Source organism: Serinus canaria, chromosome 6 (genome assembly GCF_022539315.1).
Source record: "Serinus canaria isolate serCan28SL12 chromosome 6, serCan2020, whole genome shotgun sequence".
Classification (NCBI taxonomy): Eukaryota; Metazoa; Chordata; class Aves; order Passeriformes; family Fringillidae; genus Serinus; species Serinus canaria.
In genome coordinates, this window is record NC_066320.1 from 18,940,721 (window position 1) to 19,229,078 (window position 288,358).

The window sequence follows — 288,358 nt, forward strand, 5'->3', positions numbered from 1 at the left end:
GGTATTTACATGCTATAGGCAACCAATTCAGGTGTCCAAATTAAAAGTATAGGCTTCTTATGCCATAAGTGGAAAGAGGGACAGTGCTTCAGAGGGCAATTAAGAGTAAAACACTGAGAAACCTGCCTGCTTTGTCAATTTATTGGAGGATGTGGGCACTTCTGGTAAAGGCCCAGGACAGATTGTGAAGATGTCTCAACCTCCACAGAGCCTTTATGTTTTTGCTTTTAATTGAGACAGAAAACAGATACTGAAATTTGTTAATAAAATGTCACTTGAATTGCCATTTAAATGCATGGAGAGTCTCTCTCTCTACTTGTTGGTTGCTCCTTCTAAATATTCCTCCTTAGGATGATTTCTCAAGAAAATTGCTCTTTCCCTATTACTATCTCAGTCAGTTCTACACAGATTTTAACCTAATTAGCCCACTATTTTTTTTTCTTTTGATTGGCTCCAGAAAAAATTAATTTCATGGCTGTACAGATATTCTGGTTTGCCTTCAATTGTTTTTAGCATTTTCATATTATTATAGCTATTTGAGGTACAGATTAATCTGTTTTGCATCCCCAGCCAATGCTGATTTTTAGCCCTACTGCCTCTGCTGCTTGTGGTTTCTTCCCAATAAAAGATCACAACTTCCCAGGCCTCTGCCATGTTCTCATGCTGGCACCCTGTGTAATTCTGCTTTGCATGCAAGGAGCCCATGCTTTTAAAAAAGCTCTCTGACATCCCAGAATGTTCCAGGCACTACAGAAAAACAAACAAGAGCTCCATTTAAGCCCTCTAGACATGTTTCTGTCTGGCAGTTTTTGACAGAAAACTGGAACAATTTTAAACAAATCACAGGCATCCTGGACAAAAGGTTTCTTTTTTCTGTGCAATCTAGTTTCCATGAACTCTTATACACTTATCTGTGCTGCTGGTGTTCAGAACACAAGCTTCTCCCTAGCACTAAAAGGGATCTTCTCTAACTGCTGTCCCCACAGCTGGTCGTGAAGCTGCTGAACAATTATCTTGGTTGCTGCATACACAGATACAGTACTTTGATAATTAAATGGCCTACCATTACAGCTTGTTAACAACTGACAGTGTATCCCCATCTCCTAGAGGGACCACTTGGCTTTGTGCTTGCCCCTCTCTGAAAAGCTCAGTCTCTCAACATTTCACCATCTCACCCTTTTATTTTCTTTTTACTCCCTTCATTATTCCAGAACAACATTTTAGAAATTATTTCACTTTACCCCCAGCTGCTGGTAAAATAAAGGTGTTGCATATAAAACACCACTAACTACATGTGGGTAACTGGCAGAAAAAGAACCAGTTCCTGCTTGTCTGAGAGACATAGCCAAAGTACTTGATGGATGAAATAAGAAGGGGAAGCGAGGAAGTTTCTTTAATGATCATCCAGTATTACACCTACTCACTGATGTACAGCCTGTATTGCTTTGATTTTGCAGTGAGCCTGTATTTCTTAAATTGATCTTTTCATTTAGAAAAAGAAGCACTGAGAAAGTTTCTATTTATAGTTATAAAAATATAGTAATAACAACAGATCACTTCTGTTTCTCTCCAAAATAAACCCTTTTCTTTATAGGAATGTTTTATTATTTCCTGATGTACACATTAATTATCCCTGGTTTGGGCTTTTTTTCCAAGTCTCATCTGGAAATACTTCAAATGGAATAAATTTTAAATTATTCTCCTTTTCAAATCAGCTAAATTTCTGAACTCTTGAAATGTTGTATTTACTTCCAGCATTTTATTTTTGTTCCAAGAGCAAGGCAAAGAACTGCAGGGACCAATTAGAAAAAACTGGAAAATCCTCATAACGTGAAGGGCTGACAGCTGAAAATCCTAAATATGATGGACTGCCTTGTAGATTGGCATGAACAGTGTCTCTCCCCATAAGTAAACCTTAATCTCCAAAGCAGAAATGAAAATAATTTATTTTTAAGGCTGCTCTAGTCTTTCCATGCCAAACAATCCCTCTTTTCCTTTCCTTTTCTATATCTTTCTCTATTTATTTTTATTTTTCTTCTTGTTTTTCTTTTTTTCCCCATAATTTTTTCCTTCCCTTTTATCTCCTTTCCTTTTCTGCCCTCTAGTGACCAACCAAGCATGCTTCTAAACAAACTGAGCACACTTCCAAAATACTTCATGTTTCTGTTTTGTGAGGGTATGCCACCAGAATAAATATACTTCAAAGGTAGAGGCCATTGTTATATCACAAATTAAACTAAAAGGAATAACAGTGAAATGTTTTTAAGCTGTTCATGTCTGAGCCTCTCAGGTTGGGTTAGTAACAGGTGGGTTACAAACTCCCTGCTGCCCCTAGAAAAGCCCCTACCACCTGTATTGGGTGAGATTTGGCATATATTTCAGCTATGTTTTTCTAACCCTGCTATTGTACAGAAGAAGGAAGAAAAATATTGAATTTTACAGATTATTTTCTCATAAAATAAATAAACATATAAATAGCATATAAAAGAGGGAGTATGTATGGTGAATCTCAAAAGTCACTGTGAAGGCTATTAACACACCAGTCCTAAAATACATTGAGAGTCTGCCTCCTTGAATTCAAGGCTAACTGAATCCTGCTCTTACAGTGTAATTTTTAAAAATTGTTTCCATTCATAAAGACCTGCTATAGTTTCACAGTCAAGCTATCATGAAGACATGGTGGAAAAGGCTATCAGGTTGCAGATAAATTAGAATAATATAACCTTTTGGGTATAGTGATGTGGAGAGAATGTAGAGTTTATTTCAGGCCATGCTCTTTATAATCGTGCTCCAGCGGAACAGCAAAATATTGTTCTGAAATTAAAATTACTTAGAAGACTGAGGAGCAGAATGTGTTTGGATTTGCACAGGCATTTGCACTTCCACAGATTTCTAGATACAAAGTCCCTTCTTTAATTCTGAAATGAAAGCAGTCAAGTTAGTGCATTTGCTGCTTCTGCTATAGGCCCAGAGAAGGGTTTATGAACTCAAAAACTTGTATGGTTTTCCAAGCTATGGTAATGGTGATAAAAAAAGATACAAATGGCAGCATTGCAGGTCTTGTTTTCAGTCTGTGGTGCCTGCAGGCAGGAAGGGAAGCTCTCATCATGCACACTTTGGAGAAGTTGGAAAGGTCTGAGAGGGCCTATGAGGCACAGTAGATGACAGTTTACTTGGGAACATTATGGCCCCATGCAAAGCAGTGGATGAATTATGTATGTGTGGGACTCTGGCTATTCCCTGCCTGCTGAGCACAGCTTGAAATTTCAGTGGAGACACAAAGAAAAGCCAGTGGGATTACAGAAAACACACATGACCAAGGCATCACGTTTGTCAAAGCATGTGGTTTCTGCCCTGTGCTGGCTGCGTTCTTCTGTCACTCTGCTGCTGTGGCTGTGTGTAAATTACCAAACTGAACACACACTGATACAAGCATCAGACCGTGCTCTGTCACTAGCATGGTGACAGCCTGGTACAGCTTGTAGTCTCCCCCCAAAAATTCCTGGTGCAGTTTAGGCATTAGCATGGACGAGGGAGAGAAAATTTGGATGTAACTGCCTTGTTTCAGGGACAGGGATGTTTGGCAGAATGGAAGTGACTAGGCTGTACAAATGTGCTAATCTTTTCAAGGTGAATTGACTTCGGAGGTACTCATCTCTGCATTTGCAACAGGAAGGTATTGACCCTATTCAGCTACTTTTTCCAAAGTGTTTTAATATGCTGTGGGTGAAAAAAACCACATTTCAGAATTATCAGCTGAATTGTCTTCTAGTCAGACCCATCTAGGCTCAGGGTTCCCTACCAAGCCGATGAGGCTAACTGCAGGGCGGGGGAGGGACGGGATACTTCCCGTTCTCTTCCAAAACCTCGGATTGGCAAAGTCAACTAACATGTTTTTTAATATCTGTGTTTCGAGATTAATAAAGAAAACTATGTCATTTATGTTGTATAATTTCCATTTCATAGTTATTATGCAAGCTCTGAACTTCCTCGGAGTCACAGTATTTTCCTACATAAGCAACTGCGCAAGGATCACGAAGCCATTGGCACCAAAATGCAATCTTGCACACTTCGCAGGGGGGAAAAAATCCCTGAACAGAAAAATCCCAACATTTAACTACTGAAAGCACCAAAGGCACATTTGTTCTTCTGGGACGAATCGCTGGTGCTGTATTTTTTTCCTGCCCCTCACCATCCCTTCCGAGGGAGCGGAGGGCACTCACGGCAGCCCGTGGGAGCGACGCCCCACCGTGAGGGGCCGCGGCTGGCTCCGCTCCCGGCCTATGCCGCAGCACCGCGGCCCGGCGCTGGGAGGCTCCCGCCGCGCGCGCCTGCGCACGAGGCCGGCGCTGCCCGGATCCCTCCGCCGGGCGCAGCGCCCGCCCGGGAGCGCGTGCGGACCCCCCGGGCCGTGACGGGCGGCGGGGGCTGCGCGGGGCCCGGCCCGGCCATGGCGGGGCGAAGGTGCGCGGGCGGCGCGGCCGCCCTGGCCGAGGCGCCGGGCTGCGGCGCGGCGGGGGCCGAGCCGGCCCGGGAGCTGTTCGAGGCCTGCAGGAACGGGGACGTGGAGCGAGTCAAGCGGCTGGTGCGGCCCGAGAACGTGAACAGCCGGGACACGGCGGGCAGGAAGTCCAGTCCGCTGCACTTCGCCGCAGGTACCGGGGCAGGGGGAGCCGGGCGGCAGCGCCGCCTCCCCGGGTTGCCGGGCCGGGCCGCGGGGCAGCGCCGGGAATGCCGGGCCGCTCGGGCCTCGCTGCTCGGGCCGGGCGCAGCGCCCGGGTCCGAGCGCTCCGTCGGCCCCTGAGCATCGCCCCCGCCCCGCAGCCCTGCCCGGCCCTGGGACCGAGCCGGTGTCACCCACGCGGAGGGGGTCGCCGACCAGTACAGCTGCGTCTGCTCGCTTATTTCCTTTTTCTTTTTTTTCTTTTTTATTTTTTTTTTAACCCAAACCTCATCTGGCTTTGAGGACGCATCTGGAGTGGGGTTTCTGCTATTCGTGTTGTGACACGTGAGCTCTGACAGACACATGTCCCACGTACAGTTCTCATGGATTTCAGCGGGCCTGTGCATTTTTAGATTTGAACGCGTGAAGGTGTTTGTCAGACAACACCGTTTCTAAGCTTTTTGCGTTCTTATCTTTGAAAAACGGACTTGTTAATTCAGGACGTAAGTAAGCGAACAGCTGACGTCACAGGACAACTGCTCTCACTGGCAGCTGGCCAGAAGGTTGTATCCCACCTTTTCAGACAAAGACCTGACTGTGACTGTTGTTTTCTTGTAGGTTGTTTTGGTTTAATTACAGCCTTAGATGTAGGACTCCAAGGCTGACAGCTGTGCTGCAGAAAACAGCAGCTTCTTTTCAGCTAATCAATATGGACAATAACAAAGATGTTTGTCTCTTTATTAGATTGTCTTGGTAAAGGTTTTTGTTTCAGGTGTCCTCATATTAAGAAAGCTTGACTCAGACTTAGGTCTAGGTTCTTGAAAGTCTCCTCAGGACAGCACTATTTAATAAATTCAAGAAGCTTAATCGGCAAGAGAGCTCGGGACACAAAATATCCTGTCAGAAGAAAACAGTTTTTGTAGCTATTTTTTTATATGCAGCAATCATGCCTATCCACTTATAAACTTTGAACTTCTAAACAACTGTGTATGTTTTAGATCATTTTGGAGAAGTGAAGGCTAGGTTTTATTTATTTATTTGTTTTTGATTAGTTTGGGGGGGTTTTTGCCTAAGATGTTTTTCATTCACTATTATGATCTGGTTTGTCTCTCTGAACAGGGATGATCTGTCTTGACTTTAAACTCCTGATCTGTAGAAAGATTTTTCTTTAAAAATGCATAGCCATAGGTTAGTGTAATTGGTACATTTCTGAGGTTAAACAGGTTGGTGTGTAAATGGGAGACACTGTTGTCATCCTGAGTCTGCTTCCGACTTGTTACAGAGAAATTAATTGTTCCTCTCAGCAGCCTCAGTAGGAGATGCTGAGAGTTTCTGGTTAACACGGGACAGAAAACTGTTGTGTGATTTCTCTGAGGTGTCCGATTTCTCTTGTGTGATTTCACCTCAGGTCTAACTCTGCTATTTTCAGCCCACCTGGAATAGGCTCTGTGTGAAAGGTGGACATAAGTAGCTCTTGGACTTGGGCCTGACTGGTTTTGTTTGGTTTTGCCTTTCCCCTATTATTCACTGTTGGAATAATACTCAGTTCTTTTGTCTTTGCCTCTGAAAGAGTCACATTCCAGGAAGTAAAAGCAAAAATCTCTTTTATTCTGGCTTTGTTTATCCTAGTTGTCTGGGCGTTCTTAGAAAATACATTACAAAACTTCTCTGACTAGTTTCATTCAGTTTCAAGACTTCTTTTATGGAGGAGTTGGAGCTGAAACACATCATGTCACCGTGTTTTGTGACCCTTTTTTCCTTTTTTAGTGGCATTCTGGGTCTGAACTTGGGTTCTATTTTTTAAGTCTTTGCCCAGATCTTGCTTAACATTTTTTTTTAAAAAAAATAAACCAAATTCCTCTTTTTCCATGTGTCAGTTTGTAAAGGCAGATTTTGAAGTAAAAGATGTGAAAGAAAAGATTCAAGCTCTTCCTAGTAATGTGTCACTATTAGCAGTAATACATATTGGAGTTTTGCTGGAAGTTGCTCTTTGGATTTTGTAGTACACAACTGCGGGTGTGATAGTTAAGTTATCCTGAAGGTTTAGTCAAGAGCCCACCATCCTTCACAATAGAAGAGGCTCCATCCTCTTCCATCATAAACTGCATCTACTTCCTCAAGTCAGTCTTTTTCATCACAGTATGTTCAGAGTATCACTAGGTTTTAAGGACTTGGCAGGTTCCAAAATGCCCTTCCTGCAATCTAAATTTCATAAAAAATATGAACGCCCAGGGCAGGGGAGAAGAATTTGAGCTAAGTTCTTTCTTTTAGCTTTTTATCCCATCAGAAGTAGCCGAATGTCAATTATAACCCACAGTGATTGTAAATAAGTACCTTTTTAAAATTATGCACGGTTGCACATTTCTACTGTGATTAATAATTGCAAATTGTCAGCTAAAAATTTGTAACTTTCCAGGGAACAAGTGCAGTGAGCTGCTCAACTGTCTCAGATAGTAGAAGAGTGTCAGCTTGAGGTCCTGAGTAGCCAGCCTTTCTTGTTGGCAATTAAAACAGAGCATTTGTGATGATAAGACCATTACCTTGCACAGTTGAAAGGTGTGATCCAATTTAGGTGATCTCTTGATTAAAGCCCAAGAGCTAAAGAAAACACCTACATCTTATTAATTACAATATTGGGGTTTTTTAAACTGTTGAAATAGTTTTTACTGCAGCCAGCTAATGGTGAAGAGGAACTGTTAAAGTAGGCAATGACTGCCTTCCCGTGATAGCAAAAGCTGCCTCTGCTTTCCACTCTCAGGAAAAACAGCAGAGGCAGAGACCATTGTGCAGTTTGGCCACTTCCTCTGTACTCATGCATCCTTTAGAAAGTAATGGGAAAATAATTCCCCTTCCATATATGGTGCCCTTTTGTACAGATGCTTCCCCAAGGAAGTAAGGAATCCCTGCTGTGCACTCAGTGCTGGAGAGAAGTTACAAAAATTGGTGTGATACAAGTGAGTTCATTTCATCGACATGAAATTAGGTACCGGGGTGTTGCTGTGCTGAAGGTACTTTACAGATGCAGGCTTTGCTGAGAGAAGCTGTGGATTGCTCATGAATTGTATCTGATTGAACCTCTGTATTAAATAGAGAGATCCGAGGAACTTCTGTATGCCTATAATAAGCTTTACTACAGCTGACTTTTAATTATGATGTTGATTCCTGATGAGAAATTTTACTTGTAAAACTGTGGCTTTACATCAATACTGTGAGGGGTAGGCCTTCTGTACAAGAATGAGTGGTTTAGCTGCCAGATATGTAATAAAGAATTTGATCGGAGTCTTTTGTAACATAATTGCAGCAGTCCTGGAGAACATTTTTTCATACGAAGAAGAAAATACCAAGCAGTCTGTCTTCAAATAACAGTTTTGATTGTGTTTGCAGGACTCCGGCACATGTGAAGGTCTCTTTTGAGTAGTTTCTCAAAATAATATAGTTCATTTTGGGTATATATTTAAACTATAAACAGAATTTTTTGAAAGCATGAAGAAACAAGAAAAATATCAAGACACATTTAAGAAAAAAACCAGTATTTATAATACTTATAATAGATGAACATATTGAAGAATGAGAAATATGATGCATATAATGTAATATAGACGATAAGACTGCATGGGTATAGCTACTAATATTTTTTTTGGCAGCAGAAATATGCTTGCATGTGCAGTGAATATGACTTACTGTGCCTGTGCAGATAAATTCATTTTGCATGGACCATGTGTCTGATCCAGTGCTCATCCCAAGTATTCTGAGCTGTTCTCTGTTAGGACAGGCATGGTTGTTAAGTGGCATGGTGAGACTCAAAAGTGAATTTGCTGTAGGGTCTGTGGTTCTATCCTAGGCAAGCTAAGATTTGTATCATTAGTGTTGTTTTTTGAGGAAGCACATCACCAGTGACTGTTACGGGAAAACACCTTGAAGTTCATGCTGTGATTCAAAAGTTTGACATAAAATGATTGTTATGATAATGATGAATCTGTGGTGAATGTGATTCCTTACCAGACTTCTGAGGGAAGAAGAGTAAAGTGAGAGTTTAACTAAAGTATTTCTGAATACTTGTCCAGGCCTCTCTCTCTGACATACACAGCTTGTCTACAAGACCTTCTCTTAGCAAGTGGGATCCAGAAATTGCTTAATAATGGCAGTGGGAGAGCTCCAGGTGGTGAAAGTGCTTCTTGCTCTGTAAGAGGGATATACTGAAGTCAGGTTAAGTGAAGAAAATGCTATGAAAAAATTCAGTCACAACTAAGCTAAGACTGAAAGTTCAGTTATAACTGAAATGTTGAGACTTGTATGCTTTGGTGCCTTTGTCACTGAAATGCTTGTGTTGTTATCAGGAATATATATAATTTCTAGGTTATGGTTGCAAGGACTTAAACCTACTGTGGACATTCTGTGGGTGATCTGTAGCAAAGTTTAAATTCACTGCAATATGGATATCAGTGGTGTTGGCAACTTTGTGGTTATTGTCTCTGAGGGACAAGCTCAAGACTTCATCCAGATCTTGATCTGTTCAGGAAAAGAGTTTCTTACTCAGATATTTGAAGGAAGGCCAAGTCCTGCACACGAGTTATTTCCCAGAAGGTACTTGGCAGAAAACTGATAAATACTAAAATATGGCTCTTACCTGCCTTATTAGTTGCTGAGACCTACAGAGACATTCATGAAACCTTTGAGGTGGCCTTTGGAACATAAACATATGGGTATAATGGCTACAGGCAGAAATCCTAAATCGTTCTGGCCGCATGTGGAGATAGTAGAGCAAATATAGATACAGTTTGATGTCCTAGTTCATTTGCCATTATATAAGTATGCAAGATACAGCTGAAATTTGAGGGAACCCTATCAAGATATTAATTGTTTCTGTAATCTTTAATATTACTTTTCTGCTGAATTTAATCTAATTTTTAAGAGTTTCAAAAACATCCTGAGTATGTAAATGCTTCTTTAGTAAACCATGCCACTTTTGATTGTCTTTAAGAGTGGTTGGTTTACTCTGCACGTCTGGGGCAGGAATTTCTCTTACCCCACTCTGAAGCCGTTTCTCCTTTTTCCAGGTTTTGGTCGGAAGGATGTAGTTGAATATTTACTTCAAAGTGGTGCCAATGTCCATGCACGAGATGATGGAGGCCTTATTCCTCTTCACAACGCCTGCTCCTTTGGCCATGCTGAAGTTGTCAATCTGCTCTTGCGGCATGGTGCAGATCCTAATGCTCGAGATAATTGGAATTACACTCCCCTTCATGAAGCTGCCATTAAGGGGAAGACAGATGTCTGCATTGGTAATTTTCTCCCACTCTTCCTGTGACTGACTCACTCGTTTTCACTGTTGAAAATCAAGAACCCTTTTAAGACCATTTTCATTGTATGGAGCTATGGCTGATACAAGGGTTAAAAGTAAACATCTTCCATAAACTTCAGTTCATATGTCACTGTTACAAGATACAGGTTTTTGGATTTTTTTTATAATTGGCTACCTTTAATGGTTCATCATGGGGAAAGTACTTTAAAGTGACATGATGGAACTAAGTTCTCTTCTATTTCAGCCTAGACGCTTATGCTGCTTTCTGCTTCTGATCACAGTGCAGTGGAAAGAACAAAAGTGATCTTAATAATTAATTCATTCTGTCTTATGTGTAGCAGCTGTGTTAAATTAGTTAAGGATGGGAAAACTTCAATTACACTGACTACCTGTTTTACCTACACAGTTCTTAAGAGGAGCTCTTTAAGGAAGAGGTTGAAAGTTAGACACATAGTTAAGAAACATTTCTTGATTGTGTGGTTTGCTGCCATTTACTTCAAGAGAGCTGTAAAGCTCTAGAGAGCTGTACAGACAACATTGCCTGTCTGGCCTGAGTGCAGCATGCACAGCCTGCCACTGCTGTCTGCAGGTTAGGGGAACACAGGATTTGGGGCAGCATGCTGTGGAGCGGATGGAAAATAGCTGCTGAGTTTTTGTAGTGGGTCAGTCACAAGGTTTCAGCTGAGATTGTCTCTTGTCTCTGTGGTTCTCTTTCTGATCTGATTTTTTCTCTTAAAATGTGTCTAGACATGTTTCATCAGATACACTGGTCACACATGACATTGCAGAATGCTGACATTAAAAATTTGAAAAAGAAAGTTAGAATGTTTCTTTTGTTGTTTGCAGATTACAGTAATGATATGTCTCATAAACCTTGTCTCGTAGAATTGTTTTCTCATGGAAAACTTTGGCATTTTTGTAGTACTGTTGCAGCACGGTGCTGAACCAACCATCCGGAACACAGATGGAAGAACAGCTTTGGATTTAGCAGACCCGTCTGCAAAAGCAGTGCTGACTGGTAAGTGATAATCTTTAGATTTATGACTAGTAACAGTTGAACTGATGTAACACAGTAGTTTGGAGCTTGTCTTTTTGATACTACTTAACTTGTGTCTGGTTTATAATTCTAAATAGAATTCCCATATGGCTTTTATCATCTCAGTCATGGCATGTGTTCTGGATAGTTTATCATACTAGTTCAATAATGAACTGTCAAATTTTTAGAGTCGTAGAATGGCTTAGGTTGGAAGGAACCCTAAAGATCACATCATTCCAATGCCCTGTCATGGGCAGGAGCATTGACTAGACCAGGTTGCCCAGACCCCATCCAACATGGCCTTAAACACATCTAGGGGCAGGGAATCCACAACTTCTCTAGGCAGCCTGTTCCAGTGCCTCACTACCCTCTGAGTAAAGAATTTCCTCCTAACATTTAACCTAAATCTCTCCTCTTCTAGTTTCAGCACATTTCCTTCTGTCCTCTCAATACCTGCCTGTGTAGAAACTCACCCTTCTTCTTTTTCAGAAGTTCCCTTTAACAATTGAAAAATGTATTTGTAAGTACTTCTAGCACTTATATTCTCTAAAATTTTAGCAGAGGAGGATAAATAGTGAACTTCACATATATTTATTTGACAGCTAAAGAAAGCGCTTTTGTCTTCTAGGTGAATACAAGAAAGATGAACTCTTAGAAAGTGCCAGGTATGTATGTTGGAAAATAACTGGAATGAGTTATATTTGCAGAATTTTGTGTAATTCATATATAGATATGTAGTCTTTGGAGCTTGCATTCCATCTAGATGCTAAGCTTTGCCTGTTTTCTGTGAATGAAGGTATGAAAGTAGTTGCATAAACGCATTTTTGTTTTCTCTTTAATGCTGACAATGCAGAGGGGAATGTCTTGCTTCAGATCTGTTGAACGTTACCACAGTGAAAAATATAAAACCAGAATAAGCTACTAAAAATTGGGATAAGAGTTTTCTGCTCATTTCACATCTTGTTTTTCAGGAGTGGAAATGAGGAAAAGATGATGTCTCTTCTTACACCATTAAATGTTAACTGTCATGCAAGTGATGGCAGAAAGGTATTTCTGTTTAAAACTTGATTTAAAAGTAGTTATCTCTTACATGATCCAGTTATTGTTTGACCAGATTTAAAAAAAAAATATTTAAACATAAAATCTACTTTCTTCACTGTATGTGGGAAAATAAGATTCCACCTCTCTAGCAGCCAGCTGAGGGGTTTTTGTTTTTTTTTTTAATCTTAAAAGGACTATGCAATGATTCTATATAGGAGCAATAAACAATCTCCTTCTCAGTTGAAGCTTCTGCTTGACCTTCATATCTGCAGTGATAAAGAAGTGAGGCCTTTTCACAGATTTTTGTCCCTGTCAGGGAGAAACACAGAAGGTGCTTTAGGTGACATGCACTCTTAGGCAAGTTACTGCTCCTGATTCAGGAGCAAGCTGCTCTTTGCTGTAAGTAATGGTAAAGAAAGACATAAAATATTTAGAATCTCCATTCTGAAAAATCCCAAGTCTTCTGGGTTCAGTCCCTAGCCTACAGAACATTCAGGTTATTGAGTATCACTTTTTGGCATCATTATTCTCATTAAGTATTTGTCCTCATTACCCAAGTTTCGATTTAGTTACTTCCCCTTTGTGAGGCTTTGTGGTAAGATATTGGGATCTCCAAACCACTGATACATCTCTGTTTTCTCATCTGGTTATGAGGCTCATCCTCATTTGTAAATGCAGAGGATAAGATTCCTCCTCACTAATTTGTAGCTCTGCCTTTAGTGCTGCTGATGCTTGAATGCATTTGCTAGAAAAGATCATAGAGCAGTTAGTTAGTTATGTGTCTGGTCTCTGGAGGGTGAGAGTCTAGAAGAGATGAAATTTCCCCCACACCCCGCTCACTGCATTTGCAAATGTGAATAACAATCCCTCTTGATAATTTTTAAATTTACTCCACTGATTGGCAGAGAGACTTCTTCATAGTTTAACAGTCATTGTTGCTAATGGTCTTCCTACTTCCCCTTTCACAAGGACGTAGTTTGTGCCAGCAAAGTATTTATAGCTATGGTAGGCTAAAAAACCAAAAATGGCCTTTTTATTAGTGATGGAGTAAATTTGGGATTTGTGTTTATGTTGATTTCAAGAGTAGTCAGTGAACAATGAACATAGTTATCAAATGTCTGATTCAAGCACTCTGGGATTTTTTTAAGCTAGTTAGTCTTGAAGGACTTGAACATTTAGTACTGTTAACAAGTTGTGGAAAAAGAAATAGAAACTCAGCCTTGGTTATGTATTACTGATTTATTCCCCATTCTCTTGTTTCAGTCTACTCCATTACATTTAGCAGCTGGGTATAACCGTGTAAAAATAGTCCAGCTCTTACTGCAGCACGGAGCTGACGTACATGCTAAGGATAAAGGGTAGGTTCCTTTTTCCCCTTGTTCAGAATAAATAAAATCCATTAAAAATTGAGGTGGAGCAAAGAGTAGTAATACTGTTTTAACCATGAAGAATTTCCAACTTTAGACTTTCTGTCACCTTTAACCTTTCTGTTGTGATAAAAATGCAAGTTGATTAGTTTTCACAGGGGAAGATATTAAAGCATTGTTCTTGTGAAAAAGGGTATAATTAGGGTCGCTCCTGAACGTCCCCTGCTGATAGTTCTTCCTATGCTTAGGGTTCCAAGTCTGAGTGGAACCATTTCATCTACAGCGGGACAATGCAGTTCACTTCTCATCTTCTAATTATTTTAGATGTTTACTGTTCTGATAAATGCAGATGGGATTTTCTGGTTTCTTTTTCAGCTTCTTATTTCCCCATAGTTTCATTTGAACATTTGTCATATTTTTGTAAAATGTTCAACATGAAGCGTAGTACCAGTTGCAATGTGTTAGATGCATTTGAAATTAATATATATATGTATACTAAAGTAATCATCCTTCTCCTTTTTCTTCAATGTAGAGATCTGGTGCCACTTCACAATGCCTGTTCCTATGGTCATTACGAAGTAACAGAGCTTCTAGTAAAGGTTGGTCTTTGAAGAGATCAAATTGCATATTATTAAATAAGAACAGTTTATAATAGTCTAATACAAGTTGCATATTTTTTTATTTTGTATGTAGATTTACAAAGCTTAAAGAATGATAAATTGCTTTTGCTCTACATGTTAGTGATTATTAAGCTGGAGCTACAGAATCTTCTGCTTGCAAGGAAGCTTTTTCTTTATAAATGTGCTTTCTGTTTTTAACTGTCTCTGCTCCAAAGTTGAATATTTTCATACCACCAAGTAAGTACTGCTTATCTCAATCTTTCTACACTTACCAAAAAAGAAAAAAAAGGCACAAAAAACCTCCTACAAGCTGAGTGATGTTTTGAGTTTGACAGTAGAAGAATATTTTAGAAGATAAAGCAATAAGAGATGTTTAAAATTAAAGAACAGTCAGTCTTTTGAGGAAATTAACTTTACAGCATCAATTCTGGCCCTGAATTGTAGCCTTTACCCCAAAGAAAGAGAAACCTGTCAGTTTTCCTAACGAAAGGGAACTCTTGGAACTGAAGCAATGTAACTGGATTATGTTAGTCTTGAAGATTAGTAAACTAAGCCACATTAAACTAGTAACTTGAAGATGTGGGCTGCAGCATAATATGTGTACTCCACCAAAGGAGTTTTGAGCTATGCCTATTCTCAGCTGCCTCAGCAAATCAAGATTGTTATAACAACCGAGAGTGTTCTGTTATATAACTCCAGACATTTGGCTGCTCAGGGAATAGCTCTCGTTCTGCTATGCGTATTTCAGCCACCCACTAATTTCATATATCTTTCTATTTGTTTAGCAAAAAGTTAAGTTAAGTAAAAAAACCTATTGAAATAAGCTTACATTGCAGTAAGTATAAAGAGTCATGATTTTTTTACTTCAGAGGCCAGTTGTAAAGTGAATTTTTACAGTAGTGGTACTAGACACAGCCCCACAAATGAGCTTTTGCCTATACACTACTGTGTGTCTTAACAATTTAGCTGGAGTTGTATTCCATATTGGGCTTCTGCTCTGGAGAATTCTGAATTACTTTTTGCAAAGCTATACATCTTTGAGAGAAGCAGTGGGAAAGAGCATGTACTTGCTTACTGACTGAACTTGAAGTACAATCAAAATGTTACTGGAGAATTACACATACATTACTCATCCAGGAGTACTACTTGTAGAATTTTGTACTTAAGTGTTTTGAATTAAAATTGAGTGCCCATCTCAGCTGAGATATCGTGGCATTCATACCTTGGGGGTTATTCACAGAACATGTATTTATCTTAGTGCAGCTGGTCACTCGAGACATTTTCTAGAGCTGCAAAGGATCAGAGCTTGTTCACAGGTGATTTGGAGAATGTGAATATTTCTCTTTCTCTGATTTGACCTGTAGCAGAGCTCTTTTCCTTTCTGAAAAAAGCCTGAACAGATTAGCTAGCCTTTGTCTTCTTTGAATGTACCTGTGGGACACCAGGTGATTAAAAACCACAATGTGCTGAAATGTTGCATTAGATTGAAAATTAGTGTCTTGGAAACAAATTGCATATAAGCATTGATTTTTATTTTAACAGTCTACTGTATTAAAACTAATAGCATAGTCTTTTTCTAACTTCCTGGTTTTGATTGCATCTTTTTTTACCCCTTTCCCTTTCAAGCATGGAGCATGTGTGAATGCAATGGATCTGTGGCAATTCACCCCTCTGCATGAAGCAGCTTCTAAGAACAGGGTGGAAGTATGTTCTCTTTTGTTAAGTTATGGTGCTGACCCAACACTGTTGAACTGTCACAACAAAAGCACCATTGATTTGGCTCCAACGCCCCAATTGAAAGAACGATTAGCATGTGAGTATCAAGTGGGATCAGTTCTGCAGTTACATCTTGTAATGTGTAATTAGATTCCCTAGACAGTGACCTGCCAGGAACCAGATTTGGAAAATGCTTATGCTTTAACGGCAATTGTGCAATGTTACACAGTATATTTCGCTGTTTATAATTTGAAACTGCTAGTTTTTCTGAATGTAGGCATTTAAAATAATTTTACTGTTGGTTTTATAGTCAAGTAGTTGTGATGGGTTTTGTAGCTTTTCCCCTGTTAAATGCTTTCCCTCATTTTGCCAATACACTTTCATATCCCATACTTGTTCCTGTCATTGCATCAAGATTGTTGAAATACTAATTTTTATTCCACAGTTTTTTGTTTGAAGAATAGAATAACTGTTTAGAATGCTGGATATGTTTGAGTGTGCCACAATCACTGAAAGTTCAAAACAACTGATGAAGGGCATTGATTTTTGTGCAGCAAACTTGAAGAGTGAAAAGAGTAACCTCAGATTCTGTCCTTGAGTGGTCAAACAAAAACTTTCTGGGATATTTACAAAAATTGTCAGTAAATACTGCGCAAGTAAATACTGCTTCATGAAAGCATCTAGAAATGGTTTTCCAAAAATAGGTCAGAAGTAGAGATTTTTATATGCCTGAGTTAGTACCTGTGTGAACAGTAGAACCTACAGAGTGGTGAGTGAAATAGATCTTGTGCAGCCAGTTTGGATGTGTCTGGCTTTGGTTTCGAAACAAAGCAAAAGTTGTGCAGTGTTTTGACTTAACTAACAAGTTCTGTCAATTGATGTAACAGCTTGAGTCTGAATCAGACTTGGAAATATGTGCTCCATAGTCTGCTGAATACAATTAATTTGGTTTTTTTTTAACTGAAAGAAGCAATTCTCATGATCCTTCTTGAGCCAAGGAGTGTAACCCTCTGCTATGTATTTCTTTGTTTTTTAAGATGAATTCAAAGGTCACTCACTGCTGCAGGCTGCAAGAGAATCAGATGTAGCTCGTATAAAGAAACATCTTTCATTGGAAACAGTGAACTTCAAGCATCCTCAGACACATGAGACAGCATTGGTAATATCTCAGGATTTATTAATGGTTTTGTATATATTGTGGCTAACCTAAGCACACTAGGTAATAGTTTAGCAATAAATATTGCAGTGTCAAGTGCTGTAATTCAGACCAACCTGGAATACCCAGTGTCTAATTAAGCAAATAACACTGGTTGATATTTTGTTCTTAAAGTTAATGTTAAGACTAGCATAAATTATTTAGGCCTGTTTAGATTGTCTAAATAACTGGGTTTTGCAGAATAGTCTTATTTCAAGCAACAGCAAGCTATGTATGTTAGCTTTGTTTTGATGGTTTCCAGCAGTTACTAAAAAGGGGAGTTCTCAAAAATACCAGGGTAAATTCCAAAGCCCATGTGGAATCTTCCAAATTAATAAGCATCTGTGTGTTTTGGGGTTTTTTTCTGTTGTCTTTGTATGCCACCAGCTCTTAACTGCCAGCTGATCAGCAGGTAGTAAAACCTGGATATTGCTAGCTGGTTGTTAATTGTGAACTTTTTCATGTTTACAGCACTGTGCTGCTGCATCTCCATATCCTAAGAGGAAACAAGTATGTGAGTTGCTGCTGAGGAAAGGAGCCAATATCAATGAAAAAACAAAAGAGTGAGTGGTTCCAAATAAATGTTCTTAACTGTTTGTTTAGAAGATTTTGCAAAATACATTTTGAATTATTCTTTTTTTTTTTTAGCTTCTTGACTCCTCTGCACGTGGCATCAGAAAAAGCTCATAATGATGTTGTTGAAATAGTTGTGAAACATGAAGCTAAGGTATGAGTATCATACTTTTGTTGACATTCATGTACTATACAGGTTTTCACACCATGGGAGTGGAAGTTTTTGTAAAATAATTTGTTTTGGAAGGTTCTAGATTTGTAGACTTCAGCTACAGCCCTATACATTACAGAATCGTCATTGGTTTGGTCCAAGTTTTAAGAAGCGCAGCCATAGTTCTCTCTGGGAATGGAAAACTTTCAAAGTGTCTTATTCAATGCTTCATTGTCCAGCAGGAATAATGGAATACATGAGTCAAAAAAGTGAGGGGTGTATATGAACAGTAAGAAGCTGAACTGAACTGTGTGACAGATAGACTTTACATGATGTTGTTTGCAGTAAAAAGTAAAATTAAGGTAAAATGTTAATTCATAACACCATGTTTAATTCAAACTTCCACAAAAAGAAAATGTGGAAAGGAAAGACTCTGTAGTGCTTGAACCCTCCAAGATTGAGAGTTGAATCTCTCTCATGGAAATTTGATTGTACCCTGACTGTATGAAGTTTCTAAAACCAGAGGAAGAGTAGGAATAAAAGTAGGGTTTGCGTGCAGAGTTTTGAATTGTTGAATACACTTTGACTGAGCCAACAGATAGGAAGTCCTCAGTCTGAGAAGCCACAATAAGCCAGTGCAAGGTAGAAGCTGTTCCAGAGGTTAGCATTGAAGTTAGTACTGCAAGGGGCAAAATACTGAATTACTTCTGTTTGTGGTAAAAATGCACTGGATTATTCCTGTGTCTCTAAAAGGGGGCTACTTTATGAACTGTTTTTGTTTGAAATGTCATCACCTTTGGGAATATACTAAATATGTTCTTTTTATTAAAGTAAGGATACTACTTGTGAAATCTTCCCAGTCAGCAAAGAAAACATCTTAATACTAGCTTGATGGTGGTATTTCTTGTCTGTGTTATTTTTTAGGTTAATGCATTAGATAATCTTGGCCAGACCTCTCTTCATAGAGCAGCACATTGTGGTCATCTTCAGACGTGCAGGTTGCTGCTGAGTTCTGGATGTGATCCTTCCATTGTGTCTCTGCAGGGCTTTACAGCCTTACAAATGGGGACTGAAAGTGTGCAACAGCTACTACAAGGTATGCTGAGTTATTCAACATCCACTGAGGTGCTTCATTTTGCTTGCTGTTCCAAGTGCAGCCAAATAATAGTAAAGACTAGTCAACAAAAAAAAAAAAATGTTCTATGAAAGACAGTACTAGGTGATGTTTTATGTTCCCTACTTAACAATATCATTTGCTGTCTGGATAATTAGATATGAAGATTTTGGGCTATAGTCACCTGGAATAATTTTATTTAAATCCTGACATAGGGTGGGGGGAATCTTGAAAGTAGAAAATGAGTTTCTAAAACAAAAAATGCTTTATTTGCATTTGTGAGTGGAAGCAACAGTGTAGGTAGATTTTAAAGAGTAAGGTTTGGACATAATAATGCATACATGAACTTGATCTAGTCTAATTCTGAAACTGAAATAAGAATGCTTTGTTGGTTCCACAGTATCCAAAACATACAGGAAGCACGTTGCTGAAGTTAACTTCCCAAACATCATCAACTCTAGCAGCTATAGTTGTAGATAGTAAACAGAGACAAAACTTGTCAATAATTGGTTAACTTTATTTCAAGGATTTCCCTTTTAAAAAAACTCAAGTTATTTCCTGTCTTAACGAATTCATGCAATCTCATTTATTTTGCAGAAGGTATCCCATTAGGTAATTCTGATGCAGATCGACAGTTGCTGGAGGCTGCAAAGGCTGGAGATGTGGATACCGTAAAAGTAAGCCTCAACCTTTGCTTAAAAATGAGAGGGAATTTGTTGTAGTTTAACCTCAGCCAGCATCCAAGCCTCACACAGATGCTTGTCAATTTCCCCCCAGCAGGATCAGGAGAGAATCCTAAGGGTAAAAGCTGGAAAACTCGTGGGCTGACATTAAGGCAGGTTAATAGAGAAAGCAAAAGCCACACATGCAGGCCAAGCAGAACAAGGAGTTATTTCACTGCTTCCCATGGGCTGGCAGGTGTTCAGCCATCCCCAGGAGAGCAGGGCCCATCTTGGATAACAGTGACTTGGGAAGATAAAACTCCATCACTACAAATGTTCCCCCCATTCCTCCTTGTTCCCTCAGTTTATGTACTGAGCATGATGCCATCTGCTCTGGAACAGCCCTTTGGTCAGTTGGGGTCACCTGTCCTGGCTGTGTCTCCCCCCAGCCTCCTCTCCAGCATGGCAGCACAAAAAGGCCTTGTCTCTGTGTGAGCCCTGGTCAGCAATGACAACAACATCTCTGTTATCAGCCCTGTGTGCAGTACAAATCCAAAACACAGCCCCACACCAGCCACTATGAAGAAAATTAACTCCACCCCAGCCAAAGTAGCATAGAATTGTATGTCAGTGTATAATTTCTCAAAGCAAGCAATCAAACAATCCTTCACTGACTGCTTTAGAATTATGATCGGTCCTAAAAGCTTTGTATTGCACAATTATTACAGACTGCAGAGTACACAATATTCATCACCTCCAGATGCCTTATATAAAAAGTATTTATTAAAGTCAGAGATGTGGATTTTTTTCCTCAGGACAAAATATGTAAAAAGTAAAGACTTTAAAAATAATGGTTTTGTATTGAAAACAGTTATGCAAAATTAAATGTGTATAACAATATTCTACGACTAAATTAGAGATGTCAACACTATACATAGTGACGTGTTTTGTTCGGGGAATTCACAGAAGCTGTGTACAGTCCAGAGTGTGAACTGCAGGGATATTGAAGGACGTCAGTCTACACCACTTCATTTTGCAGCTGGATACAACAGAGTATCTGTCGTGGAGTATCTTCTTCAGCATGGAGCTGATGTACATGCAAAAGATAAGGGGTAAATGCTTGAATATATATTTTCTTGGCAATTGAAATCGGTCATATCTATCAGCTTTTGAATATTGCTAGCTGATAAGCATCCCGTTTTTCTTAAGACCTTTTTTTTATTTTCATAGAAACTTTGGTTAGAATTAAGATATTAAGAATATCCAAAAGCATTTTGCACTACTTTAGATTAGAGCATCAAGAATTTCTCTGGCGCTGTGCTTTTAATTCTCTTTAGTGCCCCGCTGATTGAGTTTTTACTGCAATAGGTACTCCTACTGTTGGGGGGATAGGGAAATACTTTGTTCTGGTTTGATATGGTCAAAGATGCATTGTGTTTTATGTTTATATCATTGTTGAAAAAAATACGCTGTTTTTAAAAAGTTTTTCTCTTCTTTTAATTGTTTCCAGAGGACTAGTCCCTTTACATAACGCCTGCTCATATGGTCACTATGAAGTTGCAGAGCTGTTGGTTAAACATGGTGCCGTTGTCAATGTAGCTGACTTGTGGAAATTCACTCCCTTGCATGAAGCTGCAGCAAAAGGAAAATACGAGATTTGCAAACTCCTGTTACAGGTATTACATATGCTGGAGGGAGGTGAATTTCTTATTCGCTTTCAAAGTCCATTTACATTTCAGAAATTGGTTTGTGGTTTCTAAATTATTGTACTTAAATGTTTTCAGTAAAAGGGATACTGTTAGTACCTATGTTGTCCTTTTTCACACAGTAAACAGAAGGCTCTCTGCAGGATTCTAATATGTTTGAGAATATTTGCTCACCAAGGCATTAGATGCCTAAGATGCAGCATGTTTATTCTACTGACATACTTATCACCTGTTTTTGGTGTGCACAGCATGGAGCTGACCCTACAAAGAAAAACAGGGATGGAAATACTCCTCTAGACCTTGTTAAAGATGGTGATACTGATATTCAAGACCTGCTTAGAGGAGATGCAGCTCTCCTAGATGCTGCAAAGAAAGGTTGTTTGGCCCGAGTTAAAAAGCTCTGTTCACCTGACAATGTCAATTGTCGGGACACACAGGGACGGCATTCTACACCACTACATTTAGCAGGTCAGTGCTCTAACTAGTTTGATTGGTTACTAATTACTGTGGCTGAACTTTCTATGTCTACCCAAGTTTATAGTGTAGCCTCAAGCTAGAGGATTCAGTACCTTTTCTTTAAAAAAATTAGATTCTTATGCATATTAATTTTAGGTTTCTTTTCAAACTGTTTAATTATTTTCCTGTTCTGTCTAGCCAGAGAGGATCTTCTATTGTTTATTGACAGGTTTTAAAACCAAATACTCTTAAGGTAATGCTTTCCTGGGACTGACAATTTAATTTACTTTCAAGTAATTTAAGTTAATAATTAACTTTTCCACAGCCTGCTGGGGGTGATGTTTTAATTCTGTTCATTCTGTCCTTCTGCAATTCCAGCTGGTTACAATAATTTGGAGGTTGCAGAATACCTGCTGCAGCATGGAGCAGATGTGAATGCACAGGATAAAGGAGGCTTGATTCCTCTGCATAATGCAGCATCTTATGGGGTAAATATCTCAAACTTTCCAAGACTTTATTTATTTTTTTAAAAAATGGTACATTTCGTTGACAGCATTTCGATCCTCTGTGGAATGCTTTTGCTATTGAGTTACAGCGTAATCTTATTTGTAAGAAACAGAATGAATAATTAGATCACAGCTTATGTTGTTGGTCAAGACTCATGAATTTGTAAGGTCACAAATGGAGTTTTCTGACCATGAATGCCTAAAAAGCCAGCAGGCCGAAAGTGTTCTGTGAAATGCGTTTCCTTACCTGTGCCAGTCAAATTATATCAGGAAGATCTCACTTTCAGTTATATGAATGCTGTTGAGACAGCAATTGTTTTTGCTGAACTTCCTGAATCTTTGTCCTTAAATCAAGTCTTTAACCAAAACATTTGGAGAACTTTCCAAAATGGAAGTTCAGAATCAGGCTTTTTTCTTTCAGATTCCTCTGGATTTGGAATTTTGTTTTACTCTATCCTTTTTTTCACAAGAGAACAAATCTTACTTAACTTTTTGCTGATATGTCATAGATGAGGAAGAAAACACCTTGCTTTAATACTTTCTGAAATCATAATTAAATGCATTCTAAGAAAATTCAGAATTACTGATTACAGAGAAATAGCAGTAATAGTTCTGAATTATTTTAGTACACTGTGGTACCTTGGAATTTAACAAGTTTTTTTTTACTTTTCCAGCATGTTGATGTAGCAGCTTTACTTATAAAATACAATGCATGTGTGAATGCTACAGACAAATGGGCTTTCACACCGCTTCATGAAGCAGCCCAGAAAGGAAGGACTCAGCTTTGTGCCTTGTTACTGGCACACGGGGCTGATCCTACTCTGAAAAATCAAGAAGGACAAACACCATTGGACCTGGTCACTGTAAGTGATGGGGCTCCTCTTGCGAAATCCGTACTTACTAATGTGTGACACCACATTTAAAACTATCCTTTAAAAAACAGTAATGCAACCACTTCTGCAAAATTAAAAGTACTGTGGTTTCTGTGGGGTTTGTATATGCTTGGCAAAAGAAGTCAATAGGGCTTTATAAACTGTCTTTAAATAATTTCTTGCTTTAGGCATCTTATTTCAGTATGGACTGGGGATGAAAAAACCTCAGAATGCTAACAAAATGAATTAATGGTTGTCATTTGATGCTTTGAATTCAGGGCTTATAGTTTGACTAATACAAAAATTGTCACAATAAAATATAAGCAAACCTTGTAGTAGCATAACTGTAAGAAACTATCTGTCTATTAAATTCTTAGGGGTGTTCTTTCTAAGTATTATAATGTAATCCAAAACTACACTTAGAGAAACTGTTTTGTTTCATAAATTCTGGTTGCCAGTAGAAGCTTCTGTTCATTTTTTGTAGCAAATTAATTCTGTTTAACTGGCCTTACATTTTTTTAGAAATACTGAAGTGTCTTCACTTTTTACCTTTTTACGACTTTTACATATAGACATTTTACAGTTTGATGTTATGCTCTTGGCAGAAACGGCCCTTTGTAAGCTGCACTGTAAAATGCATGTTTTCCCAATATTATTTTGTGGTGTACTTAAGAAAGCTGATATGATAGTGCATTCTAGGAAAAAACATTGTGCAAAAGTGTTCCTCTGTTTTAATGAGTTGTTTTCTGCTCTTTAGGCAGATGATGTCAGTGCGTTACTGACTGCAGCAATGCCTCCTTCTGCCTTACCGACTTGCTACAAACCTCAGGTTATAAGTGTGTCTCAGACTACAGGTTCTGCAGCTGATTCCCTCTCTTCTGTTCCATCCAGTCCATCCAGTCTGTCTGCTGCAAGTAGTCTTGACAACTTATCTGGTAGTTTCTCTGAACTTCCCTCTGTTGTTGGTACAAATTGTGCAGAGGGAGCTACTGTTCTGGAGAAAAAAGAAGGTGAGGCTTTCTCAGGAGTGAATAGCATTCCTTATGATGTCATTTATGAGGGACAGAAGTCTGAAAGTCAGTATAAGATTTTACTGTTTTCCCCTTTCCGAGCCTTTAATTTTTTTTTTTAATTTTTTTTTTTCTGAACAGAACCAATATGGTGAATTGTGTTTTAAAAGAGAAGTCAAATGAAATTTGGCTGCATACCAGGCAGTATTTTACTACCAACTTTATCTAGTTTTTAAGAGGCTGTTCTTAGATCAAGTATCTTTAAAAGGTTACTTCTATGACATTTTACTTGTCATAGTATATTTTCTGTAGTAATGTGCTTTTCTGGTTGCTGGTTGCCTTGTTCTATGGCAAAGACTACTCTTTGGAGGTAGAAGAGCAGATTAGTTGCTGCTGGTTAGTGATATCTAATATTTAATCTGCATCTGCAAAAGACCAGGAATTTCTGCCTCTCTCATTGTTGCCACAGACAGGGGGAGATGTGTATGCCTTATTTTACAATACAGGTGTGAATGTACATTGTGTTTTTCTTCTTACCCAGTTTCAGGTGTAGATTTTAGCATTAATCAGTTTGTGCGGAACCTTGGCCTTGAACATCTAATTGACATATTTGAGAGAGAACAGGTAAGTGATTACATTTATTTCAAGATAGTCTGGGCTAGAAAGCAATGGAATAAATAGTGCCTCGTTAGTGTAATGTAATAAGACAGATTTTCAATGAGTGACAGTCAGAATGAGTTGGATGAAGGAAAGGACTGTAACTGGATTTTTAATTGCTATAATAAAACATATATCTTAAAATATATGCATATATATTAACATATGCATAACACTTGCAAGCAATGCAAGTTACAATTTGTAGTTTGTAGCATGTTTACTTAAGACAAAAGGTTAGAAGAAAGCAGTTGAGTAAAAGTAAAATATGAAAATAATACACTGAAACCTCTAATGTTCCTGTTCTTTTTCACAGTAGCTTTTTCTCACAGCTGTTGGGAGGTATATTTTCAGTGTCACTAGCATTTCTTCTGGTACAAAAAACATGGTCTTGCTTTCATTATAGATAACATTGGACGTATTGGTTGAAATGGGACACAAAGAATTGAAGGAAATTGGCATTAATGCTTATGGTCATAGGCATAAAATCATCAAAGGAGTTGAAAGACTTATTTCTGGACAACAAGGTATATGCTTATTTTAAATTATCCCATAATACTGCTTTTACATAATCAATTTTTATTAATTACTTATGTTATTCCAAATTATATCTCATTAAAAAGAATTGGTAATAAAACCTGATCTAGAAAATGGTAAGAATGTCTTCTGACTGGAAACTTGGGTACTTTTATTTATGTTGTGAATTACTGTGAATCTTGCCTTTCAGTTCTCTGATTTATTTTTTTTCTCTCTGGTCACTTTTTTTTGTTTACTTAGGTTAAATGTTGACTTCGTGCAAAATGCTCATAAGCTCCTTGAGATAGGGAATATTTATCTTCATCAAAGCACTCTAAACAGCAGAGCACATTCTGTTGATGAGTTCAGGCCTGTTATGTCCTGTTTGTTGGGTCCTGCCGCAGAATGCTGTCTGCTCACTCAGAAAGTCAGCTGAAATTCTTACACTTTTCTTTAAGAATAGAGTTGGTGTGCTTTCAGTGAACCAAAATTAACCTAATTGCTTTGTTCAACAGCTTTAACTTGCATTGAAATTACTGCTACGGCCTCTTTAGTTGTGCAGGACTGTTGATACCAGCACAGTCCCAGCAGTTGTGAATTCATCATCATTCAGTATGCTTCATTTAACTATGGCTGCAGAGAAGGCAAATAAAACCCTCCAAATCTTTTTTCTTCTTTGACTCCTTGAAATATCGCTTACTGTTATATTGCTGTGTTTCACAGAAATTAAATAAATTAGAATTGGTAGGATTTTCTCCCTTCCTGATTCACCATTTGTGAAATCTCATTCTAAAATTTTCACTCCATAGTAGTGAGTCACTATCCCAAACTCTAAATTACTATTTGCTCCTTAAAACAGTAAGAACCAACCCTAGGTAATTCTTTTTCTGATAACAAAGTATTTAAGTGAATCTGCATATTTTTCTCATAATTGTCAGGTCTTCCTGGACAGACTCATTGAGTAATTTGGATAAAAGTTAGTTTTAAGGTGTGTTTTTGGCCTCATGTCTTGTTTGAGTTCAAAGTTTACATAGCCACTAACTGTATGCTTTGCCTTTTAAGTAGGCCTGATGTATTTTTGAACATGTGTATTTGTACATATGGCATCTCTTCCTGAAGTATAACCATTGTTTTGAGGTTAGTAGTGGATGAGCTTTATTTTGGTTCTTCCCATTTTGTTTCTCCTGAGCACTATTCCAGTTGCACACTGCTAACATGAAGCTCTGGACTGTGCATGAATCTGTAATTTCCACTTTCCCTAGATTTTTCCTTTTAAAGAGCTCATGGCAGACCCAGTGTTTAATTCTGGTCACCTGTTAGTTGTCTGGAAAGGCCATGGCCAGAAAAGACACTTGATACACACTGTCTTCATAATCTTATATCCAGTAATTACACTCCCACTACTTGCCAGTTATGATTGCAGTCTGTCCAATGCAAACTGACATTGGATTCTGTGTAAAATTGCAGAATTTTTTGTATATTTGGAAAGATAGAGAAGTTTTCTTTTAAACATTCAATATCTTTTAAGCTTTCGATACCAGGCTAAAGCATTTTGGATTGACAGACTTAGTTCTTTGTCAGTTCTATCTGCATGACCATGGGAAAAATAGTCCTACTAAATTAGTGCTTCAGGTTGCTCTTCCATTCATGATGCCACTGCCACCAGTAGTTGTGGACTTTGTGTCACTGCCTAGAGTTGAAATAAACTCTGAAGTAAGCAAGTGTTTACAAATATTTCCCCTGTTGTGTGTACTAGTATACTGAGCTAAGCATTGATAAGTGGGTTAGTGCATCTGAAATGATGTTTCTTGCTGAGAGAAGGATCAATCGGTGTCCACAGATCAGAGAAAGCAATTGTGGTTTCTGAGACTGTGTTTTATTACATTCACATAGATTTTGCTGTGTTTTATTGCATTCACAGGACTTAACCCGTACCTGACTCTAAATACTTCTGCTAGCGGAACTATTCTCATAGACCTTTCCACCGAAGACAAGGAATTTCAGTCCGTAGAAGAAGAGGTAAATTCTTTGTAGTCTCTCAGTATTTTTGCTATTGCTGCTAAAGAAGCAGATAAGGAAGTATTGCTAGAGAGTTTAACTTATCCTTTAAGTAAAACTTGCATAAGGATACTTCAGACTCCCAACTTTGACTGCACCACTGTGCAGTCATGATGTCTGTAACTTTTTTCTTTCTTACATTTTTATTGCTTGTAGTATTTTTAAAACCTGTACTATATATCAAATATCTTCAATATAACATAAATTCTGTGCTACCAATTGATTGCCTGTTGTCATTGACAGTTCTACATCACTTCCTTTCAAACTGCCGTAATAACACAAGGCACAGTTCTGAACAATCCTGAATACAATTTTAAAGAGATTAGTGACAGTCTCCTCCAGTTTGAAAACTAGACCATGGAGCAGTCAAAATACATTCAGATTTTTTTTAATCATTAAACCTATTCATGGCCATTCACAAAATCTGGCGTTACTTAACAACCAGTCACCTAAAAATTTCTCTTATGATTTTTAATTATGTTAATAAATTATGAATTATTTTCGTTACTGGACTTGTGTAAAGGAAACATGTTTAATATATTCTGAAAGAATGTCATCCTCTTTAAATTCCCAATTTTCAGATGCAGAGTACTGTCCGAGAGCACAGAGATGGAGGACATGCTGGTGGAGTCTTCAATAGATACAACATCTTAAAGGTGCCTGTTTTTTTCTGTGGCCAGTGGTTTTACATGTTTGGAGTTTTGTCTATAAGTAACATATCCGTAAAATGTTCTACACTTGTTTGAGTTCCATAAGGTGATAAGATGTGCCATTCTGAGACATGCACAGGATAAAGATCACTTTCTAGAGAGGTTCAAAGACTTAATGTATACAGAAAAGCTATTTACGGGCTAATAGTCAGGAAGAAATTGACATAGAAGGATGTCACTGAAAACTGGAGAATTTTTGAAGAAAAAGGCAGGAGGTTTTATAAGAAACAGAAGAGGGTGTCTTTTGAGAGAGAATGGCAGGAAAGAAACCGAAGAAGGAAACACAAAACTTTTGAACTTTTATTTTGGCGAGGTTTAATATCAAACGAGCAAAAAAAACAGGCAGTAGATGAGTTTAAATAATCTAATGGAATTTTGGTTTGAATTTATGTGGTTTTCCCTCTGAAGTAATGGTAATTTTCATTAATATCATAAATATTTTGATTTACAAGTACTACTAAGTTTTATTCTGAACTGAAGTGGAATTGCTGTGCTGTATCTACATGCACAAGACTTTGCAATACCCAGCCTACTTCTGCAGGGAGCATGTAATTTACTTTCTTTTAGAAGTGCTTCACAAATCTTCATGGAAGGCATTTCTTAATTTATTGATTGATCTTTTTTCTAGTGGTTCGGCATCAAGAAAAATTGTGACTGAGCCTGCTAAATTTAAGTTAGAGCATATTTAGTTTAAGGTTTATTAACAAGGAGCTCTGTAAAATGAATTGATTCTTATGTATATAGTTACTACTTATTTGCCATAAAGCAACAATCGGTTTGTGCGGGGTAAGTCAATTGGTGTTTCATTGAGTCCCAAGGAAAGTATTCTCATTGCAGTGGCAGTGTAACTGTACTGTAGTGGCTATAGATTATCTGTCCAGTGAAGTGAACTGAGATTTTTGTTGTCATTTTGACTGTTTCAGATTCAGAAAGTGTGCAACAAAAAACTATGGGAAAGATACACACACAGAAGGAAAGAGGTCTCTGAAGAGAATCATAACCATGCCAATGAAAGGATGCTGTTTCATGGTGAGAATTTGAAATGCACTTTATGAACTTATTTCATCAGCAGCCCTCTTTATTGGAGGGTTTCTACTGTCTCAAGTAAATTTCCTCAATGGAAGTAGATTCCAGGTTTTACATGAGTTTTTTTATGAGCAAGTGTTTGTGTATTTCACAAGGGATGATACAATGTACTGTATTGTTCTTCTGAAATGTGCATCTCCTTGTCTCCCCAAAGAAAACTTCAAAGATCTAAGTGAAAACATTTCAGCAATTATGAATGAAGATTAGGTAGTGTGCCTCCTCAAGTCTGTTTTGTCAGCTCTATGACCAAAATCATTAAAGGTCAAACTTTATTCTGTTAAGGATTGTTTTGGGGTGGGATTTTTTTGTTTGTTTTCTTGGTTTTATAAGTTGATAAGTTAGTTTTGTTAAGCATTCCAATGATAGCTTATCATTAGCAAGGTAAAGCCAGTTGAAGTCTTTCCTGTATACAAATACAGAGTTTGTCCTGGTGACCAAAGTTCCCAGTGCATGTTTGTAAGGAAGGCTACGTAGTTCCCAGCACACTGGGAACAAGTGATTGAATTGTGACACATACAAAAATCTGTGTACTGTATTTTCAGTGTTTTACTTCCTTTCTCTTAGGCTCCCCGTTTGTGAATGCAATCATTCACAAAGGCTTTGATGAGCGACATGCCTATATAGGCGGCATGTTTGGAGCTGGGATTTATTTTGCTGAAAATTCTTCCAAAAGCAATCAGTATGTGTATGGAATTGGAGGTGGCACTGGATGTCCAATTCACAAAGATAGATCTTGCTATGTTTGCCACAGGTAAGTCCCTTAAAAGAATCTGATTTTGCTTTTGCATATTGTGTCCTAGATTATCAATGCGGCAGTCTCTCTCTGAGGAAGGGTTTGCTTGCTAATCAGACCTTCTCAGTACTCTCTGTGTGCTGGGTGCTGGACCTAATAGAAACTTTCAGAAAACTTTGACGTTTCAAAGTCTGAAAGAGCCTTCAACCATCTTAAGTGCATCTTTGCCCTTAACTTAGTGTAAAAATCAGACTTAGGAAGCCAGAGAACGAAGAAGATCTGCTAGATGCTTATGTGAGAGATGCAATATGAGAGTTTAGTTCATTGTCTGTTACAGAGAAAGGAGTAATTCAGAGATATTCAGATGCAGTATTTCTTTGAGGAGTATGTACTTTGTAACAGTCAGCACTCACATCACTGCTTTTTCACACACTGAAATAGAGATATGGATTTGTGGATTCTGCCACTAACTGAGTTCTTGAATCCTATTTTCAACAAAAACACCTGTTACCAATACCATCAATTCAGAATAAACTCTTAGATCGTGGAGTCAGTTTTGGTGGTGGCAGTCATTTCAACCAGAAGAATATTTAGTGTTTGTGTGCATCCTGTTTTACATTGGTATACAAGGATAAAGTCATCCTTCCAGTATCCTCCTTTGAGTCTCTCCCCCTTTTCATGTTGCTTACTCTTTTCTGGCACTCTCAAATAATGAGGATCATCTTCCAGAGTTAGAGAGGATGTCAGAGTCTCTTCATGCTTTTTAAAGTTTTGAATAAGAAGGGGTTTTTAGTTTGTCTTCTGCAAAGAGTGAGAAAAGCAAAAGTTTTAGCAGAGTGAGGTGGTACATAACCTTGGTCTGTAAAAATGCCAGGATTCCATTGTCATTGCAGTAGGTAGGTGTATACAGAACTAAGAGCCCTTGTTGAGTCTTTTGATAGTGAAAACAGCATAGCAAACTGACAAATGCTAGTCTGAGCTATTTTGCATTGACCTCGAGTTTGTCTTGGCCTTGATGTTGACTTGGCTGTTAGATACAAATCTAGCATTAGAACGCTTGTGAATTAGGTTGTCAGGATGAGTAATGGGGGAGGGGAGAAAAAACTTTTTCCTAAAAGGCCCCAAAAAATGAAAAGAAATAAGTAACAGACAAAGAAAAGGTTGTGGCAGTCTCTGAGTACCTTGTTAAGCGTGCTTTATCCAGTAACTTAAGATAAACATTTTTCCATATTACTACCAACCCTTTCCTTGGGCTAGAGCATTCCAAAGTGAGTGCAACTTTTGTTCAGCAAAATAGAACCTGAGAAGTTTATGAGCTATGAAAGCTGACTGAAGTGGCTTCAAGGTTCAAAGTCATAAGCATTGTGTATTCATGGTCCTTTTTCCCTTTCAACACAGGCAGTTGCTCTTCTGTCGTGTAACATTGGGCAAGTCCTTCCTGCAGTTCAGTGCCATGAAAATGGCTCATTCTCCCCCAGGACATCACTCAGTGACCGGGAGGCCCAGTGTGAATGGATTGGCATTGGCAGAATACGTCATTTACAGAGGAGAGCAGGTAAAGAGCTTTTGGGTTGGTTTTACTCTCTTGTCTTTTCAAGGGCAGATCATGCATTGGGGGTTTTTTCCCTAGGTTTGTGGATGCTAGGGTTTGCTTTTGTTTTAGAACAAACTCCAGTTGTGGTTGCAGGTGAAAGGATACATGTTTCTTGAATGATCCAGGGATTTTTACCTTTGACAGTTTGCCCTTTTTTCTTTTGACATTAATTTTTTCTCCTCCTTAACAAACATTATTAGTTCATCCAGAGAATCAAATAATAATAAAAAAAATTTTGTCATTCTTCCAGGCTTATCCAGAATACTTGATTACTTACCAGATTATGAAACCTGAAGCCACCACTGAAGCTTAAGACAAGTTATTCATGGGAAACCATCAGACTTTGGATGCGAAGATATCAATGGCTGCCATCCCAATAATAACAAGTTTTTGTTGAAAAACTTCCCATTCCCAGGTGGTGTGGTAGCAAATGTGAACAAAATATACCAGTTTTGACTTGATAAAGCTTTAATAATGTACAGTATGTTTTTCTAAAATTTCAGAAATGTCCTCTTTTTCAGCACTTTAACAGATACCATTCCAGGCATAAACTGGGGTTTGGCTGTACTAAATTATAAACAAAAATTAACTTGAAACAATGGTTTTATACAATACTGCATTCAAGCCTAGCAGAAAATGTAATGGTCTATACAGGAACTCATTTTACTAATATTGTGTTCTTTAAAACACTGCATTTACACTGAAAACGTTTTCATTTGTAAAACTGTAAATAAGAGCTTTTGTACTAGCCTGGTATTTATTTACATTGCTTTGTAATATAAGTGTTTTAGAACTGCAATCTTGTACAAAATGTTCTTTCCAGGTGTTGGTTTGTTCATCTGTGTTTTCTCATACAAGATAGATTTGAAAAGTCAATTTTTTTTTCAGGCTTTATCACTTAATTGTGAGGGAGAAAGCAAATTTTATCTGAAGAGGTTTAGAAATATCCAGCTTTAGATTGAATACATAAATTTTTGTTCTGTATTTTTATTTATGAAATATACATTCCTGAGAATGGTGAGCTATGAAAATAGAATGTTCCAGACAAATACTAAAGTGGTTTTCCACCTACTTCCTAGAGTTGCATATTTTATTTCTGTAAAATGCCTTTCAAAGTTTTTTATTTAACTACAGGTATAGTTAACCTGTATCCTCACTTCAAGGCTAGTAGACCTTGCAAGTTACAGTTTTAGTAAATTATTTTCTTTAAATGTAGATGGAAAATTAACCTCAAGAAGTTCTTTCTTGAGTTTCTCTTGCTTACATTTAAGCCAGGAAGGTAAATAGTTTATTCCTAACATGAGGGCAAACAACTTTGCCTTTTTTATATGGTTTTTTTTTTTTTGGTAGATTAATCTACCTGTTGGTGCCCTCAGAATATGAGCATTGCAAGGTGGAAATGTTAAAAGCCATCCTCTCATCTCCTGTGTCTTGTCCATGTTAACATTCAAGCTGTGGTTGAAGCAGGTGTGTAGGAGTGTGTTTGTCTGCTTTCAGCTGAGTGGAACTGCTTGAGCTGCACCTTCTGCTCCCAGCTCAGCCAGCTGGGAGAGGAGGAGCAGCTCTGCCATAGCAGCAGCTGCCTTTGGTAGCCCTGGTGAGGCCCCTTGGACAGAGGAAGAGTGCAAAAGGTACAGCCCCTGCCCAGGTGTCACTGGGGGTTCCTGGCTGCACCCACCCGCTCCGTCAGCGCTGTCATAGCTCTCCTGTGTATTCTGCTTTTCTGCCATCTGCAGTTTTTATCTACGTATTTCAAAAATATGTAAATACAAATTATAAGTTACTTGGGGTTAAAGTGGGTAGGAGTATATTTTAGTTGTTTAATATTTCTACATACAGAACACTGTCCCAGAAGACAATTTGTTTGCAGGGCATGTTATCTTACCATGGTTTTAAATGTAGTAACTGATCAAGATAATGAAATCCTCTTGCTGATGTGGTGGTTATGTGATTATGCTCTATGTAAAAATGTATTGAACCTTACCCAGTTATGTGAGGAAACTGAATAAGATTGCAGAATTCTTGCAGAAGGTAATATTGGCTATGAATAAAAAAGGCTTTGATTTTTAGGTACTTTCTCCCAGCATGTTGCCTGTTCCTTAGGTATAGTAATGCTGGAATTTGTGTTCATGCAAAATCTGTTAATTATGTTTAAAACTTTTTTGTTATTGCTAAAATGCTTCATTCTATATGAATGATCACCTAATGTCTTGTAAAATATTGTGGTATGATAGCATTTTAAGTGGTACCACAATGTTGGTTTTGTCTGTTTGGGGATTTTTTGAGCTGTTTTCTTTGCATGACATACCTTGCACTCTGAAGATGGAAGCTGTAATGATTTGATGATACTGACTGTTGAGGTGAACCTTTAATCCCTTGTGCAATTAGTTCTGCTTTACTCATCTTGAAGTGTCTTTACATGTACTGTATGACATTCCATATCCATTTAACACTAAATAAATTTAATTCACTGGTTTTCTGGTAGCTTGGGAGTAATTACAGATGTAGTGTGTTAACCCATTGTTTTAAATGTAAGCATGCACAATGCTGTAACAAACTGCATCACTGGAGGCAAAATTAATTACATTAAGTAGAAGAGCTTTTAATGTGGATGAAAACTTGTAAATACTGTGAAAACTTGTAGTTTGATATATGGCTAACTAACAGCTTTTGCTAGCAGTGAAAATGTTTCAATAATAAACCCAGGAGCTACAATTTGTGCACTTCAAACTCCATTATATGGTCCAGAACTGAGAAGGAAAACTTGCTTATATTGGTTTGATACAATGAAAAGTAACCTGAAGAGTTTTACCTTTCAGATAACTGCATGAGAGTGATACATACCTGGGCAACAGCAGTAGGAGCTGTTTAGATCACTGGTGGTATTGCAATAAGTAAGGAATTTTATTTCAATAGGACCATTTATATGGTGGTAGGTTTCCAAAACCAGGTTTGTATGGAAGACTTAAATGGACATGAGCACTAGAGGGCAGGAAAGCAAATGTTTTTTAAGATCAATGGTAACGAAAATCTTTAAAGGGTCTTGGAAACATAACTTCTGATAAAATTGCTTCTGAAAATTCCACCTATCTGGGTTATAAAAAATTATCTTTCCATTCTGCATTAGATTTGTTTTTTTTTTATTAAATAATTAGTATAAAAAGAAATTGTACAACTAAGCAAATTGGAAATATCAGGATCTTTTCTTAAAAAATTTAAACAGAAGTTAAACTTTAGTTCTTAGAAATCAAAAAACAATTCAGCCGCACTCTTCTGTCTTATCTAATTGAAAAAGTTGATTACCCATACAGTGCATGTTCCAGAGGTATGCTGGCAGGCATTTAGAATGCAAATGACAAAGTGTATAAAGGAATTGCCACTGTCCTTTCTACCCTGAACTTGCTCATTAGCCATATGTGTGTATTTGTGCATTCACAGACACTTGCTCAGTCTCTGAAAGAAAAATTTAAAAGAAGTTTTGAAGGTGAATTTTCCTGCAGAACATCATAGTCAGTGAGAGTGCTGCAGCCTAGGAGTCCTTGTCTTTGGCCCATCTCCTGAACTTAATGTAATAAAATGGGTTTTCTCTTTCACTGGAAAGAGCCCCATGGGTGCTTTCCTTCTTGCCTTCCAGTTTAAAAAAATAGAGACTTGATTGGTGTTGAGCTGAAGGCTGCTTTCTTGCCTGGCAGTGAGGCTGACTGAGGCCTGCCCCTCTCTGGTTCTTGGAGCTGTTGCAGTAGTTGTAGTAGGCGGTGGAGGTGGTGCTACCATGGATAAAGGGATAAAGGGAGGTGTGTCCCTGTTGTCCCTGTGCAGCAAGCATAAGCAGCGGTGCTTCTGAGAGTATCAGGGGGTTTCTTCCTTCTCCCTGTGGCTCACTAGATTAGAAAAAGCTACAGGCAGCCAGAGCAGAACACAAAAGAAAAAGCATGTAGGTGATTGGTTTGAAGATAACAAGTTCTGCCCTAAAAAGGGCAAGGTTGGCAACTCAGAGAAGACAGACAGGAGGGAGAGAATAGATGAAATAATAACCTGCAAAAAAAGAAAGGCAAATTCTATACACACTGAAAAGGCATGTTAGGAATTGCAAATATAATTGTTAGGGATGGCCAAAGTAATCATGGTACATCAGCTTCCCAATTTACATTTGGCATAAAAAAGCAAACAAACACTGATGTGTGGACATTAATGTTAGATCTGGGGAAAAGTGTGCGCAAGAAAAGAAATAGGGTTTAAATACCAAAGGCAAAGGCCCTGCACAATAAAGCCTCAAAACTTTGGGTTTGAAACATTGATCAGAGACAAGCTGAAAACCCCCTGTAGACAGCATAAGAGCAATGTCACATTAAATTACCCATCTGGATTCTGTACAGTGGTAGGATGTGTATGGGAAGGTGGGCACTTTAATGCAGCCAGGGAATTCAAAGGAAGAGGAGGTGAGATCAATCTCTCCATCTGCAGTCCTGATAAAGCTGGTTCATTTATGTGTGTTTCAGCTGGGGTCCTGGGTGGCACCAAAGGCGATTGGGGTGGCTCCTGACATGTGCAGTGACACAGCCAGGTGAGCACTTCCTTGCAGAGTTTTTAAGCTAGGACCATTTGCAGTTTTCAAAAGACCACGAAGTATTTGCAGACCTTAGCATGTAAAACAAATGAGAATTGTTTAAGGAGCAAAAGAAGATGCACCAGTGCCTAAGAATGTGTGATTGAGGCCTTTTATAGTTGGAAATGCAGCTTCATGTCACTTGTTAATACTCTGTACAGAACTGGAGTGGTACATGTGGGGAAGGATTAATGTTGAATGGTGGAGCTGATAAAAGTAGCCTATGAAGTGGATTGGGAACTAGTTGTTTTTGTCAGGGCCAGAGGTGTCTGGCTATGTGCTGTCCAGCTGCTCTTCAAAAAGGTAAAGTTTGCAGCAATGCATTTGGAAGCTTATTTCGCAATAAATTTATTCATTCATATTTATTTATTTCACAAGAAATCTATTCAATTTTGTGGGGCTGTGGGCATCATAGATCAATAGATGTATAGAGAAATATTATATTTTACTAGCCTGATAAAGAAGCTGGTAAGTAAATAAGAAAGGAAAATAAATTAAGCAAATAGGTTGGACTCAGTCTTCGAGGGCTTTTCCAATCTTACTGATTCTGTGATTCTATGAAAGGAAAAAACAGATTTTCTTGCAAAAATAAGTAACAATAAATCAATTAGTCTATGTAATATTATGACCCAGCTGAGGGGGATATTGTATCTGACAGCTTTTTAGTCAAAGTAGAGGCTGACAGCCGTCACATTAAGTATTGTTTTAATTAATGATAGAGTGAGCTACTAAGCAGTCCAAATGTGTCATCTTTAAATAAATAAACCTGCATATGATGACCAATGTCTGATCATGGTTCCCTATTTGAAAGTATTTTACTGAAGCATAGCAAACATGAGATAAACTCAGAGTGGTGGCAACTACATTAACAGAGAAAATCAGGTCAGTGATACACCACGAGGTCAAGGAAATAGTCCACACTAAATTAGAGTGACAAGGCACCAAGTGTCTTGATAAGAAGGAAAAATTAGAGAAACATGCTGCTCTTTTTTGTCAGTGTGTCAGATTGCTGAATTTCTGAAATAAAAACCTTACAGTAAACCTTCTATCCAACATCCTACATATATATATGCCATGTAAGCATTTTGGGCAGCTTTAAAAGCCTCATGACGTTTGTATAATCAGACTCAAAATGAGGTGGAGAGGCAGAATGATGAGCTAGCTCATTTCAAGCAATTCTCAATAGTAGCACAGATCAGATAAGTCCCAGGGGGAATTCTAATGGGAATAACCCATTATGGATAGAGCTGGACAAATATAGAAACCTGCTTTTTTATGTAATTGTATATTAAACCATATTCCAAAGCACTTCGGAAACACCACCTACTATTAAAAGTGTTCTTAGTCAATTATAAATTTGGAAACTAATAAAAAGAACAGATATTTATAAAATACAGAAAGAAATAATAGTAATTTCTGACCTGGAGCAGTTAAGTGGAATATTTCAGTCAGAACGGAAATATGCCACTTAGTGTAAATAGATTTATTCAGGGACGTGCTTTAAAGTTTTGGATAGTTTTATTCATGTGAGTTCCATGTGTCAGCTGTAGGGACATAGTCCAGCAGAAATACTGAAATCATGACAATACTTTGCAAGAGATACGAGAACCTTGTGGCAAATTTTAAAAGCCAAGGACTCGTATAAAATAGTCCATAAACTCTTGGGTTTAGGTATGCCTCCTCTATGTCTTCTGAGACTTCCCTTTCTCAGAAATACTAGCTGTTCAGTAAAGCAGTTGAACAAAATGTATGAGTTAAATATTTCATATATCAAGTTTCAGCTGTGTTTAGTTTTTTGTAAAGAAGAAAGAATAATGGTGTGACTTTGTACAATTAATAGCTTAGATATTGTGTGATAGGGTGCATTGTTATGTATTACAGATGTTTTACTGCAATATCAATAAATAACATGTTTTCCTTTAAAGAAAGAAAAACTACAAAATAGTGTTTAATATGTCTCCTCCACTGGACAGAATTTACAGTACTTATTTTGTGGAATTTGTGGTTCAGCATCTTTAACCTACTTAATATAGTGTGTTTGGACTCACTGACCTACTAGTTTTAGCATAATGAATTATCTCATATCTGTAAACACATATTTGCCTCTTAATTTTGTTAGTGTGCAGAAAATTAATCAAAACTCTTTTTATACCATAATTTAGCAATAGTGATTTAAGGTTATTGAGTTGGAATAGTAATCACCTCATCATCAGACAGAATGCATTCTCCCCTGTTGTATCTAATTCTAAAGGTAAAATGCAACCAGGATTTTCCAAGCAAATTCATTATGTCCTTAAGTTTTAAAATTGACTTCATTGAGATTTCTTCTTCTTTGCAGCATTCTGTCTCTTTAGACCCATCTGAATTATTTAACTGTGGCTGTCTTTTGCACTTTCTCCCTTGTTGCAGACAGCAGGGATTTGCCAGCATTAAGCAGCTCAGCTTCTCAGTTCAGAGCCTGAGCCTCTCTAGACCTTCTGAACGAGCATGAGAAATCTGTTCTGTGGGGCTGCAGCTTCATGGTCTAAAACAAGGTGATGTGGGTGGCTTGTGACAGGAATGCACACATCCTAAATGAACAGCAGTTTCCAGATGTCTGTACCTGTAATAGCAGACAGTCACGTGCCATTTGTATTCCTGGAAATTCCTGTTTCTCTACAGCATTCTTTATCATTTTGTCTTGTTTCTTTTTTCAGCCCAACGCTGTAATAAAATGATTTGATGTGGAGTTCTGTGATAGTCACAATATCCACTGAGAAGCTGAAAGACATTTCAGTTCATAAAAGTGAGGTCCATCCACCTTGCTCCCAGGTAACTTCACACAAAAATATCTGCCGTGGTGCTCTCAATATACACCTTTTAAAAGCAAATTATTACAAAATCCTGGAGTGGTTTAGGTAGGAAGGGATCCTTAAAGCTCATTTAGTCCAAACCCCTGCAATGAGCAGGGACATCTTTAACTATGTCATCAGGTTGCTCAAAGCCACCAACTTGAATGTTTCCAAGGATGGGTGATCTACCACCCGCTCTGAGCAATGTGTACTACCATTTTACCACATTCACTGTAAAAATAAGATTAATTCTGGCTGGTATTAAAGAAGGTATGTGGCAACAGGTAATTTCAAAGCTTGTATTTAAGAAGGATAAAATGAGTATATTGCTATAGAGATATTTTATTTACAGACCTTTGCTTGCTTTGAAATAGAATATTTCTATCCTAGATGTTAAATCTTAGGAGTAAGATCCAATCATAATAAAGCTGTTTGCTCTTTGAAGTAAATAAGGAGCATCTGCCTGAGAGAAAAGGAACTATGTCCAGCTTGTATTTATAGTTTAGGATTCAAAAATTTAAGTTGGGGAATATACACCACTAACTGTTGGGAACAAGGTAGACTAATCTGCTCGCCGCTGATGAAAAATGCATGTGAAATCTGTAGCTCCGTATGTGGAAAGCAGGACAACCAAGACCACCAGTTCTGCCAATCAGTCATTCACATTTCCCACTGTTTTCCTCTATTGTAGCAAAATGTGAGAAGCTGCCCTCGGGCCACACAAACAATGCTCTTCATTGGTCTTTACTGAGGCATGATTGGGCATCTATGCCGAGACTGCCAGCCTCAAAGAAGTGCTAGTGGATGACATCTGCCAGCCTGGCTTTGCTACAGATAGATTTATGAGCTGTGAAAGATGGTCAAATTAACATCTTCTGCATTCTTGATAGGATTAGGGTTTCTGGGACATGCAGTCATTTGCATATTGCCCTGACTTACCACAGGATTGTGTTTGTGGCTCATTTTAATAGATTGGGAGGCAGTGGGGCGTTTCTCCCTCTACATCCTACTGCTCTTCCAGTCTTGGCAGTGGCATGGCTGTGTTGGTTTAACAGACCTAACAGAAATCATACTGCTTGTTCTGACTTCTTCCAGCTAGAACCTTAATGCAACTCAAGAGCAGCAGCAGCTGTAAAAACTGTTTTGCTCAGAGAAGGATGCTCTTCCCTGTGGTGAGCTCATGCAGACACACACATGAAGTGGAATGATAATGCATTTCTATGAGAGTCCACAAAAGTTGTCCCTAGGAGTTAAAGAGAGAAGATCTGACAGAAGCTACCTTTCCATGGCTTCAAGCAATTATTGAAGGTTTTGGAAAGGTTAATTTACCAATAGAAACGTAGCTAAAAACTCTGTTAGCCTTAAATCTCTGTCCCTTCACCCCCTCCCCACACAAGATTTCAGACCACTTTTTTATAATTATTTTTATATTATATGTATTTATAAATGGTGATCATCCAGTGTTGGTAAAATATAGTTTGTGCTTGTCACTAGACTGGAGATGGCTTCAGTTTGCTGTTGAGTGACAATGGCCACACACCCCTCACAATATTACCCAGTCTTGGGGTGCCCATGTGGGATAACTGGGTTAACAGCACAAGCCTGTGCTGAACAGGATCCCTAAGGTGCCTAGAAAAGAGAGGCTTTCCAAAAAAACACTGTTTTAAATTTTCAAAGAATATTTATATGGACTTACTCCTTACCTAGACTGTAATAATAAAAAAAAACAAATGAGCTATCATTTTTCAGGAAATTTTGACTTTTCCAGCCTTATCTTCTGAGTTACTTATGCCAATTTTTTACTCACACTTTCACTGATTTAAAATTAGCTGGTACTTCCTCTCAAGTGTAAATGACTTCTACTGCAACTGATGTGCGATGGAAATATTTTCATTAACCTCATTCAGGAGTTAGCTCCAAAATTCCCACAAGAAGCCTACTCCGCACTGGCACCTTAGTTTGAATAATTTGAAAGGAACTAGCACTGTTGAGAGTCCCCCCACTCCATCAGGTTGTGAGCAGAAGAACTACAGAGGTGGAAACGTACCTGAGCATCAGAGTCTGATTTCCCGAGGCGGCAAAGAGCATGAAGAAGGCAATGAAACATCTGCACAACCCTTGCAGGTGAGGAGGACCTCTGTAAAAGGCAGACCAAGCTGTGGCTGATTACATTGGGGTATCATTAGGCATATAGGCATTTTGTGATGTTATTTTATTACTAAGCCACGTTCACCACATGGGCACGTTAAAAGGAAGAAAGCAACCAGTGCCAGGTGATTTGGGCTCTCTCCTCAGCCTGGTGCTGGCAGAAAGGCCCAGCTGGCTCCTCTTGGTGCCCCAGTCCTGTTTTTTCCCCATAGGTGTCCCCTGCACATGGCTGGCCCCTCCCCAGGGCTACCTCCTCTCCCAGAAATGAAAACAGAAGCTTTATCTCCCTTGGGTCTATAATAATTTCTTTCTTAAACCAAACTTCTTTTTGTTTTCTGCTGATGTTTTCCTACAAGCCCACGGCCCCACAATGTTCCCGGCCCAGAGTTGCCCATTGAATGGAGCCGTCCCGTTCCCGCTGCCATTTGCCAGGCCCCATAAAGCTCCAGAGAGCCCCTCGAGGCCATTGAGATGCTGTCCGTGTGTCCGTGTGCGCCGGGCGGGGGCTGCAGGCGTTCATTGGCCCCTGCTGGGTGGGATGACATCAGCCCCGCTCGCCATAGGGCCTCCAGCTCGCCCCGACGTCTGCTGAGGGCTGCGAGAGAATAGAGCTGAGGGGAGAAAACCATCACACTACACCCTCTCGGCTCCAATGGAACACAGGCAGCTTCAGCCGGGGATAAAAGGACTTAAAAAAAAAAGAGACACTGTAGTCTTGGAGCTGCTATTAACGGGAGATGAATTGCGAGAGATCATTTCATGCCCAGGGACTTCAGAGAGCAGCATCCCCAAGGGCCATTAGCTCCCAGCGAGAGCCACGCTGAAGCCCTTTGCTGTCAGGACAGAAGCATGCATATAAATTTTCTACCATTTGTCTTTGAGCAGAAACAAAAGATGGCTCGAAATCCTCAGCATCTTGTCTCGACCAACACGAAATAATACTGTCTTGTGCGGCTGTCTTGTTAGTCTTTTCCCAGCAAAAGAATCCCGGTGATAAATTTATTCATAATTTTGGAAGGTTTTGCTCTTAAGATTAAAAAAGAAGCAGCAAACACATGGAGTTGAGGCTATATTTATTCTTGTTAGTGCAAATCATGATGTTGCTAAGGATTGTGACTTAGGGAAGTGCACAGTACTTTTTTAAATTGAAAAGAAACACAGCTTTAAAAGGTTAGCCACTACACTTTCTTCTCCTGCATTTCACTAAACTAACTCTGAGGATGATACATCTAATGTATTTTCTAGTTACAACTGCAGCGTGAAAAAAATAAATTACTTTAATTAGGATTTTTTATTTTTTTGTTCTTTTTCAACCAAGAATTCAAGCCCTATAGACATTTTGGGCCCTAAGACTTTAATTTACTCATGAGAAAATATCTGCTGGCTCCAGTAGTCAGATTAAATACAGGCTCTGGAAATAATATGGAGAATGAAATTCTTTAAGACATTTTTTATTAAATTAAGAATGTGTGCTTAAGTAGGTATTACATACAATTTTGTATTTTAGGTTTGGATAACTATAATGGGACTAGATTTTGTCCTATGGATTTCCTTTGTTAAATAGATACTTTAGTACTTTGTGAATGTGTGGTAATAAATTAGTTCTATGTTTTACCATGATGCTTCCATCAAACGCTTTCTCATTTTATGCCAGAAAATAATATCATGTTAGAGCCTAAAATTAACTACAACTTAGTCCTAAGAAGTCTTATTTTACATGGAGCAATTATTTCTAGGTTTCCTCTAGCAGATGAACATGAAAGCTTCTCCAGCTGGTCTGACAGCTCCGCTGTGGGTGTAAAATGGTTGTAGGAACTGCTGCCGACGTGCTGGTGTGGGGCGGCGCAGTGTGTGTGCCCCAGCAGGCAGCAGAGCCCTCGGTACCGGAGCACCTGTGCCTGTCCTGACTGCAAGGGCCAGCAGCCAGGACAGTGCTCTATGAAGAGATGAAATGCATCTATGAAGAGATTCTATATTTATTTATTTATTTATTTATTTATTTATTTAAATTTATTTTTTATTTATCTTCTCTCACGGAAGCGGCTGCGTGTTTCCCCGGGGTGCTGACACCCCAGGAGCCAATGCTCCGTGTCTGTCCCTGCTGGCCGGGTCTGTCACAGCCGGGGCTGCCCGGGGCTGTCAGAGTCGGGTCTGTCAGAGCCAGGGCTGTAGAACCGGGGCTGCCCGGGGCTGTCAGAGCCAGGGCTGTAGAGCCGGGGCTGCCCGGGGCTGTCAGAGCCAGGGCTGCCCGGGTCTGTCAGAGCCAGGGCTGTAGAGCCGGGGCTGCCCGGGGCTGTCAGAGCCAGGGCTGTAGAGCCGGGGCTGTAGAGCCCGGGCTGTCAGAGCCAGGGCTGTAGAGCCGGGGCTGTAGAGCCAGGGCTGTAGAGCCAGGGCTGCCCGGTGCTGACCGGAGCCGCTGCTCGGGCCCTGCCGCTCTCGGCCACCGGCACCGCGGGCTCAGCGCGGCCTGCGCCTTCAGGAAATGTGCATCATTTACCTGCTGAGGCCTTGAAATAAATTGGGCAAAGTATCTACCTTCTGAGAGGCAGTGCAGCCTGTCCACACTTCACAGGGCACAGCACAGAGCAGAGGAGGCTAAGCCCTAAAATTATTTCTTTTAATGCTGGAGATATTCTACTCATACTTGTATTTAACATATCCCTTCCACGTAAGGATGGAGAGTGAGGGCTGAGAGAGTTAATCTAAATTCTGTAATACTGTACAGTTAAAAACCTCTTTCGTGTAGCTGTGTTCATGAAGTGAGTTTGGAATTCTTAAAAAATCCAGATTATTACAGAGGAGGGGATTTGTTGTTTGGCAAGTTGACAAAGCCTGCCGTTCATTTACCTTGTGTGCTGCTTGGCTTTACAGTAAGTCTTAGATAGGGTTCACAGCACAAGGGAGGCCTGAAATATGTCAGAGGCAAATAAAGAGAGATTCCCAAATATTCCAGGTTCCATCATCCAGTGAGCTCCAGCTTGAATAGTTGCTTTTTTAAATTTTTCATTTATTTTTATTATTTCTGTGTCTCCACCTTATTCTTATTTGCTAATAGTCTGATGGCTTTTAACTTGCACCACAAACTTCCAAAATCATTGTATCCCTTTACAGACTCCCATAGCACAGGCTGGTCATAAATTCAAGCAGGAAAAATCGGTGTCAAAATTACATGTGGAAACTTTAATATGCAAATAGAGGCAAGCACAGCTGGTAGAGCTGAGGGTTGAGCTATGACTGCCTGAGCAGTTTTCACTTGTTGAAATTCAGAGGAATGAATAAAGACCGAGAGGGAAAATCAGCATCTTCCAGAAGGCAATGCCTAGTGCAGAACCCAGGAAAGAGTAATTCCTGTTGTGGACTGGGACAAAAGACTGAAATGCTCAAAGTCTGGGGTCTGCAAACTCCAGATCCATTGTAGGACAAGCTCTGCTCAGACAGTGATGAAAGAGTAATTCCATTCCATTTATTAATTTTTGATGTCACTTTACAGGAAAGAGTTGCTACGTGCAGCAAGACAGCTTACTGCCTTCTTTAACCTTGCAAATTACAGTAACATCTTCTAATTGTTCCTTCAAAATCAGAAGGTGGTGAAAGAGAGATTAATGCTATTTAATACGATCAAGGGCTTTCTACATATAAAGAGAGCTATTAAAACCAGACACACTAATTGTATGCCCAGATTCAGCTTCACTGATTTTTCTCCAAAGGAAAATCAGGAAATGGTATTGCCAGCTTTCAAGGTTCTCTTGGAACCTCCAGATACAGAGATGAGCTCAGCAGCCAGAGGAGAGAAAACAATGTTGTGTGCAATATGGCACAAATATTTTGTTTTGTTTTGTTTTTTTTCTCCTGAAAACTTCCTTAGTTAGAACTCCCAGAATTCATTTCCGGAAGTGGAAATGTCAATAATTTGGGTTTGGTTTTTTTTTAAGGTAGCTTATGCTTTTCCTAGAAAAACACACCTAGTGATCTGTCAGAAGGCAGCACCCTTGTGACGACAGTCCTAACAGCAGCTGCATATGGGAAAGGTTAATTATTCCCAGCACCACCTTCCTCTGGGAGGCAAGAGTTTATCAGGCCAATAGGATAAACAGTCAGGGTTTGGGCCTGCCAGGTTGGCCATGCTGGCTCTTGCTGAGGACAGTCAGGAGGTGCTGAGGAAGGAAGGATGTGATGACAGCAGCCAGCCAAGCCAGGACCCAGAGCAGTGGTGAAGGACTGCCACAGCTGCAGTGGGAGAGCAGAGGTAAAGGGTGGGTACATGGGCAAATCTGGGGAGCTGAACTAAATCCAGGGGTGGGAAGTGTAATGAGTACATCTTGTGGAGCTGCCACAGGACTAAAATGAATTGTTTCTGTTGGAAGTGAAGATCTTGGCGACAAAGTGTTCCTGATTTGGTTACCTTAGCTGGTGGTGGCAGCTGTTATCTAGTCATGGGAGAGGATTAAAATGTTGAGATAGGAAGCAAAAAGCCATAGTCTTCCCCCTTAAAAACAAATCTGAGGATCTCACTATGGTTTCCCAGCCTCTGGGATCTGCAGATCGGTTTGTCAGTAGAAAAACTGAATATTTGTTTACTATTCAGCACTAGGGTTTAGTGTTATTAACCACAGTAAATGCAATTAATACAGTCTCTTGGGTTGTTGTATTGTATTAGTTAGTGGTGCTAAAAGGAAGAATTCAAACTATTTTGGAGATTTAGGGAAATATTGTGGTTAAACATAGAGTAAGGGATCCTTGTCTTTCCTCTCTCTCTTGGGTAAACAATGAATTTGTTCAGAGTTCCTAGCTGGGTTTTTAAATGCAGAGTGATGTGGGTAATCAGCTTGGTTGCCATGGTGTTCCACCTTTGCATCTGATGGTGAGAAATACAAGCTCTAGCAGCATTGCACAAAGCTGCTGTGCCGGGGGCCATGGAAGTAAAACAAAGCTGGGTATTATTGCAAGGTACTGTGCAATGCTCTAGCCAGCAGCCCGCTCTGTGGCTGCTTGGGTGGCAGGCACATGAAGGAAAAGTGAGCAGTCATTAAAAAAAAAGTCATCCAAGCCATATTCAGTGATGATGAAGCTTTGGCATAGTGCTTGCATAGAGCATTATCCAGCTATTTGCTGTAAAGGAAATTATCTTGGCACTAAGAGCTGCAAGCAACAGTCCAGATCCTTGTGAGAGGCACTGGGAAGATCCTGCTTACTTCTTAGTGGCCTTCTCACGGCCATCCTTAAAACCTACAGAAAGAGTCTGCAACTGTTCCTGATCATAGGCAGATGTCTAGAGTTGTGTAGGACCCCTGACAGCTGAGGGAAACTTTAGCTTTCCTTACCAAAATGCACCCCATTTTGTGTGGATAAAGTATCTCTCAAACCCCTTTTTTTTTTGCTGTGTGAAATATCATTCATCACCTAAATCCAGTTCCCGTACCTAGATGCTTCTGAGTTTCTCAAGCTTTCTTTTCTCAGATGGTTTCTCACCCATCCCTGTTCAAGTTCTTGTTTGGAGACAGTTGCCCAGCTGCTCTGTGGGAAACAGGACTGGGTCATGTAGCTTGTGAAATCTCTGTCATCGAGATGGACTTACTGTTCAGTGAGGTCTCAGTCGTTTCTTATTCTGGTAGAAATGTATGGTTTTCTACTTGGGTAACCAGTCTAACTTTAAACTTTAGGCTCATAGAAACTGATTTTGCGGAGAGAACAGCTGTCTCTTCGTATTTGTGTCCCTTGAAAAAAGTTAACGTACTTGAATGCATGAACTGCGCCCAGGTGCTCTCACCCGGGTCAGTTACACACTGGAATAGCGCTGCAGGGGTTACAGGGCTTTGAGACAAAGAATTACGCGAGCTTCTTGTCACAAAATAGTTACTGCTTTATTGGGGAGTAGAAGAGGAGAGCGGACAGAGTCGGGGGGCATTGGCGGCGGTGGCCGAGGGCAGGCGAGACCGGGAGTGTCCGGGTGCGGAGCCCGGGCGGCCGCGCTCCCTCCCGCGGGCCGGAGCGGTTCAGCCCTCCCAGAAGCCGACGAAGAAGCTGCACAGCGAGTGCCACCGCTCGGCGCAGTAGGTCTGCGCCGGGTCCTCGGAGGGCGCCGGGCCGGGGGCCGGCGTGGCCGGGCCGGGGTCGGGCAGCAGCCGCAGCTGCGCCTCGGGTGGGGCACGGTCCGGGCCGCAGAGGCGGGCGCTGAGCGGCGCTCCCGGAGCGCAGGGGTGCCGCCGCCGCCGCAGCCGGGACAGGATCTGCCGCCAGTAGTGGCGGCTGCGGGCGCCGAAGGCCGGGCAGCGCCGCGGCTCCCCGCGGTAGGCGCAGCTCCGCTCCGCCCCGCCGCCCGTCGCCCGGCAGCTCAGCCGCAGCTCGCTGGCCCCCGCCGCCGAGAGCAGCTCCCAGCGGCACCGCTGCTGCTCCGGCGTGGAGAACCTCCCCGTCCGCCACTCCTCCGCCGCCTCCCGCTCCACGCCGCTGGCGGCGGCCCCCAGGGCGGCCAGGGCGAGCAGCGCCAGGGGCGGCCTCATCCTCGGCGTGCCTCAGCGACGGGGCGTCCCGGCGCGGGGCCCTCCCTCCCGCCGCATCTTCCGCGCCCTGCGGACACACAGACCGTGGCAGGCGGCGCCCCGGCGGGAGCGGAGCCCCCGGGGTCCCGCTAGCCCGAGCCGGGCGCGGAGCCGGCTGATCCCTCCAGGCTCTTAATCCCCGGGTATTTTAGTTCGTGTCCGTCCATCCGTCAGCTCCATCCCGGGACCACCCCAGGCGGAGGCCGGGAAGACGAAACTGGACAGCAGCAGCCGGCGCTCGCATTCGCAGGCTGAGGCATCACAGCTGCGAGCAGCATCGGACAACCCCGCTCTTTCCCCCGCACCCAGTTTTCCCGCACCCCGGTGATTTCCGCCCAGTCCCGAGGCACTCACGGTGTGCTGTGCGGTGCGTGGCAGTGCGGGGACAGGCGCTCCCCGGCTGCCCGCGGCGGGCCCGGCACGGGGTTATCAATGCTCGGGGACTGCCCCGCTGACGCCCCTCCCCGGCCGCCGCCCGGGGGACAGCGCGGGGACACGCCGGGAGCGACGTGCCCCGACTGCACCGGCTCGCGGGAAATCGCGGGACACACTCGCGCTTTGTTCGAGGAAGCCGCACGCCGGTACCACAAATCCATCCCGCAACCTCGGCCACCTTCCGAGGTGGCAAGGAAGTCTGGGAGCCGAGCTGGGCTGTGGCAGCTCGCCTGTGCGGGCATCCCCCCCAGGGCCATGGGGACAATGGGTGTGTGCCTGGTGCATGCGAGTCAATTTAATTATTTTCCTTTGCCATTGATGGAGGTAAAAGGGACTTTCATTTCGGAAGTAGAATATCAGTGTGGATTATTTAGGATGATTTTTTAAAAATGTGGTAAGAGTCTTCTCTACAGGGTGTGTTTTAAAAAATGCCGGAAGTCTCAAGAGAGCATAGCCATAACCTTTATGCTACTGCATGTTTGGGGATGGGATATCAGACACCAGTTTCAGAAATCTCTTTCAGAATTAGGATCTCAAAACGCACATGTACTTCTGTTTCATGGGTGGTGATGAAGTTTGCACATCTGTTCCAAACTCTTCATTGTTCTGACCGTGTCACTCAATGATGGCAGGCCCCCAAGTTACACCAGCAGCACCCTGCTGCCCTCACAGTATTGGATGAACAGATCAAGAACAGCCCTGCCCAGAAGGACTTGGGAGTGCTGATGGATGAGGGGCTGGATATGACCCAGCAATGTGCATTGACAGCCCAGAAAGCCAAACGTGTTCTGGGCTGCATCCGAAGCAGCATGGCCAGCAGGTTGAGGGAGGGGATTCTGCCCCCCTGCTCTGCTCTGTGATACCCCAGCTGGAACACTGCATCCAGCTCTGGGGTCCCAGCACAGGACAGAATTGGACCTGTTGGAGTGGGTCTAGAGGAGGGCCATTAAAATAGTCAGAGGGCTGGAAGACATCTCTGTGACAAAAGGGAGAAAGATGGGGACAAGCTTTTAGCAGGGCCTGCTGAGATAGGACAAGGGATAATTAGTTTAAACTAGAAGAGAGCAGATTTAGATAGATATGAAGAAGCAATTTTTTACAATGAGACACTGGAACAGGTTTCCCTGGGAGGCTGTAGATGCCCCATCCCTGGAAAGATTTGAGGCCAGGGTGGATGGGGCTCTGAGCAATCTGATCTGGTTGAAGATGTCCCAACTTGTTGAAGGGGCTGAACTAGGAGACCTTTAAAAATCCCTCACAACCCAAACCATTCTATGATATGACAAGAGCAGTTGATACTAATTGATCTTTCTGTGCTAAAATGAAAGATTTCTGCAGAGTCTGAGAGACTGAGAGAAAGACTCTTGGAGAAGAGGTGGGATTCTCTAATTCAGGGGGAGAGGGAACACTTTCAGGTAGCTCTCTCACTTCCTAACTGCGTTGCACAGTTAGACCACTCCCTGGTTGGTTGTTTGGAGTGGGAGAGAAACAGCAGAGGAGAGAGGACCATAAGAAGGAAATAAAATATCTTGGGCAACAAAACATAGGAATGGGTTTACAACCAAGAATCTCAAGAGGAAGCTGCATGGAGTTACATACATAACTGTGTGGCTCTTTTCTCAGCATGCCGCATTGTGTATTTTACTTTCATGGGTGCTGAGGACTCCCCATGGGTTGTAGGAGAAATTTTGGCCTCTGACTGAGGGCTGTGGGTACCATGAGGCATCATAAAGGACTGCATTGTGACTTTTAAAATTTTCTATGGCTCCAGTGAGCACAAGACACATCATGTGCCTTGGCTTATTAGTTCACCAATCATTGGAGTTACTTTCAAATTAAGTTCTGACCACCTGTAATTTTTTTATATATTATTACAATTGTTATATATTATTACACTCTGTCCATTTTTTCACATTCTTGCTACCACTTATGCAATGTGAAATGGAGTTGTCTAATATGTTTGAGATAATTTTTATAGGAAATTATCCTAAGTGCATCAGCTTTGGAGGAAAATATTACTGTGTGTTTTAATAAGCACATTGCTGTTACATTTTTTTGGACAATTTACTTTACATCTCATACAAGTCATTAAACTTCGGAAGCTAAGGAAAGAAAATAAGCCAGACTGAGATTTCTCTAGCCTACCTATACAATAAGTAATCTTTTCTTAGCATTCTTTGCCATGTTCTCCTGCCCCTATATTTACACACACATTTCCCTCCATGATTGTCACTTCTCTTTTGCAGTAAAGCAGTTGTTAGTCCTTGATGCTCATTGCTTTTATATGAGTTTTCCTTCACAAGCTGCAATTTCTCTCTTGGATTTGATAGGGATATAGTGGGGGGAAGATCTTTCTTATATTACTAAAATCACTGTATCCTTTTGTTTGTGTTTGCAGTTTAAATCTAGTTAGTCTGTGTTACTGTTGTAGCTGGGTTTTGACTGCCCTTTCCCTACTCACCCCCTGTGTTAGAATAATCTTGATAGCTCTAGAAGCAGCTGGTTATGGAGTTATCTTTGAAAACATGATTAATGTGCACTGTGGCAGAGGTACTTCCCTCGCCTCTCCAGAGAGCCTGAAATAAATCCCTGGGGAGTTAATGGGCCTGCCCATCTGAGCAAATGAAATAAAGAGTGTGCTTTACCATGTGAGCTCTACAATGAGGAGCTACAGATGTACCACGTTGGATGTAACCTGGACTTCAGTCCAGATCCTGAACCAAATTGCAAGTTAATGTGAACAGTGGGGACAGTGCAAGATCCTGGTCTGAAACAGCTGCACAAAGCCAAGATGGTGGATGCTTATGGAGTGATGTATGCAGGAAAGCATGAAAGGAACCACAAGCTGAATGTGAGACAACAGCTGTCATACAATAGCAAAAAAGGCAAACACCAAAAAAAAGATATCAGCCATAAGACACAGGAAGTAAGGCATGGGCTAAAGCCAGGCATTGTATCCAGTTTAAGCATTACTCTTCAAAAAAAGATAAAGATCAACTGAACTGAGTCTGTAAAAGAGCAAAGAGAGTATCACAGACCTAGAAAACTTATTTATGATGAGATGATTTAAACAAGGGGCTTGTTAATCTAACAAAGAACTGAGAAGGCAAATGGTAAAAATGAATCACTGATTAAAGCTCTCTCCTTATGCATCTTTTTATTTCAGAAGTTCAGATCATAGCCTTAATCCCACTTTTCATTGATCAATGAATATATTAGCCTTTAGGTTTTAACTCTGAACTGAAAAACCTAAGTGTAGAGGCCACTTTGTAGACTTTGAAAATATTGCACAGGAAACTGTGTTAGGGCTTTGGCTTCGGTGTTTTGATATTTTAAAATTCAGTTGAATTAATCATTTGTATCTTATAAAAACTCCAGTCACTATGAAGAATAATATCCATTTCTCTTATTCTAGCTTCTAGAATTGCAGTAACAACTGCAAATGGTTGCAAAACAGTTTTGTTTTACAAGTGGAAAGTAGTCACAATTTCTAGCTGTGTCATTATAAATTCCTTTCAGAGAAGTGGGTAGTGTAAACAATGTTTATGAATCATAAACTGAAATGGTTTAAATACACAAGACCATAGCTGTGTTTAACCTTCTTGTTTGAGCTATCAGTCTTCCAATTTCTTGGTACTGGCTCAAGAGAATAACATATTTAATGTGTCTACAGGGAGATAGATTGATCTTCTCAATTACATTTAGTTCCTCTTTAAGCACTTCTCTACAGTCAGACTGATGCCTTTGTCCAGGTTTTTGACATGTTTGTTGTTGCTTCTTTCATTCCCTGACAACCAAGTGCCACTGGAATTCAACCCAACCTTTTGCTCAAGAGGTAGCTTTGTGCAAAATGATAGAAAAGTTAAAGAAACTGCATAGTATTGATCAGGAGATTTATAAATAAATTTCTAATGATGAAGAATTGGTTTGAAATTATCCATATGCCCATCCTTCAGTCAACAGATCGTGCTGCTGATGATTGCTCTCTTGGAAGCCAGGACTTTGCACATCTTCAGAATCATCCCAGAATACATTTTCTCCTAAATTCATCTTCTTTAACAGAAAATGTTCCACATATCCACCATCTTTTCCATCTTGCATTCCCTGCAGGTTTTTCCATGAGCTGGTCTGAGTCATTGCCTTGTTTCCCACCCAGGTCAGGAAGTCTTAGAGAATTGAGTTTTTGGTGGTGATTCCTGTGTTCCACAGGAGCTGCTTTGTTCCTTGCACCGTGTGTATATTCCTTTCTTTAGGTGACTTGTATATTCTCAACTCAGATTGTTGTGTTTCTGAGTAGAGATGCATAACTACATGCTATTTTTTAAAAGTATGTTATTTTTCATATTTAAGAGGCCACCTCTTAAATGTTCTCTTCTGCAATCTGCTTTCCACTGTGAGGATGCTTCTTTATCAGCCATATAAAAATTGCCATGCTTATTCTTTACCTTCATAAACAAACTTGGAAAGCTTTTTCATTTCTGCTCCTCAAATGTTTGTCAAAGAGTCATTGTTGTCTCCATTAGCAGAGAGCCCACATGATCACTATTTCCTACCTTCACTGTGCAATGAACAGACTGACCTCAGTGTTGACAATGCCCCTTGTTGAGCTGGGTATGGGAGCTGCTAGAACACCCCTACAACTCCAGGCTTTTCTATCAGCTGATCAAAGCTCTAAGTCTTGTGAAAGGCTGAACTTGAGCTTTGCCTTTTCCGTTCTTTAAGCTTGTTCAAAATAATAGTGAAGAAAGTCACAGAAGGGATCTATTTCAGCTAGTACTTCACAGAAGGACTCCATTAGAATGTCAAAAAGACCATTTCCTTTCATAGAACTTATGGCTGGTCATCCTCTGGTCAGTTCAAAGAAGTGGGAGACATAAGTAGGTCTGTATGCATGTTGCTAAAACAAAGGGTAATGTAACTGAAACCCCAAACATTGCAGAAGGAAAGTGAGCACCCTTTTGATTTGTCCTTGTCCCCTTATTTTAGGCACAGACAGAAGGATTGGAGGAACCCATTTAATCTGAACATTTCTAGAAATGTAAAGTGTTAAAATTAGCTCAACAAATGCATCTTGACACTATTTCTTGGCTGCAATGTGGTGGAGGTGACCAGCATGCCAGGAAAGGCTTATTTCATAATTGAAGTGACAAAAGTAGCTAAAGAGAAGGAGGGTGTGGGGAGCTAAAGCGATGCAGATGATTTATTAAAATGTTATCAGGGAACACTTGTATCAGATGGTGTGAGAGCACGTTGTTATTGTCTGCTGCTGCTGCTGGTCTGAACTACCACATTCCAGTTAAAAATCCAGAAAACCTAAATGGCAAATTTATAAAACTTTTAACAATAATCTGTCCTGGTGTGTCTAATTTAATTCTGTAAAAGATAATAGAAATAGTCAATTTTCTGTAATTGATAAAAATGCAATATGCACAGTGCTTTATGTACATCTCCATGGTAAAATACCTCTCCTGAAACTGGAGGAGGTTCAGATGTTTAACTTGCCTAGAAAGTCAGTGTATTTGGACTGAATTCTTTTGCCACCTGCTGAAGGCTGGAGATTGGTTTTCCATGGTATGACCTGATATGTAGACTATTACAGCAAAAAGTAAATAAATTGTGAAAGATGTCATGTACCTAAAAGGTGGATATTTTTCTACAGGAACCCCATTTTTTGGAGGATTATGTTTATTTTTGCATTGTGCTTTTATCTCACGTTCCAAAATAGTGGGGAGAATGCTGGTGTATTAGATACAAGCAAACAATGAAGTTGGCCCTGTCCTATAAATTATTGTGATTTTTATGGGGCAGAAATACACAGGTTGTGCAAGCCTTTATATTCTCTGTCAGTGTACAGTTGGTGGCTCCTGTATGACAAAATTCAAATGAGTTTGATATATTGTGTTTCTTAAGTAGAACTATACTCTGCAAAAATACCAAATAAATTAAAACACCATACACCATAACAAAGAAACATCAAAGAAAAACACCTGAAAATAGAACAACTAAGAATGTAAGAAAGTAAAAATTACTTAAGGCAGTTGACTGTCATATTCTTGCTACTTTGCATTTGCCTAGTCACTACACAGGCCACTGAGTTTCCACATCACATATGGTCAGGTTGGTGTCTTTTCTTCTGTTAGACAGTCAAAGTTTCTTTCTCTTTTCTGCATCCTGGTCTCTCTGGCCTAAAAGGCTCTATTAGAAATAGAAAATAGTTTTTCTCTACCCTGACTGATTAGAAGAGCATAATGATGAGACCCTTAGGATTACTGGATCAGGCAGTTACAGAATCATAGCAAATACCACAGTGTCCTGCAGGGAAGGAGCTGCTTGTAGTGCTTGGAAGATGCAGGCACAACAGAGCAGTGGGATTGCATGCAGGCAGGCTGAGATTTAGGGAAAATCTGGTTTCTGGTACAAGATTGCATGCATGATGTTAGGTGCTCAGCCCAAAGGCTACCAAAATCTCAGTGACTCTTCTGCCCAACACATCCAGTTCTCACCATTGAACCCCTTGGGGGTGCTGAAGTTCCTGTATTTTCCGTGGTAACCTGTGTCACTAGGCTGATGTTATAGAGCCTTTGTTCCTGGAGCAATATGCCATGCAGGGCTCTTCTCCTTTCTTACTAAACCTGATACCTTTGCCAAGAGTGATGGGTCTTCTGCCTCTAAAATCCTATAGAGTAAGTCACCATATAAGGCTAAAAACTGCCTGCTTCATTGGGAACCCTCCTAGAGCTGAGGCTCAGAGACAGCAGTGAGCATTTCTTGAAAGGAAATTATGATTTTTCTAAGGAATGCAGAAACATTAGTTTCAATAATCAATGGCATTAAATTATGTGAAAATTTTACCTTGTACTACTATTCTACATCCAAGGGCTTTGGGTTTTTTGTTTTTTTTAACTGAATATAGATTTCCTTCATCTTAGTGTGTTTCTCAGGAATGACTCTCATGACTGGACTGCAGGGGAGCAGAAATGTTTTAGCAACACTTAAAGACAGAATATATATTTGGAAGCATATGACTTGAGGCATTGTTAGAGCTCAGCTTGTGCCACCCCAAAATTATACGTTTCAGCTTTATAAAGTAAGGCATACTGAACAACAGTTGAAGCTCAACAAAGCATTTACAATTCAAATTTTTTGCCTGTCTAGCTTGCCTGTCACTGAATGTTAGGCTTAAATTCACAAAGGGGGTTGTTCAGAAGCAAAATAAAATGCTGCTTCTATTAAAAAAAAATTTAAATGTAGTGCACATTCAGATAAGCAACTGTTGTACATTATCTGGAACCAAAAGTGATGGTAACAGTGAGTGCAGTGACCTGTGCTGCAAATAAAATCAGTTTGCATTGTCAGATATCAGCTCAGCACAAAAGGCAATATGTTTTATCTCTATTCCCCTCTCCCTGGACTCGCCCCATCTGTGCTGAGGTGATGCCTCTAAGGATCATCTTAGTAACTTTTGAACACACTTCAAGGAAATGACTTCCACTACAAACATCTCTCAGAGTACTTTGTACTTCTTCAGTACATAGCTGTCAGCAATACAGTGAAAATCCAACCTCTTTTTGAAAGGAGCCTGCAGTGAGCTGCTGAGTCCCCCAAGCCCTATTGTTCCTAGTAACAGCTGCTCTGTGTGCCACCTATGATGGTAACACGTGTTTGGGGTTTTCAAACCCTTAAAGAGCTTAAAAACCTACGCTGGTAGCACACCAAGGAAGTATCAGTCTGGTGAAACTGTAATTCATGGCTTGGGTGCACTGGTGCTACAGGATAAACATTCTTCAAGCGAAAATTAGTGTTATTAATCACCACTATCCATTAATTTATTGTCACAATGTGGTTTGGCAGTACTAATATTTTGCTATAATCCAAGGCATAAGAGGCAAGGCCAAATTTCCAGTTTCAGCTCTTAAAACTCAGCTCTTTTATGTATTTCTCTCCTTCTGTTAGCAAATGTGGACCAAGAATGTTTGTCATGATGTTATCTCTGATGATTATGTTATTGACTTAGGCATTAGTAAATATTCTGTACTCTGTTTTATTTTATGCATTCATTTATTGACAACTTCTAGCTGGTTCAGCTTTATTACCAACAGCCAAAAATTACTACTAGTTTGTTTGCTCATTGGATTTTGTTACTCCCTTTCTCTTGCTATCCTGCATCCCTGGCTTTTTCCCCATCAGCTAGTCAGTCTAGGCAGGTTTTCCTCTCACCCTGACGAAGGTATCTTCACTTGATTCAGGAAATTGCTCCAGACACATTTGACTCTTTGGCCTAGATTTCCCCTGACTGTAATAATCTCAGACAACTTGCTCACGTTTCATGCAAAAGTCATCAGCAGATGTGAGCCCATGAAATAATGTATGCAGACTCCATCCAGCCAGTTCAGATTTAAATATGAAAAGAGTAAAATAAAGTGATGTGTTCTCACTGGGGGTGGGAGCAAAGATGAATTTAATTATATAAAATCTATTAAAATGTTGAACTGCAGGAAGCTCTATGAAAATTTTCTTTAAAGAAAAAAGGGAACCCAGCAACGGTTTCTGCAAATTTTACTAGTGTCTTCTCAGTACCTAAAAAACTAAAACTGTCTCAAGATGAAATTCTCCTTGTGTTGATGAAGATAAACCTATATTTTTCCCTAGCATCTTCATTAATTTAATACTATGCACATATGAAAAATCTTGGGTACAGGTCCAAACTTCATTTACTGCTGTCAGTAGTTCCACTGACTGGCAGTTTTCCTATTGTGTAGCTACCTAACTTAAGAAAAATGTGAAATTCATTCATAAGCCCTAGGTTTTCTAAAATGTCTTCAGTGATTAGACACAAGTAGGGACTGGGAAGTAATAACAAGACCAGATCAGTATTACAGTAAGTTTTTTCAAGCCAAATATGCTAGGAAAAAAAAGTCAGGCCTTTAACATCTTGGTTCCTTTCTTTGGTGTAAGTGAAAATTGGTTCTTAAGAGAACTAGAAATCTGAGGAACAGCCCATGCCCAGGGGGTGCATCCTACTGTGTGCCTCTTTACAGTGGGAAGGGCAAGAGGCTTCAGGAAAGTGAGTCAAACTATTTCAGTGAGATAAAGTTATGTGGTGGGAGTCTGTAACCATGGTGATGAAACCACTCAGGTACATCAGAGCCCAGGGGCACTGGACTAATGCTGGTTAATATCCAGAAAGCCACTTCAACCTCCCAAGTTAAGCGGAAAAAACAGTTTATGAAGAATAAAGACTTTTTCACAAAATAATTTTTACTGATATTCAAGTGATTGAAATGTGCTCAATATGGTGTGCGTAGGTGCCTCGTCTGAAATCCAACACAAGAGGCATGATTTTGGCAAAAGCAAAGCAGCAACACATGCTTCTGACAACTGAGTTGTATAACAGGTTTCTCTTTCTGCAGCCTAGGTCAGCTGTTTCTCACAGAAAACTTAACTGAAATGTTAAGGCATCTGGTAGTAATCAGAGGGATAAGAAAAAAAAACAGAGGTGTGATACTTACGGTGGAGGTAGGATCTTGTTTTCCTTACATTGATATTTCCACTGGATTCTTCATTTGCTAAAGTTGTACATAACCATAAACTCTGCTACTTGCGTTTTTGTATGACCACGAGAATTTCAAGTATATAATTAAGGAACAAGACCTGCTGGTGGTTGAGAACTTTGTAGAGTGACAGAAGGAAAGACAGTGGGAATTATTTGAACAGGAGAGGCATTTGGTATGTATTGCAAATCCCACCACTCGTACTTGGCTTCACTGAACTGTGTTTTGATTCAGACATTTAGGCACTTGCTAATAAGAGTGTTTTGATAAGGTATCTGTGAGGTTGCACTGTTTTGACACCAGGGCTATTTAGAAGCTATTTTTGGGTCACTGTGATTTTAATGGTATTGTACATGTGGTACTATTAGGCATGGAAATGAACTGCTTTTAGTCAGTGAAATACCTCACACACACTGTGCTGAATCCATGAGTAGATATATGGATTTGGTGATCTGAGTTATAGAGAGTGTGTTTGAGGAATAATCATAGAACTCCCAAAAAAACCCCCCTTTACTTTTACTTAATAAGAAAAGACCTTTATTTTGCCCTGCCAAACCCAGAAATTTGTGACCCAGGCATAGATACCAAGGCCCTGCCAAGTTTTTGCTTTGAAGATACTACTTTTGAGTGGCTGCACTTGTGTAAATAGGAAATAATTTTGCCTCTTAATTTCTGCTGAAGTAAACCTTGGCTTATTGTAATAATTTTAGTATCTCTTATCACACTTGATCCCAACAATATTAATTGAATCTTGTGCAATCTAACACAGGAGCTTGCTCTGTCATGAGAAAAATGTCAGTCAGAAATCACAGTTAATCATTGCAAAAAATTATTAAGAAAAATGAGTCTTGCTCATTTACTATTCACAGAAGTGGGTGATCTGTAGAATGCTTCCCAGTCTAGGAAAATAAAACTACATAGAGTGTCAATATTTATGTTATTAAATCAGCAACAGCAGTGTAGTGTGAATAGTTATGTGGTGTAGTTTCATATAAAGTACCTTCAGTAATATGCTACTGAAAATGAGAACAAAGAGTTTATAATATGAAATTTCTGAAATTTATTGCAGTATTGATCATTACACTGCACTTACTGCAGCAGATCTTACTACTGTAAACAACTGTAATGTGTATCATCTGCACATCAGTAATAACCATTAGCAATTAGCTACAAACAATTATTTCCAACATCACTTACAAAAAACAATTCCACATTGTCACTTCAAAAAGCTGCAGTAAAGACCAGGAGTTTTTCTTCAGGAAAATGTACATTTATTTTCAGGTACAATCTGACCTATTAATGAAGCATATTTAAACTATGACCACAAGCACTGACACAAATAGCTTTTTCCATTCTTAACACAAATATAGTTTCACAGATTGAAGCTACCATGCATTTTTGATAGTTCTTAAGAGAAAACATTATTCAAATATATCCATTGCTAATGGTCAGCAGCAGAACCTTCAAGTAGTGGACAGAGAAACAGAGGGAAATGAGATGCCACTGTATTGCCTTCATACCTGCTGAACCCTTCTACACAGACAGAAACAATCATAGTTTTCCCAGTTTTCTCTCTCCTGCAAGACATCCAACACCTATTTGCTCTGCCTTTGGTTGATCTTCATATTTAAAAGTAGTGAAATGGGTTGACAGAGATGATCTGGTCACTCTTTATTTTGTGGATCATACTATATTTCTACTTTCAGAAGGGATTGGCTGCCTGAACGATGAGATTTTTTTACTTTGACCTAATTATCTCACTATTCTTAATATATACTTCAAATTTGACTGTAGAATGGGGGTGAACAAATGCATGGGAGATGTCTAATGACTGTGAGAGTAAGGGGTGAAGGTGGCCATGCTATATGCTTTTGGAATGGACTCCATATGCCTATGGAGTCACCCCTGTGTGGTAAGAGCAGTGTTTTCCCATCCCTCTGGCATGGGACTTCTGTTGCTGGGGAGCTTACATGGACACAGGGAGAACTCTCCCTGAGTGGTGGCTGTGTGCATGAGAAGTGATTAATCACTCATCCCTCTGAGACCAGGCAGTGGGGTCCCTCACACTGACCAAGTCCTGTACAGGGGACAGCAGTTTACAGGGGTGGCTTTGCCTTGCAATCCAACTGCAAAATAGCTGGCACTTGACAACTGCTGGGGCTGCTGCCAGGGGCAGTCTGTGTCTGAGAAGTCACAACCCTCTTCTCCATAGACATCTCCTCGCTGCTGTGCTCTCCCTGGAGGTTTATGGCATGGGGCACGGGCTGCACCCAGGCAGTGATGGCAGCAGGAGGCACTGACGATGGGACAGCTCCTTCCTTCTGGCAGGTGGTGTCACGGTGATAGGAAACCAGCTCATTGCTGAAGTTGACCCTCTCCACAGGGGATTCGGGTGTGCCACAGCAGCAGCACCAACAGCCCAAGAGGTTGCTGAAAGCCCTCCTGAAGTCAGCGTTGAAAGCATAGATGACTGGATTCACTGAAGAGTTGGCCCAGCCAAACCACACAAAGACGTTGAAGGTGGTTTGGCCAATACAGAGTGACTGCCCTTCAGGGTCCTCCTCGAGGCTGGGCTGGCAGAAAGGCAGCAGGCAGTTCAGCAGGAAGAAGGGCAGCCAGCAGCAAACAAAGACTCCCATTATGATAGAAAGAGTCTGCAGCACCCTGGTCTCCTTGTGCAAGGACCTCCGCAAAGAGGAGGCAGGCTCCTTGCCAGGAGCTGGCCACTGCCCCCCTGCTCTCTCTAGGGTGGAGATGCGACGGATCTGGGCCTGGGCAATTCTGTAGATCCTGGTGTAGGTGATGATCATTATGGCCACGGGGATGTAGAAGCTGATAAGGGAGGAGGTGATGGCATAAGTGCGGTTCAATCTGACATCACAGCGGGGTGTCCCAGGTAGCCAGGAGCCTGGATCTCTACTGTCCTTGGCTTTATGCCAGTGTAGCTGCACGGGGATGAAGGAGATGAGGATGGAGAGAGCCCAGGCCGTGGCTATCATGGCACAAGCAAGGCGCTGCGTCATCCTGCGCTCATAACGAAAGGGGCTGGCGATGGCCCAGTACCGGTCCAGGCTGATGATGCAGAGGTGGAGGATGGAGGCGGTGGAGCACATGATGTCGAAGGCCACCCAGGTGTCACAAAAGTGGCTGCCAAAGAGCCAGGAGCCACCAGCCACCTCAGTGACCGCCTTCCAGGGCATCACCAAAAGGGCCACGCAGAGGTCCGAGACGGCCAATGACAGCACGAACCAGTTGGTGACCTTGTTGCGGAGGTGGCGGAAGCGCAGGATGGCGAGGCACACGAGCGCATTGCCCAGCAGCGTGCCCAGCACCAGGGCGCCCAGCAGGCACCCGGTGAGCGCCCGCAGCACCCACGGGCCGCCCCCCAGCGCCGCGCTCCCCATCGGGAGCGCTGCCCCGGCCCCCCCCGGCCGCTCCTGCCGGCGGGACAGCGCCCAAGGCAGCAGCGGGACCCCCTCCGGCCAGCACCGCCCGCGGCTGTGCGAGCGGCCGCCCGCGGGGGCATCTCTGCCCGCCGCCCTCGGTGCGCCCCGCGGCGGCCCGGGCTGTCCCGGGCTACTCACCCGCCGGCTGCCGGGGCCTCGCCTCCCGCCTCCCGGCTCGCCGCCGCAGCTCCCGGGGGCCGGAGGGAGGGGCCGTCCCGCCACGGCCCCGCGGGGGTTCCGGGCGGCGGCGGCCCCTCGGCGGCGGAGCGGGGCCGGGCCGGGGCCGGGGCAGCCGCGCGTTCCGCCCGCAGCGCCGGGACGGAGCGGCAGCAGCAGCCCCGGACCGTGCCGGTGCCCGCGGCTGCGGCCCCCGCGCTGCCGGACTGAGCGGGGGCCGCCCGGGAAGGGATGGAGCGCTCTTCCCAAGCGCGCGGGGGGAGCTTTCCCCACAGCATCGCCCCGGGAAGAGTCCTTTACCAGTCCTCAACCTGTACTTGTCCAAGTGTCCGGGGCGAGGCAGGACCTGGCGCTCTCCAAGCTTCTCCTTTTGGAGACCGCGATCACATTTCAGCTTGGTTAGTGAGCAGGATGTCACTTCGTGTCGGTTTACATCCACTGGGAATGCGCTCAGATCTGGCTGTCAGAGTCTGTTTTCACCAAAATAGTATCGTGCCGTTTAGTTTTTGGTTTGAAATTTTATGCAATGAAACCAAAAGCACAGAAACCGAAGATCTCTAGTCTGGATCTGATGCATTTTGGCAATAAGTTGCTCACAGCACCCAAACCCTGCCTCTTTATTTTTCAGCCAAAGGTGTCTTCTGATTTATTTCAACACTCTTCTATTTGTTATTATAATAATATGTATATTGTCATATAAGTGTATATAATTATAGCTCATATTTTCAGCCTACATTCAATAAAGTATCCTAATGCAAATAGGGCATAATCCTTCATTTTCAAAGAATTTTTATGATAATACTATCATGAGAAAAAAAGAGATAAGGATGTGAATAGAAAATATCAATTAATGCAATTAATTGACACGGGAAGCAGGCATTTATTTTTACATTAGGTATTTTTTATTTCTTTGCCTCTTAATTAAAACTACTCCCGTCACTAGTTCAAATACAAATAATTTTCAAGCAGTAAGTATCTGATTTTCATTGTGTTCTTATGATATTTCTGGTAATTAGTAGAGAGAGTGGAAATTTTTAAAATAAACCTTGAACAGCATAGCTGGCAGCTTACCCTGTAAAAAAATAATCACCATATTTAAGCTAAACTAGTTGGATTGTACCATTTCATAACAGATTGTTAACACTTGGTCCTGTTTTATAAGATCCTATTTTCTTTGTGCCTTGGACATCACAGTCTTCATTAAGCAGCCCACTGTGTTATTCCTGCTATGATACTGAAAACTGGAATACATTTCTTGTTAATGTGTTTATCTGTAAGACTAACTCATAATTCAAACAACTGCTGGAGAATCTTCTCCAATTAAATATATACTTTCTTAAAGCAGTAGGAGCTGTAAAAATAACACAGGCTGGCATATAAGAGCCAACTCCACTTTTGTCTTATTTGGAACCATCTGTACTTCCACATACGTGGCCTTTGCCAACATCTGCAAACCACGGTAGGTCTCTGATGCTCATTCCAACAGTAAGGACTAAATCTTAGTTTGCAAGAATTATCTACACACTTGCTAATTTGACTTGATACATTTACTTTTATGTAGCAATCCATAAAATGACCCCAAAGGACAGAATATATTTGTGAAGGATTGTAAGTGGGACAGTAGCTGGACCTAAGGCAATACAGCACTGAAAAGGAAGAGCAATGCTTTTGCATATTCAGCTGACAGTAGTGCTGCAGGGCTCTCTAGCACAAGGTAGCCAGCATTCTCCATATTAAAATAACTCTGTGTATCTCCTGTTCCCAGGATCACATTATGCTCTGTGAATATCTCTGGCTCCTTTTTAGCATGCATTATAAAGGAGAGTGTATATGATGATGCTGTTTTGCATGTATATCTGTGAGTGCCTCACCTCAAAATTTTGTAGCTGGTGGTTGAAGCAAAATCTGACTGACCAATTTCAAGAGATACATTTCTGATTGTTGTAATTAAAGTAGGCATCTAGGCTGAAGTCAGAACCCCTACTAATATCCTCACTGACTGGGAGGTTGTAGTGTGGACTCAACCCTTACTAAACACAATAGAATCTGCACAGAGAGAGACATTGTGAGTGCTCTTGCCATGAAGAAAACATCAACAGACACATTCATTTTCTTAGATACCAGAGGATCCAAGTGGAAAATGTAAATGCTTAAGAAACTATATGGTGAGTCAGTGGCAAAGACAGAAATAGAAGCATTGCCCTGCTTTTATTCCTATATTGGGTTGGAAGGAGTGAAGTGTAAGCCTATGGGAGAGGGAGGAAAGAAAAACACAGGGGAAAACACAACACTGTGTGAAAATAAGTGTATGAGGTGAGTTGCAAATGCTGTAAGCTTTGATTTTAACTATTTCTTGAATTTATCTTACTTGGGATAGAAGAGGAAAGTTCTGGGCAAAATAATGGAAAAAGTACCGATGAAATGGGTAAATCAGCCTCTCATGACTTCAGAAAATTTGTGAGCTTGTTCCATCTGTGAAAAATATAAACTTATCCAGAGAATATATGTAAGAAATATTGCAATAGGTACATAATGGCTTGATAATGTATGTTTTTTAAATGCAATCACTGCGTTTAAAGTCTCTCTCCCTCCAAGAAGAGATTTATATAAGAAACCAAAATCAGCTTTCTTCTCCTTCCCCTTTCGTTCTCCTTGTCTTACTTGTCCTCTATAAAATTACCTCAGACTAAGTGCTCACATGTTTTATAGCACATATGATTAAAAGGAGCCCTGATTCAGAAATTAAAATTGAGCCTTTAACAGTTTACTATGACTGCATTTGGAGCTCATTCCTCAGTCTAGCTCACTGACATGCTGGCTGGACAACTGAGGCAGGGTAAAACTCAGTGCTCAAACAGGACATGATAATTCAACCCAAGCCTCAAGGCACCTCCTGGAAGGGCACTGCCTTTGTCATGACCTGTGCTGTGGTGCCACAGCTGTCTGGGGAAAATGGCAGGGTCAGCTCTGTGCCTGGGAGCTGTGTGCAGGGTTAGTGCCAAGCATCACTGATGCTGTGTGCAGGGTTAGTACCAAGTGTCACTGATGCTGTGTGTGCTCACACAGGCACTGACTGGAGGCTGCAGCCACATTGATCCAGTGTCGGCATTTCTGCTTTGTCAAATGAATGTAATACCAAAGGGGTTATTTAAATAGTTAATTCAATTTTGAGATCTTGAAATGGGGGAGGACTATTATAACAAATTTCGGGAAGTGGTGTGAATTTTTAGTATGTGGTCAGAATTTCAGACAGCCACAACATTGCATTTTGTGTTCATTTATTTCAGAGATTTAGTGAAACAGGGCCTATGAGCAAGCTGGCAAGCTGTCTAGCACCTGGGAGATGTGATACTTGATAGGCTGAATTCCAGTGTTTTATAAGGAGCATTTCAGTCCCTCATCTCGTTACAAGGGTGCAAGGAGCCCGTGCCAGAACAGCTTGGACTGCACAGTCACACTGCATGAGCATGGAGCACAATTGCTTCCTGCCACTGCCACTAGTAAGGCTTGGAAAGCCTGTGTTTGAGGATTAGTGGTTCAGTACAGAGAAAATAAGCAAGGCAGAAGTGATGCCAGGAGGCAGATAAAAGCCCTTTGAAAGGTTCACAGCCCTATATTCACTCTTCTTTCTCTGAAGATTTCACATCCCTATAATCTATCCAACACATATTTTAGAGCAATCTTTGGATTACTCTCATTTGACAGCACAAATTTTCTCTTACCTAAGTTAGGATATGAGCCCATACTGGCAAGCCTAATTTACCCACTTACTGCAAGCTTGTGTCTGGACCATAGCATGTAAAGTAGCTGGGCATTGATGCTCAAGGATACTTACAGACTTGCTGACTACTTGGTAATTAGTCCTGGTCAAAACCAAACCCATCCTGAAGGGGTCCCTTGGTTACAATCTTTGCCCCAGAAGTTCCAACAGCTCACTTTGCCACCTAGTGCTCAATGTTCCTTCTCCAGCAAGGGCTGAGCAAATTTGTGTTTGAATAAAAAACAGATAAACAGAAGCCCTTGCTGTAGTATATGCTTCTTTTCCTGTGGTAGAACATGCCAAATATCAGGTGCACTGGCTGCAGCTTGATTGCATGATAGGTACTTTCCTGGAGACACCCCTGTTTAGACTGGGAACAGATCTCTTTCAGTTCTTCCTTGATGCTCCATCTGTGGAAATAATTACACAGAGAAATGGAGGCAGTGTGTATGATTGGTTCTTAAGACTGAGTCAGGAAAAATTAAGTATAATGTACAAAATGCCATTGGAACTGAAAAATGAGAAGTGTTCCACTGTCACAGTGTTCAGCCACAGCCATCATCTAATAGCTCCATTTTACAGCAGTGATGGATTGGGACACTTCACTGATATGCACAACATGAAAAACTTTATAGAATAATTCAGCAACACAGGCCTCAGTGCTGTCTGGAAAATAGCTCAGGCTATGTGTAGGATGCAACGCTGCATAATTAGAAGGTGATATTTCTGTGTAGTAAATATACGCCTTTTTTTTCTCATTTCCCTCATTTCTGTCCATCCATGATGCCAAATGTTGCATATTGGTTTGTACAAATAGACAAACATTTCTCAGCAAATATAATTAACAAATGTCCTTAATAAATAATACACTTTAAAAGTTTCTCCCCTTTTGCCACTGCCTGTGATTAGTCCTACTCCTGCTGGCTGTGCCTGGCTGCAGCATTTCCTGAGGGATTGTCTGCCAGTTAAGTGCAGCTTAAACACACTGCAGTAAATTGAACCTTACCCTTTCCAACTTTCCAACCACTCCCTCTTATTCTGTTTGCCCAAGATAAGGGAGACTTGTTCTTTTAAGGATAAACTCCTTTTTGGTATTATTTCAGACCTGGTTCAACATTCACAAGCAGTGCTTTGTAAACTGAGGTAGGCAGCTCTTGCTTCCAGCTATTTATTCCTGTATCTGTATCTTCCAGCTTCATGTGCTGTGAAACCAACAGAATTTCTAGGACAGTAAAAAAAACCAAAAGAACATGGCAAAAAAATTATTAGGTTATTTTTCATCCATAAGACCAATTAATACCAATACTGTCACTGAAAACTGTTCACTCGTTTGCTCTTGTACATTCTGTAACAATTTCTTCAACTTTCTATGAAAGGTTTGAAAGCTTCTATGCTGGTCATATCTCAAGAAAATAATTTATAATAAAATCCAATTAAAAGTTTTCATCTGCAAATAGTCCTAAGTCCCTTTCAACTTCCCTTGAGTTTAGGAGGAAAAACTCTTTCAAGTTTCATCTCGGTAGACTTTTTTTCTTAGAGTACTTCTTTTGCCACTAAATTTATCAAACAGAATTTAAAAGCACTCAGGTCCTGATACTCAGTCTTGGCAACATTTTAGAGTCATGCTGTATATTCATACATAGCATCTGTAGGTTCAGGGAAAATTAAAATCAGATCAACAAGATTATTCATAAATATTTAATGTGAACTTACCTTATGAAGAGGATGTGTTTGGAGAATGAAAAGAGAGACTCCTCACTGTAATACACTCAGTGCCATACACTGCCCAATGTGTATTACAACATTATTTAAAAATATTATTACAGAATATAAATCAAATATTACTTGGCCAAAAAAAAAAAGAGAAAAGAATAAATCCCATGTATTACTTTCCTTCCTGCTTTTGCTTTATCAGCCATAGAAGTGATTTTATCTGTATTAATGACACAGTAAGCAAACAGCACAAGACCGAGACAGGAATTGTTGTAATCACCGAAAGGGAGAACCAACAAATGTTTATCAACAACGTATTGATGTTAGAAAAGTAAACACTCTTATTGCACGTGACCATATACACTGGTAGAAAAAGTGCAAAGTAAAATCCCTGCAGTTGAATGAACTCTCACAAAAAATGGGTACTGCTGTCGTCTAAGAACCATGCTGCTATCCTGCCTAAAAACCAGAAAGTTTTTTAAACCGTCAAAACCAGCTGAGACTGGATATATGTGATTCAAAATTAGTGGATGAAATATGTGAGAGAATAATTGTTCTTGGTCCTCTAAACTCCATAAACCTAAAAGAGGTAGGTAGAGAACAACAGGCCAAAATGTTCTCAGGGACAGGAGAAATGGGCACAGATCTCCTCTTCACTAGTGACCTCCTTTTCACTTCATCCCAAAAATATGCTCCCCTAACAACACAGAGTTACTGCCTGAGCAAGTGACAATCTCAGGCTGAGAAATATGAGGCCCTGTGTTGCCTGTTGACACTTACTTGTTCCTTTTCTTCTGCTTCATCTGTGTCTGTTCTCTGCCCATTTTTGTGCATCTCAACAGGTGAATTTGTACAAAAAGGAAGAGAAAACTTGAAGTCTCTGTGAACACATCATGAGGTTTCTGGCAGACATGGACAGGGACTGTGGGTCAGGTAAGTGTCTAATTGGTTAACTGGATAGAAAGAGGAAAGCAAAAGAGTTTTGGATCATAACAGAAGTGGATTTTAAATTTCTTTCAATAATATTTTTTCCACTGTTAAGAACCTGTGTGATTACAAATTTATTTTGGATGTGGTAATAAATACTTCTGTTTGTTTCTATTTTAACCTGGTTTCACATAAGGGTGATTTCTAGGTAACTCCCTATGTCCATATGGATTTAATGACATTTAAACCAGGAGCATTTGGATACATTGGAGACTTTGGCTTTTCTGTATTTTGATGGTGATAGCCAGAAGGAAACAGAAGTCTATATATAGGTATATAATCTAATTAGCTCTGTCTGGCAGTGGGAAACATGAAGGAGAGTCTTCCAGTGGCTGTCAATAACCTGGAAAGGCTCCTGGTGCCTAACAGAGCAATGACAACTACAGCTTAGGCCATAGCAGTGCTCAGGGTGTTTTGGGCACTGTTTGAACCACCACAAGCATAAACATACACAAGCAAAGTAATACAGACCGAACTGCCTTAATACAGGTATACAGAGTGTTTGATCCACAGGCAGTGTAATTTAATTCTAGGACTGCAGCAGGACTGGGAGCGTGCCAAGGAGAAGCTTTCAGTGTGCAGGAGTCTGCCAAACAACTTAATTAATTGTTAGTTACACTCTGAGATGAGATCTTGTCCAGAGGGCGTTGTATTAAAAGTGTAAACTACTATTAGTGGGGTGCAAGATGTTCTTTCCAAAGCAGCATTTCCAAAGAAGTGAAAGCCTTGGGAGTGAACTGCCAGAGATCACAACTATATTGTAAATACAAGAACATCTGAGGTTTTGGGAGCCCTAGGGAACAGCTCTTCCTATACATTGATTTGAGGAAGCCATTCCATGTTTTAATTACAGAAGTAATGAAACAGCTCTGAGAAACCATCAGCTGCATATTGGTTATGGTGTACCTGTTACTGTGGGTATTTCAATTAGCAGCATTGATTGCACAAGTGTTAGACTAATACTTGAATCCTTGTTATGTTGTCCTTTTGAAAATGAGAAGTTAGTGATGGGCATTGGCTTATTAGTTATACAGTTTGTTGTTTGGTTTTTTTTACAGACTAGTGTTGTTTCTCAGTCTTTGGGAACACATTATAAATTACAGTTTTCTCATTCATAATCCACTATTTAGTCCCACTTCTTCCCTGTGGATTCTTTACAGCATTCTGCAACTATCTGCTCATCCTTACTCATTCAAATCAGACTGAGCTGAACTGGCTGAACATTTGCCTGATGATGGGAAGTGCTGAATTAATTCCCTGCTTTGTTTTGCTTGTGTGCACAGCTTTTGCTTTACCTGTTAAACTGTCTTTATCTCGACCTATGGATTTCCTCATTTTTACACCCCCCCATCCCACGGGGAGATTGAGTGAATGGCTGTCTGGGATTAAACCACAGCAGTCCTGGAGGTGGAAATCAATGCAAATCCAATGAACCAAATGGTCTTATTTTGTGCAACACAATGTGCTATCCTTTGGAACCTCTGGCACAATTACCAGCTACCCCTGCTGCACTGACTGAAATCAGTGCACCACAACCCAGCCCTGCGTTACACCCTCAGGCCAGTCTCCATTTCATTCAGCTTGTTTAACATCTGGGACTGCTTTGCTGCTGCTGCATTAATGAAATCACTGAGGTCAGTTCAAGGGTGACTCTGCCATAGAGCATCCCAGGTAAACAATGGAACACTCTGTTGAGAATGAGCACAGACACCCTCTGGATCTGAGTGTTTCCTTAAAAGCAAGAGAGCCTCTGTAGCACCCAGGATGTGTGTTCACACAGCAAGGAGAGTGATCAGTCTCCACGTGTCTGAGATGACCCGAATCACAGTGGAGAACAAAAAACCTACCATCTTAGTTACAGCAAAACCTTAATTAGAAAGCCTTAGCTAACAAAAAAAGCTTAATTAGTTCATCTTTGTTAATGGTTTCTTTTGACCAAAGTAGCATACAAAGTGTTCCCACAAGCATTTCAGCTGGCATATTCAAAGGCTAGGCAATGCTGGAGATATTTATTGGGTATTTTTGCAAGCAGCTGAGGTCAATAGTCCTTTATATTTGGCACAGCTGCAGCTGGATGAGGCTGTATGCTTGCTATCAAGATAGTCAAATCAAATTTGAGATCATAACTATTAGCCAGTTACTCAAGTTAAAAAGGGTGAGGTCAGACTTCCTAGTTGCATGTATAACACCAGCGTTGCACATCTGACCTCAAAAGCGCAGTTACAAGATGACAATAAAAAAAAAATCACTATTTTTTTAACTTGAGCAAAACCCAGACTTAATACTGCAAAGTGCTAAGAAATCACAACACAATGAAATGCATCAAATTTTTATTTAGGAGAAGAATCCCAGTTTAAACCTTTCTTTCCAAAATGCTCACAATTTCTATGGAAAAAAAAAAAAAAAAAAAAAAAGAAAGCTAGAGAGGCTGCTCCTTCCCCGTGGTGGGTTCACAGCTCCCCCAGGGCATGCTCCCCTTGCCTGCCTTTAAAAGCGAGGCTCTCCACCAGGCTGGCACCTTCTAAGGTGGGGATATTAAATGGAGAACTTCCTTGGCCAAGGATTCCCAGGACAGTGACACTTGCCTTGCTACGAGCTGTGAGTATTTACAGTTGGAATGCCTAAGTAATCTGTTGGGTTGGGGTGTTTTTTGTGTTTGTCTAGGAGGAGGGGTAGCTTACAAGAGCAAGCATGGGACCTTATGCTGTTACTGCTCTTCCGAGGACTTGAAGCTCCTTTGCCTCTTTTTTTGAGCGTGATTTGTGGCCTTGCTCTCCTGCCGGGGCGAAGGGACTGTAAGAATTTGGTTTTTCTCTGAGAAATGTGGTGGGAATCATAGCTGATGGGACCTGTAAATGCCCTCCATCCGCCTCTACAGCGTTAACCTGAGGAGTTATGACATCCCACCCCTTGCTCAGGAGAGGATTCACCCCAGGATTTCGAAGTGCCGATCTCATTTCCCTTTTCTCCCCGTCCCGTCTCCTCCAAAAAGCGATGCTGCCCTGCCCTGCCCGTCCCTCGTGCCCACAGCTCTGCCGCCGCGGGGGCAGCGGTGCCGGGGCTCCCTGGCCCCTCCGCCGCGCCGCTCGGAGCCCGCCAGTGTTCAGTGCGTGTGCCCGGCTGCCAGCCAGCCGGGACAGTTCGCTCAATCCCGGCACGGACGGAGGCGGCTGGGATGGGCTTTCGGCAGCCGCGGCACATCGGCGGAATGCTGTCCGTGCAACACGATACGGGGGCGCGGCGCTGCCTCTACAGCGCCCCTGGCGGGCGAGGGCCCGTCTGGGTGGCATCTCTATGGTTCCGGGTGCGACCCTGCCGGGAGGGCGAGCGGGCGGGTGCTTCCTGCCCGGCCTCTCTATGGTGACTTTCCGGGGGGAAGGGCCGCCGCCGGCGCCGCGCGCCTGCGTGTGCCGGGCCCGCCCGCCCCCCGCCGAGGCCGCTGCCCGACGCGCGGAGCGGCGCCGGCTGCCAGCGCTCGCGGCGCCGCCGGTGCGGAGGAAGGCGCGCGCCCCGGCCCCCGCCGCGCCCCCGGGGCTCCGCGGCGGCAAATGGTGGGGCCGGACGATGCCGGAGCTCCGGGCGGCGCAGCCGTGTTTCCCGCGGGCCGGCAGGAGGCGGCGGAGGAAGAGGCGGCGGAGGAGGAGGAGGACGGGGAGCGGGATGGGAGCCGGGGCTCGAGCCGGCGGAGCGGCGGGCCGGGGCAGGAGCGGCTGCTGCAGCGGTACCTGGCGGCGCTCGGCCCCGCCGCGGCGGCGAGTGGGAAGCGCTGCCCGGAGAAGCCCGCGAACGGAGCCGCCTGCGCCGTGGGCCCCTGCGGGAGGATGACCAACGGGGACGTCGGCTTCCTGCTGCCGCCGCAGGAACCGCCGCCGCCACCCCTTCGGGCAAGACGGGATGAGCCGGAGCCGGAGGAGGAGGAAGCGAAACTGCAGAACGGGGGCTTCCTTCCCTGCCCAGCGGGAGGCGTCCCCTTGGGAACCGCCTTGGAAGAGCCGCTGAGGAGCTGCCGGCTGCGGAGCGAGGCGGAGCGGCGCGGGGGGGCGGCGGCCGAGAGTCCCTCGCCGCCCCGCAGCCCGGGGGGCGACGCCGGCGGCCGGGTGCTCGCCGCCCCCGGCGCGCGGACCTGCCGGGACCGGGCGGAGCCCGCTGCCCTGCCCCCGGCGCCCCTCGGCTTCACGGACGTGAACCTGAACTCCCGCAACACGTACGAGGTGAGCCGCCGCCGCAGCGCCCCGGAGCACCTGCCCCACGGAGGGACCGCGCCCGCCGAGCCGGCCCCGCCGCCGCAGGAGTCCGCGGAGAGGGTTCGGCACCGGGTGGGCATCGCCGGCGCCGGCAGCAGCTTCGCCGAGTTCTTCACCAGGTAAAGGAGCCGGCGGCGGGGCCGCTGAGGCCGTCCCCGGCAGAGCCTGGGGCGAGGGGGATGCGGGTCTGCCGGCCGGGTCACGGGCGGCCGTGAGCTCTTGTGCAGGAGCGGGTCAGCTGGGTCTGTCCTGCTGCGGGTCGCACGAAGGGCGATTCTGACCCTGACGAGCTCTTTCCCTAGGAAGCAGATACTTTTAGGACAGGATAGAGGCTTTGGACGTGACAGTAAGATGATAAAGGCCCTTTTGCTACTACGAACTACGTGGACTTCAAACTGGAATTTGCTTCCTGTCTCAGGGCATATCGCTGTCTGAACGATCACAGTGGTACTCATTAAACCGCTTGGAGAATAAAGTGAAAGTTGTTGGTGTTGGAAACGCCTTTCAAATCGTCGTGGAAATTGCCAAGTGTTATAAAGCATTTCCTACTTGTTGTCGGTGTAGATAGAGTTTACTTATTTAGTTCTAAGTGTGGTGTTGAAAACTTCAAGGACTATGCTTTGTGCTTGAATTGACTTCTGATCAGTTTCTAGCACAAAACCGAAAGCTGTGGGACATCAAGCTTTGTCGCCTGGGATCTCTGTTGCTTTACTCACTCTTTAGCATACTACACAGGAGGTGCAGCTGGACCATAATAATTTATAGCCCACTCTATATTACCTTTATTATGTTTGAAGTGAGGAATTTAATTTCCAGCAGTTTTAAGTCTCCCAAACCGTGTGGTTATAGCTGTTGTTCAAGTCACTCTGATAGGACAGTAGGTCTCTAAGATAACAGAAAAAAATTAATTCTATTAACTGAAGATTTGAGATGGGAGAGGTTTGATCTCGAGGTGGGATCCCAAATTGAGAAATGGGCTCCCTCTGCCAACTCTCAGGAAAGGGGGAGATGGTTTCTTCAGGATAAGAATAGTAGCAGTTGAAGAATAAGGTTGGTGCACCCACTTTGTTTTAGGGATGGACTGAGAGATTCCTGCTATTCCGTATTAGTGTTTTTCCCTCCCATGCTTTTTTTCCTTTTTCCTCATGTTATGTGGACTGCAGTATATTGTATGAGAGTAGCTCAGTTGGTTGGAGAATGGTGCTAATAAGGCCAAGATTGTGAATTTAGTCCCTGTCTGAGCCATTCACATAAAGAGTTGGACTCGATGATCCTTGTGGGTCCCTTCCAAGTCAGAATATTCTGTGCTATTACCTTCCTTTTGCCTCACTACTTGAACACATCGACCGGTAACATTTGTATTTTGCCCCAAATCAATAATTGATTGAAATTCTGGAACATTTTCCTCATAGATTCTGTGGTTAAACCCCAGGTGGTAACTAAGCACTACACAGCTTCTTGCTTTCCACCCCCTTCACCCCTGGCCCCAGTGAAATGGGAAGGAGAATCAAAAGTAAAACTTGTAGGTCAATATAAGAAAAATGTGGTAATTTAAGCAAAGTAAAATATAATTATAATAGTAATAATAATAATAATGATAATATAAAGAAAAACACAAGTGATGCACAGCACAGTTGCTCACCACCCACTGATTAATGCCAGACCCTTTCCCTACACACTGATCAGCCCCTTCTGGGTAACTCCCCCAGTTTATGTTCTGGGCATTAGGTTTTTATAGTGTGGAATCCTTTTGGCCAGTTTGGATCACCTGTCCCAGCTATACTCCTTCTCAGCTTTTTGTGTACTTCCTCACTGGCAGAGCATGAGACACAGTCCCTGACTTAGGATAAACACAACTTAGCAACAAACAAAACATCAATGTGTTATCAACATTGTTCCAGTACTGAATCCAAAACAGAGCTCTGTACCAGCTACTGGGAAGAAATTAACTCTATCCCAGTTAAAACCAGGACAATAGAAAAGTTTGAACTTGGTGTGCAGTAGAAGTTGTCAATATACATTGATATTTGCTGGTTTTAGTAAAGGCTTGGGTAATATATAAAAAAGTGTAATTGCTTCTATCCTGACAAAAGCTATAGTACAGACACCTCAGTGGAAAAGTGGCTCTCAGGAAATCTTATCTCACAGTGCCTGACTGGCCCAGCTGGCTGTGCCTCTGGTGCTTTTGGCCTAATGAGCAATACTGGCTACCTTCACTTCTGCCTATACATTCATAAAAGAGTCTTAGTTACAGCTGATTTAATCTCATCGGCCAGGATGAGATTAATTAATGAAAACTTCCAGTGATTTTCTTTAAAAGCAAATTCAAACTTGTCTTGCTTGATAGATTTGTCTCTAGATAAATAAATACTAGAGTGGGTAATATCCATTATGAAAAGTGGTAATGAAACTTTTATAACTTTTTCAGTAGTTAGTTCTTGTCTTCTGAACCTGTATTTCAAGAGCTTAGACTTCTCACTTTGATTTAAACTGTCCAGATTAATTCAAAGCTGACAATTTCCAATGTAAGTGGGTTATCCTTATCCTGTAGTTCTTAAAAAGAGGATATCAGTAATGAGAACTGAAATGGTGTAAAAAATTGTCCTGTGTTTGAATGTTTTTAACAACTCTACTTCCTTGTGAAGTTCTCAGGAGAAGGTTGCTTGTATTTTTGAATATGCACAGGCTCATAAGTGATATTGTTCCCCAGAGTCTGAGTTGTACCAAGTGGTTGTGTACCTGAGAGAAAGCAACTCATTTGTGTTTTGTCAGAGTGTGTAGCTGCTCCCAAAATGTAAAGAAGAAACCCAAAAGGTACTGGAGGGGCTACACAGCCCAGCAACCTGGAGTATCTTATGTAGGATGTTTTGTGCTTGTAATGCTCTTTGTTGAGTTTGCAAACTGTCTAAAATTTGGTATTTCCCGTTGTGTTTTTCTAATAGCCATAATTATATGAAAATTATTCTGAAAGCTGGACATTTATTGCAAATACTTAAGAAGGAGAAGGCAAGGGGGAAGTCCTACTGCCTTCAACTTTATTGTTGTAATTGCTGTGACCAGTTTGATCAGACAGATCTGGGTTAGGAGGCTGCTGTTTCCAGCTGTTCCAGCTTGTTCCCAGCTCTTCAGTTATCAGACTGACCTGCTTCATAGTTCTTTGAAATAATCCATGTTAATTGTCTGTCTTCATTCACTGAACCAGAGAGAAAACTGATGAGGTGAGGTGGGGGAAAAAGCAAGCAGCTGTCATCAGATGCATCTTATCCAAACTCTGTGACAGGGAGAGTGGCTGTGCCCTTGAGATTGTCATTAATAATTACTTTAAGATCCTGGGAAAGCTTTGGTGACTAGGACCTTTCTTTCAGGTAAGTATTAGGCATGATATATGGCCTTAGAATCTTAAGTTGTTTTTGTTCCAAATCATTAAGCTTGTCAAATCAATACTAACAGCTTCTAACAGAAAAATAATTGGTTTTGCTGTACATCTTGTTTCTCTTCACATGTGAAGTGGGGTGCCACAAGTAGATCAGTATGTGAAGCAGAGTGTCATGGCAAGGAAAATTGCATGGCTATGGTCACTTGTGTCCACCGTGCTGCTGTTTTGGTCAGAGCAATAAATGGCTTCTTGCAAGTCACCTGTCACTGCTTCGTAGTCCTGCATATGATTGATAATGCAGTCATATACAGGCATTGTTCTTAGGTTTGTGGTCTTACACAGCAGCTTACAAGGGCAATGCTCTGTTCTTGGGTTATTGGATCCCTGTTGGGTGCAGAATGGTTCAGTGAGCAGGAACATTGCATGGACAGTTGAATTAAAGCCATGATTATTACCTTGACTACAGTATGCTCTAAATGTGCTGCTTTGAGGGACAGAGCAAAACAGTAAAACAAAAAGGTCAAGGAGCAGCAAGTAATTCAGGGCTGAGATAAAGACCTGATTCTGAACCCCTTCTAAAGATGAGTTCTACTTCATAGTTCTATAGGTAGGTAGCAGCCATCTTTTCAGCTTGTGTAGATATAGTACCTTTTTGACTTGTGTGTTTGCTAGACAAATTTAGGTATCTGGTAGTTGGCAAAGTTTCTTTTTCCTGGATTCAAAGCTTACTGTTGACAACAGTGATACTTGCTTTTTTTAGTAGTAGAGCACCATTTTCCCAAGTACTCGTGTTCCAGTATTCACCCAAGATTCACAATGAGGTTAATTCATAACTGCCACTTCTTGTAGGTCTTTGGAGTGTGCTGTGAGAAACAGGTGTAAGGAGTTATAAGTATGTATGGCTAGTTGGCACACAAATTCTTATGGAAAATGTTTTCAGTCTCATACTAACTTCCTTCATTGCCCAGAGTGATTGTGTTTGTTGTCTAGAAGTTTTGAAAAATATTCACTTGAGGAGATGATGGAAAGTTGAAAGAAGTCAGTATTTGTAGGCACAAAGCACTAAGAAATCACTGAAGCTCACGTCTTTGTCTCCCTCTTTGTAAACACAGTCTTGTTGTTCCATGAGTAGGTAGTCCTTCAAAAGCTGCTAATCTTCTTGCCTTTACAGATGTCCTTGGCAGAGGCTGGAGGGTTGCAGGGAGGTTCATTGAGTATTGCTGCTCAGTGCACAGTAGTGTCTCTAGCTATGTAGCTTATATTTCAGTTTATTACTAAGTACCACTTGCAGCTCTTTGCACTACCTAGGCATCTACCTAGATGGGTCTTGTGAAGGTTTAGTACCAGAATCAACATTTCTCTTAGAGAAAAGCTCTGCATACATAAATCATCATGAAGCTTCAGGGGATGTACTGTGCACCTATGGAGAAGAAAAATCTTTAGTGGACTTTTGATCAAAAATGAATCAAATGGGAATGGTCTGTCCTTTTGATAGGTCTTCTAAACCTTCCATTCATGTAAAGATAAGAAAACAGATTGGTGGGGTCACTTCATGGTGCTTAAATTCCATTCCGTTGTTGCCTGTGCCTATATCTTGATCAGATCTTACTGAAAAAACTTGTGTGTTTTATTTTTGATTTTGGTGCTGTTTTTACATTGTCCAGATTAAAACAGAACAAATGAAAAAAAGTGCAGCGATACCATCAATATATTGGAAAGATAATTAGAGAGAAGAGTTAAGGAAATATGTAAAAGCTTTCCTGAAAAACCATAAGGGCACCCTTCACCGTTCTGTTTTTGGGTGCAGTTGTTTCTGCTTTCTATAAGTAATTTTGTAACCTAAGTGAAGAAATGGATACATATAATTGCTTTCAATTAAAGCTGATTGGAAAAAGTAAGCGAGAGTACCAAGACCCTAATCTGTGGGCAACTTCAAACAGTACTCTTTTTTTCCTGAGTTAGAGACATAAGTAACTTGATAAAAATAGGAAATGGCATTCATATTATCAAGTTGAGAAGCTCCTCTGTGGAGTCTTCCTTGACATTTGTGAAGAATGATTTATTTTGTGACATTGTGTTCACATGTTGACCAGTTTCTGACTTTTGATGAGTGTTTCACCATAGATAAGATGCTATGCACCCAGAGAATCAGTTTGGTTAGGATGTCTGTTGACCAGCAAATCAAAGTGAAATTTCAGGAGCTCAAGCAGAAGAATGTTATGTTGATTTAATTCTGGATAGGTTTCAGAAGGCCACGTTGCTCCAGGTTCTGTCTGCAGCAAGTCTTTCCCCAGCTACCCCCTTCAGGAAAAAAAGCTGCCTGAATAGATGGCACTTCTGAAACCTTAAATGTATAGTCTTCATCAACCTGTAATGGCTACAGTATTGTTAGCAATTTTTCTGCTCTCCTTGCTGGATAGTGTAATGCACAATGTTATATTCTTCATTGGTACATATATTTGCACTAGGAGTTTTGTAATCCTAGTATGAATTTTCATGAAGTAAGTTCTCATTAAACTAATGCTGTAGGGTTTTTTTGGGTGTGGTTTTTTTTTTTTTTTTTTTTTTTTTTTTTTTTTTTTTTGTGGGGGACTGTGTGGATTTTTTCAAGCCAATCAGCTTAAATTGCTGTTTTGTGTGCAGCAAACTGTTGGAATCATAGCTTGTTTTGTTCAGGAGTGTTCTACAGAGGCATTTAAACTTAATCTGAAAGCATCTTCTCTTCTCCCCCTCCCCTTCATTTTGCAGAAGGCCTTTTCATTCATTGGTCTCTTCTGCTTATTTGGGGTCACAGGGTTTCTTACAGAGTATATTGAGAGTAGTGACAAAGTGAATGGAACATTTCTTCTGAATAGGCTGTGACTAAAAGAAGAATGGTTTACATGGGAAATAACAACCAAAGGAGATCACTTAAATCACAGCTGGCCTCTAAGAAAATGATAGTTTTATGTTTTTTGCTCTCTTGGCTGTTCCAGTTATTCATTAGGTTATTTTGTCCTGATTGCTTAAGAATAAAAAAGGAGTTTAAGGGTTTTTGGTCACATTGCATTCATGTGGATGCAAAAATTGTTACTCCTCTCTTCAATTTCTTGGAACTGCTGAGATGTTTACGATACAAACATCTGTCCTTTTTTATTTATCATAATTGATCTTGTTTGTTGTTCAGCTGGGAAGATACTAGGTTTGTTGAACTGGGTGGTTTGCATTGCTTTAAACTTTGCAGCCTCTGTGTGTGCATCTTTTTATTACTGCTTTCTGAAGAAGTAAGCACAGTTTCTGCTTCATCTCTCTAGTACTGCAGCCTGTTTCTGAGGCTCAGTCAAACCTCTCAGAGTCTGAGAGAGCTTAGCATAAAAATCCTACAGATTTTTGAATGAAGTCTGAGCACAAGGAGAGCCTGCAAAAGAGACTGATAATTTGCCTCTGTATTTTCAGAAACCAGTCAGCTGTGCAAGCCACCTGCAGAGCATTTTGCTTCTGGCTCGATATTGGGGTAACAGTCTGAAGAAGAGCGTGGCTGTTGTGTGGGTGAACTTATGACTTCAATTAGTAGAAAACTAGTTTTCATGGTCATAGATGAGTTTATTCTTTCAGAACTTCTAGGAGCCAAACACTCAGACTGGTGTTCTTCTGAATTCCTTTCCTACTTTCTTATGGCCTGACTGAAAAGCTGTAGCCCAGAGGAGTACTTTCTTACAATTTTTCTCCCTTCTCCAAGGTACTCCTTTATTAAGAAGAAGCTATGTTCAGTTTCCATTGTTATGTTGGGAAGTTTTATTTAATGTGCTCTTGGGTAAGTGAAAGAGTGTCTTTTGATCATGTAGCATAATAAAAGCTTCCTTGTTGGCTCCCCTTGCCTGTGACATTTGTTGGTCTAAACTTCCTGAAGGCCAGCTGTAGAATAGGCAGTCTAAGCTTGGCTGTGGTCAGGCCTCAGACCTTGCAAAGCTCTGTCCTGTCTGTGTTGCTTCAGTTGCCTAATGCATTCATTAATGTAGGATCTTGTCTGCTGCTGGGCAGTAATGAAGCAGTTTGTGTGCTGGATGCCAGAATGCTTTAAAACTCAAACAAACCACTTGCTATCAAAGGTATTTGTGTGGTTGGCATCTGTCTGCCTTAGGTAGCTGAGGGAACTGGGGTGGTTTGGACAACTGGAGACTGAAGGGAGACCTTGTCATTCAAAAATACCTGAGAGGAGGTTGTACTGACATGGGTGTCAGTTTCTTTTTCCACTTATCAAGTGATAGGATGAGAGGTAAAACAGCCTCAAGTTGTGGCAGGGGAGGTTTAGGTTGGATATTAGGAAAAGCATCATCACTGAAAGGCTAGTCAAACACTGGAACAGGCTGTGGTTGAGTCACCATCCCTGGAAGTGGTTAAAAGTCATGTAGGTGTGACACTTGGGGACATGGATAAGTGGTGATCCTATCAGTGCTGGGTTAATAGTTGGACTCAATTATCTTAGAGGTCTTTTCTAACCTAAATGATTCTATTATTCTAGCTTTTTCTTGTTTTAAACTGTGTTTTGCAAATTACTTGTTGTTCTTCAAATTCTGTAAGTAGTGGAGTGGTAGATTGGAAAATTTCTTCCTCATTTTTAGAAAAGTTGTCAGGCAAAACTGAATTAAATCAGTCCCTGGCCTTCTTATATCAGCTAATCAATCAATAATTAATTCATGTGTTTTGTAGTATTTCTGCAATTGATCACTGAAGCACTGACACAAAATATATTGTGAATTGCTAGTTGCAGCTGAAACCCAATGCACTGAGTGACTGCAGAAGTGCTGCAGTGCTTGTAGTGCTACATTGTGCAATCGAGTAGTTGACAGGCACTGTGTCAGGCACCAGAAAGGAAAAATATTAACTGAGGCTTAACCAGGCTGGTCAGAGTTGCAGTCACCCCTGGGACAGTCTTCAAAATAAAACTGCCCTGTGTTTCAGCTTCCAGTTCACAGACTTGTAGGCCATGTCAAAGACTGGAAATCTTTATCACCTTTGTTTTGGAAGCATACATTGTATAGAAACATTTGAACTATAGGTATAGTGATTGCCCTGATAAAGCTGGTGAGTTTTGCCTTAACTGAAAGTGAGTCACATCTAGAACAATTTCAGGTGCTTTGTTTAACTGAGCTGTACTTTGTGAGATATCTTGGTGGGCTGACTGAAGAATTTGTTATTGTCAGGAAACAAAGGAAATGTTTCATCCCTGCTTCTGGTATTTATATGATCCTCTGTGAGCTGCTGTTGCTCATTAGGCTAGAGAGTGAAAAAGTGTTGATGGTTTTCTGTAGGACTAGTGAGCTGGATTGACTTGCAAGGTATAGAGGGTGTGGGAGCTGATGCAGCAGAAGGGATTGTAGGACACTACTGTGCCCGGAGGAGAAATGGGCTTCCCCATTATGTGGGTTTGTGGGAGGAAGGGCTCTTGTTCCTCTAGCATTGTTTTGCTTGGAGTGTGTTGCTCATTAAGTGTCTGTGACTTTGATGGATTACATATTCCATACAAAAAATACCAGAAAATACAGATACACTACACCATCTGTAGTCAGCTGGTAAAATTCTCCACTTCTCACAGCTGTGATCCAAGATTTTGTTTTAAATGCTGTGGGTAAGTGACCTTTGGTCATTATTAGAGAAGATTGACCATAGTGTCTGGTGTAGTGTCAAAATAGCTTTATAACTGCCTGATCAAATATGAAAATGATAGAACAGTCTGGCATAAAGTTCTGCTTTGCTAATTCACTCTGAAAAGTAAAGGCTGATTCTCTTCCTTTATTTGTATTAAACCATTCTGAAATTTAACCCCATCAGTTACCTTGCTTATGTGTCTGCTTGATGTATGAATGCTGTATGTTTTATGAATGCTGTATGTTTTTGAATGCTTGAACTGCTTGTAAAGCTGACCTGGGCAACAGCTCTTTGTTAGGAGCAGAATGTAGTCTGGTAAAATACAGTTTATCAATGAGTGTTCTGTACAAAGTGTTCTGTAATACTGCTAAGCACTTCCAACTCTTAAAACTTCCCAAGTGTTTGTGTACCTGTAGTAAAACTGTTCTGCCAGCAGAGTTTGTAGAGCCACTTTGGGATTGATATCCACTAGGAGCTTGATAAGAGAGTTGATCTAATTAAGTCTCATCAGTGCAGTTCCATGATAGTTCTGTCAATCTTTGTCCTCTCCAAGACGCCAGAAGCCACCTCCTTCCAGCTTCTCAATCCTTAGCTTGAGAACTGTCCTTGACAGTGCATTAAATTTCAGGTATACCTAATTGTAGCCAAGGATTTGGTTGATCACTAATATAAATGGAGACATCATATTTAATTTTAAGAAGTACTACAAGCTTGGTCTTGCTGAGGATGGTTGTTTTTCTGGGTAGGATTTTTTGTTTCCTTATTTTGTTTTTGTTAGATGGGTGGGGAGGGGAGAGAGGCCAAAAGCTTGCTTGTGCAGCCTCTAAGACTGCAGGTTTAGAGTATTACAAACATTGAAGCTCCTTTGGAGAGGGTAGTTTAGAATATTCTTTGGGTTGTCTTGGTGCAGAGAGACAGAGCAGATCTTTACATCTAGAAGGTCCTAAAACTAGAAACCTGTAACAAATCTGTGGTTGGGGTAATAAAATTAAAAGAGAATCTTGTATCTAGCTGCTGCTTTTAGCAAAATGGTGGAAAACGTAAATTGTAAAACGGGTTGGGTCATATCTCTTCCCATATAGGGCACAACTTTGAAACTAGCGCTGAGAGCAATCACAAATGTGTTGGATCAAAATGGGCTGACACTTGAAGCTATTGAAATTAGAAATGTAGAATGCCTGTTGCTCTGCAGCCTTGGTGAGTGGCTAACCAAAAAGGTTTTATTTCCTTTCAATGATTCATTATTTATGCTTAGAGTTGAGTTACCTTTGTTTCTGAATATAAATTATTGAAAAGTCTTGTTTAAAGCAGAGGGGCTAATTCTACGTAATAAAGCAATGGGGTTTTTTTTGTCTGCTTTTTTTTCCAAATTATTTCACATTAGAGCATAACAGAATGGCCAAGACTCGAGTATGGAGAAGAATTCTGCCGTGTTCTTAAGCAGCATTTGTGTGTTATGTCTGCTAAAGAGATGCCAATGTGAATGTAATAGTTCTTGTTTTGTATTTGGCTGTAGAATATTCCATATAGAGTATGGAATTGCAGGCATGTAGAGGTTTCCAGAATTTGTTCTAAAAGTATGGTTTTAAGTAAAAACAACTCATTTTAGGGTTTTCTATCTGTAAAAATGTATCTATAGCAATTCCTGCCTCTTCTAACTCCTTACTGATACAGCTCTGTGGGTAAAGATTGTTGGGTAAATAAGTCATTTCCTTATCAACTCGTCTTTCAGCTTATTCAAATTTCATCAAGTTTCAAACACACACCTATTTTGTATGCCTATGAAGCTTATTAAGAAATTAGCATGGGGTGGAGCAAGAGCAGATGGCATGTGCAAGCAGAACTCTGGTCTTTGTGGGGATGCAAAATCAGTTGTTTTGTAATACAAACACAGTTTTTAATGAATTTTGTTACTTTATTCCTTTTACATGCTCTGAGGTTTTCTTGTAATCAGTAGATTTTTAATGTTATTTCAGAGAAATTTAACTTCAAGGCTTTAAATTAGTATTAGTATTTTTGTAACTATATTAAAAACACAGAGAAAATATATTGGGTTTTTTTGTCCAACTTGGTGCTTTTTTGTAGCATTACTTCTGTCCTGGATTTCCCTTCTAAGTCTTTGTGATTCTGTGAGGAAAAGCTCTGTATGATAGAGTGAGGATGTTCTTGATGGGATGCTGATTCCTTCCTGTTTGTTTGTTGCTTCCCTGGATTTAAAATGATGCAGTTGTCTTATGCAGTGTTTACTAACAGGTACTAGGTGCTTAATCAAAAGGAAAATCTAATCAGCCCTCACCTCCTCTGTCAGTTCTTGTGGCTTTCAAATCTTGTTTTCTCCGCATAACAACTTCACTGTTATCAAAGCTCTTGAAGGATGGATGCAATGAGAAGAAATGATTGATGATGGAAAATGACAGTATACCAGATTGTTGTGTGTAAAGTAAAAGTCAGAAAAGCATTTTTGACAGTTAGCTTTTTTATCTAAAAAAAGTAACTTTTACTATGTTAGTATAACTTGAGGTCTCTTTTCGTAAATTTAATGGGTAAACATTTTGAGCAAGCTCAAAGTGATCTTGTAAGGATGAGAAATCAGAGAATAGTAGTTTACATTTCAGCATTGAGATATAAACACAGCATGAATTTATTGGTAAAATAATCCTAAATTATCAATATTTTATTGAGGATCACATGGTTTATGCTCTCCTCTTGAATTTCGCCATTTTTGTGTAGTGCAAGATGAATAAATTAGAGAAAAGTAGTCTCATTGTTAGTATGCTTTATACTGATATTCATCCTAAAAGGCTCAGGTGTAACTCCAACCTTCCTCTACACCTGAAATCTGTCTATAGATTGCTAAAAGTGTCAGAATAGGTGATTGAATGATTGGGAAGGAAAGCTACTTGAGATGTTGCTGGGATGCACAAAGCAGTGCAGTACTGCTAGCCTGTTGTTTGTGGCACACAGTGGAGCTGTACAAAGGGAAGATCCATATATGTTATCTTTGTTGAAAGGGCTGTAGCAAAATGGTGTGTAGCTTGAAAGGAGGTTAGTTTGACATTTCTGGTCAAACAAAAGATTCTTGTCAAACTCCTGTTCTTGTGGAGAGGTGACTCAGTGTTACCTAGAGGCAGAGTGCTGCAGAGGGATCTACCCTGAGCCCTTCCTACCTGCTGCTGTTCAAAGCACTCCAGCTTTATTTGAGTGGCTGTTGTGCTTTGAACAGCACAATCTGGTTTTGGATAAAATTTAAGATCAAAGTTGAAGTAATTGTCTCATATTTTCCAGTAAGTTCTTCTAAATCTTAGAAATTTGTCATCCTCTGGACCTATAGCTACTTGGAAATTGGAAAGAAGTTTTTTGTGTTGAGATTTTTTTTGGGGGGAGGGGAAGTCAAAACCCCAAAGTAAATTAAAAAAATCAAAGTAAATTAAAAAAAGTATTAAGTTCCACCTATCCCCTTCTGAGACTTAATTCTAATTGCATTTAGACTGCACTAATTAATCCTAAATAGCAACCAAAAAGTAATTTCAAAAGCAAAAGTGGAATGGAAGCAAGCAATTTCATTAATAGAACATAGTGTTAATGTAGAAATGGTTAACATTTTTGAATTGCTGTATCACCAGTATGGTGGTGAAACTTGCACAGACTATCCTGGGCACAGGCAGGAATAGTTGAAGTAACACAGTTAAAAATAAGGGGAAAACCACCATAGCTGTCATTACAGCTGTTGCAGTTGTGTGATCACAGCCCACAGGTTTTTGTTTAGTGTAATACAAAGCATGTTAGCAATAGATGTCTTGGTCCGTGCCAATAACTTCTCATTCTGTGGCACTTCATTAAGCTTTTGAGCTCTTCAAGGCACCTACTGAAACATTTTGGAGTGTCATTTGAGGGTGTTAATATGTGTTATATAAATAAGAACTAGGGGAAAAAACCTCTTGCAGCTTTCCCCTGGGCTTTTGTAAACCAGAGCTTAAATCAATGAACTAATTTAATACTTCTGTCCCGTGGGTCCTTGCAACAGAAAGAATTGTTCTGTTCCAAGGTGCAGGCTCTCTTTTAAGGATTTTTGAGGTTTTCAAATGGATTTTGAGATTCTGTACCAAAATGCTCTTGACTTTTCAGCCATTTCAATAGTTGACTCTTCCCGGGATCTGGAGACTCATGAATATTCTAAGCAGCAACAAATACATCAAATCTAGTACACTTCCTGCAGTTCAGTGAATGCAGCTTGTGAGCATTCACAGATGCTGTTCCTTAACAAGGCTTTTGTAAGTCTTTGCTGCTGTCAAGAACACCTCAGATGTGATATTGTTAGTTGCCAAAACAATGTATTAAGAAGTGTCCTTCCATCTTCAGCAAAGCTTATTTGTAATCTCTCATTAATTTCTTTCGGATTAGAATTTCTGTGTGAAGTTTATTCTGACAGGATACAAAGTTTTACCAGCTCTTAGCCTTCACAAGAACCGGACTTCATTAAATATGTGCTCAATAAAAGTAAAACTTCTTTCCTTACAGACTACATTAAGGAAGGTTTGTTTTGATGTTTTATTTGTTGAAAAAACCTGATAAATCTTGTAAAAGCCATGAGCATGCCTAAATCTTTTTGTATTGAATATTAATTTAAAAAAATCTGTTTACACATTTTTTTTCCTTTTAAAAATCTACCAGCTACCTGGTTAATAATGAACCAGCTTTGATACAGTGACAGATTGCCATCAATATTAAATGCATCTTTTAGCTTCTACAAATGCTAGAGGCAGTGGAGTTCAACTGCCCAGTAACCCTGGTGGTATTCCATAGTAAGTACAGGGACTGGATGGTTATGGCTACCTGTGAAATCAAGACAGATACTCCAGAATGTACCTTTCTGCACACCTGCTTTTGGAGGAAAAAAGTCTTCTCTAATGATGTTCAAATACAGCTGTTGCAGATTTAAGGGAAGGGCTGTGGGGTAGTGTAGAGTGACATGTTGTCTTTAGAAAACTTGTCTTGTTTTGTTGTTTATTCTTTGAATGCTCCTCCTTCCCTCCTGAAGACAATGTAAAGCACTGTGAAAAGTGTCCTTATGAAATGAGCCTTTGTTATTTATGTAAGCACACTTTTTTTTTTTTGTCTTACAGAGTGGATCTGTTTATTTCACTAATAGTGTGCAGTCCTGGGATTGACTGAGGATGGGTTTTTTTCAAAGGCATGGGTACCATGGCTGGTCTTTTTCACTGTTCCTCCTTTCCAGGCTGTATATCAGAAACCACTGTCTTGGAGCTTCTAAGCTCTAACTTGGCTTCCACAGGGATGGATGAAGATATTACAAATTTCTCTGATGGGGACAGAGTGAGATGTGTGAATCACAACCAATGCTTTCTAGAACAATTTGTATTAAACTATTATTAGTAGCAATGGCTCAATTTCATTAATGGCAAGTGACTATTCAAACCATGCAATCAGTTATTCCCAAACATGCTTTCCCAGTAATTGGGTTGGAACAACATCTAGGAGACCTTCACAGAAGTGGCACAGTGTAGTGGGGCACCAACAGATTCTATTCTCTTTTGTGGGAATTCCACAAAAATCTCTCATGGTGTTCTCATCTATCAGGTCTGTGTATAATCCTGTACTCCCTGCTTGCCTATAGCAACTGCTGTTTTCTTGAATGCAGTCTTTTAATTGGTAGTGAGTGGCAGTGGCCTCAAATGGAGTGAAGAGAGTCTTGGTGTTCTGGGTTTCTTGATTTTTTTTTTTTCTGGATTCCATGGGACCACCATTGAGCTTATCAGTTTTTGGGAGGCTTCCATGTTCTATCAATACCTACTTCTCCATCTCTCCAGCCTGCTGTTTGCTGGTGGCTAGATCTCAGCTACACACAAGCTCACAGGCTGTAGAGTTCATTCACACAAACTTGCACTGAAGGGATTTTTGACAGGCATTTGCTTGTTTCCCAAAAAACAAAAAACATTCTGGGAACAAAAAAAGACAGCTTGTGTATGAAGACCATACAAGGTCTTACAAACACTAATAGTTCCTAATTGTAAAACTATGCTGCCTGGCCAGAAACCCTTTCAGCACTGGAATTTAGGAGCCCTGAGCACTTTTCAGACAGATTGTGGTTGTCGGAGCATGCTCCTTTTATCTGGGCAAACCTAAGAGACTGTTTGCTGTGCACAAACATGACTGCTTCCAATTTGGAAAAGGACTTGTTTTTTAAAATACAGAAAATACATTAAGTGAGGAATAAATCTGAGGATCTCTTTCCAGAAGTAGCGTGAAGTTATCTAGTAAACACTACAAAAACATCTTCCACCTAAAGTACTCCCCTGTTCTGTTCTCTGAGGTCAGCTGGTAAGCTTCCTGAGAAATAACCTTACAGGCTGCAGAGCTTTTAATCCCCTTGTGTTAAGAGTTTCTGGAAAGTAACTTTCCAGTATTCAGAATAAATGCACTTCTTTCATTTTTAAAGCACTTGTACATAACATGCTCTGTGGGAACTTGTGATTGGAGTCAAATAGTATAGCTGAGTATCTGACAAGTGGTCACTAACACAGTCTTGTGATGGTTGGCCTTCTAGGAAGTAAGAGCAATGCAGTCATCTGCCTCTGAGTGTAATTGCTTTAGGCTCTGATAAGTTGTCTGCTAAACTGGAGCTGTGTGATTGTTTCCTGGTTTTCTAGTTCATGCTATGAAAGTTGAAGGTATGAAGATTGGTAGAAGTAATAATTCACCATTTAAAAAAAAATCTCTTAAGTTACAGGGTGTTTTTCAGCTGTTGTCATTTCAGTCTCCAAATAAATCAGGAAGAAACACTTAAAGCAAACCCCAGATAAAAGTCTGACAGTGTGCAGTTTATATATAAGAAAGTGCCTGCTATTACTAAAAAAAAGCTCTGATATTGCGTTAAGTGGTTTAGAGGTAAAGTTTAGTGTTAAATACAAATATTAGCATCAAAGCACCTGTAATGAAAGATGCTCCACTTCAGATTAATTATTTGAAAGCAGAATGCACTGTGTATTTGCTGAGCAGTAAATCTCTACATTCACCCAAGTGGTAAACTGGTGGAGAAATTGAAGACATGTAAGTAGGCACAATATACTTTGTTTATATGTTTATAACAAACAAAGCAAAATCCTTCCTCTCTTTTCAGAAACTTCTTCACTAAAAGGACAAAGGAACTCAAACCTGCTGTCCAAAGCGCTCCTGGTTGGAAGTTGTTTGGAAAAGTCCCACCCAGGGAAAACCTTCCAAAAGATTCCAAAATTATTCAGCAGGTGAGTAAACACCACACAATTCAAGGTAGGAAAATTGTAAAAATAACACACAGGTACTGCATTTCTCTGCTGTTATATCCACATTGGTGTTATATGACCACAGGGTGCACTGAGAACATTCTTTTGGAGTTTTGTTTAAGTAATAGCAGTTACTAAGTAATTTGAGTTTTTTGATTATTTTGTACATTCTTCAATGCATCTCAGTACTTATAAAAAGTACTTACAAAAAGGTGGTGTATGTTCAAAAGGCACTTAAGCTGTTTTTGTCAAGACATTAGAACTTGCATTAATTTCCCATAAAATTTTGTCTTATTTAACATGGTATGCTGCAATATGACTCATTTTTCCATTGCCATCCTTATCTGGAAGACTTCCTATGTAGGTGACCTGTGACAAATTGCTTAGAATTCTGAAACATGTAATCTTCTTTAATTAAAAGTTTTAATCTTACTCAAGATACTTTGTTGCAAAATAATACTGTAAATTAAACTTGGTTTTGAGCTACTGGAATGCTTCACATAGATACCTCTGATTTCCTTCTTCTGTCACAAAATTGCACTTCCATATAATTGCTCCTGTGGAATCTTTGATAAAATAATACTAAAATGTCAGTGTTCAAAGGGGAGCAATTGGTAATGTATCATTACCGTAATGTTAGCGTGCAAAGCTGAAAGATTTGTTGACATAAGAAATATAAATGTCCCCTGTGCTGGTTAAAACAATAACTTGACTCTCTTGAGGGCTGCTTTCTCTGTCTGCTTTCTTAAATTCCAAATAAGCTGATGTGTTCGGCAGGTGTAAATGGCTGTGAATGAGGCAGTGTGCAGTTATGTCCTAGAAGGGGCTTTGTGGCAAAGAGGGCATTTTAGGAACAACAAGAGTCAAAAATGAGAACATCTTTTTGAAGGACTTTAATGCAATGTGACTTGTGACAATGGGTTGAAACTATGTGACCTTTAAAGATCCCTTCCAACCCAAAATATTCTACAGTTTGTAGTGTGAAGTAAACTGAATGCTTTTTCTACATTTTCAAATACAGTTTTCTTATTTAAGTGGTTTTCCTCTTTGGCTGGGAGAGGGCAAGCATTCTTGCTTTGCAGGTGCATGCTTTTGGCCTTAAGCTGTGAAAATACTGTGGTAAAATCCAGATGTCTCTTCCATCCTGAGAAATGGAGAATCTGCACAGTGTTACCTGTCATGTGCTTACTGTTTTCTAGTAATGAAGATATTTGTTCTGGAGACCATGTTATAATAGAACTGTTTGGGTTGGAAGGGAGTCCTGCTCTCCCTACTATGGGCAGACACCTTCCAGTTATATATATGTCAAATGTCTTGCATGTGTGTTTATGCCTTGTGCATATGCCTTTTAAGAAAAGCTGATGGTTTATTTTCTCAAAAAATGTTGGAATTTGCTAAGCTGGTGATGGGTTAGAATGAATGTAACACACTTGATTATTGAAGATCAGTGGGGAATAGCATCTTTACTTCTAATGGCTGACTGTAGTCTCCAGACTAATTCCTCACTAGGCTGGAGATGTGAGTGAAAAGAATATAAGGCCTTCAAGAAGCTGACAGAAGTATGATTAAAGCTTAATGTGTTTTGTTTACATGCAATTCTGTGAATCTGTCAGGTTACTTCATAACCTACATGGAATGTCTTTTCAGACTTGCACTTTGACTTTCTAAATCAGAGTGGAGGGATCAGATATGATTGAAACAGAAACCCCACATTTCCCTCCAATTTTTGAGCTCTTTGTGGCCAGAACCATGGTTACTTCTTGTTAGCCATCTTTTTAAAATGAACCTTAGGTGTAAGACTACAGGAAGGTAGGAAAGCTGCCTGTGAGGGAGTTTATGGCACAAATCTTGCCATTCTTGAACATTATTTTTCATGGTCGGACATGGTCCTTGCACTTTACTGATGTCAGTGGCCAGCTTAGGGAGGGTGCAAATAAACCCTTGATTAAGGAAACCCAGTAATGAGTCAGCATCCTGCGTGTAAAAGATGAGATATTAAGAAGCCCTGTTGCAAGAAAAATTAACTCACAACAGGAAAGACTTTAAAATTAATAGGAGGAGGAAGTCTTTTGGATAATGATAGTACTTACATCAAAGTTTTATGGCAATATCATGAAGCATGAAGTACTTTCCTATTAGTAAATCTGAGAAAAATTCCATCACTATAGATGTATAGCCAAAAGACTGGTAGGGCTTATGTGTCCCTTTTCCATCCTGGCTAAAGGAAACCTCCTTTGTTCTTTATGTTATATTAAGGATGATGTAGTAAATTGCTGATCACATTTAAATGAATGCTTGTGGCTCCCAGTCACTGTCTATCAAGAAGACACTGCTATGTGACAACTTCACTTCCAGAGAAGTCAGGTAGTGCTTGTATTATCTTGAATAACCTCCAAGAAAATCTGGGAACCTTGCTGGGGATGCTGTTTCAGACATTTTTCAGATGACGATGCCAGCCAGCTGTGCCTTCAGAGACTGCCTAATGAACATGATTGTAAATAATTTCTTTGCAAGCCTCTTAGGCTGTGTGGAAGCTGCTGGATGTTTTCGTGGCACGGCAGCCTGCGGGGTTTGCCGCGCCGTCCGTGCAGCTGCGCCGCCTCGGGCGCGATGCGCTCCCTCAAACTGGGTCAGAGGTTGGAAGTTCTTGGCAGCTGCATCTCCCCACTCGCAGCTGCTGGCACGCTCATCTCTCCTCGGATTTAGAGCTGCCCAAGCAGGATGTGATTGAGGCCAACTCTTTTGCTGGACATCTCCTTCCTCTGGGCTTCTTTCCTTCACTGTTTTTTGAAAAGGGAAAACAACTCCCCAGGACTGCAAATGTCGAATGCATTTGATAGTTTTAGGAAGTGTGCCTTTTTTCATGAACTGCAGCTAATAAAACTAGCTATTATAAGAAGCATGTTGTCATTAATGATCAGTTTGGTAAATTCTTTTCAGTCTGTACAGAAATCTGCTTTAAATTAGACTGTTGAAATACTTTAATGCAGAAGCATTTAAAGCAGAAACAGACTTGTGGGCTGATATATAACATTTTGGAATGTTTGGACCAAAGTCCAGGTTCTGTTTAAAAAAGCACAATTTCAGTTTTTGTGCTTACAGTTAAAGAAAAGAGCTTTTAATCTGTGATAAAAAAATTCTGAATATCAAGTAATTAAGTTTACCTTATTTTATTAAGGCAGGCTTGCATACTTTTTATTAATGTGTTTAAAGCAGTATGGTGGGGTTTTGATAATATGCGTGAATTAAAGTAAACTCAAAATATACAATTACACATTGCAATATAAAAACCAAGCAAAACGTAGGCCAAAATTGCTTTATCAGCAGTTTTAATAATGCTTCTCTCAGTGGCAGCCTTAAATTAAGTGGGGAAAAAAAAAAGCTTCTTTTCTACTTAAATCTGCCACACCATTAAAAGCTTGCAGTGATTTTAGCAATGACTGCTTGTTGAGAAGTGAAGCCATCTTTTCCAATAGCTGTCACCTTGTGTACAAAATTGAAGGTTTTAATCTTTGACAGTCCATTAAGTACTAGCTTTGACTGGGTCACTGTTATACATCTAACCTCTGAAAACATCTTGGGATGGCTCTGAAATATTTACAAAAATGAAATACCTGAGGGCTAAAAAGAATTAGTGTCTTCACTTGAATATTTTTCCAATATTGTTATCTCCAGTCTGAGATTTAACGGAGAAATTGCAGTCATTGATGCGGCAGAATTCCCGTGGTCTCCCAGGGCCAAGGGTTTTCAGAGGCTTCTCTTCAGAGGAACAGATGTGGTTTGAATCAGTTTTCATATGACTCAGATATTTTGGCTTGCAATATTAACTCTTCCCTCCAGTCTTGGTTGTTAGAGTTTAAAAGTGCACAAAGCTCTTAATGCTTAAAAAATGTGTGTGTGTCTGTGAGCAAACCCAAGGATCTCAGAGAAGTTGTTGAATGCTTTCTTACAGGAGTGGTTCTTAAGCAGATTGTTATGTCGAGGCCATGTTGGCTCACCTTGTACTTCTACTGGAGAAAAAAGGCAATACTTCTGCATGATTGCCAGATACAGGGCAGAAATACATTGGTAACAAACTGCCTTATAACAAGGACTGATAATAAATGGGGCTATTGGATCTTGCAAGGAACCTGTAACACCTGAAAAACAATTTGCCCTACCAGAAGCAGTGAGAAGGCTGGGATGGTTTTCTTTGTAGATGTTGTAGCTGGTGAAATTCTCAAGAAATGTCCCTCATCATTCAATTATCACATGTGTAGTCAGGAAAATATCTATTCTAGAGGTAAACCATAGACATTCCCCAGTGGTTTAGATTTCTTCAGTGATTATCTTGTCAGTAAAATGGTAGTGAAACTGGTAGGACCTCAGAGTGACAGATGCTTTCATTTATTTTGCATAAAGGCCATAAAATACAGTTCAGCTCCTACTGCCAGGATATCCCAAGTTGCTTTGACAAGGGAAACTTGTTAAGGAGAACTTCTTACGATGTCAGTGCTATGTTGGTGGCACAAATGCATCCTCAGGGGAGTACCCTACAAGGGGAGAAGGGGTCAGTGTTTTGAAAATAACATGGAAGTATTGACTCTGCTGATATGAATTTTTCTGACTGCTGTTTTTTTAAAAAACAAAGTCTTTAAGAACAACTACAATGAGTATTGAAGCAACTGTTCTCTTACTAAGGCTTGAAAAAGAAAGCATAGGCATGCATAGGTACGTATTTTCATTTCTGTTCCTGAAAGTTGCTGGATTTGGAGGAAACAATATAAATTGAGGTAATAAAAATGATAGAACTTATTTTACTTTGTTGTGGTGGGACATTATATTTTATTTTTTGGTCTTCTGGATTCTCTCTTTGTGGGATCCCTCTCCTTCTCTTGGGCGTTTGAATTTCTTTAGCCAAGCATGATCATAGGATTTTTTCTTCTCTCAAATGCTTCTGAGCATTTGCAGGTTAAGCAGACATGCTGCTGAGCTTGAGGTGCTGAGGAAGCAAAATCATCATCTAAGCAGGCTGTATTGAATTCCAAAAGGATAGGTTCAGGTGGTAAATCTTTCATGGACATTTATTTAAAGTGTGAGATTGTGGGGTTTTTTTGTTGGTTTGTTTTAATGTAAATCCTATCCTTCCAAGGCTGGCATGGTACTTCAGTACGGAAAAGGAAAAATAGTATGGCAAGGGAGAAGAAAGCCTTTACAATGGTTTCTATTATTCTGAACACTGCAGATATGTTCTGTTTAATTAATGATAAAAACCCTCTTTTCCTTCTTCCAGGCACTGTAATTCAAGGCTTAAAAACTGTGGGCTTTGTTTGTCACCTCCCCTTCACCCCATCTTTTAGCTTGGCTTATCTTTCCATTATAAAACCAACTTTGATTTTGGTTGGAAATGTGCAGAGCTGCAGAGTGATTGTACAGGGTCTCCTGTAGCTGGGCTTGCCTTTATACATGGCTGCCTTGCTGCTTGGGTGGTGCTTAGAATCTTATTTGTAATGGAAGTGACTATTGCTCAAAGCATTATGAATACATCCTTGTTATCACCAGCAAGGCTGTGGTATAGCCCACTTTTGAGCTTTCAGTTTAGAAATACCAATGATAACATGGCAGGGGACAACATCTTGTTTTTCCTTTCCAACAGCATGTGCCTTACAAGGCTGTGGTTAAGTCAGTCTAAAGTCTGTGAGCGGTGTGTGCTAGGGAGACACAGGGTGTATCAGGGACTGCCTTTGTCATGCATCTGAGAAGCACCATGGAAAAAATCTCCCTTTGGGCAAAGGGGCTGACTGCTGAAAATATAAAGCATCAATTAAGCCAGAAGAACAATCCAGTCTGTACGGATCTTTCACAAGTGGGAAGTCTTTGTACGTGTGTCTCTTTTGAGGGCTGGGAAAGGAAGAGGAGCAGACACATCCATGTTTTTTCAAACATACAGGATAAATACTCTACATGTGAATTGAAATTTTGGATTGCATATTTCTGTTTTGTAATGGTCTTTTCCTTTATTTATTCACTAAGGCTCTGCTTCTGTTTTTCTTATTAGGATGACAGTTCTGGCAGTCTTGCGTCAATATCTGCTCTCAGTCTATTAAACACAGGGGTATGAAATTTAATATATACTTTTTGTAGTTGTATTTGATGCCGTGCATGGGACTGTGTAGCACTCATTAAAATAGTACAAACATCACATTTTCACAGTAGCATGAATATTTTATGGCACTAACCATCAACTCATTAAAAACCATTAGCAAAATAAACAAGTTTCACATGTGAATCTCACTAACAACTTGAAGCGATAGAGAATTATTGTTTATTGTTTTTATTGCATGTTCTTGAATAGCAAGAAATAGGTAATCATAAAGCTTGACAGTAATTAACTTTCTATGTTTGCTGTGCCTCATTGCTTAATGGTAAAAGTTTTTGAAAGGCTTAATTTGTAATATTTTTGAATACATTATTAAATTAGCAAATTTATATATTAGAATCTTCTTTCTGTCTCTGAGCCACACAAGCTATTAGCAGTGGCACTTCAGAACTCTAAATGCTTTTAATCACTATTTCCAATGTGAAATTGGAAAACTAGAAAAGCATAGCTATTGAAACTTCTGTTACATTTTACATTATCTATTTGTGTGGCTGGGATAATTCTGAAATTGTGCATGCCTGTTCCTGTGTTAACTTTTTATGTAATTCTGCACTCTGTGTTAAACATGAATAGTGCAGATTGGCTTTTTAGTTCTGTGGAACTGTGGAACAGAGCAGTCCTATAACTGCTGGTTGATTCTGGTGCCTGTGGTTCACATTACATGCCTGGCCACTCGCAGCATGTCTTTACTGGGTCCAGGCCTGGTGGCTTCTTGCAAACAAAAGATGAAACTTGATGCACCTTATTAAATATCCAATTGAGGAAAAAATACAGCAAACAAAGAATTGAAAGTGAATGGCATTAACTTTGGAGGATTGACCTAGAAACTCTTAAGTGTCTGTTTGGTTGTCCTTTCGTACTGTGTGAAGATTAGTATTTTCTTCTCCATCAATACATCTGTTCTTTCTATTTCACCTGCAAACTAGGCAAGAATGTACTGTTCTGCCTGTCCTGACAGCATCTGAAATTCTTATTTCTGGGAAAATATGACTCACAGGATTTTTAAGTGACATCTACTCTTGCTATAAACACTTCCTTGTTTATAATCACTTTATAGCCAGTGCTAGCTCAGCAATTGTAACATTTAACCTGGAGGCAACATGCATGCTGATGTAGGATTATTCATTAGCAGAAATTCTTCTTACATGGGTGCACTCCTAGATGATTCTATTAATGCTTATATTCTTGGATGATCAGCCCTGATTCAAATGAAGGCCTACAATCTTTCTGATGATATATCTTGTTAGCTGTACAACATAATGAAAAAAATAATATAGATATTTCATAGACCCATCTGCTCCAGTCATGTGTGTGTAGAAGGGAGAGGTTTAAAACCTTTTACACAATATATGGCAACCCCAGTTCTGTTCCGTCAGCAGGAATCACAGTTGATGGAATAAAAACTGTTTTAGGATCAGACTTAGCATTAGAGAGGAGAAAGCATATTAGAAGAAACTGTCATAGACAGGATGTTTAACTGGAGTATTAGTATGCCTTAACATCTACTTTAAATAGAGGCAATCCTTAAGACAGGGGAAGTTTATTCAGTGTTGTATTCATTAGTTGCATACATTCTCTACACATCAGATGCCTTTCTCCTCCAGCATACCTACAACATAATTGGATGTGTGGTGTTTTGTCTGTGTAATTGGTACTGTGAGAACTTTGTAACCAAGGGCTTTTATCACTCATCCCCAGGAGTTCAACTTTTGTTGTTGGATCATAAATAGATCAAACTTAATTCCAGGTTCATATTGAATTTAATGGTTGGTGTTTATTCCTTTACAGCTGTATAGTTTGGGCTCTGTAGGTGCAAGGTTGTCTTCTAACACTGAATCCCTGTGTTTCACACTTAGCTAAATACTTTATCCCTGACAAGCATACCCTACTGCAGGTCTACTAATGATTTTGGAATGCTGCAATGCAGCTGGTTTTCCTTTCTCTAAGGTCCTTGGCTTAAGTATTGGAAGAGGAAGGTATGAGCAGTTCTTTTTATGTTACACAGAGCAATCCGGTACTGTTTAGAGGTATTGAAAATGACTCTCAATGGTCTGACTGTCCTTTATGGTGCTACAGCAGAAGGATGAATGAAACTTCAGACTTGCATGTTTTCCATGTAGATGAGAAAAAAGTGCAAGCAATAAAGACCTCTGTGGGTTTATTTACCTTTTTTTATTATTATTTAGAATACCAGGGCATTTTTTTTGTGTTCTTTGCTGTGGTGGTAGGGGGTGGGTTTTTTTTTTTTGTTGTTGTTTTAAGAAGATACTATTTGAGATATCATTATCTTCTTAAACAAATGCGGTTTATAAGCAAAAGATGTTTTCCCAGCCCCAGCTACCTGTCTGTAGTTTAATAGGCTTATCTGTATCTGTGCAGGAATAAATACCAGAAATGCAAGTCCCTCCACATATTGAAGCACTCTTAAGTATACAGTTTCAGTGCTTTTCAGGAAAAACATACTCTTAGCTTCTTACTGAGTTAATTATTGGCAGTGGATAACAGGATGCCGTTCCAGACTTAGTAAGATAACTTTTTATTAAAGCTGAAATTTGTTTTCCTTTATTTTGGAATTAGGAATTAGAAATTTAATAAATTCCTGGTATATTGCAATAAAGTTTTTTTAAAATAACCTTCTTGTGAAACCATACATGTGACACTTCCAAAATAATTTTTTTACATATACAGGTTTTACATAGTCTTGAATCTTAGCTGTCAACTGTTCTATCTTCTGGCTCATGCCCTGCATGTTAAGCATTTGACAAAAACATTTGACTTTAAATTGTATTTTTACCTTGTTATAGGAAAATATTAGCTCACATCTTTCAAAGTGAAGTTTTATGTCAGTTCAATTTTTTCAGATTCTGCATCAAATGCACAGTTAAGGATATTGGATTCTTTACATGTAGTCATATAAAGTATTCCAGAAAAAAATGGATATTTTATTTGCAGAAGTTCTCTACACATCTAATGGTTGTGGGATCTAATCTTCAAATAAGTTTCCTAGAGCACAGGCTTCTTGAGGAAAAAGCATCTTCCCTTAGAAGGTTCTGATACTTTGGAATGTATTTCAGTTTGGGGAATGTGCAGCCATGACAATTTGAGCCTGAGGCTATTTTGGTCTCTGTATTGACTCTTTCTTATAACACTTAGATTTTTCCTTCTCTGCCCATGTGATCTCTTTTTACAAAATCCAACTGTTCACTATGTGCAATTTCAGAAACACAGTTGGATGATGAGTTCTGCCTTTTGTGAAAATCTCTGTTGAAGAATTTTTAATTTTTGGTTTTTTCTTCCTCTGTTGCCTTGGAAATAGTGTATGAGTACTCAGCACGGGTCATAGCTGGAAGCACTAGCCTTGTTCACATGTATTGCTTGTGTTTAAAAATGGCTTAAGAGTGGCTTCTTTTCTGATATACATCTTGCAGTGCTTTTTTAAATCTTTTTTTTGCATACAAGTTAGATATGTAGAGATGTTGAAAGTTTGCTAATGTTTGAGCTTCCTCACCTCTGACCACTAAATGAACTTGATTTGGTGACTCTTGTTACAAAGGAGAGTATGGAAGTAAGCCAGAACTTCTACCAAGAGTAGGAGGGATGGCATTGCTATTGTGCTGCAGCCTGGATGCTGGTCTCTGGGTGTTATCACAGGATGCATTCCTAATTTACAAATGTACTGGAGTGTCCTGATGTGTATACAGTGTGACAGGAGTACTGATGTTGTTTCTATTTTTAAGTGGAATGAAATAATTTTAGTCTTGAGAATATGTGGATTCATTCAAATGGTGAGCATTGATTTTTTTTTTTAAATTTTGCTTATGTAAATTACAACAGATCTCTACCAATCCTGTGTCCAGTTGTTCAAGATACTTGTTTCAATGTGCTGAATGGTGTTGATGCATATTATTCCATTAACTTGGCAGTAAATTTTTATTTACAGAGGCAAAAAAGAAGGGGATGTGAGACTGATGTTTTTATCTTGTCTCTGTTTTGTTTTTTTTCTAAGGATTGTGTCATATTTTTGTTTTGTTAAGTTGCTGTTGTGGTCAAAGGATTAGAATTCTTTCTTCCTCAGAATCTTGTGTGTATTGGAGGCAGTTAAATATTTCTTTCTAAGTAGATTGCATGTTTTAACCTCAGCGGAATGAAATTATATGGAACAGACTTGTAATAATAGATGCTGGTATATTGTCACTGAGTGTAGTGTAGGTGGTTCTGGTTAATGTGGGTGTGATGGTGTTGTTCAAGGCTTCAGGAATGTGAGGTGTACTGGATCTTAAGGGGGGCTGGAATGGAAGAAGGAAGAAATGGAAAGATACACATGTTCTTGATTAGTGGTGGGGTTTTTTATTGTCAACTTCACATGTTACTTAAATACACTTGTGCACTAGCTAGGCTGGGCAGATTATGCAGATTTCTTTACTACCTGATCCTGGGATGCTCAGTTGAAATACTGAACTAGAATAGATCAAAGCTTAAGTTGATACAAGAAACTCCTTTCTCATTCATCTTTACTTAGCAGTCCTGGAAAGCTGCACTGTTGCTATCAGCGATTTCAACTTGTCATGTTTGCCATTTGCTGTTTTTTTAAGTAATGTAAAAATATTTAATATGAAATTATTTATGCTTTTAGTAATATCATGCTTACTAATTTGGGGTGAGGCTGAAAGTTGAAATTTGATTTTTATCAATAATGTTGTTTAGGAATATGAAGCACGGACAGGAAGAATGTATAAACCTCCACCCCCATCAGCAAGACGTAAAAATATTGAGTTTGAACCACTTTCAACTACTGCTTTGATTCTGGAGGATCGACCAGCGTAAGTATGATGCTGCTGTGCAACTGAAGGACTGAATTTTAGATACTTTTCTGATGAGCTAAAATTCACAAGTCTTATGTGAAAGAATTGTTGGATAATTCTGTCCCACATAATAGCCTAACAAACTTTCTAGAAGACCTTTAAGTGAATCACAGTCTATAGGAGGAATTCTTACTGTAACGGAGCCACCAGTCTGTAATCTACTCTGTCTCACAGCTGTCTGTGACCATGCTCAGGGCATCCTCAAAGTCTTCAGGAATTTTCTTAATTGATTTCTTCACTGCTTTTCCAGTGTGCACTTCCTTCCCCCTTATTCTCCCTTCCCCTATTTTGGAAACTTAAAACTTTTTAGGTAGGTAATACCTGAAAGTGCAACTGAAGGCAGGGAAACAGCAGCTGAAGATGTAACAAAACCCACATAAAGTACAAATAAGAATAGTAATGAAAAATGGGGAATAAATTGGTCAGTATTTTCAGATATACAGTCTTCAGCAATTTGAAGGAAAGAGAAAGGACCTGCTGACAAAGAACATAAGTTTGAGGAAAATAAATGAAGCAACAGCAGTTTTTAAATTGCACCATGGAAAAGTTTGTGATGGCACTGTTAAATGTTTGATCTAATCACTTCCAATTAAGAAATGGAAAACAGAACATATTAATGTTTCTTTGGATATTCTCTCTGGGAGTATATAAACTCATTCTGTGCTAAGACAGAAATATTCTGAATGGAATAATGGATTACTATGAGTATTTGTTTTCATAAGTGCATTATTTCTTTTACTATATGGTAGGGGTAAGATATGCAACAGCTGAATTGCTGATGTTTTTCTTTACTTTTACAGTATTAGAATTCACAAGTCAGGATAAATATGCTTTTACAAATGACACTTGTTTCAAATTGGAGTGCCATCCCAAGCAGGTAGTGTGTTGCCACAGTCTAACCTTTGAAAATACATTCTGCTCTCACTTTCATTGAAAATATTAATAAGTGGTTTTGTCTGCTTGTATGAGAGAGGAGACAGAAAATTTTTTAAATATTAAAATGACAAAGCTGATTTCTATTTATTTTGGACCAAAGTAGACTAGACATTAGTTAAGAGGCTGAGACCAAACACTGTGTCTAATTTGCTTCGAAGTGAGTGTCCTTCGTCAAGAGGAAGTGTGTTTAGCAATTAGGGGATCATTATGCAGCCAAAAAACAAGCACATTTTTATCTGGTGAACTTTTAGACTGCACCAAGTTTCCTTAGCTTTAGCTCTGACATCAGTGTGATCTACCCTTTCTTCTTTTGGCAAACTTACCTTCTTTTGTGAGAATTTTAAGGAGTTAAATACAGCAAATAAAAACCTTTACCTTTTATTGAAAGTACATCATGATAGATTTCATATGAACATATGATTAAAATACACATGGCCAGAAATGTATTGGAATAAATAACTATATGGTATATCAGCATTTTCCATTTGTCACTCACTTGGGCATCATTCCAGGTGTTCAACAGATTTAATAACCTTACTTTGGGGGAAGCTCTAGGAGAACTAAAACACTGGAACAGCAAATCTCTAGTAGTTCTCTAGAGCTGTTACTGGAACACTGGCAGTATGGCAGCTCCAAAGCTCACCTTTGAGAGAAACCTAATTTAATCCTGTCCTGAAATGGTCCAGAATGTCATTTGTGTGTATTGAATTCAGGAACAACTTGTTTTCAGAAATCTTCCTGCCAAATCAGTGGAGGAGGCTTTGCGTCATCGACAGGAGTACGACGAGATGGTGGCAGAAGCCAAAAAACGAGGTATGTCAACTTCTAGCAATCACTGTAATTCCTCTCAACTCTGCTGCAAAAATAAAGTAAATCCTGGCTTGTAGGCAAGTGGGTACATTAAAGAACCTCTTGTTTAATGTCTGAGTTATTCTCTGGTGCATAGGGGCATGGAGTTTAAAACAGAACTCAGTTATCAAATTATTATTCTGCTACAATGAACATAGCTAAGTTCAGAATGCAACTTTACCTTTCGTTTACTTTTTAAGGAAAAACTCAATTTTTTAAAGACACTTGTGTAGTAGAAACTTTCTGGATACTTAGACTCTTGTTGCTGCAGTTGCCACTATGAGCCAAAGTATAATAAAGCCAACTGCTTTAAGATCTGGTTTCCTAAGAATTTTACATCAATTTCAATGTGAAGAGAGATGAAAACTTGGGGGTTATTTTCTAATCAGCTGTACCTGTGTGAACGTTCTTATTCCCACTAGACCTGATTAATTTAAAAAACAGATCTGTAGCATCTGGTACTGTGTCAATCTGTGAATAGTTGTTGAAGGGACTTTTGTAGTCTTGTGCCTAGTATTCAGGGAATAAGCTATTTTAAGAATATGTGCTGCATGTTTTACTTGGGCTGTTGTCAGAGATACAAGCTTCTGAACTGATTGATCATCTATGGATCTGTGTCAGCTTACTTTGAAAGATGCAATAAGAAATCCACAGCATTTGACAATGCATTTCACTCTGCTCTTGTGGTGTGTTTCTTCTAAGTTGTGATCTGTGGTCTGTGTTCTTTAATAACAGCATCTTTGGAGGTTCAGCCATGTGTGGTGTTTTCATGTGTGTGCCCTGGTTTATTAACTGTTGCTACACACTCAAAGCTTCAGTAAAACCTTGATGAAGCCGCTCAGCCATATCTGTTTACCAGGGAGGGCATGTTTACTCTCTTGATGCACGTCTTGCAATTCCACAGTGGTTCTAAGCAATGTCAGGAGAGCATTGGTCTGTCCTTCTTTTAGCCTTTTTGATAAGAGGATTCTGCAAATAATCTTTTTTTAACAGAAGGCAGGACATTGTTCTCTTGTTCAGCATTGTGGCTTTGTCTTAGGTCTTTAGGTCCTGTTTCCAGAAAAGAAAATAAGAATCCTTTTAGGTGGAAGCTTCAGTAAAATTTGAATAGTTTTAAAATGGGTGTAGAATTGCACTTTTAAATAATAAAATTATCCATAAATATTGCTGATTAGTCTAATGAATGAATAAGGCTCAGATAAAATATGGTATGAAAATCATGAGTGGAAAAAGAGCGCGCTGATGATGTGCTTGCTTATTAGTTGTCCTATGTACTGAAGAGAATTATCTGAGTTTTCTAGCCTGATTTTTGCTTGTCTAAATCACTGTATTTGAACAACTTAGCTTAAATTAAAAAATGTCCAGAGAAATACACATACAATCAACAGAAATAGTACATGCAACAGTAATTTACCCGCGATCTTTTAGACATCTAAATACTTGGGTAGTAGCTGAATAATTTACCTAGTAATTTGTATACACTAATACAGAATTATTAACATGTTATGCCTAACAGAAATTAAAGAAGCACATAAAAGGAAAAAAATAATGAGAGAGCGTTTCAAGCAAGAAGACAATATCGCTAGTGCTATGGTGATTTGGGTCAATGAAATACTACCTAACTGGGAAGGCATGTAAGTAAAGTTCTGCTGTATTAATGAGGCAAGCATGGCTTGTTTCTCCTCTGGAAACTGAGGACCCACATACCTTATTTTCCTTTTCTGTGTTGTCAAGAAGTCAGTTTTTGTTGCCATGATATAATGTGAGGTCATTACAGAGCAACATGAAATGTGCTTTCTGGGAGCTGAATGTTTGGGGGTTTTTAATGGGGCTTTAGCATCAACAGAGATCTTTGAATACTGCTTTGGTAAACAGTATGTTTATGTTATTTTGCTTGTAAATTGCCCAGTGATTTTACAAAACAAAAATGTGCAATATGTGTCTTTTGTTTTTTTCTTCTCCCTGCGTCTATATATTAGGCGTGCTACCCGAAGAGTTCGAGAGCTGTGGTGGCAGGGATTGCCCCCAAGTGTACGTGGGAAGGTTTGGAGTCTAGCTGTGGGAAATGAATTAAACATCACTCCTGGTATGTTCCTAACAGATCACATGTTCATGCTAAATTAAGTTGATTATTTTCAAAGAAAAAATGTAAACTTTTGTTAAAGTAAATCTATATATATAAATCAGGGTATATTTCTTTCTGAAGAAATTTATTTTACAAGGCTAGGAACAATTGTGTTTTACAATTAGACATTGTAGCCTCATAAATTATGGAAACAAGGTTCAAAACCTGCTTAGAAAAACATTTAGTATTTTAAGAATTAAGGTAGTCCTTCCCCCCCAGAAAATATTTTTTATGTTTAAAGCTGAGAATTTGTAGCTTTGTTTTCTTAAGGGGGTGAAAAAGAGAATTGCTTTATTTTATGTCTAATGATTGATGAAATGTAAGCATTTTATTCACAAAAATATAAATCTGAATTATGTAAGGCATGATTTCCTTGTCACAATTTGCATGTTCACAGCAGAATGCACAATACAGTGCACACTATAAAACCGTGTGTAGTGGTAACCATATAATAGACTCTTCTCCTGCCCCCAGTGATGAAACCAAGTAACCAGAGCCAAGAATGCTTAGTATGCTTTTGTTTTGGATGGGTGCTTTTCTTACTACTTCCCTTTTGGTTATTAGTTTTGTTTTGCTTTCTTGCAGAACTTTATGAAATCTTCTTGTCAAGAGCTAAGGAACGATGGAAAAGCTTCAGTGAGACAAGTACTGAGAATGACGTAGAAGGTGAGATCTCCTGAGTGCTCAGCAACCTCCTATTCACTTTTACAAACCCAGGAAGTCTCTCAAGTTCCTCTGCAATTTCAGCATTAAGAAAACTTGTTAAAAGTTCCCAAAGTCATTCCCTACTTAAATGCTTGCTGTCTTATAACAAGTCAGTGAGCAAGGGTCTTGGCAGTACTTACTGTATCAATAAAAGACAGATGAAAATATTGCATGTGCTACTTTCAAATTAATGTTTCCTTTAAAATATCAAGACTTATTTCTCATGAAAATATTAGATGAAATACAAAAAGAAGAAACAGGAAACTCAATTACAATACATGCTCTTGCTTAGCTCTTTTTAGATGAGTTCTTCTCAGTTAGTATCACTTCCATGATTTTGGGAAAGAAAAAAGAATATTCTCTATTTTTTGGTTCTGAAACTGAGAGGTGAAAATTACAAAACACGACGCATTTCAGATCCCACTTGTATTCCTTGCCTGCCCAGATGGCCTTTCCTTCCAGATCTATTAAGTGGGGATGTTAGCACTATTTTGTCAAATGCAGTTTTTTCACTGGCATATTGCTGTCTCCTGTGGAAGTTCTTTCTGTTAAAAATAGTATCAGTGATATTTTTAATGTTGGATGTCTCCTTGTTATAAAGTTTAATTCTTTGTGCTGTTGACTGATAACTTTTAAAATGCTGCCCTGTGACAGTGTCTTTTCCATTACTTCAGTTGTTTGTGCTTGCCATAGCCAGTCCTGACTAATTGCTTACTTTGACTGCAAATTACTTGGGTCTTCCTTAGGGATAGCCCTGTGACTCATCTGAAGGTTGTCTTGAGACAAACAATTTATAAAAAATTTGGTGTGTATATGACTGTAAATATGCTTATCCTTGGAAAACATGTTTGCAATACCTCTTGGTCTGTGGAGTGGTGGTTTGCTTGATATTTGTTGTGGGGGGTGTGGGCTGTCTTTGGGGTAAAGCTTAGGTAATCTGTTTTTTTGAGAGGTAGTAGTTCTGGATGGGAATGAAGGGAGAAGGAGCTGCTTTAATTGTGCCAGATGTCCTGGGAAATGGAGTAATAAGGGTAAACTGAAGAGTGATAGAATTTTCATTTGTGAAAAGCCAGCAAGCTGACAGTGCTTATTACTAATCTTTGGTAGCAAAGTCAGGAAGACCAACTATGATAGTTGTAGGAAGACTGGAATGAAATGCTGCTTTCCTAGCTTCAGCAGAGCAGGTTCTGTTTAGCCTGTTCATCAAATTGTCATCTTTGCTTTCCAGTTGGAAATCTTGTCTGATTGAAGCCCTAAGAAAGAGCTTTTCCCCTGAGTATTTACCTGTCCTTTTCCCCACATTATCACTAGTGTTTTTATCATGTCCCTATGGAGAGGATTGGACAGAGATAATTCAAGGGCTAGCAGAATTTCTTCTGGAAGTTTTTGGATGAATGCTGCCTTCCTTGTATTTATGTGCCTACAGGAGTTTTGAAGTTTGCAGAATTTATCAGCTTTAATAAGTGTTGGTTTTGCTTGCAGATGCAGGTGCATCTGTTGCTGATCGTGAGGCCAGTCTGGAGCTAATTAAGTTGGATATATCACGCACATTTCCATCCCTGTATATTTTCCAGAAGGTGAGATGCCTTTAACTTCTGTTACGACAGCTTTAAAATTCTGAATAGTTAAACAAGAAACATAACTGGCCAAATATGGAAGAGTTTTTAGAAGTTGTTTGGACTTCTTAAATGTTTTAAAATTAGAATAGAGACACTTAGTGATGGACTATGAGGTTTTTTTCCTCCTTTGAAAATTGTATGAGATGCCTATTAATGAGAGTCTTATTAATTAATTGATTCCTATTAATTCCTATTAATTATGAAACCACAGGCAGAAATGAGAGCATTCTCACTGCTACGGAAATCTTGATGCATTCTGGTACACCTTTTCAGGCTTTATGATTTTTATCTAGCTATAATATGTGCATACATGTATATAAAATAAGATGCAATATCGTTGTACAGTAACTTGTGCTGCTAGGAATTAAAATATCCATTGTCTCTGAAAAGGAAAGTCCAACCTTGGATCTGTACCAGATATCCTCATTTTCTATTATGTACTGATTTCTGCTAAAGTATTTAATGGGATTATTGTTACTTTTAACATCTCAAAAGCATTTGTGGTAATGGTTGGAGTAAAAAATGGTATTACTCTAGATATGAATAAAGCAACAATTCACTGGCTCACTTGCATCTTAAAATATCAGCTTGTTCCTGTCCTGTATATTTTGAAAATAAATATTTCTTTTCTCCTTCTACCCTCTCCTCTTATTAGGGTGGTCCTTATCATGATCTCCTTCATAGTGTTTTGGGAGCATATACATGTTACAGACCAGATGTGGGATATGTAAGTATTTGCTGTATAATGTTTCTAACAGGACAAATAAGCTTAAGGTGTCATGTTTTAAAGTATATTGAATGAATAGGTGTTCTAAACATTATGCTACAAGCACTTAATTATTAAACTTTGGCAGTTTTTTCATAGCAGTCACAGGTAGTTCTTAGAGACAATTAAATAGCTGAAAATGTACTGAATGTCAGTGTGGAGTATCTGGATTGTATGGAAAATTTTAAATGGAGGTGTTCATAAGACATTATAGTTCTGACAGAGTATCCACAGGAAAAAAAACCCCATAGGGTGTTAGTGGACTTCCAGTTAGCACCTCACTTGTTCTCTTATTTTTTCTTCCCCTGTTGCCATTTCCATAGTGATACTCCCTGCCTCACTACTGCACATCCTAAAATACAGAATTTCCTTCTTAGTGTCTTGCTGACACAGAATAATCACTCCCTCTGAGTTCAGTGAAGATTAGACTGTTTTCAGCCAACATTACTGTGTTTAAAAACAAGCAAAAAAAAACCATTAAGAAAACTGTCAAAAACCCCTGAACAAACCAACTAAGCCTAACATCTCTCTGAATGGTGTTAGCTTACAGAAGCATATAAATAATGAACAGTAATGAAGAAAAGGTTTTTTTTGATTTGTTCCTCTGGGTATCTAGGAACATCTTTCACAAGCTCTAATGCTTCATGGCTCAAAAACACTTGAAAAGTTTTAAGTCTCATCCATGCACCAAAGCATTATTTAGCACAGGGTGTGTCTTCCTCTCTAAATCAGATATGCTTGGGACTCTGCATAAATAACTAGTCGGTTTTTCATGTTCAAATGTTTTTAGGCCTGAATTCTGTCATCTGTGACCTCATTTTTGGAGACTCTCCCATATTTTTTAAGTGAGATTACAAACTCTGCAGGTTCTGAGACTGCTTGTTCCTAGGGTGGAGTTTCAAAAGGCAAATAAGTAATTTTTTGTGGATAAGTCTTCTCTTTTCCATTAGAATTATAGCTAGTCTTGATATTTCTTACCACTTTTTTTTAATGTTAATATGGCAGTAAATGTAAAGAAATCTCATTTCCACACCTATTTATCCCCCAGAAATGGAAAGCTGACTGTCTGTTTCTGATGCATATCAATACTCTTTTCCCTACTTGGTTAAAATGCTGACTGCATGGGTTTTTTAAAATGAGAACAGGCAGCATGAATGGTTAGAGACCGGGGAATAAAGATGATTGCAATTGAAATTGGTAAAATTATTGTTATCATAATGGGTATTCAGCTCATCGCTTAACTACAAGAATCATGCTCTTTACTTTTATTGCAGGCTAAAGTGTTTTTGGGAGAGTAATGGTGGAAAAATGTAAACTTGCACTGCAGCTAACCACCTAGAAGTAATTTTATATATGTGAAAAATTATGGTTTGGCAAGTGGAAAGGCATGTATTGACTGTTCTGAAACAGAATTTTGTCTGGGTTCCAATGTATCTGTCTGGGTCTAAACTGTCCCATATGTGAAGTTTTTCTCCATGACTGCTTTTCCCATAGTTTAACAATAAACTTGAGGCCAGGTTTTGTTTCTCATGAGCTCTGCATTCACTCTGTGTGGTTTTAACTTTCTTGTATTTCAAGTCCTGAGGACTTGTGATCATGAGACCTCCCAGAGCGTCTGAACTGCCAGAATCAAATTGATTGCATGCATAAAAATAATTTATCCACGTTGTTTCTATTCATCTGGAAATGTTATGCAATAGAACTTGATAAATTGCAAACTGTAAATATTTCCATTTCCAAAGATGTAAGATCTACTGAACCTACTCACCTTTATTTGCCCGATGCTTTTCCCACTTGAAGGTACAAGGGATGTCCTTCATTGCTGCTGTGCTCATTCTCAATCTGGAAGAGGCAGATGCTTTCATTGCCTTTGCTAACCTTCTAAACAAGCCATGCCAGCTGGCCTTTTTCCGTGTGGATCACAGCATGGTATGCACAGAGTTTTCTGGTTTTGGACCTTAACGTTCTTTTGACTTGAAGCATAGTAGTTTTATTGATGACTTCCTTTTGTCCTATTGAATAATGGAGAACTTTAACCTGTGATTACAAAACTGAGAATACCACGTACTAATCCATAGAACTCATTCTTATGTTTTGATTTCTCCTCTAGAAACATTTAATCATTTTACTTATCCTAAGGAGTCACATTGTGCTGTGTTGACATCAGTTCTTGGTGGGGTTTTTGTTGGTTTTCAACCAAACATTCTTTTGATGACTGCTTATCATGTGCTTTACTATCCCTACAGATGCTGAAATACTTTGCAGCCTTTGAAGTATTTTTTGAAGAAAATCTTCCTAAATTGTTTCTTCATTTCAAATCGTACAGTCTTACTCCAGACATATATTTGATAGACTGGTGAGTTCATAGAACATAGAAAACCTAACCTTAGAACTGTTGGAACACTTTCTACTTTGCTATAGGTCTTTCAACACTGGAAATAAAGCATAAAAAAGCCATTCAGTGGGTCTTGTGAAATCATGATGAACTGTTTTGTGTAACTGCAGTTCCTCTGGCAGGCTTCAAGCTTTATTAAAAGGGATGTATTCAGTTAAAAAATGAGACAAACAGGAGTTCTGTGTGTTCATGTTCTTGTTGCTGCAGTTATATGACATAAGTAGGGGTGAGGAGGCTACTACTACTACTACACCATAGCAGTGTGGTGTACTGTGATTGTAAGTGACTTGATGAAATGAGCATGGTCAGGTACTGAAGGAAGCATGACTGCAGGAATAGAGACTTTAAAGCAGAGGGGGGATTAAATTTAAGGCCTGGTTTGAAAAGGGATAAACTTGAAAATGCAGTGAACAATTTGAAATAAGGAATGTTCTAAAGCAGAGAGTAGCAAGCTCTGTGTGTCTGTAATGGAAGGTATTAGTGCAGGCACCCTTGAAGTGTGGTAGTGCTGTCAAAAACAGAATATCTGTTTGTGTGGATAAGGATGAGCTTTATCTAGAATTATTATTAAATTTTTGTGACTTTAAAGTGAAAAATTCAAAAATGTATCACAGAAATGTAGCTATTGATTTATCATTAGTACATTAGTGGGATGCAGCCCTCTATTGAGATTAGTTGTGGCTTTAGATCTAGTTTAGGAAACAAATGATGAACAGAGCTGTTAAACTGTATGGCTTAAAATTGGAAAGGTTAAGTTACACAGTTGTGATCTTTGTTGCTTCAGTTCTTACATGTGTATTACACTCTGTTTGAGTATGAAGAGATTTGTCACCTTTCTAGCCAGAGCTTTTTAAAAGAGATGACACTGAAATGGAGGATTTCCTGTGGCATCAAAAGACATGAGTTTCAGAGTACAAGTTCTGACTTTAAGAACTGGAGAGTTGTGGATCATTGAAATAGGGGGGAAAAAAGTGTATAAAATAACTTGTCATCTGCTTACTTTGAACTAATGTAACTGCGATTTAAAGGAAGTTGTCCTTTCATTTTTCTGAAATAAGTTATAACTCTTCCTTTTTTTTTGTTTCTGGCTCATTTGTAGGATTTTTACACTCTACAGCAAGTCATTACCACTTGATCTGGCCTGTCGTGTCTGGGATGTTTTCTGTAGAGATGGAGAAGAATTTTTGTTTAGGACAGGATTAGGAATCCTTCGGTTATATGAAGATATTCTCCTACAGATGGACTTTATTCATATAGCACAGTTTCTAACAAAACTTCCAGAAGATATTACATCAGAAAAGCTTTTTAGTTGTATTGCAGCTATTCAGATGCAGAATAGTAACAAAAAATGGGCACAGGTGAGTTTCTTGGAGATTATGTATCAAACCTGACATGTCAGCACATGAATTTATGGGGCACCTCTCTTCATGATTATTTAAGTTGCTTGTCTGACTCCTCAGCAATGGGCATTTCCTTCCTCATGTCTCATTCCAGAAATTAATCTCCATGCTAATATTGTGGCAGTTAATATTGGTATTATAATAAAACTGGCAATCTTCATAGTCATTAAATGATTTACTTTTCCAGGTGTTTGCCTCACTGATGAAGGACAACAAAGAAGGGGACAAGAACCATAGCCCAGCACCAAAAAGCTAATGTTGAGGTCCATTGGAAATGTGGAAAACCACTTGATGACAAAGAAGTCTTCACATCACTTCTATGTGGAAAAAAGCACTATAGAAAGTGTGAAAATGAGATGGAAAAAAGACACAGCTCTCAGCGGAGTAATGAACTGATGAAATCTTCACCCTTTTGCCAGTATTAGTTTTTGCCATGGGAAGATCTGATTTCACACAGAATACTAAAACCTATGAAACTGAGAAGCGGGGAGTTCATATTTAATACTTTAAAAGAATCAGCTCAATGCAATAAACATTTGTAATAACTTCTGTTGGTACTTTAAACAAATTTTTGAGGCATAACTGTTTTTAAAAATACCACAAAGGCACTTTTTGGAGGGGATGAGGGAAATGCTAAATCTTAAGGCCCCAAAACTGCTATCCAAACCAAATGCTTTGGTAAAAACATTACCTCCAAAATTACCAATTTGCAAGTATTGAGGACCAAATAAAGTGGTTTGGTGTGTTTCTGTGCAAGGTGGTTAAGATTTGGGAAGGGGTATTGTCTTATTTACTTGTTTGGGGTTTTTTTTAAGTTGCAGCTTCATTCTTCAGTCTGGGCAAATGTAATTAACTCAGGAACTGTAGACATATTGTGCCCAAACCTAGAGCAAAAATAATCTGAATTTTAAACAGTGGTAAGAACAGGGCTGCTATTTTCACTGTACAGCTTTCAAAGCAAGTGGTGTTTAAGCATTTGTTTTGGTGTATTGATTGTGGAATAAATGGAGTGGGTATTCTGTGAAAGGGTTTTGCCACCAGAAGTTTTATATTGTCGAGCCATTTCCAACTAAAAAATACTTGTGTGTAATGGTGAACACTAGAAAATGACAAGGCTATCTAAAGGCTTTTGTGTTCTCAAAGAAGCAGCCACTTTAAACACTTGGAAATAATGCAGACACAGAATTGTTTTTGAAACTGTCTTTTTATTAGTGTGCAATACTGAAATCCAAAAAGCATCTGTTAAGTGATAATTCTCTAACATCGTTTAACTGTGAGACCTAAGGTCATGCTGTATGTGTCACCGCAAATATTTTCAAACATTTCCTGTTGTTGAAGATGCTGTACAACAACCTGTGGTTGTAGGGGACAGAAATTTAAAATGGATAGCACTGCAGGTGAGGAACACTTGCCCTCTCTTGATCCGTTTTTTGCTAATATTTAATGTAAATAAATTCCTTACATGTGGGTTTTTGTAACTGGTCCCTCTGGAAATCAAGTAAAAATTACCATTATGTATTTTCAAGTGCAGGAGGCTTCCAGTTGTCTGGTGTTTTAAAAGCAGAGTCTGCATAATCGGGGTAAAGATTTAGTGTGGTGTAACTTGCGTTGCTATCTGGTTTAAAATCTACATATATGCTATTCATAACATTACAATTTGAAATGTAAATGTCCGATTTTTCTTAACTTATGTATTCACTACTTTAATTGGATCCGATTTGTCTTATATTTTTGTGTTATCTTGTACAGTTTTCTTACTTTTCAACTATAAATCTGTATATAACTGTAAATAGAAGGATCAAGCCTTCCTTTAAGACCACTAGTACCAATTCCTGTGTAAATAAAACTTACAGCAGCTGCGGGCCGTGCCTCTTTCCCGTTGCCGTGGCCCTGCCGCCGCCAGGGCCGCTCCTGTGGGCGGCGCTCGGCCCCGGCGGCCCCTCCGCCCTCCGCCGCCAGGGGCCGCTGTGGCCGCGCCGGGCCGCGCGGGGAGCGCTTCCGCCGCCGGGCAGCACGCGCAGGCCGCCGCCATGAAGCCGGTAGGGGCACTGAGGGGAACGGGCCGGGCGGCCCGGGGAGGAAGCCCAGGGCTCACGGGGAGGACGGGCGGGACGGGAGACGTGGTCGGTAGCGGCCAGTGCCGCCGGGGCTCCGGGAATTGCAGAGCAGTGTGGGTGCTTTGGGTGGGCAGCGGCGGCGCAGCGCAGTCTCGTCTCTCACCCCGAGACGAGCGCTGACCTTTCAGCGCCCTCCCGATAATCCAGCATAGAAAGGGAAGCTAAAATTGAGCTGACAAAAATTCCGGATTCATGGCATGTTCTCGGTCGGAAGGGGCCCATAAGGATCGTGGAGCCCGACTCTGGCCGGCCCGTACAGGGAATGATCCCACAATCGTGCTGTTATTAGCACCATGCTCCAACCATGAGCTAAGGCTTCGGGGAGCCCCTCACTGATCCAGCCACTTGTCCCCTTTGTAAAGGGACACATCATCCCTAACAGCGCTTCCGTGCCAGTTTCTCTGCACGGCCTTGCCTTCCCGTACCCCTCGTAAGGTGATCCCTGCCGTGCCCATTCCCATCCCGAGCACCCTCGGGAGTGTTTTGCGGGTTTGGCACGGGCCGCGTGTATTGACCCGAGCCTCCAACTTTTCCCCGAGCCCGGTTTCTCAGCCCACGGTGCCTCCCCGAGCTCTGGTCCCCGTAACCTGTTCTGGTACAGCTGCTGTTGTGAGCCTTGCAGCGGGCAGCCTCTCCAGGTCCCTGCAGCTGATGGGCAGGAAGAGTTTCAGGCAGGAGAAAGCCAGAGTTCAGCTTGGGGAGGTGTCCTGCAGGAAGGAGGACATTTGCCCGAGGCTGTGGCCTTGCAGGTTTAAGTCCCCCGAGGAGAAGCATCACCCTGAGAAGAGAACAGAGTGCTTGGGAGCACACAAAGAACCGCACCCTAACAAGCTGTCTACCATACCTTGAGTGTCTAAAAGTGATGGACATAGGGTTTTATAAAAAAGTTGTCAGAGAATGTTTCTGTAAAACTTTTGTCACAGTGCTCTATTCTCGAAGATGTAACACAGTTGTGTAAATTTGAGACTAATTGATGATACTGTTAGCAAGAAACATATTGTTCAGTCCTAATAGAAATAGGAACTCAGAGATCTTAAACAGTGGAATAAATTTTGCAAAGACTGTTAACATGTCAGTGACTTGTAGCTTTCTGTTTGTTTTCTAGAGAAAAAACACAAAGCGAGTTCCAAGTTTTCGCAAGTTACTGAGAACTAGTCAAATAAAACTTGACAATAAATTAAAGAATAAACAGTACAAGCAGAAGAGTGCTGCTAAGAAGTATCGTAAAGAACAAAAGAAGCTTAGGGAAGCTGTCAGAGATGCTATTTCTAGAAAGCCTTTTCCATTGGAGGAATGCAAGAAGAAACAAGTTGGTAAGTGTTTGTTCACTGAATATCCTGCTGCTTCCTGTTGTAAAATTGGAGAAAACAACATTTTATTTTCTGTATACAAATAGCTGCTGTTCCTGTTGAAAGAACAGGAGACTATTGAAAAATACAAAATGTGGCCATTCTGGCACCTAAACCTGTCAGTTAAAGATGGTAGAAATGTTTGCACTCTTCGTTATTGGATATCATAGTAAAGGGGCAGTTTTCTAGGATAACAAAACCCACAGGCATAAAGGTCAGTAGCTCCAGGTAGAAGTAAGGCATAAAATGGTCTCAAAAGTGTAGGCAGGGTTAGGTGTCCAAGGGTGACTATACATATGGGATCTTAATTTGTTGACATCATCTTCTAAAATAGCTAAAAAATGGGAAGAAAAAGAAGAAGAAGATGCTCTTCCACTGGACATGATGGATGAAGATGACTTAAAATTAATGGAGGATCTGGCCCAAAAAGCATCCTTTTTAACCAGAGATCTTTCTTCCAAGTGAGTTGCGGTGTCTCCTTTTCATACTAATTCAGCCTTGTGTAGTTAATATGTGATTAATATGTAAAGTAATGCATTTATCAGGAGGTCTCCTTCACTCTGGTGCTTCTTTCCAGCTCTGGTTTAGTGTTTCCTCAGCCTGTCAGTACTTCAGTAGTAATGTGTCAGTGTGTATCAGTGCATTCAGGTGCTCTGCCTGACCGTCAGGGTGCTGTTTCTGCAGCTGTGGGCCAAGTGTTCCTTCTTGGGAGTTCCCTAGCTGTGAGATAAGTAGCATCCCTCAAATGAAACAAATGCTTTAATCTGTAAAGAGAGTCTTTTTTTCTATATAGAGTGTTCAGGGCATTCCCTGGACTATGGACCATATATTGCATATATTTTTCCCAAATTGCTGGGAAAAAATAAAAAGGGTTCTGTAAGCCATGTCTGTAAACACATGCAACACCAAATCATTCATACCAAACATTTGCTACCAGTCTTGTGAACCAAGGCATTGGGTAGAGTTCACAGTGACATGTGTAGAAATGTAGACATGTGCTCCTAGTTGTAGAATAGTCTTTAGAAATACACTTCTACAGAGTTGTCTGGTTACATGACTGTTTGAAAATCTTAGTTTGCCTTTTTTTATGGATGTGTAAGGATTCTCTATGCTGCTGTAGAATGGTTTTAATTTGTTAATGCTAATTCTGCTTAGTAATTAATAATTTAGTCTAGTTTTGAAGGAAAGGAGTAAATGGCTTTTATGTATAAAGTTGCAGTTGTGCTGCATGGTGTCTTGCAGCCACACTGCAAGTTCTTGAATTAGAAGAATTTTGTTTTAAACGTTCCCCTTCCCCTTTCAAATTAACTGGGTGTGACATAAGTTTAAAGTCTTGCAAAACTCAAAATTTACTGTGTGGTTTTATTTAGAGATATTTTGCAAAATGTAGTTCTGTGTCTTACATTCATTATGCCAGAATGTTTTTAGAATGGTAGGAAAACAGTGGAAGAGGTTGCTCTTTTACCTGTTTCACTGTTATGGGCTTTTAGTTCCTTTCATAGTGTTCCCTTAAATTGGAGTACTTATCTTTTCAGTCTGCTTTACTCTGGTCAGCTACAATCTGTCTTAAAACCTTTTCAGATATTACAGCACTTACAAATTGTGTGCTCATATTAGCAAAGACTAAATACTTACCCTCTTGTACGCTTAGATGTAGCTCAGGAGCATACCTGTGAAAGGCTGCCACACCACGCTGGGTTATTGCTGTTGTCATTGGAGAGGGGTGTGTGACACAGGCTTTGCCAGTGGGCAGAGCAGAAAAGTGATAGTGGTAAAAACAGCCATGGAGTGGGGTAGATGGAAAAGGCCACCGACCCACTTGTTGTCATGTCCTGGTTAAGCCTCACCTGGAAGGCCAAGACACAGTGAGGGGGAGAGAGGCTGTGGAATATGTTAAGGCAGGCTCTGGGCTGCTTACCCAGTGAGAGGATCCTAGTCCTGCTGGTTGCTGGTTGCTGATTGTCCTTCATGGCAGCACTGCTCAGGGTGGTTTAACGGGTCTGCCAGGGCAGCCACTCTGCTGTGGGGAAGCACAGAAGGGAAGGAAGGACAAGTGAAACAGCACCCTGGCCTGGGTGAGAGGCAGCCACTTAATCCAGCTGGTCAGGTATGGGTCCTGTCTATTTACATGGCTGGTTCATTTAGTTTGCCTCATATTTTTCAGTGAACCTGTTCACATCAAAAAACGAAAACATGAAAGTGTGATTGAGAAATATGAGAAGGTGCCAAGACGTTTGCAAACAGAGCCAGAAAAAGAACTCATCCATCTGCTCCCCATCAAAGACAAGACTGGCATAATTCCTCAAGCTGTGGAAAAGCCAGGTAAGACACAGATTCTCAAACTGGTATAGTAGCCAAGAAGTATATCATTTATTGGTTTAAAATGTCACATTGTTTATTATGTGCTTGATGCTAGATACTCTGTTTTTGCAGTTCTCAATGTTGCACATGATGAAGAAGAGGACACAGAAGATATGGAGGAAGCAGAGGGTAATAAAACATTTTGTTTGCTTTTTGTTGTTTTTTTTTTTCCAAATCACTTACATACCTGAAAAGTATTTTGCTGTTCCCCAAGGAAGTTTGCAACTGAAGTGTATTTTGTTCAGGATGTTTTTGAATATGTTCATTACCACGTTGTCACCAAAGCATAACCATTTGTCAAAGCTTGCACTCTGAGCTGTTAGAATCTCAGGAATGGCTGGCTTCAGATTCTCTTTCTTCAGAATTATTTTGATTTTTCACTTAGAAATACTGCTTGCATTGTGTTCCTTTTATCCCTTGTGTCACCGTTGCTAGTAAGAAGGAAATATTGGTCTTACATAAAGAATATCTGTGTGGTTCTATTTTGAATACTCTGAGATCATTTTGGAATGTGGTTCAGGACCCAGACTTTTGCAGGCTTTAAGTATCTGTCTTTGCCTTTAATATTTTTTACTTTAAACATCAATACCAGGACACTGTGATTTTCATTTGCAGTTGGCTATTGAGCTGTGGTCATTTTCAAGTAACTTTGCGGCTTCGGGGTCCTTACTGAGTAAATATAATCTGAAGTTGAGGAAGGAGATACTTGTAGCAAAATGATACCCAGAAAACACAAACAAAAACAATTGTATTTTTAAGAGAAAAAGTGAATGGTGAATAATTTGATACAAATTGCAGAGCACTGCAGTTTCTGAGTGTGTTTGGGGTAATACATTGAGTTTATATGTTCCCACTGTACTCAGAGCATGGGCAGATTCAAAAACATTTAGTCCACTTCTTTTTGCAAGCAAAAGGTTTTGAAGTGTAGCAAAAATGAATCTGTGGATTAATATATGATCTAGCAACGTCATTCTTAAAGCTTCTTTGATTCTGGAACTTCTTCTGTTGGTCTTATGGGGCCTTACCAGGGTACCTGTTTGAAATGCAGCATCTGCAACATGGTATTTGTTAAGTGACTTCTCCTCTTTTCTGACTCTCACGTCTGTGCCAGACTTTAATGAGGAACCCCTGCCTGTTCTCACTCCTGAGGAAATGGCTGCTCAAAGGAGACAAAAGCTACAGGAGAGGAAGATGCACATAGCTGCCTTAGCATCTGCCATTCTCTCAGAGCCAGACAGCAATGTAGGTACATTTACTTAATCTGCATGTACAAGTGTGTGTGTTGTTCACTAAGTAAAGAAACAAAGATCTGAATGAGCAAACAGTAGCAAAAGCACAAGAATATATGGATAGAACAAGGAAAAGGTCAGTGTTTTATCACTTTAGTTATTTTTCTTGTTCCTTAAGCATGACCCTTATATAAGCTCTGATTTCAGGGCTGTATCTGATAGTTCTCAATGCTTCAGGATATACTAATAATTTTCTGTAATTCTGTGTAAGTTTGTAATAGCAGAATATTTTGAACATTCCTGAGACTAAAATTTTGTTGGGACATTTATAGTTTCCTGGCTCTTTGTGCAGTGCTAAGTAGAGTCTGAGTAAGTGCTGAGTTAATGTACGTTGTCCCTGTCCCTTGGTTTGCAATTGATTTTCATCTGATGTCTGTGTATTTTCTTCAATCAGATTAAGAAGCTGAAGGAGCTGCGTGCCATGCTGATGGAACAGGATCCTAACGTGGCTGTGATTGTTAGGAAGCTGGTCATGGTGTCTTTGATGGAGATATTCAAAGATATTGCACCTTCGTACAAAATTCGGCCTCTGACCGAAGCAGAAAAGGCTACCAAGGTGAAATATCAAATCTGTTTCTTGTGTATGTGGGCATTTAAGGATGTTTTCAGCTATAAGATTTATTTGTTTAATATGAATTTATGGTTTTGAGCAAAGGGGACAAATACACAAATACTTGTGGAAGCTCTAAAGCTGTGACACTTTCAGGAAGAAGTTTTGGTTTTGAGCATTAAATTCTTACATACTTCCTTCAATATGTAGGTGACATGCAGGTGGTACTGGAGGGGAAAAATAGTGTCTGAAAGTAGTATACCAAACCTGGGTGACTTTCCTCATGAACCTTGGATTAAGGACCTGCACTAAAGAGAGTTAGAAAGAAAGCAAATTATGCAGTGTTGTCACCTTACTGGCATAGATTTCTTTGAAATGTGTTCAACAATTTGCTGAACAAATGCAGAGTAATTTGTTTTCTGGAGCTTGTTTTTAACCAATATTTAGAAGGTTTTTTGGATATAGGTTTAGTGCAGTTTAGAGTCATGGTTTTAAAATAGCATCTAGTTGATAATGTTACTTCAAGCTCTATAAATGAAATAGGCCTAGTTGGAAAAAGCCCTCTGAACACATCTGTAGAAAAATGCAGACATGTTTTATTTCTAATACATTTCTGGGAATGTCTGTCTAGAAGAAAAAACTACTTAAGATATCTGATATTTGTTTAAAAACTCTTTTTTCACCATTGGCTAATTTCTGTGTTTAGCTCTCCAAATAAATCTCATTTCAATTATGTTTACAGGTTAAAAAAGAAACACAGAAACTGAGAGAATTTGAAGAAGGCCTTGTAAGCCAGTATAAATTTTACTTGGAAAATTTGGAACAAACAATTAAAGGTACAGTTAACCCCTCTCATTTTTCATAGTAAAGGCAAAATTGTTTGCAGCAATTTCCCTCCTCTGTATGAATGGTACCTTCTGTCTCTGAGATAGCACTTGCATGAAGTACATATGCAATCATTAAAAATTTAAATATTTATAAGATCATCCTCATTCTGAAGAGTAATCACTAAAAATAATATTTTGTGCAGATTGGAAGCAAAGGAAATTGAAGAAAAGCAATGTCATCTCATTAAAGGCATATAAAGGTCTAGCAGAGGTAGCAGTGAAGTGTCTGTGTGAGCTGCTTGTGGCCCTACCCCACTTCAACTTCCACAATAACATTATTGTTCTCATTGTTCCACTCATGAATGATCCATCAAAAATGGTAAGTGATTTTCTGATTAGAGAAAGAGTTCTTGTTTTTTGTGAAAAATAATTATTTCTGAGCTTTATTCCACAATATCCAGATATTTTGGCCATATCTGTTCACTATTTTACAGGCTGTGTGCACTTTATAATTAGTAAATACTATGAGTGTTGTCTGTTGCTAGCTGTTGTTGTGGACTTGACTTTACAGAACAATTTCTGTGCTTTGCTTTTCAGATTTCTGAACTGTGTGTTGAGGCAGTTAAGAAGCTCTTCAAACAGGACAAGTTGGGCTATGCTTCACTTGGTGTAGTTAAAGTAATTTCTGGCCTTGTGAGGGGTAGAAATTATGATGTCAGGCCTGAGGTAAGAGTCTTTCTGTTATACCTCACAATATTCTTCTGTCAGAAGTTTCAAAAATCCCCAAATGTTAAAGTTACTGCAGCTGCTGGCTACAGGCAAGCATAATTTTCTCACTGTCAGACCACAGACAGTTCAGGATTAGGCTGAGCCAGAGAATTAGAGAGGTATGGGGCAAGGGAAGGAAACTGGGAGGTAGAGACCAGATTCTGCCAAAGACATATCTTAAGTCAGGCAGGGAGACTTGAAGTGAGAGGCAATTGGAGGAATGGATAGAAATGGACAGTGCTAGGGAAGGAACTGGGAGCAAGGATCAAGAGATACAGGTGTGAAGGAACAGGAGGGGACTAAACAGAAGAACCTTTGACCAGCAAATCCCACTAGCTGAAATGGAATTCAGGATTTCTTACCCTAGTTCCTATCAGGTTGTGTATGATCTTCCATTGTATTTATTTTATTTTACATCAGGTGTTAAAAGTATTTCTTCACTTAAGAATTAAGGAAGTAGAATTACAAAAAGATTCTGAAGACATTGCACCAAAGAAAAAGTTCATGACTTATAAAGAGAAAAGAAAAAATCTTTCCAGAATGCAAAGAAAGGTATGACATGTGCTTTCTCATGCTCTACTTTTGTTATTTAATGTAGCAATTTGTTCCAGCAGTGACTGCACATCTGCTGTTGCCATTGTTAACTCTCAGCATCAGTGATCAATTTTTGCATTGTACTTGAAAATTTACGAGGTTCTAGAGGGAATTTAATTATCTTCCTATTTTTTTCTCTTTTCTGTGTTGATAATGCTTTTGATTGGTTGTTTCTGATAGGACAAGGGTTACCCTGTAGAATCACAGGGTGACTTAAGCAACTCACCAAGCATGGAAAATTTATTCTCTGGGTATGTTTTCAGCCTGGATATCCAGACTGGTTGGAAACATTGGATCTGTTGTTTTAAAATGAACTGTTTATTTTCAGTGGAAGAAAGCAGAAGAGAAACTGGAACGAGAACTCCTGGAAGCAGAAGCATCAGAAAGTAAAGAAAAGAAACTGAAGTTGGTAAATAATTTAGACATTATTCCCCTATTTTGCCACCCCTGCAGAGTAGCAGCTCCTAACCCTTTTGTAACTGTCTTCTCTCCATCCCAACCTGGCAGCATTCCACATCTCTAGATCACACTGTCAACTAACAAACAGTTCGCCTGTGATGGAGATCTAGGTTTTAGTAAACCACGCTCTCAGTTTATCCAGGAAGGCCAACATAGCCATTCCTATTCCCTTCTGCTGTCTGCTCAAAATGGTGTTGAATCCATTGACAAAAGTCCTCCAGGTGCCCTGTTCCATAGGATGCTGTGTAGTGGGTGTTGCAGCCTCTCAGAGTGGCCTTGAGACAGAGGAGGAGAGTGGCTGTAGCCAGGAGAGAGCCAGGAGCAGGAGAGCACTGGAGAGCTCGAGCTTTTCAGTGTAAGAAGAGCAGAGATGACAGTGCCAGGACCTGAGTGCAGGCTTGGACAGAGAAAATAATTTCAGTTGAGTTTAAGTGAAATAGAAATGTCTGTTTCACATGATTAAGTATATTTGTTTTCTTTCCTTCAGCACACAGAGACCTTGAATATTGTATTTGTAACTTACTTCAGGATCTTGAAGAAAGCTCAGAAGTCTCCACTTTTGCCAGCTGTGCTGGAAGGTCTTGCAAAGTAAGAACTGACTACCTTCTTTTGTGTGTGTGGAAAAGACATAAAGCACTAAAGAAATTTTTGTCTTAATCAGTGAAAAAAGATAGTCCCTGACAAATTAGAAGAAGTTCTTTTATTTCTCTGCTGAAGTTTTCTGCAATTTCCAAAACCATTTCAATGTGATTTGAAATGTCAGATGGTAGAATTGATGTGGTGTAAACGCCACAGGGTGTGATGTGATTCCATTCTTTTGTCTGATTAATTGCTAAAGGACACAAGCATGACTTTAATGCTCTAGAAAAGCCATGAACAGCATATTGGGGGTTGAATTATTCTTTTCCTGTGAAGATAGTAAATGTTCATCATTTGATTTAGCCTGCTTTTAAGGTGTGGATCTTGGCGATTCAGAACACTTAGAACTGAGTTTAAAGATAATGTCTATAATTTAAAAATGAAAATCTCTTTGATTGCAGGTTTGCTCATCTCATAAATGTGGAATTTTTTGATGACCTGTTGATTGTCCTTCATTCTCTTATTGCATCTGGGGTAAGTTGAATTTTATTACAGTTTTCTTAAAATTACTTCTTTTGGGTACTTAATCAGTTTTGTATTCTTAGGACTTAAGCTATCGTGAGAGTCTTCATTGCATTCTCAGTGCTTTTCATATACTCTCTGGTCAAGGTAGGAGATTTTTTTAAAATAACCCTTTGTTTAATATTGCCTGATAAATCAATGGAGTAAATGTGTTTATTTGGGATTATGTTTATAGGTGATGTTCTTAACATTGATCCAATGAAATTTTACACACATCTGTACAAGACCCTGTTCAGCCTACATGCAGGTAATTCCAGATTCCTATTTTCACTGTTCACCTAGATAATGTTTATTCTGTTTCCTTGCTATCAAAGCCTTTATGTAGCATTAATAAATTACACTTTTTAAAGATATCTGATTTCTGAGAAGATTATTGTCTGGTTTAAGCTCCTTTTTTTTCCTCTGTCCTCATTGTTTTACTTCTCACCTTATAATTATTTGCATCTCACCTTATAATTATTTCTTTCAGTTGCAATTTAAAAATTCTTGTCTTTTTTCTCTACTTCTCTCTCCAGTAAAGAAAAAACACCTGATTTTTCCAATATAATTCTAAAAATAATTTCAATTTATATTCTGCTTTTAAAAATTTTCTAGTATATATTTCTGATTTTTATAATGATAACATTTTTATGTTCTAATCTAAATTTTCCAGTAATTTTGAGAAGTTGAAAAATTGATGAAAAAAATTTATAAAATTTGAAATTAACATGATTTTAATTAGCTTCAGAAATGTGGAATCACTAGGAATAAACTATTAAGAATAAACATTCTGCTGTTCTGGATGGATAAAAGACTAGATCTTTTCACTTTTTAATAATTTATAGAAAATGATACAATAAATGGATTTAGGATTAAAACAGTAACTTAATTCTAATAAGCATTGTTTATAACACTAATAAGAAGTGTTCAATGATTAGATACTTTTGATGGAGAAAGTAGAAAGGAGCACAGAAACAATGGCACATTTTTTCTGTTCAAAGCTGGGCTATTTTGACCAAAACAGGGTGGATTCTGAATGTGTATATCACATGAGAGGTGTCTGAGCCTCCCAGCTTCCATGCTGCTCTCAGTTCCAGTGTCCCCCCGTAGCAGGGTATACAATGTTTGTTCATGAGGTGGTTCTTTACTCTTTGTATGAAATTCTGCTTTTGAGGTGGCACCAACGAGGACATAGGGATTGTGCTGCAGTGCCTGGATGTCATGTTTGCCAAGAGGAGAAAGCAAGTCTCCCAGCAACGAGCTCTTGCTTTCCTAAAGCGACTTTCCATCCTTGCTCTTCATGTGCTTCCAAATTCCAGTGTTGGGATCTTGGCAACAAACAGGGTATTCATGCAAGTAAGTTTTACTTGTTCAGATTTTTAGCTTACTAAAAATTCCAAAGCCAAAGGTTATGGAACTTTTTGTTAAAATTATTTTGTGCAAAATTTTTTAGAGCATCTTTAACAAGAACGATGAAAACAGAATATGTTTAAATGCTGCTGAAACTGACTCAACCATGTTATAATTGGGTGAGTAATATAAACAACTCAGTTTCTGGGTTTTTGTGTTGTAGACATTCCCAAGGATGGACCTCCTACTAGACAATGAATCTCAAGGCAGTGGAATTTATCTCCCAGAATTAGATGAACCAGAGCATTGCAATGCCCAGAACACAGCACTGTGGGAGCTGCATCTACTGCAGGTTTGTGAGTAACTCAGGGATTTGGGAAGTAACAGCAGTAAATAGATGCTCAATGTTTAGGTGCTTTATACAAATGGAGAGCAGAGGTCTTCAGGCTTATCTGTCAAATCTTGGCCCATATGAGCCTATTCCAACAGTGGAAGAGGAAGACCAACACAGTGGTATGGAAGGATGGGCTCAAAAGGGGATGTTACACATCCCTATAATAATACCAGTGGTTCATCCTGCAGGTTGCTTTATTAGATTCCTTTGGAGACTTTTTAGATCTGTTAAGTTCCTTTGCAGTCCAGCCCTTCTTCCAAGAGGAACTGACACCTTGATCTGTCATTCCAGTCAGGGTTTGGAGAGGGCTTCGTCTGCCCTTTGTCGCTGTTTTCTGGGAGTATGAATTATCTAACTGTGGAGAGTCATGCTCACAGCATGATACAAGGGAATAAATGCATGACATTAATCCCACAAACTGACTGATTTTGAGGTACTCAGTTTTTGAAATAAAAGCAGACCTTCCATCTTATGAATTGGAAATAAACATGAGATTCTGTAGATAAATACATTATCCCTTACTGTCTGTCTACTGCCTTCATTCTTCTTTCTTTCAGAGACATTATCATCCAACAGTGCAGAAATTTGCATCTCACCTTATTGCTGGTGCTCCAACTGAAGGCTCAGGAGCTCTTCCACTTGATTTGAGCCAAAGGTGAGTTATCAAAGAGCTCCTTTTTTTGTAATAGGCCCTGAAAGGAAGCTGTTGCTTATATGTATTAAAGGAATTCCTAAAAATAACTAAAGGCTCTGTTCTTCAAAGTCTTTCTTCTTCTGCCAGTACAGAATGCAGAATGCTGGCTGCCTTTCCCCCCCCCTCCCTTTTTTTTTTCCCTTTCTTTTCCTTTTTGAGACTTGTTGCCAGGCTGTAACAAGGGTAAACATCTCAAAGTGCAGTGTGTTTTCTTCCTCCGGGAGCAAAATATCTTCAGCAGCAGCCCTGATCTGAATATGGATCAGGATCACTGAACTGGGGCTGTCCAGTGGAAACTAGAACCCAAGTTGCAGTGTAAGGTCTGTAGCAGGTGAAAACATGAGAGCAGCCATCCAGGCTCAGACTAAGATCTATTGCAGCATCCTGTCTTTGGCAGTGGCTGGCAGCACGTGCCTTGTGAAAAGTAAAACCAGGGCATTCACGTGAAACATGCCCTGAGCAGGCCTCTGGCAGGTTTCAGCCTGGTGATTTCCTGATACCATTTTCTGTTACTACCTCTCTCTTCATGAAGTTCTTTTCAAAACTGTTCAATGTCCCTTGAATCAAGGCACACATTCTGCAAATGCAGCATTGTTTGGTAAGGGTTCTGTGAATCCACAGCTCCTTATGGTAAGATCTGCTTTCTGTTTTTTTTGAACCTGGTGCCAGTTTGCTTCATTTGACAGCCTGTGGTTCTTGCTCTGGGAGCTGAAGTACACAGCCTGCTCCATCACTCTTCCTGTGCCTCACAGGACTCAGCAGACCTCAGTCATGTCATACCTCCACCTACTGTCTCTGCTGGATAGAGGGATCCATCCACCTCACACAGGAGCTGTTCCATATTCTCCATACACTTTACTGCGTGTTCTTGAACAGTTACCAATTTAAGCATTTCAAGATGAAATTGGAGACTCAGTTGCAATATTTGAGATGTGGATGATCTATGGATTTATACATTGATGTAATTAATTTCTGTTGTGTTCGGTTTCTTTTCAACTCCAAACAGCACTAAAGTCACAATCTCATAAAAGTATCTGTCATAATAAGAAGATAATTTTTTCTTGAAGTGATAGTGGTCTGCTCAGAGCCCACTGTTTTTTAGAGTTGCTTTTTCCAGCACTAAATTTCATTTGCTACTTTACTGATCGCCTCATACAGTCTGTCTGCAGTTCTCTACAGGTAGCTCTTTCTTACTACTGCAAATAACTTGGGATTCTCCAGCTCTTTTTTGAGCATGTTAGAAAGTGCAAGGTTTTTTCCTGGAAAAAACCTTGTGGAAACCAATTTCTTCCTGCCATTGCAAAAAATAACCATATACTCCTGTCCTCTGTTTCCTGTCTTTTAACCAGTTTTTTTCTGTGATGGTCCTCCCTGTTCTCCCATGGATGGTTTTTTTTTTCATAAAACCCTTTGGCAAGGAACTGTTGGAAATTCTGGCAGATTGTGTCAGCTAAAACCAATTTTACCTACATTTTTTCCCCCTTTTTTTCAAATATGTAAAGATGAGAGCTCTTTACATATTTGAAAAAAAGGGGGAAAAAATGGGGAAGACAACAGTTTTCTTGGGTTTATTTAGACCCATTTTACTTAATTTGACTTGCATTATTTCCCAGCTATTGGCTCCTGGTCTTTAAGAGCCAGGTGAGGTGATGGTCATTATTTTGAGTTCTCCTAAAGTATGATGGAGGGGGAGAGTGGGGTTTGTGTGGAATGCTGCTCTTGGATTGGTGATAGATCAGCTAAAGTTGTATTCATCTAATGCCATTTTTCTTTCCCTGTTTATTTACTGTAGGTCTGCTACAGAACTTTTTGAGACATATTGTATGAAAGGAATGACCTTTAATCCTCCTGTTGCATCAGTAACACCCAGAAGAAAGGTACTGTTCTCACTGCTCTGTGTCCTTTTTTAACCATGTGACACACCGATATAACCTGTATCTGTTGGCTCACTATGCAGTGCCCAAGCATTGGCACACTCAGTGTGGCTTTCTGGTTTCTTTTTGCATCAAGTACATTTTTTAAACTGGGATAAGACAGGACTGAGTATAAGGAAGGAAAAAATAACTGTATAAATAGTTCTACCTCCCACAGCATCAGTTAACATAGCAAGATTAATATGGTAGCTGTTATTTTGCACTTTGCAGTGGTTCAGTGCAGATTTCTTGGCTCTCTTCTGTAATGATGAACTAATGTTTGTTCAAAAAGCAATAATAAAAAGTCAGCTCTTTCCCCAGGGTGGGTAGTTGCCAAGACAGCTGGATTTCCAGAGCTTTTGATTCAGTGTGTTGAGGGATACTGATCCATGTTAGTGTCACTACAGCTTTAAAGTGGAAATTTGAGGGGAACAAAGGGTTAATGTAAAAAGAGGAGAAATGGGGAAAGTGTGTTTATATCCTCAGCGCTGGATGTGTTCCAGATGCCAGCCTCCATTAAATGTCCAGTTAGTGGTGTGTCCTCTAAAAGTGATAATTTTCCTTCTTTCTAATGCAAACATTATAACCTATGAACCTTGTCAGTGCTCCACTTTGTAACTCGGTAATGTCAGTTGAAACCTTGAGAGCACAATTTTTTTTTTTTTTATTTTAGAGAAGCAACTTCTGAAAATGTGTTTGTATTTATTCAGTTGTTTTATAATGACTCCTTGATATGTGTGTCCTGCTGGGGAGTTACATGAGTAGCTCTGACAGAGCAAGGCTGAGAACAGCAGATGGGAGAAAAAGAAGGGTTGAATAAGGAAATGCACAAGATCCTTTAGGGAGCAGAAACAATGGAGCAGCAAGATCACAAAGTGTCCATAGATGGCCATCTGTAATGGACCTAAGTGGGAAAACTACCTTGGGGTCTTGCCGGCTCTATGGCTGTTTGGCTCATTTAACAAATTTTGGCAGTTATCTGAGTTTTACCCTCTGTGTTCTGCATGTCCTTTGTGTGCCAGGCTGCCAGGGGTTCAGCATCTCCCTGCTCCAAACTGGAGCTCTGTGCACCACTAAAGAGAGGCTCTCATTTCTCCACGAGTGCACCAAATACTCGGCTCTGGAAATTTTAAGATTTTCACAGAAAAATTTAAATCATGTGCATGATCATCATTTTTCATTTGAGCACCAGGCAAATGCAGAGCTCCAGGTGTGGCTGGAGGCAGAAAGGTCAGGGGATTCCTTTCTGACTCACAACCTGTGCTGTGAGCATTGTTGCCTTTTGGTCAGAGGTGCTTTGGCGTGCTGCCACCAAACTGTGCTTGACTTGTATTTGTTAGGTGTGTTGAACAGGAGGCAGGGTGTGAACCCCCCCCCCACCCTGAGCTGGAAGCCATGGCTGTGTGTAGTAGGTAATCTTCTAAAGCCCAGCTTAGCACAAACAAGAAAAGCCTCACCAAACCCATGAGCTTATGAAGGACTGCATAACACTCTGCTTGCCAGTTGAACAGGTCTGGGCTAATGTCTGGGACCACGAGAGAGAAACAAGACTGCTAAACTAAGGTAGGCATGGAAAACATGGCCTTGTTTAGTAATAGAACTCCTGTTTTGTAATTTTCAGGATACCTTCTCGCAAAGGGATTCATTTGTAGATGAAGAACTAAACAAACAGCTTCAGCAATACATCAGTGAGACTGTTGCTCACAAACCCTTGGATTTTGCTAAGCACTTGAAGGAATCATCCTTGGCATAAATGTACCTATCAATCAAGCTCACTTGGATTCTTAATTATGAAGAAAGATTAGCTAAAAGAAATCACCAGTCATCATAAAAGGAATACAAAGAGGCTCTTGTGTGAATATGGAAACACAAAAATTTAGCAGCAGTTTTTCACACAGTTACAGGCCTGTCCCCCTAACCACCAAGCCACTATTTAGGGGGCTGGGGAATCACAATGAACTGTCATGTCAGTGTTTTAAAAAATATAAAAACCCAAGTAATTTAAGAATTGTTTGCAACCATGCACAATGCACAATTGTATTTTTGTTTATGTATTTTTCTAATTTTTATAACAGAATATAGACATATGTGTTTCTGCAAACTCACTGGGTTGTGCTGGTAACTTAATAAATATTTTGAAAATGTTAACATAATATTGACATTTTGCTGTCTAAGTTCCATTTGGAGTATGTGTTGCATTTTTCCTGTTTTTCTTCTGATGTCTTCTAACCATTTATCTCATCTTGAAATTATTTTGCATTTAGTGGTTTTTTTCCTTTCTGATAAATCTTAACACTGGCAAATTAAGAATATTGACTTTGAGTTCTAAGCTGTCATCCTGATTGAATGCTCTACTGCAGTGTCTTCAATGAAGCACGGCTGTCAAGAATACTGGACAAATACAAGGTAAGAATGTTTAGGTTGGTTTTTTGTGGTTTTTTTTTTTTTTTTTTGGTAGGTAATTCTCTCCCCATTCGCCAAGTATTATTTATTGTCTGATTGTTTTAGAATCCATATTGAGCTGCATGTTGGTTTTGCAAAGAGCAGGTGAAATATATGAAATAATTTAAAGGTGAGTATTGTCTTTATGTGAACTCCATTGTACAGGGGAATGTAGTGGGCTGTCCCTGGCTGACAGCTAATGATGTGATAATGGTATGTGTGTAAGTTTTGCAAAGCTTTCCTTTAAATCAGAAAATATCTTATTTTTCTCTAGGGTATTTAGTCCTCTATCCTGTTTTTTGGTTCTTAGATAGTTTTACAGTTAAGTTATTTCTCTTCTAATATGTTTTCAGTATTGATCACACTAGGTCACCAACTTCCAAGTAATTAAACATAAATTTACAAACATTTTTAGAACAGACATCTGTGTTTTAAGAGATTAGAAAATACCTATGTGTTATATTATACATATAAAATACATATGTATGATATTTACTATGTGGACTACAAACCTGCATGCATAATACTGGTGGTTGTACACATTTCTGTCTGCTTAGGCTGCCATTCCCATTAATTCTGAGTAGTTCTTTTTAGTTTAGTTGTTATGTATTTGCAAATACAGATGTGATTTAAATTCTGCAAAATTCCATTTGTCAGTACCTTTGTCAGTTCAGGAAAGCAAAACCAAAGATTCAACATCTTAAACCATTTATTTTTATACAACATATACAAATACAGTTTATTCAAGTCAGCAGAGAGAAAACAGTCCAGGTGGAAAAGTCACTTTTAAAATTGTTCATTTTACATAGTTCCCAAACATATAAAGACTGGCACATAGTGATGTTGCATTGTCAGAATATTTTGACATGCTTGAAGAGGCAGAGGAAGACAACTGTACAAGTCATTCTGAAAGAGCTTATACATCTACCGGAGCAAAATCTATTTACTGCTATTTATTTTTGTGTTTAATTTGCTAACTCTGCCAAATGCCTATCATTATCTAAATTACAAAATATTTATCACAGACAGGAAAAACTGCCAGCATTGGTACATTTAGTGGGCTACCCTAAAAGTAAACTTAGTTTTACAGTGGAATAGTAACAGACAGTGATTAAAAACCAGATGTTAATGGAAGCATTTGAAGAGCAGAACAGACAGCTGAGTTTCAGAAGCTGCAGACTTAGCCTCTAAAGCTACCAGCAAAGTTTTCTCTTTTTGAAAATAAACTATGAATGTAAGAGAAAGTTGAAATATTTGGATATTTCTGTGTTGAAGTGTTTAATTCTCGAAAGCTTGTGAGTTCTAGAAGCAGACACCACATCTAGTAATGTTTGTAAGCAAGGAAAAAAGTGTCACTAGGCTTAAAAACCCAAAAAGTGAGATGGTATTTTTTAGTGTTCTGACTGCTCTTCCTGGGGTCAGTGAGACAGAACCAGGAAGCCCTTTGGGCGGCAGAGGAAGCAGCTCCTGGAGTGCTCCAGTTCCTACAAGCAGAGAGCTCTGCACGCACACGGGAGCTGGGACTGCCCAGCTTTTGGCTCTTACATGCTGCAAGCACCACGTGCTGCACGGGAAAGGTGAGAAACTGGTAAAAAAGGAGCAGTTTTTAAATAGTACAGAATGAAATACTTTTGTGGTTTTGCCAGTAGGCAATGGAGCAGGAGAAGCAAGAGATTTCCAGCTGAAAAGTGTGCAGTGCAAGGCCTGCTACTGCTCAGAGACTGCATGTTGCTGGAAGATGTTGATTTATTTACATTCCTTTCTTTCCAACTTTATCCTGGAAGCTGCTTCCTGTAAATAGTTTGTAATGTAAAAATGAATGTATTTTCCTAATTGATGTACATACTCAGCCAAAAGCATGGAAAAGGACAGTTATTTTGTCAGTTTTGTCATAGGAATGTGTGGACAGATTCCTGCAGAAATAAAATCTGTGGCTAAACAGAATAAACATTCCTATTAGCATAACAACTTAGCACATGAAAGCTCTTTAACTGGGCTTTCACAAACGTTAACAACTCCCCCTTGCTCTTTGATGCTTCAAGTGGTATTGTATTTCCACTACTTGGAACCAGCAAGAGGAAGGGCGCTGCAATTCTTCCCAAATTCACCCCAAAGTGTATCATGTTTCACTTAGAAGAGTTTACCTGGATATTTACCAATACCTAAACTTCAAGTGATGCATGTATTTTAATGAAAATACTGGAACAGGTTCATTAGTCTTACACAGTTCCAGATGTCTACAGGCCTACAAAATTAGGGGTTTTAAATAAAAAGCCAAATATTTTGCTGTTCTCTTTCACTGTGATAAAGAACAGACAAAGGAGGTTTTGACTGTGATTGATGATGAAGATACTTAAGTTATTCCAACAGCTAGAAAAATTATGTTAGCAAAAATAGTACAAAGCTGCTGATTTTAAATGTCCGCAAGACTTCAGGCTAGTGTTAGGCCTGTGGTGCACAGTATGACATGACTACTGATGTCCCCTTTGCTTCCTCATTATTATTATTTTTATATGTATGTGACAGAAAAGCACTAGGGGATGACAACATGGGTATAAGAACATTCTGTGTTGAATCCAACTAATTAGCAAGGGTGTCTGCCAGCCTACTGTGATACTACAGGTGATATTAAGAACTTTCAGAGCTGCTAAAGCTAAAAAACCCCCCAAAAACCCAAAAAAATCACAAAAAACCAACAAAAAAGAAAAAGCTAAACAGGTACGGGCAAACTACAGGACATTAAGTGTTTTTAAAATGCCATAAAAACACCAAAAGGAAAAATTTTTCAGTGACATCAAACTGCTACTGTGTTAAAATAACAGAGAGAATGAAGCTAACATTTTAAAAAATGGTTGCATTAGTTGAATTGTGCAGCAGGTTGATGATGTATTTCCCAGTAATTCCAAAGTATTCCAAATCAATCTATGCACATAGACCTATGTGTAAGTTGTCACTTAACATTTTGCTGGGGCTCAGTCTTTCCCTTGGGCAGGTGGGGAGGGAGCACATGTCCCTCACAGGGGCTGCTACTGGGCTGGCTGGGGGCCTGACTTTGGTATTGTTGCTGATTGGTAAAATGCTGCTTTGGTACATAAGTTCAAAACTTTACTTTTGTGAAAGATGAAAGGCAGTGGGAAGTGCATGGCCTCTGTGAGGATATGCCACTGAGAAATTTGACTTTTTTGTAGGTCTGTGGTTATTTTTTCTGAAAGCTGGAAGTGACCTCAAGAGGGCACTTTTTTGCTTTGGTAAATGGCTACTTTATAGGCATTTTCTGTAGTGTATAGTGAAAGTTTCTGGTGACAGAATGCAGGTTTGTCTGCTTGTTTATATGCCAGTTAATAATTTTGTTTTATTTCACTTATTCATGGGGAGGGGGGGCAGGGTGGCAGCATTAGCTGTCATGAGACTTCTGCCTGTAACTTCCTTCCTCTGTTCAGGGTTTGCTCTAGTGAAACAAAAACATGTGCAGAGCAGTTTGTTCCCCACAGACACATTTCTAGTGGGAGATGAAAGGGATGGCTGATGGCAGCAGCTGTTTAATTTGTGCCCCTGTAATGGATTATTTTAAATAACTAAACACATCAGTAACTCCCGTGGAGGGAAAAAAAATAAAGACTACCATAACTAACGTAGATTACAAAAAGATGAATTCAGCACATGTAAAACTTCACAACAGTGTTTCTATGTAAACAGAATTGTCAAGAGTTAGAGTGTAAAGTTCTTTATACTCTCTGGGTTTTAGAGACAAGTAAAAAGACAGTTCCTGACTATATGGAAAAATGTGGTTTGAATTCAAAATTTTGAAATGTTAATTAGACTTATCAATGCATTGTTTTGAATTTGGTCAGTACTGGGTATTAAATATCTTGTGCTGAAAAGAAAGAACCAGAAAAGTTCTAATATTTTTTTTCCTCTAAATCCAGAGAAAGATTAAAAAAATCTGCATTTTCTAAAAAGTAGTATATGATAAATATACTATACAATGGCATGTACTTTGAAACATGATAATAAATATTCTTTAAACACAAGCCAGGAAAACAAATTTATAAGAAGAAAATGTTGTTCCTTGCCAAGGTCTCACTACCAGTAAGGTGTACTCAGCTATTGTACATTATTTTGTTAATGTAGATAAACCATAAATAATTTTGAGTGTTTTGTGTATATTCACCAAAGTTAAACAGATATGCCAAGGAAGTTACAGTATATTTCAATCTCTTTACAATCACTTAACACAGTGTTTAACAGTAATTGTCAGGTAAAAGTGCGTTATTTTAATATAATACACATAAAAGACCACTCTGGTTCTCTGCCTTCTGATTCCTTAGAGGCAACAAGCTAAAATTATCTTGTTTAAAAAGGGGAGGGTGATGACACGTGTTTGTTTACAACATACAGTCCAAGAAAACTTCTCCATCTGCCTATGGAGAATCTGCAGATGTGAAGAAACAGGAAGAGAGGAATCTTCCGAGAGCTGACAGGCATCTTTCCCATCTACAGCACCCCACTTAGGATTCCCAGAGTCTGGACGTTAATCCAGCAGCATTGCCTGGATTAAACATCTGTAGCAGAGGGCACACAATTCTGACCAGTTCAGTCCGCAGCAGGATCCTTCAAAGGCACTGCAGAAGGATTCAGTCATGTAAATTTCACATTGGGGTTTCAGGGAAAAAAAAAACCAAAAAAACAAAAAACCCAAGAAAACACAACAAAACAAAACCCCTGTAAAACAAAAACCCAGCCAAATACAGAAGAGGGAAAGTGCCTCTGATTTTCCCAAAATTTACTTTTCTTTCCTTGAATTCAGATTGTTTTAATGCATCAGGGGGTTTATAGCAGCCTAGAAATAAGCTATCAAATTAATCCCTTCCTATCTGAAATACTTTGCAAATGAAAACAGTTCTTGAATTCTATCAATTTAGTGACTTAGCAGCAGCATTACAGTGCATGTCAAATAATGCTTTAATAATTAGATGTATACAGAAAAAAAATTAAGATCTTAAATTGGCCATCTGTAAGGTGGGATTATCAACACTGAAAAAGATTTCTTCTTCATTTGCAATGAGCTGCAACTTCCCAGCAGCTGTCACAGTTCTGTAGTAGCACTGTGCAAGGGTCTGGTTAGTGTACAGTGCTGGGCAAGTGGCACTTACTATCTCCATATAAATGGGACAGTCTGTGTTGTGTATTTCAGTTGTTTGAAGTCAAGCAAGATGGAAGAAATTGAAGAGATACAGAAAGGATAGTGTAAATGTTTAAACATTTCTGGCAAAATTGCCACAGACAGAAATTAACACTGTAAACTTGTTCTAGCTAAAAAAGAGATCACCAATCCTGATGATTTTATTATCTGGGCATAACAAAAAACAATAAAAGCTCTTCTGCTCACTTCCATTTGCCGTGGCTCAGAGCAAAAGAGTTACAGAGCATTGCTATTTGAGCACATTTGTTGAGAAAAATGAGAAAAATTTTGCTCAGAGCAAAATCAACCGGGATGCAACATTTTGGATTAAATGGACAGAGAAAGTGGGTGAAACTCCACCATTCTGGTTCACTCAGAGACCTTCCTGATGCCATCATGCCTGTGCACACCAGTGTCTGAGGCTTTTATGGATCATTCTGTCAGTCCTTGAACCTCACTTGGTTTGCTCAGCTACAGCTTGGAAGCAGGAATCCCCTGGGAATGCTGCAGTGAAAGCCTGCCCAGAGCTGGGCTGGGTGTCTCCTACCTAGGCAGGCCCTGCGGTGGCAGCAGCCGGGACTATTCCACGATGTCACTGAAGGCCAGGGCGCAGGCGGCTCTCTCCTCCCTGCCCTGGGCACTGTCCGACACGAAGCCCCGGTACTGCTTACTCGACTTGGTCAGCTTCTTCAGTTCACTGGTGAAGGAGATGCCTTTTCTTTTGTCATCTCGTGCTGCCTATAAAATTAAAAAAGATCACAGAGGTGGTTTAGCAGCTGCTTGTTCGCTGGGAAATAAGGAATATGAAAACACCTGACATACTGCTGAGCAGGCCTCCCTTCAGGAATTCAGTATGGCTGTGCTTTCATCCAGGCACTTCCTTCTGATTGTTCTGAATAAATTAATTTAAAATGACACATCGTTAAAGATATGTTTAGCAAATTTGGTAATCTGTGCTTATAATACAGCCACTTTAAAGCAACAGCAGCTGTGGATTGGTGGTGTTTGCTGGAAAGGAGAATGCAGCTCCTTCTCCCAGCAGGCACGTACTTCATTCCTGCCATTTTTTAAAGCCTGAGATAAAGCAACAAAACAACTTTTTCACTGGCCAGGAATAAAGGGGACTTTATTCCAGTAGCTTTTAAGTTCTGCCCATTTGAATGGTCCTTTATTATGACAGGGAACATGGCATGCACAGCCAAAAGGTTTTGAGAAACCGAAAGCTGGTAGCAGTTAAAGGTTGCTCTGGATTTGCAGGCTGTGAGGGAATCGTATTGCTGAATGTAACTGATGCAGTTTTGCAAAGGAATAAGTAAGGGAGGTTCAGAGAAAGGAGAAAATTTGCTTTTGTCTGTAATCTGTCCTCTCCACCTGCCCTCATGCCTATTGTGTCCCCCTTGCATGGAAAGCAGGTTCCCATTAAGCTGATCACACACCATCTGTAACATCTGCTGCTGCGGTCTTGCATCTTTTACCTGAACCTGTTCCTTGAGCTTAAGGATAAATTTTCCTGCTCCCTTCCACTTGCTTTGGGCCTGAAACACACACTCCTGATCAGAGAGAATCCTCTGAGATGGTTTAGATGTTGAAGACTTTTTGTTTGCTGGTTCTTTAGCCACCTCTTCCAAGAGCACATAATCACTTGGGTTTGGATTGCTCAGGATGCTGTAGGAGTATTTGGCTTTGCAGAGAGTCTGTTCAAAAGCAGAAAAACAAAAAAAAAAGGCATTCCCTCAGATTCAGGTTACTAAACCAATTCTTCAGCTAGTGCTGAGAACAAATCCCACCTTAGCTTGTTTGAAACCAATTTCCAGCCCACATGCTGAGGTGGGCACACCCCCTTACCTGCTGTATGACATCCTGAGCCGTGCTGAGGCGTGGAGCTTTGATCACGGTGCGTGGTTGCTCTGGGGAGACATCGTGTACCTGAACAAAGAAGCTGTCATCCTCAGAGCTGATGGCTGCTTCTTCCTTTGCTTCTTGAAAGACATTTCGCTCATTTAAATTCTACAAAGAAAATGACAGACAAATTCATTTACTTAAGAGAGGTAACTAATAGCTGGTGGTCACACAAGGTTTTTATTACATGGAAATTGGAGACTGGTTGCCTAGGCTCCATTAAGCTAAATGCCTTTTAAGAGAGGTTTGACAAGCCACTATTGCTAATAATAAATAATAATAATAATGGCAGTAAATACCCTTGCTTTCTAAAATCAATATGTGAAATACCTTTCATAGTAGGTGAGGAATGGAGATGTTTGCATAGCATCATATTTCACAAAAATGTCCCTTAAATCCTTCCCTTATGTATACAAAATTATTTTGTCATGTAATGGTGCCAGTACGATGGGAGATGGTGGAAAGGGTTCTTTTCTTTCCAGTCCCTGCACTAAAGTCAGAAGAATTTAGAGAGCCAGAATCTGAGTGAATATTCCCCTGTGGTGTGGAGCAAGAGGAAGGCTGTGTGTTTCCCTCTCCCTTTTCAATGACTACTGCAGATTTTAGACAGAATTCCTCCTTGAACCTTCTCTCAGGGAATGCATTTCTGTCCAAGGCTTGGAACACAGCTTGGATTCATAAGCTGCAAATACGGACTGTGTATTGCACCCTGTCACTGGACCTGCTCCTTGTTTTTCCAGTCAGATTTGCAGCTTCCTTTCTAGCTCAAGCTCTGAGGTGCTGCTGTCAGCAGAATGGCTCAAAAGTATGGATGATGCTTTGAGGCACTCATATACAGCATAATTTTCATATGAGCCAAAAGGCAGATTTTTACCCATTTTCTGAAGGAATGGGGCTTGGCAGGACACATGTGGCAGCATACACTGACAGAGGCAGTACTGCAGTCAGTAGAATTCAGTAGGCTACTATTTCTACCAACAAATTTCTATCTTGTTATTTTTGTTCCAAAGATTAGATATAAAGGAAACCAAAATATGGACTTGTGTAAAATAATAGCGATTTGTCAGATTGAAGCTTTATCAAAAGTTCTGTCAAAGTAAGCAAAAATACATTTTTTTCCATTTAAAGTATACCAGAGCACCTCAGTCACATATATATGTGTGTGTGTGTATGTATGTAAAATCTGTGTACTATGCAAGCGTTTTTATTTGCCTGACTGACCAAAGAAAGTGCCTCTGAAAATGGGATCATTAAGTGTCTTTCTCCTGCTTTTTTTTGTCTCTGTCTCAAAAGCCTGGGCACTAGCATATTTTAAGCTGTAGATGCTTTGCTCATAGTGTAAACTGAAGTAATCTTCCTCCTTTAAATTAAAAGAAACCACCTATTTAATAATTTTAGCCTATAATTGATAATTTAATCATCCTTTGAGGCTTTTAGACTTATTCTTTAATATTAAAATTATTTCTAATTTTTCTAGACAGATGATAAGTTGCTGCCATCTAAATTGATGGTGGCTTTCTGGAGTTCTATTATGATCCTTTGGTATTAACTATTATCTTCATATTAATTTCATATTATGGCATAATCTAGATTGCATTAAATTAGAACTATCACTCCAAACAGAGCCACTGGACTGGTGACTGAGCCATAATGAATAAACACCACAGAGCTGATACTGGAGCTGAGGGAGGTCCAGCAGGTGTCACACAGGCGTATAAAGTCCAGTTGTACTTCTCACTCAAGAGTTAAGTTTGTTTTTAAATAATGCACACAGCATTGACATTACTCACGAAGTAGTGAAACAAATACTGCACCCTTTTGTTTCATGGTCCTAAGAGCTATTTTTAGCTACTTTTGTAAATAATAATTTATCTAAAACAGACTTACTTCCTCTCGAGTTTTAAAGATAATTCTTCCAACATATCCTTCTTCTGGGAACCAACTGTTTAAAAGCTGCACTAGCCCTTCTTCAGGACCAATCACTCTCTGGAATGGTGGTTTTCTGCATTCACTCTTTTCTTTTGATATAAAACTTTTCTCTTCCATCAGAAAATAGTCTGCAGCGCATGACTCGGTGCCTTTTATGGTAGCCAAGAGCTAAGACAGACAACACACAACAATTAGAATGCTAAATATAAACACTGCATAATTAGTAGTTATAAATGAAAATGAACAAGGAAGCTTTAAGAATCAGTAACTATTCTGACAGTGCAGGCAGGATTTCTGATGTGCTATTTATTATTCAGATATTTTACTCCAGGGTAATGTCCTGTTCTCTTTAGCCCAGCCAAGCAGTTCAACTATTCCAGACAAGGCAGTACTATTTAAGCTTATTTCGGTCCTTTTTGGCTGGCCAGAAAATTTATTCATAATCCCAGGACAGTACAGTCTTTTCCCACTGCTAGAATAACAATCCCTGCTGAGCTAACTGGTTTTTCTACTCATGAACTTAGCCCTCTAACTTTTACCCTCTGTTCCTACAGTGCCTCAGTTCAAAGAATTGTGCAGAAATGTTTGCCTTTGTTGTAAACAGAATCCACTGCACCCATTGACTAGAGACATTGTTTTTCTCATCTGCATATGCCCAAATATTAAAATACTAATAGAGAATATATCCTAAGACTACAAACCCATTCTCTGAAGCCAAGATTGGGAAAATTCCACTGCTTATATTCTGTGTTTGCTGTGTAATTAATTCCACATCAATGCATTTCTAACAGCACCCCTTGCTGGGACGATGTGTGAGAAGTGCAGGGAGACAAAGGTCCAGCAGGATGTTAGTGTGGGTTCTGGCAATGGAGAGTCTGCAGTTCAGCAGGAACTCACCTGATGGAGCAGCTGTGCAGCCGTGGTCCCTGCACTTACACTGAAAACAGTGAAAGGCTCTGGACCTGGAATTCCATGAACTGTCACTTTGTAAGTCACAGCAGCTTTCCTTTCTCCCTGGCTAAACAACTGTACAAACAACATTCAACAGGTTACTGGACATTTTTACACAGGCATGTTATTTCTAGTTTGCTTAAAAGAAACTGTACACACAAGCTGTGAGTGTCTTGACAAAGCAAAGCTGTTCAGTTCATACATGGCTCTTCCTTACACTACAGATCAAGGCATCTAAAAAAATCCCAACAAACCCTCCAAAAGCTTCCATCGCATCTTGAAGCTGAAGAGAAAAAGGAAGTTTTCCAGTGGGAATACATAAACTACCACTGAACAAAGGGCCAGTCTCCACCCATTCCCCATTCTAGTTGAGCTCAGATATTTGGGTTCAGCATACAGATTACTGGATGAAAAGCAATAGCTTTGTTTTAACCTCCAAACTATTTGTTCTTCCCTCCTACCCTAGTAATTCACCAAGATACAAGTTTGGCATGTATTCACAGGAGGTAATATCTGCAACACATCTGCTGCACACACAGGAGCACAGAAGGAGCTGACACTTTAGGAGTCAGCAAAATGATAAAATACATGTTTAAAGTTGCCAAAACACAAGTAACCCAGGTAACCTAACAGTAAGGGCTTTTAAACAAAAATCACATCTATGCATGCATATTTTTAGATATACAGGTACCTGTACATATGTATACATACTTGCACATATAAACATATGTGCACACATATATAAATCTGTATTTATGGAACTACAGAGTTCATCTTTTCTTGTAACATAAATCAATTTTATTCTCATTATTTCAAAGTTGTTGGTAATTGGCATATTCCTTTTTTTTTTTTTCAGTCTCAAATGTTTTGCTTACAATTCATGCACAAAGGAATGCATGAGGCTGCACTGAACCTGACTGCTCATCGACACTCCCCCAGTCGAGGAGCACATTTCTTGTCCTAAACCTAAATACAGCAAAGGAGCCAGACTTCGAAAAGATTTATCTTCCCACAGTTTTATCCATGTGGGATAACCTTACTTCCATCAAATAAAAAGAAAAAAAACCAAAAAGGCATCAAGGTATGTCTGAAGAATGTGCAGGTTTGAGGGCTGACATCTTCAAACACTCTGGCCCTATAAATCCTCACATCATAGTAGTTATTAAACTAAGAATACAGGTAATTCACGCACACAAGCAAAAAATAAATTACCATAGATGCAGGCAGAGTGTTTCCAGAGGGACTTTCTTCCATTCTCCGACTGTTTATGAACAAACTGGAAATTTCTAATGTTTCATTGTGTAGATTATGGAGCTGGACATGTCTGTAGCCTAAAAAGGAAAAATCCTTCTATAAAAACTTTGCCACATCCTAGGACACAAGTCTCATAAATGGAAAAGTCAAATTTACTGTTTTTATAGCTACACTTTGCCACACAGGTAAGATTTGAAGCGCTCTAATAAAACTGCATTAACACTGTACAACAGGATAACACAAATCCTACTGCTGAGTGGTCCACAGAGCAACCTGCCTTTGTTTTACCATAATATTCAATATAGTCACACATAAAATATCTAAATATCAGAACATGAATGAAGCAAGGTCAAATTTTCATTGGAAAACGCACATGTTTGGCCAAATCTCCTCACACGCCAACCCGGACAGTCATGTGACACTGAAGTGGCACAAAGTAAGTGTAAAAGAGCTACTGGCAACATGGAAACTCTCTCCCTCAGGTGTCACACAATTAGGGATGTTTCCTGATCTCTCACTTTTTCCCACCCTTTCTCAGACTCTCCTCCAGCCATGGCTGTGAGAAGTGCAATTCCACTCTGCACAGTGATCAGCTGTTGCAGCAGTTTCTTGGGCACAGGACAAGGCAGGAGGGAAAGCCCTCCAAGCTTCCTAAGGGAGCAGCCAGTCCCCTGGGGAACACAGCTTCAGGAGCACCCTCAGGATCAGAGCAGGTGTGTACCACATGGCCCTGCCTCCACAACAGCACAGGATCAGACCTTCTACAAGCCTCTGGGGCAGCTGCCAGCTCCCTGGAGTCTCAGATCAGCACTGTACTGCCAGACTGTGGTGTGCCGCCTGGTATTTGCTCCCTGTCTCCTCTAGAAAAATGCAACTGATTAAAAATTTCCCTCTGGAAGGACTCAACCCAGGAATGTGCTGGACCATTCTGGCTGAGGGTGGCACCAGGAGCTCTAGCACACCTCTCTTGAGCGCCTTCAGGGGAATGATCCTCTGCGCTGTGACAGCCGAGCAGTTGTTCTCCACAACGGCGAAGCGCAGAAAGACCAGATCTTCGAAGTGCACGCGGAACAGGAACTGCTCGTTCCACATGGGGTTGAGGGTGTTGCGGTGGATGGGCTTGGTGCGGAAGTGGCAGCTGTCCAGGGGCATCCCCAGCACGTCGATCTCGATGCAGGGGCTGCCCGTGCTGTTGCTGGGGCAAACGTTCTGGCCGGACACGATCTGCAGCCGAGGAGCACAAAGAACGGTTAGTGCAGTAGTCCCTAGGCTGCCATGATCCTGAGCCAAATACTGCTCAGCACGGCCCTAAGCAGTTTTACAACACTCACTTTTGTGATTGCCAGGGCAGTAAGTTCAAAAGCAGAGCTCCCTCAACTGTCCCACCCCCAACACCACAGCTATCCTATCTTTCCTCTGAAAAAATACACTATACAACTGTTCAAGGCATCTGAACATTAATCCAGAATGAATGCACCAGTAATGCAGTCAAAAAGGATTACACTTTCTTCTCCATTACTCTGGGGTGATGGCATTGAGCTCCGGCTTGCTTTGGCATACACAACACAAGAATTAAGTGCGCAATTACCACAGCTGGGAAAATTCTGATTCTTATGAATTTTACTTTTCTGACACATTTCCTGGAAGGGACTAGCTTCTGAAAGTACATTTTTTTGGCCACAAATCTATGAATTGTATATCTTGTTACATGACTTACAAAAAAAACCATTTTTTCAAGATTCAGTACAGCTTTTCATAATGGCTTTTTGTGCGGCTTTTCAAGTATTCAAAAATGTGTAGAACATCAAGGCACATGGGTAATTTTACACAGTTGTGTAGTCCCAGGGAAAATGCTTTCAGGACTGAGTTTCAACAAATACTGTGAAGAAAACGGGGAAGTAACTATGGATACAAATCAGCCAATACAATGAAATAAAGACAAATCTTTGTTCCTTTTCTCTCCAATTTCTGTTAGTTAGGCTGACCTTTGGAAGCAACATTTAAAGATTCAATCTCTTCATTTAGAAGCGTGACTGTAATACTGGTTAATACTGTAGCTGAATATTGTCTACTTCTATCTGTTTGCCTGTATGAAATTCTCTTTTCATGTACTTACTGTTAAAGAATATATAGCTGGCTCCTTATTATCAAGGTCTCTTTCCAATGGACAAAAATGCTGGTACATTGAACAGTTTTTATCCCACAGAACCGGAGGTTTCAGAACATATCCACAGCCACCGTTGGCCTCAAACATTGCTGCGTTGAGTTGCAGAGGAAGATCTGTGAAATTAAGGGAGCCAAAACTGACAGAGAGCAATGGCACAATGGAAAAATTGCAACAGTGAAGACAAAGCCATGTTTGAAGTATCTTTTTAAAAATTATATTCATTATGTACTATTCCTGTTTTTCAGAACTATCTGTGATTTATGTGTCCAATCTATCCAATAATTACACGAAACTCTAAGAACAGTTCATTCTTTCCTTTCCATTGTCATTATTGAACTGTAGGGCTTGCCTACAACAGTTCTCTGGGAAGTTTCTAGGAATGTGCCCTGAACTGCATAATGAATCACAGAATATTCTGAGCTGGAAGGGACCCACAAGGATCATCGTGTCCAGCTCTTAAGAGAATGGCCCACTGGGGATCAAACGCACAACGCTGATGTTGTCAGCACCATGCTCTAACGAACTGAGCTAATGCCAGGTTCTCTAGAGCACTGTAGATGACCTAATGGATGCCCCATGGAAAATGTGAAGGAACACAAGATAGGACAGCAAATATTCAAAAAATGTTTTGATCAACATTAAACCAGCATCCAAGGCAACACTTGCAAGTGAAAAATAGTTCAGTACCTTTTTATGCTTGAAATTATCAGAAAGGGATAACAGCTACTTGAACTGGGAGAAAAAAACAACCTTCAGCAATAAAATAAATATAAAAATGGACATGTTGCTGTCCAGGCACTTCTGGGTTATCAGGGAACCTGGTGCACTGGCATAAAACTCCTGGACTCTGAGGTCACTGCTCTCAAGGACCAGACTCTTGTGGTATGAACCTGCTTGGCTGGGGTGCAGGTACAGGAAAGTCCCCTTGGGAGAGCAGGAAAAAGTAAAAAAGGAAAACACAAATTCTTGACTTAAGGCCTCCTATCACATTTCCAACGTATTAAACCCTGGTTTTGTGCAGCCTTACCATCTGTTTGGTAGTTCAGAGCCACGAGCTGCACACCGTGGAGCCAGAAGATCAGGGGGTGGGGATTGGAGGAGTCGATGCGCGTGGCAGCGGGGTAGGTCCTCAGGAGCTGGCAGGTGGTGTGCTGGATCAGCTTCTGGGAATAGCGCCTGCAGAGCCGCTTGGCAGCGTTCTCGTTCAGGGACGAGATGTGGTAGCACTTGGGAGTCCTTATGATGGCACTGAGGGAGGCTGGAGAGTTGTAAGGAGAGCAAGGATCTTCCCAAGTCTGCCTCATCGCATCAAAAGGACCTGGAAAATAAACAGCGCCCTCAAGGTACAGCTGCAGGTCCAGAGGCTCCAAAAATTCAATGTTTTCTAGTGGAGTATGTGTGTGTGCTTTGGTTATGGTAGAAAAAGGTGATCCTGGAAAATGACACTACTCAGGACAAGGGTCACAGTCCTTCTCACACAGTAAGAACAATCCTCAAGAGGAAACACAACGTCCAAGTATTAAATTAATACCATGATTAGATGTGCTAACAAGAACTTTCATAAATATATACCTAACTAACATTTGCCAGTTAGGAAAAAATTAAGGAATAAAAATTAAGGAATTAAAAAAATTAAATTAAGGAATAAAAAAAATTGATTAAGGAATAAAATTCCCTTCTTCTCATTTATACATTTTACCTGAAGAAGAGAGGCAAGACTGAAAGCCATCTGCTAATTTTCCAAACAGACAGAGACTGCAAAATTTGGGGGAAAAGGCAGCAAAATACTTATATGCTTTAGAATTAGGCACGACACTTCTTCACTTTTAGGACACTGGCCTCTAGAAAGAAATCTCTCCTGTCTGCTGCAGTCATGCCCTTGGGCTGCAAGAAATACAACCCTCCCTGAGCCAGAAAATTATTTCAAAATATCTGTTTATGGCACTCATTTGAAAGGCAGGGGATCTGGGTCTTATTCCTGCTCCAGAACCTTTCCTGTACTTTCTCTGTATTTCTTTACATCTGTTCATAGGCAGAAGCACAATTTCCAGGTTCACAAACCAAATCACCTGCAGTCTAATTCACACAATTACGCATTTGGACTTGGCAGAATTTCAGGCCACTAAATTCTATTTCAGACAATAAAAATTCTTTTCTGGACCAGCCCAACAGTCCTGGCTTTCAATTGTACTTTGAAAATATTCACTTATATCTTAAAAATATAAACTTTAAGATACTTAAAATGTACATTAGTTTTGAATATTTTATGAATTAGGGTCATCATATTTCTGATCAAGTAATCCTGGTATTCCACACTCACCACTTCAGTTGTAATAGTGGTACTGTAATTGCTGCTGTGCTAACGAAAAACCATTCCAAAGTTTAACGTTTTACACATTTCAAAGTATTTGATCTTTAACAACTTGGTCTGCTACATGTGTAGGATTACAGTGTCATTCCACGTGACTGGTGAAAGAAGATGCTAACTTTACCTTTTCCAGATGCTTTGGCAAGAGCAGCCGACTCCCCAGGGCTCAGCCTGCCAGGATTGTTGCCAAAAATGGACTTCCTGCTTTTTCTTTCTTTTCCTCTGCTAGAGCCAGATGGGTTTAGAGTTGACAAGCCTGTTCCCATAAATGTAAAATAAATGAGCCAAAAAACATGACCAAGAGGGCATGACATTTTCCACCATATCTTACATTATTTTTGAAGGCATGAATACTCCTGTTATATAGCACACAGGACAAGCAGTGTATTTTTTGCCACAATTTAATTTTAACATCTTTAAATGTATACACACTATTATATATGTATATATTATGTATGGTTTTATATATAATGCATATATGTATGCATTTATATATAGAAACCCATATGAAACAATACAATATACAATTCTCTCTCTGTGATATAACTTTTCTCCACTTTACTTTTTGGCTTGAAGAAGGTAAAGGCTTTCTCTCAAGTTACTAAATGATCCAAACTGATACTAAAAAATCTGCAGTAACAGTCCCAATGTATTCATCCTAGGAATAATTTTAAAAAATAAAAATCTTTTCTACAGAAGCAATAAATCTGTACAGTAGTGAATTTCATGGAATTCATCTAGGTTACAATACCTACATAATTAAATAAATGCAAGATTATGATTTAAAGGTATTATATAATATAATAAATATTGTATCTCCAAACGCAGTTGGTAAATAGTTTAACTTCAAAAAATGTTTTCAGAGTCCTCTTCTTCTGGTTATTTGTACTTCAGTGTTGGTAAATACAGTTAGGTGTAAATCCATTACATATTTAATGGCCAATACATACTAGGAGTGGAGCTGGAAAGCTCTAGTATAGCTATTATTCAAACTTGTGCATACTAGAAACATCATCATTAAAAGTCATGACCTGAGCCCTGGTGAAGTAAACAGACTTAATCCCACTTAAGGTCAATTTTTTTTCTGTTGGCTTGGAGAGAGCACAAAGCAGACCAAAATTAAAGTGCACAATAATTATTCTGACACCCACAGCAGTGAGATGTGGGAGGGTCTCAGAAACCCAAGATGTATTTGTGATATAGAATGTAACAAAGCAAATACACTGTTACATGCCTAACTGTGACTCCTAAAACTTTCCACAATAATTCACATCAATTCACACCTGCCTAAAGACAGTTCTGGATTTAATACTAATATTTCAAATAAAAATGTAAATCACAAAGAGGATACATTGGCCTCTTCCGAGTGAAGTCTGCCCACAGCTCAAATTTTCAGCTCTCAATCTCTATGGCATGTGTACATGTACTTACTAAAATTATGCACACAGTTTCAATGGAACTGCTTGGGTTAGTGAAATTCAGAACATATATAAATGTTTTCCACGCTGGAGATGTATTGTCTCTTTTGGCCAAAGCATACACATAAACCACAGAAGACGGTAGAAACTGGGATCAAGGAGTATGAATTGAACTGAAGAATGAGGAGTTATGCACTGTGTGCTTCCAGCACTATTTAAATCCAGTTTTGAATGGATCAAATGGATTTGGCAAGTAAGATCCAGTTTCAAAGTGCTGTTGTGGAGACAGTCACCGAGGAAACAAACCTCATAAATCAGCAGAGTGCAGTGCAGAGCTCTAGGGCTGTCAGCCCAGCCTGATGGCCTCGGGGTACACTGCAGCTGGCAGCCTCCTTCCAGTCTCTCCCATGTTACACATCTCTTCCCACACACAAGCTCCATTTTTTACTCCAATTTAAACTGGACTTCAAAACAAAGCTTTACCAATTCACAGAATCATCAAATCACAAAATAGTAGAGGTTGATAAGGATATGGAAGTCATCTGGTCCAACTCTCTGGTCAAAGTAGGATCAGCTCAGATCCCACCATACTGTACACAAATCCTATTGCAGTACCACAGTGTCAGAGTAAATGTTTTGTGTTTCCCTATAACCCCTGTTTTCCAGGTTACAGAATTCAGTGCCCATCTCATGTGTTAGATATAAGCACAGTGCTTTACTGCTTCTGGACTCAATCCAGAGGATTGCAATCTTCCCTGCTCTTCTCCCTCTTACCATACCAACATAGCAGGTTAAGCTGTAATTGCCACCTTCTCACCATGTGTTTCCAACCAACAGAAAGTCTGCAGGTCTGCAGACCTTAAAAGGGAATTTACAGCATTTTTATATGCAGGGTGCCCCTTTTTATGCTCACTTTAATGTATTGAGAAGTGCTACTATAGGGGCAGGTAATGTGATATGATGGATAGTGACTGAATCTCATGCTGGGGAGCGCAGGTGGCTCCCTGCTGCCTCCACCTGAGTGTGCAAATCCTGCTCTTGTGTACTCAGTTTCTCTACTCACTGTAAGGATCTCAGCACCAAGGTGATGAGCCATGTGCCAGCAGCAGTGCTCAGGGGGGCTCCACTGCCCTCAGCTGGGGTGACCCAAGAGAACAGACTGCCACTCCCCCAGATAATGGTGTAACCATATCCAACACACTGGAATTCAAGTTAAGCAAGGACTGTAAGGTCAAAGAGCACAGCAGCAACAAGAGCCATGGTGGGTTCCTTGTTACCAGAGGTTTTATGAACAAGAAATTTTATTTTCTCCACATGATAAATTCTGTTTTGACCAGGGTACACTTAGGGAAGTCTGAGTTGCCCAGCAGGTTAGGGTAACTGAACATTATGGTCCTTGTCCTTTTTTATAGTCACAAATCAGTGATTAACACTCAGGGATGTAGGCCAATGTAAACAAAGAACAAAATTATATGAAGACAGAAGAAATAAAGTATTTACACCATTGATCAGACACTGACATGAATTCTACCCTCCCTGTTTCCAAAACTCCTGCATTTTCTGAGCTGGTTAGGACCACATGCACTGGAGCTACAGAGTCATGGATCTAGCAGCCTTGTTCCCATCATTCATGGGCAATGCTGGGTAGGGCACTGCATCACATCTGTGCCCTCCAGCTGAGCAGAGCAATCCAGTCAGTGGCATGGTGGCCACATACATTCCCTCAGAGGAGGCTGTATTTGTCTCAAAGGAGACAAAGTTTGTTGGAAAAGTAATTTCTACAGCTTTATGTGTTCATCTGTGAAAGGAGATAATCTTCTTTGTTCTATTAATGATCTCTTTAAAGCAAGAGGAAGGAATATGAGAAGGAAAGCAGGTATTTCTTTAAAAATGAGTAATACATTAAAATTAAATACCTCAAAGTTTTCTTAGAACATCAGAATTTTTTATGTGTCAAAATGCTTGGAACAACCTAAACTATCCTGATTTAATCTTGAATATCTTTCTCTAAAAGAAAATATTTTACTTGAAAGATATCTCATTGCAGATTTCGTTAAAAAGAGTATCAGATTTGGATATTTAGAAGTCCTTATTTTTACAAGTGACACCTACAATTTTTAAAGTTATAAAAGATTATAAAAGAATGTCTGTCCATTTTCCAGCATGTTTATCTTGCCTATTTGACACTATTTTATGTTTGGTTAGCTTCTCGAATCTGATTATAGTTCTGTTTGTGTAAGATCATGATTTGGCAGAATTGCTAACTTTTCCACAGAGAGCCATTCCCCTAAAGAACAGATTTTTCATTCAAAACATTAAACATATCAATAAACAATAAATTCTCAATTTAAAAGTATTTATGTACATAGTATGAGCCAAAATATACCCAGCCTCATATTTCAGTACTGAGCAAGTGCCTCTCAGTGATCTCTTCAGTTACTCCCTCTCCTTTTCTCTGCAAAAGTTCTTCTTCCTATTGTACAGAAGAAGATTTTCTGATTTCCATAACTGCTTCCATGAAGACTGAGTGAGAGTCTGCAAGCAGTTGCCCTCACTCACCCTATGAAAAGGTGCTTTACCCCTGCAAATGGCTCCTCTCCTGTCCACTTGGGAAAGAACAGAAAATGCAGCTGTAGTCAAAGGTGAAACACACTAAACAGAGGTCACTTAAAGAAATGTGACACACTCTACCTTCAAGGCCTTAAGAATATTTTCCTTCTTAATTCAGTAGGTCCTTACAAGGAAACTCAGAGCTCTTAAGATAAAGCTTTCTGTCATCTGGCATTTGGCAGTAAAGCAGTTGTCTAAGTTGTGAAGACTGGCAAATTTCACTTTTGTAAACATTTTAATATGACAAACAATATGTATTGACATAATTTATGAGCGCTACTTCTCAGCCAGGAGCTGCTATTATGAAGACTACCAAATCATGAAGAACAAACCTCCTCGACTACTTCAAACTAATTCAAAACATAAACAAAATGTCTCCAGGAATTAGAGCTTAAAGCAATAAAACAGGGCAGTGTGCTCACCCGGGAACTTTACTGCTTGACAGTAAATGACAAGATCTGATAGCTCTGGGGCTATTTGTCTGCTTTCCTTCTTATTCTGTGGAAGATAGAATTCTTCACCCAGCTCCATGTCGTAAACCTGAGAGATAAATACCAAGAACATTTAATAAAAGTATTACTGAATGTAGAAGAACTATTGCATATCTTACTTATGTCTTTGAAATATTTTATCTCTTTCTTCCTATATGGTTTCTGTTCTCACCTAACAAATCTCCCTCCCATGTGCAAATTTCTGATCAATACCTGTTAGTGATTCTGCAGTAGTGTGTAAAGGCCTTATTCAGCCAGTTCTACAAACATTTAGACAAAACACATCCATGTTGAGAAGAATCTACAGTACACTAAACAGCCATACGCTGGTTCTTTTTCCAGATGATTTCATAAGAGGTGCTGTGATTATCTGCTATCACAGTGCAGTATTTTAAATTTATTTTGAAGCGTAAAGATGCTGAAGATTCAGATGAAATCTTCAGTTCCATCAATATTAATTTTCAGCCAAGCAGCCAGTATATACACTATAACCTCTGAGGACTTTTCTTGAACAGTATGTTGAGCATTTGTTCCATTAGGCTATTTTCTCTGGTGTCTTTCCATGCTTTCTATTGCTTCTCTTCATTAAAGTGCATTTGTTATCTGATGTCTCAGTTACCTAAACTGTCCGAATCCTTTTGAACCTGGTTATATATAAAAGTGCAGCTGAGAAGAAAGAGGGAAAGAGTAGAACTACCTTTCCTTTATTATTGTAAGTAGCACAATCAGCCTTCTTCAGTCGTTTGGCAGTCTCTTCATTATACTCAAACTGCAGTTTATCACTTGATAATTTATTCTCAGGTCGATCTTCAAGAATATTATCTAAAAATCAATGGGATTTTAATAAACATAAAGCCAAACAATTTCAACTGGAAATTTAATTTGAATTAACAATATTTGTGGACAGCGTTGTGAATCTTATATGAATAATTAGATGCTAAAATAATGCATTTACTGGTCAGAGCATCATCCTCTAGTAGTAAACTTCTATTTAAGAAATTAATGCTTGGGTTTGGTTAAGACACTGCCTTTCCTTTAAAGCCCATCCTTTTGTGCTCAGAAGATCTTTACAACCAAACCATCTAATGAATTAAGTTTCCCATCTAAAAATAACTGATATTCCTGAATGAAAAAAAAAATGCCAAAGACCAAGCACAATTAACCCCATCAAATATGTAAACATTTTGTACAGCAATTTTTGGCTTTCCTCTCCTTACTTTCACCATGCACAAGTATTTTTTACTTCTACAGAAATACCTCTTCAAATCTACATATTTTTCAGAGAACAGTATGCCTAATAATGACCTAATGTGGTCATTCTGGATGCAAAAAATGTTTTGGAAATGGAAAATGTTGCAGCTGCCACAAAAGAAAGGTTTCAATTTATTCCTGATAATCCTGATGCTTTGACCATATTCTTTTTATGCATAACAAGTGTCACACATGCAGGCTTCTAACAGTTCCTGACTCTTACCAATGCCATATAAGAACATCTGCTTGCATTTTAATATGAAGTAGAAACTATACATTCACACTGTCACATCGCACAGGCTGAAGGTGCAGTGCTGATTTCATGCAGTTAAAATGCTCAACCAAGGGCTTTTACCTTCCTGGCTGTTAGGAGCATGAGAAGCATTAAGGACATCAGCTACAGGGAACCGAGTCAGAGAGGGAATAAGAGTAAAGGGAATTAAGATTTAGAGCCAGAGAAATGAAAAGTAAGTGTCAGTTGTAAAACTATTAGCCTTACACAAAAAAAAAAGTATTGGTATGAAAAATAAAACTAAATCTCTTTTACAAAGTTTACAGACCATTATTTAGATTAGTTTTAACAAAATATTATGATAATTAAAGACTTCAAAGAATAATCATTGTAATAAAGTAGTAAACCATGCTGCAGATTCCTTCACATACTGGAAGGTGTAAATGTTTCTTGCTAGCTTCAGATTTTTCAAACCTTTTTTTAACTAGAACAGTGCCCAGAAGTCACTTACTGCAATCAGTTTGTAAAATTTCCTTGGCAAATCTGTGAGCAAAGATTTGAGTTTTCACTGCAATTTACATCTACGGCATCTCCACCCTGTTGCTCACAAAGAGTATGCTCAAGAGGCCAGCTAGGCCAACTTTCAGGCAAAATGCAACTGAAGGCAGCATTGACATCAAACTCATAAATAACATTACTATTCCACAAGCAGTGTCAAGTCTTGAACTGCATTTGTTAATTTTGTGACTATTTTTAAAATCTCTAAACACAGTAAACAAGAGAGCACCTGGAAAGAAGCCCTGTGCTGCAGGACATGCTCGAGCCTTACATCTTCTCTGAATGTGGCACCTAGAACTGAAATGGGTCCCCAGCAGAATGAAAAGTGCAGTGAGTGAAGCACTTCACTGTGCACTCAGGAGGATATCCCCAGCTCTGTCAGAGCAGTTGTTAAAATTCCATTTAGCCCAGAATTCTCTTTCTGATAGTGGCAACAGAGCAACCAGCCACTAATCACCACCCCAACAACCACAATCACTGAATAATAGGGATGTTGGACCAAATACTGCTACCAATAACAATTGCTTATACATCTCTTCATGAATTTGTCCAATCCTTTTTTTAATATGCTGATAGCATTTGGCTCTGCAATTTCCCAAGGCAGCACATTCCAGAAGTTTACTACCAGCTGCACAAACAAATATTTGACCTGTTTTAGACTTGTTTTACTGAGCCCCTTCTAGATCTAATGAGTAACATTCTGTGCTTCCCTTAATCCACCACTTCATGACTTAGTAAACCTACTTCCAATTCACCCCTCTTCTCCAGTAGCTGAGGAATTTCAGCCTTTTCAGACTTGTGCAAGGACACTGCTTACCCAGCTCATGCCTGAACTAGAATATTCACATCTTATTACTACAGTTCTAACAAAAACACTGTAACAAACAAAGAAATAAATAAAGTTACCATCAGAGAGAGATTCATAGTCATAGTCATATTCATCTTCCTCATCTTCTTCCTCTTCATTGGTAGGTGTGGGGTTGCTGGCACCATTGCTAGCCTGTGCTTGTAAATGTGCCAGCTGATGAGCCTACAACAACAGAAACACTACATCATTGCTAAGTACTTTTGAAGAGAAAAAGAGTTTTCATGTTTGTATCTTGTTTTATTTTTTTGAAAGCATTAAATATATACATAGTGAGAAATCAGTAAGATTGTTAAGATCATGCTAAAATACCACTTTGAGGGTTTGAACATAAAGAGAACTTGGATTCCAAGAAAAACACTTAATGAGATATGAAACTTAATTAATTATGGAAAAATGTCAAAGTTGCACATCATTCAAGACTGCCCTTTTCCAGACTGATATGCTGTTTCAGAAACAGTGAAATACTTTTTCAAAAGATGGAGAATATCTATATACTGGTATGATCAGTGTGATTTACTCATAACAAGAATTTAAGTCTAATGCAATTGTGTTTACATTTTGAGTAATGGCAATTAGTTTTCAAGGATTCAATTGAACTGCTGACTAACCATAGACATTACTAGATTGAGGCTACTTGAAATGCAGCCCTAAATTTTAGAAATAAAAAAAAAAATTCTCACATGGGAATAAAGACTATTTGAGTAGCAGAGCCTCCCACAAAAGTCAATTAAAAAAATCAAGTATTTGATTGGCTTGAATTTGAAAAAAGAAACAAAGCAGAACTCTACCAAAAGTTACTACATACTATAAATACACACACATACTCAATGCATATGACTACTTCTCAATAAACATGAGCAGTAAATGTTAAAACCTCAGAAAAAAGATTCATTTATGTTTGCTACACAGGGCATGTGGTGTTCATAATATTATGATTAAGTTTTATAAAATGAATAAGACATTAAAATTTAGTTAAGCTGTAGCTATAATTTATTATATGTGTTATCTACGTTTTTGAAAGCACTGCAATCCACTGTGAGTTATCCAAGCATGAATGTGCATTAGATTATTCTGCTGTACACTGGGATTAGCAAAAAACTTCCAACACAAATGAACTATTTCTAACAAGAGTTGGGTCTCGCTGCTTGCTCTTAAGGAAGGACTATACCTTTTGTTTCAATATATCCACTGGTGTTTGATGGGCTTTCAGCTTCTTGTTTTTAAGCAGGATTTTTCTTCTCAGTTGGCCAGGGGAAGGCAGCATGGGATCATCAGAAAAGTCACTCTCAAATAAAAACTTTGTCACCAACTTATCTCCAAACACATTCTGAAATATGAAGAACAGGTGATGTATTAGGGAAGCCCCAGGGCTCGTGCTGGGAACAGCTGGCCAGCGGAGGGCCTACCTTGAAGATCTCGGCCATCCTGCGCTGCTGGGGCAGCGAGCAGTGGTTTTCTATGGAGATGATGACCGGCATGTCGGAGGTGATGAACGCGTTGCGATCGATGGCTTCCACCACCTCCTGCCAGAGACAGAGAGAGGCCATTGAAAGAACATGGCAGCGTTCTGCAGCTCTCAGTCAACCTGCTGCTAGCTGAGAGGGGAGACATCTGCTTCCCTCTGTAAGAAGGAAGAGGCCACTCTGTGCTTTCAAAGCAAGCTGGCATCTTGTTACAACACAAGCGGTAACACCTACTTTTGTTACTTAGGTACCAACAAAGAGACAGAAAATTACACTACATATGCTACAAAAACTAACTTGAAAGCATATTTACCGCTGAGAATTTCATGTCTGACAGAATCTATAGTTTATATTCTATTAGAATTTAACATGTTAGAATTTGTATTTTTCTAGTAGGCAATTTTTTTCCCCTTCGTTACAGAAAAAGATAACTTCTCTTTTTTTTTTTTGTTTCTACGTCCAATTACCAGCATACCTTAAAAGAGATCTTTGTAGTAAGAGTGTGCCCATGATAAATGATAGGCATCCCATCATCACCATCCCAGCAGTCCAATTCTACACTTCTGCAGCCTTGTAAGAGAACCTATAATGCAATTGAACAGTGTAAGCACATCTAAGCTACAGTATCATGCCATCAAAGCAGAAAACAGACATTGCAGAGCTGAATGAAAGCCCAGTGATTCACCAAAATTGCTGGAAAGAGTAATCTCTGTGAAGTGAACAGCCCATGGAATGTGCAGACCTCAGCTAACTGAATTCCCTAACTGAATTCCTTATTTCCCATTGAAAAAGACTGGGAAAATTAAGCAAAGCATGTATATTCTTGGGAGAATTACCATAAAGTTTTGAAATTCATGGTATCATACAGGATACATGGAATCTGTTTGCAGAAGGTGGTTCTTAATGTATAGCTTAATTTTCTTAGAGAGAGAAACATTCCAATATTTCTACCTGCAAAAATAGCTATAAAGCAACATGGCAATCTATTTCAGGTTGTTCTCATAACCACTTATGAGGAAAACACCTGCAGTTTGTTTGCTGGATTTTTGTGTTATTATTAGTTTTATAAATAAAAGATAGTCTGAAAATGAAGTCTCAAGAAACTTCTATGAGTATAGCTACAATGGAAATGTGCCAGGCCATGTTAATCAATTAAATCAAGCTATTTACAGCCATCAATCAATTCATTCATCAATTTTTAAATTATTCATTTATTTATTTCAGAAAGGCATTGCTAGAAAAACCAAGGAAGCAGAGAGGAAGGATGAAGCAAGAGATGAGCTAATCCATCTTTTGGCAACCCAGCTTATTATTGTGATCAGTATTTAGCAAGCCTGTCATGTGTAGTACAAGCTATTTTTTACTGAATAGAGAGATCCCAAAAATTAAAACCATTTCCAGCAAAACCATTCATGAACAAAGAAAAAATTACTTCTACTCAAACCTGAATAATTTTATTTCAGACAGTTGTGTCCATAGCTGGCACTCCACCACTTCTGTGAGAGCCAGACACACTGAGCCAGAACAAAGTGCCCCTTCAGCTGGCAACAAGTACTTGAGGGACAGGAAGAAGCTTTTCTTAATCATGCAGACTTTGAAGGCAGTTGATCTCTATCTCACTTCCCATCTATTACCAACACAATACTGTGCAGTGCTACTACAGGAACCTCTGCAATTGCATTCCTCAGTGCATTTGTGTTATTCAGGATTTCCTAACACAGCCTCACCTCTCTGCCTACAGCCCCAGGTGAAGGAGCACAGGGGACACCAGATGAGTCCATTCTCAGTGGTGAGTCATGAACTCTCAGCATAATGAAAATACTGCTGCCAGGAAGTTGGATGCTTTCTCCAGCATTTTGTAAACACACAAACATACAAATAAATATATATATATACACACAAACAAATACAGAATTGAAAGCCCAAGGGAGAAATTGTTCCTTCCCTGATCAGCACCAATCAGGCATAAAGTCTAAAAACTGTAGAATATTCCTAGAAGTAACATTTTTAGAAGTTTTAGTTCTATTTGCAATTAGTCTTTGCAGTGCAATGTAGAGTATCTCAGTAGTGTTTCTGACATCTGAATGAACTAAAATATTAGATCAGTCTTTCCTGTGGGAAAGTCTAATTTTAGTAGGTTGGGTCAGACCGACTGGTGTCTAAATGCTATGAATCTCAAACTAAACCCATTTTTTTGCTTTAGAAAAGGCATTTGAGCACAACTGTGCTTACAGGCAGTTTTCCCACACATCATGTTTTCCAACGTTTTCCAAGCAGGGGTTTAGGACATTCAGATTTTCAAAGCAAAAAGGTCGTGTTCCTGAAACTTGCCAGTAAAACAAACAAGTTCATGTTGAAAGCTACACAGCAACCCAGTCCTGCATACCTGGCTGTAGAGCTCCACTGAGGACTCCCCTTTAAGCTGGTGGCCAGTAAGGTAAGTATTGTGTGAGGATTCTATGTAATAATATGAGAGAGGAAAGTGCAAGTCCTCAGCATTCTCCTGTGATTCATCATTTTTGGAGGCAAAGTTGTCTTTATCCATCAAAAATCTAGAAGTGAGAAGATGAGATGTGAGGAAATTTTATGCTGCGATGAGCATTATGTGAATCTCCGAGAAACATCAATACACTGGTATCTTTTTACATATATATTCAAACATACATACATACATACATACATATATATATATATATATATATAAAGAAAGCACGTAAGAAGTTAATTACCTTGCAAATCCTTCAAAAGATAGCAGCCCCTGCTGGCACATGTTCACACTAGGTTCAAATTTCTATGAGGAGGAAGAAATGAAAGATATATATAACAACAATTCTTAGAAACATGTCTTTGTCATGTTTTTATATGTACTCTGCTCATAGCACTAAACAGTATTTAAACACAGTCTTTTTGTGGATAAAGTAATCAGATGCCTGCAAACTGTGTTTTACAAATGACTACACAAACATACCAAAATCATAATCATAATCATAATCATAATCAAAGAACCATTCAAGTTGAAAGGGATGTTGGGAGATTGCCTTATCCAACCTCCTGCTCAAAGCTGAGACAGCAATTACACTGAAATTAAGAAAGATTTTTGATCAGGTGTCCTACTCCTACCTAGCATGCTTAATACACCACCATCTCAACAATAGCTGTGGTATTCTAACTTGAAGTTTTTTTAGAATTTCTGTCTTTTAAACTCTGCAATTCTATCTTATCTGCTGATAGTTATATATAGTTTTTAGCCTTTGTTAACTGTTAAATGGGGGCTTAGTTTTGGAGTATATTAATTATGCATGGAGGAATTTGGAGGAATAAAAAGTTTTCTACACACTTTCTAAAATCTTCAGCCATGATACATAAGGGAATAAAATGACAAACAAAAATATGTGGAAATGGAAAGTAAGATTACGCTCAATCAAATGTGGGCTCAGACAAAGAAAAAATAAAAGAATTGTCATTAATACTTTTCCTAGGTGGTGACATCCCCTCCCTGCTAAAGCACACGTTGCTAATAAAACTATTTATTTGCATTTTTAAAATGGATATATTTATGGACACTCATACAATTTTCTGGTCCAAAATAAAGAAAGTATTTATTAAATTTTAAATTCAAGTAAACTGTAGAGACAATATCACTGTGAAAGGAGATACCTAAACAGATGTTATTCTGAACAACACACAGTGTTAAAAGGGAAAATGGAAGTAACAGGAGTTCTAGTAAAAAGGAAAGGCAAGATATTTGTATTACAGACCTGGATAATACTGAGGATTTCATCATAGGTGCAATGTTCCCCTTGGCAATTCACTAGGAAGTCATTCAGCTGCTGGATTCCTACTCCAAACACTCCCAGGGATGTGCTTTCAACTCCAGTACCATTGGTTACGATGCTGGCAGCAGCAATGGCATCAGATATTTGCCTCTGGCTGTCTGATAGCTGCTGCCTGGTCTTAATGAACAAACCAAGGTCTGAACCATTTCTAGTCAGCAAATCTTTAAAGAAAAATGAGGAAATAAAAGTATAAGCTAAACAATTATGTGTATTACATATCCTGCACAGAAGATAATCTAGTATACAATACACACAAGTATCTCACTGGGTGTTTTAGCAGTAAATTAGAATAAAATCATCTTGTTTCTACCCACTGATAAAAGAGAGAGCATTAAGCATGCATGTGAGCAGACTACAGGTGTCCAATTACTCTGAAAAAATCCTGGAACCTTTAACATGGATCCACAGCCTCCTAAACACCCAGGACTCTCCTGCTCCCTCTCATCACCACAAACAGCCTCAAAGCCTTTCCTTCACTACGTGCAACCCCACACCCTTCCTGTTCAATTGCCCTTTATCTTCTTCCAGTTCCATATGCCAATTGTCCTGCACCCTCCCCACAAGCTGCTTGGCAGAAAGATTGTTTCCTTTACATGAGGCCAAAGTCCCAGACTTAGATTATGGTAACTGAGGAATGTAAAGGGGGACAGAGGCTTCCTTCCCCTTTATCCCACACAAAGCAGATCCACTAGGAAAGTAGATAAGAAAAAAACAGCCAAATGGGACACAGGGCACAGACTCCTCATTTCTCCTCCATTTGCTCAGTGTTTTAGCCCTTCCAGAGCTCCTGCAACCTGTACAGATCCCTGGGCTCAGCCATTCAGCAACAAGTTTTATTCCTCTGCTATTACCAGTTACAAATATATCTGGCTTATGGAAAGTTGGAATACTTTTCCTTCCCTTCAATTTTGTCTTACAGCCCACTAACTAGTATTAGTGGAGGCATGGCATCAGTCCTCTACTTAAATTTGTAACAGATAAGGAAACTGACTGAGATATACTTTATTAAGGGAAATAACTGAAGCTGCTCAGCAGTCTAACAATTGCATTTTTCTCTGTAACAAACCTAAATCAGGCTGGAATCCACTGCTATTTTCATCAATCTTCAAATGAGTATAAAGTGGAGCAGGCTCTAAGCCAGATCGATTGCAAGGCACAGCGTAAACATCAAAAAGGTCTTTCAGATCCTTGCGGCTACGGACACTGCAAAAAAGAGCAGAAAAATTCAATTTTTGCTCTTTCATAAACTTGGATTAATGAAATTAGTACAGAAAAAAAAAAGCTTTTACCTGAAAGATTTGAAGAGCTCTACAAATTCCACAAAAGTCATGTTACTATCAGACACCATGAAGTTCTGAAATCCCTTCATTCCTCCTTTGACACGGCCATGCCAGCTACTGCTGCTCCATGTGCTAAATCAAAAAAAAGACTGCTGTAGTTGGTTACATTAAACTTCTGCTTAACTGAAATATTACGCATTAGTGTATTAACAGTTTGTGCTCTCCTTAGTGCATTTATTACCAATACCTGGAAGAAGCAAATAAAGCACCATCTATTAAGATGCATAATGATGTTTTTTACCTTCTTGGTTTATAGCAGCTATTTTTTTTCAAGACAACTGCAAACTTTATCAGAATGAATAAAGTATATGATGCAATTTAAAACTTTCATGTGGAAAAAGGTCTGATGCACATGGCACAAATGAAAGCACTTATTTTCCCTTTAAAGAAAACAATGCCAGTATTCTTGTAATGAAGGCTGTGTATAAGGTTCATTGAAGACTAAATAATAAAATAGATTGTTCTGTAACTGCAATCACTAACCTAAGTTGTGCAGCTGAACAACATTTTTGAAGTAGAAGCAGCACATTTCCAAAAGTCATGTCCCAAAATCTTTAGGCTTCTAGAGGATTTACACTAGTAAGTACAGCTAGGCCTTACTTGAGCAGTATGAACAAGTCCTTAGTGAATTACATGGAGTAACTTGCAGTGAGGGCTGAGATCTTGAGCCCCTTCCTGGGCCTAAACACCAATGAACACACATTACAGGAATGGGATCTGCCAGCAACAGCATCCTGAAAAGGGCAGGATCTAAGCAACAACACAAGTATCAAGAACCATCTAGTCTGAACCATAATTAACTGCACAAGTTACAGTATTTCCTTCAAATCATGTCAGATTTTATTGCTCTGTAATGTTCAAATATACAGATACATTCTTCTACGAATTTTGCCATCAGGCTCAGTACAAATAGTTCAGACAGCTGTGATGGAAAAACAGGACCAGCTTGTTGCCCAGTATTCCTAAGGACATGCCTGCAAGCAGGTGACTTTCTACACAAATAAGCTGGACCAGATTCCTGAGTTTACTCCTGGCATGGGACGGATGCATGCTATTGAAAACAAAATGTGATTTAGAAGTATTAAAAAATACCATCTACTTTAGTTGATAACATTGGATTTGTTTGACACCACGACGGAAAGTACTGACATACTGCATAAAACTTTTTTAGCTAAAATAATTCCCAGCATTTTTATAAGACAGGAAAAATAAACCATGATGAGGAAAGCTTCTAGATTCCAGAAAACAGATTGGAACTGCAGAGTACCAAATGGGAGACCAAGAGCAGAAGAAAATGCTCAACATTTCACCCAATCTGATCACTAAAGATTATCTTCCAGAGTAATGGGAAATCAATACAAACAAAAGGTTTAAAAAAAAAGCCAAAACCCCCAAGAAAACTCCATCATGACCAACAACCAAAATTGCAATTAACAGCAGTCTGGATTGACAGCTATGTGAAGAGGTTTACTCTCCCTTCCCAAAAAAGCCCCCATCTCTAGCCTTCTGTATCCTGTGCTCTGTGTCCCAGTATCTTATCAACCATCCTCCTGCTTCCTCCACCTTAGAAGAGGCACTAGATCTCCAAGGAACTTGGAAATTCATCAGATGTCCATCTGCTTTGTAGGAATGACAAAAGCAGCTGCAAGCTACTTGTGTTCAGAATAAAACTCTCTCCAGTGCTCCAAATTTCTTAACGGCTCATTAAAACAGGGTCATGATAATGGGTAAAACATGGAAATCTGTTCTGAGGAAGACTCCTTCAGGACAGATGAAACAGCCATAAGGTACATCCTGAGCAAGTGCTATCAAGAAGGGTCATAGCAAACTTGGGACTGCTCTGCTAAGTGATGCTGTGGAAGTACCAGACAGCTTTGCCAGGGAAAACCTGTGCTAACTGTGGGAGGTCCTCAGTGTTTAGCTACACACAGATCCATGCAGAAGCCCAGGCCTGAGAGGATTTAAAGGAACATTAAGCTGTCCTTTTCCAAGAAATGCGAGTTCTCCATTGAACCTTTTAATCTAATTTAGAGACAACAACTATTTTGGCATAAAAACAAAAAGCAGATTTGCAAAACACAGAATTACTTTCCAGAGATTGTAAAGCAGTATTTCTTCAGTTCAATGTAAAAGAAAGCTATTCTCACCCTAGCCAAAAAGAAAAAATTGCTTACCAAGATAAATCCAAGTTTGTGAATGACAGTGAAAAACAAAAGGAACACAAAGGCTCACAAAGCAGTGTTAACCCAACCACACACGTTCACAGGTGACTCTACTAATCACACCTGTTGCCAAATCCAACTACTTTAAGTATAAATACAATCCCCAAGAAATGCACAACTGAAACCATTGTACAAGACATGTCACTACAAATACAATGTTCTATCAGCAGTAGTAATCTCTTCCATTGTTTAGTGTTGCTCTCCTGGAACCCCCAAGATTCATGCTCATAATGATGTTTCAGCATTCCTTCTCCAAAAGGCACTGGAAAGCCTCTGTTAAGACTGTCTTCTTGTATGTCATGAAGTACTGTCCACATCCCTGACATATTATTAAGACTGTAATTACTATTACCATCACCATTATTATCTATAGCATTAATATAACAGTGCACTATGATACTGCATATATTGCAAGAGCTTTTACCCTGCCTAAGTGGCACAAAAAGGCTGAATGTTCAAGGAAAAGAGGCCTGTGAGACAGATTCCTCCATTTCCCAAGACAGTCATCACCAGGAATGTCACCAAAGGCTATTACTCCCTCAGGTAGAAATTACTTATGCTGAGAAACCTCAGAACTTCCATTTGCACATCTATAACATTTCTGTTGATTTTCACGGTACAGAAAATACCCATAACCATGTTTTGGAGATCTGGAGAAAGAGTTAAACTCTGTATTTGTGTAGTTTTGGAACAGCATTCCAATCTGCTTCTGTAACAGATATAAACTGAAACATGCTGCTCAGGGACTTGCTACAAAGCCATCCTCAGATTCACAGCATTTCAGCTTAATGCCTTGTGTTCTTCTACAATGTGTTTCAGATGTCTACAAAAAGGCTAATGACATTTCTGGCACTGTTTTTGTCAGATTTTGCCAGCTGGGCACAAACCCCACATTAGATAATAAATAAGTAATAGTAGCATCTTTTCTTTTTCAATCAAATGGATTTTGCCCTTACCTAGACTGACTTTTGCTTGATGATATTACAGGAGAGGAGACAGGTCTTGCTGGTGAAGATGATGTAGCTCCTAAGTTGGGAGATCCAGAAGCTGTCAGAGAGTGAGCTCTTCTTGACGGCAGGTTGTTAGATGGAGAAGCATTAATCATAATATTTTGATCTAAGGAGAAAACAGAAGTTTTCATCACAATTATAACATCTGGCCCAATGAAAATGCTTTTGTCCAGGAGACCTAGATGAAAATTCATTAAAACATAGTAAGACACTAGCAGGATTCCAGTTTTGTCCCAAAACAGTTTAAAAAGTATGAACAACATTTACGAATGCATTTTATCTGAACAGAAAGGAAAAGCTACTGAAACTAAATGAAAGGACAATCATTAACAACTAAAGAAATTAATTTCAGAGTCATATTTGGAGTTTCAACTGCAAAAGTAGCTTTACAAGTTTATTTTTAACACTACAAAAAATGTCTGCATAAAAAGGCTTTGAGCAAAACCCTGACAGATTTTCAAGAACTGAAACAATATATTTACCTTGTTCTTCTTGTTCATCAATATCTTGAGGATCTGAACCACTTCTATTACGATATTCCTTACAGCTCTTTGCCTTCCGAGTTGCCATTTCATCATCAGTGGCCTCTCCACTTTCACCCTAAAATAATGAGCATCATAATAAACATCCCATATCTACTATTTCCACTTCATTTCAGTACAATCTGTAACAAAACCATGAGATAAAACAGCTATTCCTTACAAAACAGACTCCTGTGAGGCCAACAACAGTAGAAAAGAGACAGATGCATAGTATGGGACTATTAGGTGTTACCTCAGTTTGACACCACAGAGAAGATAATGATTGTGCCTCTCTAGAATGCTGCAGGTGGTTTTACACTATTTCACTGGTGCACTGGAGCCCTGAAGAGGATGGATGTTGTCATTTGAGAATCTTTCTGCCTGCCCACTAGAAAATGTGGGTAGCACAGAGGTGCTAGTCCTGCATTTTCCTCTCTCCTGCCTACTCTTGAAAGCAGTTTTGTCCAGGAAAAGAGAGGAGACTGCCAGACTAGGTCATGTTCCTGTCACCCACACAAGACAAAATGCAAGCCAATGAGATGTGGAATAACTATGGTAGTGTTTTTTGAAACATGAAAGCATAAAGGATTAAAAAAAAAATTACACCAACCTCCAGACATCACTTTGCATGTTAAGATTTTTATCACCATCAGTATTTTATTTTTATACTGAGGTAGCACCTAAAGGTTGCAAGAAGATTCTGTCCCATTCTGCTAGCCCTGGCACCTACACATCCTAACAACGCTGCAAGCATGAAAAAAGACCAAACTATGTGAAAATAATAATCCTCAAACCTTAAATGACAATAAACAGTTTTAAAATCATCATCATCATCTAACTTCTTTTCTCTGGTTCAGAACACAGCTACACAGTGACTGCAAGGAGGAAACAAAACACATGAATAACAAAATATTCTACCCTGATGAGTACTTTCTTCTTTTTCTTAGCTGTGCTGATTCCCAGAGTGTTGTTTCTCTGCACATTGGGCTTCTCAGTGCTTTTGGTGAGAGATCCCGTGCCTGTGCTTCTTGCATTCCATCGTCTGCCTCCAAACAGCTCAACAGCCTGAGCCAAGGTTGGGCCTTCAAACCTTCCGTCCTCCTACAAAGATTCTCAGTGTTAACAGAACAAGGAGAATAAGGACACACTTTTAAAGTAATAATATAGATCTCTGAGGAATCAATGAAAGAAACATCAAGAGGAGACAATTTTTGATTATTGAGTGAATTCCCCAGGTCTATTTTGTTTGCTGCTTTGGGGATGTTTTTGGCCCTAACTATTATCACTCATTATTTTGGTGCCCTTTTAAACTACAGTCATTGCTTTTTCCTTTAATAAAATACTTATTTCAAAACTCCAAACATATGCAGAGCTTTGCAAGAAAAAAAATTTAATCTCAGCGTACTGAAAACTTGCAAGGTTTGACATAACCTTGTATGGAGAATCAGATCTTGCTGCTTATCCGTGTTACAGAGTTGGAGATTTAGTGTTAATCTTTAATCTAATCTCACTTATGATGGAAACTAATTGCATTACATTAAGCTGTTGATATCTTTGAACTTTTTTATAGAGAATCACAGCATCTTTTACCTGGTAAAGGCTGACATACTGTTTCCGTAGCCACTGTAGTCTTTGATCAGGGAATCTCCTCATTTTTCTTACAGCTTTAGTCAATTCCAGCAATCCATCATACAGCATTCTGGCAGTGTATTTTGGAGCAACAAAGTGCAGCAACTTATTATCAGTAGTCTGAAGTCCATAAAGTAGTGTTATACCATTTTCTTCAAGGGACATATTGCAAAGCTTATTTTGAACACACACAGTGTGCATATCGATGCCCGAATGTCCCATATATACAGCCTTGGCTGAAAACAAGTCCAAAAAGCCTTCCACCAGTCCAGTATTACCAAGAAACTGGTATTTACCAAGCTCAGCAGAATTGCCCAGCACACTCAGTTTTGCCTTAGCATTTGCAGGGCAAACTGTTGTGGGCTTTGTCCAAGTCAAAGTACTATTGTCAGGCTGGAGCTGAAGAAAGCAGCGAGCTGAGAGATGTGTCTCCTGGTCGTAATGAATGACGGTGGCGCCTTGCTGCATGAACTGATGGACGTCAGCCCTGATGGACAACACGTACCAGGGAATGAGCTCGATCCCATGGCAGAAAGCCTTTTGCTGCTCTTCTGTTGAACTTGTGTCCCATTCTTTCAACTGCTCAAATATGTCACTTTCAGAATCTGAAAGATCTCCGATGAGAAATCTGCATGTGAGCAAAGATGAGAGATTTCTGTTTAGTGATACATGTGCTGATTTATGCTATGCTTGATGAATATTTTTTTCTGCTGTAGTTTAAATAAATGGAATACTATCATCACTATATAATTGGGACTTGCAGGAACTTGTGTAGTTTTTGAAGTATTACAATTCATGTTATTGCAATTTTGCATCAATTAAGAGATGCTGCTACAGTTACTTATAACTCCTGAAACAATATGATTATATTTTCCTAGAACTTTCCAAACTTTGCATTAATAATAAAAAGTGTCTGACTGGTTCTTAAGGCCAAGTGATATCAGTTTCTAAATCCTCTGTGTAAGATTGCTTCAGCTGAAATATTAAGTGCCTTATGTGGAAACTGTTAGCAGGATATAGTGCATTTCAGACAGGACTTCTAATCTCTGTTCTATTACTGATTTAATGTGCAGACCTTTCACACTGTATAATATTCTGATTAAAACTAGTAAAATACTGGTTAAAATACATATTTTCCTAATAAGAATGCACAAAGAATTTTATCAGATACTTTCCATGAGAAATTGTATTTTACTTAATGAAAATATTAACATACATTTGTATGCGGCAACCAAAATTTCTGATATATTTTGCCAAAATTAGAAACAGTAGATACAGAGCAACAATACTGAGCTAATAGAAGAGGTGGTTAAAATGAAATGTCTTCCCTGCAGAAGCTTCTAACATGTATGAATGCACAAATGTTCAATATTTGGGTACTTCAGTGAACATAAACAAGGACAAACTGTTCTGTAGTTACAACAGAACTAATTAAGCACATTTTCCTAAGGATATCCAGGCAATAAAATACAAACCATCTTCCTCTACATATCCTTCAAGATCTCTTGTCCAAATACCCTCTTTGCTTCCCTTCCTAGCACCATAGTGCTCCCAGTTCCTGCCCCTTACCTACCAACTAAGCCAAAGATGACTCATGCTGTGTTTCCAAGTCTCATACACCATCTCCCCCAGTGCTAAACAGCACAGATGACCATCAGCTTTTCCTCAAACTCTCCTCTACCTGGATGACAAATTAATCTGAATTTTTCCTTTATTCCATACAGCAATGACTCCTCTATGAATTCATTAATGGGTGAGATCTCTGTCTCTTCATCAAATTTATAAAAAAGTCACAAATAGGTTGAGGGTTTATTGCTTCAGGTGAAAGGACTGACAAAATAACTGCATTGGTCTTAAGTGTTGCTTTGTTTCTTTAAGAAGTATTCCTACAAATAAAGGTCACGCATTTTAACTGAACTGATATAAATTGTCTTACTAGATTCTTACTAGACACATGTAAATTGAAATATTTATCTGTATTATATAAAATTACATTTTAAAATGAAACAAACAACTGAAGCAGCTCTTTCTCCCCTGTGCCCTCAAAACAGTGGAACAAGTCTCTGTACAAATGCTATAACATGTATTTGGAGTGTAGCTGTGCATGGCTGGAGGAGTCTATCACTGCAGAGACAGAAATGGCAGAGCTTGGTTTATGCCTAGTTTCACATGTTGCAGGCTGCAGATTAGAATGTACAAGAAGCAGGTAAGCCAAGCACACAGACGTAAGCACACACAGAAATGGAGCCTCTGACACGAGCTGCCACAAGCGACACCGCTGCCAATTCCTGAGAGACTTACAGAGCCCGGGCTGGACCAGGGGCTTTCTTTACTTGGGCTGCCCTGAGAGGCAAGGAAATGAAAAGTAAAGGAAACAGTGACACAGATTGCAGTTTTAGAGGAGAAAATTGCAAGGTATACAAAAAAGAAAAAAATATTTGAGGTTTTCCCTACTATTTTATACGTTATTTATTGTAATTGGAAAAGTTTAAATGTGAAGATAAGATCAGGCTAATGAAGCAATGATTCAAAGTAAGGAGTATATTCATAGGTCATTCAATAATTAACAATTCCATTAAAACTCTATTTCAAATTTGGTTGGTGGTGCTTTTTTTATTGTCCTGCATACCTTTATTTTTTTAAAATTTATTAATCATCAGCACAGAGTTCTAAGAAAGATTAATGTTTGATATTTATCTGGCAAGTACAGAAATCCAGGGCAATTAGATGGGTCACTGACTACAGAGTGATAGAGCTTATTTGCTAACGCAACTAGGAAAGTAATTATACCCACTGCTCACTGATTTTATTAGATGTCTTTCATTTTCTTCAAATCAAATTAACCTACCAGCTTTGGTGCATTCATGTTCCACAACACTAATCCAAATCATCAAAAGAAAAACTAATTGAAAATCTTTCTTACAATTACAAAGTAATGAGAAACATGCTATGCAGTGTATTTTTCTGCCTTTATGACCACAATGCTACAATTATCAGATAATGCATAATTATGGTATAATTTGGATTTTGTAACACTGTATGCAAATATGACAGGTCTCACCAGAAAGAGGACTAAATTTCTTCCTTAGAACCCTTTAGCTGTTCACAGGAATAAAAATAAACCAAACACAGCCTCCATACAAGTACAACAGAACATGGCCCTTCTGCCTCTGTAGCAATTTGCTCCTGTACCTCCCCCAGTTCTCTGCATGCCCAGGAAAGACACGGCAAGTGAATAAGGAATTCCCAAAGCCTGTGAGACACTTGAGTTTAATCAGTACTTTCAGAACTACTGTCCTACAAGTATTCTACTGTTAAAATCAGTATTTACTGCCTCAGAAGTTCAGACACTCATTACTGAGTAGATAGTAGCCTGAATCAGGAAACACAACTTTAATTAACTATCTGCAGTTTTGTTCATTTAAATTTTAAATTTTCATTTCATATTCACACTGGGTTTTTAAAAAAACTTTAGATTACACATAATTTAATCACTAGATTACATTTATGAATAAAGCATAAGTAATTTACCAAGAAATTATTTCATAAAGACATAAAAAAGGAACTCCATTTAATTTCTATTCTGTTAATGCAAGTGAAGTGTTTATATGCCTTGCTTATTCACCATTTGAACTGTGATTTACAAGTTGATTTTAAACCACATTAATTAATAAAAAATAATTCCTGGAAGAAAGTGTTAGTACTTGAAAGTATTACTTGAAGTAAGTCAAGAGATAGTATATGTGGGCAGATAAGTGGGTCTGTTTTTCTTGGCTTAATCTAGTGCACCACTTCCCAGAAGCAACTAAAGCCAGATGTGAATAATTCTATTAGAAACCATTCTTTCAGGAAATAATGATTATTTATTTGAAATGAAATTTAGAATTACATGTTAATGAAATAAATGCATTTTAAACAGGAAGATAGCAGTTGCCTCTCAGGCAGTCACTCATTAGATTTAATGTTTAAGTAGGTGAAGTAAGTTGGATAGTTCTGAACATACTGATATTTCTGACACACATTATCAGTAAAATAACTCAAGCCATGACTAAAGCATGGTTTTTATGCAAGCCCTCACGTAATTTTACAGTGCTTCACCTCAGAGCAGTAAAGTTCTGTTACTTAATTTGAAGTTAGTCTAACACAGTAAATTAGCTGAAAGCTGACCCAACCCACCTATGGCTACATGGGCTTTGCAATGAAACTTCTCGGCAAAGCAACATTCTAGATCATCATGTGATGTCCTAAACTTTGCATTTCCTGTATTTCCAGTACAGTCTTTGACAGTGGTCTTCAAAGTGAAATCAGATTAGTGAACACTGGGCTTTTTTTAGAGAGGGCACAATGAAGTAAACTTCTTTGCAAAGCAACAGGACTACAGCAACCTGAAAATTCAAAATATGTACTCACACATGAATGTTTCCTGGACAAAACTGAAACCCTTCAAAGTAACATGTCCTTAAAAGAAGAAGTCTTTTGAAGGATAACAAATAACCTTTTTTTGAAGGAGCCAGAACACTGCCTGAGCGTGCAGAATATAATGTTCTGAGCTCTGATAACAAATATGTCCTGGTGCTATTCCTGTCGCTAGAGATCAAAATTGTAATTGTAACTGTGGATTTTTAAAGCTCTCTGTGTAAGACAAAAAGGATTTACCCTTATCATGAGAGGAAGTAATTACATCATGAGGGAAAATATAGCTATACAGAGAGTTTCCAAGCAGTATCAGGGGAGAAAAGTTCTGAACTGGAAATGGATAAATACAAGGAAAGATGCTAAAGTTGCTCTTATTTCAAAAGGCAAGCCTTGGCAAAAGAAAACCAAAGACTAAAACCATGACACAGAGGTGTGATGATAGTAAATAAAATGAGACCTACTGGTAGCGGTTTTTGTCCTTCAAGGAGTTTTTCCTTGAGCCGCTCCCTTCACTGACATTATCGTCACCCTCTTCAGACTCCAAACTGCGACTGCAGCTCCGAATTGTTTGAAAGATATTGTTTGTTGTTGATTCTTTTTCTGGATTGTTTAAACCATCTTGGCCTACTCGTTGTAAGAAATTATCTTGTCCACTGTAATCTGAAACAAACTATAGATATATCTAAAAGATTAGTATAGCTACAAAGAGAACGTTGTGTCATCTATTCTCACTGTAGAAATTTTTACTATTAAGAATATCTAGTGTATATTTCCTTACTGCTTCCCATGGGATTTTGTGCCTACTTGAAACACAAAACAGACCAAATAATTTCATAAATCAAGTAACACAAATTAAAGTAACTCTCGAAACTTAAAAAAAGCCTCAGTATTTAATGTTTCATCCAACAGGAGCATTTTTCTTTTCAAACTACAATAAAAGAACTCATAAGAATAGTTTCTTTCCACAGAGGAAAAGCTTGATCTGCTGAGCTTCTAAATTCTGCTTTTAAGAGACTGAAAACTTCCAATTCCTAGTGAATTAAGTGGAAGGTCAGAGTATTTAGCAGAAAATAATAACACATTTTGGGCTTTACATATTTAATCCAAAGTATAAACAAGATCCTTTATTACTAATGCTGATTTCTCAGTACTCTGATATTGAACTAGGTAGAAACAACCAAATCTAAATTGCTAAGGAACTATGGGCATTAAACTGAGGTCCATGTAACTGACCAGTCTAGTAACAATCCGGTTTAGAAACTTGGATGATGCCTGTGTGTAAGATTATATAAAATAAAGCACTGGCTAAAAACATAACATCTTAGAATATTTGCCTCATTTACCTCTAATGTTTCATCCTGGGAGTTATATCGTGGACAGAGTCTGATGAGGCTCGATGCTCCATCCAAAACTTCACAGAGCTCTTTTAAAAATACTCCACAGAAAGGAACAACTTTGCAGCCTGGAATATTGAGTGCCCGGTTGACCACTTTCCTGTATTCAGATGATGACTCATGTTGTGCCATAGCATCTTTCAGACTTCGCATGGTTTCAATATCAGACTGGTCCATAAATTGCCACATTTTTAAAACTTTTCTTGACCTATTGGAATAAAGGATCACAAAATTTATTAAAAAAATTTCAACAACTTACCTTCAAGTCCAACACCTGCAGCATACATGTAATAGAGAAGATTATAATTGCTCAGAAATGAATGAATGAAATCAATACTATTATTTATATAAAAATTCTCCCTTTGAATTATCAAAGAACAAAACTAAAAATGAGAAACTAGCAGTCTGATTTACTGGAGCAGTATTTCACATTTTAATAAAAGCCCAGCTGCATAAAACATACCAGCAGACTTTCTAACATTTTTATTGCATCATTGCCTAAAATTTCTAAGGGCCCATAAAGAAATAAGAAAAGATTGAGGAAACAGCATAAAAATAGATCAGAGTGTTTCTTACAAATTCTTTCAGCTATATTATGAACAATTCATAAAGTAAGCAAAAGTTGGAGAGTTTTAATTAAATTTATTTTTTTAAATTTACATCGATTTCATCCCCAAATTGCTCACAAAGTATTTACTTTCACAGACATAAGGAAGTCAGGACCATGTTCAAGCTCTCAGGCACCAGTGCAGAGCTGCAGCTGAAAAGAAATTCTGATTTCCAACAGAAATAGCTGCAAGGACTATGAGTTCCTCTGGGAGTTCTTTTACCTTCTGAGCTGTATGTCTGTGTAATCACATGGTCTTTTTTCCTACCCCTGGCCTCAGACATACCGAAAGATCCAAAGATACACTCACAGTAGACTGCCCTTAACCCCACTTTCCATTCCTGTCCTGAAATGCTGCTCATCAGCATCAGCCTTCCTCTCCTTTCTCCCCTGTGCAGATGCATTAGAGACAAAATTAAGCCCTTAATTGGCCTTGCATTTTCCCTCATAACTTCCATGGCTTAGAGATTGTGGATGTATTCTGCTGAAATATACTCCCCATGCCTGTGAGTGTCCCAAAAGAGCTTTATATACCAAAACCATAAACAAATAGCTCAATGAGATCCTCACTAAAGCACAAAGAACAGCAATGCAAACACTTTAGAGCTTTGTTACACAAACGTTATACAACAAGGGTCAAAGCCAAGAGATGGGAAACTCGATCTTAACTCTTCCCTGTTCAGAGGCATTTGCTGCCCTCTGAACTGCCAGTGCTAAGGCACTGCCTTCCTGCTCCCTGGCCCTACAGGAACCTGTCATTCCAGAGGAAAGCACACCACGAGCTGTCTCTGAGCCCCCGCTCTCTGAGCCCCCACTCTCGCCTTAAGATCATGCAGGTCCTTCTACATAAGACCATGACAGCATGAGATCCCAACATCAGTCTGTGTAAGTAAATTAGAGGGTTAAAAAACAGATTTGGCTGTTTGGTCATCTGGGTTTTTTTTTTGTCATTTTCGGGTAGTTTCTTTTATACACTTAAGACTGATCCTTTTAGAGCATCACCATGATCATGTTTCACTTATATTCTGGAGACTCCAACCCCAAGTTACATTAGTTGCAGCTCATCAGATAACCCACAACTGCCTTCCCATTTTCTTTTTACATTTTTAAAAATTTCTAGTAAAGTAAAAAAAGTTTTCTAATGCAACATATTCAACATGCACCAGGAAGACAGATAAGAGTCCTCAGAGCATTTTGAGGAAAAAAGGGTTTAGCATGCTTCATTTTTTGAAAAGGGATTACTAGAAAGTCACAGCATGAGATGATGTGGCTTAGACATGGATTTCTGTTTAGTTTCATTGTTCTCTAGAGACATCTGCTTAACAGAAGCAACGCAATCTATCACTGAAAAGCCATTTAAAAAGAAAGAGTTGCCAGTACCTCAGCCCTGCCAGGAATTCCATTACAGCATTGTAGTTGCCCATATTCCAGCAGCATTTTGCCACGTGTACTAAGTATGAGAAGACTTCTCGTTTCTCCTCCATAGAACCCGCAGTCAGGATCAGCCAGGTAACCCAGGAGCTCACCTGGCACAACCAAACAGACAGAAGGGTCAGCCAAAGCAATGTGCCTTGGAGCATTCATGCATCCTTGACAGGCAACATGGGTTTGTTTGCTTTCTTCCATCAGGAGGGTGTCAGTCAAAATTCCACTTACAGGCTCATAGCCAAATCACATATGCATTGCAACCACAACCTACACAGTGACATTCACATGAAAACAGTTAAATCATTAACTACTCTAGAAAAACTTTTAATAAACAAAAAACTACTGCACCTTAAAGTAAGATATTCTGAATATGCATTGATGCCACAGAAGAAAATAGATAGCTTCAGCTAGTGCTGATTTCTAAAGCTGCTGGAGAGATCTGCAGTATAATTTCTCATTAAAATGGCTTATAGATCTCAGCCCCACATAACCCTTGATAACAATATGAACAGTGAAAGTTGATAAAGTGGAATTTCTTGGCTTTGGTTAATTTCATAAAACTAGATGCATTTAATGCACAATTTTGCTAATTCCTACATGCACTGGACATTTCAGATAATTTGCATTATCTGTTTGCAAGATCACAAACGAAGTAAATAAAAAGAAATCCCATCTTCCAAAGTGTGCCCATACTACCAACTTGTCTTTGGTAATAAATTAATGCCAGAATCAGAAATCAACTTAGTACATGATTCTGTTTGTATTTAAACAAATAAAAATCAACCCTTCATTTTATCCATGCACAGATTTTCTTTCCAGTTTATGTTCCCACAACATCCATAAAAAGTAGCTATATTTCACATGGAAAACTAATTTTAACCAACTGTTTCTTTTCACAATATGACTCCCTGGAGGCTTGATTTTTGTCATTGTGTAAACACTTAGGAGGCAATAAACGTGATTTGTTTACTGACACTGTGTTCCATTCTTTGGTCCTGAAGGAATATTCAAGTGTTTACAGATAATACCAGTGTGAAGAGAGGCTTATAAAAATTAGGAAATGCTAGTTCACCCCTCAGGGGCCATAGACTTTTATTTTAAAAACCAAGCATGTGAAATAAATTGCAAATGCATTAGTACTAATGAAAATACTGAAAATATATAGGGCTTCTATTTATGCAAGTCTATCCAGACTCAGTGTTCTGAGCCACCCGCTCCTAAAGGGAGGAAAATCAAAGACTACAAAGAATCTAAGTTAGTATTTAACCTGTCTGAAGGTAACATCAATTGAGAACAATAAATGAGAAATGTCCGTATGAGAAGAAAATTCATACTATCTATACAGGGGAAAAAAAAAAAAATGTCACACTTTTAGGACTGAATTCTTGAAGATTCATTCACTGGGGACACACTCGGGAGTGAGGAGAGTGACTATGGGGATGCTGTAATAAGTTGTGTGCAGCAGGGGCAGCACACCAACCACTGCAGCAGCTCAGAATGAGAATCTGAATTCATCTAAAATTTTATTTGGTGTGTTCAGTTAGTTACTCCTAAAATATAAAAAACTTAATCAACAAAGAAGTGCATACCTGAAGAGCATGAGGGTATGGAAAATACAAACCACCACAGCACTGCATGGCACAGGGGTCAAATGAGGGCAAAACCAGAACAAAAGGTAATGAAAATAATGCATTAAAAATCAGAAACTGTGAAACAGAACAGTCAGATCTGTGGCACAGATTTGGTTTTGTATGCTGGAATAAAGTGACATATTATTTTCATTTTCCAGAAATGGTTCTGTTAGGGAATGCAACTGCTAAACATGCAATCTCACAAAAAATTAATATTTGTTTCCTATGCAATACCAAATGCGGGAATGATTTGATTAATGTGGTTTTAGAAATTTTAAAGAATCATATAATTTTAAACAGATATGTTTTAATCTAAGGTAGTAAAGATGTAATGATCAGGAGAAAACTATCAAAATTGAGAAAGAATATCTAAAAAGGCAACTGACTTCAGACTCTCCATTAGGAGGAGACCTTTAAACTAGGGCAGCCACTTGCAGAAATTCTATTTAATAGAGACTTTAAGACCGCCATAAACAGCATGATGAACTTCTACAATCTGAAAACACAAACAAAAAACTATAAAGGGCAGCATGGGTGAGCCTTTGCAGACTTGAGATACTGTATAGCATGTAAGAGCAAAAGAAGGGTACAAAAGGCACCATGAAATTCATGCTCACTCCTCCTGCAGGAAAACAATAGAGGAGTAAAAAACATTTTAAAAGTCTTTCACTGAACAAGAATAAAAAAAGTGTCTGAATCTTTTCATTTTAAAATAGAATAGGCAAAGGCAGATATAACAGATTGGGCAGAATCAGGGGACAGAAGTGAGCATCTAAAGACACAAACAACTCCTGAGAAATAATGAACATGCCTGCTTTAGAAATGTTGGCATTTTAATTTTTCCGGGAAATCAGGAACAGATTCAAGAAATAACAAACTTATCAAATTTTCATTGAAATGGGAGCTCAGAAGTGGGTTTCCTCAGATGCTGGCCGTGTACAGCTGAGCTAGATGCACAAAGGAAAAGCATAGAAGAACTCTATAGGTACTTATTTATTGGTGGCTGTGGAATTCTCCTGGAAGCTGATTTCAGAATCTTATTTTTTCTACTTTGACAAGCAATTAGCACAGATGGTATTTTGATGTGCACAATTTCGCCATCACTAAACCCAGGGGTTTTCTAGCGGGGGAAGAGAGCAAAGGGAAGCTCTACCCTGGCAAGCTCTGACTTCTGGACACTCCGGCCAAGTGGATACAGAGCAGCACCTCCTCTCACAGAGCCACATCCCCAGCTGCAGCAAAGTGGAGGAACACCTGACCTGAGGATGAAGCACCATCAGATGCCTTGGTACCAAGCTGCCATGACATCAGCACGAGAGCTTCAGGGCTCAGGCAGTGGCTGAGCACATACAGCACATCCCAGCCAGAGAGTGCACAGGAGTAGCCTTGCCAAGGAGATCAAAATACATTGCAAGTATTTGTCAGAAAGAGCAGGAAAGGTTTTTGGACTAAGATTTTGTGTTGGACAGCAGTTTAACATCAGATCATGATCTATGTATCAACACAGTAATCATTATTTCCTCAGTTTACTTTTTTTTTTTTCACACTTGACTTACATAGTTCTGTTTATGAAACTCATTTTAAGCTCCCTTCAGAACAGAAATCATCACAGCAAACCTATAATTAGATTTCCGTTGCACTGCTGATGAGTCTGAAAAGCATGAGAAAATGTATCCTGGCTTTGTTACGATAACCCACATGATTGCAGGATACAAGAAAAGTAATAAATTAACACACAACCCACTTAAACAAGTTGATAATAACATCAGTCTTTTCATTCAGATGGATAAAAATGAGTGTCTTTCAGGATTACTGGACACTAATATTAAGTACTAAACAAGCAAAATTGAGTAGATGTTTGCTTAAGATTTAAATATTTTCTGGTGCCCTAATAGAAGCACTAAGAACATTGAGCCAGATAAAGTTCACATACATAGAAAGTAGCCTCATTTGCAAAGTTTAAGAGATACAGGAATCTCCTTTAAACCTGAGCACACAGGACCTGTACCCGATGTCTTGGCAATGCAAGCTATACTGAGCAATATGTACCATAATTTGTAGTACAAAAAGATCTGTACAGTTTCAGGTTTTCTGAAATTCTCTTTTTATATCATCTCTACTATTTTAACTGCACCAAAATCTGTTGCATTCAGTAACTAATTTACCTAATTTTATTAGAAGTTTTTTTGGCTTACCTTACTTCGATCAAAGACTTGGAGTAAATTCAGGTTAGCTACTGCTAATGTATTTGGGAAAGGCATATTTTTACTCAGTGGGTTTTTCTTTTTGTTTTGTTTTGTGTTGGTTTTTTTTTTTTTTTTTACTTTTAAACATGGGAAATATATATCAATCACTAAAAATGTAAAATGAGCCTACATTTTTGATTACCTAATTATTGGACTACCACTGATTTCAAGACAAATCTATATGCAGGCAAAAATCTACCAATTTTTCAGGGCCAGGATATAGTTTATTACTGAGAGTCAGCTGCTTTTACTAATAAAACATGAAGGACATGAAAGAGACACTCCTGATGGAACCTGATCCTCAAGTTATGGTACATGACCTTAAATCTCTGTACAAGTGCAACACACAGGACTGTTTATCATTCACTCTATGGGAACCTCGCTCCATGTAGTACACAGGAGGGAACAGCATTTAATGCATGTTGAATTACTAACTGTATCCCTAAATCTGCCATAGATTTTCTTCACTCATTCTCTTATTTCGGTCTTTTAATACTCAAGATTTAGATTATTCATACACACTTATATATTTATACATATAAATTCTTTACTATCTTCTATATACCTCCTAGAGAATGTATTATGTGATTTTTTTAAAATGGGAATTCACTTATTTTCTATATTTTATGAGAATACAAATGTAGTGGTGCTTTGAGGGAGGAAATTATTAACGATTTCCAGTTGCAATGTGCAGTGTTTTATCATCTGCAGTGTTTTACACTCATTTCACCAGCGCTTCAGTTTGTAAAACTTTTACAGCAATTCCCAAGCTACATACTTCAGTGGGTGATGCTACATGGAAGAAATGATGTCTTCTATATTTATAATACATTTTTAGGAACTTCATAATACTTGAGAGATGCAGCTTTCAGAGGTGAAATTACCAAACACAGCTGCCTGCCTGAAGTTTAACAACTACCGTTGCTAGCAAGTAAAACAAAATCTTCTGGTTTGCCACAAAGTAAGATTACAGTACATACTTTCTATAACTCCTACCATAAATTAGCCATGGATATCTTTCTATAACAAATTGTAGCTGATTTAAACACTGCCTGAACTGAAGCAAGCAAGCAAGCAACTTTAATACTGACAAAGTATGTGTATGAAAAGTCTCTGCATACAAAACAAGAAGACTATTTTTAAGGTATCCAAAGGATAAGCATGGCAATCTATAACCCATTTAACCAAGCCATTCTGGTTTTAGTAATTTTGTTTGATAAAAATCAAGAAATTTGAGTAAAATCTGAAGAACATTAATAATCTTCATCAAATATCGTATGGTAATCATGGCAAGAGGGAAAAACATTACTTTGTTTAAAAGCAGAATTCTTAGTGTATCAGGATAGTGCAATTTCTCCCTTTAAAAACAATAATTAAAAAACACTAGCAGTATGCAGCATTAGCACTAAAAGCTGCCTGAAGTGAGTTCCTCTGCACTGCTAACTGTGCACAAACATGACAACGCGTATTGATGAATATCTGTGTATATATTTATACACAGTTCTGTGTATAAAACAGAACTGGAATTTTTTACATGGGTTTCACTGTGGTTTAATTATTAAATTTTTTTAGTTCTTGACACAATATGGAAGATAATTTTCAGATGCATTTTTAATATCCGAATATTCTAAATTGCATATCTTACTAATAGATGGTTTACTTTACATGCTTGTGTGAAATTATATAACATTACAGAGAACATTTACCATTTTAAATCTGATTAAACACTATTCCAAACAAGGACTGGAAAGAGTTTGATATTTCTACAAACACAATCTTTTCAAAAGCATTATACAAACCCATTTAGGCATTGCAAAAAATGCTGAACTAAGAGACAGACTGCAATATTTATTTACATTCCATTATTTCAGTAAAATGATATGTCTCTGTTTTGCTAGCGAGGTTTAAATTTGTATTTTGAATGAACAATGAAAAAACCTTACAAAATTTAACCATTAAAAATAAAACTAACATCACTAAGTGTCCTAAGTAACCATAATTTAATTAACTTTATTCATTTTAAGAATGGTTTAGTGAGTGATGAACCCACTCCAGTTGCAGGGCTATACTAACACTGTTGAAACTTTTTAACCTTTTCAACTTATTTTTTGGCAAACCATATCTTTCCAAAAAATGACCTTATGCATTTGACTTCTGATTTTGCATTTTCAGTTCAGCAGCGGGACTAACTTTAGTCAGCTGTCTGTCTTCCAGTGTGGTGCAACTTTCAATCTAAGAACCCACAATTGCTCTGTTCACGTATGTCAACATGGAAAATTAAATGTTTCAGTTTGTTTAAAGTTTTATTGGTTTTCTTTTACTTGAAGCTTAAGCCAGAAACATCAAGTTACAAGAGTCTCTTTTCATGTTTATATAAAGCAATGATTGAAATGATTTTAAATGTTTACATACACATAAATGTTTACAATATGTGCATTGTCTTGTGTCTCTTGTCTTGTGTCTCTGTGGTCGCTTTGCTGGTAACAGGCAGAAGAGTGGCTGGGAGTCAGTCATAAAGGTACAAGAGCCTGGGTGGGTAAAGAGACAGAAAAAGAAACAGAATCCCAGGAAGACTGTGGCATATATGACACTGAGGAAGGAGCACATGTCACTCCATGTAAAGAAGCAGGGTGAACTCATGTCATACAAGAATCAGAGGAAAGAACTGAATCAAGATGAGAGGCACAGTAGGCAACAAGGAGAGATGGCAAAAAAGTATGTTATAGTTGTTACAGTCCTAAAACACACTTAGGTACCATTTTCCTAACTTCCCAGCTGCCAGGGCTCTGCTAACTCTGCAGAATCTCAACAGTTTCTTCCTACAGTTTTACATCCTTGAAAACTAAACTTCTTATAGCCAAAGCTCCATCAGAGCAGAAAAATATATTGCTACTACTATTGAGCGCACAGTCTTAGAGACTTAGAGCCAAGAGCTTTGTATTTGTAAAGGTAGATGTTACTGTATTTCACTCTAATCCTCCCACACTAGCCCCTAATTCAGAACCAGCTTTTAATTACATTTAGTAACAGGAAAGAATATCTGTTTTTAGCTTGGTCTAGAGTCTTGCTCTGACGAGACTCTAAGATCAATTGGATATTATTAGCAGCAGATGAAGTATGAGCTGTGTCTCACCAATGAGTACGTGTTGTGCCCAAGGTTCCACTATTATGCAATTACATTTTTAATCAAACCTTAAAGACTACAGGCTTTATTTATAGCTGGTGATACTGAATGCACGTAGCCTAAAATCTTCAGGATTGACTGTCATTTTACATAAGTTTTATAGTGTTCCTCATTAATATGTATTGTCAGAAAAAAGTACTAAAAAGTATATTGTTTTATGAAAAATACTCTAAATAATATAATTATTATTTAACAGAAAAATTACATGGAATTGTTTTTCCCCTTCATGTATCAGAAGCCTGTCATCCTAAAAGTAATTTTGGCTCCCACATTATAAATACACCTCAGTATTTCTATAGGGAATGCCAAAAAAATCAGCAAGTGCTCACTGAGTTTTGCCAACAAAATCATGACTCTTTGTACAAGAATTTTCTTTCCATTTATAAACAAAGACAATTTGAGAGTTCACGCTTGTGATTGGCTATGGCAACTGATATACTCCACCATAAGATAAAGCATATAGCAAACCAGAGATTTATTACTAACAGTAAATATTTTACAATTACTCCATTTAAACACAGAACATCTATGTTTTTAAAAACGTATTCCAGATTATACTTCAAACAATCTATTGCACCAAAGATTCTGTGCACTGAATATTTGGGAATTAATTCAAATTGTATAAAAAACTATCCTGTACAATTACCAAACAAGGAATGCTAGACAACTAAAACTGCAAAGTCACAAACTTCCAAGATTAAAAGATAATGCTGACTATCTTATCAAAAGGCAACTTTAATCGTAAAATTGTCATTTCTGACAAGCTTTCTTCAAGACCTACTGGCTTTTCAATCCTGTGACCCTTCAATGTCAGAACACAATCGTGGTCAGTCTAATTTGTACAGCTGATGGCCACATGTCCTGAAGAAACTGCCCTGGCACTGTGCCCCACCAGGCTGAAGCACAGCTTGGCCAGTGCACCTCATCTCCCCTGGCCTCAACCCCCGGAGAAGTGCCCCAGGAGGGAGAGCCACAGCAGGTCAGCACCGACAGTCCTCTCCAGCCACACCAGCCAGCCACAGCATCTTCTGGAGTACTGCTACTGCAGCTAATTAAAACCATTTTTAGGCTCTGTTTAAAGACTGAATATTGTAGTTGCAACTTTTATGTATGTTCAATTATTTTAGGTATATTTTTATGAGGTGAGAGAAGCCAATATATTTACCCCATTTTAGTTGCTAAATGTCAGTAATGCACAAGAAGGAACACTTTGAAACATGCTAAATATTCACTCCCTGATTCTTCTTTGCCCAGCACACAGGAAGTTCACTGGGGATTAATACACATTCTTCTACATTTTTATGTAGAATTTTATGTTGGCTTTTTTTACTACTTGCATAGCAGTAAAAAAATTTTCTACTTGCATAGCAGTAAAAAAATTTTCATCTCACTCACCATAAGAATGGAGTGGATAGCAAACTGAAAAAACATTATGTCAACTTGATCTTCATTTTATTCCATTTCTACAATTCTAGAAACTGCTAACTGCTAACATTGCACATGCACCCACCCCCTCAAAAAGACCAAACTGTTCTATGTTTCTGCAGCTAAAACATGCGTTTTTATTTAGGTGGTTTGATTTTTGATTTGGGTTGGGGTTTTGGGTGGATTTTTTTGACTATTTTCTCAATCCTTAATCAATTTTCTATTAAACTCATCAGAAGACCACCCTCTTGAAAACAAAATAAAATCTTACTAAAGAACTCAACATTTGGCTTGTGAAAATGTCATGCCAAGTGACACTTCTTTGTATAACAATGCTTAAGACACACACAGTGATTAAATAAATAGTGCAGACTAGTGTTGTTATATTACAGAAAATACAGAAAATTCTAGCTTATAATACTTCTGTGCTGAGTCTAAGATTTTGCTTAGTCTACAAGAATCCAAAACAAATAAATAGAACTCCAGCACCTAAACAAAATAATAAACTGACTGAAACTGTACCCCATACTGTCAGTATAAATATGAAGAATTAGAAATCTATAATTTTTTTCTTCATGTTTACTTTACAATGTGCAAGAAAAAGGTAGGCCACTGTTTCCCAGCCTCACTAAGCAAATTGATCACATAGCTCCTATTAAATTCAGTGCAAGTTATTTAGCTAATAACTGGTCATCTTAAGTTATATTTTACAAATTTGTTGTTACAGCTAAATTCGGCTTGGAGACATAAAAGGAAATAACAAACCCACACATCAGGTATTAATGCTTACAAAAAGCAACTTAAAAGTCTTGTTTTACCTCATTAAACCTTGTCACAAGATCTTCTACAGCATTACGTTCTCCATTGGGAGAAGAAAGAATAGTAGCAGATATGGATGCCTTAATAGATGGCAGCTTGCTCTGACACTCAGCACTGCCCAAATCCCTGGTCAGAAAGCAGAGGTAGTCGATGGGTAAGACTTTGCGGTACAGCTCCTGCTCCTGCTCGGTCAGAATGCTGGCAACCTCCTCTGGGAACTGGATGAGGTGCTGCAGCTCGATCAGCTCCTTGCTGATACCGGCCACGCTGGAGGGAAAGGCGCTGGAGCCAGCCATGGATGTACACGCTTGGCGCTCTAAAACAAAACAAATAAAAAATTCATTCGGCTTTGCCCTGAACTCTTGGACCGTGCTGCGCAAAAGCGAGACAGCTTGGTATTTCGCTTTTGTTAAACTGATCATTCATTTACTCAGCAACACACTATATTCTAAGTATTTTCTTTCTATTCAAACAACCTAATATGTTTTGTTTACTTTTTTTTTTTTTTTTTTTTTTTTGTTGGCTAGATAGAGGGCAACTAGAGTTAGGAGATTGTAAAGCCACCCGCCAAAACACACTTGCTTCCAGAAACATCCAAACACCTTCTTCCAGCACCCGCAGCCTTGTCACAGCCTCAAATAAAGGGCTCATCTGGCAAAGTGTGCCTCTGCTTTGCCCCCATGTAACAGCCATGGTGCAAAGCAGTTTGAGGCCTTGACTGGGGCACTGAGACCCGATTCCCACAAGAAATAATGTATAATGATAATTGAAAACCCATGTGGGTCAGCATTTTTCTTCATAATCCACTTGCTATAAGATAAATTGTATCTGAGCTTGCTGCATCATGAAACCAAATGTCCAAGGCTACAAAATATTTTTCATTCCTCACAGAAAATGCATATATTTGGGAGCATGCATGTTTTATCTGTTAATACAAAACATTCATGGTAGTTTTATAATATCCCAGCAGTGATATCTCTTGAAAAATACAACTTTTCCTAAGAAGGAAGAAGGCAAGCTTTCTAAGATCGTGTGGGAAGCATGAAACATCAACACAATGATTCCAAAATAGTGAGTGAGTCTTCTTACTAGATAAGTTTAGAATGGGTTCTCTGAAAACTTTTTCAATAATTACTTAAATGTAAAAACATTCATATCCATATATTACATACTCTTCATCATTCTCAGAAAAAGGAGTTTCTTTTTTTGCATTGCTTCATGAAATATCTTCAGAGATTTTTTTCTACACATAATGGAATTATACCACAGATCTATCTCTTACCCAGTATTTTTAATATATCTATAAGCTCTCAAGTGATAAAGGGTGCAATTTTTTTTCTCTAAGAAAGAAAAAAACAAGTTCATAATGACTGATTAAAATAAACATAAAATATGCTACATGAGTTTTTCACTCTAAGTCATTTTGTGCAAACTATTATTAATCAGAGGGAAGTTAAGAAGACAGAAAATTGGCTTTTCTTAATATAGTCTACTGAAAGTCAAATAATAAATTGCAGTAGCCTTAAATAAAGTCTTTGGGCTACAGAACCCATTGAGAAATGTTCAAATACAGAAGAAACTTCTGAAAGAACAAAGACAAATTGTTTCTGTCTACACTAGCAAACAAAAAATGTAATGGGCTTAATTTGCAACAAGCAGTATCTTGGTTACATAGTGGGGAACATATGTAACTTCGGTGATAATGAGGAAGTGCTGCACAGTATCTGTAGATACTGAGAAATCTCTGTCATTGAAACACCTGCAGTAAAGACTGAGGGGGGAAAGCCAGTTAAGAACACCACTGATATGTCAGCGCTGGTTTGGGCAACAGGAGGAGTGCAGTGAGCTTCTGGGCTCCCTTTCTGTCATCTTTGCTTCAATTCTACATGAGACTTCAGTTCTGTTTCCTGCCTCAACCTGCACAGAACTATTCTGAGAGGTTTTGTAATAAAAAGCACTAAAAACTCACATGCATTATTCTTGACTTTGCAGGAGAACACAAGCTTATGCCTAAATAAAAACAATGCAAAATACAATGTTCATTTTATATTAGAAGGATTATGTATTTACACATGCCTTACATATATGGGCTGAACTGTCACTGTCACAACCAGCATGATCTCAGGAAGAAGATGATACGGAAGCTGTGACACAAACACCCACTAAAACCTATTTGCTCCCTAGAAGTCACAATGCCTCACTGACTCCAGGTGCATGAAAGCCCTTCCCACCCAAGGCAGAGAAAGTACAGCCTGCACCAGCCTCCCCCGTATCTCACAACTGAAATGGAGGGCGTTTGGTTGTGTCTATATTGTACATTTATTTTAGGTGACAAATGGACTTCTGAAGTCAATCTCCCAAGCATCCCCACTTACTGTGCTTTAGATTAGTCTTAGAGCAAAAAAACATATTCTTTTCAGACAAAACTGCACCAGAAGATGCACCCCAAGAAGGCAACTAACACAACCCAATTGGTAAAAAGCTGTAGCTGTCAGAAACATCCAGTCTCTGAAACAAGCACCGAGGTCAGGAAAGGACAGTTGGGCCAGACAGCTCAGATGATGGCTTGGCTGCAGGTGATCACGTACCACGGGGGACAGACAGCAAGTACTATGGACAGTGCAATGCCTCAGCGATACTGATGCTTTGCAAACCCAACATTATTGGGTGAGTACAGTTGTAAACACCTTATAGCTGTCAATATGGCAGGAAAGGAAGATATAACTCTGTAAGGAGTGCCTAGTGACTGGTGAAAGAGAGCTAACATAAGAGCAAAGAGAAGCTGTTCTGCAACACACTGCTCGCTGATGAGGTTTAAAGGTGAATTCTTAACAATTCACCTGCTCCATTATTGTACCAACTACACCATGCACAAAGACCTCAAAATCTGGCAAGAGTTGACACTGAATTTGCAATAGGGTAGAGCACTGATCACAATCCTTTGCACATTACCTTGCCTAAGTATAATCACCCTTCAGGCTCCACTTAGCACAACCTGTCACATCTAAGAACAAGGCTCAACACCACAAAGTGACCACAGCTAAGGCTGGCTCTAAAACATATCTCTATATTGCCAGAAATCACCAGGAATAAATATCTCATTAGAACTGGATTTCACTAGACTGACTGCCCATTGATCAAATCCAGCAGAAAGCTAGTGCAGGGATTTTGAATGCCTTTAACAAAACTACATTTAATGGAACTATCATCTTTCATAATGAAATCTTCACAACCCAGCTTTGCTCTAACAAAAAAATGAAGCTGCCAAAAAGAAAATCTTTTCATGGAAGCTAAGCCAAGATGACTCAAGAGCAGCCACTAATATTGCTGGATTTGAAAGAAGATTGAAAATAAATAAAACACTTCCTGATTCAAAACACTGGATTTCAAACTAGCATTTCTCAATTCTTCATTAAACTGGAAGAACTTTATGTAAATTCTCTCTGTAATGTGAGAGCACATGGAACAGGCTGCTGCACAAAAATGCAGCTGATATCCAAGGAGAGGAACACAGGCTAAACAGAAATCTGAAGGCACACAGCTCATGGCTAAAGTATGGCTATAAATACTGAAGAAGTAGAAATAACGTATTTAAGTAAGTAGCATAATTTATTTGTGTTGACTTTTTCTACACCTAAAAATATTTAATTCTTCCATAATTCACATCTTTGCAAGTCTTGGTTGTTGGCATAATTTACCTCTCCAGATTCAGATATCTTATCTTTCCTCATTCCAGTCTTCTGTGTTTTATCACAGAAAATCCAGGATCCTTATTCTCAACTTCACCACCTTCCATGATTTACACTCTGCATGAAAGTCTATTTTCTGTCTCTTTGCCTGTATTAAGCTAGTGTTTTTTTCCTGGACTATTTTTTCATCTTTTTGTGTGTGTATGCTTCAGACTTCTACCATTTTTCACTCCAGGAACGGATCTGCTTCTGCTCTAAAACTCCTTATCCAGTCTCATGCGCAAATCCTCCAGCTTTGTGTTGTCAGTTTGTGTTCTTCAGGAAACAGATTGTATCTTTCTGCACTTCAAAGAATGGCCAGGTCCTTAAGAGTAACTTGCAGAATGGAACTGCTTTCAGACCCAAATCACAGTAGTTTTTTTTACAGTTAAGGCAAGATACAATCCTCACGAAAATTAGCAGCTGCTGCTGCAGTAAATGTTAGTGGGTTTTGTGCTGTATCACATTAAGGTAATGCTAAAAATACTACAAGAAAATGAATACCCAGACTATTCATTTGCAAGTTGCCTAAAGCTGAAATGGATAGCTTTGCTTATCCTGCTGATAAACAGCTGAAGCAGATAATCTTTAACACTGCAAGTATTGCTTTTATTAATCAAAACAAGATAACCTCTTCTTAGCTTTAACAAAGGACTCCTGGACCGACTTAATCTTTGCTGATACTCATGGGAACAAAGAGGTCTCTTTAACAAAAGAATAATTTTTTTAAGAATGGGAGAAAAATAGAGAGTGACAGGGAGAAGTCACTGCATTTTTTAAATGAATGCCATCTAAAAAGAGCAAGCCTGCCTAGAATACGAAAATCTATTTTCAACAAAGTTTGATGAACGGAAAGATTCAATAACTGGATTTCTGTCTAAGTTTTACTTCTAGGTTCTTTTCTTTCTACATTTAATTTAATTTAAAAAAAAAAAGTATTCTATCTCTACATTCAAAAAACAGTTTTAAAGCAGTAAAGTGAAAAGTACAGTCCCTAACAACATGCTCACTCTCTAGAAGGCTACTGGCAAAGATCTTGCGACTATGACAAAGGGCGCTCAAGAACAAAAGATGGATTTCAGTAGCTGTAAGAATAAAAGTAACCACTCAGCCTATTATAAGATCTTTTAACTTAGATAGTTTTTTGATAATAGACTTTGCTTCTATGACATTACACTAATCTAACTGAAAATATAGAAAAATCTTAAGAGGATTCTTTTGCTCTGCTGATAATTAAAATGTGTGTAATGAATAGATTCTAATAAAAGCCTTTTTAGTAAGCTATGCTACAGATATCCTGCAAACTGTTCATATGCTTTAGGAGAATATATGGATTATGCGTACAGCGAGAAAATAAAAACTGACCACAGTAAAAATAAATTAAGAAATAGCCCCAGATGAACAACTGTCAATATAGAAAATGTAGAACTGTTCTGTTCAAAAAAGAGGAAAAATACAATAAAAGCTCCCCAGGCAGCAGACACCTATGCAATATACTGCAGTTTAATTGAACACCAGCTTCCAGTACAGATCAGCACAACTGGGATAACATTGTTTTCCTGTCCCTTGGATGCAACATATCTTGATACTGTAAAAACCAAACCAATAAGCTTTTGTTAATTTCCTGTTTCTCTTCTATCTAATTAAAAATATCTCTCTCTTCCTTAATGAACATTAATTCACCATTATCAATTTTGACTGCAAACAACTCACTCCAGTATTAAAGAGCCTGATATTTAACTTAGTGGGAAGCTTGACACAGAACAGGATCACATTCAAGTTCAATTTCACTGTAGAAACCACTGAAATCAATAGATCTATTTCGTCTTCAAATTTACTTATGAGTCAAGTAATCAAATGAGAAGACACTCAGATTCTCTGTCCATATACTTAAATCTATCAATATGGGCTACCTCTTAAAACTGCCTGTCAGCACACATTGGAAATTATTATTAGCAGGGGAGCTCTGTTCTACAGGGTACTTGCACTAAATAAAACTGGAGTTCTTTAGGACCTAGGCATCAGCAAGCAGAACACACAGAGATAAACTGAAGAAAAGAAGATGAGCTAGGGTCTGTAGAAATTTATTTTTTTTAATTAAACCAAGTAAGATTACTGATACACTCTGAGGGCACAGGATCCTTTTCAGGTTTGGAATAAAACCAGCAAACTTCACAGCTAGTTCAAGAAAGCCTGCTTTGAGTTTAATTCAGTCATAGTAATAGCAATACCACAAAATCCTAACTCATTAACTGACTGAATAGTGGAATTCAGCAAAAAGAAATATATGGAGTGATTGTAACAATAGTAACTCCTAAAATCACTTCTTGCTTTAGGAACTGAAGAGTTCAGTTTTGAAAACCAGACTCTGAACACACTTTTTAAATTTTGCAATTATAGCATCAATCACGTGAAATCCCAGGGGGAAAAAACATGAAAGTATTGTATTGTTAAGAGATACAACCTGCCTATATAATTTCTGACTTGAAACAAATGTATCTAAAAAAGTGACATAATTATTAGGACAGCTGATATGCACATGCATGGGAGAGAATTTTTTTTCTTTAACTACAAAAGTTGGGTAAACATTTTCACAGCGTAAAACCTATGCACAACAAAACATTCATTCAGATTGTAAAGTTGATTTAAAGATGATCAGAATTAAGTATTTCTTAATATATTAACTTTGAGTTAACAACTACATAGCGGTCCTTACATTTTTCAGAAGTTCCTACCCATAAGTATGAGCTTGAAAATGTATTTAAACTCTGCTTATGGCTGGATTAGAAGATCCTGGTTCTAGACTAGATTTACTGATATTAGCTCAGTTGGCTGGAGCATGTGCTAATAACACCAAAGCCATGTGTTCTATCCCTGTATGGGCCATTCACTTAAGAGTTGGACTCAATGATCCTTCTGGGTCCCTTCCAACTCAAAATATCCTGTGAAATCTCTGTGAAATACGAGCACTGACATCATACATGAAAGGAATTCAAAGCATCACCATGATTTCACCACACCTGAACTGCCATGCCTGCCTCCCATCATCCCTAGTGTACAGCTACGCTGCTGTGTGTAATTACAGCCACATTGCCGCTCAGACTTCTGGAAGTGTATCCAAGGTTTTACCACTCCACTAGCCTGAGTCATTCAGAGAAATATTTTGCAGTGTACAGGAGAACTTGGCTGCTTGTTCTGAATTACCATATATTGTCAACACATTTAACCAACCATTTCCTCTCTGTAAGCAGGTTGGCTGGTACTGACTGACAAACACAATCACAGACTTGTCCAAAATAAATAGATCCATTGGGTTTTCTTCTGGCTGTAAATTCCCAAGAAAAAAGACGCAACAAGTAGCAGTGTAACATTAATTTTGACTTGGAAAAATCAGAAGATCTCAGGACAAAATTTATCCAATTTGATGCTGATTTTCCAATTCCTTTCCATTTTCAGGTCAGCTAGCAAAGAGCTGAGACTGCATCCTCATTCAGTAAAGTACAACTAGCAATGGATGCAGAATATCTGCATAAGAATCAATTTTTTGATATTGACAACAATAGTTTTTGTGTGTTAACCCCAGCCAGTAAACATTTCTGCATCTGCAAAAACAGGCTTTGAAGGCAGTACCTGTAACAAATGACCCTGAGGCTAACAGGGTAGCAAATGGATACTTCAACTACAAAGGGCACCCTGTGCCACACAGGGTTTGCTGAACACAGACATAGGTATTATGGAGAGATGAATCAGCAGTGCTGCCAGAAGTCTGAAGAGATCCACCATGTACAGGTTAAGTCAGAAAGCAGCTTTATTGCTTCCAGTCTACATGTATGGCAATGGGCCACCTAAGACCTGCTATTTTAGGGGACCTTCACCTACTGCTGTAACTCATGAAACTATATCTTGATTTCAGAACACCTGCCAGAAGAAGATTTAATTATAATTTGGTAGATAGACTGTGAATGTCTGGTTGACTGGTTGAAAATTAGCTCTCAAAAGCTGTTTGATACCATCTGTCTTGCTGTGGCATGCAGCAGCATGCCCTGTGCAAGACCAGACACAAGATTTCATTGCTTCAGAGGCAGCTATCACCAGGAAGGCTGGCTGAAGGAATTCTGGGCTATAATGACTGATCTTCTAAATATACACCTTTATACCACAGTGTAACAGATTTGTGAAAAGGCTGGAAAGAGGTTATTATGACACCACCACACTTGCTGCTCAAGTGGTTTTGGGTTTTTCATTTTTTCCTGCAATGAAATCCCATCTAATGAATCTCCTCCTCTGCAAAACTCCTGAATGATTCAGAAATATTCCACGTTCACATACATTTCTTAAATCTTTCTCCTAAAGGCTGTCACAGTGGTAGACTAACAGGATTTTGACTTAACACACACCAGCAGGAGGGTTCTCTGCGCAGCATCTGTATTCAAGACCTTTTAAGATCTGGATATAAATACAGCATAGCATATGGAATGTTAAGTTCAAATGCTAAACAAATGTACACGTAAATTACCAGATAAATTCCAGCCCATAAGAACAAAATGGCCAAAAGGGAGGATTTATGAGTTTACTTTGGAAGAAAAGAGTATTGTAGAAAAAGAACATATAATTCTCACTGCAAAATGAACTCGTTACTGCTTGAGTTAAAGCACAACTCAAGGTTTAACCTCACCTCCCAAAACTGATACAAAGCATGTCCAAAATCAAAGCAGGAGCTGCTGTTCAAAATTAAATTTAAATGCATACAACTTTCAGTTAATGCTGCAATGGAGAAATATCCAGTGACTAGACAGAGTGCGAGAATCTCAAGTCAGGCTCCAATATTTGCGTATTTCAATCAAGACAGTAAAAATTAATCTTACTTCTATTTTTTTCCATTTATGTAATGCAGAAGCTTTTCAATTTTAAGAATGAAAGAACTCTGTTATAAATCAGTGAGTATGGGAGAAAATGCAAACAAAAATGTAATTTGAGAATATATATACATACACCTATGGAAAAGAAAGATGTTAAAAATAAGATGTATATAAAGTTAGGTACCCATTAAAGCAAGGGCTTATGATACTGATTTTCTATATTTTCTTTTTTGTTGTTGTTTTAGGAACTTTTTAATTTTAAAAGACTATACAAACTGTAGCTGCAGAAAAATATAGTATTCATATATAAATAAATAAATAACTGTTAAACTGCCAGATGCATTTTAAATGCCTCACCTTGCGGCATTTTTTCTAGTCTGAGTGGACTGGACTTTGACATCAACAATCCCTGCATTTAATTAATGATCTGTTGAAGTTTGCACCTTGCTGCACAACTTTATAAATTACTATAAGCACAAATTTAAACTCATTTTTGGCCTTAAGATCCTCAGAAATACATTTTGTAAAAAGCATCATCTTCCTCACTTTGGTCTTATCCTGAAGACCAGACTATATGCAACAGTGACCCTTCAAGGATAGGTGAGATAGAGGAATGGTCTGCTTCCATCTGGTCCAGTTTTCCAACTATTGCACAGGAATGCCCAAGTTCAAATAACTATCCAAATGAAAACTGTTTCAATTTGGAAAACAATCATCAAATATATATACATATACATATACATACATATATATATATATATATATATATATATATATATATATATATATATATATATTCCTTCAAGATAAAAATAATAAGAATGTTTCCTTCAGAGTTTCCTTCCTGGCTTCAGAGTCATACCAAGTGAAGCAAACACTACAACTGCCATTGGTGTTAGGGATACAAGAGGAACACTAAATGTCAATCTGAGAACCTAATCATGTCAAAGAATAACATGAAAATTAAGTAAGAACTGATAAGTGTGCAACACTTACAACTAATTTTTCTTGCCTTTTGAATCTTGAAAGGAAAGACAAGCTGTGTATGAGACAAGCTACCAGATTTTCCACATAGACCAAAGGGCAGGCAAATCTGCTGCATAAGGTGTTTTGGTTATTATTCTTAGTGATTATTGGAACAAAATTAATCCAAGCCACATCCACTAAAAACAACACTTGATTAGATGTTCCCGATTTAAGCCCTGAAGCTTAGCAGTGAAAGAATTTTAAAAGACTGGAATACACTTGAAAAATGCTCAATCAGTTCAGAGTTTTCATCATTCTGGCCTGCTTTCAGTATTTCCCAAAACAGAATCTGCTCCTACACTAGTTTATTTGAGACCTGTCCTCTATGTAACTATGGAAATGGATAGAGAATAAAACCACTAACAGCAGATACTTTTGATTGTGCACCTATGTAAAAAATGTCTTTTTATGATCAGCAAAGGGAACTTTTTATCTTATTTATATACCCTGATAGTGGGAACATTTTGTGAATAAGACATTTATTGTAGCAGGTATAATTTAATTTGATATCCAAGATTTTTAGATTTCTAACAAAAACAAAATCCAGGAAATATACCCGTATTTAAACAAAAACATACACGTAGAAATGCCCTAAGCCACATCAGAGAAAACTGCACGATTTATTAAGGCATTGTAATGGAACACCACAAAACTATTGTGATAATAGTTTTGTGTCAGCAGTGTACAGCAGGAAGAACCTAATAAGAACAAAACACTTTTCACACACTTTAACACACTTTTAAAGTCCTGTTAAACATAGTACCATAATTTCTAAAGACACTTAACAAAGAGTTAATAAGAACAGCAAGTTCTATGCTGCTTAAAAAGAAATACTGCAGTAATTCTACCTCCTAGTTCAAAATTCACAATGTAGAGGAAAATATGAAAAGGTTCTCTCACACAAGAATAAATGAGGGAACCAAGGACATTAATTGAAAAAGATGCCAAAAAGGGAGAAAAAATATGAACTGGAAATAAATTGATGGATTACATAAGAGGGTGAAGGGCACAGCTAATACTCACAATTCACAACCATTCAGCACTCACACTTCATATTAAAGAAATGGCTTAAAAGTATTTTAAGACATACCAAAGAAGTATTCACTGAAACTGCTCAAAAAGAGAGGGAGATGTCTAAGATGTGAAAATGAATATGTCATTAACTGATGATGACCCAGTCAGTAACCTGCAGCCACTGGGAATGCTGTGCAGCAAATCCATGGCTCTTCTCGCATGTCCTGCAGAGCACTGTCACAGGGGTCAGGTACCTCCACTCTACCCCAACACAGCCAGAGCTGTGCTACTCCTCCTTAGGTGTCTGCCTACAAAATATCATTTGTGTCCTGTTTACACTGCACAGAAACACAGAGGTAAAATCACAGCTGATGCCCTTGCCGTAATCCTTACGTGTATTCCTGGATAAAAGCAATCTCCTAAATTCAGGTTTAAAAGAATTAAGGCTAACTACTGCAGTTGGAATAGATGATCTGTAGGTCCCTTCCAACTGAACTATTTTGGACTACTACTGTACATATTATTTAAATTTTTTCCTTGTGGTTGGATTTAAAAGTGGACTATCTGCAAAGCTACTATTAAGAGCCATTTCTGAGAAATACAGTATTACGGGCTAAGTATCCTGGGTTGAGTGCTCTCAGGACAAAAGGTATGTTACTTAACAGATAATTTAAAGGAAGGAAAAACAACATGAATCAATATGCAAAGGGGTCCATGCAGGCAAAACACAGATGGCTTTTCTAATACATGTTTATTGTTTATTTTAGCATGTACTAGTTTATCTTCTTTTTCTCTTCCCCCAGACACAGTCTTTTCTCAAGCTCATTGGTGAATATGTATTGTAAATGTACAATATGTCCAATTAGCATTTTTCCTGTAGGGTTAAAATACAACTGAGGAAGCCAGCCTGGAAAAAAGGGAAGTCTGTAACTATAGAGGAATAAAGTAAAATTATTGCCATAGTGTTTACCTCTTTTTTTTTTTTTTTTTTCAGAAAGGAAGTAATTCAGCTCTTTTCTTCTGTAAACTACTTCCTCTCGTAATTCAGGAAGAGTAAAACCAATCTCTCTACCTAGAATAGCAACAATCCTCTTAGTCACACATTTTTTCCTTATTTGCAATTTGAATGCAAGTTTCTGGTATAGTACAATACTTGTTTGGCAAAGTCCAGTTACCATTGCTAAATTTACTGCATGAAGAAAAGGATTCTGTAACGAGTTTACAGAATTAAATTAAAGAAGCTATTCCTTACTCTAGAATGTAATTTCCAAATTTTAAAAGGTGATTTTGAGAGGTATCTTTCAATGCAAACACCTTATGATGCCAATTTTTAGAAAATTTTCAAAAGGATTTTAACAGCCTGCATCCTTAACAAGCTGATTTTTCTCATGAGGAATCTGATGGGAAGCTAAGGAAAATTCATACACTATTTTTATAAGGGATTAACATGAATTTACAACTTCCCATCATAGTAAGTCACGTTCATGATGTTATGTAAGTATTATATCATGGCAATTTTTCTTTTAAGAAAGCATTGCTACTAGCCAGCTATTCTTAGCCAGGTTTCTAGAATCACAAAGGCTGTGCCAGAAGCACAACTCAAAGGATGCTGAGAGGCATTTTAAAGCAGAAAAGAGAAATACACAGCAAAACTCAGGTCAATATAATCAAAGTCCTTTCACAAACATACAGAACACATCAAATGCAGTCACATACTTTCAGTGGCTATACCAAGGACTGAAGGACCAATGGCATCATTGGCTACCTCACCACTTCAGAGAGAGCCATGAGTGCTATGCGGTACAGACATGGCCAAACCAGCTGCCAGTAGAAATGCTGATATGCTTAATAAAACTCTGAAGTCCAAGAAAGGTTCTGTAGTACTGAGATAGCAAAAATATTATGCAGCTGAATGAAAAAAACCTCATCACAATAACAAGAATTGCCAAAAAGTCAAAGCTTCAAAGATTTTGAATCTTCCTTTCACATGTTTTTAAACTACAGAGTGGAGAAGCCCGTGTGATTTAGCCTTAGAACTGAAAAATGCTCTACGACACAGGAGTTTAAGCCAGAGGGGGATTAGTGGAATACAGCAGACAGCAGAGAACAGGGCAGGCACATGTCTGGAAGCCAGAAGAAGCATAACAATAGACTACACAAAGTATTAAATCAACCTTAACTTCATAATAGAGATCTAAACAATCTCAACATCTATGACTTGCCTCAATATTACTTACTTCTTCCTACCTCAAATATAAATGCTCTAAGTACTTATTTACCCTTGCAAGCTTTTCTATAACTTCACTAGTAAATTGATAAAGTTCTGCTTAGACTAAACTCTGCTATAAGCAACTATATAAGCAACTATTTTCTGTAATTGTCTTTGTTTGGTTTATGTCATTTAGGCATCATGAAGTAAATTAAAACAGGTACATTTAAAGAAGATTGCGTTCAAGCAAACAGAGTATATAGCTCTATATATTATACTGCTGAAACTAGCTATCTTGTAAAAAATGGAAGTATTTATTACATTTGGCTTTCACAGGATTAATTCACTTGCTGCATAAAAGCCATTCTAAACAGTCACAAGACTCCTTAATGAATTGTGTCTTTGTCATTAAGCTTTAACTACAAATCCTTTCTATGAAAAGGATTTTTGCTTTCCTAAGGTAAACAGCTCTGAAGAAATAAGATGGGACCCTAAAACCAATTTTTTTCTATGAACTTTTAGGAGGTGGTGCTGGCAAAACCAGGTCCCCCTGCATAGATCATGGATGACACCAGTAACACAGTTATCTTTCCAGCATTTCTTTAAGAACCACAGAGTATCCAAAGAGGCTATAAAATTATTCCAGGAATGACTAGTGAGACCCAGAGAAAGAGATTTTAGATCAGAAATGTGTAACTTAAGCTCAATAAAGTGAAATTGAGAGGAGACTTGACTGTAGCAGATATGTAAGCACCTTCTAACAGACAAAACAGATTTGAAATAATTAAATCCAGTAGAAAAAATTTATAACAAGAACAAATGGTTAGTCCTCTATGACAGACAAACTCACAGTAGAAGTGCCACCCTTCTTTGCCTTGGAGTGTCAATGACCACTGGGAAAAGCTGTGCATGTGGATGATAGTTCTCAGGCTTCTTCAGAAGGCTGTACAGTAGCACAGTTGCCTTTTGACTACTGAGCTTAGAATAGAGTCAACTTAGAAGGATGTCAGGCATGAGACATGTCATGACATCTCTCAATGGAGACCAGCTAAATGTCTCCATTGACAACAGGCTTTGCAATTCTATGAGCTTTCTCACTTTCCCAAACAACATGCTGTTAGTGCCCTCCTGTTTTCAAATTTGATGTACCGTCATACATGCAATCACTAAACCTTTTTCTCCCTCACAAGCTTTCTGGAATATTTTCCAATATTTGATGTTCAAAGAAAAGTTTTGGTTTTTGAAGGATCTGTTTCTTTTGAACAAAAGAAAGTATAATATTTTGGTGATTTGGAATGAAACAGAAATCCTAGTTACTGGCACAGTTCTAGTTCTATTTTTGCAAACAAGAATTCAAAATATATTTTCATTTTTCCTCTTGATGTCTTTTTTAGAGAAATTCATTCTATATATGGTTATGGAAAATACCTGAAGACTTCTCTCCCAAACACTGACCTTGTATGCAAATCCTACCACCATCTTCAAGACAACCAGTACCTGAAGCAGCACCTCTTCTTTTTTGTGCTCAATACATACTTAAAAGTTTTGTTAGAAGCTATTAGGAGGTTTTATATTCAAATACTATACCTATGAGGTAGACATGAACTATATGATTTAATTTGATTCCTTCTACTTCATGGCAATTACAGAACTGCATATTACGAACACCTAAAGCCTAGAAGAAAATTCTGCTTCTAAGGTTCTTTTTTGTTTTTAAATTTAAGGCACTTCAACTTAAATAGTAACAAAATTATTTCATGGTGCTTTTAAGTATAATACCACAAATAAGTTCCTAAAATGTTAATTACATTTTATCAGCCAAGTGCCTACACCAACACCAGAACAGAAGTAACTCCTCTAAGCAAATATGGCAAAAGTATTCTTTTTAGGTGTAGCAATTTTCAGAATCAAGTCCCAAAGATGAATGACATTTCCAATTGGAATTCTTCTGAATTCCAACTTGAAACTTCAAGAAATTAATAAGAAGAGCAGTTTTTTGAAAAAATGGTATAATCATTTTTAGACTAAGTTACAAATATTTATGATACTTCATCCATGTTAAAGAAATTTTTCACAGAATCACAGAACATGCTGAGCTGGAAAGAACCACAAGGATTATCCAGCCCAACTCCCAGCCCTCCACAGGATCATTTTGCTGTGTTTCTCTGCAGAGCTTTGCAATTTAAATTTAAACAAGCAAATACAGGTGAACGACTCCAGATAAAATGTTCTCTAAAGATAACAGTAACATAATAAAAGGCATTTGAAGCAATAGCTTTTTCAGATTGAGAATTCTTTTCACCCCGCAAAGATAAATGCTCTTAGGAGACACCACTCCAGCCCATGGATGGGGGCAAAGAGAGGAGACATAATGCAACAGCAGCAGATCCATCCCTTTCCTAGAGGACATACACTTACAAAGAAAGCTGAAAGTGTGCATGAAATCTGTCACACTAAGTCCATGGGAAATTCAGACAAATATATGTAATTACTGTAGAGTTGTGCAAAGCCCCTAAAATTAAGCTCAAGAAAAAATTAAAGGTACTTTTAGCATCAAATTGTATCCTAGTCCATCTACTGTTGCTGTGAAACATTTTCAATTCGCATTTGATAAATCTTCCTGGCAAATTACTTATTTCTGAATTACTAAAAGATGTAGCAATGCTTTTATATACATAACTAGTATTGCAAAAGCAAATACCTAAACATTCTAAAACTATGTCAATATGAATCCTTTTAAATAAAAGCTAAACCAATTATGCCCTAAGAAAAATCCTCATATCTGCCTAATTTTTAGAAAAATGCTTACACCATTCCGCCTCAAATCAAAGCTAAAAACATTACAAAATAGCCAAACAGAAGGGTCTGAGTTGAAATTAACTAAAATAAATTTCACTCCCTTTCTTGTAATACTTCTAGTTATCTCAGAGTTGTTATCACTGACTGAATAGGCACATCAGAACCACCATTGCTTTGCAATTAATTCAGATACACTTGATATCAGGGTCCTTTTTTTCCTGTGCTGTCTGAATCACTGAGGTGAGAATAAAGGTGTTGACAACCATGACAATTTCCCTATTGCAATGGGGTGCTATTACTTCGAATGGTGAATGCTTGTCATAGCCTTTAGCTAACAGCCAGGTTAGGGCAATGGGAGAGTTAGCACATGAAGGATATTCCTTTCACAGAGTAAAATATTACGAACCTTCATTCAAGTAACAAATGCCACTTGAAAAAAACAAGCAAATGGAGGAGTTTCTTTATGACCAAAACATTGCTATTACATGCTAATAATGCATACATGTCATTCAGAAAGGAAAAAAAAACATAAACTCCCTTAAGCAACCATGAAACAAAAACTGCTTGCAAGTTATAAACTTTTGAAGATCCAGGAAGAAAAGCTCACTAAAGAAAAAGCAGCAGTGCATTTGTATTCAAAAACATGTTATGAACTTGTAATGTTTGAGTCACTTAAATACTTAAGGAAAAAAATACTTACCTTCTTCTAGTACTTTTTAAAGTACTGAAATTCATATTTTGTCCAGCAATTTTGCAACAGACACTTGTTTTTTGTAGAATAAGAAACAAAGGAATGTCCTACAACATTATTAAATACTGAAATAGTTGCAATGCGAAACAAATAAATGCAAAGTAATTTTCCTAAATTACTTGAAATATTGCATTCCATTTCAAACAAGCTGAAATACAAAATACACAGTTAAGACATTATTTCATATTGCTTATATTAAATCCTTACTTCATTTTCCACCTACAAACAGCTTTGTGTCCTTACAGCACTATTATTAAATGCAGCCATTATAGATCTAAAATAAGATTAGAAGACTGTCACCCAAGTTACTTCTCTGGAAATAAAACTATCCCTTTGATTTAACTCTCTGTATGTAATCAGAAATCTGTACTATGGGCCACAGAAGAGCAAATCTTACCAGCAAATGTGCCTTCCATTGAATCTTAGATTCCTCCTAAAATGCCAGAAGAGCAGGTACTTCAGTGCCACAAAGTCTCCACGCTGCACTTGTCCAAACTAACAGTGAGGCAACAGCTGCTCAGTTTAAAGCTACAAACTGTGGCAAAATGCATAACTGACATGCCTTGTGTAAGCCATGAAGAAGACATGCATTTGGCTGGCTCACTGAAAGGTCAGGTTTCCCACCTCCCCAGATAAAAGCTGAAACACTAGGATTCAAATGGAAGGAAGTTTAGAAATTAAGGATGAGCATACATCCTGCTAAGTCTAAAAGCATTTGATTTTGACAGCAGAGTTATAAACAAGAGCCATTTTAATTCTGCTGGATTTTTGTCTTTAAATATATTAAGAAATAAGTTACCCTACACTCAGGCTACAAGTTATATTTATATCAATGTTGTTTAAACAGGGCAAAAGTAATAAATGGAATTACTTTTGTTTTAGGAAACTTCATCTGAAGCATTACAAAAACCACAATGTGTGTTTATTACCAATTGCCCTACCTTTACAACTATTATGCTCGCTGCACTAACAACCCTAGTAAAAGGCAATAGCATTAACTTTAACGAGACAAAGGGCTATGACTTAGGCAACCTTCCAAAAAAGTTTATTTGAGAGGCAAAGTAGAGGAAAACCTCCCTGAGGCTTCCAGAAATGTGATTAAGCTCGAAGACATTACAAATAGGGGGAATTAAAAAGACAGCATAGCCCTCAGATTGCATCCATGTTCAGAAAGTAAGTAGAAACCAAACCCCTGCCTTCATCCCATAGTCAATACCTGGCTCTGGCACTTTCATCACTTCTTTTCTTCATTCTAACCTTACCCTTCCCTAGTTTACATCACTTTCACAAGCAGCAGGACTACATCACTGAAAAGTTAGTTATGAAATTTGCTAGAGTACACAAGACTGAAAACCAATATACTGCCACAAGAAAGCTTTCTCCATTTCCCCAGGAAGTCTGAGAGAGGTCTGTGCAGAGCTGGAATGCGAGCAGTACACTCAGAGACACTTTGTTTATACGGTGAATATACGTCTTGTCTGAAAAGTCTCTGCTGAAGGAATGACCATGGGATCTGGCCAACACACCATTATTTCTTCATTGACAACACAAGTATATTCTTTCTTAATTGGAAGAATGACAATTTAGTGTTGTTTCCAACTTCCAGATGGAAACTAGGACACTTAGATTTTCAAAAAAAATCATGTAATATATGAAAACATAAGGATGCACATGGAAATGCAATAGAAAACTTTAAAATTAATTTTATTTATAAATATAAATTCTATTAATGCTATCTCACTACAAATATATAAAATGAACCATCAAATTAAGCATTTCTCATCATTATAGAGTCAGTTACTAAAGTATTTTTCTCTAGTTATAAAAGCAACTATCTGAAAGCCCAAAGGAAAAAAACCTGAATGTTACAGTTTACTGCTAAGCAAACTGTACATTATTTCTTGAAATTTAGCAAAACAATTCTGTCTGGAGAAATAGAACAGCATTATCCTACAAAAGTGAATTTTCTCTTCTAGTTTGTTTCCTAAAACCAAAGCTTCAAGAGATGACTTTTGAGTCATCTTGTTGCTTGAGTCCTTGGGGTTTTCTGCTCATGATTGACATGCTAACATAAACATACCAAAAAAGTTCCATTCTACACTTTAAAAGTTCCCATGGACATTACTTTTACAAGGTCCATTCAAACAAATGTTCAGACCTTTGAAATAATAAACAATTATAAGGAGTTCAGGGATGAACTATCTGCACTCAGAAACCCTTTTCATTTTTTTCTGAAGAGTAGTTGTCATAAAAAAATAATAAATTTGATTTTAAAACTAACATCACTTTGCACAAACTTCTGCTCTCTCAGCATTCATCCCAGACATCAGCATGTCCTTTATTACCTTCCTCACAACAAACCTCTAACAACACAGACTCATTCTATGTATTTTAACTCTTTCTTTTTTCTTTCAGTGGAAATAACAGGTATAGACTCCCAAGAAAAATATTGCTATAAGCTGAGACTCAGATACACAGGTTAAAGGATCAAGAGTGTACCCAAACTCTCACACAGTTATTGGAACCACATTACTGGAACCAAAATCTATGCAAAATCAGCTGATATTCAGTTGTTTCTTAATTGCTTAGCCCTGTACACAGATTAGGATATCCAGATCCATACAGACATGTACCAGGAGTATGATACACTGGTTAACTTCAATCTTCTGCCTGGTTCAATTATGTGTCTATCTTGCCTTACTGACCCTGGAAAGAAGACTGTAAGGATAAGACAAGCTATGCTGGCAGAATTTAAAATCTTTTGCCTATAATGTATTAAACAGGTTGGATTGAAGGAAGTTTTTTGCTAAATTAATGTTTCCAAGGATCCTCATTAAGTCATTCTCCCACTACCCTTTGTGTGTCCCTTTGATTGCAGCCCAATCTGGCTGCAGCTAGGGTGAGACAGGTCCAGGAGACTGACCTCAGTGATCTTTCACTTCTGCCAGTTTGCAGGGACAATCACTGTAGCCAGCTCCAGATGGTCCCACGTGTCCCTAGACTTACAGCTGTCCTCCAAAAATCTTTCTCCTTATTCCTGATGTCTCAGACTTGATCTGTGCTTCCTGCCAAGTCACTCTTCTTTCTGTTCCTAACCAGATGACTTACACTTGTTCCTGCTATTCCTAACCTACATCCTGGAGGCAACTCAGCAGGCATTAAATCCTTGTTTCCTGACTGACACCCTTGCCTCAGGCCACACTATCTACATAGAGACTGACCTGTCTCCAGTATCTGATTACCTCTCCTACAGCGCATTGACGCATCTCACCAGAGGCTGTCACCCTAATATACATTTTGTCTTTTCAGGTCTCAATTTCAGCTCGTTTGGCTTTATCTCTCATTCTATATGGTCTTAACCTTTGGGCACAAACATACACCAACACATACACACAACTCACCAGCTAAATTATGCTAAATCTATGTACATCAAGCTTGTTATCATCCATGACTCTGACATATAGCTATCAGACAACTGCCCCAACTTCAGGGATCCTGGAATTTTTCCAATATTGTAGCAATACACTTTGAGCAAAGGATACAAGAAATAGCAGTGGGAAAAGCCAGAGAGACTTGGGCACCTGTTTGCTGTGCAGTCTTGCAGATGGCAAAGCCTGATTACAAAAAAAGGGCGATCACTAAATTCTGTGGGATGAATGAAGCAGGTTTTCCTAAGATCAATGCAGTCTGCCTCCACATTCATGACAAATTACTTTCCTCATGTTCTTGATCAAAACCTGCTATGGTCTGTCTAACAAGTCCTACCAAGCTTTCTCTAGAAGATGTAGTCTGATTTATATCACAGAGAGTGGCATCAGACTTACCCATTTTAGAAGATTCTAAGGCAAAAAGAATACTGATACAAAATGTGTTCACAGTCTGCTCCATCTTCAGACACCTCTTTCTAACCTTCCTTCCTTTTATCTTAGATTATAAACAGAACTAAATTGGGGAGGGGGGAAGTGTACATGTTTCTTTCAAATGATAACTCTATCAAATGTAAAGTACAGACTTTTTCACATACTCTAGTTCCTTCTTTAAGAAAGACACAACTTTTTTCACTTTCTGCATAAAAATGTCAACCCCATATGAACTATGACAATGACTGGCCCTTCAAATATGATTCCAGTGGAAGTTCTGGCCCATTCACAACTATGAGCAAATTTCTGTAAAAATCAATTTGTAAGAAACAGAACAGGCTGAGAAGCAGGATTTCCTTTCTACAGGAAAGAAGACCTGGCTTTAGTCCAAATCCCATTGAAAGACACACTTAAAGTTTTTACTAACCAGAAACTCTGAGTTACATACAGAGGTACTAAAACAGTGCAGCCTAAATGTCTTCAGTGTTCATATGTGAAAATTATGTTCCCTGTAGCAACAAAGATGCTGACAAGGATGTGAATGTCACTGAGCAGCTGTGGGAACTCCAGGCATCCGTGGTTCCCGGGAGCCCAGTCTCAGACTATCCCTGTGCTAGCGGGAGCGGAGCGGCAGCCCCTCTGTCGGGAGCCTGAGAGCCCTGTGAGCCATGTGAGAGCGGGGCTTGCAGGAGCCCTGCTCCAGGCCTGAGACATGACTCTCCTACACAGCAGGCTCTACTTGAGTTTCTGAAAACTCAGTCTCAGATCCACGTGACTGGGAATTCTGGCTTAGAAGGTCTGGTATGTTTGGAAGCCTTCTGTGGAACTAACAACAGTGGCTGATCTGCCCACAAAACCATCCTAGCCCTGGGGACTCAGAGCATTTAAGGTCCTTAGCTACCAAGCAAAACCTTAGAAAGTATTCCCTGGAGCTGGACTGTTTGCGACTGCAAGGTTCATTGCTCAGGTCACTAAGTAACCCCTGAAGTACTGAACACAATGAACGATGAAGTGCTTGCTGCTAGGGACACACAAGCCCAAGAGGCTATCCCAGCATTAGGGACTTCCTGTTTGCAGGATCAATGTTTCCTGGGCAGATATTACATAAAAGCCTTAACTAAAGAAAGAATTAATTCTTTGAGAAGTCCTCCTTTTGAATCATGAGTACAACTCCCCATTAAAGTAATGGGCTCCTTTTTAAACACACTGTGCAAGAGATTGCTGAACTTTGTCTCCAAAAATTGCAAACATTTTGAAAGTAGTGGAATGCTGTCTAGTCCAGAAAAGGATCTCCAAACACAAATTCAGCAGCCCTTGAGATCTTTTCAAGACTTCATGATATAGATTGGTTCTATTAAACAAATTTACTTCTGCTTTGGAAGCTTTTTAAGAACTGTCTTGAAAATCATGTAGAGGGAATAATATTTACTCTTTAGCTGACAACCAATTTGGAGTTACAGTGCCTGTCTTCCCAAGAAGTCATTATATGTGAATGCATTTTTCAATGCATTTTTGCACTGTTACCCTTCTGATTCTCTCCCATCTCATTTAGGGGAGTGAGTGGCAGCAAGGTGCTGCCTACCAGGGTTAAACAACAGCAGCTATTAAACCACAACAAGATCAATATATTCCCTTTTCAATGCCTGCAAACAACTACTGAGTGAAGTGTTCCCATGACATTCTGTATCCTGAGATAAATCCTCCATCGCATTTGATGACAGAGTTATTGATGTGAATTAAAATTTCTCAGGTTTAGATGAGGTTAGCTTATTGAGGTTAAATTCAGCAATACAGATGATGCTGGACAGATGAAAATAACCTTCTGATCAATCTGTCTAGACAGGACAATTTCTCAAAAGGTACACACCCATGAATGATGACCAGAGCTCTGAATTCAGAATACAGTTGGGTTCCTTGCTAATGCAAATGACTTGGTCACATCACCAGGTAACACTCTATACAAAAGTTTTAGAGAGGATTCCTATAATTTCTCTGATATAATACATCATCACAATATAAATGAACAGGAAGCTTCCACATCCAGAAAATTTCAATATCCTAAAGCTGCAGCACACCTCTTCCTCACCAGAGACCAGCACAGTAAATCATGCCTAGACCACTACAGTAAATCCAGTCTCTAGTCTCTACACAGGCTATCAAGCAAAATTGCAAACTGAGTTCAAAATCTTAAACTTTTTTTTTAATGTCTTACATTTTTTGGCTCAGAATCCAACAACATACAACACATAATACTGTCACCATAGATAGCCCCAAACTAGTGCAAAGTGTGCTGGTACGTGGAGTACACGGAGCACACAAGAGCACTCACTAGCTCAGGCTCCATAAAAAGATGTAGCCGTACCAGCAGCTTGGTGGGCCTGAGCTAACTATTGCTGCTGCTTCAGTTTCAGAACTCAGCTCTGAAGCACATGGCTCAGTTCTTCTAATCCTGATTTCCAAGCTATCGCAGGACTGTCCCTGTTTATTTTTCTAAAGCACTCATCTTCCCAGAACAAATAAAAACCAAATAAAATAAAATGGAAAACCCTACCAAAACTGGGTGCTACACTGTACATATCTGTCATAGACAATGGTACGTGAAGCTTAGTAATGTTGCTCAAGGTACTACTGATTCATTCACATGCTACAAGTTTGCCATCTGTACCTGTTATTCTTATTTGCCATCTGTACCTGTTATTCTTAGAATATTTTAGTGCTTCTCTCTACCCTTTGATTCACCTAGAATTAAAACAAGAAAGGGCCACTTCTTGGGAAAAAGGTAAGACAGCCATATATGAGCATAAACTACACCATTATTAGTCTGTTAGAAATTAAGTCAGTATCTGCGCTATTTGTCATATTTCTGTAAAATTTTGGGCAAGCCATATTATCCACATGTATCACTTCTACCATGGTATGATGGAGATACTACATCCTTTTGTTATGGATTATCAGATGATGACAGATCTCCAAATGCTTGAGTAAGTCATGAAATATTCTGGGCATTAGTTAAAAATTAATCGATAAGGTAAGTACTGTTCTATACAAAACCATATTTTAAAGCACGGAATTTGTACCGAGACAGTTTTTTTTAGCTTCCAAAACAGACTAAACAAAATCACATTAAAGATATTATTATGTATGAAGATGATCAGCATGGACATTTAGTATGCAACATCCATTTTCCAACAGGCACTTTCCATACAGAGAGTACCCATGTTATTTGAAATGATCCAATACTACAAAGATGATGGATGCAAGAGAAGACCAAATATAAATCAGAAATGAAGCGTACATGCTTCACAATACAGAGCTATGCTGACAGCTACCTGTATAATGACAACAATAATAACCAAGAAGAGCGTACACTCCTTTCTCTAGTTCTGAACCAAGTCAGCCCATGAGCAGGAGCACTTGGTAAATGAGAAATACTACACATGGAAACACCCTAAAACAATGGCTTAGGCATTAAATTTGGATGCAGGCAGAAAAGATTCGAACAAAAAAAAAAAAACCTGAAATGTTTTGTAATATAAATCTTTTCAGTTTAGTTGCATTTTTACTTTATTAAACTAAGATGGCTATTCCTTATGACACATAATGACTGCAAAGGAAAGTATTTGAAAACATAAACCCTTTCTTATCTGTTCACTTCATGGATGAGTATATAAACTACAGAATACTACACAGTATTCATAATTTTGCAACTCATTCTATACTTCAATGGACAGAGATAAAAGAAAATCTTCATTACCTTTAAGCATTGTTCTTCCAGTTGATCCTCCGAAGATATTTAAAAGACCAGTTCTTGCTCCTAATGATGTAGTTGCTTCTAGTAAAGCACCAGTTATGTAGTTAGAGAGTGCAGTCCTCTGCGAAGTGGCACGGTATTGACAGTAAGTACCTGTTACACATGGTTTTACACAAAAACCATCTCCTTTGTATATACAGTCTGTAACAGATGTTGGGAGCTTCCTCAGAAGATGGGGAATATATTCACAAATATCTTCTGCTCCTTCCTCTTCTTCTTTCACTGTACTGAAGATCTGTGGAGAAGGCAAAAGCATGGACTATTAGTTCATTTGCTTAGGATAACATACTGAATATAAAACAATTCCAAATGAACACGATTTCTTGTGAAGTTCAACGACCTGCAATATCTACTTATCCAAAACTTGTTTGTTAGGATTTTGGGTCAGGCTCCCAGAAAGGATATTTAAGTAAGAAGTCATCCTGGCTTTCAATCTATGTTAAAAAGCATTCTAAAGATAACAACTAGACTTAAAAAAAAACCAAAAAAAAAACCACTTCAATATACCTCATCAACATTTAAAATACAGAATATGAACAAAATTGTTTATAATACTATTAGATCTGTTGCATTTCTAGAAAACCTTAGAGATATCAGTAGCAGAAAAAAACAGATCAACTCAGGGTTGGCACTTTTTCTCGCTGAGTGGGCGGGGTTTTGCAAACAGAAATGGTTTTAATCACTCTGAACCCTCTTTCAAAATGTTCCGGTGTCACGTTCATTGCATTACTTCCAGCCTACGCACAGGTCCTCTATCTTATATTGGTTTAGTAGTCCTTTTCCAATATTTGTGATAACACACTAATGAACTTTAGTCTGTGGCTTAGCAACTAAGTAATGTTTGCTTATTTAAAAGAGTCTAGTGATCAAAGCAAGAATCTGGAAGAAATCTCTTCATTTAGTATACAAGGGGAGACTTGATTATTTGCATTCTTGCATGCTGACTTACTGATTAACATTAATAATTTGTTTCAACGATCTGTGCTTCTTAATTACAAAGTGTAAACTAAAAATTAACACAGGGAAAGGTCAGCATACCTGTCACCAGGACAGGTGCTAAGACAATTTTCATGAGATTGTTTCCCACCAGTCTTAGATGTGCAGAAGAAGCAAGCTGATGGCTTCATGACAGTTTCTTTTCAATTAGCATCTTGTGTCTTATTCCCATCCTTTCCCACATATAAACAAAATACAGCTATCCATCAACAGGGCAGACACTGCAGCCAGCCCTACAAAGCAAGCACACATGTGCTCAGTCAAATGATAAAAACCTGTTTGCACAGCCTGTGCACACCACATGTCAGAGGCACCGACACCCTGCCCACAGGACACACACGTGCCCAGCCACGGATCCAGGGAGGGAGGTGGCTCCCAGCACAGGGATCTCACACCCATCCACCTCTGCCCTGAGCCTGGCATTTACCCTGCCAAGTCAGTGAGGAGGGATCGATCTCCCTGCTCCATGAGGGATCTGACCCTCCACTAACAGAAGAGGTGAAGAGTGATGTGGCTCATTCATCCACGTAATCAAATTGAAAAAATCAATTACAATCTAGTATATTAAGTAGATATTTCTTATTTATTTATTTAATTTTTGTAATAGCCAAATTTGGGGGAAATCAGTAAAATTTTACAATAAAATATAATCATTCATTAACTAGTAATGTAACTCAATGATCTGAAAAAGAACACTGACATATTTATTAAGATAAAAAAGAAACTTTCACAAGTTGACTACAGTTATATATAACTCAATCGCACACTACAGCATGAAATGTTGTGGCATCTATCTTTTTTCCCCTCTCCCTGCAGATTTTCCAAAATTTGTTTGGTCTGAGGTTTCTAGAAATATTACACCTGCATCTTTATCTTATTTTCTTTGCTATCTGGCAGTTTCATGGACTTTCAGACCGATAGTACAGACACCTCATCACCTTAATTCAGAAAGAAAATGGGCTCTTAAAGTGTGCCTTACCTGGATGGGATGTGTATACACCTTTTATTTAGCTAACTGTCTGCAAGTACCTTTTCAAAAGGTGTACTGTGAAATAGTAAACCTTTGGATTATGAGTGTTACACACAGCAGACATAATTAGTCTTTTTAGTTTGTTTAAAAATAATATTTAGTTAATGAATATAATTTAACTTCTCAAAACTGCAGTTACCATCCAAAATATTTTTAAAATCGGGTTCTGCAACTTATAAAGGCACGTTCTGTTGCCTACACAACTAAAATTTCTTTCAGCTGCCAAAGCAAAGAAACCATTTGTTGACAGAAATAGGCGACAGTGTTTTGCCAGAGAGATTATACATAGAATAATGGTGTTAATCTCTTCTGTGTGAAGTAGACTTCGGGGCACTAGCTGTCTCCAAAGACTTTGCACATCACATAACATTTTCAAATTCTGTTTGTTTTGATGCGTTAAAGTTCTTAGCGTGTTATTTCTGCTGCACACAGATGAGGTTACGAAAAAATACAGACTTACAATGTGTATACTTGTCAGCCCCTGAACAGAACTGAAACAATCAGAATAGCAACAAATCCCTCAGGTAACTGATAGGGAAAACCACTTTTCAAAGAGATTGCACCAGACAACTGGGAAACTTAATCTTGCCTGGGAGACAAAGAAGTTTATTCCAAGCCAGAGTTTACAGTTCATCCTGGCAGAATCCAGCTCCTATTGATCCATGCCACTAACAAAGAATGACTAATGTAATCAAAAATTATGTGAACCAAAAAGAGTAAGATGCAGCACTAAAATGAAAGCTACCCAACAAGAAACAAAGCCTCCCTTTTGCCTTATATATCAAATTAAACATTGCAAAACCATCTGCAGTCTGATGCTGCCATGTCTCACTTACTGCATATAAAGCAGTAACTCATAAGAAACTCAGGACAATATCTGACTCTGAAAGTGTTGCAAAACTAAATATTCTGTAATGGACACACAACACTTTTAAAAAGAGAAATGAGATGAAAAATGAAACTCTATATACTAATACACCGGTATGCAAATAAAAGTATACTACAGCTTCAACAGATTTTTACTTTCTTTTCTTTGTTAAGGAGATTTTAATGGTAAGGAAAATAAAAATGACTTGCAACATACAATATTTCTGATTTCTACTGGAAAAAGTTGTCCCCCAACTAAAAAATGAAAATTAGCATTAAATAAAGATTAAATTCAGACAGAATTCCATCCTTGCAGCTTAACAACCAAGTCCATACTTGGAAACTGCATGGAAACAAAATAGATTATTCATCTCCTAATAATGTATGCAATAAATCATCAAAACTTTTCTTTTAAAAGCCCCTCAAGTTTTGCTTCTAGTAACTTAAAATGGTATCTGCAAGTTAACTTATTGATAACCTTCAGGCAATGAAACCTTCTTACAGTGATGACAGACATATTTTGCCAAGACAGTAAAAATATCTTTAAAAATAACTATAAGAACAAGCAACTTATGCTAGCCTTCAAACTATTCCTTAGTTTTCTCTTGCAATCTTTATTTTCTGTTTAATCATCACAGAATTGCAAATTGCAATGTGCCCTCTTCTCCACAACATTACTACAGATTTACTGTGTAAAATGGCAGAAACCTAAACATCGCAGCCGCTTACTGCCCAGTTTATGACACATATTCCCCCAAAATGAAGCTGGACTTCATGGGTACTGCTGTACTGGAAATATCAGATATAGCAGCTCATAAAAAATAATTGTGATTTCTTACTTAAACTTACCTGTATCTCTTACTGTAGTCTTTTTTTGTTTCTCTTTTCATATTTTTTCTGCCTCAGGTATTTAGCTTAGAACTTGGAGACATGTTATCATGTTGTCAGATATCTAGTTGCTCCTGTGCTTTTGAAACCCAGAAACTGGAATTATGAACCAGCTAAAAATGTCCCATTTATTAAGCAGCAGAATATGTATAGAAGAATGTGTGTACCCAAGAATTTCACTGCAAATAATAGTAATGAAAAATTACGCTTATTGCTACTACACTGTAAAAATATGAGACAATAGGGTAATGAGGTTTTAATACTTGACTGCATCTGTCCAAACACTCTCTAAACACATCTATCAAGATATCCTGAATGATCAAGATGAAATACTTGAGGTGTGTGCATGTGTTGAGTTGGTACGACACATTTCAGTCTGATTTCCTGGCTCACCTACAGAGCACTTCTATGATGGAGGATGCTGACAGCAGCCTGCCTTCATTTGTTGCATGCTTTTAAAGCATTTCTAAATGCCTGTAAGACATAGGGAAATATTAACAAGTAATAACTCTCAGGACAGTATGTGTTGAAGATCATTTAAATATCTCCTTTGAAAACACAAAGGTTTTACAGAACATACAAGCCTAAACACAATTAACAGCACAGGAAATGCTGCTCTTTTCAAATTTGTTCTGTTCCAAGAAAAATTGCATTAAAGTGAGGAAATTCTGCGGGTGATTTTTCATTTTGGCCTTGCAGGTTTTTCAGAAAACACTTACTAAAATTGGTCAAATTAAGCTAACAGTGATCTCTTGGAAGTCATGACCAAGGACCATTCCAATTGCTTTTACATGTGTTTATTCCATCATTTAATTCAGACATATGTAGCATGGAATACAAGCACAGTCTGCTATGCAAAAAAACACCTTTGTCAGAAAGAAACTAATGTGCAAGGTGAACTTGGGTAAATGAGGCTTTAATGCAGAATTGGTCAATATTTCAGTTTTATGTCTTCCAAAATGGTACTCCAGCATAACACTTTGGAGCATATATTAGTGAAAAATGTAAAAATAGGTACTGCTGATAGTTAATTTTCTGAAATACACTGGATTTTCTCAGCTTCATCTCATTCAGGTTATGACCATACCCCCACTGATTATTTCATGACATTTCAAGATAATTGCTAAAGTACAAATCTTTAATTCAAGGTCTTTCTAAAATATTAATGTCTTGTAACAGTATCTGATTATGTATCAATTATAAGAACTGAAGTGTATTAAAACACTGAATGCATTTTTTGTTATCCTTACAATAGTGTATATGTTTGTCTTTCTTCCTACTGTGTACATAACATTCTCAAGAGACTATGCCAAAGGCCGTATCTCAAACAGGCTGTTCAAAGCCAAGGGATTTTACTGTGTTTGACAAAGAGGATGCTGAGAACAGCTGAAAGGTCTGCTCTGTCAGGACTATTTCTGAGCTCTGTTCACTGGCAAGTCTTGTTCACTTCAGCAATCAAATAGGTGAGGTCTTCAGAAATCCTTTCAAGAAACTGGACATTTTGGTAAGTGGCTTTTGGAGTACAAAAGCCAGACATTTGGACTGTTAGAACATTAACTTCTTGGTGGTACTCAGCTGCCTGTAACCAAATAAGCACACACCAGGACAGCTGATGAAATTTTTGGCTATGTGTTTGAGTTCTAGTATTTAGAAGAACAAGTAGGGCAAGGTTTATAATAAAACCTGTGGTCAACTAAATTCCATTCACAACTTATTATTCCAGATGATGTGGATGAATGCAAACACTCAACTGTAAGCTTTTCTAAATTGTAGCACCACTGAAATTTGTGAGAGACTCTTGACTGTCTAGCCCAGCAGGAGATGAAACACCGTTCCCATTCCAAATCCACTGTACCAGTTACTAAGAAGAGAGCTCTACCCTACCTGAAAGCAGGACAACTACCTCTCCCAAGCTTCTCTGATCTGCTGTTTGTCATGACATTCTATTGCAGTTTCTCCCTGCGGCAAACATGAAGACAACTATCTAGCAGTTTTGCAAGCTGGCATCAAACTCGCAGATCCTCCCCCAGCATCTCATGATCCAACATTTTTGACTAACAGGCAACATTCTCAAAGTACAAATAGTCATCCCAGATTAAAATAAAATAAAATGCAATCAAATAAAGGCTTACATATTATGATGCCTTTCTTCATACTCAACAGCTTATGGAGATGTATTTGAACATCACCCTTCAGGTGGCTTTGCAAGCCAACAACTGCCCTGCCAAGCAGAACTGACAGCAGATTCAGCAGTGGCACTTGCCACCTGGCCTGCCTGCAGTTTTATCAAAAGGAGAACAAGAACTACCACCACCTGAAGGTTTTGCTGAAACACAGCCATTTGGTGCAGATTTGCATATGTGCTTAAGAAATAGCATTAAAAGGCTATTTTGATAAGTAATCAGCAAGAAAGCTAGAGCTATAAACACATATTCACAGTGAAATATATGCAATTCAGCAAAAACTGAAAGAATGGCAGGGATTAACAGTGTTGTCTATATCTTAACTTGCTTTCTATGTTTTTTCAGATGGTGCTGAAATGTAATAACTTGCCTGACGAGATGCTAGTTTTTGTAATGGAAAAGTTCCTTAAAGCATCCCTAGATTGCTGAAACACTGTACTGTATTTTAAAAAATAAGAAAAAAAATAAGAGGATACAGTGTCAAGGTATAATCTGAAGTGCACTTCATGACATCCAAGCAAGTCTATGTTGTCTTCACCTTCTCCTTATAGTAGGAATAAATCTCCCAATTCAAACAGAAGCTGCCCTCCTTGGGGTAGGGCACATACAACTTGCAGAGGAGGTGCATGCATTGGAGCCTGTCAAGTCCCCTTACACACCTGAAGGAAAGAATACATCACAGGAAAGAAATAAATGGCTTCAGGCATCTCTTCATCATAGGAGTCCATGCTTTTTCCAGCATACTCACATAGCTTTTCTAACATCCAGTGCTGCAGTCACTGTGGGAGACCCAGATATTTTCCTTTTCTGCAAATGATCTTCAGGTTCCAGCAATTTAGAAGAAACATGGTGGATACCCTTCCAGCAGCTGTCTTGCCAATATCCTTTTTGCAATATCTGCTCTCAAAAACCTTTCCAACTTTTGTGCTCTCTTCAAGGATGAGGAAGATGTAGACAGAATGTCAGCAGAGAGCTCAAGACAAGAGTATCATGCTGCAGAACAACAATGCTCACTTACTCAACAGCAAGTTTTGTTGAGTATTCAGTTCTACACAGTAAGCTGTAAATGGGCAATGTGGCCCAGAGCAGCAGAGGACACACAGAAAACAGATGAGTTGACCCTGGGAACATGGAAATCAGTGTCAATGGCAGCTGGAAGGCTGCCAAAAGAGTGATCAAGCACAGATGTGCCCAAACACTAATATTCATTAAGTGATGTTCTGTGAACTTTCTACAGCTTCGATTGCAGTTACAGAATGTGCATTACCTCACCAGCCAATATTTCTTATGAATTGCATCCTGTTAAGGATGAGATAGTTTCAAGAACAGAAACAGAATTTAATGAGGATCAAACTATCTTGCACAGGCAATCCTTAGATACAGTTCAACATTCTTCAGAAATATTATAAGCCATCCCTATTCAGTTCTGGTATCTGACAAGTGCCTTTGATGGAGAGTTTTTTTCATTCCTTATCATCAGGAAATGATAACGCAGTTTTTAAAAAAATTAATTTGAGATTTGGATTGATGACCAGAAATTGTAACAGCAGATCGAAACTTCCAAAAAGTCAGCATTTCTTACTTTTGATAAAAACTTGGTTGCTATTACTTACTTATTTCCCATTTCTGTAAGGTAACAGTATCAAATAGCCCTTTCCAAAGGAAAGATGAACTTCACAGATTTAGAAGACAGAAAGCAGTGTGATCTAATAAGGATACAGATTTAAAACCATATCTCCACCCCAAGAAATCCTGCTTTTCATGGCAGGTATTATACTTTAGATTCAAATAACTACTAAGAAGAATCAAGATAAAAAACAGAGGCCGATAAAAGGCTTTAACTGTAATTTGAATTTTTTTTTCATAAACACTTACATGCAGCCAGTATTCTTTTTATTTCCTGAGTATTTATTTACTTCCTCCAAATTTTCACCAACAATATAATTTATGAACAATTTATCGGGATATTTTTAGTGAAAAGCTTCTAGTTTTACTAGTCTGAAGTGGGTCATGTTTTTGAACACCTGATCATGTGGACTGGAATTTCTTGGGTTATCAGCTTTCAAAATTACCTACTATGTTCTTAACATAAAAGTATATGCACCACACACATAACCACTTTTCAAAAATATATTTTAATAATGACTTTTGATACACCTTACTGATGAAAAAAAAAAGCATTCATATGAAACTTCACAGGTGTGTTATGAAAAGTATCTAAAACAAGAAGATGACTAACAGGTTGAATTTCTGATTCAGAAGTTTTAGTGTAGCTACATACATTATCTAAAATAGTCTAATTAGGGTTAAAACTCTCAGACTGAAATAATTCACTCAAACCATTTGGATGTTAGAATATTAATTGTGTCATGATGAAACAATTTCAATTCAAGAGAGATCAATATTTTCATTTTAAAGTCCTCCTTTCATTGTATGAAAAAGATCTTTGGTACATCAAAGTGTAATGGGGTGCTACTATTACAATGGATCGCTGAAACTTCCAAATGAAAGTAAGAAATGGTAAGAAATTCTAACAGAACCCACTGAAAACTCTATTTTATACATCCTTGAAAGCTTGCTTTCTTCAAAGGTAGTAAAGAAACTAATTCAATTAGTGCACTGAAGGTTTCAAACAGGCATCATGTTCATATTTTTCATTTCCGAAACACTGACCTGAGACAGGTGCATTCAAAATAGGTGAATACCAAGCACTCAAAGCAGAGGAACCCAACAACCCCCTTCCCATGTCTTCTTTTTTACTTCTTATTCTGTATGTGGAGCAATAGCAAGTCTAGATTTTCTCTAAAAAAACAAACAAAAATCCCAGACATGCATCAGATACAGGCAGAAATCTGTATGGGTTTGTACCTTAGTATCAACTGTATTCTTCCCATTTGAGGAAAGGCTTCCACAAAACTCACACATTTAAAAATAGCTGCATTCCTACTCATGTGAACTGATTATTTAAACAACTTTGAAAGATGAGCTTAGTTGCATATTCCTGAACTATAAACTGACAATAAGGTTTAGGGGTAACATACAGTACAGAAAAAAAAAACACTTAAGAGATCTCCTGTCAACATGATCATCTTAGAACCAAACAGAAAAACCTAAAAATTATAGCTGTTGAAGACCATATCTGACCACCCCTTACAAGTTTGGTTTCTCATCCTCTTTCTACAATCTCATCTATTTGTCAAAGTTCACTATAGCTGCTTATGCCTAACCCTGGCCTTTAGTGTTCTTTAAAAATATTTTGTTAATATGTATACTTATAACTGATTCAGAAAGCACAGAGTCAGTTCCATTCCCATGTCTCTCATATTAAAATTCATAAGATAGCCAGTGGCAAGGGTTAAAGGTCATAGAACTGGCTAATTCTGTTTTTACACAGTGTAATGCTGCATCCCTGCAAGTAGAGAAACTGCTCAGAAATGCTTAAGAAAATCTCAAGCTCACCGTAAATGTGCGAAAGCTCAGACACAAAGTACATGTAATAAAACCGTCTTTCTAATTATACAATCACTATTTTTATTCATCTCAAAAAAGGTTCACAATGGGACTTTATTGTACTTTACATTCTGGACTTACATTGAAAGGTGCATCTTAGCCAATCTATCAGAAACAGTCTATAGTTCAGATCTGTAGACAGAAACTAAAGGATTGAATAAATGTAAAGTGCAGCAGAACCTTGGTGTATCCCAAAATACTTTCATTTATAACCAATTTTAACTGATATTACAGTCAAAGATTGGTAGGCAGATTACTACAGCTGTGAAATTTATGCATCCTACCCATTACATACAGCTAATAAAAGAGCAAGTTTTCCTTAGCACAGGAAATCTAGTTCTCATTTTCTAATTTTACAGACACTGAATCCATGCCTATTTGTTTGCTTGTACTTCAGCTGTTGGGTTCATAGGGTCACATGAATAATTATAAGATTATTTTGGATAGTACTTAGGGGCCAGGAAATTCTCAGAGTTTTCATGACTGAATTGTTTGATAGACTTTTAGGTCAGGATACAGAACGTGATTTCATGAAACAAAATAACTCTGTTCTATAAAGAGGCATTTTCCACTTTGAGGGTTTTTTTAAAATTACCCAGAAATAGAAAAGGCAAAATTCCTTGCCCAAAGTCACAAGAGAATATTGATACTTCAAACTTAGCTTTGAAATTACATGTTTAATCATCATTTACTGATAAAAAGTGAGTCTTCATCCCTCATTGTTCACAATGAACATTCAATAACAACCCTACAAAAATATAAGAATGAAAAAGGGCTACCTAGTAAATTTTCAGAATAAAAATTTCAGGTAAAACTAAGCGATCGCAACAATCCACGGTACAATGGAGCAATTTTCCTTATGTTGCTTTCTTGGATCAAGAACATAGTACCTTCAGCACTATTCATCTTCCCTGGTCATTTGCTGCTAAGGAAGACTGCTGCATCTGTAAGTGTAATAAACCTAAACATGTGAAGACATTGTGAACAACTAATATACAATGCAGAAACCTAAAAAAATAACTTCCTGTTTTTCCTTGTTTCCAACTGGGGTGTTCAGTTGCTGCTGCCTTTAAATAACTTCTGCAGAACACCATACATTCAATTTTCACATTTCTATTTTATGACACAACTTTAATGATAGATACCTAATATACACTAAGAGCCATACTTACATTAAGACAACTGTATACTGGAATCAAACTGAATCTATGGAAGTAATTGTGACTGAAGGAGTTTTTAATTATCATCTGAATCTGCTAAAAGGATGAAAGAGTGGTAACATAATGATTAAGTTAAAATTGATGCTGTCTCCAAATGGAGCTTTGAAAGCCAAGTCCAAGATCTAAACATGGGGGATTGACTCATTAATTATATTTCCAGTTCAGTTTAACTTGACTGAAAATCACAAAAAAGATAATCTCCTGTTTTGCAATTTTCAAAAGTTCTAATTCCTTCATCACATTTAAAACATGTTTTTTAAGGTAAATATGTTTGTTTCAAAGAGTACGAGTATGAGCAAAAAAGTAGAGTGACTGAACAAGGGAGAAGGAATAAGAGCACAGTAGTTCAGAATTGAAATTACACTTTTTAATTCTTGATGAAGTAAGTTTCTTCAGGACCAGAGTATATGTTCTCCTTTCTTTTCCCATTGGAGTGGAATGTCACTGGAGGCTTGATTTTCAGAATTTAAGGCATCTGGCTTAAGACCAGATGAACAAAAATATTTTAAATTAACTTTCCTTATTCTCTGGGGATTGTTACAGACTCAGGGACTAGAGTTTTGTCATCCATGAGATTTATTTTGCTTTAGCATTAGCTTCAACTAAACTTTGTATATACAACAGCTTCCTTACCAAAATTCATAGCCACTCTGCTCAGTGTAATCATTTTTATAAATTGCAATTATTTCACACTGAATTACATGCATAAATGACCTGTGTGTATGCATAGCCTCACAAAATGAAGGATAAAAATCTAGATTCCTATTACAAGCTTCTCTTTCATACTATCACACCAGTTCTGAAAACATTTTGACTTATTTATCTAAAAATACACGTGCCAAATTCAGGATTCTTTAAACTTCAAAAGCTTCACCTTAATGAGAAATAGTGCTCTTTAAAAGCTTTGGGAGAGCTGAGTACTGATTTGTTTTGAATTAACTGCGGCAAGTTTTCATGTACATAACAAACTATTCACGTACTTGAGGGAGGAAAATTTGTAATGGATGTTTCAGTTAACTATGAAGCAAAAATGGTTGTTTGCTCTTGTTTTAAATAATTATCATAGAAAGATGAAAAAACGTTGAAAGCATTGCATGTTTCCATAAAACATACAAGCAGTAGCTTAACATTTTACTCAAGTCCCAAATACTTTCAATGTGACAAGTACATTCTTAAGATCTTTAGACGGCAGTTTTGTCACAGCATCATCATTCTGAGAATAAGCAGGAAGACTTGTTCAAACAGTGCTACGATAAAAACTTAAGGTGACATCAGGGACAAAAAACCACAGAAAATCAGCACTTTATAAAGATTAGATAGATCTAATGGATCTTTACTGTAGAACAGAATAAACAAGCAGGGATAATTTCCAGACTTCTATCTTCTCAGAACCATATCAAGGACAATCTATTCCGTTGAGGGAAAAGTTTACATATGCTTTTTATAACAGAAATCTCATCAAATGCCATATCTACATTAAATATATAATCCTATTGCAACACTGGCATTGCAAAGGGCAACTGTGTGATGCAAAAAATAATTTCCATCTGAGACACGTACTTCTAAAACCTATTTTCAAACTCAGCTTTATATTCCATAAGTTACTCTACAAACTGTATTGACACATTCTTTTATAATGAAATCTGCTTATGAAGATGTAAATACCACATGAAAACAAAATGAAGCAATGATGGAGGTCTAGCTACTTATGAAAATGTAAGATATAAAGCTTGGGCACTAATTTGGTTTTATTAAAATGACTTATACATAAAAGACACTGGCTGAGAGTCATGTCCCCTCTCTAAATTAACAGAGAGGTAGGAACAAATAAAGATGGCAACAAATACAATTCCATAAACTAAGAATGGGTTTGCTAACTGCTCCTTCAGTATGTGCTTGACACATGTGTGACTGTAATTCAACATTTTGTCTATCATTCTTTTTTTTAATCTTCTAACTGGATGACTGGGTATTTTATTCATTTATAGGACATAAGTGTCCTGGACTTACTAGAAGATCAGCAAAACCCCATATTCACATGCTACTTAGCAATATGGTAATTTAGTAAAATGTCCTATCTGTCCAACCCACAACTCCCCTTTTTTATCACTGTGTATACACTTTAAAACAGGAACTTTCATCTTCCTATGCATTTATTCTGCTTCTTGGAGAGTAGGTCCCACAACCCAATGCTGCCAAACATTATCACAGCATATACGACAACATATTTTTAATGTATCACCCTTTAGTTGCCCTTTGTGTTATGATTTTGTAGCCACGCAAAGAAAAAATTAATATTTGGACCCTTTACTAAAAACCTTAAAGCTCTTTCATAATGTTCCCAGGTCAATTGATTTGAACATAATAAAGCTAACCAAACTACAAAGGTAGCAGAAATGTAAAACTCCTGCTATTTAAGTGAAAGTTAGAAAAGTTGTCACAGAGATAGAGAGTTTGTGTTCATTAAGTGCAACCATCACAACTCGTTCTTACTAATCATGAGAGCTCATGTACAAAAAAGAACAGTATTGTGTTATTTTTCACAAGCAGGTACTTAGATCCCTCATTAACCAACCTACACAATAAATTGCTTGTGTCAAGTCAAAAGCACTGTTCAGTTTAAATTCCTGAAACATATTGCTTTACTGGAAGACTAGTCCAGTACATTTAAACATTAGACAATTTCCAAGTTTTTAGACTATTTAAAAGTACACCAGATGTTTGAGAAAATGGAACAATTCTCTATCATCCTTAGTGGGTAGTGTAATTTTAGCTTCACATGCACATGATGGGAAAATAAGACAAGACCAAATTTTTAGCATTTCATAAAAATATACATAATAATCAAATGTCATCCTGATTGCATTTCTACTGAACTGTTTTGTATTGATTACACTGGGTGAAGTGATAGCTACAGAATTCTTTTCCATTTATATTCTACTGCATGTTCAAAAAAACAAATCTTACATACTTTGCTTATGATTTCAATATACTTTACTAAAAAAAATCAAGTGTTTTCTATAAATCCTTACATGCAGTATTTCTTCATCAAGTCACACATCAAGAGTCAGAAATTCACTGGGGGGTTTAATGTCAACTTCATTAACTGCATCTAAGTATTTTATCAAAACAATAAAGCAAGAAAAATAAAAGTCTGTAATTACATTACTTATAGAGTTAGAACCCAATACTAAGCAAAAAAGTAGACTTTTATAACTTTATGTGCTAAAATTCTGTAAGTGGCTTTACAATCAATTAAACACAATAAGCTTATAAACATTCACATGCAGTATGCCTATTTTAAATAAAAAGAAAACAATACAGACTTTTCAAAATTACTATTTACATCTACAGGATAAGTATTGACTGAAAAGAAAGTTTATCCAGAAAGAAATATCTTGCTTAATAAAGAAAGAATATATTTTTCTCCACCACTACATTTTTCTTTCTGACAAAGGAAAGCTTTCCTATTATCCCTGCAGTAAGAAAAACTTTTTAACAGTTTATATCACATGGACCATACCTTTTTCCCTTGTGTTTCACCATATCCATATCATATCAACTGGCAGGAAAAATGACAGAACTTACAGAGATTGAAACAGGCCAACACGAGCAGAAAGTGCAGGTTGGCTTTCAGCAACACACGATGACAGTCTGTTCTCGTCTACAGAGACTGCCTGAGAGCCTGCAGAGAAAAGAACTGTGCTGCCAAATCTTAATCCCGCCGCTGCACTGCACATGGGGCTGCCTCACCTCTGCAGCTCCTACAAGTCTGCTTCCCAACAGTCTGTGGAAACTTGTCCCTTGTAAAACCTCCATAAGCAATGTGATCACAGACACACAGATAATAAAATCTGATACACTTAATGTTTAATTTTGCAGGCCTACTGGAGTTAGTGTTTACATTACTGCAAATGAAATGATGCAATGCTAAATTTATCTGAAAGCACCGCCTTGTGCTTGGTATTGTATGAATTTACAGAAAAAATTAATTTACAATGCCAGCCATGAAGCAATTTCTAAAATGTATTTATAAATACAGAAAATAAGGACACTGGCATGATGTAAACTCACTATAAGTAAAAGTAAAATGATTCTTCCCACATTAGATTTCTCACCTCTAAGCTACTAATACAATTATACTACTGCAGAAAATGTACAGAATAATAGAAGAAAAACTTTGAGAGAAATTATATAAACAAAGAGGAATATTTCTAAATACAGTCCTCTAGAACCAGTTCCCAAGCACAGAGCTGAGGCTGCCACACACTGCTCTGCTCTCATGCTGTCCTTCCTACTGACCCACCATATTTCTTCACAAGGGGGCACAATTTATAAAGGAAAGGCCTGCTGCACAAGTCATTTCTGCAAACCTAAAAATTCCAAGAACAGCTGTATTCTACTTTAAGAGAGTCCCAGAGGAACACAAAGTAGATGAAGGAGAATTTTTGCTAGTGCAGGAACTGAAATAAGCAGCTTTACAAATCCTTGTTTTTGGTAATTAAAGATACACGATGGAGCCAACATGAAAGTACTGCAGCACACTGGCTATTTTGTGGCTTTCCTCAGAAAAGGTCCTTAAAGTGGGTCACACTTCAAATAAACATGAATAATTCCATATCTGGTAACCTGGGTAACTTTATCTCAGAAGTAGGCCTTGTTACTATTTAGTTATCCCTCAAATACTGCTCTTCAGTAACTTGATCTCTGAACAAACACTGATTGAAAAAATATTATGGGTGAGAATAACAAGTTATGGAAGGGAGAAAAAAAAGAAGTATGTGATAAAAGTAATGATGACAAAGGTAAAAGGAGGAAAACCACTGACTAGCAGGAGTTTAGAACAAACACCGAGTAGCAGAAAGTGTGACATAAATGTAAGAGTTGCATATCTTCTGAATTCTTTTTAAATAAGATGACACACCACTTACTGTCTTTAAGATACCTTTCTTTACAGTTATGGAAACACACAGAAGAAAAACTCTTAAAAGATATGCTACAGTTGCATGCTAGGATGCTGGGAGAGTAAAAAGCATGCAAAATGTCCAACTACTACTAAAACATTATAGCTTCATTCAGTATTCTCTTATGATAATTAAGAGACAGCAACAAGTACATTAAAAAGGCACACGGCAGAGAGCATTATGCTCAAAAAAAAAAACAGATAAAATGATTTCTGAAAAAAAAACCTCTAACAAATGTTTTAATATTACTGTATTTATCAGGACTATCCATTTTAAATACAAGATCATCTAGGCAAGTAATGGAAAAATAGCAGGAAGTAGCTTAAGCCTATACAAAAAAATTTATAAAACTTCTTAACACCTTGGGGCGTCATTAAACACCCCAAAGATCAGCACATTAGAACCATTTTAAGTATTTAGGCTCTGGCATTACAATACAGTTTTATCACTCTTCCAAAACTGAAGCAAGAACAATTTCACATGCATGCTTTTGTTGAATAAGACTTCCTAGGATTCATACAATTAACTTTTCTACAGAATCTTTCCTTTCTCTAGAAATAATGAAATAGCATACAACAACTACATGTGAAGGACTTTTCTTTAGAAAAAATAATTTGTTTTACTCTAATAACTGATCTTCTGGTATTGCTTTGATATTTTAACATGTGCTTTAGTATCCAAACTCCCTAATACCAATTTCCAGTTTATTTTCTCAAGGGCTGGAAGCTGGAAGAAATATTTTAGTGGCTATATTCAGGGAAAATGTACTTTTGATTGACAAGGAATGAAGTCTTTAGGATCTTCTAAAATTTGGTTCATTGTTCCCATACAGATTTGTGTCTAGAAGACAACCCCTTGGAATTCCCAAGCACGAAAAGAAAAGGGTAAACACCTCTTCCATATATACCAATTTCATAATATCTTTTGGAGTCAGAGATGGATCAATTACTTTTGAGCAAAAGGGCAACAGTAAAACAACACGGGAAGGAGAGTCCATACGGGTAATGAGAGAGAGGAATAGCTCTCACTCTCTTCTTGCCTATTTTGTGCCCAATAATGAGTGTTTCTTCACAGAACAACACAGGACGTACACGCTCAGCCTTCTGCTTTTTTGCTCATGATTAACTCCTGTTGAAATGCATCTGTCAAAATCTAGAGTCTTCGATAGAGACATATCATAAAAATCTTTTAAGATTCCTCTTGTACAGAAAATATGTTGGATAGACTTCTAAGCATGCTGAGGTTTGCAACACAGATTAGCTCCTCAAAGAAATCCCCTACCATTATTATACATGTTTTGAAACTACAAGTCACTGCTATTGTCCTTTAGCAGTCTGCCAAATGTTATACTGGAAACAGAGAAATCTCATCAGATGTTCTACCTGCTAATATTGTAAATAATGGAGATCTCAGATGACAATCCTGTTCCTTCATTTCAACAAAACCACTTTCTGCATAACAGGTGGCCCTACTTTTACTGGGAGATTATCAATGAAGAGATGCTCATCTTTACTATATTGATTCCAGTCTCAGTGTCAGCTTCTACTTGTACTGTGAAGTAGGGGAACAATTATTGTTCTGAATGAAAAAAAATATAATGAATGAATATGATAAAGCTCAGATAAAGAGCTGTCATGTACAAGGACATTTTTTGCTAGATAAAACTGAAGTTTGCTGGAAGGCACCTATAGGCATTTAATTCATAATGTATTGACATTTTCAAGTATATGGATGCTTTAAAGGAGACATTAATGATTTCTCAGCAAAATGGTTTTGAAAGAAAGTAACTGAAAAAAAAATTAAAAATATGCAATGGATTTAGCTAAGCAGCTCTAGAATCTGTAGCTTTACCTATATATACTGTGTGCTGCTTATGTTCATAGTCTTTTATAGCTACTACTCCACAAATGCTGCAGAAATGTTCTTTGAGAATTTAGAAAAAATCACCTGAACAAAAGATGTAATTTGAACTGAAAATTCCTAACTCCTGCTGTCCATAATAAAATCTTCATTCTAAGTACCTAAGACCACATCATTATCCAAAGTGTGAACCCTGATACCATTTAGTACAGAAACTGCTTTCTTCTTTTAAGCTTCTTTAATGTGCAGCATGATCCACTATGCAAAGAAATACTTCAAGACAGCCAATCCGTTCTTGGCAGTCCCAACAAAACAACAATCTAACAGATTTATTCAAACAGAATTTAAGTGCACTTCTGGCAGATAAACAATGAAATTCTCTCCTTCTTTTGGGGACTTAGGGTTTGTGTGGAAAAACACAACACAATCTAAATTCCATGTATAGTCTGGTAATGTCCTCTATCAGTTGAATTTAAGATCATCATGTCCCTATGGTCTGGAACGTATCATTTTCTACACAACTAGGCTTGTCAATCTAACTAAACTGACAGCACTCTGAAGCGTGTCCCTGCACATACACACACACACACACAAAAATAGGAAGACAGAGGAGGCAGCTGCCAAGTCTAAATTCATTTAAGTTGTCAGTTCTGAGTTGTTTCTAAGCTCTGATCAGGAATGTGATGAGAGTGTATCACATGAAGGACATGAGGTAAAGTATTGACATGACTAATACAGTCAGGAGTCAGGCACCTGTAAGACCTCCTTGCTCTCTTCATCTTAGCACAGGGTCAGCAAGAAAACCAAATGCTTTTCCTGTCAAATACACTTTTCATGTATTTTTCAGTCTCATAACATATGGACCTAATAGCATTTATAAGAGGTTCCTCCATTCATCTGTGGAATCCAACAGATGAACAACACTGTTCCCTCCAACCCACATCAACAGCTTTTTTGGGATTTGTTGTTCTTTCAGTCCAAGGAAGGAAAGCAATGTTTTCTCAACAATGTCAAAGAATTTTAGGTAAACAAACCACTACAAATGCCTGAGGGATGAGAGTTAGAGTTTATTGTGCCAGCACAAGTCATAAATGGTGTGACATGTTTTCAGAGAAGGTGACATTGTCCCCAGCTGTGGGATTTTCTTGACAAAAAGGTGAAGGCGCTCTATTACTCAACTTTGTTTTCCTTCCAAAGAGAACAATCCATCTCAGCAGAAGACTGACTATTTGACCTCCTAATTAAGAGCAGTCAATTCTAATATAGCTTTAATTTCACAGTGACCTTCTTCGACATTGCAAAGAGCAGAAACTTTGTGCTATGGTGGAACAGAGGCAAACTCTATATTTCCTGCGAATCTTTAAATCCATAACTTATTAGCTTTCTGCTTCTCTGTCTGAATGGAAATGGAGAGAGTGCATATCTGCAAGGAATTTTACTACAGTATGCACCCTGGGAAAGGAAAAAAAAAGAAGACAACAGTCATCATATTCCCTCTGGTCTGCTTGCCAAGTCTGTCCCATAGCCGAAAACCCCAGATGGAGAATTGGAGAATTCTGGCGTTACAAGTTCTCCCACATACCTTTCATGAATTTGTCCGTGTAGGTTTCTCCCAAAGGGCTTTAGTTTTTCAAACATTTTGGAACCTGTGTCCATACCAAAACATGCATTTGCAATGCATTAAACACCCCATTCCTTTCACTGAGAAAGTGTGAGCTGCAGTTTGAGCTCCAGTAAATTATGCTTTTCATCACAAATATTCTGTGTGATTTGATCCAAACCATCCCTGGAAAGCTTGTCCTCGGTGAAAGGAGAAAAACATTCTCATGAAAAATTATTTCCTCCTAGAACATACATGGGAACTCTCCAGCACACAAAATTACACCAGTAAAGAAGGACTAAAGGCAAGAATGCAGGAGACCATTTTAGCAGAATTAAAAAAAAAAAGACTGAAGCTTAACTTGCACTTTTTATACCTGCCAAAGACAACCTGGAAAATCTGCATTGTCCATCACTAAAGACCTTAACATTTTCTTTCCTGTATAATTCCTAATTTCTGAAGTTTATTGAAAAGTTTTACAAGTACTGGGTGGGTGAATATTTTCACTCACTTTCCAAAACACCCAGGAGGAAAACAAGCTATACCCCAAAATCAGTACATAAGACTACTATGGATTTACAAATATAGAACCCATGGAAAAAAGGAGTATGTAAAAAACATTTTCAAAGTGAAAACAGAGAAACAATCAGAAGGAAAATCTGTAACGTCTAACTTCAGCATCTTGCTCTTTGCTGAACAACTCTCCCTCAACTGCCACAAATACAACAAGGCTGGACAAACCTTTTTCTCTTGCTTGAGCTTTCCAAAGGATTCCATACCTCTTTCAATCAGCTGGGTGAAGATAAACTGGTGTATGAATCACTCTTAGACTGAAGCAGTCGCTCTTTTGTGCACAAACTCAGATTTTTCAGAAGAGATATATGTGTTGACCCTGTTACCTTAATTTCATGTAAAACTAGGAGTTAACACTTCCAAAACTTTAAATACACTATACTACCAGGAAACCTTTACTCCCTCTTTTCTTCTGAATGCTTGTAAGACATATAAAAGAAATTATGCTGCCCACTTTCTTTATAAGAGGTCTGAGAATAAATTAAATACAAAAAAATTACAAAAATTATTAGAATTATTTTCTAAAATAGTGTCTACAAACCCTAGTTATTCATAAGATTCTGGCACTGTATTCTTTTTGTATCTTATATTTGCATTTGTAATTTGAACATTTTAATTCCAAAGTTTTATGAAAAAGTTGCCCAGAAGAATAACTGTCTACTGAACACACAGTTATTCTTCTGGGCAACTGTTATATTAACTAATAACAGAAATTTCTTTCATGCAACATTTTTAACCTACCCAGGAGTACTCTCTGAAAGTGCATGTAAGGAATCAGTGTCAAAGTCATAGTATTCTTAAATATAAATAATAAATTTCTATTAGTCTAATTTGTATTCTTATGAGCTAAATATTTTTTTAGCAGAAATCTGCTATTATTTTTGAACTTCTAAACTGGAGCCACTAAGATGATTTGTTTCAGCTGGATCAGAAAACACAGCGACACTCTGTGTTTAATAATTAAGATTTTCATCTGATTCCACCTACTGGTAGGAAAATTGTTTTCTATAGCCTTGATAACGATATAAACAAGAAAAAAGCTTTGACCAGTGTTATTCAAGTAATAGAGAATAAAAGGGGCAATTGTTTTTCTAAACAAGGAATCTAAATTTAAAAGGTCCTAGTAAAGAGTTGAAGGAGTGACATTACATTTTTTTTTAAATTCACAGGCTTGAGGTATTGAGGTTTGACTAACTTTAAAGCCTAAACTTGTTTAAAATAAATACTGCCCACTGAAGACTAAAAAAAAAATCATTTTCAATTGTTCTTTTATACAATCTATTCTATTTAGTGTTTGCACTGTTCTCTACATGAAAAAATGTTTCTTTTCATCCTTTTGCCAAGAGCAACATTTTACGAGACACAGATTTTTAAATGTTTTTAAATACATATATGAACACAAAGGGCATTTTAACATTTCAGCCACACAAAGCAAACTGAATGAATCTTTTATATTAAGATAATTTGCTCAAAATAAAACTTCTTTTTGTTTATATTTATATAAACATAAGTGTCATGGCATAAGACTTTCCAAGAGAAAATATCATCTCTGTTCAAGCCATATAAGCACAAAAAGCTAGAAAGGTTGGCTCCACGATGGGCAAATTTACCTCAGGAAAATATTATTTTGTCTAGTTTGTAGAAAAAATTCAGCAAAACACTAAAACCAAACCTTAACCATTTTCTGAGGATTCCCAAGCTGGCAAAGTGATGGACCTCAGAAAACTAAGGTTTGATATATACATTATAGACCCGATTGTCCTAAATAAAACATGGGATCTAGGCCAACTGACCTACAAAACTGACCACATCGCAAAGTCTGTGAAAAGACCTGACCCTTCTACTTGGCCCCACAGGATGGAAGAAGACCAGCCTCCCTAACTGCACTCTTGAGCTGGAATAGTGGAGGAAGGCTTCACCACAAATTGCCAAAAGGAACCCTTGAATACCCTTTACATATCATAAAAACACTCTCCCCAGCAATCATTAGGAAAATATACTTATACACATGCCCCTTTTTTTTTTAATGACTTCCTTTTGGGCTCCTCCTTTGGCTGGCCATCATTCAACCAGGATGGGAAGAACACTTTCTGTTATTTAAAAATATGATAGAAGTCATTCAGAATTTCAAGGGGAGAAAGCAGCAGCATGTGGAAAATGCTTAAAAGTTTATGAGAAAAGATCTTTTCAAAGCAACTTTCGACACCAATGTTTGTTGAACCTTTTGAAGTGCTGTGGCCTTTCTGAGGGTAAATAATCATACAAAACATTTTAGACACAGTAAGACATAGCACAAACCAGAGAATTTACTCCCAATATAGCATATATATGTTTCTGCCAGAGTGCAGACCATGAGAAGTATAAGCCCGTCAACATTTTAGCAGTGGTCTACCGACTATGCTCCTGACCAGCAAAACAACCCTTAATTTTTGCAAATAAGCTGACCAGTTGTTCTACTGTATTTTTAAACATTATTTATCTTTGAATGTTGAGAAATAATTCACTTACAAGGATAAAAACTCCATGAAGTTTGAAGTCATATAGTTAGTCTGTTAAACAAGTTTACTGTCAAGAAGAATCTTTTAAAATATTTCTAAAGTACTCAGTTACTTGAAGTAATAAAACACACCATGAATGCTACCATGTGCAATTAAATCTCCTTCTTGTGCACCATGACTGAAATAATAAACCTCCAGACACCTGAGCTAGTGTGAATTCGGGAAATCAGGAGCATGTGGAAGCAATAGCATTACTTGTTTTTTCCACTGTATTGTATTTCAGCTCTTTCCTTGCCTTTTCATTAGCTAGTGGAACAATGACATAGCATGGTGATGACAATTGCATTTCACACGTGCATTGATTACATTGTATTTGAATAATCTGTTCCTTTTCAGACTCTAAGCACAAACTTGTTTTTATTAATCAAATCTGTAGTAAATATCACAGTATGAAAGACATTATGAAATACTTCCATTATTTTCTAATACTAAGTTTTGAAAAAGGTAATTTTAGATATTTTTAATTGCAGATATCTGGTCAGTCTGAAAAAAAAACAAGGGAGCTGTACTATCAGTCTTCCAGTAGATAACAGGATGTTACATTCCTTCATGTCCATAAAAGATCAAAAAATAAAAACTATTCATCAACATAACAGAAATTCTCTTTCAACCCACATCGACTGCTCCACTGGTTATCCCATACTATGGCTATTCCATAAACCATCCTGAGATGTGTATCATGAAGTCATTCCCACATGTAGCATTGTGTGCAAAGGGAAACATTTGATAGTGGTCATGCTCTTTACTGTATCTGCCTAATCTAGGATTTTAAATAGTCAAGTCACCTCTGCATTCACACCAACTAGCAATCTAACATTTTCAGAAGCACGGTTTTCTGCAGAAAATGATATTTAATGAAACTGTGCTCCCAATGGGTGGAAAAATGGAATTCTGACCTGCAGGCAAAGGCACCTGAACCCTGCTGTAGGACATGGATGCATGGGCTCAGGAAGGTTGCCCCAGCCTCACTTGCTGTGCCAGTGCAGACACAGAGCAACAGCCAATCTGTCGGCAAAGATCATGGCAAACACCTCATAATCTGCAATAAACCAGAGCCTGGAGAAAGATCTATCAGGTATGATCTCTGACTAGTTGGTACCCAATTTTAAACCATTAGAATTAATATTTGAAGTAGGGGAAAATGGTTTCATTACCATTTGGGCTTTGGAGTTTTTCTTCTAAGCATCCAGTTGTCTAATCAAACACCAGCGCCAAGTTTGGAATTCCATTTTGCCTCAAATTCAGTTTTCAGATTTTTTTTTTTCCTTGACTTCTGACTGGAGAAATATCCACCAATGCCAATTAAAAGTGATAATGCAGCAGAGAAAATAGATCAAGATTTGCAGTAAAACTGTATGAATTATTCTATCCACCAGAGGGCATATACCTCACATTTTTCTTCAAATATAGTACAATTTCAATGACAGGTGCAAAGATCAGATTTTTCCTGTTTCTTTTTCTCCTAATGTAAAAAAATTAATTATATTTTAGTATTCATACAGTTTCAACAAATGAAAATACCTGTTCTGTAACCACAGTATGGAAAAATTAGATAATTTCCACATATAAAATACACACAGTCCATCTATAAGCTGTTTTGAAACCTTAGCCTTTGCTCTCCTAGCAAGAGATGCTAACACAGTTCTGTTAGGAAAGTTACACCTGTAAAACTATCCTTGCAGAGATCTGGGTCAGCATAAATATAGTATAAGGATTCTTATCTAATGAAGCCTTATTGCCAAAAGGACTGCAGAAAGACAAATATTTTATCATCATGGGTATCATACCACATTCTCACAGTTACTCCTGATTATATATATATGTGCATGTATATATACATCCAAACCAGGTCAAATTGGAAATCAATGATGACAGTGATGCAGCAGCCCTGTCAATACTTTCAAAGAGTGTTTCAGTGAAACTCAGGCCCAAATTTTCAAACTGGACTCCTAAAAATCAAACCTGTAAATCCCTAAGACTTCTAACTGTTGCTGGTCTGATTATGAGGTTCACAGGGCAGTCAGCATCTTGAAAATCATGGTAGTTTTACAGGCAGACTAATTAGGAAATTTGTATGTCTAATTTAAACACACAATTTTGGCTGCAATATTTTCTGAATAGCACCAAAGTGTGAAGTCTAACTTCAGAAAAGTATAATGAGAATTACTGTATAAACAAAGCTTTCTCAAATCATCTCCCTCCGGTTTTCAGGACTCAACTCTGACAAATAGTTCCAACTTTCATGCTTCCATTGGCTGACATCGTCAGGCCAATTGCATCTGTCCATAGTATTAGGCTAAGTTCTCTGGGGGAAAGGTGGAAGTCTGCAAGTCTCTGGAAAGCACAGAGACTCAAACTAGCATCAGCAGTGTTAAATATTTTGATATGCCTCATCTTAGTCTTCTAAGAAACTTTGTTATTTTAAGCTTTCCAAAATTATGTGTCAATCTGTTTCATTATTTAATTTCATTTGTTGACCAGGTAAGAATTTGAAACCAATTTTTATCAAACTTGAGATTCCAACTCTTCTTGAAGATCTGCCTTTTCTAAACTAACAACCATTTTTTAAAAAGCAGGTCAGTTTATCAAATATTTTCCATAGCAAAAATGTTGTTGAGAAAAAAAACCTATAAAATATCATCTAATTAAAAACCCAAGAAGGTAGTAAAACTGCCAAACTACTGAGCCTTGCCACATATGCTTGGCCTTGTCACATCAAGCCTTGCCCAAGTGTCTCAATTCAAATGATTTTAAAATCAAATGATGACTGGTAATCTCTCTCCAAATTCTATTAATTTTCTTTACATTTCTACTTGAAAGTTCAAACTCTGTACACAACTATCGCGACAGCACTAGCACTGGTTTACCTACGACTTAGTTTCACAGAAAACCAGCAAATTTCTTAGTTCTGGTTAGGTTTCAAAACAAGATTTTGTTGGTTTTTGCTCTCTACATTTTTCAAGTCCCAAAACTCAAAGGACTCTTTGTCAACTATCTCTTTTATTTTCCTTCCAAGTTTTTCATAGAACACTGGCTCCTTTTCATTAGTTCTTTCAGTTAACTACCTTTCATATCCCATTAGCAAGTTCGCCCACTACTGTTAAATCAATTTCCATGTCTTTTACTTAATGAAAAAAGGGGTTTCAAAGCTTTTGTTCTCTTAGACCCACTGAGTCACAACCACATGGGTATGTCCCTGAATCTGCTTTCATCTTGGCTGTTGTTTTCCTAGTGGTTTTTTGCAGACTGGTGGAATTTAAATTCAGCAAGGATTAGAGGAATCTGGTCATCAATGCCTAATATAAATATTAATTAGCAAATACTTATTATTTCCTGATGAGTACAGTAGAAAAAAACCCCTTACAAAGGTACTGTGCTCTATCATAGTTTGATTTAGCTTTGGCCAAAAATACCAGCTCTTTAGGAAAGGAAATTGCAGTCTTAAACTGTAATAGTACAACCATTTGCATATCAATCACCCAATGTAAAGTTGGAATGCTGTTTACTAATCCTCACATAAAAAAAAAATCCCTAAAAAGAATATGGAAAAACAGAAGACAAAATAATATTTTAAACTGATATATAATAGCTAAAAATGGGACACATGCCACATGGGAATGTGAGCTTCACAAAGCTGGACTTATATAAGTAGGAATGCCCATTAATACCATGCAATTTCACAAAGAAGGAATTTCAGCTTTAAGTACTAGACTTGGCCCAATGTAGATTGTGAATATTACAAAAAAGTACTATCTAATAGTAGAGAACTGAAGAAAAATATATTGGGAAATTCTTTCCCTCTATAAAGAAAATGAAGAATAAAGGAGACTCCATCCAGACCACCAGTGTAGGGAATAGTAAGTGTGTTGAATGTAAGCTCAAGAATGGCACTAGAAGACAAGATCAGAAAACTATTTGATAGGTTTGATGTAAAAACAGCAAAGCTACTTAGGAGGAGTTATAAATAACTAGAATTTTCAAGGGAGAGAGGAAAATGCTTCCCCTTTCCTATCACTGAATTTAATGAGAATTCCCATGGAAACTTCCAAGGTTAGGAAGCCTTGAAAGACAGAGCAGATCTTGGAGTCAGCCGCCAAAAGGAACCTGGGGAGAAGGAGGCTGGAAAAGCCATAGAGAAACGAAGAGAGTGCAAACTGCATCGGTGAACATTTTTCAAATGGCAAGAGCTGGACTATATCCTGAGGTAAATACTGCTAGAGCTGGCATGTGTAGAAGACTGCAGAGCCCTTAAAATGGGAATGGAATCAAACCCACAAATGGGTAAATAAAATAGTTGAGGTACCTTGTCCAAGGGAGCAAATGTGTGCCCTGAGGTTCTGGAGCTGGGACCTTCACTACAGACCCAGCTCTTCCTCTGCTACTCACTGATACGGAACTCAGTGACCCAACAGTAAAGAATATTTAAAGCCCTCAATCCAGGAGACTGATCACGGGAGAAGACACGTTACCAACTGTCCCTGTGTACTTTTCTATCATGCCAGAGGGTGCAGACTAAATAAAGTCTGACTACTCAGCTTTCCGAGGAGGACTAAAACAGCACAAGGGACAGGTGCAGCTGGATGCCACAGAACAGCCTGCTACTCTAGAACAAAAAAAACTGGAGCAACAGGTGATCCTTCCACAATCCTACACAGAAAATACCTCAAATCTGAAGACAGGGAGCAATATTTTCATTATTATCTATATAAACACCTTCTGGGTTAGTAACTAAGTCATTCAAAGGTCTTGAAGAAAGACATCTGAAACGAGGACAAACACATCTATCTGCTCTCTATGTGGATAGGGAGTCAGTTCACCATGAACAATCCAGAAACAAAGAGTACTGAACAAGCCAGTTCTAATAGGCAGGTCATATATCAACTATTCCCTGTCTTCCCTGATACACCAGCCCTGCTTTATTCTGAAAATATATATCAAACTCAGTTTTAAAATTCCAAAGTTATTTGTATGATCACAAAAATGAATCTTTTATCTGTCCAAAACTTTTGGGGGTGGCAGGACAAATATGATGTAATGGTCTGGTAATTATGTAGATCATATACTAGATAAATCAAAATATCCTCATGCAAACACAAAAACTTGGAACTGTGTGAAAAATTCCATCACGCACACCCAAATTCTGCACACAAAGCTTTACCCTGGTGTTTCCGATGGCAATTCTGGTAATTCTTCTATTTCAAGTGAGCCCCTGGTGTAGCAAAAGCCCTGTAGTATGTGAAACACCTAGGTGTAGCAAACACTACTTCATCTCTTGAATTTCAGCATAACTCCATACTTGTAATGGTGTCCAACATATTTGTTGTACTCTTCCATCGTTTTCTAAAGGTAATTTAATTCTGAAACAAACCATTGATGCATTTATCTCCTCAGCAGCTGAACCACTGGGAGGAAAAACAGGAAACAGCTGGTCAAAACTGAAGTGTGATGAGAAATTTATTCAAAACTAGAAAAAATATGACTCAAAAGTGATCATCATTTACAAAGGCTGGATTTGCAGTTTTTAAAAACCAATTGCAAAGAATCACTGTGCAAGCTAAATTTCATATGCAATGATTTACAAATGCCTGCTAAAGATGAAAGAACTTTGTTGCTCAAATGCATTCCAACTATAATAAATGTCCATCCACAATCTGCTGGTTAAGAATGAAAAAAGAAACAAAATCCTTCTATTTCTGTACTTACAGTCAATAAGAAAATTAATACACTGCTTTTAAATATGGTTCATGTTATACTTCATGCTTATAGATAACCTCAGTCTTTTCTGCAGACCCAACCCTACTGAGTGACTTGGTGTGACCAGACCAAAAATTCCTTTATGCTGACAGCAAATCACTACATCTCAATGAAATGGTCACATAGCAAAAGGTTTTGCACTCTTGTAGCTCCCCTTGACTGTATTTTAATTAAGGTAAGTTTCAGAAGGACGTATAGGTAACCCAGAATACAAGTTACATTCCTAAAAGGGAAATATTCTGAATGCTCATAAAATAACATGTTTTCCCTTGAAAATACATACATTGACATACACAAGCCACCAATGCAATCCCAAGATTGCAAACAACAGGCAGGAAGTCCAGTGTTACAGCTCCCATGACAACAGCAATGTGCTTATATAAAGTAAAAAAATCCCACATATGCAAGGGTCAGAATTATAATGGCCTCAAGCATGCTGCAGGATGCTCTAAGTCTGCAAAGTTACTCAAGATAAACTCCTAATTTAAAACAGGAGACTGAGGACAGTTTGCTCTCTGGAGCATTTTTCTTGATCCAACACAAAATCACATTTAGAACAATTCTCCAGGCCTCAGATACATTTTTATGTTTTTGCTGAAAGACAAAGACATTCAGAATGATCATTAAGACTTTTATTCAGGCAAGAAGTAGTTCATAGTTGATTGGTTATATACATTTTTATTAAAAACTTGGGTTTTTCTTTGTTCTTATGCTCGTAACTCTAAAATTCCCTAATATTAATATTAATAACTGGTAGGTAAATTTGAAAGTGGGTTTCCACCCCCTCCCCTTCACTGGAAACTTACAGTGTATGTCACTTCTGCAGACTACAGTGCAGCACACAGCTACTGAGCTTGCTGAGGATAAAAGGAAATCTAGCCACAGCATATGGAGAGTGTTTGGGAGAAATTTATCTTCAAACTCTGAGTGAGCTCACTAACAACTAACTGCCTCTAAGTCTAGAGAACAGATGAGATCATCACTTGTTTGTAAAAGAGCTAGGACACAGATTCAAGTCCAGAAGCAGAGTTTCCAAGCTGTGTGATAACAGCATAAGCAACTGATGGGGACTGAAGGAACTTTTATTTATTAAGTTAATGATCCCACACCTGAGCTATATTACAAAGCATTACATATATTTATATAGGGAATATTTTTAGTATAAATCTGCAGTTTTAAAAGTGCTTAATCTAACCTTGTCTGTCATCTTGGCACACGTCTGTCTCTTAAAACATCTGACATGAAAATATGGTTCACTTGAACCCAATAGCTTCATTCTGCACATGCTTCTTTTTCTCCCTCCAAGTAACATTATCCCAATAGGAGATTTTAACCAGATTACAGTATGACCAGGATTTCACCCATTCTCTAATACTTGAAGGGAATTCCTAAACACTAAGAACTATGACTGCTGCAACATGAAACTGGAGCAGCTAATAATACATCTTTTGTTTTGTCCACTATTTACTAATGAAGGTCTGTATGCATTCTGATTACTTGAAAACAATATTTACTGTGTTGAGAGACTAGCATGAAAATAACCAGTACATAACAATCACTTTTAATCACTTTCAAAGAAGATTACATTATTTTACTGTGGATTCCAAGTCCAAATGGTAGCAACACTCAACAGGCATTACAGTTACTGGAAAAGCTAAGAGGAAAAACACCCTCTACTTTCATGAGAGTTCATTAGAATATTCAGAGTTCTGCAATAAGTGCAGGTGCTGATTTCAAGACAAAAATAAACTTTTTCTTTGCTTTTGCATGCTTCTGTGCTATCACAACAGCCTTCTCCGTAGGTCTCCATCTTCCAGTGTTTTCTATACTAAAAGCAAGTCTTCAGTCTCAGTTCAAAAATTAATATATCTGGTTACAGTTGAAAATATTAAACAAATTTTTACTTTCACACAATCTGCAAGACAATAGAAGCACTGTCTGATACTGTGTTTTACAGATAAATAACAGTGTCTAACTACATCATTGTCTAGTGAAATTATTAGGACAACAAAAATTTAAAAAAAAAAAAAAAAAGTGGCTACAAATTCCAGGGCTAAATATTTGTTTCCAGCGCTGCCCCACTTGGGGCATTCCTGATGAAGGCTGTGTGCTGTCACACTGCGCTGAGTCACCCTGGTTCCAGTGCTGCCCTGGTGGCATTAGCTCTGACTGGTGTGGGAGCACCCTCAGAGCCCCCTGTCACCTGATAGTCCAGCCCATACATACTTGGACAGTGCTTAATGGCCGTGTTATGTTCATTATTTCGACTTTTAGGTTGCCACTAGTCCATATTTTCAAGAAAATTTCACAACCAGAGAGCTCATAACTGTATGTTACCCAATCACTTTTCACGCACAGAAGAACCAAATAGCCTCATATCTTATGGAGGATGCCCTAGATATTGTGGCAAGAAAAATTTTCCAATAGACATTTTTCCTCTAAGTTGTTCTTGAAATATCATACTGGTAAGGTCTATGCCTACCAATTACTGTCAAGCCAAGCTTATTTCATTTTAGAAAAGTTTTTTTTTTTTAAATATTCTGAAAGATTGTAGAAAAGCAAGATAAATTAAAATGTATATGAAGTCTCATAAATTCAGATTTTAGTTATTCACTCACCAACAGAGTCATGTTTATATGGCACAGTTTTTATTAACTTACACCAGAGTAAACAACCCAACTTTTCAACAGCTCATACAGGTAATGGAGATAACTTAGTTTTAGCTGAGAAAGAATTCAGAAAAGTGTCCAACTCTAACACTCTAAAATGAACCCTTTAATGTGCTGCAGGGAGATTTTCTAAACCAGACCTTCATGCTTCTTTACAGTTAATGAACAGTCACTAGAAGGAAAGTCAGAAAATGTGGAAAAACTGAAAGCATAATATAATGCTCCTGCCAAGACTCCCACACTATTGGCTCTAAATACCTAAGTGTGGTCACAGCTAAAACTTATTGTTCATAATTTGGCCCAAAGTTGTTAAAGGTATAAGGCAACTGTAAAATAATACAAAATATTAAGCAATTTAGCTCAATCCCTATCACATTATGGTAGTAAAATGACTTCTACAGACAGAGGGTAAATTTTCTGGTTTTAAAGCTAGCCTTTAAAGCTGGAGTAACTCAACCCAAAGCAAATACAAGTATAAAGCTTCATTTTTAAAAGTTCAATTTATTTTTACAGTACTTACTGAAGGGAAAACATAATTTCATGCCTATTTGGCTCTTCTCCTCCTTTCCTGATTTTTTTCCAAATAGTCAATTCTGCTCATTAACTTTTTTCTTCAAACAAAGAAATGAGAAATACTGGGTCCAGGTAGAATAAAAACCTGCTTGTCCTTTTTACCATAAGTAAATAAAACTTTATGTCTAAAAAGCTCAATGGCATTTTAACAGGCAAAATAATCATGCACAGTCAGATAAAAAATTATTGTTAGAGTGGAGAAACACTCCAACCACTTGCAGATTATTTGCTTTATGTCATTATTTCCTGTAAATTCCTTTCAGCATGCTAGACTAGAAATTTTATTTCAAAATGGAAAGCTCAAAAATCTCAAAAAAAGCTCAAATCCGCCTGTAGTCCACATCACAGAATCACAAAGTAGCCTTTTTTTGTGAAATACAAGTACAGCATAAATGTCAGCCAGAAGAGCAATGTTACATTTCACGTATGCAGGGGAAACTGAGGGTAGAGTAAAAGTCCATTTAAAAAATTCCATCTTTTAAAATATATAGCAAGAAGTACTTGTGTGGGAAAACACATAATTCTAAAAGAAAGATGGTATGACAGCAAACCCAGACCTGAAATTCCTACAGAAATAATTACAAACAACTCAGAAGTGAAAGTCAGTAATAATTTATTTTTTTAGACTACTTTGTGGGTTGTGAATCTCACAGAGTTTGGCAGAATAACTGTACTAATAAGACTCGTGTCCAGGTGATTTCATGTGGACACTCTGCAAGCTTTCTAACAAATCAGATCAGTCATGTGACTGAAACACAGCACATAAACAGGAACTCTTATGCTGCTTATTAATACTAGTACAGAGGGTAATCAAATGCTTTCCAGTTTTTCTTTCACTTCTTAAGAATCAATATGGGCCTCTTCATTATATAAATTATGTTTTGATTACACTGGGAAAGTGTATTTCCCAAAATACTACTAGATATAAAAGAGGGTTACACTCTTTGTTCTGATAAATATTGACAATTAAAGGTTACAATTAACTCAACACCTGAGAAAAACAACCCAAAAATGTTCTTACACACACACAGCAGTACTAACCCTTCCTTTGTTCATTTGCAGTAACAAGTTCCTGCATTTGGTTAATGCAACTGTTGTTGAAATGGCCTAAGCAGACATTATTTCCACGACTGATAGTGAAATACTCAATCTATCTATATTTTCAGAAATAACACAAAAGCATGCACTGACTAGAACTGCTGATACAGCTCTGGAAGGGAGGAGGCCAGCAGAGGGAGGGAACTGAGATCTCTCTACAGGTTCACAATTAAAATCAATATTTATATTAATTACAAAATGTTTACTGTAATTAAGAATCTATTAGGAATTTAAAATCAATTATAAACAACAATTAAAATACTATCTATTAAACAGAAAACAACTTGTGCCTAGCTCTATTTTTAAAAAAATATCCAAGATGACTGTTTTAGATTCCACATTAATAAAAATTTTTAAATATAGATTTTTATAAAATTTCTACAAAAAAATATTTTTTTCCCTTCGAATATTTTTTCTCTCCTGAACTTTTTGTTAACAGACACCATCAAATGATTATAGCTCAACTTTATAGAAATAAAGAAATCTTAACACACAACTCCTCATATTAGCCATGCATATCACAAATCTTTGCGTTACATTCATTTAACACAGGAGTCAAACAAACACCATGGATACTACAGGGGAAAAAACCAAAAGCTGATGCTAACAAATGCTGAACTACTATACCAAATCATTACATGAATGATGAAAAACTCCCACAGGGTAAATTATTACAGAATCACTATTCTCCATGGGAACAGACATGGAGCAATTAATATTTTCTTTAATTGTTGCCTAATTAGTATTTGGCATTTTAGTAACTTAGCAACTATGAACAATGTCAGGTATATTAGAGTGCTAACTTCCATCTGAGCAGAGTTGAGCAAGGCAGCAGAGTTCTTGCTTCTTAAAGCTCAAACTACTGGCACCAGGAATGTAATGACACAGCAGAGATAGTACTGACGCCTACAAAAAAAGCTTAACTAAAGAATTTAGCTATTATGCACTGCAACTATGTTGTTGCAGCTGCCATCTGCAGATCTTGAGGTCACTTACATAGCTGGAGAGAATCACTCTGTGAAAGTCTAGTGAGCTGCCCAGATTTCTTATCTAAGTCAATGGTGGACAGGTTTACTTTTGTCACATTACTTTATCACCATGGCAAAACCACCACCATATCAGCAAAACACAAAGTGTATTTCAGCTCTATGATCCTTACATCTCACAGATCCCAGAAACTCTGACTCTGGGAATTAGTCAGACTGCTAACAGTGCAGCTGAGCTGAACCCAAGCAGTGGATCCCTGCTCAAGCAAAGCCAACACCAGAGCCTGCACTCTCAGGATCTGTTTTATAGCAAACTCTTTGCACTTGTGACTCCCTTAATATGTACTAATGTGAGGGGTTTGCACTGTTCCAACACAGACAAGCAGATGGCTCCTGAACAGATACAACAGCCGTGTTACACACACCCATCTGATAAGGGTAAATGCTGCACTGTATTTAGCTACAAAAGCTAAGTGCAAAATTAGAAAAAATATTCAAGATCAAGATCTTCTCTTTTCATACAACACATACATTAAATCCAGAGGCATCTAAGGCTGTATATTAAATACCTATCAACAGAATAATGTGCTACATGAAGAAAAACGTAACATGTATTATCTACATAGTGCAAATCCTTAGGCCCACCTCGCTGTGTAGAGGAAGAAAAAAGAAAAAAAATCACTTAACCAAATGACAGTTCAGTGCCTTTCCTTTATTAGAGCTAGAATTTTTATGTAAGGGATATGCACAAATGAGACCCACATTTTCCTACTTTAAAATATAAAGGTCTCTATTGTTCCATGTTACACCAGTACTGCTATGAAAACTTAATTTCTCCAACTTTTTTTTCCTCTTGAAGAACAGAACTACTGTTCATTTAGCTGTTCCAAACAGAATGCATGCTCAAAGGGTGAGATAAGGGGAAAGGAAGAACAAATTACCACATTCATTTACTACTTTTTCCTTCTTCCTTTGATTATTAGCATGAAAGATTCCTACAAATGCCCATAATTCATTAAATTATTTTAACCCAGTTCATACATTCAATAGGTCCATATATTTGTGACATCCATTAAGTTAATTTCTATGTTTGTATAAATCCATCTAAAATGCTAATAATATAAGCCATAAACACATACAAATATTATTGCAGAAACAATATACGACACTGAAATAACAAGAAAACAATGCTAAGAGAACTTGATGCATGTTGTACATAAGGAGATTATATACAAAGGTTGATAAGAAGAAAAACAGTTTTAGTGTCCATTTGGATGAAGAAAGACTTAGAAACATGTGGTTTTAAACTGAAGAAAACATTCTGTGCATTGTAGTTATTCAAAGTGCTTTACAGTGCCTGTTTATCTTTTGCTGACTTGGAGACAGAACTTCTTCTATTTAAACAATTATTCAGTGAATACTCACTACTTTTGTTTCTGAGTTCATATATATAGACAACAAAAAAATCTTCAAATTATAGCTCTCCCACCCAAAAATGCTGTGTGTTGTGTATTATACAGCGTTGGTGGAAAGTGGTTAAACAGGCAAGCATGATAAAAACTAAGGAACTCAAGTCAAATTGGAAATGTCCAGTGAAAAAATATGAACACATCCTTCAGCTATCTCAGCTACAAAACACTGTCTCATCTCTCCCCCATAAAACTTACAATGACACTTAAATGCACCATGCATACACCATGTTAAGTAAACCCACAGAATTATATTCACCCCTTCGTGGGACAGTGATCACGCACTCTTCACTGCATCTGCTGTCCCAGCAAGTTTGTACTTCCACTGACCAGTGTGGTGAAGTTCACAACAATCAACCACAAAGCTCTGCAACCTGGTAAAAAACCTGACATACACACGTTTATAGAACTCTTCAATTAACTATATAAATGGAAAAACACTAATTTCTAGAAGGACATGAAGATATTACAAGAGGGCACAACTGTCATGGAGTCAAAGTCCTCTCTTCCCTTATCACTGACAGAATTTCATATTTGTTTGATCAATTTTACTGTAGGATTCTGTGATCTTACATGAATGTAAATGATAGATTAATATGTAAATTTTTCTCCATTTCAGTCCCAGTGAAAGCTGTTGAAGACTCTGAGCAATAATTGCTAGAAAATTCTTCAAGAAGAGATTTCCATTTATTCAGGACCAATTTATAAGCATAGTTTATATGACAACACACTCCTTTACCTTGATTATTTTTCCCTCCCTCAAGCTTATTCATACATTTTAACAGAGAAAAACTACAGCTCCTTTTTTGCTAAGCTCAGTAATCAGTGGTTGAAATCTTTTATAGATCACATCAACAACTATTTAATTTCTACCAGCACAGAAAATCTTTTACTACTTAAAATAATTAAGAATGTCCTTAAAATCTTAAAATAATAACAGTGTGCTATGTAAATTCTATAAAATAATTTATGCATTCATAACTTCATTCTAAACTTGGATTTATTTGCATTACACAAGAAAACACAAACCAGGGCAGTATCAGCACATAAATGTATATTATTCAAGTATAACTTGTTTTATTATTGTAAAATAGGTGTAAAAGAAATAGAAACACCTTCAACTTGGGGAAATTCTATGCTTTCCTTTCCTGAGCAACAAATTTTCCACTGTAATCTAATACTCTCATATATAATGCTATTAATATATTTATGAACAACTATATTATCAATATATCCATCAAATATTTATACATACATATATGTTATATATATTAAAATGTGTAGAACTATAATATATAATTATACACCTATCATACATATGGAAAAATATAAATGTATATTACCTTTTCTATTTACAATATAAATACCTATAAAATGCAAATATTTTTTATCCTGTGTATAGGTGTGTTATATTCTTAAATGCAAAGACCATTTATCAAGAAATAAATTTATTCATAAATCTAGGTATAAACATTTACCTATGCACATTTTATACTGATATTGTATATGTATATATATATATATATATATATATATATATATATATATATATATATAATTTATACACATATACTTATAGACATATTTACCACGTGTCTATTTTAAACCAAAAGAATTTTAGAGGATGGCAATACATTTTTCTAAAAAGCAGTGTCCAGCATAAGGTTGTTCAGTGTGGGTAAGTGAAATATCCCATTCAGTGTTACTAAGCATTCACTATTTGAAGCCACTTTTTTAATGGAATGGTCATCATATTTTCAAAAAAAACAAGGAAACAAAACACAAAAAAAAAAAACCATATGAAAAGCTTACCTCATACCATAAAGACTTCTCAGGACAGGAATTAAATTTCCATTTTATTAGGGACTGAATTACAGTTAGCTGTTCTGTTGTAATCCTAGAAAGGTTCATGCCACTGTTGTTTCTCCTTTGCTCAACATAATTCCAAGCAACAGTTCCTATGTGCCCTGATGGTAAAGTCCTAAAAATTGCTCTTGTTCCAGTATAAACTGATTTTTTAACCTCTTTATCATTTTTACAGAAACGTCTTATTAATAGCGTCGAACGTTCCTTTTTGTTTCTAAAAAAATCCTCTTCCAGCTCTTCTTCACAGTTATCATTGCAGTCCTCAAAATGGCTCAGAAAGGGCTTTGAGGGCATTCTTCCAGTAAAGTTATTTCCACAGAAGTTGTGACCTGAACACGCCACTTTAACCCTTCGTGGTGCTCTTTCCAGACATAAGAACTTATCCTTTAAAGCGTCTTCATACAACTGCTGTCCATTTTTATTCTCACGATTATTTGTCAACTGCATTATGCTGCAAGTGCAGGCTGGGGAACCAGTGGTGTTACCATCACCATCACTCATGGGCTGCAAGCAGTCATCCAAAAGGAAGCTGTTGTGTAAACCACACAAAGCCTTTGATATATTCCTTTCACTAGCACAATGTAAGTGAAAAAAGGCCACTTTATCAGGATCACTGCTGTCATTCTTATTTACTGCTGTCTGGCTTCTTAATGAAGGTCCATTCATTTTCAGCTGAATTTCAGCAAGCATGGCTCTTTCCAGAGAAACAGGAATTCCAGTTTCCAGGCATGCCTCTTTCCCTGATAAAGGAGCACAAGATTGATACAACTGGCTGCAGGAGATATTGCTCTTGTAGTTTTTCTGTACAATGTTACAGTTAATGTTAAGAAATTCCACTGAATCAGAGATGGAGCTGTTCCTCTCCCAGAAGTTTTCATTACTCTTGTCGTTAGCCAGTTGTTCTTTGGCCAGAGGGAATATTTTAGGCACTGAGCCCTGAAGACTTTCTTCTTCAAGTCTGTGTAAGTAAGACCGATTGTGTGTGGTTTGCCTTCCTGAATTGGCTGTATGTCTTCTTATAACACTGGTGTCCAAAGCATTTTCAGTATTTTCATCTCCAGCTGACTGGGCAGCTATCACTTTACCCTGTACCACAGAGAGGAGAACAGACGCTGTCATCTCCTCAGAGGTCATCTTGACACAGTCTCTAGCTGCTGGATGTGTGCTGGGGATGGGGGTAGGACCTTCCCCACCAATCCTCATGCCATGATTTCAGTGAAATGAAAGCTGAAGAATCAGGGAACACATGGTAAAATATATAATGACTGCTTGCTCTTTTTGCACCAACGTTTACAAAAAATTAATTGTTTTTACTGTTGGGCTGCTAGGCTTTCCCAAACTTGGATTACTGGCTTGAGACATTAACATTTTTAAACCAGTTCTTTATTATGACACAGCCATTCAGCTGGACTGTCTCCACAATTAATTCTTCTGTCATATATAGCCCACACACCGTTGCCTCAGATTGTAGATGACCAAACACGTACTCCATGTCACAGATGCATCGCCCCACAGGGCACCCACAAAGTTGTTTTCCTGTAAAGAAAAGACATATGTATGGTGAACAGCATTCATGGCACAAAATCCATCCTCACAACTACAAACACAAGAACACACGATAATTGTACTGAGACCAAGAGAATTCCAAAATACACATTTAAATCTGTCTTAAAATTTCACAAAAGAATTTTGGAACATCACTGTCATGTTTTACATATTTAAATAGCCTTCTCCACTTCACTATGGAAGGCCACATGACTGCAGAAAACTAATTAGTCTGAAGCTGTAACAAGGAAATTGGACACATAAATAAAAAGGGAAAAAAGAAAATGTATTTTCCATATTTTTTCTGACTCATAGCCAGGATAAAACATTTTGAAGAACACAATCAATTTAAATCAACATTGTCTTTTAAAATTATCCTTTTCATGTTCAGAAGCACAACTACAATTGTTTTGGTGTTACATGGTTTTTGCTTTCCTTAAACTGTATGCTGTTACCATGAAATCATAAAGAAAACATTGTATTTTTGCCAAAAGTTTACAACTGAAAAAGCATGGAGACAGATTAGAGTAAAACTGAAACAGAAACAATCTTCTGACTCCTTTCCTTGTACATCTTAAGCTAAAAAGCTAACCTGCCATTCAACACTGTCATTAATTCTCAACTACCTTCCAGCAAGCAGCACAGTAGAAATAAATCTTGTATTATTAAATAAATCATGTTTTATTAAAACTATGGAAAATGTAGACAGTTAATATTAAGGCCTACATTTACTAGAACAGTCTAAATTCAATAGAAACAAGCAAAATAAAAAAAAACCTTTAAAGTTTAAAAAATAGCAGAAAACTTTAAAGCAAAAAATAGCAGAAAACTAAGGCAAATGATGAAATCAGTGTTTCAGCTACACATAATAATTAAATCATCCATAGTGGATAGAATTAGAAATTATGGGGGGCATAAAAAGCAGAAAAGCTCAATGATTAATTTGAAGTGTAAAATCTATTTTGATATTCTTCTCAAGTAATTATGATTAACAATTTTATTTTAATCCATTTTAGAGTGGCAGCTTTCATTTTTTCTTGATTACTAACCTTCACCAAAAGCAGTCTGGCACTAATCAAAATTAAACACAATCATTAGCTCACGGGATATTTGACATCCCATTTTCCCACCAAATTAAATTCATAAATGTAACTAAATGCATCATTTTTGCTAGGGTGAACAAAAGGTCACAAGAAAAAAAAAAAAAAGGAAAAACAAATTTAAGAGAAGTTACATTTTGCTACAAATCTGTGGCTTAAAAGCTTGCAAGGCCAGGAACAGCACTATTTCTTAATATGATAACTACCACAGGTACGTGGAAAAAAAATGCAATTTCATACTTCAGTCAAGATTTCAATTTTACTGGTTTAACAACAGGGAGGGTGACAAAGGAAAGTGACACAGAGAACAAAGAGCCACAAGTTTTACATTCTCCACCCATTACAATGCGCACGTGGCATGCCAGATCAGAGTCCAGGTGGTAAACTCAGATCCTGTACTAGAGAGATTTAGCACCAGAAAAGAAAATAACAGCCCCAGTTTATACAAAAGTTGTGTAGAAGGAGACAGCAGTTGTTCAATGGTGTGGTGAGCTTGGGTCTTAAGACAGAGTCACGATACCAACACAACTCACAGAGCACCCTATGACTTACTGCAACAGCTCAGCTGTAGAGCACATACAATGAAAAGGGAACACGCATGCAATTTTTACAGTCTACATTCTCTGGTAGTCCCTCTACCTTTAAACTGTACCCTGAAATTGATTTTAATCCACTTTCTTCAACCTCACCTATTTCACTTTAAAAAGAACAAAAAAACCCCACACTACCATCAACATGCACACAAAAGAAGGAAAGCACTTCAGCAGTTTTCTTACTGTACCATTTCCTATCCCTCTTCCCTGTCCTTCCTCTTCAAATACACAGATGACAGCTTACAACACTTTTTGACACTACACACTTGATGGAGACCATCTTATTTTTTCTGGCAACCAGTGGCCTTTCAGTCCAAACCTACATAAAATGATGCTGATCAAAGGAGAAAGATTTAGAAAGGAGAAGCAGCTGATATTTTTCTTGATCTCCTTAGTTTCTTTCTTGCTATATCAAGTAACAATAATTCTTTGTAAAAGGTATAAAACATGTCTATTAGTAGTTGTCTTCAGCACTGATTTTTCAAGAATTCTGTGATCTATCAAAATATCTTAATCTACTGATTTATCTTTCCTGCCACTATGATATATACATAAATGTACTCCCTGTATTATTCCTAAGTCAAGAATAAAAATTAATGGATTGGATTGTCACTGCAAGTATTATACCTCTTATTACACTTGTTACTAAATTAAATTCTAAAAAAATACCACTCTACTGTGCAAAAAGACAACATTATGCAACTTTAACATCTCACAATGACTTTAAGATCATGAAATTGACCGTGTATGTTAAATTACATTGGGTTTTTTTATGAAGAAACTTTAAAAAAGAAAAATAATCACATCACTGATTTGCTTCTGTAAGTAGAAATTTACTAAAACCAGAAGCCCATTTAAATCCCTGACTATCCAAAAAGCCCATTCACAGACTAGGACTGAACTTTTACAATCCTCCTTCCTACTACATAATTTTCCCATCTCTCTCTACACCAAAGCTTTTCCACATTCTCCCCAAACAGCTTCTCTCAGACCTTTTTCTTTTCTCTAGAAATTATCTCAGATCTCCCTCAACATTGCTTTTTTGGTCACCTCTCTCCTGAGCTGCTGAGGCCACACACCTCTGCATTCTCTCCTCACCCATTCTCTCTACCAGAATTACTATTCTCTATCTGTGCCTATTTGAAATCCAATTCCTCAAGAATAATGTCTGCATAAGAAGCTCCCACTGCATGTCCAGCTGTTCCCATCCTCTTGTGATCACTGCAATGTGACTGCAATGCAAATGTGATCCATCTCAAGAATCTTTTTACTCAAGTTACTTCACAGCTAAAGTATTTTCCTAATCTAATTCATAGTATGGTTGAAGTAATGTGCTACAATAGCATAAGGGAGAAAATGAGCAACATAGGGAATGGGAGAAAATGCTTCCTAATGTGGTTTACACATTTCTGCAATTTGCAAACATAATTTGATGTTTCAGCTATGTCAATCTAGCAGGTAGCTGCCACCAAAACTGGTAAGACTTAGGCCTCTCCTCAGTCTTCTCTTTTTGACCCCACTCCTGCCACCTCTCATTCTCCACATTCTCTCATTTGGAGATCATGAATCCACAGAGTTAAACTGATTCACCTGGCTGATAGGTCACAAAATTATTCTTTTCATCCAAACAAACTGACTCACTCTGTAGCCACATAATCACATAATCTTCCATGAAAAGAAAATATTAGGAATGCCTGATAGGGACCACACATCTCAGAAGAAGCTTCAGTTTAGATCATGTTTGTTAGGATGTCTAAATGCACCCTGAAATTCTTCTAAGTCTGGCATGTGTAGTGTATGATGCAAAACCTCATGAGATAGCAAGTAAATACCACATTGGCAGAGCTTCTGATCTACAGACAACTGCAAAAATATCTGAAGTTGTGGCTCTGCTGAACAGATGACAGGGGTTTCATGTGTCCTCAGTTATACTCTTCTCAGTGTCTGCTTTCCACTGCAATCAACAGATTTCAATTCGGTGTGCACAGCAAATTCCTGAAACTGATGGAATTCATTACACACTCTATGAAGTGTGTTAACACAGTGTCATAAATGCTATCAAGTAAAAATCTCACAACCTCAACCCAGAAAACTGTATTTCGTATCTTACTGTAGAATTGCAGAATTGTCACTCCCTGCAGCTTCCTTTACTTGCCTGTCTGCATGTGGGTCACCAAAGCCTAGATCCTCATATAAAATCCTCAAACATATACAGGCATATAAAGAAACTGAAATTGTTCAAAAGCATACTCTTCCCATTGTACATCCACACTGATTTAGTTTACAGTTAAATTTGAATATAAAAGCACATGAAATAGACAGCAAAGCACTGTATTCAATACATGCTGGCATTTTCTAAAGCCACTAGATTAGCTGATGAAATCCATTAATAATGACACTGGTTCATTTTACAAGGCCTAAGTTATGTCAGAAATGTAACATGCTCCTTCAATCAGTAAAGGAAAGTAAAAATATAAGAAATTAGATCCAGCATTAGTGAATCATTGTGGATGCAGAGGTCAGCCAACAAAGACAAATGAGCAATTAAAATAAACAACCTGGCAACCATTCAGCACTTGCATTCTCAGAATGTATTAAGTCTGAAAAAATGTGACACAAAAGTAATTTGTCTACTTTTTTTTTTCCATTTACACTGACTGCATACACTTCAAGACTTCAAGTACAAGCTGGTTCTTATTAGTATTAATAACAATTAATATCAACATTTAATGATTTCTTAATCCCCAGATATCTGGACCTGAATTCTTCAACAGTCTAGGCAAAACATCCAACATAATCAAAGACTACAAAATTTACTATCAGTTTAAGCTGTAACTCATTACTCAGTCTGTAGTCAGACAGAATTCTGCTTCAGTGAAAACAAAATATAGCATGTTGAACTTAGAAAAGGCATATGAAGACCAGAACCATCACGTGATGTGGTTAAGTTAGAAAGCCCTCAATTCTAGGCTGTCAAAGGAAAAGATGATCATGTAAATGTTTGAGGATGCTGTTTGGACTGTGGGAACAAGTAGCAACTGCAAGAGGGGCAAGTAAGGGATGGGTGTCAAGGTGAAGACGGAGATTGTTAAGAGAAGCTGGGTGCTGTCAGTGATGCCGAATGCAATTCTGTATGTGTGATGTCCTGGGAGCTGCACAGGAAATTCAGTGAATGCCTGGTAGGGTCAGGATTATGAGTGCAGAGAATAAGGAGGACTGAAACAGATTCATGACATTACTAAACATATACTGTGGTTTCCATGGGCTAAGTGCTATTGAACTGAGACAGATAGTAATTCAAAACAGCTAAAGGGAACTGCAAGAACCCTGAGAATCCTCCCCTCTACCCTGGCCACACTGGGACATTTACAACTATTTCTTCAACATTCATCCTACATGCCATGTATACAAGGTAACTATCTATCCTAAGCAAAAGACATTTCAGCATACAAAATACCCACCAACAACCAAGCGATTTTATTAATTATTTCCAATTACTATTATTTACATAGTATCCAAGGCATAATCAATCAGTTACTGAGAGATTCTTGGGAAAATACAGAAAATAATTTGGCATAGTAAGTGGATATAAAACTATTGATCATCTTTGTCACATCACCCCAACAACTATACTTGACAACTATAATCCCAGCTCAAGCTCTTGAAGAGAAAACTGATTTATGAGGAAAATGTTTTGTATATTAGAACTATCCATTTACAATTAAAAAAGAATAATGAGCTTAGTTTTTTAGTATATAAGCTATAGTTTGTTCCAGACCAATACCTTAAACAGAGTAAGAAACCACATTTATTAGGTCCTCTTTAATTTATGCTTTATCATGCACACTATTAGTTTTTCATTACAGTGTTTTATGTCAGAAACAAGCAGGAGATACTATCACAATAACAGGGCACCACCATGTCATCACCATTTTCTAAACTTCACTTCTCCCTAGGGGACTGTGGGCAAACAGTAAAGAGGAAATAGCTAGACTCTTAAGAATCACTCAAGATGTGCACAAATCCTATTTGAACAGTTGGAAGCAAGTTATAACAACATTTGATTTGGCAAAGCGCATCATTCAGAACTTCAGATTTACCACCAGCATCTGTGTTTCAACAACAAAAAAATCTCGAAGAACTACAGTATTTATATGTCCTGTCAAGTTAGAGTCTTTTTTCTAATTTCTAGAATACTTATCAAAACATAATTGTGTATTAGATATCTCAAACTATGCAAATGTCTGCCAGATGGTGAACCCTCTCAATTGCCTCATCATTCATCACTCCATCAGGGAGAATGTGAAGCTTCTGCCGGATACCAGCTCCACTCTTCATTTCTTTACAGGAATTCCTTTTCTGCCAACAAGATGCACAGAGATAAGCCAAAACTGCATTTATCTCACTGTCAGGATCAGTTCTGTATTTCTTTCTAGATCTGACCTGCAATGAGCTGTTTAAATAAACTTTCTGTTTAGTGGTTACTTGAATTTCATGCTAAGTGACCTTATCTGGAAGCTGTAATTCTATCATTGATGCTTGGACGGACAAGCCCTTCTACCTGAGATGCACAACTCCAGCTGTTAAAGGCAGAAAAATTCTTCTCCATATTTGAACAAGTACTTCTGGAATAACTTTCCTTAATTTTTTGAGGAACTTGAAAACAGTCTTAAACGCATAAAAAAGATTTTCAAGCACTGAGTCACTCACAGAGAAACAAAGTGCAGTACAATTAAGAACAACAATCTTCAAGGCACAGAATTCAACAGACTTGTCACTGGTAAGTAGATCTCTTAGAAAGATTAGACAAAATATAAAGGAAAAGAAAATGACTGACAATTAATAAACTATATCATACAAAAGAAAAGGATAAATAATGCTTATACAGAAGAAAAATAAGAAAGACAGTGAGAAATTTTTTTTTAAAAGCATGTGAAAAACAAATGCACTAGTGCATCAGAATTTAAGATCTGAAAATTTAAAAAGTAATCATACAACCATGCCAAAAATTAAACACAATTAAAAATGAGGTTTGAGTTTTAAGCCAACCAACTGGCAGGCTCTAGCCAAAATAGCTGTTCCCCATCACTCTCAATGAGATATGTCCTGAATAGGAGCTCCTGCAGGGAGAAGAATCAACTAATCCAGAGGAAAACTAAGAATGGAAGAGAGTTTTCAGGCAGAATTACCTGATGCTGCTCATGATTCAGTCTTGTAAACTGACAAAGAGAACATAACCATAAAGCTGGATGGAGACTGAGGGAGAATCCAAGGCCAAAGTAGAAATATATCTGCAGCATCTTGCATTGAGACACCTTAAATAAGTCATCAAATACATTCTAAAAACTGATCTATAGGATTATAGACATGTAAGTATAAAAATCTGAGAGCTTCAAGCAACACAAGTTCCAACTAAAAAATAAGACAAACCAAAACAAATCAAAGACCATAAGGCAAGCTCCATCACTTAAATGTTGTATGAAAAAGTAAGATTGGAACTAGCTGAAATGATAAACCATTTTTCAAAATTCAGATGTTCACCTCTGCTTCACTGGAACTATTCACATAATCTGCAGTGAACAGCAAGAAACACATTCACAGCCCTGCCCACACATTGAGTCTGTGTTTGAGTACCAACAATCAGCCATTCAGATCCTTTGAAGCACCTAGAGCTTCAGATTTGAAAATAATTCATCCATCATCCTGTTTTCAAGGCTTTGTCTGCTTTTGAAAACTTTATAGTTCCCCTGAACTCAATGCCATCATTCATATCTTCACCTTACTCTTTAAAAAATTCTCAAGTTCTACACACACACACACTCCCCTACATTGGCATGCACAGTAAGTCCCTTCATTAAGGCCACCCATATTCAACTAAATATGTTGAAAACTTACAGGAGACTTTTCCACTGATCAAGGCTCTAAGTCCACCAAACAGAAGTGAAGAAGAAGAATTGAAAGTGTTTTGTGCACAACACATCTTGACTTGAAATAATTTTAGAAATATTTCAAAGTGTGTTTTTGTTAAAATATTAATGAAAATAATTGTTGTCATCAAAATACAATTAATAAATATGGGGGAAATTATAGTATGTGCTTATTTATCAACCACTTGTGCAGCCTTAAAACATTAATACAAAATGGAAGGCTTACAGACAAAAACTAATGTGCTGAGAATTTGGTTATCACATTCAAAATCTGCAACTTGGAAATATGAACTGATTATGACTCTAAAGAGTCAACAGTAACCTGGGACTACAGACTAATGTAGCAGTAATTAGTAAACATGGCATACCACATCCATCCTAGTTTTTATCAAACTCTCTCTTCAAAGAGTCATTAGTACAAACAAACTAAGTACATGAGCAGGACAAATTAGAGAAAGCCAGATGAGTTCTTAGATGCAAAGGGAAGTAAGTAGGAAACAGATTGCCAGCCTTCACTTGTAAAAAACATCCAATCACAGATTCAAAATGGCACACCAGTGACAGAATTGGGTGTTTCATGCTCTGATCCCAGTCTCTTCCTACCACACCTGTGAAAAATGCTTTTGGAGATGCTGCCTTAACCAGAGGATACCATTTGTCTGAGTCAGTTGCTCCAAGGCTTCAGAGCCAGCCAGCCATTGGCCAAGCCCTACAGCATCACAGCATGCCAGCCACACTCCACACCCTGCCTGGAGCACCACCTATGCCTCCCAGCAAAGTTTCACCCGCTGTACTGGGATCCACACTTCAGCAGTGATAGAAACCAGCACATCAGTTCCTTCAGCAGCAGGTTTATTTGCCTGGACACTGGTAACACAGTGATAGTTCAGCCCTGAGGTAAAGAACCATTTACCAAATATGCTAACACCATTAACTCTCATTCTCCTTTTTCCTAAGGCAATACCAGAGAGCTTCACATCACAAAGCAAAACCCCCTGTCCAGCAGGAATCTCTAGCCATGGCAAGCCTCTTTCTTAGCTAGTTCTGCTTCAGAACAAAGTACCACTGATAGTAGTCTTCCCATGTGAGCTCACTAGCATTTGTACCCAAGGTGAAATCTTGCCTTCAAGGGACTTCATGTGCCACACTGACACATATTTCAATAAACAGCAACTGCACTTTGTCCTAAGAACCTGTCACCCCGCTGAAGTTTTAAAATTACTCCAATGCAGGTGTGACACAATAAGCAACAAGAACACTTCAGTTTCCTAGTCTTGTTTGTTTTTCCTTACAGCATTTTTCTCTCGTGAGCACTCAAGTCTTCTCTCATTTCCCTCTCTCTTGCTGTGCTGTATAAGCTGTAATTCAAGCCACACTGGTGAGAACAGAACAAACCTGCAATAAAAATATTTCTGAGACTAAAATGTCTGAGGATATGTTAAAGGCACATATATCACTATAGTTTATCTTCTGTAAACCCAAGCTAAGACTTTTACTCACAGTATGCTAAGCCACAGTAGTCCTATTTAAAACATGACTTGAGGAATAACTTTAATGTTACTGTTCAGCTGTCATAACTATGACAAGATTGAGTTTGAAACTCCAATATATGTTTCAAATAAAAATTAAATGCTAATCTGTAGGAGGACAAAAGTTCAGTCATTTGTCAATTTATGCACTTACACTTTAGTTAAAGAAAAGCAAAGCAAAATATTTCAAATGCTGAAAACTGACATTATTAAATTACTGCACAATTCCCCTTTCTCAAAATAGATTTTCTTTGTATACCACTCTGGATCTATTCATGCCATTCATTCAGGAATCTTAATATTTAACTTCTTTTTCTCTTTTGAACGTCTGCTATGTCCTGTGCATATTATTATGCCTAAGAGAGAATATAAGAGTATAAAACAGGGTAAAAGCAAAACAAGGCAAGAGCAAACAATCAGTTTGCTTAGATTGTAATTAATTATCTTCTTTTAAAATGCGGAATTTTGAGAAGACTATTGATTCAGCAGTCCTGAAAATACATTAAACTATTTCTATATTACTGTTTTAATATTTCTAGATATTAAGCACTGTGACACTGAAAACAGCCCTACTCAAACAATATTTGCTCAGCAAATCAAGACTACATTAATTTTTTTCCTATAATGGTTTTATTAGTCACATCATTCTCTGGGAGAAAGCCCACCCTGACATCTAATTCAAGCCATGAAGCAACCTCTAAGATGTTGGCTCTTGCTAAAATTAAATGTGCAAGCAGTAAGTCACCACACAACTGCAACTTATTTTTTCAGGATGTTGGAAGATGTTCCTTATGTTCAGATAAAATTGATTATGTTGAGAAAGACCCCTTCAGTGATCATTTTAAATTAAATGTTTTAATACTTTAAAACCTCTGTAGGCTTCATTGCAATTCAAATTATAAATACTATTTATCCAATCTCACTCAACAAATAAATAGGACAGAAATATACCCACAATCAAAATGACAAAGTTTCTTCTATAATATACTGTCACATCTTCCAAGATAAATGGACTCAAACACAGAAAATACACAACAAATTCCATATTTGTTAAGTTCCAGTTACATTTCTTTAACAACTTAACCTATTTGAACGAGAAACATGCCTGAAGATTAACATAGCATGTCTTCATTAATGACTGTGGCATATTTAGGTGATCTTTCATTTGAGAACCTTTAAAATCCTTGTAATGAACACTTACATCCTTGCTGAGGAGATATTAGCTTTTCCTGATTATCTTCCAGACACTTTAAGAAAGTAGTCCATTAAGTATTTCTGACTACTTGTACTTACAATCTGTGGCTTTTAAATGTGCATTTGTACTTCATCCATTACTTCAGGATAAAAACACAACCTTTGCCAAGTATTCAGTTGAAGTTCAGTCTTCATGAAACAGGTCACTCGTGGGTAGTATAGTCAAGCTCCTTGCTTCAAGAATAGTAAGAATATAGAATTCTAAACATTAAAATCTGCTCCCTTGATGAGATGGGACTTTTTGCCCAATTTTAGTCTACTTCAGTCCACACACTAATTAGGTTAAGAATATGTGGCAAAAGCTAATTCTGTATTAGCTAACACAATCACTCGTTCAAAGCTTCTTACATTTCTTAAAATTTCTTGTAGTTTCAGCTGAATAGATGGAATTTTAACCCAGTGAAGTTGTTGGTAAAGTCAATGAACAGATATCTCAGAGGATATTTAAGGTTCATGTAGAGAAGCTAAAAGTACAATTTAAAACAAGAGAATGCACAATAATCAAGCATTATACACCTTTGTTACTCCTAGAAGTAATGAATTTGAAGTAACTGTGACACCACTTCCAACTAAAGCTTTTCTTAGAGCTGAGGTATTAGTATTACTAAGGACTTTCTCCTATACAGACCCTCCACTAGTGTGCAGCTTCTTCACAACCAAAATGATTTACAGAACTTCTCTTCTATATCTGAGTAACATCTGCATGAAATTTATTGAGTCTAGCATTTCCGAGACCTGCACTTTGTAATAAACCCAGTTGCTACAGGCCAAGTTTAAAGTTGGAAGAAAATATGTACAGACACACAGTGTGCCTTTACAAAGTCATTTCCATAAGAAACTAGGCTAAAAACTGCAGTCATAATTTGGAAACTGACACTTCCTTCTCCAGAACACCTTTTTTTTTTATTTTGACTTAACTGGCAATACGTGCCAGAGAGTCTGCTAGTATCCAAACAAAACTGTTTCATTAAAATCTGAAAATGTTGCTAGGAAATCATCTTGGTTCTTTTACCCTAGGATACATTCTTATATTAATATGCCTCTGTAATAACATATTACGTAAAAATGGGTGTTACATATAGACTTTCTCAGTCAAGCAGAAAGATTTGTTTGCATTTGGTTGTGCAGCCTTGCTGCTAACACATTAACTCAATACTCCTTGTATTTAGGTCAAAAAGGTCCTGGAAGGGAGGAGGCGTGCACAGATGCCTGATCAATGCTCTAAACTCGAGCAGAGAAAGGACAGCACCACAGAGGAAGCATTTGGTGCCCCAATGAAACGAGCCAAAGAACACAACCACAAAAGGACTGTAAAAGATGACGAGCCAGCAGACGTTGAAACACTCAAGGTTATTTCTGCTGTAACAGTTTAAGATCAAGCCACTCTGTTTTCTGTAACGTACTTGGGCACGATAACAACGAACAAATGCTACAACCAGCAGAGCATTCCATGGTGTTAACACAGGACAGGATCAATGTGGGTATTTATCAGAGGCACTGTCAGGGCTCTGAGAACAGCAAGTCCTCAAACACCATCAGCAGCCCCACCTGCAGCCCCCCACGGCAGGCCCAGGAGCCATTTCAGCTCAGGACTGCCCCAGTTCTGGTGAGCTATGTTGCTGACATCTCTGGGCTCAGGCCCCACTCTCTGCTGCTCCTGACCATTTGATCAGATTTTTAAGACCAGAACCAGGACCCAGCTCACCCACTGGTGCCTTTCTTGACCCAGGTGGACTGCAGCAGAGTCTCAGCCCTGGGCCTGTCCTCCCACTGACCCCTCCTGCAACTCCCCAGCACAAAGGTCATTGGTCTCACCATCAGGCACAACCACAAATGATAATAAGAAGTCGAGGGAAACTAATTATCAAGTAACACTCGAGCAGCAGTATGAATATGGACTTTTCATTGTCGCCAAGAACAGGGATGAGGAGGTTACTCTGAAATGCTGAATCAAACACTGTCAGACCAGTACTGAAGCAGCAAACTGAAAGATAAGGAGCAGTCCAAGGCCTTGTAATCAGACTTCTCTTGGGCAAGATGACAACAGTGACTTCATCCCGCTGAGGGGAAAGCCCTGCAGACCAGTGCAGGAGGAGGCTCACCTGCAGGACAGACCGTTCAAACCAGTGTTGACCCCAGCAGGCGGCTGAGTGTGTTATGAAGTAATAACTGGCACAAGAAAGGATCCCTGAAGGGAGGCAAAGCAGCAAGGAAAAATAATGGTCTGTGCAGTCTACACAGCTCTGAGCAAAACAACGTCTGATGCTGGCAACAGTGCTCTGCTTGCAACAAAAACCTATGTAATGTTTCAAAACGGTGCAAAACAAAAATCTGTTCAAGACAGTTTGCAAGGTGATGCCTGTCACCTTGAACATGCCACAAGTGGTCAAGTTCAAGACCACTTGTGGCATGTTCAAGGTGACAGGTTTCTCTTTGTAAACCCAAGAGAAAGAGTTTACAAATGGCAGCTCAGTGAGGGCACCACCTGCTCCAGCACTCACAAGGTGCAACAGGCAGACCGTAGCTCTCCCTTTTCTCAATCAATACCTTGCATGCTGTATGGAGATCTTTGTTTAAATAGTGACAGTTTCTAATGTGGATGGTATTGCTTTCCTCTCTGCTACTTTCTGGTCAATAGAAAGCCAACAAGGAAAAGTCAATTTCTCACAAGGTTGTATGAGAAATGTGGAGATGAGGTATAAAGATATAGTACCTGTACATCTAGAATAAAGTTCATAACAGTAGATGACCTCTGAAGAAAGAGCAAATAAAACCAGCATACGTAAATGAATGCAGACTAACCTGTCCTTTGAGATTTCAAATTAAATATTGTTCATCTGTCTTCTTAGGCATGCTACTGCCACACCTCAAAACAGTTAGCTGCTCCTGTAAATCTTTTTCATTTCCATCTTTTCTTTAAAGTTCTAGACCAATTTTTTTCTTGATTCTTGAATTTTTTTCATAGTCCTCTTATTTTATTACAAGCTTATCTTGCAATCTTGTAAGTACCTCCTTATAGATCCTGAAAATTTAGTGGGGACTGTGTCACACTCACACCCATTGTATTCCAGATACCTTCTTATTGATTTCCAAAACTATCTGCTTTCCCTTTTTACCTACCTTTAAGAAATAAAAAAAAAAAAAATCAGTAGAATTGAATTTAGTTTAGGAAAGGCAAGCTCTACCTTCAAACACAAAATCTACCTTAGATCTCACAAATTATTTGACAAACTTCAAACACTTCATGAGAGTCATCTAAGAACAAATTAAATTAGAAACAGCACACTCTGCACACTGAGATATTCAAGGATTCTGTGTAGTTTTCTGGTGTATTACTTGCTCATTAATGCTGGTTGGTTTTATTTAAGTACTCTAATGCTTTTATAAAAGCAGAAACAGCTATGGAAGTAATAAGGCTAGTGGTACTACCACATTTCAACATACTTTAGGAAATACAATGCATGCATTTCAGCACTTCTAATCTTACATGTTACCTCTCTGAAAAACAAAAATTGTACCCACCACATAAATGTCATAATTATAGAGAAAAAGCAAGCACTTTGGGTGTATATTGTTTATATAACTTAATAATAGGGGTACATAATCCAGGTGTGTATAATTACTGCTTATAATAACCATAAAAACCAAAGTACTTGCTTAGTTTTCATGATTCACCCACCAGAAAAAAAATTACACAACAACATTTACATAATCTTATGTACAGTTGTGGTAAAAAGAATGTGCAAGAGATATTATTATGTACTAATTCTAAACCCCATAGTCTGACTTTTAATATTTTAAGTTCAAATATTTGATAATAATTATTAAATATTTTTGAACCATAACAGAACACATTAAAAATAAGTCTAAATTTTGTGGATTATCTCCTTCATAACTTAATATTCTCATTTTATATAGTCATACATCATTCAAGGGATTGTCAGATTATCTGAATACTGAAAGCTGTAAAGCCCTGAATACAAGAAAACCTAGAAATGCCTACACACAAACATGCAATAAATAGTGCTTTTTTAATTACACACTCATAACACTGAAAAAGTAAGCAATTTGGTCTTTAGATTTAGCAGGATGAGAGACAAGCCACATGAAAAAAAAACTGTAATTGTGTGGACATGGAATTAATTGTGGATATTTAGGACTGCAACTAGAAGGGAAAAAAAGTACCACCAAACATAATCAGAGAAAAAAGCCCAGGTTAATCTATACAAGTTCGTTGTAGATAAGAGATCTTTTTTGGGGGGCTTTGGGTCACATCAAGCAAGCAAGAGACACACAAGTCATACCAATAATATGTCAAGGACTCAATACTTCCAAAAATCTGTATGCAGAAAGATCAGAGCTTCCCTTTTTCTCTGACAGAGGAGGGGCCCCAGCTTTCATGCTTTTCTGGCAAATAGAGGGAACATGGCCAACTTTCTTTGCATTTGCTGGCCAAAAGCTGAGACAGTCTCTGTCTCAATTCAAACTTTAAAACCTTTATTGGGATGCATATGGTTGCTCACAGAATAGAGCTTTATTGTAAGCAAAATGGCTAAGGCAGGAAAACCAGGACACAAAGGCTTTTTTTTTAAAATTATCCACAGATTTCTTTGACTCAAATGCACAGAAATGTATGGGAGAGTTTTGCTAAATGCAAGTTCAAGCAAGAACAAGAAAGCAAAGGTTGGTTTTTTTCTTTTGTCCAGGGCTTTCCATTCTTCTCAACAGCAACCTCAGAGCTCCAATGCTGTCATATCAAACAATTTTCCTTGCTTTAAATCTGTGCACACACCTTCTTCAAATATTTTTACAGCTCTCCCACTAACTCCTAAGTCAATTCTATGCAGCTTTCTGTAAAGCATCCCAGGTGAAATGAAGTTCAAGGGTGCACTAAAGCTGTTATAAAGGATAATACTACGCTGTACTGTTGTACTGTGGTACAGTATCTTTTGAGGCTAAAATTAGAAATTTTAGCTTCAAAACCAGTTTTCTGTACCTAGCCAAGAAGACAACTGACTATCAATGATAAACATTTTCATTATCAACTTGCATAACAGAATAAAGAGGATGTGTAACAAAACGAAGGGATGACACCAACAGGAAGTTAAGCTTTGGGCAAAATAGAATGATTTTCACAAATTTTAAGAGAATACACAAACTTGCCTCTTCTGGGAGGGTGGAAGTGAAGATCTCCAGAAAACCCATTACTATCTGTGAATCACTAACATTCCTACACCTCTCAGGTAACAAAACTCCAAACAAATGCTATGATCTGAATCCTGAAAGAAAATTCAGGCAGGCATAGTAGTCTAATACTATACAGACATTTGAAAGATATTACTGCATATTTTAACACTGACCTGTTTTATAGCCTGCTGTCTAGGGAACTGTTTATTTCTACACACCACTACTGAACCTGGCTTGCAAATCTAGAATCACAGTTCACAAAGTATAAAGAAATAATTTCTGAAGAGGATTCCTAGTAGTGCCAATTGTTACAGTCATGTACTCAGAGAGGCACTGTTTTTCCAGAAGCCCTAGTTGTACTATTATATAATTACTAGTTGTACTAGTAATATAATTATTCATAATCTGAACCTTAAAAACAGAACCTTTATTTATAAAAACAAAATGAAAATGGGAACAATAATGGTTTAATAATTGTAAGAAAAAAGGAAGGTTCCATGGAAGGAAAATGAGATCTTGGAATTTGATGCTCTAAATGGTGCTGACAACACATTTTCATAATAAAATCAGTTTGTTGGTATGTCCCCAGAATGGATCAGAATGACAAGACAAAACAGTGAAAATACATCTCAATTGTAGATATTATCCATTTATTAATATCATAAACTACCCCATTATTTTTTTAATGCCCCCAAAGTTAATCTAAAATTGCAGTATTTCCTTATCTTGATAAAGCAGAAGGACGTTTACAACCCAAAACGTTGATGACTTTAAGGGATTCATATCGCTTTATACAAATGAAACCACAACATTTTAAACAAGACTCTTTCTTCCCTGATCCCTGAAGTCCTTATATCTCCTACTACAAAGAAATTAGAAGTTTTAAGACAAAGTTCCAGAATTTGCTGCACAAACATAATCAGAGCAAGCAAAACATTCTTCCAAAAAGTGTTCATAGTGAGTGACACGGGGATCCAGCAAAAAACATTTGCCATAGCTCAGAATTTGCTGGAACAAGAAAAAATTTCAGCTGACCACTAAGAATAAAAAAAAAGGTAGTGAATAATTTAAGACACTCATAAATGCCTTCTTAGTCATGGGCCTAAACTAACGTTTTACAAGAATATTCTTTCTTTATTGCAAATCCAAAATGTTTCCATAACTATATATAAACAAATTCAATCTGCACAAATAGATTGGTAGTTGACAATACCTGCTTAACAGAAACAAGAACCAACAGTATTAATATTATACTCTTTCTCCACAGTGAAACTGGCTGCTAAAGCTAGATTTTTAATGACCACAGAATTCCTATACCAGGGTACTACATATACATTTAACTTTTATGTTCTTTTAGAAAAGTTAGGTGAAAATGGGAAATGAGAAATAGTCAACTTTAGACTTTTATCTACAAATGTTTTCTGCTTAAGTAACAAGAAGGCTAGTTTGGCTTAGGTAAATAAAAACACTGTCTTCTTCAACCTGACACATCTAAAAAAAAAATTAACTAATTAATAAACAATTCTGTTTCATACTGCAAGTTAGTTTAACCAGGTATTGCAGTCCTGCAGTCTCTGAAATGTTTTAACGAGGGGGACAAAAGCATAACAAGTACCACAATGAAAACAACAGCACCCAGTGCTACATGGACTTGGCCTAAGCTAGTATAATTTCACGAGATGATGGAATATTGATAGCTACTTTCTAAATCCATCCAACAAAAAAAAACAAAATTAAAAAACCCTATAATTGTACTTGAATACTTAAATTACCCAGGCTAATGATATAAGGAATGCCTAAGTGGTATTGTCAAGGAGGTTTTAGTAAATGAAACACATATGAAACTATCTATTTTTATGTTGTTATTTCTCCCTATTTCTATTCTAAGTCTATTGAGGGAACTCCACCACTGAAGTTGATCTTCTTGCTTATACTTTTCTGAATGAAAACACAGAATGAGAAGACATGTATATTCAAATAATGACAGCAACATTCTGAGTAGTTCTTAAGACAAAAATATTTCCAGCATAAGTCCAGCTGTTTGATTTTATTGTTTCTATTTTTGTTGTCTAGTCCATAAATTGATTATTAAGAAAAAAACAAACAAAAAAGGTGCAATCATAACAAAATAAAGGTAATTATGCAAGATTCTTCCCTTTTTGTATGTTGTTTGGAGGTAAATAACAACAGACTATTCACGCTACACTGAAAATCTTCAAGGGCTCTAAAGGAGTCATATTAAGAAATATTCTTCACCTAAAAAATGCAGAAGTACCATAACACAAAAGATTTCAAGAAGCATTATCTGGCTGGTCTTCTTTGACACCACTGCCACTGAATATGTTACAAAACCTCGGGCTGTGGCACCCAGGAATGAATGTGAACTCCAGACCAGAGTGGGGACTCAGCCTGTTTGCCAGCCCCTCCTGCAGTCAGAAATCCAGGGCCTTCCAGCCTTGCAGAGATACTCCTCTACGTTTATGGCTTCCCATAAGTGTGCTGAACTATAAAATGGGTGCACACTGAGTGATGAGAAACTTAAAGCTTTCACAAGAAATACCTGCAATGAGGTTATTTTCCCACTGCTTTCAGTAGAAACAATGCATGTACTCACAGGACATCTGACACACTTGAAAGTCACTGGAAGTGTGACTCATTAAAAAGTTAGAAAAATACTAACCAATTATTAGAAATGGCCCACCAATGGGCAACAATCTGATATAAATGCATTTTAACATACTTGTCTACATTGAACAATAGCTAACTGGTTGAAAATACATCTTTGAAAAATGTCAGAGTATGAAAATTACCTAGAATTAGAACAGAAGCAGAATACCATCTTCAAAACGCAAACCAGCCTGGATATTACAATACTGCATTTTCTTTTCCCCTTGCAATTTGGTACATAGCTAAAAATCCAAAACCTTAAAGGAATTAAAAAGGAGGCATTCACATCAAGAAAGTTACTCAAGAAGAAATCTACAGGTTGTTCTGTGATGTGAACTGTCTGTAGTGCACAGAGCAGTAGCTGGTCTGATATGATCCCTTTTTATCTTGCTAAATTCCAAAGGCAAACCAAGTTGGTTTTCCCCAAAACACTGCTGAAAGGTATTTGTACCACTACAGAAAGAAATTAACCTAATCCAAGCAACAGAGTTTTGTACTTGGAGTAAAGGAATGCATTATGAAAATGTTTGAAAGAAGATGCAGTGTAACAAAAACCTCAAATACCAAAGATCACTGCAGCAGCATTCTTGCTGTATGCTGTAGCACAGACAGAGAAAAATACTGTGGGAGGAGAGATCTCACATCAGAGCATTGTCTGAAACAGCAGACAGCAAGGTCCTACTACACAAGGCAAGGTCAACGCAACTGGAGAGTCATCTGCTTAAGAAAACACACTATTATTAGATTCAAGTTATGCAGCACTTGTGCATACTAATAGAATAAAACCATTACCCCAAAAATATTTTCAAATAGTAGCTTCGACTTTGCTCTTATTGTTTCTACTTTTTTGTGTCTCATTTAAAACGCTGAAATAAGAACACTAAAAATGCCTGAGCATTTAATTTTTCAATTACTTATGAAATGTTACAACTGACAAATACAATAGTATACTCTTTTTTTTTATTGAGGAGGCACCACTGAAAATGTTGTAGCAAGTCATTAAACATTCCTTACTGACAGCAATATAAAATAAAAAGTATCCCACAGTGGACAGCCTATTTAAACCCTAATGATATGCCTCAGACTACTGTAAAATGTCACAGTACCTATACTGGCCCACAGCATACTTCCTTGTAAAGGACTCAAGCCAGCACTGTCTCTACCCCCAGCGCAAGTACACACAAGTTTCAGATGTAAAGAATGCAGGAGGCAGCTCCATGGGGCATGGCACATACTCCACAAGGTTTGTGTCCCTGCTGCTCTAAATCATTTACTGAAAGAGCTGGTATTACACTGACACTTGATAAATTGGAGCAATGTAGCAGGCTCTGGAAGAAGGATAATTCTGGTGGGGACTGAGCTCGTTCTCTCAGCTCTTGTTACCAGGTTTCAGTAAGTGCGGCCACATTGAGCTCTTGCTTGAACATGTTGGATCATTTATGAATGACTGGGCAGTTAAGAAGAAAGTATTGTGGATGGCCTAGTTTAAAATCAGTGACATTAATTATGTCTTGCACAGAGATGTCAGCGTGACAGAGAAACCAAAGGACCAGACTTTGATCGCACATTGACATACTTACAAATTAACTTCTTTGTTCCAAGTAAAAACCAAAACTCTGTGCCTTGAGACAGAATAAAAATATTTCCTCCCAATATAGAAAATTCATAGAATTTATCCTCATTAATAAATAATTCATAGAATTCATCCTCAGGTCCTAAACACAAATCTTGTTTCAGCAGATAGATGCTTTGCTCAAAAAAATCAAGGAGTGAAATATGACCAATATCTGGCAGTACCATGACTATGGAAAACCCTACCCATAAGCATTTAGATATACAGATATAGATATATAGGTTTGCCAAGACAAATAAAGCAGTATGCAGAGTAAGCTGGATCTGGACTGCTCTCACATAATATGTACTCAGACACGTAGGTCCTCAAGGACATGAGCAACACCTCTCTTCTAAATGATTAAGAAAGCTCAGGAAGGGACAAAATTAAGGAAAACATGGATTTAACGCGAGCACGCTAACAGCTTTTTAAAACAGAGACATGATGAAAAGTGTTACTTACAAATGAATCAGACTGCATATTAAAGGAACAGACAGCTGTTAACCTGCTGTCTGCACAACCAAATGATAGCCAATGCTCACTGAAACCATCAATGGCTGCACTGTGAACAGGCATGAGAGTAAGTCTGTCCATGTTGGAACTGCATGATTTGTTCCAACCTTTCAGTTACTGGTATTTTCAAGAAGAATATAAAACAAAAAAAACCCGTGAATTATTGCTAATAACACGTATCATTGTCATTTATAAAATTTAAGAGTCAGTCATGACCCAAAATCTGTTTTGTACTAAGTGCTGTAGAAACAGGAAACAAAATCGCAACCCATGTTCTGAAGTGTGGTCATCAGTGTTTTAAAAGAAAACACTCCTCAATAAATGCTTTTATAAATACGCACATAAATTAAGACAATCACTAAAAAACCCTTAGTTTAATGTTTAATAAAAAATCCCTATGCAAATCATGGCCTTCTAATGAAATAATAGATTAATTACTTATTGCCTCCTTAACTGAAGTTTTTCTCTAATTCTCATTTAAAATCCAAGAACTATTGGTAAATTATAGCTGCTTTTCTCCAAAAAAGAAGGAAGAGCTATTAATTAAGCAAAATGTTTCCAGTGGTTATAAATCTACACTCTTTCACAAACAGTCACAGCTGCCACTTTTCCATACATGCCTTGCTCCTATATTGGATTTCCAAGCAGGTTCTAGTCACTGGTGACCCTTAACATCCATATTTCTCTTAAATTAAACAGCCCTTTGATAAAAGAAATACTTCCATGGATACTTACAAAGAGTGCTCAGATTGTTTCATTACATTCTTTTGGATAACCTAAAAACCTAAATAGAGAGAATTTCTTTTTCTCATATTACCTTATCATCTCCATGAACTTGTTCTATGATCTCCAATTACCACAGTTTTGAGAAATTCTTTATTCTGCAGTATTTCATGTTTCTTGATCTGAAAGTTTTACCTTGTGGTTTGAACATCACACTTTTATTGCATAAACTGCATCACATTGAATTAATGTTAACTGAGAGGACGGGAACTGCACTGCCTCATCTACAGTCACAAAGTATTAATAACAAACTTTTTACCATGTATGAAAACACAAAGGAACTCATTACAGTATCTGAGATTACTACCTCAATATGGCAAGAATTAATTCTATTTAGATTTGACTATGAAAGCAAGACTTTTAGAAATCCTCTACAAATTTATGCAGATGGGCATACATGTCCACCATGTCTTGGGAATTTCTCTTGAGCACTTCCTACTACACAAAACAGTGTCTGTTTCTGGTTTCACCTTGTGTGTTTCACTGCTCACATATTTGTTGCAGTGCTTTTGTAATGATCACAAACACCGGTTGTTTGCCATTGACTTTTTAAGGGATGTGATAGCACAGATCAAAGATGATTATTTGTAGTTGGAAAAACACGATTTCTTAAACTACATAATAGTCGCTGCCCTGCAATGATTACTTAGAGGCTGCCTCATAAATGGCAGGTTCTCTGATCTTTCAAATATACAAATGTAAAGCATGGAAATATTTAGCAAACTTTTGTTTGCTAAATAATCCTCATACAAATGTAGAGGATGGAAATATTTGGAAAACTTTAAAATCAAACTTTTAGCATAATAAATACAACAAGAAGGCCAATTCTGCTCCTTACACAAATGCCTCACTATGAAACAAAACATTTTACTGTTCCTTGAAGTAGAGCTGATCTTTCAGGCATTTCTCTACCACTCTTAATCCAGCTCTTTCATTTCCTTTATCAGAGGAAGCCCAGTTCAGTCACCTGTATAGGCTCTTCCCTTTATCACCTGTGCTGGTGGCATCCCAAGAGGGTGCAGCAGAACAGATAAGTACTCTGGTCCTGATCCTACAAACACTTCAGCGAAACTACTTCTGTAAGTGTTTGCAGACTTTGAGTCTTTCTAACTCAACAACACTTCAGCAAGTGGGGCAAAGAGAAGTCTGGAGCTGGGAGGAATGCACTGCCCCTTCACGCCTGGGTGTCAGGGCCTGCAGCACCCCCAAAGAGCAGAGACCCACGGAGGGGGGGAGAGAAACAGCAGCCCTTGTCGCTTTCAGCCATAGGCTCCTTCCAACGCCACATCTCCGATGCGCTGCACCAATCTGGGACTAAATTTTGCCAGACTTTAACGCAAAAATTACAAGTGATGATACAATCGCAGTGGAAGAGAGAAAGCGAGGGATGAATTGAGAACAATTTCTAGCAGCCCACCCCAATTTTCATTTGGGGTTCCCTTGAACCCTGCCAGAAGAAGGGGGAGAATCCGTAAGGCGAAGGTCAGGCGGGGAGGGCGCGGGCAGCGGGGGCTGCGGAACATGGCCGCAAGCCGAGCCCCCGCCCGCCCCCGGGCACGGCCGCAGCGGGCGGGCAGCCTTCGGCAAGCCCCGGGGCCACGAGAGCCGTGGGGGCCGGGACCCGGCCGCAGAGAGCCCCCAGAAGAGAGCCAACCGCGCTCGGGAGTCAGGGAAAGAGCCCGTGGGAGCGGGCTGGGGTGTGCAGGGTACGCACCTTTCAGCGTCCCCCCAGTATCTTGTCCTCCTCCTCGGGTCGGCGGTGACTCCAGCGGCGGCGGGGCCGCGGCGGCGGAGCGCTCTGCGGGACGGGGCCGCCCCCGCCTCGCCAGGGCTCCACGGCCGCCGCTGCCCGGGGCGGCGGAGCGAGCGAGGCGCCTTCCCCGGCGGGCAGGGGGCGGGGGCTGCGGACGCGCACCGCACCGCCCCGCCGGGCCCGGGAGGAACGGGGAGAGCTGGGGAGGGGCCGCCGAGCAGCGCCGCCGGCTCAGTCAGCCGTGGACGGACAGAGGGCGCGGGGACGCCGGGAGAGGTGCCCCGGGACCGCCCCCCCTCCTCGATGGTGGAGAGCGGGTTTCTCCCACCGGATGGCTGCCCTCGGGACGGTCCTTGGGATCAGCGCCTGCGAGGCAGCTGGGATGCGGCAGCTCCTCCTTGTCCTGCCCGGGACAGCCCCGCGCTCCCGCAGGCACGGTGGAGCACCCCGCAAGTGCGGCAGCGGGAACAGCTGGCCCCGGCCCCTCGTGCGCGCGGCTGCTCCTGAAGGACCGGGCGGCTCCCGCTGAGGGGACTCCCGGAGCCAGAGAGCGCGCCCCGGGTCCCGTCTCGCCGCTGGGAGCTTCCAGCTGGAGCCGCCCGCGGAAGAGCTTCCTCCTACCTCCCGCAAACGGGCGCCGTCGGCCAAGCGCCCCAGCTCCGCGCCTCCGCACCGCGGAGTAGCGGCGCCGTCCCGCGCGGCTGGAGCCGGTCCAGCGCCATCGCCGTGCGCGCCCTGCGAGCGGGGGCCGGGGCGGGGGCGGGCCGGGCCGCGGCTGCCTCAGCGCATCGGAATGTGGGCCCGCGCCCCCCGCCCGCAGCGCCCCGGGCGCGCCGGGAGCGCGGGAAGCGCGGCCGCGCTCCGGAGCGGCTCGGGCAGCGCAGCCTGCCCGGTGCCTCGCCCCGCAGCATCGCCGGGGCCAGCGCGGAGCCTGGGGAGGGCAGCGGTACGCGGCGTGGCTTCATCGTCGCTGCGGGACAGCGCGGTTTGGTGAAGGCAGCAGTGCTCCTCTGCCTGCGATTTTTTCCGTACGAGAGTACAAGAAAGAAAAGTCTCGTAAAGTTCTAGTTTAAAGGAACCATTCTCAGTTTTTAAACTGGCGAGAGTTGGCTATAAGCTAACACTGTTTGTTTAGGACGTTTTTATGTGAAGGGCACCGATTCTCTTAACAAAGGTATGCGCGGATTGTGTCCCAGTGTGGGGCTGTGAAACTTAGAGGTCATTTATTTCATTCTCTTTCAAAGCAAGGAACTCGTCGTACCATTTTACATCATTCTGTTTAGATTACTACCACTTGAAAATCAATCTATCCCTACATATTCTACTTTGTTACCTGAGCAAACACATCACCTCATTGCAACAATTATCTTGTGAGCAAGATAATGCAAGAGTGTTGATGTCCTGTAGACAGTAATAACAGTGGAGAAAGTCTGTTAGCAAATACTCTATTCGACAAATACATCAAAAAAGCCAGTGAAGTTCCCCACTGGTAAGTTACATATTTTCAAGCAGGTTTTATGTTGTTATTTGGATTTTTAAAACAAATCAGGTCAGGTATAGTATGTTATGTATTTGTTCACTTAATAATTCCTGGCTTTACATTAATTATCTATTCTGAGTCTTTCCATGGCTTATAGGTTCTGGTTATTAGAAGAGAGAAGAAAATACATCCACCATAGTAGAGCACCTTGATCTTTTTAGCAGCATACCATCTAAACAATTTGTTGTTTAGGAGACATAACACATTGTCAGTCTGAACTAATTTAGGTAATTAACTGGTAACATTGATCATTCTGTACTGAAATATAATACATATTGGATAAAATCCAGGTCCTGCAGAAAATGTATCATTGCCTTTGCCTCCAGCATGGCCTGGCTTTCATTCAGTGCATATGGTATCCAAAAAATGCCGTAAGACAATATTTTGCAAAAACTGAAATTTGAGTAGTGAATCTTTTCCAACTCATGTTTTGTGTGATCTGTGTATTTTTTTAGAGCCTGAATATTGGCTCAAAATACATTTAAATTATAATATTCTAGTGTACACTACAACTTATGTCAGTTGCTTCATAGCAAGTCATGCACTGGGTTTTCAGCTCTACAATAGTGACAATGAATTATCCTCCAAACACATAGGCAACACCAACCTTTCCACATAAGCTTTTTCCAGTTTCTATCTGCTTTTCCATTTGTTTTAAAGAGTGTAGGAAAGTTGCTATCACATTATTCCAGGGGAAAATATATATAACTGTTCCTTTACAATGTGTTTGCACTTTTTTTCCAACTTCCAAAACTCCAACAATAAAAGATATCCTATACTGAAAAGGAAGTGTTGCATCTTACTGAATGGAAAATTTGGAGAAATCACCATACCCTTGACCTGCCAGAAAGGCATCTGTCTTCAGGCACATATTAATGGGCCAGCTTAGCATACTGGGGATCAATAACAAGCTCGAGCAATTTGTTGTATTAAGGATTTTATTCTTGAGATCCAGCTCCTCACCTGTAATTTGAAGACTTCTCGTTTCATCAGGACACTGGACAATTATTTAATAGCAGTAAGATTTTTGAACACTGTGAAAAGCTACACTTCAGATACAAAAGTGACACATGCTCTCTACAAAGTAATTAGATGCTCACTTTCTCCAGGACGACATTTGCTTCTCTGAAACTGTAGGAAAGAAGAAATTAAGAGTATCAAAAAACTGCAGGACAGCTCTTTTCCTAGAATGTATTCATGCAATTACCAGTTCAGAAATTGCATCCCTGCTATCAAGCATTTCAGGATGAGAAAAATTTGACTATGAAGAAATAATGGTGTCTAGATATATGTAATAAAGTTGCTGCCAGCAGACCTACTCTTTTCCTTGGTGACGAGTTGGAAAGCTGCTGTTAGGATTGTTAGCCAGGACATCTCTCCTTGGTTGTACACACAATGGAAGTGACTCCTCTCAGAAAAAGTCACCTTCCCCTCTTCAAATTTGTTCCCAAGGTGGGCAAACTCTGCAGGCAGCCAGAATTCCACTTTCTCTAGGGGAATCCCACATCTGAGCTTTGCAGAAGTGAATTTTGTGCTGCCTGGCAACCTCAATGTTATACAGATGGAGAAAGTATTTTTTTGCTGAACTTAATTCACGGATCATGGTTTCTTTTTAACATTCTCAGCCAAGCAGAGAGTGCCTTGAGAATGCTTCAGTTTTCTCTCTCATTGTACATCAGTGTCTCATGAGAACTCTCTGTTAGTCATCACATTATACCCTACTGCTCCATCAGGCTTGATGATATGGAAAGAGAACACATCCCGCTCAAATACAGTATTTATAGGTAGAGAAAAATACAGTACTTCCAGAAAATATTGGTGTGTCTCACAGTCTTCTACCAACCATGCAGTTTGGAGTTTGGGTTACAGAATTGATTTAGAGATGAACTTCAGAGTGATGCATAAATATTACATTCCACACATTCCTGTAAGATGGTAAGTATTATGCACATTATTCAGATGGGGAAACTAAAGCAATGTGAGTTTACTTGGGCAATTTTCCCATCACAAAAAAAAAGTACAGTGGCAGCATCAGTACTCAAGAATACCTGGCTTTTTTTCTGCACTCAGTCTGAACTATGAATCACTAGCCTAAACCCTGCAGAATAATGTATAAAAGAATATTTTGTTTTTAATCGTGGTATTATATAGCAATATTTTCAAACAATTTATTTAACAAATTACATAAAACACTTAAAATATGCTTTTAATTTTTAAAAAAATAGCCAAAAGGTTTTTCCTTGGGCTTTGCTCCAAAACTCACCCTTCAGCTAGGACTAAAGAAAAGCACACACATTTGCACAAATGCAAACAGAAATTCTAAAAGAAAATTAGAAACACATGAAAGTAAGGACTGAGAATGTTTTCTTAACTGCACTCTAGTTTCAGTACAGCAAAATTTTCATTGATTTACTAATGGATAGGCAGTTTTCTTGTGAAGAAACACACAGGCTTTATCTGCAATTAATTCCTTGCTTCCAAGAAACCAATTATCATTCTACAGAAGTAGAGCCCACAGAGGCAGGATGGTGACTGCTCTGTCAGGGCATCTGAGCTCTCTATAAAGCACAACCCTGCTTCAGTCATAAAGGGATTCTGCCCCATGAAAACACTTCTTACAGAAAGGCAGTTTCACTTAAGACAATTATTTTACTAAGAGACCTATTTTGAGGCTTCTGGTGATTGCTAGATAAATAATCCCAACCAGTATGACTTCTATAATGATTCAAAATAATAAATAAATAATTGATAAATAAATAAGACAAACTACTTGAATTTCAGAATTTTTTTTTACAGTAATAACTCCGGACTGAAGGTTTCTTATGAATGTTCTACAAATGTTTCAGTATAAGTACCAGTAATTGAATAAAGTTAATAATTTTTATAAAATTCAATACTATACCATAATTTTCTGCTAATTCTCCCTAAAAAAAAAAAAAAAAAAAAAAAAACAGAAACAACCAGAAGACAGCAAATATGTAGCTATTAAGTGACTAATCTATGAAAATTTGGGGGTCAATAACAGACAAAAATATTAATCATTTTAAAATGGCATGTAACTAGCACTTTCACTCCACATCAAATTATAGTCATGTTGAAAACGTATTGAGAAGCCTGCTTTATTACTTTCCTCATATAGTCTTATAGTTCCTCAAATACACAGTTAAATCCTTAATACATTTATAATGACAAAGTTTGTTGTTTCTTGCATAAAATTACAAGACTTGCCTGGTAAGCACATCAATGCTTTTCTGAAATCTATAATAGGTAAGTAAGCAATAATCTAGTGTTTTCTACAAAGTCTGGCTGACTGATTAGGTGTTGAAAATATAAGAGCATGGGAATTCTTGTGGTTAATAGTTCTTCAGAAATGAGCATTTATGACCAGGACTTTCCACAGAAGAGGCCAGACAATCAGCCTGCAAAAAGGGTAATCACTATTTTGCCCTTTGCTCATGAAATTTAAAAAAGGATATTAACTTTGCAATATCTATCACAGTCTTCTCCTCCAAAAAGGAACATTATTAAATTTAGTGTAAATTCTAAAAATATGTATTTTACAATCCTCTTGTAAAGTTCTAGTACTAAATATTTAAAGGAGAAAAAATTGCCTTGTTCCATTGTCACATCAGTGCACATAGTTTCACAGCTAGTCCTGAACAACACAATTTATGTAACCTAAATACAACAGAGCTTTAGTAAAATGTTTCTTCTTTTATAATAAAACCAAAATAAACTTCAGCTTCTGTTTTATATGCCAGTTGAGATTCTTTGCAGTAATTCCTTCCACATCTGCTCTGCAGCTTTCAGGTTTATAAAAGCAGCATCTCCCAATTTCCTTTCATCAAGATATCCATATGCTGTGTTTTATAGACATGTTGGTGCGGTTTAACATGGAGTCACTAATTACAACTTGGAGTCATATATATGCTAAGGTTAAGAAAATAAATACATGTGGTTATGAGGCATTTAATACTGAAAATCCCAGACAACCGAGTCAAAAACTAAGTTTTGACTTTTATTGGTATGTTACCACACTTTCTTCAAAGTGTGGTAACATACCAATGAAAGTACATCTGAAATTATCATGAAAGTCATAAAAACAAAATTGACACTTATAGGAAAAAAGTAAACAATAAAACTATACATAAGCACCACCAGATTCTAAACCAATGACCTACAATCATGTGCAGAAAAGTTACCAAGAAGATTGTGACAGCAAAACTGCTGCTGAAGAACCAAATTGTGAATGGGGCTGGCATGGAAACATCTTCATAAAGTATTTGTCCAAAACAAATTTCTAGGATTTCTGAAGACAGTACAGTGTTGATATCTTCTGGTTTCAAGATTCTCAGTTGCCAGTGTATTGTAAATGTGATTGGCTTTCCAGTGAACATCCATTGATGGCAGCATTTGAGGGGAGAGAGAGCAAGAAATTACCTCAAACCACACGACTCTTCACCATATGCAGGGTTAGAGTTCTGCAGTCCTGAGTGATCTGTAGGGCTGCATTCCCTTTTCTGAGCACCCTCACTGCACACCCAATATGCCTGTCCCCTGAGAGTACAACCATAATAGTTCCTATTGATTCCACCTCTGAGAGATGACAGTGTGAGCACAATTGCAAGTAGCTGCTGTTCTTTACAGCAAATTGTATGTGAGCATGTAATGATCTGTATAAAAATTTGGGGGCCTAAACATATCCATTAAGCTCCAGAGAAAGACATCTAGGTTGCAGTTTTTAAAAGTGCAATGTAACTCTTCATGCTTCTGTCTAGAAGTTCCTAATGCTTTAAAAAACATTTAAATGGGAGAAATGAAATATGACCTATGCTTTTTCATTAATTATCTACCTGGAATATATTTCCAGCTGTGCATGTGAAAGAAGAAATGTCTTGTCACAAAAAAAGATCTCTAAAGACTGCAAAAAAGCTTTCAATCCTGAAATGAAGTTCTAAATATCCAAGGAGAAAAAAGGCAAATTAGAAAAACATGCTACAAAAATATCTGTGGGCATCAGAGAATTTGGAAAGACCAGAATCCTCCAGAAAATTTTAAACAGCAGAATCAAACTGGTAAATATATTTTTCTTGAGGAAAACAGTATTTAAGGTTCTTGATCAAAACTGACATCTAGAGAGCTACAGGCTAAAATAGGGTCCATCACCTTAAACCCAAGGTTTCCAGGATTAAAAAAAGTCATAGTAAAGATATAGAACTGTGGGTATCACTCTAGTTTTCCTATTTTTTCCATGCTAATCATGGGATACAGGCTGTAATCTGAAGCAAGCAACATGCTGTCAAGGGTATTCTTATATAATCAGCAGAGAACAAACTGTTCCTTCTCTTCCTTAAATCTGTACCCAATCACACAGTCAGGCTTCAGTGGGACAGCTTTGCTACAGAGAACTTGCCAGCAAGAGAACAAAGATTTTCCCCCAGACTTTTCCTTTCCCTTTTCTCCCCCTTCCTTCCCCCTCCTAAGAGAGCAGGAGACACAAGAGGCTGCTCTGTAAAGCTGAGTCAAAATGATTTATGACAGACATTGTAATTAAAATTTACAAGTCTTGTTGATGCAAAAAATACAGTGAATCTGTAAAGTTTCTAGATTGTCTGAATATATGTGTATGTGTATGTGTATATATATGTGGTGTATGTGTATATGTATGTGTGTATTTCATACCTTCCTTCCTTTAAAAAACCCCATAACTGCACTGGTAACATCAGAAATTCAAATTAGTCACCTTTGGTGCAAATTAAGAAGTAACAAACTCCAAAGAAAATGCAGCTACATGGTTCTGGCCGGTAAAGCAGAAAAGGGAGAAATCACATAATCAAACAAGGTTTCTGGGGAAGAAAATGCTGTCTTGCAGTCCTTCCATGCGAGATTTCAGATTGTAGTATTTTGTTATTACTCTCCATTTTTAATAATGAAAAAATGTTTTGTGACATGGCAAGAATAAAGAACATCAGCTAAGTGTTTTCATATGGACTCCCTACATACATTACTACAAATAGCAGAACATAGGCTCTTATTCATATTACATAAAGATGATGTTTAATGAAGAAATTCAACACACATCTTTTACAAGGCATGGATCGACCTGAAATAATTCTGGCAAAGTGAAAAAAAAAAGAATTAGGTTTACTTTTCAAAAGCAAACAGCTTTTTCCTTCACTTCCTGATCAAAACCTATTAGTGACTGAACAATTTTATAGTAATATAAAGGAATATTTGTTTTATGTAATAAAGTACTAATGGGAAAACGAGAAAGTAAATGTTAACATCTGATTCACAGTGCACTGTATTTTTATAAAATAAAATGGATTTGCCACGTAGCCTTTCCAAATAATATTAAAAAGGTTTTTTTCTTCTTTAACGTTACTCAACTTCCCAAAAACTGTCCAGTACTTCCTATGAAGTAGAACAACACCTAACAGTGCCAGTTAACACCAGCAAAAAATACTCCAGCCAACCTTCCAATGGAAAACATGTTGACAAGTATTTTTTCTAGCCTACTGTAGTACTTAGCCATGTCACCTCCTCCCTAATATTTCTCTGCCTTAATTTAAGTTGGTACAACCTTTCCCAACTCTACCAGGCTTTAGTATGTGCATCTATGTTCAAGAGCTTGCACAACTTCCTTATTTAATCAGCTGCCCTGCTGAAGAGGCTCTTCCAGCACACCTGCTCCTGTCCATAGCCCTGTGCTGTGGTGACCAGAGCACCAGTTACTGGGAAACCCTAGCATTGGAAATATTTGGCAGTAGGGCCTGGGGATGAGGTACTAGATGATGTAAAAGGCCTCCCTGCTCCAGCACCTGCACCAAGAACCTGCTCAAGAACTATGTAGGGGTCTCACCCCAGCCCCAAAATAAAAATTTAGAGCGGAACAGAAATATTTTTTAAATTCCCCAGCCAAACAGGAGAAAAAGAGAGAGCAACAAGGCCAACTGCTCAGACAGCATATGTGCTCTGTTTCTGTGTAACCTTAGAATAGCCTAAATTCATCCTAGCCCCACCCCCCAAACTTGCCACAAAAAAATTAGCAGTAAGAATGTACTTGTTATCCCTCCGTTTTAAATTTTTTTTTATAAATAATAAAAATGTTTAGGACTTATGCTACATATCCAGACTGCATCATACCCAGTACCATCATTACTGATAAGGTGTCCAATCACATTACAGGATCCCTGCCAACCACTGATGTTCACAGGAAGGGAGCAAACCCTCTCTCCTTGCTCCCTAGAATTTTAGACAGAGCCTTGCCAAAGTCGTCCAGCACCATCTAGAATCTTTTGCTCTGGGGGAGGTGTAGGATACAGTTTAAAACATCAGAGAAAAGAGTTTAAGAAATTATTCAGGGGTCTGCTGAGCAGTATTCTGTGTAGTCAATAAAATGCTTCAACAGCATTTTGAATCCCACTTAAATTTAATATTTAAACTGAGTACATAATTGTACTGAAACTTTATGTCTAGATCTGTGGATTTGGATTTTTAAGAGGATTTAGTCTTACACTCTGAGGAATAAATTAAGAAAGACAGCCCCACCTGCCGACAAAACAGTCACATTACAGAGGGAAAATGAACTTGCTAGCCAGGAAACACAAGTTTGCTTTCCACCTCTTTCATACAGACCCCAAACCCACTTCATTCCAGCATTGCAAGAACTCAAATCTTTTTCCCCTCTTCTCAGCGTGTCAACTGAGTTGACAAATCAGTTTTTTATCCTTTCTAGAATTCACTGCTCCTTGACAGGGTAATGAATGAACTATATCCAGTAGTGTCAGAAAATACAGTTCCATAAAAGCCAATTGAAGATCAACTGAAACGTATTTAAAGAGTTCATTGCATGTTTTATCCCATGAACTACTTCCTGTGCTCAGGACTGCAAGAACACATTATCAAATCAATAAAGTGCAGTGCTCGTAAATATTTTGCAACTTCAGTGAAGTTTGTTTTCCAATGATGGGAATGCTTTTTTATTTTAAATCCTTCTATCTCTTGTTTTGTTTTGGGTTTTTTGGTTTTTTTTGGGTGTGTGTGTGTTTTGTTGGTTCTTGTTGTTTGGTTGTCTGGTTTTGGGGTTTTTTTGTGAGTGAGAATAGCATAATTGCATAATTATGTTTCAAGAGTTTTATCATCTAGTAATAGCCCTTGTCTCTTATGCTATGTCACTAATAATTTCTAAATAAATATTTTAATAGTCACCAAAAAGTTTCTTTTCCCTCCCCCTTCCCTCGAACCTTAAATTTCTATTAGATTAGCTGTTCCAAAGAACACACAGAACTGCCAAGAGAAAGTGGCAAATTTTCTTTCACAAACAATCTTCCCTTACCCATGCCTGGCAGAGTTAGATCTCTGGGAAGTGCCTTGCTTTTTCTTTACTTTAAAGCATGTGAAACAAACAGTGACAAGTCATCCTACAATGAGTTAATTTTTGAGCATACAAAGTGAAGAGGATGCTGGACAGACAGGCCAAAGCTGCCAGTAACTCCCCACGATGTAACTCACAGTCCCTCCTCTATTTTTCCCTCTCTAAGTTACACCCAGAAAAAAAAACATCTGTCACCTCCTCTCAAAGCTCTCAAACCCAAGCTTGAGAAGTTCACTTCTGGTATCTTCTGCTCTTAGAAGAACTGACAACACTTTAGGAAGCAGCATTGCTGTAAGGACAATAAAAATTGGCAATCTTTCTGTAATACTTAGCAAATATGAATTTTTTTCCTCTTTGGTAACAGATTAATTATTAACACACTAGATAATGGGAAGCATGAGGGTGAATTAAGTATCACTTTGTGATAAGTGGGACAAAAGTTGAATTCCAATCATGATGTATAGTAATAAAACAGAACAAAAAAATCCACAAAAACAGACTGCCACTTGGACACAGGAAAATTTAACTTTACTGATCTGTCAATGCTACAGTGTTTCCAGTTAAGAAATTAATGTATGGAAGTTGATGAAGCTTCATTTTGTCACTAGCTTGTTGCAAGGCATCAAAAGTGATGCAGCATGATAATATCAGAGAATGTGAGGCCTATGTTCATGTTTACTGGGGACTGTTTGATTAAGAGTTCTTTCATTAAGTTTTACAATTAATGCATTCAATTATATTTCACTAATCAATGCAAAACCAGAGATTAATTCTTCAGAATCATTTTATTAGCAATGAGGAATATAAATCTCTTATGAAAATATTCTTAACATTTCAATATATAAGAATTGTCTATAAAAATATACTACTACATAACAAAGCCAGTAACTTCTACAAAACATATAATTCAACATATATTTAACAATATATAGAACATAGCAAAAATCCTCTAATTAATGCTGAGGGTATTTTACCCCCTTTTTGTCAAACAGTAATTCACATAACATAGGAAATTACTAATTCTGATATACAGAAGTTATCACCATAGAACTCTATGCGTGTTCCCCCCCCAAAGTCACCTGCATCTGCAGGAACATAAAGCCACAACTTTTCTTTGGATGTACAGGCAGTTATGACCCCAAAAACATTCTGCTGGTAGCTGCAATGTCCTGCTGAACTCAGTGATCACATCTGCTGTCAGCACTGCCAACACTAAATCCACGCAGGAACACAGACAATGTTTTTATGACCCTGGTGGGGCTGATGCCACAGATGAGCCTGCCATGGTAATTATGGTTAGCAAACTAAAAAACAGACTCTTCCTGGGTAACTACTGCTAGTTAGCAAGGAAATGACTTCAAAAGAGGCTGCCTCCCTAGAAATAAACCCTCCAATAGACAGCTCTTAAACAAAAGCTCAAGGAAGAGAAAATACCATGGGAGTAGTTGTTATTTTTTAAACTATGATCAAGGAATTATGATCCATTTTGTCATTACTGATTCCGGGAAGCATCATGTTGGACCACCTTTTGGAATTGGGAATTTGTTTTCAGAATAGAAATTACACATTTAACTAGTAATATCACCAATGTTGTTACGTTGAGGTTATTTCATGCCTGGTGTTAGACAAATGCTGGAAATCCATTTTAATTATATAGACCACTCTTGTCTACTCCAATGAGCTTGTCAAATTCTTGGTGTACACTTATTAAAAAGCCCTCATTGAAAGGGCTTTTAGGGCATACTTTAAACAACCAACTGAACCTGAAAGAAATTGGCTGCTGCACAGTGACATACAAAGCCAACAGCTTTCTATACAAGAGTTGGGTACATAAGGCATTAAGGCTACAAAGTCTCACTGAAGACCACCAGCAATTACAGTGTCTTGCATAGGAAAGAACATATGAACCAAACTTATGATGCATCAGTAACAATTAAATCTTTTTAACCCTATGTTTCTGTGCAAAATAACCAGTAATTAATTATTACTCCTCCTATTCAGAATCCACTGAAATCAGAACATTGAATATGTTGAAATTCAAGAGAAGCTTAACATTATAACAAAGCAATTGCAATGCAACAATATTTCATCATATTACATAGGAAGGAGTTGCTATTAGAATAGCACATTTATAAAGTAAAGGTCACAGCAGGACACTACAGACAATGAAGATCAATATATTTCTGACTTAAAGCTCAGTAAAATAACTTTTGACCCTGAGAAACTTGCTGTATTGAAAAGCTAAAGAAGATCAAAATCTAAAAGAATGAATGCCCAGCCAGTTTCATTTCAGATTCTCAAACTGTTAATTTTTGAAGAGAAGTTTTACCATCCCAACAGAAATTTTAATAAATATTTTCAATTTAAAAACCCCAGCATTTCATGGTATCCACACTTTTGTAGCTTCATTATCTTTAAGGCTTGCAACTAATATTTAGGCTTTCAGCCTATATTTGAAAGGAAGAAAAATTTTAAAACTGAGGTGGTTGAAGAACTTAAAGCTTAAATGTCTTTCATTCCCAACATCATCTAGATAAACCAATGACAGAAACTAGCTTGTCGTGCTTTATGGATAGAGAAGCCCTTGTCAGGTCCTTCATTCTCATTCCAGGTAAAGAGTTCCCTAAAAGATCGATCAAAATCAAAACCATGTTCCAAAACATACATTCATCAACATAGGATCTGGTTTAGATTACTATTTTAAAAACTTAAATATTTAGCAAGGTTTAAGAACAGCAAGAGGAAATAAGCAGATGAAGCCATAAGGAAACCCTGTATGTTTGAACAAAGAAAAAAAACAATCATCTGGGGGTTTTGGCACAAGAAATATACTAAAAGAGTTTCTGCTAGAACTTGAGACAAAAATTACAAATCACTATACCTAGATGTTGATTTCTGGTCATGTAGCATATTTTCTACCTTTACTTCTGTGTTAACAGCAAGAAAACAATCCTTTCTTCAGTAACCTGTTCTTCTCTACTAAGTGTAAACAAGATTGATTGAAATCACATGGACTGTGTTTTTTAATGTAAGCTTCCACATAATTTTTATTCTGTACTGACAAAGCAGCATTCATATGATATAATTTAAACTACTACCGAATTCTACTTCCTAAAGTTTTTATACTGTCATCAAGTTTAGGCTACTCCAGTTTTGCCCTCTCCAACACCCTTACTAAAAAGATATGTACTGGATCAGCTCCCAGGAGTAACTCATCACATAACCACATAAGCACTGAGCCAAGAGGAGAGAGCAGGGCTAGCTGACAATCCAAGTTTGCATCAATCTGAACAGCTTTGGAACCACACCTTTCTAAGTGGCAATTCAAACACATGCCTATTACACATGAAGTGAAGCAGTAAAAAATGCAGTCTGTTCTCCTTCCCTCCCCTGAAAGTGCTCTCAATGGCAGTGATGGTTAAGCAGCAGAAAACAATCCCAGTTTGCAGTTTCAAGTATTAAGCAAAAAGGGTGCCAAACTGGAATTTTATTATTATGTGAAGCTTTTAAGAGATAATAAAGTAGTTTCCTGACCTTGTCAGCAGTAGCTGAGCTTCAGTGCTCAGGAAAAGCAGAGAACAGACAGCTGTAAGCAGGAACCAATTCTGCTATTCAAATGGAATCTTCTCATATCCATAAACACATTCAGATTTGGGGTGCAGGTTTTACCTACAGAAACTTGGACAAAGACAGCTCCTCATATCCAGATACATAAAAAAGGTTTTTCTGTGAGGTAATGAAAACACCTGGAGGACAACTCAATCATTGGTCCCAGCCAGCACGGCTTCATTAATGGCAAGTCTTGATTGTCAAACCTTCTACTAAAGGGTAGCCCACTAAGTCAATCTAGGAAAGCCAGTACACATAATCTTTTTGGACTTCAGCAGAGCTTTTGATACTGTCACAGCATCCTTCTGGACAAAATGTCCAGCACACAGCTGGATAACTGTGTTACATAATGGGTGAGCAGCTGGCTCACGGATCAGGCACAGAGAGTTACAGAGAATGGGGTGACATCAGGTGTCCAGTCTCTAATGGGCTTTAGACTCAGCCCAGTTCTCTTCAGCATCTTCATTAATGACTTGGATGCAGGATTCCAAGGAATATCAAGTTTGCTGATGACACTAAATTGGGAGGAGCTGTTGACTCCCTCAAATGCAGGGAGGACCAGCAGATACCTCAGTAAATTAGAGGGCTGGGCAACCGCCAAGCATATGAAGTTTAACAGATTCTGCTCCTGGGGTGGGGCAACAGACAGACTGGGGAATGAGAGGCTGGAGAGCAGCACCACGGAAAGGGATCTGGGGAGCCTGGTGGATGGCAAGGTGAGGAAGAGTCAGCAGTGCCCTGGCAGCCAGGAGGGCCAAGCGTGTCCTGGGGGGCACTGAGCACAGCATGGCACTGGGCACAGCATGGCCAGCTGGGCACAGCATGGGGGGGGATTGTCCCACTCTGCTCTGCACTGCATGTTGCACTGAGTGCTGCGGGCAGTTTTGGGTAAGGTAAGAACAACAATAAGCCCTTAGAGAGCTTAATGGAGGGCCATGAAGATGGTGAAGGGTCTGCAGGGGAAGACTTAAGAGGAGTTGCTAAGGTCACTTGGTCTATTCACCCTGGAGAAGAAGAGACTGAGGGGAAACCTCACTGAGGTCTTCAACATCCTCATAAGGGGAAGTGGAGGGGCAGGTGCTGATCTCTTTTGCCTGTAGTCAGTGACAGAACTCAAGTAAATGCCCTGAAGCTGAGTCAGGGGAGGTTTAAGCTGGATATTAGGAAGAGGTTCTTCACCCAGAGGATATTTGGGGACTGGAACAAGGTCCCCAGGGAAGCAGTCACAGCACCAAGCCTGTCTGATTCAAGGAACGTTTGGACAATGCTCTCAGGCACGTGATATGACTCTCAGGGTGTCCCGTGCAGGGCCAGGAGTTGGACTCAATGATTCTGACAGGCCCGTTCTGACTCAGTATATTATGATACTCTGACCCTAAAGTACTATTTGCATTTCATGCCTTTGGGATTGAAGTCCCTGGAACTGCCCTGACAGGATGCAATGCTTACTGGCAAAGGAAAAGACATGTGACCAGACATCTAATAAATCAAGGAAAACATCCACCACCTTTAGTGATTTAGGAAAAAAACATCTATCAACTGTACAGAACACAGCATTCTCTTTTAGAAAAACACCAGACTGAGTAAGTAAAAACCTCAAGATACAAAGGACCAAATAAAGATTCCAATTTAAATTTTCTTTAAACTTTACTGAGACAAGACCCAAAAGTTTCAACTTGGGAAAATTTCACTTCCTGATACTAAACATTTAGTCCTCCTGAAATGTGAAGGACACCAAGATCAGTAATGAAACTATTTTTCTTTAGTATTTGTTGCATTCAAGATAAAGCCTACAAAAGTGAGAAGATGTGCAAGAGAAGTGATAAATACAGACTTAAAAGGGCCAGCATGAGAAGTGGGACTGAAGTTGCCCACTAGGACTGTCTGATGAAGTGGGGATGCCTGAATGTCATGTGTATGCATAGTGTCACCCTTCCACCAAGCTTTCCTCAAACCCCTTCTGCAGAATCTCTGTATGACCTTGGCCAACCTGCATTTTCTGTGAAACTGCAATTACATTGCACTCTTGTACATTCTTAGGAAACAGGCAAAAGCTTTAATGTAAATCCTTCTAAGTTTATGAAGGCAAAGGAGACTCAAACTTGGTCTCATGAAGAACTTTTGTATAGAAGGATCTGAAAAGGGTCATAAGCAGCATTAAATATAACCTATATTAAATACCTAAAAAATATAATCTTTTGCATAGAATAAAGAAAAGTGCAGCTACAGCGCAGCAGTCCCTACCAGAAGAAAGGGCTAATTTATGTGTGGTATAGAATTAACTGTTGGCTCTCATCACTGAGACTGCAACAACTAAAGACATGTTTACAGGGAAAATCACTTTTGAAAAAAAAATAGGTGATTAGGTTATTTCACTATGTCTGTGAAGTAAGTACAAACACTTAAAATACTTTTTTTAAAAAAGCAAAGCTGATAGGTAATTATCACAAGTTAATTTTCTCTTGATACTACTTGGAAAAATGAAATAGCTTTTGTTTTTTTAGAATCCAAATTAAATCTGCATTTGGCATTTGTTTGTGCAAAATAATAATTAGAAAGCTTAAAGAAGTACAAGCTTTATCTGTTCTATAAAAGCTGGTTGTTTAAAGATTATCAACTCTTCACCCCCTTCCAACTTTTGTACTGCAATCCCTGTGGTAATCAAGCACAGAATATTATTAAGTCTGGGAGACTTATTTCCACTGCTCTGAGAAATAGAGTCTAAGTGGAGAGTCAGGAACTTTAGGAAAACAAATATTGTACACTTTTGAAAGGAAGCAACATCTTTGAAGTACCTTTCTACTGCCCATATTAGCACGCCTAAATATAAGAAAGGAAAGTATATACCTCATCAGTTGCTAAAACATCTTCAATTTTGGTTTAACAAAAAGTCAACTTATTTTCCTGGATATAATTTGGTACTACAATTTGGTAAATGGGATATTTAAATAAATAAAAATAAATATTTTATTTATATATCTTTCAAGATTGCTTGTTTCTGTAGTGAATTGGTGTCTATATTGTTAGATTTCCCTCTGTTTAGCTTTTTTCACACTGTGTCTCCACTTACGAATGGCAGTTCCAGAACTACTGGCTACTACACAAAGAGCACCACCCACAGTCCACCAAGTTGGTATATGATTGAGAAAAAGAACTTGTAAAATAAAAGCAAACACCACATCCATTGTTCTCATTATTGATACAGGTCCAGCTTTCTCTATCTGTAATGCTTTTGTGAGAAATATCTGACCCCCCAACCCTAACAAGCCTATTAATATTAGAAAAACCCTATCTCTGCCACAATGTGGTAAACGCCATTCATTCAAAACAAACAATGTTACAACACACCCAATTAATCCAATGACTGCATAATACCAAATTGACAAAAAATAATGCACAGACTTCCCCACCTTCCTTAGTATAACAATAGTCGAAGCTGCAGATAATGTGCTTGCAATCGCTGCTATAGTTCCTTTAAGGTGATCTGAGTAACTTCCTTCAATCCCTGTAACATGTGAGCCAAAGAGAAATGGTGGTCTGGCAATAAGAATCACTCCAGTGACTGCAAAGAGAGTAAACAGAAGATCCCAAAGGCTGTATTTCTCTTTGAGAAAGATCCATGCCAGCAGTGACGTAAAAACAGGACTGGTAAAAGTTATAACAGTGGCATCAGCTAGAGGCATGACTTGGTAAGCATAGTAGAGAAGAACCATTGCAGTAGAGCCAAGGAATCCTCGGAAGAAAAGAAAAATTCTTTTACCTTTTGGTCCCAAAAACCCTGTTCTGAAAAACAGAAATGTCACATTAATGTCACTACCTTGCTTATTTCATGACTAACATCCAAACATATTTATGTATCGTACACACCTTTCTAGGCAAGGGAGTTTAATACCCAAATATTCTTAACTGTCTGATCACAGACCAGTTTATTTCCATCATGACCCGAAGTCACATTCAGAGTTTAGAATCTGTTCTTCTAGTGACTAATTTTTCACTTGCAAAATAACCCAACAGTATCTACAAATTATCTTCTGTTTTTTTTAAGATCACCTCTTTGTGGAAATCAAAGCATTCAATACAATAATCCTAGCAGAAGCCTCTACTGTTCAGGGAGTCAAAGATTTTCAGTTTTCTGAATCATATTAAGAAACGACCAACTAATCTAAAATAATGCAGTTATGCAACTGAAGTCCAAAATAAAATAACACTGCACTGCATTCATATTTAAGAGAGTGATAATTCTAGATCTAGTTTTAAGAAATAACTTGAAATTTAAACATTTTTTCCACTTACTTGTAGTATATTAAACCAGGAAGAACAAATGCCATTTGGAAAACACATCTAAATGCACTCACTTCCACTGAATGTACATCTTCTATTTTTTTAAGAAATAAAGAGGCCACTGAGAAAAGGAAGGCAGACAGTATGGTATAAAACAGACCAAGTCCTGGGCACGCAGCTTTCTTCTTTGTCCCTGCAATAGATAAATTACAGTTAATAAGGATCTATTAGAAGACTTCTCTGATAAGACAGCTCTGCACACTGCAGTGCTCCACGTATCTGTAGTGATTTTTGTGATGGAGAACAGGGGAACCAAAAAAACAAATGCAAATATTACATGTATTTATCAAACCTACCATGAAAATACTTTTCACTGACCATCATGGGTCTTCTTTTTTCTTAAAACAGGGTGTAAGAGATGAACTCTAACACCTGGGATACAAAACATTGCAGTTCTACACAAGTTAGTAGACCTAACTTCTTGTAGGTATCAGACTAGTATGGGTGATTTACTACAGGGACTAGTCACAATTCTGCCCAGGAACCAATGAATGTAATTGACTACAAAACAGTCCATGGTCAGATTTTGAAACTATTATCTTGGGAATCAGCTGCTTGGTTAACTAAGGTTCCTATGCAAAAGTTTATTTCCTTTCTCACAAATACACAATATAAAATCTCTGTACAGAAATTCATTTTTGTTATACCTCATGTTTATTTTGCAGCTAAATCACCCTAAATTTGACCAAGACCAATAACATTTTTATCTTGCTGTAAGAATCCAAATATTTTCTTCAAATAGGCATCAATTACAGATTTTTAAGCAGAATAAATTTAAGTAACTAATGTTAGAACATCAAAGGCCTGATAGCTATAACTCCATGAAGACCTTAGTTTATGCTTATTTATCAGACTTCCACTTCCTGAAAGTTTCCCAAGTCTAATGTTTCTATTCAAGTTTCCTCATTGCCTCAGGCTCTCTTCAACAACATAGTCTTCCTCGTTCCACTCGTTTTCTCCACACTGAACTATTAGAGAAAAAAAAAAAAAAAAAAAAAGCCAGCAAGGAGAGGGAAAACTGTGAGACAGAGAACTATGTTGAAGTCAGCAGCAGCAATCTCCAAAGAAATCAGCCTTTTTTGCACAAAAGGAACAGTATTTCCACTGAACCTAGAGGTGAACACCAAGGAAAACAGAACCCATTTAAAAATTTGAGGGGGATGTCACCTCACTATCTCTTTCTTTCTCTCTACCTGCATAAAACATTGGGAGCTACCTTTTCTTCTGCAACTCCCTCTAAAGATAGGAGCAAGAACCTCATGTCCCAGAGGCAGTGTTTTGATAAAAGAGTGCCTCATCACACATTAGTGTGGCAGCCTGTGAGCCTTATGGATCCTCTAAAACACCATCAGCTGGGTACTGCTGCAAGTTGCTTAGCAACTAAGTATGGTTTTGAGAGTTTTTTTTTTTTTTTTTTTTAATTAACAAAACTTGTCACAAACCATTTTGATCCTCCTCGAGATCAGCACTCAAGGCTGAGAAACTGCATCCTACTTAGTGCCTAGAAAGGGAGATTGCAGGCTGACAGTCCTGGGGACCCAGGCTTTACAACAGCAACCACAACCTGAAGTAGGCAAAAGGTTTGCTTCTCAAGGAATCCTGCCACATTGCAGCTGAGAGCTACAGCTTCTACTTGAAATATTTCTGTTTAGCAACAGCCTCTTACATAAAACTGACTATAAAAACTATCACAAACCAACACTGGACCAGGACACCTACCAACTATGAAACAAAGTGGATTTAAAAATTGTTCATGAACTACGTAATGCCTTAATCCACACAGTCACATAACAGAACTACAAAATTAACAGTCTCTAATATTGAAACAAGAGGAATCAGACTGCCTTATAACTGAAATGGGAAATCCAAACCAGGCTGTCTTATGGATGAACACAGCACAAACAGAACTATTAACTTTTATCTCAGGCATGATAGCTTCTCTGATTATTACAGAATGAAGCCAACCCAAATAAAGGAAGCGTTGAAATGGAAAACCAATCAGATTAAGACAAAATACACTTGAAAGGATCTTATATCCAGAACAAAACTTTGGATTGTAAGGAACAAACAAAAATCAGAAGGAACTAATTTCTGTAAGCTACCCAAAAGACCAAGCCTATCAAAACCAGAATGTTTAGAATCTTGTAATACTAGAATTTAAACCATCAACATCTTGAATTGCCAAAGCATGTTCTTAGTGCAATAAGTGTTTTATTTCCTTTTAAAAATAAAATGGTCCAAGTTCTTCCACCAAAAACAAGAACTGCAGTTCTGAAGAGTACTAATTCTGAAGTGTACTAATTCAGTAAGTTTTAGAGAAGTTACATTAAGATAACATTCCCACCCTACAAAATGTTAAGCCTCAAAATACCAGCCTAACACCATCAAAACAGTCAAGCACTCATGCTTTTTTCAAAGCATGTAGCAGCCTGAAAATCAAAAGATCAAAAAGTCTTCTTTTTTGAGTGGCTACAGATTTAATTTTCCAGTTTTATTTCCTGGCCATCTCCACACATAATGCTTTCAAGCAGTCTTCCACTCCTGTTTTAAGTCATAGGTAAATGCCTCCCACAGCGACCTGTTTTAGTTGTAAATTCTAATTGAGCTTTTAATGTTGTAGTTTGTTGAAAACAGTTTTTATACTTGCAAAATGCATGCAATGAAAAAAATCACACTTCTCACATACAAGCATCTCAAGAATAGCAGAAGAGGCAGAAGAGTACTGGCTATGGAAAAGACAGTGAGAAGATGACTGTCCTAGACCTTCAGGAAAGGCAGAAGATTCCCCATGTTATAAAAAGCAGAAGAGCTCTCTTTGACTTCTGTAAAGTGCCAGGAGCACAGCAGCCTGCATTGGAACTAATCATGGTCATGCAGACAAGATCTAGGGGTGATTCATAGTCTTCAGTCATCAACTCAGTCAACAATTTTCTGAGGCAGACAACCCAAAACCAAAGTCCTCTTTCTGGTCAATTAACTAAAATTTCTCAGGATTTCAAACACTGGGTTTTTTCCCCCGAGCTTTGCTTTATATAAGTGACACTAATGTGAATTTCACTGATGAAGAACTCTGGCTTCTCCACAGCTCACAACAAACCTATTTTCTGCTGGAAAGTCAATTACAGTCATTTTAATGACAAACACATTTTCAGTGAAGTTGTTTCAAAAAAAGTACTCCAGATAACTTCAGAAATTATTTTAAGATGGCATTTATGTTTTTAAGAGAACTCCACATTAAACCTACATGTTCCATATTTCCCAATACGTTTGTGGCTTTATCAAACTTCAGCTTTATCAGGAAGTCACAGTCACAAGTACGTGGACTAACTAAAGCGCGCTCTCAAACGCATTTATAGTGCCAGAAGTTCACACGAGTAGAAGGCACCTCCATTTACCCAAACCTGTCAAGTCTTTAAAACTTTAAAAACAGGAAGTACAGTTTTTCCCAAGGAATAATCGCTCCCGAGATTCTCACAAAGGTGACAGAGCCGCCCGGCCCTGGGGGCGAGCGGTGCCGGGGCCTTGCCCGCTCCCGGGGCGGGGGGCACCGGGCACCCGGCCCGAGCCGCTCCCGGCACAGGGTACAGGGGCACCGAGCAGGTCGTGCTGCGGGCCCGCTGATTCCTTCACGGGGGCCGGCCTGTCCGGTCAAGAGGACGGGAGGAAGAGGGCGAGGCCGAACCCGCTCGCAGGTGACCCGCGGGCATCAGGTGCGAGCCGCCCCGGGGACGGCTCGGAAGCGGCGAGGCGGCTCCTGCCGCCGGCGGGGCGGGCACCGATGCCGGGCGCCCTCTGCAGCCGCCCGAGGCCGCTCCCCGCCCCGCCGCCACGTGCGGACGGCCCGATGCCCGGCAATGTCACCCCGAGAGCGGGCAGCCCAGCCGGGACGACGCAGCCCCCCTGCCCGACTCTGTCTCCTCACCAGGTGCCTCGCAGCAGAACGGCCAGGACATGCCCGAGCAGCAGCCACAAGCGCGGCGCTCCTCAGCACCCGCCGCCTCGACGCCGGGCGCCGGGCACGGGCACGGCTGCACCGCACCCGGCCCGTCCTCCCGGCCCGGCGGCACCTCCGGCTCCTGTCCGCCCGCTGCCGGAGCGGCGTCGCCCCCTCCGCCCTGACACAGCACCATGAGGACGCGGAGCTGCCACGATGCTCCCGGCGGCTCCTCGGCTGCCGGCGACACCTGCCCTCCTGCGCATGCGGTGCGGCCGCCCAGCGCCGCCCGCCGCCTTCCCCCCGCCCGCCCGCAGCGCCGAGCACCCGCGGGGGAGGCTACGCCGGGTCCCGGCTCCGCCACCCCCCGCCGGGCCCCGCCTGGAGCCGGCCGGGCGGCCGGTCCCTCCCGCGGCGGGTACCTGCCTGCGAGCCCGGCGGCGGCGGAGCGCCCCTGCCGGGACAGGAGGCAGCGCCCCGCCGCTTCCTTCCTGGCGTCCCCCGGAGAGAGACCCGGCGAGGGCAGCGGGAGCGGTGCCTGGGAGCGGCGAGGCCGTGGTGCCTCGGGAGGGGGAGCTCTGACCCCGCCGGAGAGCGGAGGGGGCCGCGCAGGCCTCGGCGGTTTCCGAGCAGAAGAGATAAAACCCTGGGAAAAGGTGACGCGAAGTTATTTTAGGGGCGTTGCTGCGTCATTTGCGCGCCCAAAGTGAAAGCGCCGCTGCGTGTGCCCGCGGCACTGACCCCTCTCAGCTCAGCCTGACCGGGCCCATCGCCCGGGCACTGCACCCAGATACTGCACCCAGATATTGCACCCAGATACTGCAGCCGCCGCAGCCTCGCCTGGCCGTCATAGTGGGAATCCCGCTGGACCCGCTCCGCGCCCCGTGGAAGAGCCGGGATGGCCCCCGTTGCGCCCATC

At 38.6% G+C, this 288,358-nt stretch overlaps 7 protein-coding genes across 9 annotated transcripts; 3 read left to right on the plus strand and 4 right to left on the minus strand.

Annotated features, from left to right (window-relative positions):
- Positions 1 to 4,348: 4,348 nt before the first annotated feature.
- On the plus strand, positions 4,349 to 33,825 carry TNKS2 (tankyrase 2). The gene is made up of 27 exons (XM_030240971.2): positions 4,349 to 4,655; positions 9,721 to 9,945; positions 10,888 to 10,983; positions 11,630 to 11,666; positions 11,973 to 12,048; positions 13,306 to 13,400; positions 13,942 to 14,008; positions 15,656 to 15,842; positions 16,783 to 16,904; positions 17,412 to 17,503; positions 17,589 to 17,667; positions 18,589 to 18,760; positions 19,376 to 19,455; positions 20,407 to 20,552; positions 20,951 to 21,116; positions 21,395 to 21,614; positions 21,981 to 22,090; positions 22,783 to 22,971; positions 23,738 to 23,990; positions 24,532 to 24,614; positions 25,051 to 25,171; positions 27,082 to 27,179; positions 27,800 to 27,874; positions 28,852 to 28,957; positions 29,579 to 29,765; positions 31,146 to 31,302; positions 31,592 to 33,825. The coding sequence occupies exons 1-27, from the start codon at positions 4,451 to 4,453 to the stop codon at positions 31,652 to 31,654; spliced, it is 3,507 nt and encodes a 1,168-aa protein (XP_030096831.1). The 5' UTR covers positions 4,349 to 4,450; the 3' UTR covers positions 31,655 to 33,825.
- Positions 33,826 to 46,919: 13,094 nt separating this feature from the next.
- Positions 46,920 to 47,426, minus strand: FGFBP3 (fibroblast growth factor binding protein 3). The gene has a single exon (XM_030241170.2). It carries the CDS (start codon positions 47,424 to 47,426, stop codon positions 46,920 to 46,922), a length of 507 nt encoding a protein of 168 aa, XP_030097030.2.
- An 11,212-nt stretch (positions 47,427 to 58,638) lies between these two features.
- LOC103814180 (D(1)-like dopamine receptor) lies at positions 58,639 to 60,855 on the minus strand. Its single transcript, XM_009087687.4, has one exon. The coding sequence runs from the start codon at positions 60,853 to 60,855 to the stop codon at positions 59,548 to 59,550; it is 1,308 nt and encodes a 435-aa protein (XP_009085935.2). The 3' UTR covers positions 58,639 to 59,547.
- Positions 60,856 to 70,972: 10,117 nt separating this feature from the next.
- On the plus strand, positions 70,973 to 111,720 carry TBC1D12 (TBC1 domain family member 12). 3 transcript variants are annotated; one of them, XM_030241153.2, is made up of 14 exons: positions 70,973 to 71,897; positions 87,921 to 88,044; positions 94,100 to 94,156; positions 98,906 to 99,021; positions 100,730 to 100,812; positions 102,365 to 102,482; positions 102,828 to 102,934; positions 103,559 to 103,639; positions 105,161 to 105,255; positions 105,953 to 106,024; positions 107,864 to 107,992; positions 108,310 to 108,419; positions 109,558 to 109,816; positions 110,046 to 111,720. In XM_030241153.2, the coding sequence occupies exons 1-14, from the start codon at positions 71,083 to 71,085 to the stop codon at positions 110,112 to 110,114; spliced, it is 2,235 nt and encodes a 744-aa protein (XP_030097013.2). In that variant the 5' UTR covers positions 70,973 to 71,082; the 3' UTR covers positions 110,115 to 111,720. The 3 variants fall into 3 exon arrangements, with proteins under 3 accessions (XP_030097013.2, XP_030097014.2, XP_050831971.1); XM_030241154.2 differs by lacking the exon at positions 94,100 to 94,156 and having other exon boundaries at positions 70,975 to 71,897; XM_050976014.1 differs by lacking the exons at positions 70,973 to 71,897; positions 87,921 to 88,044; positions 94,100 to 94,156 and having other exon boundaries at positions 98,907 to 99,021; positions 100,713 to 100,812.
- A 93-nt stretch (positions 111,721 to 111,813) lies between these two features.
- On the plus strand, positions 111,814 to 130,769 carry NOC3L (NOC3 like DNA replication regulator). The gene is made up of 21 exons (XM_030241027.2): positions 111,814 to 111,897; positions 113,081 to 113,288; positions 113,659 to 113,785; positions 115,489 to 115,646; positions 115,758 to 115,814; positions 116,797 to 116,927; positions 117,369 to 117,530; positions 118,267 to 118,360; positions 118,555 to 118,730; positions 118,949 to 119,077; positions 119,540 to 119,671; positions 120,042 to 120,122; positions 120,660 to 120,760; positions 121,213 to 121,285; positions 121,357 to 121,420; positions 121,509 to 121,580; positions 122,487 to 122,668; positions 122,886 to 123,014; positions 123,614 to 123,711; positions 125,543 to 125,627; positions 127,285 to 130,769. Exons 1-21 carry the CDS (start codon positions 111,889 to 111,891, stop codon positions 127,414 to 127,416), a joined length of 2,400 nt encoding a protein of 799 aa, XP_030096887.1. The 5' UTR covers positions 111,814 to 111,888; the 3' UTR covers positions 127,417 to 130,769.
- A 182-nt stretch (positions 130,770 to 130,951) lies between these two features.
- Positions 130,952 to 242,704, minus strand: PLCE1 (phospholipase C epsilon 1). Its single transcript, XM_018910783.3, has 32 exons — positions 241,122 to 242,704; positions 204,455 to 204,746; positions 180,454 to 180,770; positions 171,102 to 171,247; positions 169,064 to 169,322; positions 168,182 to 168,390; positions 163,266 to 163,932; positions 162,594 to 162,776; positions 161,637 to 161,754; positions 161,101 to 161,260; positions 157,872 to 157,994; positions 157,649 to 157,785; positions 156,505 to 156,743; positions 155,476 to 155,537; positions 155,133 to 155,298; positions 153,222 to 153,329; positions 152,690 to 152,806; positions 152,452 to 152,610; positions 151,322 to 151,445; positions 149,072 to 149,196; positions 148,306 to 148,423; positions 143,980 to 144,111; positions 142,515 to 142,805; positions 141,437 to 141,600; positions 140,283 to 140,544; positions 139,279 to 139,397; positions 138,013 to 138,141; positions 137,074 to 137,283; positions 135,133 to 135,294; positions 134,763 to 134,981; positions 133,835 to 134,025; positions 130,952 to 132,727 (listed from the first exon to the last, which is right to left on the minus strand). Exons 1-31 carry the CDS (start codon positions 242,376 to 242,378, stop codon positions 133,867 to 133,869), a joined length of 6,933 nt encoding a protein of 2,310 aa, XP_018766328.2. The 5' UTR covers positions 242,379 to 242,704; the 3' UTR covers positions 130,952 to 132,727; positions 133,835 to 133,866.
- A 33,617-nt stretch (positions 242,705 to 276,321) lies between these two features.
- On the minus strand, positions 276,322 to 287,720 carry SLC35G1 (solute carrier family 35 member G1). Its single transcript, XM_030241171.2, is given in 4 exon segments — positions 276,322 to 282,947; positions 283,458 to 283,638; positions 287,428 to 287,669; positions 287,671 to 287,720. Coding segments are annotated over 4 exon segments (1,218 nt in total). The 5' UTR covers positions 287,706 to 287,720; the 3' UTR covers positions 276,322 to 282,187.
- Between the last annotated feature and the right edge of the window lie 638 nt (positions 287,721 to 288,358).

Excerpts from the sequence above, each read along its gene's own strand:
- TNKS2 (XM_030240971.2), top strand. The coding sequence starts at position 4,451 with ATGGCGGGGCGAAGGTGCGCGGGCGGCGCGGCCGCCCTGGCCGAGGCG. Across the intron at positions 12,049-13,305 it reads ATGCAAGTGATGGCAGAAAG|TCTACTCCATTACATTTAGC; the intron begins GTATTTCTGTTT and ends CTCTTGTTTCAG. Across the intron at positions 23,991-24,531 it reads TGTTCTGGAGAAAAAAGAAG|TTTCAGGTGTAGATTTTAGC; the intron begins GTGAGGCTTTCT and ends CTTCTTACCCAG.
- FGFBP3 (XM_030241170.2), bottom strand. The coding sequence starts at position 47,426 with ATGAGGCCGCCCCTGGCGCTGCTCGCCCTGGCCGCCCTGGGGGCCGCC.
- LOC103814180 (XM_009087687.4), bottom strand. The coding sequence starts at position 60,855 with ATGGGGAGCGCGGCGCTGGGGGGCGGCCCGTGGGTGCTGCGGGCGCTC.
- TBC1D12 (XM_030241153.2), top strand. The coding sequence starts at position 71,083 with ATGGTGGGGCCGGACGATGCCGGAGCTCCGGGCGGCGCAGCCGTGTTT. Across the intron at positions 94,157-98,905 it reads TCAGTCTATTAAACACAGGG|GAATATGAAGCACGGACAGG; the intron begins GTATGAAATTTA and ends AATGTTGTTTAG. Across the intron at positions 102,483-102,827 it reads CTACCTAACTGGGAAGGCAT|GCGTGCTACCCGAAGAGTTC; the intron begins GTAAGTAAAGTT and ends TCTATATATTAG.
- NOC3L (XM_030241027.2), top strand. Across the intron at positions 115,815-116,796 it reads AGATATGGAGGAAGCAGAGG|ACTTTAATGAGGAACCCCTG; the intron begins GTAATAAAACAT and ends CGTCTGTGCCAG. Across the intron at positions 121,581-122,486 it reads CCTGTTCAGCCTACATGCAG|GTGGCACCAACGAGGACATA; the intron begins GTAATTCCAGAT and ends TCTGCTTTTGAG.
- PLCE1 (XM_018910783.3), bottom strand. The coding sequence starts at position 242,378 with ATGAGGATTGGTGGGGAAGGTCCTACCCCCATCCCCAGCACACATCCA. Across the intron at positions 204,747-241,121 it reads AGAAGTCTTTATGGTATGAG|ATCTTCAGTACAGTGAAAGA; the intron begins GTAAGCTTTTCA and ends CCTTCTCCACAG. Across the intron at positions 134,982-135,132 it reads CTCAGGATGTCATACAGCAG|ACTCTCTGCAAAGCCAAATA; the intron begins GTAAGGGGGTGT and ends GCTTTTGAACAG.